Here is a 288,358-nt window from a genome sequence, read left to right as displayed (position 1 = left end):
TTTGCCGGGCCCTGACAATTTCCTGTCTGTGCTGCTGCTCCAGTTAGCAGAGCAAGGGCAGGGGTTTTGCTTCGGAGCAACGTGTGCGCAGGTGCCGCTAGCCGAAGCAGAGCCTCTGCCTTTGCTCAGTTAATTGGAGCCGCGGCGCAGGCAGGAAATTGTCAGGGCTAAGCTAATTGTCTGCCCCTGTCAATCTTTCAGCAGGTAGGTGCTTCTTTACCTGCGGGCACAACCCCTCACAAGTAAAGAAGCCCTGCTATGGCTACTTTCACACTAGCGTTTTAGTTTTCCGGTATTGAGATCAGTCGTAGGGGCTCAATACCAGAAAAAAACGCTTCAGTTTTGTCCCCATTCATTGTCAACGGGGACAAAACTGAACTGAACAGAACGGAGAGCTCCAATATGCATTCCGTTCCGTTTAGTTGCGTTCTCATACCGGAGAGTAAACCGCAACATGTTGTAGTTTGTTTTCCGTCCTGGGATGCAGAGCAAGACGGATCCGGCATGACCCACAATGCAAGTCAATAGGGACGGATCCGTTTTCTCTGCCACAATCTGGCACAATAGAAAACGGATCCGTCCTCCATTGACTTTCAATAGAGTTCATGACAGATCCGTCTTGGCAATGTTACAGATAATACAACCGGATCCGTTCATAACGGATGCAGATGGTTGTATTATCAGTAACGGAAGCTTTTTTGCTGGTCCCTGCCGGATCCAGCAAAAACAGTAGCCTACCAAGACAAATCGATTACTGGTAGTTACAGTTGATTTGCTCATCGCAATTACCTTACTTCATCCCTAGGTGGCGCTGTAGCTCAGTGTTTAATCTTATTTGGGTTAATCACATTCATTTATATTATCAAGGTGATTGCAAAATGAGTTAAGAATTGGAGCAGTAGATAAAGAGCACAGATTATAAACTTATCACCCATGAACAGCCGCTAATATCATTCATAGCTACAGTATGCAAATGTTTCTGCAGGTTCTCAAGTAGAGATAAGCGACATAAAGTAGTCCTCCTGAGGGCTGGGATATCTCTGGGCTCCTCAGAGTAATTACATGAAGTGGTGCAATAGCTGGCATTGAAATGCAAATGTCACTTCTCAGCCGCACATGGGGTATTGGGCATAATTTTGGAAACTGTGACCTGGGGACAACTTAGGGGGTGACCTAATTCTAACTAGTTCTTCATGCTGAATTCCAGTAAAATAACATGTACTGGTGACACAACCCCAATAAGGCCTGTATTGCCTATTAATAAGACTGGGATTCCCATCCTTATCATAGGGGGAACCCCTCCTTCCATCCTTCCTCAAACACGGAAGTAGGGACTGATGCAGTTTAATATTAGTGCCTCCTGGTACAATTTAGGCTTTGACTTTTTGCTTCACTTTATATTGAACATCAGCACTATGTCGCCCTGACGCAGGACCATTAAGCAGGATTGTTGCTGGGGGTCGACCAGTAGACCTTATTGCATCGTCTCTGGTTGACTATAAGCCGTGTTAATCATTATTATCAATTGTTTAGGTTTTGGGATGAAAGTTAGTGTCAGGGTCAGATGTAACCCTCCGTGTCCTCTTTGTGGCCCCAACCCTTGCAGACTGAACGGAGCCCCAATAGCTCCATAAATCAGTGTCTTTTCTATCTGTAGTTTTCCAGCTGTTGTTTAGCTATAATAGGAAGTGGGTTATTAGCGATCTACCATGGAGATCAATGGAATGCATTGGGAAGCAGCTGATGATTGGGGTGAAATATATAGGCATTCAGACACCATGCTTTATGTAAGAAGCCAGTGGAGAATTAGTTAAAGGGGGGTTGGGGGGGGGGGGGGTCTATATGGTTTAATAATGGTGAAATGTAACCTTTTAATACAAACCCCAGAGATCTAGATAGATCTGAATATCCACAGCTGCTTTATGGTCAGTAAAATAGCAATTCTTCTTTATGTTTAGTCATTGTTGCAAATTGTTATGGCTTTCACTCTGAGCACATTGACTTTGTGTGGGAAAATTACTCAATTTTTACATGCATATGATAGAAGGGGGGTTAGAGATCAGTTTTTCTGTTACAGAGCCCCAAATCTCCTGTATAGTCTCAGAGTTAAATGGGTTATCCCATTACAGCAACTTATCCCCTATACACAGGACAAGGGGATGTGTCTGATTGGCAGGGGTCTGACTGCTGCCCATAAGAATGGGGGCACATGCTCCCCTGTTTGAATGGCGTGGAAGACACACACGCATGTCCACCGCTCCATTCAACTCTATAGGGCTGCCAGAATTAGCCGCTTCATTGAACTCTATGGGAGTGCCAGAGATAGCTAAGTATTGGCGCATGCATCATGTGCCTGAGATAGCCGATTACCAGCGCCTTTGTGTCACCGCTTTATTCAACACTATGGAAGTGCCAGAGATTGCTGAGTACAAGCACCTGCATGTCCACTGCTCCATTTACCTCTATGGAAGTACCGTAGATATCTGAGTACAAGCACATGCATATCCACTGCTGCAGTCAACTCTATGGAAGTGCCGGAGATAGCTGAGTACAAGCACCTGTATGTCCACTGCTGCAGTCAACTCTATTGAAGTGCCGGAGACAGCAGAGTACAAGTGCATGCATGTCCACTGTTGCAGTCAACTCTATGGAAGTGCCGGAGATAGTCGAGTACAAGTGCATGCATGTCCACTGCTGCAGTCAACTCTATGGAAGTGCCTGAGACAACCGAGTACAAGCACATGTCCACTGCTCCATTTAACTCTATGGGAGGGCAGGAGATTGCCGAATACAAGCACATGCATGTCCACTGCTGCAGTCAACTCTATTGGAGTGCTGGAGATAGCCGAGTACAAGTGCATGCATGTCCACTGCTGCAGTCAACTCTATGGAAGTGCCGGAAATAGCCGAGTACAAGCGCATGTCCACTGCTCCATTTAACTCTATGGGAGGGCAGGAGATAGCCGAGTACAAGTGCATGTCCACTGCTGCAGTCAACTCTATTGGAGTGCTGGAGATAGCCGAGTACAAGTTCATGCATGTCCACTGCTGCAGTCAACTCTATGGAAGTGCCGGAGATAGCCGAGTACAAGCGCATGTCCACTGCTCCATTTAACTCTATGGGAGGGCAGGAGATTGCCGAATACAAGCACATGCATGTCCACTGCTGCAGTCAACTCTATTGGAGTGCTGGAGATAGCCGAGTACAAGTGCATGCATGTCCACTGCTGCAGTCAACTCTATGGAAGTGCCGGAAATAGCCGAGTACAAGCGCATGTCCACTGCTCCATTTAACTCTATGGGAGGGCAGGAGATAGCCGAGTACAAGTGCATGTCCACTGCTGCAGTCAACTCTATTGGAGTGCTGGAGATAGCCGAGTACAAGTTCATGCATGTCCACTGCTGCAGTCAACTCTATGGAAGTGCCGGAGATAGCCGAGTACAAGCGCATGTCCACTGCTCCATTTAACTCTATGGGAGGGCGGGAGATAGCCGAGTACAAGAGCATGTCCACCGCTCCATTCATGCACCACTGCATTCAAAAGGGGAACATAAGCCCCCATTTTTGGGATCGGGGAGGCCTAGTGGTTGTGTGAATAGGGGATAAATTGTTATAACGGGACAACACCTTTAAAGGCACAGTCCCTATCATCGTAGGAGGGCACCTGTTTCTTACTCTTTTAGCTAAACACCGGAGGTTTCAGCAGCTGAACCCATAGTGACCAGGTTATCCGTGGTCCGGCTGCATCATGAAGGAGCACTTTCCAGTTGAGACAATACCTTTAAAGGGGAATTTTTTGCCAAAAGCTTAGAATGGTGAAAACCAGCAAACTGAGTAATACCTTACCAAAGTCACCTCTTGCCTGGTCCCTCACCTCTGTGTAACCTGTCTTCCAGCAATGGCGTTTTGACATGGCATGTGATCTCTGCAGCCAACCACGGACCTTAGAGGTGTTATGTGTGCCTGCAGCTGCCACTAGAGGGAGCCTACTGCATACCGATTTATACAGTTCCTGTTGACATCAATAACAAAAGTATGCAGTGAGCTCCCTCTAGTGGTGGATGCAGGCAGTCACAATGTTATTATTTAACTATAAGGAGGAGGGGAGGAAAGGTGGAGCTGTGTATCAGAAAACCATGACTGTGAAGCGATCATTTGAAATTATCAGCAGGTTTTGACCAAGGTGACCATTGACACTAGACCATTTTTACTTTTTGTAGTCTATAAAATACACTGAGTAGGATGGATGTTTTGTGCATATGCAGCTTTCATGAGATTTTCATGAGAGAGATGTGGGGTCAAAGAAGCTTCAGTCGAAACAGGACAAATGTCTGTGTGGCTCCCGTGTTCAGGCGGCCATGGACAGTGATATTTATTGGAATTCATATTTATGCTAGGAATTGTATTGACATCAGTTTAGACAAGTCACTTGTCCTCCTGCTCTGCCCTTAGAAGTGTCTTCTAGAAGGAACCAACCCTAGAAGTAAGGATGGTACACATTACATGGTTGTTATATGTAAGACGTGATCACGTGGTGAGCGCGCACCTGTCTCCGTGGTCACGTTTATACCACCTGTACCGCACGTCACGGAACTGACCGCCATTACAGTCAATGTGACGACGTATTGAATGACCATCATGTGATCATCATACCTGCAGGTGACAAGGTAAGCGTCCGCGCGTCGTCACTACTGCTCCCAATGTCTGTATTAGATTCATTTTGCACTTTATTAGGCCTTTTCACATTGCATTATGCAGGTCGCATTCAAGGTTTCCGCCAGGAGAGTTTCCCAATTGGACATGTGTCACCCATAGGTGCCCATGTTAACCCTGTATACCGCACCATCTGCTGCCCTATTTCACACAGTATAGAAACTTTATCAATGATGCGGCCCTCACCGAGGCCATAGCATTACTCTTTTGACCTCTGTCAAGGAAACGGGGGGCCTCTGGGTCCATTTATCATAATGCACAATGGTATAAGGTAAACATACCCGACTAATGCAGTGTTAAAAGACCCTTACATGTTTGGATAGCAATGGTCTCCAACCTGTGGATCTCCAGCTTTTGCAAAATCACAACAGGGGGGCGTGCTGGGAGATGTCATTTTGCTACAGCTGGAAAGCAGTAGGCTGGAGACCACCGCTGTCTAGTCATTAGCCATGGCTTCCTTAAATTTTAAAGATCTTTACAATTGCTTCTTACGGGAACACTGAGTTCACAAGCTCGTCTTATACCCGTCGTACATGCATGTTGTAGACCTCGGTCTCTTTGATCCCCCTGGAATCCCAGCTCTTGCCCGGCAGAGGGGCTTTTGTGTAACGCGTCACACACATATATGTCAAAGGGCTGTTTGTTTCATTGTGTTGCTTTAAAATGTGTTAGAGCGGCTAGACTGGGATATAATCAATTTCTCAATAAAATAAATCCATTACCTTCCCCAGGCCTTTGCGTTCAGCCTATTAAACCACTTGCTTTTTTTTTTTTTTTCTTTTTCAGTTTTGTTTAGTGCGAGGCTTTGATCTAAGACCCCCATAGTTTTACAATGAACAGCCCTGGTGCTATCTAAAATGGCTTAATACATTGCTGGGGCATTGTCTGTGCAGGACGTGCTCTGCCAGCCCCGGCCTCTCACATTAACAAGTGAAAAACAGAAAGGTTAAAGCTCGTTTAATAACCCCTCTAATCTTATATCGGTATTACATGTAAAACCTATAGGGGTACAACACACAGCTGGTGCTGTCCCTCATACTTTTCCCTTCCACTCAGCCATTCCTATAGAATAAAACAGACACCAGGGATTATATTGAACCACTGAATGTTTATTTATTGCTATAATATCTTGCTGGTTTTTGACGTTTGCTCCTATGTTTCTTTCTTTCTTTTTTTAAAACTTTTAGGGTACTTTCACACTAGCGTTTTTCTTTTCCGGCGCTGAGTTCCGTCCTAGGGGCTCAAATCCGGAAAAGAACTGATCAGTTTTATCCTAATGCATTCTGAATGGAGAGTAATCCGTTCAGGATGTCTTCAGTTCAGTCTTTTTGACTGATCAGGCTTTTCAGAAAACCGTAGCCTGTTGTATTTTTACCTCCGGCCAAAAATACGGAACACTTTGACTGAACGCCGGATCCGGTCTCTTTTTCCCATTGACTTGCATTAACGCCGTGTGTTCCGTCAAAACGGATCCGGCTTTTGCATGTTAAACCCGAAAAATGTGAAACAAAAGTTAAAGTCCATAAATGGCGGATCCGTTTTTTTCCAATGCATTTTTTCATTGTGATCAAAATCCTGATCAAGATTCAAATGTAATCCGTTTTCACACGTTTTTCCGGATCCGGCGGGCAATTCCGTTGACGGAATTGAAAGCCGGATTCAAACAACGCTAGTGTGAAAGTAGCCTTAGATTGTATTTACCGGTACATTGTTACAATTTCAAGTATTATATTTGTCCATTACTTTTATAGCTACATTTGATCACCTGTCGCTTTAGGAGTCTGCAAACCATAAAATAAATAGTGTGGGCAAAGATATCCCGATCTGCACCCTAAACGTCATCTAAGATAGCACTCTCCTATGAAAGATCTGTGTGACATTCCTACCATTGATTCGGGAGAAGGAAGGAGCAAAATATCAGATTTTGTAGAGTTGTCACTGTTAGCTACAAATGGGAGGGGGTGTGAGGCATATGGGTGGCCCGGGATATCCAGGGTTGTAGATGGTGTGGCAGGGCAGGGGTTAAGTTAAAGGGGAAAGCTTTTACCGATTCTTAGATAGAATAGAAATATGTGGTCCATATGTCTCATATTATACAAATACCCTCCAAAAAATAAAATACAGCTAGCAACAGTAAAGAGGAAAAAAAAAAATTACATCAATATTACGTTAAAAAAAAATCTATTTTATTTACAAAAGCCGGTGACTCGAATTAAAATTCCCTTTTTTTTTTTCTGTCTTCTTCTTAAGTTTTTTTTTTCTTTCTTTTTCTTTTGTTTTTTAATTATGTTAAAAAGCTATATTACATATAAAAATAAAACATCTGTTTGGAGGTGCTTAGTTCTGGAGGCTTTTTTTTTTTTATCAAGCTTTAAAAATAATATACATTGCAATAATACAATAATAATAATATGAATAATTATACTTATCAACAGTGCAAGGTCGGGGAGGATAACACTTTCTATCTCTTTTAATACTGCATAAATTGGTTATTAACCCAACAGAAAGAAAAAAAAAAATATTAATTTATGGCAATAATTCCTTTTTTTTTTTTTTTGTTGTTCTCGTTCTTGTCCCTGTCTGGCCTCGCCACGAGTACCTGCGTGAGTAACTCCATGGCAAAGCCCAGAAGGGGTTAAGGGAGTCCACTCCCCCCACCTCCAAAGTTTTCTGCTGTCAACCAGTTGAACTGTGGTTGTATTCACTATCCAGTTCCCCAGTGTCAATGGCACAAAAAAAAAAAAATGCACCAGGTTTCTAGTCCTTAACAGTGCAGGGATTAACCAGTGACCCATTCAGTTCTCAAGTCCTTTCACTGATGAGCAGCAATTAACAGGAGCACTTGCACTCTGATAATATCGGATACTGGAAAGGGATCCATGTGCAGAACCGTGGCTTTGACCAGCCCTGGCAATGCCACCTTAAGAAAACCTTGTTGACAGATTTATGGGGCCGGCAGTACATACCCTCCGGTAAGGAGCAGGACTTCTCTCCAAAGCATTGTCCTTCCTTGATGAACCTTGGCCAAAACCTGATCCCTAGGTCCTTCCAGGTGTACAGTACCGGGCAGTAGGTGTAAGCCCACAGCCACTGCAAGAACTTCCTCCTGGCTTTCTTGCCCATCTTGATCCTGCCACCATAAGGTGCTTCACTGAGGTCCATCTTCTTGAGCTCGATTGATAGCGAGCCAAGGTTTTTCGTTTTTGTCAATGAGTCCTGGGTAGACGCGTTGGAAAGGTTGGGCGAAACCACCGCCATAAAATTGGGGTCAAAGTTGCTGCCGAGTTTCTTTCTCAATGTCCTCTCATCCAAGTCCTGCTCTTTTGGATCCTGTTCTGGATCCGGCTGCTCGATAACAGGTAAGACAGGTAAGTCTCCACTTGGAGAAGGTCGAAACCTGAGAAATGGTTGGCAGGACCCCTGATGGTGCACTAAAACCAGGCAGGAGCAAAGAAGAACTGCTTGAGGCAGATTTATCCTCTTCATGATTTTTTTGCCCCCTTCAGAGAAGAACAAAGTTCTCCCACCCCCCTCTCCCACTGGAGTTTTTTGGGCTTTTTTTGTTTTTGTTTTTGTCTCGAGGAAACTTTCAGCTGTCAATGGAAGAAGCAAATTTTGCAAATAATCCAGCGAGAGCCCTCGGTCTTAGCCTCTGACTGAGCACATGGGTTCTAGTAAATGTTATTTCCACAAACAAAATCTCTTATATTCTTTCCTCAGCCTGTTTGGTGGCGCTCAGAAATAGACACAAAGTCCGGAGAAGATGCTTTAAATAGATCAGCAGCGTGTGTGACACACACACACAGATGGATATACTGTATGTGATCTCCAGCCTTGTGGAGCCAGGAAGTTTCTCACAGAGAGGTAGCTGTGTCCGTCAGCAGGGAGAACCACACAAGGAAAGCAAAGAGCTTTTAATTTACCCCTTTCTCCAACTTTTTCAGTCCTCCCCCCCGTCCCTCTGTCTTTCCTTTCTTACTCCGGTGCAGGAGCTGGCTCGCAGGACATAAAAATTCACAGTGGAATAGTCTCCATCCCCATGGTGACATCCAGGACAACTTGTCTAGACTCTGCAATACAGTCTGGGCTCAGGCAGGAGCCAATGGTATTAAAAAAAGAAAAAAATAATTAAAATTAATCCTTTCAAATTGGGAAAATTATAGGCAGGGAGGTATGCCACTCTCGTATCCAAATCGTGCAACTTTCCAAGTTTCTGAGTCTTAAAACTTTTTGTGGACAGCGACTTCGAAACTCCTTCAAAAATGTTCCAAATGTTCATTTAGACAGTTCCAAAATCCCAGAAGAGGTCCAGACCTGCATTGAGATAAGGCTTCATCTTGGAAGTTTTTATTTTTTTATTTTTTAAGGAATCCTTTTTACTTCTTGCAGATGGAGCTCTTATCCACAGGATCTGCTGAGTGGAGAATTGGGGTTTTGTCACAATCCCTCTGGCTCCAGTCTTTGTATAGAGAGGGTAGCAAGCGTCTTTTTTAGGTGCAAATGAAAAGACATAGAGAGCGGTAAGACAGCAGACACATGGAGCTGTGTGTGTGCAGTAAGGGAGCCCTTTTTAAAAAAAAAAAAAAAAGCAAAGCTCCTTCTTTCTTTCTTTGGCTGGGAAAGAATGCTGCTTGGGTGCAAATGAGATGTTGCTGCTTGTGAGGCAGGAGGATTAAAACCCTCTTTTATAATACGAGGCGAAAAGGGAAGAAAAAAAATCCCCACACAGACTGTGCAGAATCACATTGCCAAAGTGAGCCTTATATCCAGATGTCCTTCAGAGTTCAAGCATGGTGTATACCATTCTGGCTTCCTCTGTGAATGGCCCCAGGGTCTCGTGCCTGTCTCAATGCAATGGCCAGATGGGAGCTGGTGGGGCAGCAGGTTACTGTTGCCTGGGAGCTGGCGACGACGTCCAGTACGGATCAGGCAGGTGCTTTAGCAGGGTCCTCTCCTTCCTCTGTACCTGCTTGTCACCCTCCTCTGTGCAGAGCATGCAGTCGAGTGACTTTTCCCCACTGCTTCTCACTCCTGAATGTGCTGCGCTCTACTGTCCAATGCAGGTTAAATATCTCCCCCTTATGGTGTGAATTGTTAACTGACACTACCCACTGCAGTCACTCCCCCCAACACACTCTCTGACAGCCTTTCCACAACAACCCTGACCAGCCTCCCCCCCCTACCTTCTCAGACCCCTAACCAACTCAGTGTGCCTTCTGGGTCCTGTGATCCTAGGACGTCTCTTGTTAATCCCGAGCAAGGAAAATGTGCAATGATAACCATACACTAGTAGTAATTCTGCTGACCCTTTTTTCTATCTTGGATCACTTGATCCTAGAAGAACATTGGAGGATCTACTGCTATATCAGCAGCCAGTAAGCAAAAAATAAATAAATTTGCTGTTCTGCGGTTCTCATGGGGTAAATACTGTGCATACCTTATAGGTTAGACCTAAAGCAGAAGTCATGTAGTTCATGACAATACCTTTCTAAGAAAGCTAGAACCATCCCTGTACCTCACATGGACCCAGAGATCTCCACATTCATTGCTCTGCTAGTTCATCCTCAGCCTTGCAGCTCAGGGGGCATGAACTTTCTGCTGCAGCTCTCTCCCTGTAACTGCCATAACTTCTAACAAAACATATGGCTGGTGGCAGTTGAAGATTTAAACTGAGCATGTGCGACCACCTCAGTAAGATGGACAAGAAAAAAAGAAAAGAACAAACAGTAGGTGGCGCTATGCAGATACATTTTTTTTGAATATCTCTCTGTCTATACTAAATTTGAAATTGCATGCAAAAGTATTCAGATCCAGGTGCTGGTCTGGAAAATCTAGAATATGTTTCATGACACAACCCCTTTAAAGGGTTGAATAACCCTTTACAAATGATGGGCTATCATTATCTGATCGGTGGCGGTCCAACACCCCGCACCCTCTCCGATCAGCTGTTCTTCGGTAGCTCTGATGCTGGAAGTTGGTGCCAGAACAACACAGCGCCGGCCGTTATGCAGTGGACGAAACTGGTTACTGCAGCGCTGCTCCCATTGAAGTTGAATGGGCATAGCGCTGCAGTAAACAGCTCTGTCCACTGCACCACGGACGTAGATATGGAGTTTCGGAGCTACTGCAGAACAGCTGATTGGTGGGGATGCGGGATGTTGTACCCCCACCAATCAGATAGTGATGGCGTATCCTGGCCATCATGGAGTGTATACACTGCCCTGTTGTGGAATTGCATGAGTCACTGCAAAGTGGATGAGATCTAAATAAATCTTATCCAGAAGCTGCACAGTAATTGATTTGAGGTGCAATCGGCTGCATGTTAATTTATGCTTCAATGCAAAGGGTTAAATTGGCGGCAAATCTGCTGTGAAATAGGAGACCAGATCTGCAGGTAACTTGTGGATTTTGCTCTGGATTTGCAGCAAATCGTGTAGTGGATTTTGTGGCAGATTTTTCCACTGCTTTTTATGTCCCATGTGGATGTACCCTAAAGAAGACGAGGGACCTAAGGCTGGTTAGTAAGAAGTATGGTGTGAAGTGCATTGGGGTCCTCCACGTGACCTGCTTAGGGCTCACTAATATCCCCCAGTCAGTAAGACAGTTTCTTCATTGCTATCCAAGAATTTTATGGCTAGCCATCAGCAATTGCAGAAGATATTCATTACATTTAAAGGGATTGTCCCATGATTAATGTAAAAAAATTAACATGAAAACCTCTTTGTAACCAAGCTAGAACCAGCCCTGTACCTCACATGGATCCAGAGATCTCCCCATTCATTGCTCTGCTAGATTTATTTCAGGCTGTCAGCTTAGGGGGCGTGTCCTTTCTCAGGGGTCATGTCCTGTTGGCTGCAGCTGGTGGCGTTTGAAGGATAGAACTGAGCATGTGCTTCAGTCTCAGTGTGCAGGACAGAGAAATTAGAAAAACAGCAAACAGCAGGTGGCGCTATACAGAAACATTTTGTTGAGTAACTCAGTGGCTATAATACATTTTGATTACATGCAATTACAAAAATATTCAGATCAAGGCGTTGCTTTTTAAACTGTACAATATTTTTTGTCGGCTATCCTCATGCAGTTGCACGGTATTAGCACGCTGAAAATTTAGGTGCGGAACCTGTGTCACAATTTTTGCCATTTTTGGGCTTTTATTTGTAGATTTTCATGTTAATTTTAGGCCTAATTGATTTCAGTGGGAATTTCCAAATGGAATCCACACCAAGAATGCAATTATTATTTTTTTTTTCAGTCAACGTGTGGGAAAAACCCTTCGTATGAATAATGGGAAGGGGAATGAGAAGTGATTTTGCTCTAGCTTTGATACAGAAACCCACTTGGAAAATCTGCCATAATTTCAAAAAACTTGGCTGCTTTCTTCCAAAAAAGCCACACGTGTCCACAGGTTGTGTGTGGTGATGCAGTCACTTTAGTGGACCTGAGCCGCAGTACTAAACACAACCCATGGACAGATGTGGACCTGAGCCGCAGTACTAAACACAACCCATGGACAGATGTGGACCTGTGCCGCAGTACTAAATACAACCCATGGACAGATGTGGACCTGTGCCACAGTACTAAACACAACCCATGGGCAGATGTGGACCTGTGCCGCAGTACTAAACAGAACCTATGGGCAGATGTGGACCTGTGCCGCAGTACTAAACACAACCCATGGACAGATGTGGACCTGTGCCGCAGTACTAAACACAACCCATGGACAGATGTGGACCTGTGCCGCAGTACTAAACACAACCTATGGGCAGATGTGGACCTGTGCCGCAGTACTAAACAGAACCTATGGGCAGATGTGGACCTGTGCCGCAGTACTAAACACAACCCATGGACAGATGTGGACCTGTGCCGCAGTACTAAACACAACCCATGGACAGATGTGGACCTGTGCCGCAGTACTAAACACAACCCATGGACAGATGTGGACCTGTGCCGCAGTACTAAACACAACACATGGGCAGGTGTGGACCTGTGCCGCAGTACTAAACACAACCCATGGACAGGTGTGGACCTGTGCCGCAGTACTAAACACAACCCATGGACAGATGTGGACCTGTGCCGCAGTACTAAACACAACCCATGGACAGATGTGGATCTGTGCTGCAGTACTAAACACAACCCATGGACAGGTGTGGACCTGTGCCGCAGTACTAAACACAAACTATGGGCAGATGTGGACCTGTGCCGCAGTACTAGACACAACACATGGACAGATGTGGACCTGTGCCGCAGTACTAAACACAATCCATGGACAGGTGTGGACCTGTGCCGCAGTACTAGACACAACCCATGGACAGATGTGGACCTGTGCCGCAGTACTAGACACAACCCATGGACAGGTGTGGACCTGTGCCGCAGTACTAAACACAACCCATGGACAGATGTGGACCTGTGCCGCAGTACTAGACACAACCCATGGACAGATGTGGATCTGTGCCGCAGTACTAAACGCAACCCATGGACAGGTGTGGACCTGTGCCGCAGTACTAAACACAATCCCTGGACAGGTGTGGACCTGTGCCGCAGTACTAAACACAATCCATGGACAGGTGTGGACCTGTGCCGCAGTACTAGACACAACCCATGGGCAGATGTGGACCTGTGCCGCAGTACTAATCACAACCCATGGACAGATGTGACACTATTTCTGGAAGTAGCCATGTTCTTCTAATCCTGGACGGCCACTTTAAATAGAGCAATTGGTATTGTGTGGAATCTTATGGTATAAGGAACCTGCCCCCTTAAAACCTACAGTTTGAGGCCTCTTTCACACGTCAGTGAATTGCGGATGTGTGCTGTCCGTGGTCTCCACAGACCGCACATGCATCCATTGACTTTAATGTGTTTATTCACTCATCAGTGGTTTTCCACGGACTTGTGGGTCTGTGGTGACACCATGGAAGCATGCCATATTTTTGTTGGACATTACAGATCCCTCCCGCACATTATAGTCTGTGGGTTGGTGAAAACCATGGACTCAACACTGATGGTTCTGTCAGTAATTTTCACAGACCATTGGTAGGAGACGTGCTGGAAACAAATTTTTTGCGGACTAGCAGACACACGGACCAAACACGGATCCTTCACGGATGAACCACTGACCATCTTGTCATGGATGAAAGACTCCTGTTGTGTTATAGTTGGCATTACAGACAAAATTTGCCCTATTTGCTGGGTGGTAAAGGAGGCATCAGTGAAGCTGGCAGAGCTAGAGGACAGTGTATTCAATTATATAGACTATAGATTGACCTAAGAATCTTTCCTGCTCTATTCAGCTTTACATACTGTACTCAATTTATTTATTTTATGCACTTATATAGCGCTACTATATTCCGCAGCGCCTTGCAGACATTATCATCACACTGTCGCCAATGGGGCTCACAATCTAAGTTCCCTATCGGTATGTCTTTGGAGTGTGGAAGAAAACCGGAGAACCCCACGGAAACCCACGCAAAGAGAACATACAAACTCCATGTAGATGTTGTCCTTGGTCGGATTCAAACCCAGGACCCCACCTCTTCAAGGAACCACTGAGCCACCGTGCTGCCCAAATCCCAGTATATAAAGCATATTCAGTCTGAATAAGGGACTGGGAGAATGTGGAGAACTATACGCCTCTACCAGAAAGGACTGGAACCCAGCAGAATATAAAGGCAGGTCCTAGGTTCTGTGTCTTGGACGAAGTCCAACAAGCTGCTCCACTGTTTTAACATAGCATCTAATTTATTATATAAGATGCTTATGATTTCCATTGTTGACTTTTTTTAGTTTTTGTGTGGACCCATGAAGACAACCCCTGTTTAAAATAAAGCCGGCTGCTCGTCACGGGTCTATGTAGCCTTACGTGGCGGTCAGTCACATGGTGGAAGTATAAGTGGGCCTTATGTTTTTGTAACGTCATGCAACCCCTTGAAGCCCGATCTGAGTCGTCGGGAAAACGTGAGTGGTTAGGTTTAGGTCTTAACACTTTTAGGCCCTTTACACCAGGTTTATAGAGGAGCCATCTTCAAGTAACTATCAGCAGCATCCTCCATAACAACCTACTCACTATATAGGAATGATTTATCAGCTTTTGGATTTCCAATATTCCCTGCACAATATGTGGTTGCTACTAGTTTCAGAATCCTGACCTGTGGCTGATCTGAGCCCCCAAAAATTGGCTGCCTTCATGACAATATAGTTTAGAGGGATTATAATCGGGGTTATGTATCGATAGCCTTTCCTTAGGATGGACCGTCAATGTGTGATCAGCGGTGGTCGGGATTGGCAGAATACAGCACCTTGCTGTAATTCCGTATATAGTGCCACTCTTATCTGTGTGGCTGCGTCTGGAACTGCAGCTTACCCTTCTTCCTTGAATGTGCCTGCAGGATTGTTCTGCTTCGATTTTTATAAATGATGGGAATCTCAGGGGTTAAACCTCCAGCGATCACAAATTGAATAGCTTGTCCTTTGAGTAGGCCAAAGAATGAAGAATTCTTCAAATCCAAGATGGTCATGGGCATGGCGGCGGGCGCCCGGCGAAGGTGCACTGTGAAGAATGCACAAAATTCATTACAAACATTCATGATACAGACACTGGGAACCATTAAAATCTGGAAAATAAAGACGCAGATCAAACAACTAATAAAAATAGTCAGCGTAGGTGGCCCAGATATTTCGGCATCTATAAATAATTTTTGTTTAAAACTTTACTATTTTTTTATTTTATTTTTCATCTGCACAACAGCACAAAGAAATGTATTTATTGTTCTGGCAGGCAGGGTTTTACTGCGTTTATATCAGTTACACGGTTTCAGAAAATTGGCAGCAATAACAGTGTTCCAGTGTAAAAATCGTGGCAATTACTTTTTACTGTGTACACCTTGTGCGGCTGAACACCTGTACGGCGGCTGCAGCACAGTGCAGAGGTATTTTCATATGTTTAATGACCAAGCTCTGCTTTGTAAACTGCGTTTTGGTAAATCGTGCTCATAGACTACAACTTTACTTGTGCCTCAAACTGGAGGATTTGGCCTTGGTGGATCAGTAGTAGCGCTGCATAGTCAGCAAGCAGATGCATCAATTGGTGCTTGTTCAGGTAGATATGAGATAGATATATATTAGATAGGTATGAGAAAGAGAGAGATACAAGATAGATAGATATGAGATCATTAGATAGATGATAGATAGATATTAGATAGGTATGAGAAAGAGAGAGAGAGATACAAGATAGATTGATTGATATGAAATAGATAGATATGAGATAATTAGATAGATGATAGATGTGAGGTAGTGTCTGTAGCTATACTCAGTAATCAGTTTTATAATTAATCTATCCTCAGGTATCAGATACAGACATGTAGCCACCAGTCTCACTTATTACTTTTCCTTTCATGCCTGATGAAGAGACCTGTGTCCTTTTAAATGCTTGCTGTTTGTTATCATCTATGCTATCACCATTAAATGGTATCAGTGCTGAGGTGAGGCCTTTCAATTTTTTATGAATTTGCCTGAAATTTGGCACACTAGTTTATAAATATATACAGTGTAATAACCACAACATTTCAAATCTCTGTGTTAACCAGAAATGGTTCAGGATTCAAGACGTTGAGCACCCCTCATAGAATCACACTCCTTCTTTCTATTCATTTATAATTGTTAATCTTATAGACTTTTCCATCCCCTTTTCCGTTTCTTTTAAATCTGACAAAAATTCTGTGTAAAATAAAAATCACCACTAAAATATAAAACCTCTTCTGCCAATGTATTAAACATTGTCGCTGTTTCTCACCTCTGTCGGGTTGTTAGTTTTGTGATTCCCAGATACGACCCCTGTGATATACTGTAGCTGCATTACAATATCGGAGTTATGATTTACTGACCGACACAATTCCATGATTTCCAATACCGTTCTGTTCAACATATTATCCTGCAGTGTTGATCCAGAGGAAGGGAAAGCAATCCCCGTGTAGTAGTTGCCAACTATCCAATTTTTTTTTAGCTCTTTGGAATAAGGGGCAGATACAAGAAATGCAGCCACATTATAGGCTGGTCTGGAAAGATGAATGGTTGGAGACAGGAGGATGAGGAGAGGAAGGGAGGTGAATGCGAAAATAAATCTGAGCTAACTTGTAACATGAGGTACATTGAGATGGATGGATAGATTAATATATTGATGGATATGAGAGATAGATAGATAATAGAGAGATAGATATGAGATAGATAGATAGATAGATAGATAGATAGATAGATAGATAGGAGATAGATAGATGATAGATAGATAGATAATAGAGAGATAGATATGAGATAGATAGATAGATAATAGAGAGATAGATATGAGATAGATAGATAGGAGATAGATAGATGATAGATAGATATATAATAGAGAGATAGATATGAGATAGATAGATAGATAAATATTAGATAGGAGAGAGATATGAGATAGATAGATATTAGATAGATAGATAGATTGATAGATAGATAGATAGATAGATCGGAGATGCATCTGAGATAGATGGATAAATATTAGATAGGAGAGAGAGATATGAGATAGATAATTGGTGACATAAATATTTGAAATACAGATAAGATAAGAGAAATATAGGTTGATAGATATTAGATGGATACATATGAAAGCAATAAATAAATGATATGTAGATATTAGATAGATAAATGGATGGATGGATAGCTAGCAAAAGATAAATTATAGGTAAATATGAGGTAGATGGATAAATAGATATGAGATAGATATAGATAAATGGATAGATGACATAAATATATGAGATAGATCCTTCCATCTTCTCCTCTGTAGGTCTCAGGCTGGCCTCTTACATCATGTTCGCTTCAAGTCAATCAAAATTCCATTTAGCCACGACATACTTTAATAAAGTAGTTTTCATGAGTGAATGCAAACACACAAGCAGATTTTTTTTCGTCTTTTTTTTACTGACTGTGGTTAAATTTACTGGCATATGGTGATGGTAAGTGGGTCATTAGTGTACCATCTAAATTTGTGTGTGTGTGTGTGGGGGGGGGGTTGTTTTTCAACTCGTGCTATGGAGGAGCATAAAGATGTTGGGGGGTGAATGAACAGTGGGACAGAGGCTGTTTTCAGTTCGGAGAAAGGAAGGCCTGTTACAGGGCTCGATTCAGGTCATTATGAAACACACAGACTTACTTACAGCTTAATGGGCCACTTCACATCTATGGACTGACTTGACACAGTGAGTTATAGTTTGTGGAGCGTGTAAAACTGAAGATATATATAGCAGCAGTTGTGAGTTTATGATGCTCTGACTGATTCACGTAGCTTTTTTAATGCCTCCCGAGAACGCAGTGGATTTTGAGCAAGTTTTTATTGGCTGTTGGTTTCTCAACCTGACGTCTAACATGGCTTATTCCAGCCCATCACACCGATGAGCCCTCTGGCTTCCATCCCTAGACCCTCACCGCCCGGCCCCTGTCGTCGTACCATGTAAATAAAATTCTACCACACCGCAAGGGCCATTAGATCTAACGATAAGCCCAATTTCTTACTGCCAGCGCAGCTTTAAATCTGTTAAGTAATGCTATAATCTAGAATTTATGGTTAATCCTCAGTTTTCTGATATTTAAAGGGTATTTCCATTTCAAGCTACTGAAGCCAAATGCCAGATGTATGTGCTTGACCCGACAAAGAGTCCATGTTCTCTATAACTTGTAGTGGTCGTAGTTGTTTTCCTTCAATACCAAGACTTACCTTGGACATAAATATCGCTCTATTGGAATGGTTTTCTGATACAGAGCTCCAAATGGCGGCACATGTTTTTAGGTTAGTGCACAGAACTGCTACTGCCTGTGCCCGCTCCGCAGAAACCTCTGCATAGTATCCTGCACCGATGTGTCATGCAGAGCTCCTGCCTTTTCTAGCTCTGCTCCGCTAAAGCCCCGCATAGCACATTGGTGCAGGGTACAATGCAGAGGTTTCGGCGGAGCATGCTATGCAGAGCCTCTGAATGTCCTTGCACCGCTAAAGCCTGGCATAGCACATTGGTACAGAAGACCCCGATGTGCTACGTAGAGGTTTCACAGGCACAGGCCAGAGCATTTATGTGTGCTCCTGCCAATATGGCGCATACTGCAGCACGTATTGTAGAAAATGAAGTCCGTACGCTGCATACATGACTACGGTGTATGGATTATTTTTTTATAATTGTATATTTATTAAAGAGTGAAGAAATGACAAAGCATATCCACAACAGATCTATGCACATTAGTACAAAGTATGAGGTATAACACGTGAAGCATCGTATTCACAGTAACTTAGGCATTAATAACATTCAGTATTAATATGACTATAAAGTGCACAGAAGAAAGATAAACTATGTCTGTCTTTTAATCAGTCCATTATAGGACCACTGAATAACAACGAGACAAGACAAACGACAAGGACAAAGACACAATAGGGACGAGGGGGGGGGGGGAGATACACCATTCTCGCCAGCTCTCTAAGGATGTCTCGTAGCCCAGTAATCGTCCCAGGGATCCCATATGGCATTGAAGAGAGCAATTTTGTCCTGAAACATAGCTGTGGAGTATTCCAGTCACCCTAGCATACAAATCAGAGACCCTTGGTGGTTCGGGGCTTTTCCAACATCGAGGTATTAGACAACAGGCTGCTGTAAGTATCATTAGTAGTAACTTAAGTGAGTGTTTTTTAACTTGACGAGGTACCACATTAAGCAGGAAGGACATAGGGTCAGGCTGGATCTCCACTGCAAAAATGTCACTTAGAAGGGTGCCCACTCCAGTCAAGTAGGGGCGTATCTTGGGACAGTCCCAATAGATATGAGGCAGTGTACCCCTATGTAACCCGCACCTCCAGCACTCTCTCGGAACTACCGGATTCATTCTATGGAGGAGGTCAGGAGTGTGATACCAATGCATCAAAATTTTATATTGGTTCTCCTGATGTATTACCGCCATTGAGGATTTCGCTGCCCTCCTCCATATAAGGCGCCACAGTGTGTCCGGTAGAGTCTTCCCCAGGTATTCCTCCCACCGTACCATGTAGGAGTGCCGTTGGACCCGATCAGGGAAGGGGGTCAGTAATATGGAATAGATTTCAGAAATCCGAGAAAATGGATTGGGCAAAGTGACTCATTTGGATATAAAAGTAATTGGAGGAGGAGGGGAGATCATATTTGGTCTGGCGGGTTGGAAACGGCAAAAGGTCCCTAGTGAAGGGGTCTACAATATCTGCAAACCTGAACACCCCTCGTTGAAACCATGGTCTCGTTGTGGATGCGGTATGACTAGTGGGGAGCTTAGGGTGATATAGAAAGGAGGTCATGGCGGAGTGGATAGACACAAGAGGGAACCGACCACTACATAGCTGCTATATGGATCTAGTGCAGGCCATGGGCCCTAAAAGATCCCTATTTGGCAGGGCGCCATGAGATCCTGACCATAGCATAGAGTTGGGATGAATCGGGGCTAGCCAGAGTCTTTCTATCTGAACCCAGACAGAGTACAGGTGCAGAGAAGCCCAGGCCGTGACATAGCGTAATTGGGCTGCCCAATAATATTTGGATAGATCCGGTACCCCTAACCCACCCTGGTGCTTACTTGATAGGAGGACTGACCTTGGGATTCTATGACGTTTCACCGCCCATATGAATCTAAGGAGCTGAGATTGGGTGGATCTCAGGTCCCTAAGGGGGACCGCAATCAGAAGAGTTTCAAAGAGGTATAGTAGCTTGGGCAATATTGTCATTTTTGTCGTGGCAATGCGTCCCAGGAGAGACAGCGGGAGAGAGTGCCACTTATCCAGTAGACCCCTGATTTCTGCATATATGCGTGGGAAGTTGGCTTTATAAAGATCCCCATATCGGGGCGTAAGATCAACACCCAGGTATCGCAAGGAATCCCTCTTCCATTGGAACGGGAAGTTCATCTTAAGAGAGTTCAGGACCGCCTGAGGAACATTGAGGGGGAGGGCCTCAGTTTTATGGGTGTTGACCTTATACCCCGAGAGCCAACCGAATTCCTGTATAATGGAGTGGAGATTTGGTAGGGAAACATGAAATTTGGTAAGGGTAAGGAGGATGTCGCCCGCGTATAGAGACAATTTGAATTCCTTGTCCCTAACCTGAACCCCTCTGACATCCGGGCAGGATCTGATTTTGGCCACCAGGGGCTCGATACACATAGCAAACAATAGAGGAGACAAGGGGCACCCTTGTCTCGTCCCGTTGGCAATGCGTATGGGGCAAGACTGGGCATGAGAGAGTTTGATTGTCGCTGTGGGGGAGGAGTATAAGCTATGTATGGCGTGAACGAGGGGGCCAGAAAGACCGTATGCTTGCAGTGTAGCAAAGAGGAATGGCCAGCTTAAACGGTCAAACGCCTTTTCGGCGTCTAAACTAAGAAGTAGCGCCTCCTCCCCCGAGCGAGATACAACATCTATCAGGTCAATGCTTCTGCCCTCTAGGGTTCGCAGGCGGGCGGTGTATGGATTCTGTATGCACTGCAGTGGAAAGCACTACAGAAAGGCCTGAACTTCGAGGATGTGTTTTGCTTTAGTTAACACTTTGAACTTTGTAATATATCATGTTAAAGGAAAAGCATCAGCTTATAGTTAGCGTTTCTGTACCTACAGGATGCCTCTAACTGTTAGCAAATTTCCTAATTCTTCTTCTTGAGGAGAGGAGAGGTGAATGGGTAGGAGGGGGATGCAGATGCAGAATCTGTCCTCAATGTGTATGCTGGGGTCTATTTGCCTCGGAGCACACAGCGCAACTCTAATATTCATTTACCAAGTATCACAACCATATTTTTTTTGGGGGGTGGGAGGGGTAATTACGTGCCCCTTTAAATCTGTGAATCTGTAGGTTTATTTTTCATCTTTAAAGGGATCTTCAAGTCTTAAAGGTAAATATTTTCACTGCTGGTTGAACGATGCCAATACGTTGATGTTACAATTGTAGGATTTAATCAGTGAGATTACAGAGCCCATAAATCATCTCTTCGAAGATTGAGAAATGGCGTTATGTCTTGTCTAGCCCCCTTTATATTCGGAGCTTTAGGCTTGTCTGAGCCGCACTTCTGCTCTCTCACCACCAGAGGCCGCTGATGCTTTCCTCTGCAGCCCTGTTCTGTCTCTGCACATAACTGTGTGGACTCAGGCTCCAGCCTGTTTATTGGTGCTAAACAGTTTACTATGAGGCCGGGCAGTGATAATGAATGTGTTCCCCTGGAAACAGCATCAATAATAGCAGAATAACTTCGGCGCCAAACCTTTGATAGCAGGAGAGAACTCCGCGTCTCGCTCTGTTTATCTATATGTCAGCTGGCGTGCTTAGCTGCAATCACACTTATATACATATAATATATATATTTATAATGTGCCGGTGCCTGTGGCAGACAGCTCCCAAGTACAAGGATGTTCATGCTATCTTATATCCTAATTATAAGGAACTAACACTGCCTGGTTCATAATGGAACTGAAATATATATATATTTTTTTGTTTTTTTGTTTGTTTTTTGTATTTTATGTGTTTAGTAGTGAACCAGATGTATCTGTGACACTTTCTGACCTGACAGTAGCCAATAAACAATCACTGTGATTATAAGCTTAGCCTTCATAGCACAGATCTTTCTTAGTGCCACCGCCGCCGCTCCATTCGGATGAATTCACATGCGGCAGATTTGTTGTAGACATTTCTATATGTGCTTTAAATTCACGCAACCGATTTGCAGCTGCACAAATTTCTGCAACATATTTGCCATGTGAACATACCCTTCTAATGGTCGTGGGGGGTGATAACATTTGAAGTCCTTCCTGTTACTTCCTGATAGTCATGGGTGGCATGCCCTAGCAATTTTCCACCGATGTTTATCCCGAGGGTACTTTTACATGAGCCCATGTGGGACCACATTGAGTGCCGATCAGTGTTCATTTAAAGCGCATTTACATAGATCAATGATCGTTAATATGATTGTTTGCCCCCTATACAAGTTGTGTATTGTCAGCAGCACAACCCATGTCTACGTGGGAAGAAGTGCTGGTGACAAACATTGGTTTTAGCAGCTGCATAAAAGGAGCCAATTGGCCGAAAACTGAGCTGATCGGTAGAGCGTCAGGTGACAGATCAGTGACCGGTTGAATAATCATCAGCCCTTATAAAAGGGTCTTAGAGGGCATCTGTCAGCAGATTTGTACCTATGACACTGGTTGACCTGTTACATGTGCGCTTGGCAGCTGAAGGCCTCTGTATCGGTCCCATGTGTGTCCGCATTGCTGAGAAAAATGATGTTTTTATATATGCAAATGAGCCTCTAGGAGCAACGGGGGCGTTGCCGTTACACCTTGAGGCTCTGCGGTCTCTGAACCTTTGCACTTTTGATTGAGTTTAGGAGAGGTTAGGGGTGATGACGCTTTCACTGTCTGGCCCTGTAAGAGCTGAGCCTCTTGGTATTACAGCGGCAGCACTAACCCTGGATTTGGGTGGTGTGGGGTGATGTCAGTAGATCGTAGATAGCCCAAAATATATCTTACCACATAGGGAACATCAAGTCTATAAAATTGATAAGAGTATTTGGTCCGCTGCCGCCCCAAGGGGGGCTCTCATGGTGTCACTTGGATATGGGTCTTGCATCATCATGTTTGTGAAAACACACAATCTGCCTGCTCCTTAACCCCTGAATCTCTATCTCCTGACATCAACATTGAACCCTCGCCAGAAATTGGACACACAGCTGGCTGCTGATGCTGACGGCATTACGGCCACATTCTCACCCACAGCCGTCACTCCCAGAAGACATGACTTAGCTGTTCACACAGCAGACAATGACAGGGAGAACAGTGGACATAACCAAACTACGTGACGTCAACCAGTGTCTTGTAACCTTGTTTACCAGCTACATGGTAACAGGTGCCCGCAGTCAAATCCTGCCCATCGTAAGAGCAATACGTTGATATTTCTTAGAATTTAGGCTTAGCACTAATCCCTTTAAGATCAGGATGTGTTACGCTAATATTTATTGTATCATGGGGGAAATTGTCTTAGGGTTTTATGCAAATAAAACTTATTGTAAATGGGACTGTATAGGATGTGTGTCCAGCATGGGAAGTCCAGTATATAAGATTCCATAAAATGGAGCCATAAGGGTATTTGGTCATTGAAACCCATAGACCTTGTAATGGAAGAGAGGAAAGAAAGAAATGTAGGTTGGGGAGGCCACAGAGACCTGTATAGTGTGCCAGCAGCCATAAACTAACCTTTCTTGTTAGCTTTAAAGGCTATGGATACTTCTGCACAGAATTTTTCTTGTATTGTTAATTTGCTTCCTACATGCACAATTAGTACGTTTTCTAAACACGGTCTTTAAAATATGCTATCATTTTTCTTCTCCAGCGTGAGTGTCCTTCACTTAGCTGGCATTACCGGTGGGCAGATGCCCGAGCCCTCCTGACAGCTGCTGGCTGGGTACATAATGATCTGACCTTCCCAGCATTAATTAATGCTGGCTGGCATCTGCAGGTGCCTTCCTGAATTTAGGGGTATTACTAATGGGGCCACAGTAGGGGAATCATTATTGCTGGAGGCACTATAGAAGCATAATTATAACGGAGTATTAAAGGGGGCACTATTATTACTGAGGGAACTATTTTACTGCAGTATAGTATTTAGGTGCATTGGTGGCACAGCTGGAACAGTATTAGGAGTAAGATGACACAGTTGGGGAAGATATGGCTGAAGTTGTCATGGCTGTCTGGACTGAGTAGAGTAGATGAGGAAAGAGTACATCAACAACAGAGGAAATATTTCTGGATATAATAGGTATATAACCTACTTGTCTTGGCCTTCCCCTTATGGTGGCCTCACCTTCTGTCAGTTTGGAACCAACTACAATACGGAGCCACTTTTTTTCCTTTTTTTTTCCAGGGCCACTTTAAAGGGCTTCTGTCACCCCACAAAACTCATATTTTTTTTTTTGGATAGTTACATTCCTTATAGCGCGATATAGGAGAATATAATCTTATCACTTACTTTCATGCGGCCGTTTCTTTAGAAAACGAAGTTTTATAATATGTAAATCCGGTCTCTACCAGCAAGTAGGGCGTCTACTTGCTGGTAGCCGCAGCAGAAAACCGCCCCCTCGCCGTGTTGATTGACAGGGCCAGCCGTGATCTCCTCCTCCGGCCGGCCCTGTCAGTATTTCAAAAATCGCGCGCCTCTGTTCATTCGGCGCAGGCGCACTGAGGGAGTTCTGAGGAGACGAGCCTCCTCATCTCAGAGCGCCTGCGCCGAATGAACAGAGGCGCTCGATTTTTGAAATACTGACAGGGCCGGCCGGAGGAGGAGATCACGGCTGGCCCTGTCAATCAACACGGCGAGGGGGCGGTTTTCTGCTGCGGCTACCAGCAAGTAGACGCCCTACTTGCTGGTAGAGACCGGATTTACATATTATAAAACTTCGTTTTCTAAAGAAACGGCCGCATGAAAGTAAGTGATAAGATTATATTCTCCTATATCGCGCTATAAGGAATGTAACTATCCAAAAAAAAAAAAAAAAGAGTTTTGTGGGGTGACAGAAGCCCTTTAAGTTTCCTCCCCTCCCCTGAATCTGTCAAAGCACTGCTTCCGGTATTAGAGATGGCAACAGGGATAGGGAAGAGGTTGTACACAGCAGATCACAGTGTGGAGAGGGGGAAAGCATCCAAGAAGGGAAGATCACAAGCTTGTAGGTAAGGAGCAAAGCACATACAAGGCAGTTTGCAGGGGGAAGGCAGCAGAAACTAGGATACACTGATCCAGCATGTTTTACTGGGAGGGACACACCACATGAGAATGGCACGAGGTTGCAAACTGAATATCAGAGGTCTAAAAATGGATATAGCAATGACGATGGCAGACTGAAAAAACGTATAGTTTCCATGTCAAAGGTGTCCATAGCCTATGCACACAATGCACAAAAATGCTCTCCACCAATGTTTTCTACAGAAAAACAACAAGGTATGGGACTCTGGTACCAAAATGATGCCATATTGTGACATTTTGTCAGCCGTGATTAGTTCTGCCACTGATCTCGGAGACCTGCATTATTGGAACAGCATTGGGTGGTTTCAGGAGCTTCTGTCCTTGGGGTTTCGGAGTGTGGCTGTGTCAAGCAGCACCTTATAGGGACCTATTTTTTTTATTTTACTTCGGACATGCTACACCACGGAACTTTTGCTATTGGACATGTGCATAATATAATATCCCGTAGTCAAAGAGAACCTACCATTGACTGTTTTTACAAGAGCGCCGGTGCCTTCTCAAACATACTGATGACCTATTTACAGGATAGGTCATCAGATAAAAAAATAAAAACTTTAAAGGGTTAGTCGCCAGGCATCTTCAAGGAAAATGTAGTATTATATGGTAACCATTCAGATATTCAAGTCCGCCAGAACCAGAGCTGCTCCTACAGTATATCTCTCTGTTCTGGCCATAGATGGGGGTCTAGAGTGGGGTACCACCTTCTATGATGTTCATGTACCCCCACAGTATTCACAGAAAGAGAATTGTGCTGCACTTCAGTAGATATCTTGACCACAAAACGTTGCGGTAAAATTTTTATAAAAATAATTTCTCTGTGTGCATAATAACCTTTTATAGAGTTTTCTAGCATAGATTTCAACAGCCCTAGATAACCAATGCGATATTTGATATTTCTTGCCAAAAACATTGTTTTGTCTTGTTTGGCAATGTTTTAAATAAATAAAAAAAATTGCTGTTCTGCGTGTATTATAAATGTCTGATTCAAACCTGTTCTTGATTAAAGCTGTTGCGTATTCCAGGCGACTGTTCATTATCTGATTAATGGAGTATTGCAAAATTATTGAATTGCTAAAAATCTGTTAGTTCCTCATGTGCGTAAATAATTCACAGATGCGATCATTCGAAAGTGTTCAGGACATGTATCCAACCTTTTGTTGTTGTTCCTAATGTGTTTTTATAATTTTTTAAGTACCTCTCTTTGAATAGCTGAAAAACCCAAAGAACAAAGAAACCTTTGGTGAATATGGGTTTTCACCTCTAAAATCCACTTGTCAGATAAAAAATAATTTAGTTGAAGTTCCTTCTTATTAGGATTAAACATTTTTGCTGCTCAGACATTTCCTGCCCACCCTGTGAGATTCTCAATGCCATCCGATTTCATACTGAGCCAATTACAGAAGGGCCAGGCCTCAAGGCACTAGCCGTCTACCTTTTGTGTATGAGATGTCAGACTAGCCTTATCAACCCCCAGCTCTAAAAACCTCATGTATTTGATAAAGAAAGGTGGGAGACGTCTCAAGAGGAGGGGACCTTCTGAGAAGAATGCACAGAACATGGAAGAGGAATTTAAATCTAGACAAGAGGCTTAGCAGCATTAAAGCTGTTTCTTTATTGTTCACATTTTTCATGCCAACTTAACTTTCAATGGACTACAAGACAATAACTCAATAATTAGCATGGGAAGGTGCTAAAAAGGGAACTGAATGGGATTAGATTAGTTTATGGGGACATTTAGCATCTAGAGAACATAAAGACTGCTAGAATAGGCAAATAAACATCTTAGTGATAATTCGTTAAATGGTTTTATTCTAATGCTAGATTAGAACCTTTCTAGAGGGATGTACGTCTGATCTGTGTCTAAACCCAGGATTCAGTCTTGGTTTGTACTCAGTTGACAGAATAATTATTGCTCGTATGGTCTAAATATAGAGACAATATTTTGGGGTAAAACGGTATGGACTCCCTATGTCACTCATGGTAAGAATTGGGTTTGGTAAGACTTGTTTCTAAATCGATGGATGGTCTTCAGTTATGCACAGAGGATCAAAATCTGCAAAAAGGTCGTCTATGTATCTCATCAGTGTGGGGGTCTGCTATTGTACTATCAGGGCTATGAAAAATGTTGCTATTGTTTATTGGATGCATTTTCTCTGCCTTGTGCCCAGTTGTGAAGCCAACACCAGACCTGGAAGTAGGTAATGATATATCTGTTTGCATACTGTAAGTCAATGTTTTTCTCATACCAAAAACACTTTAAGAACAAAGGCAAATGCACATAAACCATGCATCATATGGTTATTTATGCAACCACACATTACACAGTTAATAGATGGCTGTAATGTGCACCAGAAGAGTAACTCACCTAGGTAATTGAGGTTTACCCAGCCAATGAAGTCCCCTATATGGAAAAGGTTTATTCTTGTAGGCCAATCAAGTTCTTCCCCAAACAGTATTCATTGTATGCTGCAGTATGGAAGACCTTCCTTTATTGGAACCAAGGTATGGGACGCAACCCAAGTCAAGAGAACCAGCTCCAAACCAATATTCATCCTCTGTGAAAGTTTGCGGAGCTTATGGGGCAGAAAGTGTTCTCCTGAAATTGACTTAAAGGGGTTGTCTCACTTAGGTAAGTGGCATTTATCATGTAGAGGAAGTTAATACAAGGCACTCACTAATGTATAGTTATTATCCATATTGCCTCCTTTGCTGGCTAGATTAATTTTTCCATCACATTATACACTGCTCATTTCCATGGTTACAGACCACCCTGCAATCCATCAGTGGTGGTCGTGCTTGCACACTATAGGAAAAAGCGTCATCCTGTCTGGTGACCGGGACCATGGGAGCACACATAGGCTAGTGCTTTTTCCTATATTGTGCAAGCACGACCACCGCTGATGGATTGCAGGGTGGTCTGTAACCAAGGAAACGAGCAGTGTATAATGTGATAGAAAAATGAATCCAACCAGCAAAGAAAGCAATATGGATAATAACAATATATTAGTAAATGGTTTGTATTAACTTCCTCAACATGATAAATGCCACTTACTGAAGTGAGACAACCCCTTTTAATCCAAAGGTGATGTGAAATGCTGCAGCTGAGGACACGTGTGACCCACCACTGTTGCTCCAAGACATTGCCCCTTCACAAAACTGACAAATCAGTCAAACTGAGTTGACCTGGCCCTACCAGGGCAGAAATTTGACAAAATGGTGGTGCTATATTGAAAGTCACTGGATATCAGTGTGACCCATTCTACTATGAATTATGCTTATCTAGTGTGATTGCTGCCCTAGCTTGATTTTTATAGAGAAATGCATGTGACTGAAGTGACCAAATCCTTTACCTATAAGAGAGCTGTATCCTAGGAAATGTACGCTTAGCTTTGAAGAATATGCAATCCTTCCCAGTGAAGGCAAAACATTTGCTGATGTCTTTTTTAATGTCCTATTCTTTTATTGTTTTATGGGTTTAGACCTAACTCTTTACTCCTTAAGGCCCCAAGTACACATTAGTGTTTAGTCGGCAATCTAATTTGTGTGGGGAACTCGGAACTGCCCCCCAACAGACAATGTCGGGAGAGAGAAGGATCGGGCAAAATGAATATATTTTTATCCAATCCTTTTGTTCTTCCGGGAGATAAGCTGCCACCAGTGGTTTTGGCAGCAGCTTTCTCCACTCCCCCCTTTAAATACACATACACGTTTGGCCTTGACGAACGTATGTGTGTATAGGGGAGTCGGGAAGCATTGCTGTTTCGTTCTACGGACAGCTGTTGAATGTGTATGGCTACCTTTAGGAGAGGCTATCAGTGTCAGCTTGGTGGAGGACTCTTTCATTGCTTAGCAGGTACTTTTAGTAGTGACTGTACTTACTGCTGTAGCTCAGTCTTATTTATGGGACAGAGTTGCAATGAGCTAAAGTACTACGCACGGCTACTACAACATTTTCGGAGCCATGCCTGGTAAGCAGTGAAGATGAGATGGGCATACACCTTCATCTGACAGCTACCTCTCTCAACTCCCTTATGGCTCCTTACACATAAATGTTCAGCTCGGCTGAAGTGTATGTGTATTCAATGGGGAGAGGGGAGAAAGCCGATGCCAGACACTTCTGGGGGTGGCTTATATCCAGGGAGAACAAAAGGATAGGGCAAAAATATGTCGGGGGAGAGTTGGGAACCCCCCCCCCACATACATTAGACTGACGGCCAAACCCACCGTTCTCGGCAGGTAGGACTGATAATAGAGGGATGTGTTTGGAGGCATTTACAGAAGTGCTGTGGCCCCTTGATTGGCTTGAAGTCAGACCCCCACGGGTCTGATATTGATGGCCTGTCCTCAGGATAGATCATAAATATTCCAGTCCTAGAAAGACCCTTCAAGTTATTATATAACACGACAAACAAAATTAAATGTTCTTGCTAGTAAGTATGATTGCATGTGTTTTTTTTTTTTTTTTTAAGAAGCATAAAGTAAAAGTTGCACTGAAGGCCTGTCAGATGAAGTCGCGGTATATTTTAACATGAAGCAGAAGACTATTTTTCATTCAAAAACAAAGCACATGATATACTGTATGTGATCAGGATCAAAAGACTGAGAGTATCAGTCAGTTCTAATAATATGTACTGATAGCAGGAACGCTGTGCTGAAAGCTCAGAGGTTCACTGCGGTATGGATGCACTTAACCTTATTATTTCTTAAAGGGACATTCCAGACAAAATGTAGATGCCTAGTGGAGGGCTTGAAAGGGTAGTGCATGGAAAAAAATCTGTGTCATGCACCACCTCCTAATGCCCTGCATTAGCCATGGCACAATGGGGCACATATACCAATCCCCTATGCCAGTTTTCTAGCGTTAAATAGTCTGGTTTATTTTTTTCACAAGACAAATTTTTTTTACTTTTTTGAAGGGTTGAGCTATGCTTGCAGTCTTTCAAAAAACTGGGAGTGGGCGGCGAAGGTCCAGGTCTAGGACGACCAGCATATGTATTGTAATTTATACACCCCTCAACATAGAAGGACAACTGGCTTAAATTATACACTGTTGAACACCAAGAAGGACAGACATGCCACAAGGTTATGCAGGTCGAGAAAGTCTCAGGTGTCGCTAAGATCTGCAGATGATCACATTTTCAAGCACCTAGCTCCAATCTGTGGCATGTGGGATGGGCATAACAGCTAGATTGAAACAAAGTTATTTTTTAACCATATTAAACCTCAAAAATTGGATCAAGTTGTGCAGGATGATTGTGTGATACCACCTGTTTGTCGACATGCCACGTATCACCACTTATCACAAATTGAGACACCTTGGTTTTTCACTCCGGCAGATCGCTACGCACCTAGACGGAGATGTAAGCACTGTTCAACATTGCATGTCCTGATGGTTGAGAGAACAACCGTGAAATTGAATGACAACAAGAGGTGCACAGAGGAGAACCTCTGCATGGACGCATCGTCTGATTAGAAGAATGGCATGTAGTAATCCATTCTGTACTACAAGTAAAATTGGACATCACATCGCAAGCCTAGGGTGACAAATAGTGTCTACACAAACCATCAGAAGGCGTCTGCACAAGATATGGCTACGAGACAGACGTCCAGCTACAGGTGTTTCCATTGACCTCACTCCAGCACTCTCAAAGGCTATCATGGTGCACAGCAAGACATCAATGGAGGCCTATCCTCTTCAGCGGTGAGTCCCACTTGTGCATCGGCTTCAATGGTAGCCTGAGATTGATCTGGAGACCACGTGAAGAGGCTTTTACAAGGGAACGTCACACTGGTTCCACTCCTGGGATTATGATGGGGGATGGCATAATGTATGCGGGACACCGTTAGTCTTCATTTCAGGTACACTAACAGCTCAACAAGACAACGCCAGGCTGCATATTGTTATTGTTACTGTGAGCAGTCAGTCTAAATGTGCTACCATGGCCTTCAACGTCTTTGGTCATGCACATCTGGAATGTCAGTGGTCAGCATTTGCAAAGGATGCTGCCAGCAGCGGATCTTGATGATTTGCATGCGCAAGTGCATTCAGCGTGGCAGAGTTTCCTCAAACAACCGTTAATAACCTCATTCATAGCATGCCAAGCTGTGTAAGTGCGGGTATTTCTGCACGTGGTTCTCATACTCAATACTGAATAAATCGAGGTCTTTTGAATATTTTGTTTCCATTTTTTATCATTTGCATATCAACTTTTCACTAAACTTTATTAAATCCTTTTCTGAATTTTTTTAAAGTATTTTTGGTAATATACTTATTTTTTTACCTTTCCATACGAAATAGGGAACTGAAGTGCCTATCATGCATATGCCCATTGTGGGGTTTCGCTCTGGTAGATAGGGTAAGCGGGCGCAGTACAGAGGCAAAATACAAGTTCTTAACTCAAAACGTCAGTGTTTATTCACACTTGAGCCAATTGCACAAAACAGCACGTAACTTTGCAGTCTTGGTGTTAATTCAGACACAATGGAAAGTTCATATAACACAAGTCACCTTGCTGGCAGTTCTGCCTCTAGTAGTCCACAGCAGGCTTTAGGGGGCCTGTTTCCCCAGCGTGCGGCTCTCAGTCCTACCGCACGGCACAAAGCCTCAGATCCCAAAAACAGAGACATCTCTGCTGAGCCCAGCTGCCTATTTAAGGACAGCCATGTGCTGCCAAAACCCGGACCAGCACTTAAACTGCGGTCCGGTATTTGACCTCACCTGGCTGGAAACCAGCCCAGCTGCACATGCTGGGAGGAAAATACCTGCCTTGCCAGACACAACCTCTCACTGTGTCACACCATACAGCGCTGTTTACAGGAGTACGGATTCCCCTGAGCGCTGTACTGGCCAGAGCATCACTGTTCCTTCCTGTTCCAGCACTGCCTGTTCCCATAATTCCACAAATTTTCCTTCTTTGTGTTGCAATTTCAATGTTGAAGAGTGTATCTGTAATCTATGGTGCATGTACCCACTGAGATGGCTCCACAATTATTAAGAGGCTTCTTAATAATTGTGTTGCTTCTGACGCCAGCAAGGAAGAGGCGTACTAAAATGCAGGTCTAAGGCTACTTTCACACTAGCGTTTTTGCTGGATCCGGGAGGGTCAAGCAAAAACGCTTCCGTTACTGATAATACAACCGTATGGATCTGTTATTAACATATCTTTAACATTGCCAAGACGGATCCGGCATTACTCCCATTGAAAGTCAATGGGGGACGGATCCGTTTTCTATTGTGGCAGATTGTAGCAGAGAAAACTGATCTGTCCCCATTGGCTTGCATTGGGGTTAATGCCGGATCCGTCTTGCTCCGCATCTCAGGACAGAAAGCAAAATACAACATGGTGCGGTTTGCTCTCCGGTCTGGGAACACAACTAAATGGAACGGAATGCATTTTGGAGCATTCCATTCTTTTCAGTTCAGTTTTGTCCCCATTGACAATGAATGGGACAAAACTGAAACGTTTGTTTCTGGTATTGGGCCCCTATGATAGAACTATATACCGGAAAACTTGAACGCTAGTGTGAAAGTATCCTTAAATGTTGCCTAATGTATCTGTCTTCCTGGAGTGAGTATATGAGTAGGAGGAAGGAACATGACAACTCTGAATGGACAGAATTTTCAGACTGTCTGGCTGCCAGACATCTCTGCTGCCACTTATTTCTCCAGGTTGAAATCCAACCTGGCCAATTCTTCTTTCCCCCAAGAAGAGAAATTGAGATTCTGAAAACGTATGTACAGTATGTAGTTGATTATTGTATGTTGTCACTTCAGTGGATTTGGTTTGAATTACAGGTTTGGGAAAATACAAAGTTTGTGAAATCTTTGTGGTTATTTGGGTTTCTGCTTGAGTGATCCTTAAATCCTGATCTTCATCTGAGCCATAATGATAACTTATGAAAAAAAATGTTTGATAGAGCAAAATACTAGTTCATTGATGGAAAAAATTTGATTTCTTAATATTATATTGATGTCATGCATAATTGGATTGAGGTCAGGCCTTTACCATTCCTTCAGAGAGGTGGTCACACACATCGAGACATCTCACCATTGGATTCAAGCGCCTGCACCCATTCGTTTAAATGAGCTGTCCCAAAATTGAAACTTGTCACCTATCCACACAATTGGTGATAAGTGTCTAACCACTGGGGGTCTCACTACTAATGGAGGGGCGAATGTCCCTACGAACGCTTGTTCCTGTTAATCTGCCTGTCTAAAGGTGCAGTCGATCACCCAATGAATGAGCAAAGCGGTCATTCATCGAGTGAAAGTCATTCATGCCAGCAAATAAATTATTGTTTCTGGGCAGCAGATCTTGCTGTATAAACAGGAATCTGCTGCCCAGAAACAATGAAGCGGTTCTCATACTGCGGAGGTGATCACTGCATGTAAACCTAGTGAACAAGCAGCCAGCCCGATAATCAGCTTCTTCTCGGCCCATGTAAACCTGCTGTAAGAGTCCCTCCAATCACAAGTATGGGTGTCCTGTGCCCCCTTCCATTTGAATGGAGCTGCAGTTGGGCATGCGCGCTGCCCCTCCATTAAAACTCTATGGGGCTACTAGAGATATCTTAGTGTTGTACTCAGCATCTCTACTGCAGTCCTATAGACATTTAATGAAGAGATAGCACGCATGCTCAGCCTCCAATCCATCAAAATGCCGGAGACGGCACCCCCAATTTTGTGGTGGCTATGGGTCCTAGTGAAAAGACTAGCAATCGGATACATCCCAATCTTGGGAGAACCCCTTTAAGACATCAGTGATGGTCCAGAGACAATTGTTGGAATGCCCCCATAATAAAGAACATTTGATGTTTTAAATTATAAGCAAAGACGTTTCTGGGATGTTTATTCTGGAAAATAAGCATCTTGGGAGCTTCTAAATTAATATGCTTGAAAAAAAATAACTATACAAATAGCATTGAACAAAGCATTTTTGTTGTCATGATTCATATGTGAAGAGTTCAGATTTGATGTGCGGCGCTCCATAAATTTAACACATTCAATGTATATAGACTTAGATTTTTCTTAGATTAAGTCAATGAAGATGAAGACTACTGTAAATCACAGGCTTTTTTGACCTTCTTCGAAAAAAATTGAAATTTTTTTGAAGTCATAAATACCTAGACATTCATGCTTCTACAAGCTTCACTTCAGGCCTCATCCTTGATCCATCAATTCTATAGTTTGCTTTATTTCGGCAATAAATCCAAGTCGATCACATGGGTCACTCGTCTCGACGTTATTCGAGAATATTCAGGAGTTAAACCTGGAGAAACCAAATTCCACCGTATTCTCCCGGGAGGCCAACAGAATTGTTGAGCTGTTCCCCACCAGACTGCATTGGAGCCTCTTCGTACTGTGGAAATTAAAAGCAGGAGCCGTGGAACAGTGACAAAAATCTGCATTACGTTATGCCATTCCTTTTGCTTTAAAGATGTTATAATACATGGTTCTTGAAAAATATCCAGCGAACATCATCAAAGTGGTAGACACACTTTATAAAGAACAATAGTTTTTTGAAGGGGCGACTGGGCTGGCAGCCCATCTTGTTTCCTAATCCTTTTTAATGCCAGTTCAAGCAGGGGAAAGAAAAAGTTCTTGTTTTTCTGAAGTGCAGATATAATTTGGGTTTGGTAAATGGAGCCAGCGGTATTAAATATGAACATGCTAAGCTGCATTAACCCTAAATCTGTGAAAACGATCAGAGATCATAAGAGTGAACATTATGTGCTGCTTGGTGGAACTGTAGCTATCTCTCCAGCTATTATCCTCGAGTTTCTCTGAAAAGAAAAAGAAAAGTTTGAAAATGCAAAGACCACAAAAATAAGGTGTAGTACTCTTTCAGTCAAAATCTTCCTTGACCAACGTGATTGTAATTGTGGAGGGGTCAAATTTTACATTGGAGATTGAGAAGAAGTGAGAAAGAAAACAATTTTTACTGGATTTCTAAAATGATGTGTATAGGGTATTTAATTCTTTTGGGAATTACCTTAATAAGATGCCAAAGGGATGAGGGTGAATATCGAGGCCATTCTTGCTTGTCAAATGCTGAGGTGCCCATTAGTACTCATCTGAAATCGGGTCTCAATTTTATGAAAACACTTGTAGAAAATAACCTGAAAGAGGTTGGCTCTGCAAGACAAAACCCTTTAAAATTGAAGCCTGCCTGATGATCGTTTGACTTCGGAGACCCCTGACGATCAGCTATTAACTTTGGGGGAAATTCTAATTAATGTCCAATCGTGTAATATATATGGATCAAGCAGATCTGCCAGAGTAGGTAATAGAGGGGAATCCCAAGATGACCCCTCTATGCCCTGATGGGTCATTTGAAAAGGTGTCATCCTGGTAGGACAACCTCATTAAAGTAAAATAGTCCTGATTTTTCTTCCCCTTGTTCATTTGTTTAAGATTCTTAATAATAAATAATTAATAATACATTATTTTAAGGAATTCTGTAATTCAAACAATTTTCACAATAGATATTGCAATATATTATTACCGTATATCTTTACATCAGAAGTTTTGCTAAAATTTAGCTTGCTCTGGTGTTGCCATGGAGATGTCAATAGTTTTCTGTACATGGCTTCCTCTCATTTGAACATAACGCATGATAAGAAGCCCATACATAGAATATATATTAACATTACAGTTAGCCAGACACCTAGTGTGTGGCTGGTCAGGTGCCCGGCTGGACTGTACCCTAATGACAGATGTTGGATACAGATTGGACATGTTGGATTCAGTATTCTTGATCTTTTACCTCTGCAAGAGATAAGTAGCAGTCAGAGTCTGGCAGCCGCTTATTCCCCTCTCCTTATTAAAATAATTAAGCATTTAAGGAGGAGTTTGCATATTTATGGCGAGTTACCGGTCACTGTACTTCCACACAATTTTATTTCATATAATAAAGAATGGTGTAAATAGCAAATTTCTAAGTCAATTCATTTAAAAAAAATCTGCCTGCATCCACCTGAAAAAATCATGACCACTAGGGGTCTCACTTCCACCTAATTTGCAGTCCACTGCCTGTTGTCAGGCAAGATCTGTCCCTAGTAACAGAAACAAAGAAGACAGCTGAGAGGTAGAGGGGGCGTGTCAGCTAGCTGAGACCCTGAGCCTGAAAAAAAGAACTGCTTGAACACTGCTTCTGAAGATCACAGGAGCGTCCTGCCTTTCTAGAAGTGTAATTTACCTCCTCCTTGTCTGCTCTGTGAGCTCTTTAGTTGAAAAAAAAAAAAACATTGTGGGAAGTAAGGAAAACTAAATCACAGCAGTACAGTGCTGGCAGATTTTACAGAAGGGAGACGCCCCTGCTTCTGAGAGAAATGCTTCGAACTGTGCAGCTGAAGAGAGGAATAACAAGGCTTAAAAAGACATTAGGGAAACCCAAAAGAAAACCTATTTCTTCATAGTTATTATTGTACAAAGAAGCATAGCCATTATGCAAACAATAGTACTCTTTAATTTTTGTTAATTAAACCTCTTTAGATTTTTTTAATTAGCAGAGAAAAAAAAAAAATCCAAGGTAGGGAAGATCTCCTTAAAAATCTTATTTTCTAAAGTTTTACTTTGACTTGAAAAAGTCAAGCCTTGCATGACCAAAAGTTATTTAATGATGACATAAATTTTAAGGGGATATCCTGGACTTTTGGATAAAAAGTTAATATTTGTGGAAAAAAAACTATAAATGGATAATATTTAAATGGGTGCAGATTTTTTTGGTCCTACCAGCTGAATTGTTTTTGTGCCTGAAGCAAGGATAGCTGAGATACTAGAATGCTACCTATCATATCCTAGAAATCATAACTACCCTGTTTATTGTTATATTTATGGCACAGTGGTAAACTGATGCAGATGTCCTCATTTCTCTCCAAAGCCCCTAAACTGAGATGTTAGCTCACGAACCAAAAAATACAACTCCCCTCCCTGTCAACTATAAACTGAGGGTGGGAACTTTCACTGACTTTTGTTTAAATTTGACTTTTGATGTTTGGTTTTGATTGCGGTCATGGATTCGATAAACATTTTAAATGATCCAACCTTCGTGTGAAGACATCCCAAAAAATGTGCTCCGTATATTTTTCAAATAATAACATTCATCCTAATAACACATGAAAGATGAGATCTGTTTGGACGAAATATCAGAAGAATTTGTTTTTATTGACCATGAAAACCGCTTTTACAACAAATACAGATGGATGTCAAACTGGGAAGTCTGCACTTTGTAATACTTGTCAGTAGAGGTGATTGGAAATCAGTCGTTGATTGAAGGGGCTTTTGAGCTGCAATATAAAACGTCTTCTGGATGCAATGTGTATGGGCCGCATAGATTAGAAAAGACTGGAGATAAATAGGTCTGTATTCTATTAGGGATCAATCATATGATACAAATACATAGCTGAATTTTTTTTGGAGAATACCCCACTTCCCCTCTCCCATATAATGGACACAGGGAAACATGATGGCTTAAAGGGACACAACCATCAAATAGGTTTTTATCACATATTAACAGCCTATATGTGAAAATAGGTGGATGCTTTTTTAATATAATTTTTTGAAATCACTCCATGTATTCTACTTCCTGTCTTCGCTTTTTAAAGGGGTTGGTTGTTCCATGAAAAAAATATTCTGCGGGTTTCAAACCAGCTGCTGGATCTTAATACTTTTGGAATTGCATGTAATTAAAAATTTTGTATAGCCACTGAGTTATTCAATAACATTTATCTGTAAGGCATCACCTGCTGTTTTTTTTTTTTTTCTTATTTCCCTGTCCACCTTGATGAAGTGGACACACATACTCAGTTCCACCCTTCAACTGTCTCCTGATCTGTGGTAGGAAGAGAGCTGCAACAGAAAGCCAGCTTGATGTCTGATTTTAATTATTTACAGTAATCATGTGATAAACCCTTTACCTTCCTCCTTTGTTTGGACTCTTAGCACAGCATATAGTCCTGCTTGGCTTTCTCAGTTAGACCATCATTGCACTGATTTTGTGGGCATCTTTACCTAGACCTGTCAAGGGAATGATCGAGATGTCATATTGTTATCCCAAGTTTACACCTGCTGTTATCATGGCGATTACCCATCAGATAACATCTCCTCACAGCCGTAGTAAACTGACGATAGATTACCTATCTAACATTAATATGCTAAGCAACTGGTCCTATTATTCATATGTGTGCATATACAAAAATAGTAAAATTATGAGAAAAGACAACAAAAACCATGTCATATAGAAATTTTCTGAATGCAGTGTGTGCAATGGGCCTCCTAGATTAGAAAAGACTGGAGATGAATAAGTGTATACTTATTTTATGTCAGCCACAGTTGTGTGCATACCATCCTGGGTATATAATACAGATTACAATTAATCTTTGTATGGTTATAGGGATCTACAATCTCTAACAAATACATTGCGGAATTTCATATATTCAATATAAGTGATATTTTTTTTCATTTTTTACTTTTTTCTCTTTTGTATCACTGGACCTTCGCCTGGTTCTAGTGATACATTCGGACGAGTGGCTGCTGTTGCCCCGCAGCTTTTCAGGCTTCTGGCATGATCCTGCTGTTTCGTTCTCCACAGATCCAAGTGCACAGTCAACCAGCGCCACAAGATAATGTTAGCTGAGGTCAAGATCAACACAAGAGACAATAAAAATGCACAGGATCATTATCTTCGTTGTGGATCCTGATCTCTGTTTTGTTCCTGGTCTCGCTCATGTCTTGTATCTTGTATTGTCTTCCTGGTACTAGTTCTGCTTCTGGCATTGACTTTTGGCCTTGTTCCTGACTCTGCTCTTATCTCCTCCAAAATATGACTGAGCTACTGGTGGTGACCCTCAGCTCTGTTATTGACTACCTTCCAGCTCCATCAGCACTCTTTCCACAAAACCATGACTTTTCTGGGACTACACCCTGGGAATCCTCATGCAGGAACGTTCACACCTACATGCAGAAATTAAGGGTTAAGATTCTTATTTTCCATGGTCTTCTAGGCTATGTCAAAATGTTTGCGGCTTAGAGAATCCACTTTCTGGTATGTGATTGTAACAAATGGTCACATGGAAACATGGTGGTTTAGTAGTAAGCCTCAATGATTTTAACCATGGCAAGGGTGTGGCCACACGGTCAGATTTCCTGATGCAGTTTTGGAAGCCAAAATCAGGAGTGGATCATAATAGGAGAGAGAAGTATAAAGACAGATACGACTTCTCTCTTTTGAATTCACTCCCAGCTTTGGCTTCCAAAACTGCATCAGGAAGCCTGAACCTGTGGCTGTACCCCTAACATGCTATGAAATTGTCCTTCTTGAGCTAAAGACATTCTGTTGGGGGTTCCATTGAGGACATTGATTTATTTCTTATGTCCTTATTGTAGCTGGCCAGCTAAGACCTGTCCTAGGTTGCTAGTATAGGCTTATATGTGTATACAGCTAAACCTGCCAATAGCCTTAATACAGTTCCTATGTTTATGTGTTAAAGACAAAAGCAGAGTTATTTACTGTGACATCATGTTTTGGATGTCATATTACTGTTAAATTTTGTGTTCACAGAAGCAGAAAAAGATAATATGCCTTTAAGATTCATTTTGTAATGTAGGGTAAGCTCAGTGACACAGCAGAAACAACAGAAAGCATAGTGTTAATCTGTTGTTGCTGGGCAGAAGTCGAGACCAATCACAGCCAGCTTCTCACACAGCAAGAGTTTTCACCTATCACAGCCAGCCTCACACACAGCCTGTCTGGGAATTCCCCCAGCTCCAGCTGCTAGAATCATTATTTACCAGAGACAGGAGCTGAAGAGACATTCACTCCACTGAGAGCTGAGTTTTATGGGAACAAGAGGCCAATATAGGTATTTAAAACAAGTTATATAATGTTCATATTGTTAGTATTGTTTTTAGAACTGTATACTGAACTAGATATACAGTTGCAATAAAAAGTATGTGAACCCTTTGGAATGATATGGATTTCTGCACAAATTGGTCATAAAATGTGATCTGATCTTCATCTAAGTCACAACAATAGACAATCACAGTCTGCTTAAACTAATAACACACAAAGAATTAAATGTTACCATGTTTTTATTGAACACACCATGTAAACATTCACAGTGCAGGTTGAAAAAGTATGTGAACCCCTAGACTAATGACCTCTCCAAGAGCTAATTGGAGTGAGGTGTCAGCCAACTGGAGTCCAATCAATCAGATGAGATTGGAGGTGTTGGTTACAGCTGCCCTGCCCTATAAAAAACACACTCCAGTTCTGGGTTTGCTTTTCACAAGAAGCATTGCCTGATGTGAATGATGCCTCGCACAAAAGAGCTCTCAGAAGACCTACGATTAAGAATTGGTGACTTGCATAAAGCTGGAAAGGGTTATAAAAGTATCTCCAAAAGCTTTGCTGTTCTTCAGTCCACAGTAAGACAAATTGTCTTTAAATGGAGAAAGTTCAGCACTGCTGCTACTCTCCCTATGAGTGGCTTTCCTGTAAAGATGACTGCAAGAGCACAGCACAGACTGCTCAATGAGGTGAAGAAGCATCCTAGAGTGTCAGCTAAAGACTTACAAAAGTCTCTGGCATATGTTAACATCCCTGTTAGCGAATCTATGATACGTAAAACACTAAACAAGAATGGATTTCATCGGAGGATACCACAGAGGAAGCCACTGCTGTCCAAAAAAAACATTGCTGCACGTACAGTTTGCACAAGAGCACCTGGATGTTCCACAGCAGTACTGGCAAAATATTCTGTGGACAGATGAATCCAAAGTTGAGTTGTTTGGAAGAAGCACACAACACTATATGTGGAGAAAAAGAGGCACATCAAAACCATATCCCAACTGTGAAGTATGGTGGTGGGGGCATCATGGTTTGGGGCTGCTTTGCTGAGTCAGGGCCTGGACGGATTGCTATCATCGAAAGAAAAATGAATTCCCAAGTTTATCAAGACAATTTTGCAGGAGAACGTAAGGCCATCTGTCCACCAGATGAAGCTCAACAGAAGATGGATGTTGCAACAGGACAACGACCCAAACCATAGAAGTAAATCAACAACAGAATGGCTCAAACAGAAGAAAATATGCCTTCTGGAGTGGCCCAGTCAGAGTCCTGACCTCAACCCGATTGAGATGCTGTGGCATGACCTCAAGAAAGCGATTCACACCAGACATCCCAAGAATATTGCTGAACTGAAACAGTTCTGTAAAGAGGAATGGTCAAGAATTACTCCTGACCGTTGTGCACGTCTGATCTGCAACTACAGGAAACGTTTGGTTGAAGTTATTGCTGCCAAAGGAGGTTCAACCAGTTATTAAATCCAAGGGTTCACATACTTTTTCCAGCTGCACTGTGAATGTTTACATGATGTGTTCAATAAAAACATGGTAACATTTAATTTTTTGTGTGTTATTAATTTAAGCAGACTGTGATTGGCTATTGTTGTGACTTAGATGAAGATCAGAACACATTTTATGACCAATTTGTGCAGAAATCCATATCATTCCAAAGGGTTCACATACTTTTTCTTGCAACTGTATATGTGTTTACTTACAGTTCTACCAATTGCAAACCACGAAGTTCACAAACTACAATTGCAACCATACAATTGCAAACTACAAATAGCATACAAATAGCAATCCATACAAATTGCATACAGATCAGTAGAACTATCGGTTAGACCTCAGATATACCTCTCAGAGAGATCATAAATTGCTTAAATAACTTAAAGTAAGAGTACAGATACTCAAGAGAGAAATATATCCCCCATTTTATGTTGAATGACAAGAGTGAACAGTTGAACCACCATCTTAATCATACCGCCATTTTGTGATATCTTTTCAACACGTGTTTTGTACATGGACTATCTGCTGCGGAGGCGGCAGTGTTATATATGAAGAAAAGTTTAAGTTAAAAAATAAGTTATTTAAAATATTTGGTGTGCTCCATGGAACGGCGCTAGAGGAATTACAGAGTAATAGACAGTCTGGTTAGACTAAAAGTCAAATATATCAAAATTCTTCTAATGCCACAGCGCAAAATGCGCCTGCCACACTTTTAATATACCATTATTCGAGAATATAAAGTAAAAGGGCAGCCTGTTTGATCAGTGGTTAATACAGTTGCTTTGCAGCACTGGGATCCCTGGGTTAGAATCTAGCTATGGGCAGTATCTACATTCAGATTGCATGCGCAGCAAATTCCCGGGATTTAATCCGACCAAGGGTGACATCTACATAGAGTCTGTAGGTTCTTCCCGTGTTGTGTGATTTTCTTCCAGGTTCTCCGGTTTCCTCCCACCAAAATCCAAAAACATCCTGATAGATTTATTGACTTACTTTGATTTGGAAGTCAAATTGGAGAGAATATATAACATACTAGCTGAAGGACCCGGCTTCACTCGGGTATATTTAATCTATTTTTTATTTAATGTTTGTGTGTGTCGTTAAAAGATATCAACACTATCCACTATAATAGTGACAGCACCCCTCCCCCAAAACAGTGACCTCCACAGCCCCCCACCCCTTAACGCTGACCTCCCCCACAGTGACCCGTCCCTTTAAAATTGGACCTCCACAGCAGCCCACCCCTTTAACTTTGACCTTTACAGCAGTCTTCCCCTTTAACAGTGACTTTTTACAGCATACCACCCCCTTTACAGTGACATCCACAGGGGCCTGCACCCTTAACAGTGGCCTTTACTGGATCGGGGGCGTGTCCTTTTGAACAGCTCACTGTAAGACAGCAGCACTGTACTGTCTGAGTGTGAGCTGCAGGGAGAAAGTCACCCTCCTCACCTCTGCAGCTGACAGAAGTTGATTTTTACCTTCATTTCTTCAATCCCTGTCGGCTGAGGAGTAGAGGGGCGTGGCCTAACCAGATCGAGGTGTGGCTTAGCGGGACCTAGAAGTTGATTTTTAACTTAATTTTTTCAATCTCAGTCGGCTAAGTGGGAGGGGGCGTGGCCTAACCGGATCGGGTATGTGTCCTTTTGAACAGCTCACTGTAAGACAGCAGCACTGTGCTCTCTGAGTGTAAGCTGCAGGGAGAAAGTCACCCTCCCTCCCATCCCTGTAGCTGACAGAAGTAGATTTTTACCTTCATTTTTTCAATCCCTGTCGGCTCAGGAGTTGGAGGGGGCGTGGTCTAATCAGATCAGGGGCGTGGTTTAGTGGGACCTGGGGGCGGGGTTTTAAGTCTTTTGAGGGTGGACACATTGTGGCAGAGGGCGTGTGTGGGCTCCTTCCTGCAAGAGTGACGCCCCTCTGGACACCTTACTGGCTCTTTTGCATACCAAATAAACAGGATTTTCAGAGGATAAAAACATGTATTGCAGGAACAAAGGCACATCTTGAAATAAAATACTAAGCGCTATTAGGCCATGGCTTTACTTCAATAGCGATTATCCTTGTGACAGATTTCCTTTAAAGCTCTCCTACAGCAGTGAAGATAAATGGCTGGGTTGTTATGGAAACCTGGAGTAAAACTGTGCATGTGGAGGCTGCAGGACCTGAAAACTTTGATTGGCTGATAAGGGTCATGTGACCAAGCTTCTATTGGCTAATGCATTTTTTGGGAATATCTCAGGAACGGTACATCCTAGAGACCTGGTCTAAAACCTTCCCAGACACCTGATGTAGGTGTGTGCCAAATTTCGTGATTGTAAGTGCGATGGTGCGGATTCCTTTAGCGGACATACACACATACACTCAGCTTTATATACATAATACAATAGTAAAATACTAAAGATCAAATATTTAGAAAAACTATAAAAAATTATTTGGTTGATTTTGGTTACTATCTGTCTTTACATCAATCACATGGCATAGAATGAATGTCTTTTTATATCTCCTGGTTAGCAGAGTAGAACCATAGAAAATATCACCCCACAACCACTTTCCTTGTGCATTTCAGGTCCATAGGAACTCACGTTATATTAATTTCATATTAATGACAGGTCAGTAGTGGGTCAGAGGTTCAAATTATGAAGACTCGCAGCAGCTGCTTAGAGTTCCTGACAGGCAGATGCAGGAACAAGGAGTTGAATTTCCAGAGCGGGCGGCTTGTTGGACTCCCATGCTTGTCATCTAGCAGATCAGGAGAAACATCTACTTAGACCTTAAGCTGTCTTAAACAGAGCTTAACTGAAGACTGACAGCTATGTGAACTTAAAAGGCAGCTCCACAAAAATACAGAATTTACCACTTGTTTTTTTGGCTTTGGACGGCTATTTCAAATCGTGATTTATTGTATATGAGATCTGCCTAGCCCACATACCATTTGTACTAGGGCATACGGACATTATAGAGATGTGTCCTCTGCTCAGGACCACCCTCTATAAACCAGAGTGGAGAACTTCTGACTAAAAGTAGCTTTCTCTACTTGGATGTCTATTTATTTCAATGGCCGGAAATGTGGATATTCCACAATCGGCTTGGCTGGGATGCAAAGACTAGGCAATCTTCTAATTCTTTATTCTTAACCCCTGTAAAGGTATATGCACTTTCCTAGTTGGATTTCCAGGTCACCATTATCAGATTAGGCACCGATATGTGTCAGCACCGCAGATAGAGCAGTAGCATAGTCAGGAACAGAAAGTCTAGGGTCATCCCCAAGAGAGGGATCAGGATGCACAGGCCGGAGGATGAGGTAGACAGGAGTCAGAACCAGAAGAAGAAGAAGAACAACAGGCACCTAACGTACTCAGTAAAGTCCAATAACAAGGCCGAAGTCGAGTTTCTAATAAATATCAGCAGTCAAGACCAAGTCAAAATAAACGTTAGCAAGATAGTCCCAGGCTACATGCTGCAGGTCATCTTTAAACAGGTCATCTTCTGGCATCTGCTGCCTAGACAACCTGACACTGCCATGTAGACAGAGAAGGAGAGCTGTGGCCTGATCCAGCAGATCAGTGGCAAAAGACTGCAGCTATCTATGGAGCAGAAGAGGCGCAACCAGCAGCGGTCATCAGCAGTAACCGCGGCTGCCGGCACATGAACAGGGCGAGATAAATGACATAAAGAAAATTAGTTTTAAGGATAAATAGTAATAAGTCCATTTATAACAGCTTCTGATGCTCTTTTTATTGTTTTAGATGCATTATATATATATATATATATATATATATATATATACACTGCTCAAAAAAATAAAGGGAACACTTAAACAACACAATGTAACTCCAAGTCAATCACACTTCTGTGAAATCAAACTGTCCACTTAGGAAGCAACACTGAGTGACAATCAATTTCATATGCTGTTATGCAAATGGGATAGACAACAGGTGGAAATTATAGGCAATTAGCAAGACACCCCCAATAAAGGAGTGGTTCTACAGGTGGTAACCACAGACCACTTCTCAGTTCCTATGCTTCCTAGCTGATGTTTTGGTCACTTTTGAATGCTGGCGGTGCTTTCACTCTAGTGGTAGCATGAGACGGAGTCTACAACCCACACAAGTGGCTCAGGTAGTGCAGCTTATTCAGGATGGCACATCAATGCGAGCTGTGGCAAGAAGGTTTGCTGTGTCTGTCAGCGTAGTGTTCAGAGCATGGAGGCGCTACCAGGAGACAGGCCAGTACATCAGGAGACGTGTAGGAGGGCAACAACCCAGCAGCAGGACCGCTACCTCCGCCTTTGTGCAAGGAGGAACAGGAGGAGCACTGCCAGAGCCCTGCAAAATGACCTCCAGCAGGCCACAAATGTGCATGTGTTTGCTCAAACGGTCAGAAACAGACTCCATGAGGGTGATATGAGGGCCCGACGTCCACAGGTGGGGGTTGTGCTTACAGCCCAACACCGTGCAGGACGTTTGGCATTTGCCAGAGAACACCAAGATTGGCAAATTCGCCACTGGCGCCCTGTGCTCTTCACAGATGAAAGCAGGTTCATACTGAGCACATGTGACAGACGTGACAGAGTCTGGAGACGCCGTGGAGAACGTTCTGCTGCCTGCAACATCCTCCAGCATGACCGGTTTGGCATTGGGTCAGTAATGGTGTGGGGTGTCATTTCTTTGGAGGGCCGCACAGCCCTCCATGTGCTCGCCAGAGGTAGCCTGACTGCCATTAGGTACCGAGATGAGATCCTCAGACCCCTTGTGAGACCATATGCTGGTGCGGTTGGCCCTGGGTTCCTCCTAATGCAAGACAATGCTAGACCTCATGTGGCTGTAGTGTGTCAGCAGTTCCTGCAAGACGAAGACATTGATGCTATGGACTGGCCCGCCCGTTCCCCAGACCTGAATCCAATTGAGCACATCTGGGACATCATGTCTCGCTCTATCCACCAACGTCACGTTGCACCACAGACTGTCCAGGAGTTGGCAGATGCTTTAGTCCAGGTCTGGGAGGAGATCCCTCAGGAGACCATCCGCCACCTCATCAGGAGCATGCACAGGCGTTGTAGGGAGGTCATACAGGCACGTGGAGGCCGCACACACTACTGAGCCTCATTTTGACTTGTTTTAAGGACATTACATCAAAGTTGGATCAGCCTGTAGTGTGTTTTTCCACTTTAATTTTGAGTGTGACTCCAAATCCAGACCTCCATGGGTTAAAGAATTTGATTTCCATTTTTTATTTTTGTGTGATTTTGTTGTCAGCACATTCAACTATGTAAAGAACAAAGTATTTCAGAAGAATATTTAATTAATTCAGATCTAGGATGTGTTATTTTTGTGTTCCCTTTATTTATTTTTGAGCAGTGTATATATGTATATATATATATATATATATATATATATATATATATATATATATATATATAATTGTACATATATAATCTTTTCTATCATTCTCTTTGTAGCAGTCAAATCTAAATTTTTCTGATACAAAGCTCAAAAATCCTTAAAGACAAATTGGTAACTCTTGCTTCCCTGCAGTCACCACTAGGGGGAGCCTAAAAGCTCCCTGCAGACAAATAATAGATTCAGCCCACCATCAAGTTCCTATGCTCTCCCTGCTGGTGACTATAGGCAGTAGATTTTTTTTCAGTTACCTCTCTGTCTCTACAGGGGATTTGAAGCTCTGACCACTACTGACCACTACAAAGACATCTCATGCAATTAAGCAGCACAGAATGTTGGACCAAAAAACATTATGGCGTTAAAAGGTGGATCTCATTTTGCAGTGTATATTAGATCTATCCAGGCAGGAGAAATCCTCAGGGAAGGAAAAAGATTTTCTTTTTCTTTATAATTTAAGTCAAAGTCTTCACATCCAGGACGACTAGACATCATTTAACAAGCGTCGTTACAGGAGTGCATTCTCCGTTCTGGCATCTGTAAGACATTCATTTGTAAATTGGAGCAGTCTCCACTGGTGGACAAGAGTTAATACACTTTTTCCACTAGCACATTCTTTGTGTGTTTCTGAGACGTCTTCTGCTGCAAGATATTTCAGAGTTCATCTATAAGGATGAAATAATTTTGCTAAGCCTGTGTAAAATGATTCCTTGTGCGCAGGATTAAGGAAAGGCAATACTAGACCATTTATGCGTACAGCAGACATATAGAAGGATGATAATGGGAAGGAGACCAGTGTAAAGAATATGATAAAGATGCCATTTTAGTGGCAAGACATCATCATTGGCAGCCTGCTCTCAGAATTGGGGGCATCTCAAGAAAAACTGGGACCTAAAACTAAATTTTGAAGCCCCCCTCCCTGGACATTTTAGTCATTAATCGCTTGTATTATACGCGTCAATATTTCTATATTGCAGTGTATTGTGATTTTTACCATTAGCCGATTACACCCTCACATGACAGACACTGTGCACCTCACGGTTGCATCCTGAGGAGGGGGGGGGGGGGTTAAGGGGGCAGTGGGAACCTTCTCCCTTTGAGTAACTACTCAGATGCCGAAGTTGCTATTGATTGTGTCATCTGAGGGGTTAAACGGCTGGGATCTAAGTTGTCTTTGATCCCAGCCACTGCAGGTCTGCACCCTTTCTAAAATCTGAATTGTCTGTCATACTGCAGCGCCATTCTCATCTGGGATCTCTCATCTGTCCCATTTCCAGTGAGATGGACAACTTTACTTTCACTATTAGGTGTAAGACCCTAAATGACAAATGGAATATACCCCCTTCAGAAACCTTCTTCAACTCTCTCATCGGAAGGGGTGGACTGGGAACTTAAAGTGGCCCTGGAAAAAAAATAAAAGTAGCCCCATGTTGTCGGTGGGTCCAAACTGAAAGAAAGTGGGGCAGCACAAGTAGACAGGGAAAACACAAGTTGATGGGCCCACCAATACCGTAGTGCAGCAAAAAATGCCACCCCTGCAGAACCAGATACCACAGTGCACAAAATACTGCCACCCCGCTGCAGTATTCTGCTGTATCACCGTCCTTAGCACTTGAATTCAGAAGGACACCTGCGGTTGCTGGCCAGGTGCATAAGTACCTGATGCTCCTAGCATTAATTAATGCAGAGGACATCAGATCCTTATGTATCTAGGTGATGGTGTGAGGAAGGCTTGGGTGGGGTCTATGTAGGGCCTATGGCCAGTCTGCCCATGCTCAGATCTTATCCTTGGTCAAATATGATTCCAACTTTACCAAATATACACAGGGTGAACATATCTGCTGCACTTCACTGCACACCTCTGGCCTCCTCTTGCTTGCCCCAAACAGGCACCCCTCTGTGACAAACAGGGCAAGAGGCCTTGGCTGTCTCCAGGAGAATACTGATTGGGATGTCATGTCACAATGCTCCATTAAAGGGGTCTTCACCAGAAAGAGTGCTTTTTCCGTATTCAAGACATAGGGGATAAGTGTCTGATCACGCAAATGGGGTTCCCGTGTTCCCTATTTGAATGAAGTGGAATTATACTTGTCCGCTGTCATGCCATTCCACTATATAGGACTGCTGTATCTCTGACAGTCCTGTAGAGTGTCCCAGAGGTGATACATTTCTGGGCGAACGTGTTAAAGCTCATGCACACCTCATGAGCTGAGGGCACAAGATGCATGGACAGCACTATTACATTTTAGACCCCCAAAGTTAACCCAGTCCCAATTTAAACTCTTCACCTATATATTGTTGGCAGTGAAGCAAATCATAGCAAAGGCATGGAAATAATCTGTTTCACGATTTAATTGGCAATTTTATGGTTAATGAGCAACTGACCAAAAGCTGCTTCAAACAAGTCGAACGCCCCTCCTATGCCTCACCCCAATTAGCTGCAGTGACCCGCATGGGGGGAGCTGGGAAGAGGCTAGTGGTAGTCGTGGCACTGATTTGAGTAATGGTGTTTCACGTGGCTGTCCTCACTCCAATGCTCCCTAGGTCTGTGCAGTGAATGGAGGGCACACCTTTTCCTCCCTCGGGGCACACCTTTGACTCTCTGGGGCTCCTGCCTGGTTTTGGATGGGGTGCCCTTCATTTTTAGTAGTTGGGTGCAAGGCAGGAAGGCAGATGTAAGGGCCAGCGAATGCATGGTAGATTTAATGACCAGGCCCGTTTGGTTACAATAAATAAAGCGAGTCATTTATTAAGACCGGCCTTTTAGACGCCCATCTTAATAAGGCCCTGCGCTGTCGAAGTTATGTAGAGACGCTGGCCTTCAGCGCATCCACCGTTGCTTCTGAATCTACGCCAGCTCCCTTGCTGGCGTAAATTTTGACCATTTTCTACACCTAAAAGAGGCATAGAAAATGATGAACGAGACAGGCCTGCCAGCTTGTCCCCTTTCCCCGCCCGCGCCATGCCCACTTTTTTAGACCTGCCGTGAGCGGGGAAAAGTCACAAATTACGGCGCAAAAAAACATTTGTGCCGCAATCTGCGCCAGAAATACGCCTAATACAGATGTCATTCTGTTCGTAAATAACCCCCTAAAGTCCTTACTAAGGATGATAGGACTTGCAGTACATATAGCAGCAATAGGCACAGTTCTGGGTTATTTCACAGTATGGGCTTTTCCCCCAGTAGTTACAGTATGTATAGGCAATAGTAATGATGGCGGTAATCCTTCCTAAGCCTCTCTAGATACCCTTTAGTCTTCTTAAATAACCACATACTGTACTTGCCAGTCCATTCTCATTAACTCTTTCTGCAGTTCCAATTCTTCAGGGTGCAGATCTAAGATCCGGATGGCCAGTCCATCTCAAAGTGTGGTGAGTGCCGGAAGCGATTAACCCTCTTCACAACAAGTAAAGTCTTATTGCCATAAACATACAGTACCTTACTGTGACTTTGTCCTGCACAGCCTTCATGGTTCTAAACCTTCTATAAATGTCGTTCTCTTTCCCTCGGGACTACTCTCTCCGTTCAGTTGCTTTCAGTCTCCCTGGACTAAGCTTCTCTTTAGGCCTTCTTCTCAGGACCTCACACATGCGCATCTCGCCTCTAGCTCTGATGACTAGACACTCACTAACAAAGTGCTGGGACTAGCCCATCACCCAACTTGAAGGCTGCCACTTAACTATATGTTGCCCATACATAACCATTTAGGACACAGTACATAAGGAAATAAATTAATAAAAAAAAAATCTCAACATTTAACTCTGTAGCATTAAATTAACCCTTATGGGGATCCTCTGGGTCACTTCATGGCGACTTGAGCCTCTTTCATGTCCTTAGAGATGTTCTTGTCTTACTCACTTTTTACTCATTCTGCTAACCACCCTGACCACACTTTCTACATTCTAGGTTACGTCATTCCTTAGAAGCCGTGTTGCTGATTGTGTTTTCTTCAATACGCCGATGACCTCAGAGGCCATAGACAATTTAGTGATGCCTTGTTCTGTGGTTTATGCACATTGTAAATCACAGTCCTTGACACGCTGTTTTATAGATGGTGGTCCACATTTACAGAGGTCCGTGCTAAAAAACCTGGTATAAGTTGTGACTTTGCCGCAAGTCACTTCACACAAACTAATTATTGATTTCCGCCAAAAAGAACAGATGAATGCGTCCTTTAAGATCCTTTTCGGAAGTGTCTTTTGTCAAGTTGTATGGTTGTCATGCACTAGGTTATTTGAGCAAATAAAAGTAGGACAACTATGAGTTGACTTAAAATGAGAAAAATGTATAAATTCATGCAAGATGCGCCAAATCTATCACACAGCGCGAGTATCTGAGATAACTTTGGTGCATCTTATGACTTTCTGGTTTACATTTTCCCTTTCCACACAGGGCGGCGGTTTTGCATGCGGTAAATCTCCTGGGGAGTTCATGTACCATGGAAGCAGTTGAGATTTAATTAAAGCTCATCCACACTCTACGTACAAATTTTTAGCCAAAATTGACCTGTGGTGCAAATTTTTATTTCCAGCATATCAATTAAAAGAGAAGTATTCATATTATTTTTTTTCTCTAAATCCATGAAAGTTTACAGCAAAAACAGTTCTTGGAAGGCACAAAAAAGAAAGGTATCAGCCCGTGTAGCGTATAAATCTGACATGATGGTTTCAGTGTAAAATCCTGCTTGTGATTATGTCAGTGGATCGCATTTTCTGCCTATGACAGAAGTCTTCCTATAGATTCACTGCAAGCAACTGCTTCAGATTAAACGTCTTTATTTTTCCAATATAGCGTCTGACTCTGGCGCCTTTGTGTGAAATCTGAAAGTGACTACCAGCAAAGAGACAGAGTTTATTCACGTCTCCTCCGAGCGCGGCTTTAAGACCGTGTTTACATTCCATTTCCCATGTAATGCTCCATCTTGGACGAGCATTAAGTGTGTAAACGGAGACATTTGTTCCATTGTTGTACATAGACGTTAGGTGGGATAATATTTATTCCCTTTTAGAATGGTTTCTTTAACCAGAGTAGACGTCATGTTGAAGTGGAAGACGTCAGTGCTGTGTGGGTTCCTTGCACTGGAGCTAATGACAGATGGGGTGTGACTACCTCTGCTGAGTTCAGAGAGACATGGTGTTTGATCTCTGTGGGGTTCCCCCTCGACAAACTGCGGGTGTCCCAGTGGTAACTCCAACGCCAAACAATTTCTACCCATACAGATCACAATTTCCGCCCTCCCCCAGATCGTGCAAACACTTTCCAAGTTGGCCAGCTGCACACCCCTTCAAGAGAGGTCTGTGTGGCCAGTGTAGACTGGTATGTATCTGGTTGCAAGAACAATTCTAGACGGACACGATCTAACTAAACTGATAACATGCAAACAGTTGTACTGCTCATGTCTTTTACTGGCCACTTTGAGTAGCACAGTGCAGGAAAATAAGTGAACCCTTAAATTTATTAACCTGTAGATCTCCCCTTTTCTGCAGCTGCAATGAAAATTTGTACAATGTTGAGGAAGAATTTTGGAACATTCCTTCTTGCAAATGTGTTTCATCAGTATTTCTGGGATGCTTTGCGTGCTCCGCTCTTTTCGGGTCACAGCATCTCCATAGGGTTTAAGAGGTTGTCTGGCCATATACGTATATTGATGACCTATCATCAGGATATAGGTCATCAATATCTGATTGGCGGGGGTGCGATATCCGGTACCCCCGCCGATCAGCTGTTTGACAAGGAGGCACTCCATGCGAGTGCTACTTCCTGGTCATTACACTACGCATCATCTTTTGTGGAGCGGTGGTGTAGTGTAATTTTAAGTACTTGCTCCATTCACTTGAATGGAGCGGGTACTTGTATTAGGCCAAATGCACACGGCCGTGTTCCGCGGCCGAGAGCGGTCCGTGGTATGCCGGGCTGGATTCCTGTTCAGAGCAGGAGCGCACGGCGTCATTGGTTGCTATGACGCCGTGCGCTTCATGCCGCCGCTGCACTACAGTAATACACTCGTATGATCTATACGAGTGTATTACTGTACAGTGTGCATTCGGCCTTACACTGCACTTCTGAGACGAAGTGAAGTGTAATGAACAGGAAGAGAATGATCGAGTACTTGTAATTACACTACGCCTCCGCTCCACAGGAGAGAACACCTAGTGCAGTGATGGCGAACCTATGGCACGGGTGCCAGAGGCGGCACTCAGAGCCCTCTATGTGGGCACCCGCACCCAGGAAAAACTCTATGGCGTACCAATATGCTTTAGACTTTTCCTGCCATTCATCAGCACAGGACGCACTATGAACAGCACAGGCAGCGCACTGAATGTAGGCTATTAAGCTATTATAGCTATATGATAAAGTACATGAAAGATATATTATATTGGTATTCAGGTTAAATTGCCGTGTTGGCACTTTGCGATAAATAAGTGGGTATTTGGTTGCACTTTGGGCACTTGGTCTCTAAAAGGTTCGCCATCACTGACCTAGTGTAATGACCAGGAAGCGGCACTCGCATGGAGTGTCTCCTCTTCAAACAGATGATTGGCGAGGGTGCCAGGTGTTGGACCCCCGCCGATCAGATATTGAACTATCCTGACGATAGGTCATTAATATATATGGCCGGATAACCCCTTTAAGGTCTAGGCTCTGACTTGACCATTTCAAAACAAATCATCTTTTTTCAGGCAATCATTGGTTGATCTGTGCTTTGGGTCATTGTTATGTTGCATGACCCAACGCCTCCTCAGCTTGAGTCCATGGTCGCTGCCCCTACATTCTCCTATAAAATGTTTTACTACCCCTCAGAAATCATTGTCCCCTCAATGACCACAAAGCATCCAGGCCCCGAGGTGGCAAATCGGCTCCAAACCATGATTCCTCCTCTACCAGCCCCAAACCATGATGCTCCCTCCTTAACGCTTCTCAGTTGGGATGAGGTTCTGGTGTTGGTGTGCACTATTCATTATCCTCCAAACATACTTCTGTGCATTTGTACCAAAAGTTGTAAAGACAAAAGTTCTTTTGTCTCTTCTGTCCATAGCACAGTTTCCCTTAAGTATTGTGGAACATCCAGGTAGTCTCGGGCACAATTGACAGCGGCGGCTTCCTTTGTTATGCGTTTCCATGAATTGAGATTGTGTGGAGAAGAAACACTGGTTTATAACAGAACCCATAGCGCCATGAGAGATCCATCATGTGAGCAGCAACTCAAACACGCCATAATGGAGTTCATTCAGGTTTCTTGGATAGTGTCACACGCTGCGCTATCTTTGCTGTCAAAATTGACACAAACCCTGGTAGAATATCTTAGTGCAGATATGTTTTGTATGGACTGGAGTGTACTGGACTGCAATTTGCTTCTCTACCTAAGGTGCAATTTATCCCGCCCGTGCAGATAGTCCTAGAGGAGTCTCTGGTGATATGACGTGTTGTCACGTTTTATCTCTGCCTAAAGCCTAAATAACTATTCCTGAATCCTATTAACAGGCTGTTAGATTCGGACAGCCCAGCTGCCCTTTGATATGTCTGCTATCAGATCAGCCATATTGGATTTCAACATGCCCTATCCTTTGTTACCCCTGAAAGATGAGCTCTGGCGTGGCTATTTCAGCCTGTTAGTGCCTCCATGGGGCAAACCTTTTATAATAAAGTAGCAGAAGGGTTAAACTTCTTTGCGTTTATCCAGATGCACAGCCGAAAAGACAAGCAGACGGTACAGTGGAGACATGGGCTAGAGGTGTTTATTGCGGGAATAACTGCAGGGGATTGTGTGTGATATATAAAGGCTGGGTTTGTCCCGAGGCTCTGTTAGGTTTATAGAGAACCAAGGTGAAGATATATCGAGAGCGGATACATAAATGCAAGAAGACGCAAAGACGCAATTGTTGTCTCGTAGACCCCATAAAACACGGGTGGTATGCTCAAGTCATGACTGAGATTAGGAGTAGGTTTACAGCTTCTAAGAGGAGTGTTTAAGACCTCTGTCTCCTGCTTCAAGAATATCCGATTTGTTAGAGGATTCTGCTTAAAGGTGCTCAGACCCTCAGCAATCAGCTTTAATCTGTGGAGGAAGCTCGGAGCGGGTATCATACCCCTGCAGCTCCTCCAGAGGAGAAACAAAGTATTACGCAGGTCTCATCAAAATAATGGGCCTGTCCATGTAATGCACCGCTTTGTTGGGTCCTCCAGGACAAGAGATGCTGTTTGAGTGTGTCCCACTGTGGCTAATAGATGAGGGTCCGGAATGGGGGGCCTCCTTCAAAGTCAGGATTCTCTAATATGATATTTTGAATTTTTGGGGTGTATCTAGTTGATCCTTACCTTCCCTCCAACCAAAGATAGCATTTACATTTTTAAGAACCCTTCATCATTCCCTGCAAAGATATCAAGTGAAATCCTTGCAGGGAGACATTCAGGGAGGTTTTCAGAAGAAAAAGTTAGATTTTTTGGGTGGATTGTAATTGCTGGGGTTTGTATGAGATTAGAAGAAGAAAAAAAAAGTTTTGTATCTTTGCGCCACTCTTGGTTGTGTCTGGTTTTGCGCTTTGTATCATTGAAGAGAATATTGTAATAGTAGACAAATTCCATGTATATGTGAGGCGCTGTTTCTGGGGAAAATAAGGGACCTTCTTCAATATAACGTGCACAGGGTTTAAATCCAGTTATTAAGATTAATTTGTTTGCAATGAATGAATAAAAGAAGAGCAGAGTTGGTCTTTGCTCAAAAAATGAGTAGTGTCGGGAAACTCTAATCTTGCATAATTACTAATAATTGCCTGTGTAACGGAAGGTAGTTGACATATTGACATATTCCCCAGTGTGCGTAATGTGCCATGTGCATAGTGGGCACAAGCTGCTACAATGTAAAAAACATCTTGTAACAGTGGATGCAAGAAACTGGAAGTCAGGAGCCCAACTGTAATTCATAGAGCCCCGTAGCAAAATAAGATTAGGCCCCAACCACCTAGTGTAAGGATACTTTCACACTAGCGTTTTTGTTTTCCGGTATTGAGTTCCGTCAAAGTCCATTGAAATGCATTATTGCCGGATCCGGCCCCAAGTGTTCCTGCAAAACGGATCCGGATTTGCGGTCTGTTAAAAATGAGAAAAAAATGAATACCGGATCCGTTTCTCCGGATGACAACCAGAAAGACGGATCCGGTATTGCAATGCATTTGTGAGACAGATCAGCACCCGGATCCGTCTCACAAATGCATCCATTTGCGTCCGGATTGCCGTACGGAATCCTCTGCCGCAGGTGTGAAAGTACCCTTAGAAAATGAAAATCGGAGCATAAGTAGCAATAATAATGGTACGAATAATAGCACCATGTATCAGAAAACCCACATTATAGCAAAAAGTCACCATATTGTTATTGTTTGCAGAATGGTACTCTGTTCTTGCACCTTATAGGGCCCCTCTGGGCCCCAAATTGAATGCTATGACTATAGTTACGCCCATGATTTCTTTACAGCCTGTTGTGATCTATGATAGGTGCAGTAATGTTAATGGATCCTGGACGCACACATCTATGCACCTCCCAGCAAGGAAGGGGAAGAGTCTTCTACCTGCAGTACACAGGCAAATTGCTGCTGAAGGGGTTAAAGCTTGTATGCCCCTGTGATAGAAGGGGCTTTCTGGTGGGATAAGATTTTTTAGATAAGGGGCAGAATGATGTGACAAAAAGTAAAAGAAGCATTACTCACCTCAACGCATGGATTCGATGACACTTGGCACTGTAGAGGAGACCTGCCTATTGGCTCTGGTAACAAGGCACAGCCTTATAGCAAGTTAAGAGGGGCACTCTTATGGGACTGTCTACTAGCACCATATTGGGATTTTTTGCCCCAGAACTCAGTGTTGTTATCTCCAGTGATTGCAGTGCACTGAAGAAACAGTTAAGTAACAAATTCAGCTTTGCATCATCACATAAGTTCCAACTGAGCCCGCAAAGCGGCCACCTTCATGTGGTGGGAAGGCCTAAAGGGGTTAATTCACTTCCGCAAATGGCATTTATCATGTAGTCAAAGTTAATGCAAAACACTTACTAATGTATTGTGATTGTCCATATTGCCTCCTTTGCTGACTGGATACATTTTTCCATCACATTACACGCTGTTCGTTTCCATGGTTACGACCACCCTGCAATTCAGCAGCTGTGGTCATGTTTGCACGCTATAGGAAAGAGTCCCAGCCTATGCACGGTCCCGGCCACCATAGAGGCCGGCGCCTTTTATTATACTGTGCAAGCACGACCACCGCTTCTGGATTGATGGGTGGTCGTAACCATGGAAATGAGCAGTGTATAATGTGATGGAAAAATGAATCCAGCCAGCGAAGGAAGCAATATGGACAATCATTATACATTAGTAAGTGCCTTGTATTATCTTTCTCTACATGGTAAATTCCATTTAACCCCCAGATCGATATCTGATTTGCCTATAATAAGCCTTAAAAGGGTTGTCCGGGTTCAGAGCTGAACCCGGACATATGCCTTTTTTTCACCCAGGCAGCCCCCCTGACATGAGCATCGGAGCATTTTATGCTCTGACGCTCTCCTTTGCCCTGCACTGAATCGCCCAGGGCAAAGGCTTTTTTAGGAGTAAAGCTAGGCGAAGGCTTCTGCCTAGCAGTGAGCCTGGTGACGTCACCGGCACTAATGGGCGGGCTTTAGCGCTGCCCTAGCCTGTAACAGCTAGGGCAGCGCTAAAGCACGCCCATCAGTGCCGCTGACATCACCGGCAATACTGGTAGGCGAAAGCCTCTGCCTAGCATTGTGAAAAATACAGCCCTTGTTCTGCACAGGGCAAGGGAGAGCATTGGAGCATGAAATGCTCTGATGCTCATGTCAGAGGGGCTGCCTAGGTGAAAAAGGGGATATGTCTGGGTTCAGCTCTAGACCCGGACAACCCCTTTAATGTTTAAAAAAAACAAAAAAACATTTCTGACCGGTTTAGTTTGTGGCGCGGCCTAATTGAATTTTACCGAGAACAGTATGTTGCAGGCCGACTTCAAACAACATACATCTCGTGTTATTGCGAAGACTCCGCTTTATTAATAAAAGCACAGATTGTAGATAAAACTGCAGACGCTTCCCACCATAACATCACATGCAGCTGCAAGCCCACTTTAAAGAGTCTCCGTGGTGGAATGTACAATAATTTAATGAAAATGCCACAGTTTCTAAGAATCTTCCATGGAGATTTGTTAAGGTCCAAATGAGAGGAAAGTGAATCAGAGAAAACCCTTCATTCCGCAGATTCTCTTTCCCCCGCGACTTGTCCACATTGTGATACAGGAATTGTTACTGACAAGATTACTGATTCCTCCCTCACCCCCTGGTATTAAAGGGGTTTCTCCAGGATCAATTAAAAAAGGCCACTCTTGTTTAGTGGCTGTTTCTGGTACTGCAATCCCATTTAAAAAGAGGTTGTCCAAGATTTTGATATTCATGGCCTAATCAATATCAGATGAGCAGGGCTAGCTGATTCCCCACACCCCCTGCCGCTATGTTGAGCACTGCAGGTCAGGAGCGGACTGGAAACTTAAAGTGGCCCTGTAAGGGTGTTTAAATTGACATACCACAGTGCAGCACAAGATACTGCCCCAGCAGAACCAGATACCGCAGTGCAGCACAAGATACTGCCCCAGCAGAACCAGATACCGCAGTGCTGCACAAAATACCGCCCCAGCAGAACCAGATACCGCAGTGCTGCACAAAATACTGCCCCAGCAGAACCAGATACCACAGTGCAGCATAAGATACTGCCCCAGCAGAACCAGATACCGCAGTGCTGCACAAAATACCGCCCCAGCAGAACCAGATACCACAGTGCTGCACAAAATACTGCCCCAGCAGAACCAGATACCGCAGTGCTGCACAAAATACCGCCCCAGCAGAACCAGATACCGCAGTGCTGCACAAAATGCTGCCCCAGCAGAACCAGATACCACAGTGCAGCACAAGATACTGCCCCAGCAGAACCAGATACCGCAGTGCTGCACAAAATACCGCCCCAGCAGAACAAGATACCACAGTGCTGCACGAAATACTGTCCCAGCAGAACCAGATACCGCAGTGCTGCACAAAATACCGCCCCAGCAGAACCAGATACCAAAGTGCTGCACAAAATGCTGCCCCAGCAGAACCAGATACCACAGTGCTGCACAAAATACTGCCCCAGCAGAACCAAATACCACAGTGCAGCACAAGATACTGCCCCAGCAGAACCAGATACCACAGTGCAGCACAAGATACTGCCCCAGCAGAACCAGATACCGCAGTGCTGCACAAAATACCGCCCCAGCAGAACCAGATACCACAGTGCTGCACGAAATACTGTCCCAGCAGAACCAGATACCGCAGTGCTGCACAAAATACCGCCCCAGCAGAACCAGATACCGAAGTGCTGCACAAAATGCTGCCCCAGCAGAACCAGATACCACAGTGCAGCACAAAATACTGCCCCAGCAGAACCAAATACCACAGTGCAGCACAATATACTGGCCCAGCAGAACCAAATACCACAGTGCAGCACAAAATACCGCCCCAGCAGAACCAAATACTGCAGTGCTGCACAAAATATCGCCCCAGCAGAACCAAATTACGCCCCAGCAGAACCAAATACCACAGTGCAGCACAATATACTGCCCCAGCAGAACCAAATACCACTGTGCAGCACAATATACTGCCCCAGCAAACCCAAGTACCACAGTGCAGCACAAAATACCGCCCCAGCAGAACCAGATACTGTAACATCCTGAAGTATGTCACTAAACTTCTGGTTCCCCTGCTTCATAATGTTAAGTGTATGTATATTGTCATCTGGTATAAGGTTGCATCACTCTCTCCATAATGTACATTTTCCAGGCCTGTTCTATTGTATATTCGCTGTAATTCTCAATGTACACCAGCAGGTGGCAGCAATATGTAGGCAGACCATAGTTAGTTAATAGATCTAGACTGGAATAGAACATTCCAGGCTAGCTCCCCCCTTTCTGAGGAGGAGTGGACTGTTCCCACATCCTACTTCAGAGGGAGGAAAGAAAGTTCTAGGCAGTGTACCAGCCACCCCCTGTTGGCGTAGGCTGTGTTGATAGGAGCTCCCAGAAACAGGGACCCCAACCAAGGATCCAAGCCTCTGCTGAGGCCCCAGATCAACCTTCCCAGCCTGAGTACCTTACCTCAGCTGTGGACAAAGAAAGCAGCCTTCTACAGAACTATCAGATCTCCAGGAAGAAACCATCATACCCTGCGAGCAGTCCTGTGAGTAAAGATCCCAAGACAAAGAGAAGATAAGTACCTCTTCAGCTAGTCAGACCCAAACCAAGCAGACCTCAGACAGAGCAGAAGATAGATACCTGCCAGATTCTAATAGGCGTATGATCAGATGCAGAATACTTATAAATTCCTGCCACATATTGCCAATACCTGCTGGGACTCTAGACTATTGCTGTACATTGTATGGATCAAAAGCTGCATATCATAACATCAAGTAAAGACAAGTTGGACCCTATTATCTGTGTGGAATTCCATCATTCCTCCATTACTCCTATTAACAGCACTCAATTTGTTGCATGTGAGCCAGGATACAGGAGTCCAGCCGTACTACAGGTAGGAGACACCGTTGACACTATACAGAGACAATATCCCCCTCTGGCATTCCTCACCTGGTACGTGAGCCTATTACATCTTAAAGGGCCCTGCTACAGTACCTGCGCAAGCTGCAACTGGCGTCACAAAGTTATACACATATAAACTGACCCACTGCATGGCATGCCCACTGACCCAGTGTCCTGCTCATTGCAATACCACAGTGCAGCACAAAATAATGCCCCAGCAAAACCAGATACCACAATGCAGCACAAATACTGCCCCAGCAGAACCACATACCACAGTGCAGCACAAATACTGCCCCAGCAGAACCAGATACCACAGTGCAGCACAAAATACTGCCCCAGCAGAACCAGATACCACAATGCAGCACAAATATTGCCCCAGCAGAACCAGATACCACCGTGCAGCACAATATACTGCCCCAGCAGAACCAGATACCACAGTGCAGCACAAAATACCACCCTAACAGAACCAGATACCACAGTGCAGCACAAAATACTACCACCTGAGCACCATTATGAAACTGAGGAAGGCAATACAGTTGAATTCAACTGTCCAGGTGCATAAGTGCCCTGTGCTCCTACATCAATGCTGAGAGCATCTTTATGTACCTGGCTGGCATTCAAAAAGAAGGGCTTGGGCAGCCTTCTGGGCATCGGCCAACTGGGAAATTTCCCCGTATGGTCTATGGCCAACCCACCCAGGCTGCAGCCCTTTCCTATGCCAGTGACATCACGTTAATCAGTCACATGGCCTAGGGGCAGCTCAGTCTCATTCAAATGAATGCGCCTGGGCTGCAATACCAAGCATAGCCACTCTCCAATGGATGGCACTGTGCTTGGTAAGATGTGAGGAGGGTTTGGCGCTCACCGGTGTGATCCTCAAACAGCAGATCTGCGAGGGTACTGAGGATAGGTCATGAATATCAAACAACCTTGAAAACCCCTTCAAAAGAATGGGACTGAGCTGCTGCAGCGGCTGCTTTATGGCAGAGAAAACCTGTTTCAAAAAGCTAATGCCAGGTTGCTGATTAGTCCCGGATCCTGATCCTTGCATGCCTAGCATACCGCTGATTTTGCCAGAAAAACCAGGCATTCCCCACTTCAGTGACCACTGCCAGAGAAACGTAATAATTACATGGTGGCCAGTCAGATGAATTTCCATCTTAATACAAGGATGGTTGAAGTCTTCTAGTATAGTCCTCCTCATTCTGGGGGGGTCTAAGCTGAGGACTCCCGCCTATGATGGCAATGCCCATGATGCATATGACTTGGGATTCTCTACAACAACTTTGAGTCCGGAAAACCACTTTAAATCTCTACTCTGCTTTCTGTTTTTGGAAAAGCTGTGTAGAAGGGTAATCCAGAAGAGGAGAGGCACAAGGAAAGTCCTGGAGATGAGTTTAAATAGGCAACTAAAGCAGAGGAGGCTCTAGGTCAGGAGATCTTCCTGAATCTGCACCACTCTTGTCAAAAGCTGTGTCAGGTAATACTGTATTCACTTCAAGGGCGGACTGGCCAGAAACCCTACAGGGAAATATTCCCAGTGGGCCGATGCCCTGGAGCCTTCAAGCATTAATTCATTTAGGAGCATCAGGTACTTTCACACCTGACCGGCGGTACTTGTATTTGGTTCTGCTGGGGCGGTATTTTGTTGTTTACGCGTGTTTGCCCTCAATTTGGACCTGCCTACATCAAGGGGCCACTTTTAAGTTTTTTTTTCAGGGCCACTTTTAAGTTCCCAGTCCGCCCCTGATTCACTTACATGGGACTGAGCTGCAATACCACAAGCAGCCCATGGGCAAGAGGGCGGCTGTTTTCTCTAATATCGTGACAACCCCTTTAATTAGTCAGGAGCATCTTCTCCTTTAATGTGTCATTGCGTTATTGCATGCAACTGGGGAAAATAAAAATAAAGTATACCTACAGGACACTCGGCAGCCACAGCCAGCGAAGCGACTGCCGCCAAACAGTGAAGGTAAAGGACAGCAGCAACGCACCGGCTTTGCAGTTTGTTTTGTAGGCGTTCGTGGCGTCTCCCATTAAGATGCCATCTCCATTGATTAAGGGCTCGCAATTATTTTCATCTGCAGTTTATAGGAAAACATTTATTACGAGGAGACACAAGAATATTGTTGATGTGTTGCCAGGCTTGGCAGTGCTACACACAAGTCTGGTTATTACCATGGCTCCATCAGTGCTGCGTCTCCTCTTCGTCCCCGTATCCCTTATGCTCTGTGGCAGTGACATCTTTCCTGCTTAGCGCCTGAGAAGAATCCCTCGTCTCCAGCCGAGCAGGGCAAGGACATGAAAGCATGCCTGGATGCTGCCAGCCAGGGATCCTAGGAGACGGACATGGCTTCACACTGCTGCAGCACAATGGACGGGCCCGATTTGTCTCTAGATGATGTCATATCTTTTTTTTGGGGGTAGGCACAAAATGCTAACACACGCTCGCACACAAAAGACAAGCCGCCGGCCTTTGAAGTCCCCCCAAGAGGTGTGCCATTTTAGGATAGGCCTGGAGTGGGGGGGAGGATGAGCCTCTCCGCACTGTATAGAGATGCATTATATCTTATAACGGCTTTGTAAGTTCTAGAAGACGTTAAAAAATGGTCCAATCGGCTCCTGGGACCGAGGCGTCTAATCTTCTGCATGGCGATCATTGCCCCGTAAAGCCATTCTGCTTTGAAGTTGTCAAAACAGATTTAGAGGATAAAAATGAAGGTTACAAAGGAAGGCCTGACCTTGGTGCTAGATTATTCTGACCCCCTTCCTCATCCTCCATCAATCACTCTAAAGGCACCTGGATCAGAGGAGAGGAAATGCTCTATGTCTAACAGATGGCGACTTGAGGAATTCTGGGAGAATTTTTGGTTATATATTTTTTTTTTTCTTGTAGATTAAGATGACAAAAATAAAACGGAAATGGTTTTTGGCCACCTGGATTCATACATCTCCTGTAGACCAGGCATGCTCAACCTGCGGCCCTCCAGCTGTTGCAAAACTACAACTCCCAGCATGCCCAGAGAGCCTACTGCTGTCAGTCTACAGCAGGGCATGGTGGGAGTTGTAGTTTTCCAGCAGCTGGAGGGCCGCAGGTTGGGCATCTTTGCTGTAGACCTTCTATAGCAGTGATGGCTAACCTCCGGTACTCCAGCTGTGGTGAAACTACGACTCCCAGCATGTTCCATTCATTTCTATGGAGTTCTGAGAACAGCCAAACCAAGTGTACATCTTGGGAGTCGTAGTTTTACCACTGCTGGAGTGCCGGAGGTTAGCCATCACAGTTCAATAGCATTATCTCTGTTTCTTAAGAAGGCACAGTGCCCTGAAGGGCTAGCACAGCTGAATGTAATGATATCTTTCACTTAGCGATCCTTTGCTTCATTCTGGAGAAAAGGTGCTTTTAATCCAAGTGCACCGAGGGCGGGCTGAAGCCACTTGCTCCTCCTGCTTCCTTTGACAACCCTTTCCTCATCTTCCTGCCAGAGTCAGATTTCTGCTTAATCCTCTTGCTTGGTCCTGTCAATCAGGAAGGAGAGGGAGGGGCTAGCAGAGGAAGCAGGAGGAGCAAGGATGCACAGAGTGACCTGGGCCCGCCCTTAGTGCACTTAACTGCTCATTTGCATATGGATAAAAAAAGCTTTTTCTCCGGAGTGAAGCAACGGATCGATAAGTTAAAAGGTATCATTACATTCAGCTGAGCTAACCCTACAAGGCCCTGTGCCTGGTTTTCCAGTGAATTCCCTGGTGACACACTCCCTTTAAATCAATGGACTTATTGTGTAATGTAGGGAGGACCCATAATCTGACAACCCCTTTAATGAAAAAGCTGTTCACCATAAAGCCATCTAATAGCACATATTAAAGGGGTTGTCAGCATGTATCCACTCACTACCAAGACTTTTTTGCCCCCTTTCTATAAAAAAAAATTGCCTTATCCAGTACCTACCAGCATTTTTTTCATATTTGGATACAAGGCTTTTTATATTACTGTGCATTTCAATGAATTCATAGTTATTTCCATGAAAAGGCTGTGGTGTAATACAAACAATATGTGAAGGCCGGCAAAGGTTGTAAGTAATATAAAAAGAAACACTAATTTATGTCTTTTATATTTGTATTTTTCCCCTATTTATAGCAATTAAGTTTGAAAATCTATCTTGTTGTGACAGGACGATGTCGCCATCTGCGGGGCCGCACACCACAAAAATGAAAGTTACCATAAGAACACATATTTTGTCATCGTCTTAATATTTCATTTATTAGCTTTGTTATTTTTTGGAAGTAGATGACAAATTCGAGCAGTGAAGAAGAGAGGGGTCCGGAGACTTTGTGTCTTATCCTGGCAGGTGTTATTAATTAACGTCTCATTAAAGGGAGATCAAAGTGGCCCACAGATGGAGTCCAATGGGATGAGACGGAGCAGAAGAATGATGTCACTGCTGGTGGTGACAAGTTATACAAGAATTGAGGCTAGACCAAGTGGAGTGCCAGTCAGGCTTGGAAGGAGCCGGCCGGACGGGGGGGGGACTGCTGCGGGTTCTGGGAAGCTGAGCTCATTGATACCTATGGTCTCAATGTCAAAGAATGCAGGGCAAGTATCTGTAAGGTATGTGTCATCATGACACACATTTATACTATTGCAGGCCACCCAGCTACTAGCAGGTCAATTGGCAGATTAGGGTCAGAGGTAATCTACAATAACTGCAGGATATGGCAAATCTGTTCCTGTTTCTGCACTCAGTTTCCTTTGGAAAAAATAAAACTTTAGGACTATAAAGCTAAAATAAATAATGGTGTCACTTTAACCAAAACTAGAGTTAAATGAGGAGTGTTTAAAGGGGTTCTTCATCATGGCCACCGGCCAGGTACATAACGGTCTTGTGCTCTCAGCTGGCCACAGGGACCCTCCTAAATTGAACTGTATTGCCGTCCTCAGTTTCATACTGTGGTGCTGAAGCAGTATTTTGTTCTGCGGGTTCGGTGTTTTGTTATCGCTGGCTCTGCCTACTTGTGTTTTGCCCTTCTGTCAGTTTGGACCCACCTACAACATGGGGCCATTTCTAGATAAATTTTTTCCAGGGCCACTTTAAAGGAGTTATCCAACCCCTATAATGACCCCTCTAATGCCCGGGCCCCTCAGATAGGTTATACTTACCCCGCTCCCCGACATCCGTGTCGTTCCTGCTCCACGCACAGCTGCTGCTGCATCTCCCCGTCACGATGATCAAAACATTCGGCGACGGGGGGAGGGGAGCAGCCAGTAGCAGGCCGCGACGGGGACGCAGCTTGCTATTGGCTAAACCCCCCGTCGCCGGAAGTTTTGATCAGCGCGACGGGGAGATGCGGCAGCCGTTCGGGGAGCAGGAGCGATGTGGGTGCCGGGTGCCATGTAATACTAAATTTTCCGTTCAGTGGCCAGTGAATAAGCCGTCTGAAGTGGACCATTATTGACCAGATAATCATATTGAAGTGGTTGTGTGTGATTAGACAACTCCAGTGTCTTGTAGAAATCGGCTAAAATTTATTGGGACCTGTCGGTGCTTGTTTTGGGTCTTCACTTTCTCAAAGGGGTTGTCTCACAAGGAACATTGGTGGCGTATCTCTAGAATATGCCACCAATGTCAGATAGGTGCAGGACCCATCTCTGGGACTTGCACCTATCTCTAGAACGAAGCTCTCAAAGAGAACAAGAGTGCATTGTGCATGCGTAGCCGCCCTCCATTTCTATGGGAATGCTGAAAATAGCTCAGATCCTCAGGATGGGTCATCAATATGTGATTGCTGAGGTTCCGGCACCCCACTAATCAGCTATTTGAAGAAGCTGAAGATGAGCGCTGCGGTCTCCTCATATCTTACCAGGCACAGCGCAGTTCGTTGTCTAGTGGCTGTGCTTGGTATTGCAGCCCAGGGCCTTGACATCACTTGAATGGGACTGAGATGCCGCTAGGACATGTGGCTAAGGAACGTGACATCACTGGCCTAGGAAGAGGTCTCTTCAAACAACTGATCAGTGGGGATGACCTATCCTGAGGATAGATCATCAATATTTTACTCCAGGAGAACCTCTTTAATCTAACCTGTATGCTCTTGATATTATAATTGTGTACAGCAATATCCGGGTACAGGGGATATTCATGTCTATATGTCCCATTTTTAACGACCATGGGGTTTGGTCAACATGCATCAGGAATTTAACAGTTTTGCTGAGGCACCCCAAATAGCAGAAGATGCATCCTCCATTAATACACAACGTGTAATGTCCACTCGTAATTGCATTATAATTTTTGCTATTACTATTTTACACCCCAGGACATTGCATCTAGATCTGATAGGTTATTTGTGAATCATACCATAAGAAATAGACCCTAGTGGTCAGCATTTGGCTTTTGTCACCTCCAAATGGAGTTGTCTTCTTCTGGACGTGTGGGGCTTTCTATTGTGTCAGAGCCTGGCACAGGGGCAGACTGGCCATAGACCCTACAGCAAGCATCAGCAACCTTCGGCACTCCAGCTGCTGTGAGACTACAACTCCCAGCAGGTACGCGTACTTGGCTATTCTTGTAACTCCCATTAAAGTGAAAGGAGGATTCTGGGGGTTGTGGTTTTTATAACAGGTGGAGTGCCAGAGGTTGCTGATCCTTTCCCTACAGGTAATTTTCCCGGTGGGCCGATGTCCATAGGGCACCTGAGCCCTCCTCACTGCTGCTGGCCGGCTACATACTACTGGGAAACTAGAGGGGTCATTATTAGAGGAAGTCCCGGCAGCATGCTGAAGGTAGGGCTGGTTTAGTGCTGTGTCCCACATCTCGCCTCCTCAGGCCCCTGCTCCATATCCACATTAGAAAAAAATTGGAGGAAGCCAAAACGTGGCAGCTATTGATGGCCACCACAGAGGGAGAAGCTTCTGGGGAGGTATTTTGTGCTACACTGCGGTATTTGGTTCTTTGGGATTGTATTCTGTGCTGCACTGTGGTATTACTGAGCATGCCAGCTTGTATTGGCCCCTTCTACTTGTGTTGCCCTGCCTTCCGTCAGTGTAAACCCACCTGCAACATGGGGCCATTTTTAGGTTTTCCAGGACCACTCTAAGTTCCCAGCCCAACCCTGGTCTGAGCCTGTTGGGTGGTTAGTCTTGATTTAGTTTCTGCAAATCCTCAGTTCTTCTCATTTGACCTTATGCCTTAGGGCTCATGCACATGAAGGTGTGCGGCCCGCAAATAGTCGTCCACAATGCACGGGCATCAGCCGTGTGCCCACTGTTTGCGGATCCATTCACTTGAACGGGTCCACGATCTGCAAGATTCAGTCATGTTCTATTTGTTTGCGGTGCGGAGGCACGGGCAGAAGTGCTTCATAGTGCTTCTGCGGGCTTCTGCTCTCTGCCTCCACACCGCTCCATATCTTGCGGATTGCAGACCCATTCAAGTGAATGGGTTCGCATCTGTGAGACGGAGCGCACATGCCCTGTGCCCGTAAATTGCAGACCAGCTGTTTGTGGGCTGCAATTCGGGCACAGACAGCACACGTTCATGTACATGAGCTCTTATTCACACAGTCAGTGTTCAGTCAGTGATTTCCATCAGTGATTGTGAGCCAAAACCAGGTGCGGATCTAAACACAGAACAGGAGCAGATCTTTCCGTTATACCTTATGTCTGTGGAGGCTCCACTCCTGGTTTTGGCTCACAATCACTGACCAAAACACTGAGGTGTGAATAAGGCCTCATGCACACGACCATTTTTTTTTAAGGTCCGTAGGTCCGTGATCCGTGTCCGTTTTTTCTTCCGTGGGTCTTCCTTGATTTTTGGAGGATCCACGGACATGAAGAAAAAGTTGTTTTGGTGTCCGCCTGGCCCTGCGGAGTCAAACGGATCCGTCCTGACTTACAATGCAAGTCAATGGGGACGGATCCGTTTGACGTTGACACAATATGGTGCAATTGCAAACGGATCCATCCCCCATTGACTTTCAATGTAAAGTCAGGAGTCCCTATTATACCATCGGATCAGAGTTTTCTCCAATCCGATGGTATATTTTAACTTGAAGCGTCCTCATCACCATGGGAACGCCTCTATGTTAGAATATACCATCGGATTTGAGTTAGATTGTGAAAACTCATATCCGACAGTATATTCTAACACAGAGGCGTTCCCATAGTGATGGGGACGCTTCAAGTTAGAATATACTACGAACTGTGTACATGACTGCCCCCTGCTGCCTGGCAGCACCCGATCTCTTACAGGGGGCTGTCATCCGCACAATTAACCCCTCAGGTGCCCACTGGCCACCAATGGGGCTCCGATCGGAACTCTCCGCTGCCACCAATGATAGGGGGGGGGGATTTTAATTTGGAGGGGGAGGGAGGGGGGGGGCCGCACTGGCCACCAATGAATGTACAGTAATACAGGGGAGGGAGGGGGGCCCACTGGCCACCAATGAATGTACAGTAATACAGGGGAGGGAGGGGGGGCCCACTGGCCACCAATGAATGTACAGTAATACAGGGGAGGGAGGGGGGCCGCACTGGCCACCAATGAATTTAAAACTGGGGAGGGAGGAGGGTGTGCCCCCTCCTGCCTGGCAACACCTGATCTCTTACAGGGGGCTATGATACGCACAATTAACCCCTCAGGTGCGGCACCTGAGGGGTTAATTGTGCGGATCACAGCCCCCTGTAAGAGATCGGGTGCTGCCAGGCAGCAGGGGGCAGTCATGTACACAGTTCGTAGTATATTCTAACTTGAAGCGTCCCCATCACTATGGGAACTCCTCTGTGTTAGAATATACTGTCGGATATGAGTTTTCACGAGCTAACTCAAATCCGATGGTATATTCTAACATAGAGGCGTTCCCATGGTGATGGGGACGCTTCAAGTTAAAATATACCATCGGATTGGAGAAAACTCTGATCCGATGGTATAATAGGGACTCCTGACTTTACATTGAAAGTCAATGGGGGACGGATCCGTTTGCAATTGCACCATATTGTGTCAACGTCAAACGGATCCGCCCCTATTGACTTGCATTGTAATTCAGGACGGATCCGTTTGGCTCCGCACGGCCAGGCGGACACCAACGCGACTTTTTCCTTCATGTCCGTGGATCCTCCAAAAATCAAGGAAGACCCACGGAAGAAAAAACGGACACGGATCACGGAAATACGGAACCCGTTTTTGCGGACCGCAAACAAAAACGGTCGTGTGCATGAGGCCTAAGGCTTTAGGCATTAGAGTGCTGCCACATGTTTAGGTATTTTGATGCAGTTTTTCAAGCGAAAACCATGAGTGGATTGATAAAAGTGGAGAGGTCGTGCTCTGATCTCTATACTTTCTTTCCTGTTATGATCCATTCCTGATTTTGGCTTCAAAAACTGCATCGAGAAGCCTGAACGTGTGGCAGCACCCTCACAGTGATTATATATTTTTTTAACCATAATCAGTCGTCTCCCCATAACAGTGCCCAGACAGAGCGAGTAATGGAGAGACCTCTGAATATCTCATTTAATAATTGACATTAGTTTACGGTTTTCATAACCTTTTGAAGAAGAAAGGGTGGGCAGCCGCCCAGTTCTGTCTCACGTAATAATTCTTTCATCTCCAGCTTGGCAGACATCCACAGCAAATTTATTCTCCAAGTTTACTATGTGTTTTCTATTGGATTTATCAAGATGGAAAATGGGCTTGGGCAGGGTTGCCATCTTGGGTTACTTAAAGGGGCACTGCCATTGAAGCCCATCTTGATATGAGTACGCATAATTGTGTAACAGATTGTTAGGACTGTGTAATATTACTTCTCATCTGGATTTTTAGGCAGTAGGTGTCAGTCTTAGTGGATCGGGCACGGCTTAACTTACTACTCATCCCATTGACCGTGATTTCACTGTCAGGTCTTCTCCAGATCTACAATACACGTTAGATAAATGGCAACTGAACCAAAGCTGCTGGTTTTGGCAGAACATAGCAACCGCCTAATGTTCTTATCAGTCTTACACACAAGTATAAATGACAGTTCGGTCCTGAAGGAGGGGCATGACACCAGGTGTTTTATTTACTGTGTCATGCTCCGCCCCCTTAGGACCTGCACTAGGCATAACACAGTGAGGATCATTTATCAAGGGAACAGTCGCAAAATTTTTTAACACTTAATGTTGTCGCACGGCCGATGTCGCCGGTTGGGTGGGACAGAGGTGGATCAGGGGCGTGTCAGGGGCCGTGTTGGGGCCCTGGCAACTTTACTGACATATACGCCTGGAAACAGGCATACATTTTGATAAATACTACGTCAGCCCCAGGCCTGGCTGCCTTAGATTAGTCTAATTTATGACGAGGCGCGCACCATAAATTATTCCTCCGGCAGCGCAAGGGGAAGCAAAGACTGGCGTAACAATGCTGTTCTTTGTAAATGTGCTGCAGTGTATCAATTTTGCCCAGAGTATTTCCTCAGAGAGAATTAGGGCACCTTCACACACTGCGGATTTTGTTGCAGAAATTTCCGCAACTGAAAATCAGTTTCCATTCAAATAAATGCGCGGAAGTTTTTGCAACAAAATCTGCACGGTCTGAAGGCACCCTTACAGGGATTTTCTGGTTTTATGTAAGTAACACAGAATTATTTTATGATGGAAAGTTAAGAAACCTTCTAACACATTTTGGGTTTCAGTTCCCACTCATGTTTTCATGCTTGCTGTCGGAAACATTCTACTTTGCATCGAGGTTGTAAATTTGTATAGCCCTCCCAGTGCTACAACCACAGCTAAACAATCTGGACTGGCTTTTAGGATGTCTTCACATCGAATATTTTCCCCATCAAACATTGGACACCATAGTGGGACACCATTGATCCTACAGGGTGGTCCGTCAGTCGCCGTCATTGTCTGACGTGGGACGGATGCGACACTGTGTTGTGGTTTTCCCTTATGATGGAAACCATGATGCAGATGTGAAAAGTGCCTTGCATGCATTTATACATTGGAGCAAACTATCAGGAGAAACATTAGTACTGCAGTTGATGTTAAAGGGGTAGTCAGTAAAAAAAAAACACTAGTAGCCAGTGCAGAGATCATCTTCTGCTCCTAAAGACCCATCACATCTATTCATTGCATCGACAGCCTATTGATTTCAGTTGTGCAATGCTTCATTTCACCTGTGGTGGTGCTGCAGGGAATCTGGGGTTCCCCAAAGATTTGATTGCTGGTGATCCCAGCAGCAGACATCTTTTAGGCCCGTTTCAGATGAGCAGATTCACTGCAAGACACACGCTCCATGAGGGAGCATGATTTCCCGTCATGGACTCTGGTCTTGTAATGGGACCTCCTGGTATTGTAATGATTTATAATGCTGTGTGTCCCTGCCCGACATAATCTGTAATGATTTATAATGCTGTGTGTCCCTGCCCGACATCATATGTAATGAATTGTACTGACATATTGATGCGAGGCCCAATTACAAGAACCAGGTCCAGGACGGGAAATGACGCTCCAACATGGGGTTGTGTTTTTGGCAGTGAGCTTGTTTCTCTGAATATTTCCTTTAGCTATAGGGGTCATCTACAAAGACTGGCGTTTTACACTGGTCTTTGTTTCCCCGAGGCGAGTGCCTGGTCATAAATTAGGAGCACCTCCAGCAGTCCGTGCACCTGGAGTAAAAACTACTCCAGCCTCTGTAGTAGCTTTTCGACAACATTTACGTCTGTTTCCAGGTGTAAATGTTAGTAAATTTGTCATGGCCAATGTCCCAGGCCTGGCCCCCACCACTTCCTCAACACTCCCAAGTGTCAAACGCTACACAAAAACGCCCATACGACAAAATATTGTCACAGGGGCGTTTAAAAAGTCGAAAAAAAGTCCCCTGTGACTTTTATGCCATAAACAGGCATAGCGCCATTCGTAAATGACCCCCATAATCTGTACTTTTTAGAGTAAATATCACTGGGGGTCATTTATGAACATTTATACACCAGTTTTTGGCATAAAAAGGTGTTAGAAGACCACCTTTGGCTACTTTTTTAACTCCCGTGCGACAATATTTTGTTGCACTGGCGTTTTTACCCTGTCCTCGCCACTTGAGAGTGGCAGGGGCCAGGACTTTGGCAAATTTACTGGGGGTTATTTATCAAGGGACGTAAAAATAGTTGCAAGTCCCCTTTTTGACTTGCCGTGCAACAATATTAAAGTCGAACGGCCGGTGTCTAATAGTTTTTGAAATTTTGGCGTGACGGAAACAGATTTACATGTTGGCTAAAAACTATGCCATGCGCAGGGATGCCTTAGATTAGCCAAATTTATAATGAAACGCATGCCTCATCATAAATTAGGCTAATCCTTCAGCAACGCAAGGAGAAACAAATGCCGGTCTTTGTAAATGTGCTCCACTATCTTTTATGCCCGAAAGCTATTTAACCCCTTAAGGACCGGGCTCATTTTCACCTTAAGGACCAGGCCATTTTTTGCAAATCTGACCAGTGTCATTTATGTGTGAATAACTTTAAAATGCTTTTACTTATCCAGGCCATTCTGGGATTGTTTTTTCGTCACATACTGTACTTCATGAAACTGGTAAAATGGAGTAAAAAAAAATCATTTTTATTTATAAAAAAATACCAAATTTACCAAAAATTTTGAAAAATTTGCAAATTTCCAAGTTTCTATTTCTCTACTTCAATAATACATAGTAATACCTCCAAAAATTCTTTCCAGTAACAAAGCAAGGGTTAACAGCCAAACAAAACTCAATATTTATTGCCCTGATTCTGTAGTTTGCAGAAACACCCCATATGTGGTCGTAAACTACTGTACGGTAGGGCGTAGACTGAAAGGAGCGCTGTGTTGTTTTTGGAAGGCAGATTTTGCTGGACTGGTTTATTTACACCATGTCCCATTTGAAGCCCCCCTTTATGCACCCCTAGAGTAGAAACTCCATAAAAGTGACCCAATATTGGAAACTACGGGATAAGGTGGCAGTTTTGTTGGGACTATTTTTAGGGTACATATGATTTTTGGTCGCTCTATATTACATTTTTGTGAGGCAAGGTTATCAAAAATAGAAATTCTGAAATTTCATCTCCATTTGCCATAAACTGTTGAGGAAACCTAAACATAGTAACATAGTACATAAGGCCGAAAAAAGACATTTGTCCATCCAGTTCGGCCTGTCATCCTGCAAGTTGATCCAGAGGAAGGCAAAAAAAAAAACTCTGAGGTAGAAGCCAATTTTCCTTACTTAAAGGGGAATAGAAAATTCCTTCCCGCCTCCAATCAGGCAATCAGAATAACTCCCTGGATCACCGACCCCTCTCTAGTAGCTATAGCCTGTAATATTATTACACTCCAGAAATACATCCAGGCCCCTCCTGAATTCCTTTATTGTACTCACCATCACCACCTCTTCAGGCAGAGAGTTCCATAGTCTCACTGCTCTCACTGTAAAGAATCCTCTTCTATATTTGTGTACAAACCTTCTTTCCTCCAGACGCAGAGGATGTCCCCTTGTCACAGTCCTGGGGATAAATAGATGATGGGAGAGATCTCTGTACTGACCCCTGATATATTTATACATAGTAATTAGATCTCCCCTCAGTCGTCTTTTTTCTAAAGTGAATAACCCTAATTTTAATAATCTTTCATGGTACTGTAGTTGCCCCATTCCAGTTATTACTTTAGTTGCCCTCCTCTGGACCCTCTCCAGCTCTGCTATGTCTGCCTTGTTCACAGGAGCCCAGAACTAATGATTTGTAAAGTGGTAGGACTATGTTCTCATCACGGGCATCTATGCCCCTTTTGATGCAACTCATTATCTTATTGGCCTTGACAGCAGCTGCCTGACACTGGTTTTTGCAGCTTAGTTTGCTGTTTATTAAGATTCCTAGATCCTTTTCCATGTCAGTGTTACCGAGTGTTTTACCATTTAGTATGTACGGGTGACTTGCATTATTCCTTCCCATGTGCATAACCTTACATTTGTCAGTGTTAAACCTCATCTGCCACTTCTCTGCCCAAGCCTCCAATCTATCCAGATCCCTCTGTAGTAGTATACTGTCCTCTGTAGTATATATGTACAGTATACTGTCCTCTGTAGTATATATACAGTATACTGTCCTCTGTAGTATATATACAGTATACTGTCTTCTGTAGTGTTAATTACTTTACACAGTTTAGTGTCATCTGCGAAAATTGATACTTTACTATGCAAGCCTTCTACAAGATCATTAATAAATATATTGAAGAGAATAGGGCCCAATACTGACCCCTGAGGTACCCCACTAGTGACAGTGACCCAATCTGAGTGTGTACCACTAATAACCACCCTCTGTTTTCTATCCCTCAACCAGTTACTTAACAACTTACAGACGTTTTCTCCCAGTCAGAGCATTCTCATTTTATATACGAACCTTTTATGTGGTACAGTGTCAAATGCTTTGGAGAAGTCCAGATATACGACATCCATTGATTCGCCGCTGTCAAGTCTAGAACTTACCTCCTAAAGGGTTAATAAAGTTTGTAAAATCAGTTTTGAATTCCTTAAGGGGTGTAGTTTCTTAGATGGGGTCACTTTTATGGAGTTTCTACTATAGGGGTGCATCAGGGGTTCTTCAAATGGGACATGGTGCCAAAAAAAAAAGGCCATCAAAATCTGCCTTCATAAAACCATACGGCGTTTGATCATACAGCAGTTTACGACCACATATGGGGTGTTTCTGTAAACTGCAGAATCAGGGTAATAAATATTAAGTTTTGTTTGGCTGCTAACCCTTGCTTTGTTACTGGAAAAAACGGATTAAAATGGAAAATTTGCCAAAAAATAGCTGTTTTGGCACCGTTTTTTCTTGATTTTTTTTGACCGTGTTCATCTGAGGGGTTAGGTCATGGGGTATTTTTTATAGAGCTGATTTTTACGGACGCAGCGATACCGAATATGTCTACTTTTTAAAAATGTATTTAGGTTTTACACTATATTATCCTTTTATATATATAAAAAAACAAACATTTTAGTATCTCCATAGTCTGAGAATCAGTTTTTCTTTTTGTTTTTAGCCGATTATCTTAGGTAGGGGCTCATTTTTTGCAGGATGAGAGGACGGCTTTATTGGCACTATTTTGGGGGGCATATGACTTTTTGATCGCTTGCTAATACACTTTTTGTGATGTAAGGTGACAAAAAAAGACATTTTTTGCACCATTTTTATTTTATTTTTTTGACCGTGTTCATCTAAGGGGTTAGGTCATGGGGTATTTTTATAGAGTAGATTCTTACGGACGCGGCGATACCTAATATGTCAACTTTTTTTTATTTATTTTAGTTTTACAAAATAATATTTTTGAAAAATTATGTTTTAGTGTCTCAAGTCTGAGAACCATAGTTTTTTTTAGATTGTCAGTGGCTACATGGAATTAAAATTGTGGAAGGGGATTATAAATTTAGTACTCCATAGAAGTGTGGTACTCCCTGAAGGAACCAATAATGCAGAGGCCCGGATGATCGGGGCACGTGTCACACTAAGCGGTGGTGTCCTTCCGTATCCCCCTCCTGTGACACACTCTGCACCTTTTTTGGGTCCATCCCTTCTTTCCAGTATGGGGGAACACACCTGGAAAGTGTTGGCCAGGGACGATCCGGGCGCCTCCAGTTCCCGAGGTACTCCGGCCTGCTCTTTTCCGGTCAGAAAAGATCAGGGCCTTAAAGCGAACCTTTCACCTCATTTTCACCTTATAAACCAGCAACAGTACCTTATAGATTATCTTGAGTGTGTTGTTATGCATGTTAGTGCCGCTTTCCTGGGCTCTTTATACTTCAAAAAATCGTCTTATAATCTTCACATTCTGTGCTCCAACAGTCATGCAAACAGTCAAGGGGGTAGCCCTTCCATCTCCTCTGGCCGTACCGCCCCTGCCCTAACCCCTCCTCTATGCTCCTAACTGACAGCCGGCTCAGTCGCCGGGACGGCGCTTCTGAAACGTGCGCATGCGCCGTCCTCCTGATTCGCCGCGCAATCCCGTCTTTCTTGCTGACAAAAGCGCGATCATGTAAGAGAATCGCGCATGCGCCTTACGCAATGCCGGCCTGTCTGCTCTCCCTCCCGTGCGCGCGCTCCACTATTGTGAGCAAGAAAGACGGGGTTGCGCGGCGAATCAGGAGGACGGCGCATGCGCACGTTTCAGAAGCGCCGTCCCGGCGACTGAGCCGGCTGTCAGTTAGGAGCATAGAGGAGGGGTTAGGGCAGGGGCGGTACGGCCAGAGGAGATGGAAGGGCTACCCCCTTGACTGTTTGCATGACTGTTGGAGCACAGAATGTGAAGATTATAAGACGATTTTTTGAAGTATAAAGAGCCCAGGAAAGCGGCACTAACATGCATAACAACACACTCACGATAATCTATAAGGTACTGTTGCTGGTTTATAAGGTGAAAATGAGGTGAAAGGTTCGCTTTAAGGACTGCCTCATAGAACTGCAGGAATTTCCCTGTGTTGCCAGCGCTCTGGGACAGCACAAAAGAGTTGTACAAGGCAACCTGTACCATGCCCGGGTTTTGCGCATGGCATTATATGGCTTGAGGACTTGATCAGAGAGATCAACTCCTCCCATCTGCCGATTGTAGTCGACGATACAATCGGGCTTGAGGACCGTTGCCGCGGTACCTCGCACAGGGACAGGGGTGATGCTGTTACCGTGAATTGTGGACAGTACAAGGACATCCCTCTTGTCCTTATATCTGACCAGCAAAAGGTTTCCACTGGTAAGGGCACGGGTCTCACCCCTGGGGATAGGTACCCGGAGGGGGTGGGTAGGGAGGCCGCGTTGATTTTTTCGCACGGTCCCACAAGCGGGCGTGGATCTGGCGGCGAGGGACTGGAACAAGGGGATAGGGATACTAGTTTAAAAGTTAACCACGTACAGGTGGTAACCCTTATCTAGCAGTGGGTGCATAAGGTCCCACACAAGGGCCATACCTCGCCCCGCTTAGAGGGAACATTCTGGCGGAAAAGGAGTCTCCCCTTGAAAGCAATGAGAGACTCATCAACTGCAACCTCCCTTCCAGGTACATAGGCATTTCCGGATGGCCTCAAACCGGGTAACTGTCATGGCCGTACTGTAAAGTGGGGTCTGGTAGAGGACGTCCCCACTCCAGTAATGCCTGACACTGGGTTTTTTGACTAGGCCCATGTGCAGCACGAGGCCCTAAAATGTCCTCATCTCGACTGCACTGACCGGAGTCCAGCCACTGGGCCAAGGTAAAAAGGAGCCCGGCTGTTGAGCAACGAACTGTTGGGCGTACAGGTTTGTTTGCTCAGTGGTCACTGAAAGAAAGACTAAAATAGTCATATTCAGTAAAGCCCACTGTGGAAATCTGGATTCCTGGTTGGCCAACAAAATCAGGAATCACAGGCTCAAAATGTTCTGGAGTACACCAGACAAGTTCTCCGGTAGGGGGCTCAGGTGGACTTATCTGGTGGGCCGGAAAACTAGTACGAGCCCCAGAGCTGCTCATACTAGTGTGGGTCACAGGGTCCCTGGCATGGCGGTCTCCTTGCTCCGCCTGGCGGCGTCTCCGCTGCCTTGGGGGCTTATCATTATCGCTAGATGATGAGGAGGACGCGGATGACAACAGGAGAGTGCGGTGATCCTCGTCCTCACTGGGGCTCTCAGAGTCGGAAGCAAGCTGGGCGTATGCCTCCTCGGCCGAGAACATCCGGCGGGCCATAGGGGAGTGTGTGTGTGCGTGTGTGGAAATCTTTATTTAGTGTGCGTGTGTGTGGGGGCACGGGTGTTCGCGTACTTATTCCTAAAACTAACAGAAAAAATTAATTAAAAAAAAGCCCCAAAATGTGAAAAAATAAATAAATTAAAACTCGCTGATCAGCCATCCGAAGCTGATCAGCGGTGGGGTGTGCGAAGCGCTAACAGTGGCGGGACGGTAAGAGTGCCGGCCACAGTCAGTGTACGCAAAAAAAAAAATGCTTGTGCCCCAAAAAATGTGTGTGTGTGGGGGGAAGGGGGGGCAAGCTGCAGCACCCCTGGGGGGTCTAGGGTCACACAGCTGTGCTGTGGACCCCAGAAACCTGATTAGGGTGATGCAACAATCAAACATTTTTTTTTTTCCACTAAACTTTCCCTGAATATCTCTGCCTTCCCTAACCTTTCCCTAATTACCTTTAAGTGCCAGATGGCACTGTGGAGGGTCAGAAGGGGGTTGCTGGGCACAGATGGGGGTGCTGGGTCAGGAGATACGATGCAGGCTCCTCTCTCCTGGACACAAAAAGGAGGAGGAGAGGAGAGCTGCAGCAAGTTAAAGTTCCCGCCCGCCCTGCAGCCAATCAGAAGCGATCCTGAGAGGTGATGTCACCATCACCTCTCGGGTTCGCAGGATAGTGATTGGTGGTGTATTATCACACCAACGATCACCATCCTGTTCCGGGTTATCGGGTCACCGGAGACCCGAATATCCCAGAAACGCAGCAAACCGCAGGTCTAAAATTGACCTGCGGTTTGCCGCGATCGCCGATACAGGGGGGTCACAGGACCCCCCCGCACATTGTCCCAGGGTGCCTGCTGATTGATTTCAGCAGGCACCCAGTTCCGATCACCGCCCGCCGTGCGGCGGTGATCGGAAATACACATGACGTACCGGTACGTCATGTGTCCTTAAGTACCGGGACATCATGATGTACCGGTACGTCATGTGTCCTTAAGTACCGGGACATCATGACGTACCGGTACGTCATGTGTCCTTAAGTACCGGGACATCATGATGTACCGGTACGTCATGTGTCCCCAACAGGTTAAAGGAGTTGTCTCATGAAAAGTACTCTACAGTTTCCAAACCAGCACCTGGATCTGAATACTTTTGTAATTACATGTAGCTAAACATTTTGCACAGCCACTGAGTTATTCAATAAAATGTATCTGTATAGCGCCACCTGCTGTTTGCTCTTTTTCTTATTTCTCTGTCCTGCTCACTGAGAAGGCCGCACATGCTCAGTTTCATCCTTCAACTGCCTCCTGAGCTGTGATAGGTGGAGCATGGACACGCCCCCTTAGCTGCAGCAAAAAAGACACGCCCCTTGAGCTGTCAGCTTGATATAAATCTATCAGAGCAATGAATGGAGAGATCTCTGGACCCATGGGAGGTACAGGGCTGGTTCTAGCTTTATTAGAAAGAGATTGTCACGTACTATATGATGTCTGATGATTTTCATTTTTTACATTAGTCATGGGATAACCATTTTAAAAGAGGTGTAATGACTACACCGGTCCTGGCATACGGACTGCCGGAGGTGCACACGCCTCGTCATAAATTAGGTGAATCCTCTGGCAGCGTAGGTGGGAAACAAAGACTGGCGTAAAAACCCTGTCTTTGTGAATGCCCCCCTCTGTGTTTCATTGGATCAGTGAGTACTGGTCGTGTTATGGCCACCGATTGCTCGTCACTTCTCTGTGACCCAGATCAGGATGTACGTCTACCCTCACCCAGGGTTGCTTTGTTTAGGAGAGTGGGTGTTGGAATTCACATTTCTCTTCCCTGGAGAGCGGCTGCCCTTATGGTATATATCATACATACAAAACCACAATTTCACAAATCCTCTTGATCTCGTTTCCCCGTTATATATCATGTTGAGAGATGCAGTACTGCTTCCTAACCACTGGGTATGTTTCTACTTAAAATGACAGTATTCTCATTTTTCCAGAAGTTTTTTTTTTACAGTAAGCTTCTATGCTGTCAGATGTTTAATATTTCCACGATACCTTCAGCTTGTAAGCTGTGCCAAATGTTATCTTAACCATGCTGAACAGTAGCCCAGCGCAAGCTGCAATATGAAGTGTCTGAAACCAGAACCTGAGCACTGATGACATCGTCCTCCATGGCATATTTTGATGTCACACCCCAAAGCGCAAGAGCTGTCTGAAAGCAGTAACTGAGCACTGATGACATCATCCTCCTTGGTATATGTTGATGACACACCATAGCAGTGGACCAAAGTGTGGCAGCTGTCACAAAATGACACCTGACAGCCATGCTGGGAGTTGTAGTTGTGCAGTGGCTGGAAAGATAAAGGTTGGAGGCCTTTGCTATACCTATTACTATTTCCGAGTCAGAGGGCTTCATGGGAATCCTGCTTCATCCTCCCCGAACTCCCATGCTACGTGGACATATTGGGGTATATGGGGATAACTTGGGGTTATGGGGTTATGCCACAATTGTTGTAAAAAAATACATCATATAGAACATGACAATCTCTTTCTAACAAAGCTGGAACCAGCCCTGTACCTCAAAAGGATAAAGAGATCTCCCCATTCACTGCTCCAATTGCTATGCTAGATTATCTTGGCAGCTCAGGGGGCTTCTACTTTCTCGGGGGTTGTGTCCTTTCTTCTACAGCTGGTGGGGCACGTCCTTTCTGCTGCAGCTCTCTCCCTGTAACTACCACAGCTTCTAACAGACAATATGGCTGGTGGCAGTGGAAGATTTAAACTGAGCATGTGCGACCAGCTCAGTGAGATGGACAAAAAAATAAGATAAAGAACAAACAGCAGGTGGCGCTAAACAGATACATTTTATTGAATAGCTCACTGGCTATACTAAATGTTTTATTACATGCAATAACAAAAGTATTCATCCAGGTGCTAGTTTCAAAAATTTTAAATATGTTTTGTTTTGTGACACGATCCTTAAAGGATCCGAGCTGGTCATCTTTGGCTAGCGGCCTTTCTTTTTATAATCTAGTTATTGGGGGGACATTTTTCACTGTGGCATGGATGCATTTGATGCATCTTTGCATCCAAAATGAAAAAAAATTATATCTTTGCAGAGAAGGTTGGTTCAAAATCCCCCACCGTTTTGTGTATACAGGTCCTAGGCTGACCTATTGTTATTGAGGAACCTTTCTAACAGGAAGTCCATGGGGGAGATTTATCAATAACGCTGTTTTATTTCGCATGCCTTGTCATAAATTAAAGGGCATCTTTTGGCAGCCCATGCGCCACAAATGAAATGTACCCCAGCTAGTTTCTGGTATAAATTTCAGTCCTCGTTTACACTAAAAAAAAATGGCGTACGTGATGATGAACCTGCCAGGGCCGATGGCCAATGCAATGCCCGCTTTTTATGAAGGTGCGGGGGTGACGTAAAAAGCGCCTATTATTTATTATACTCACTTATATCGCACTGACATATTCCGCAGCGCTTTACAAACACTTGTATCACTCTGTCCCCTATGGGGCTCACAATCTAAGGTCTTTGGAGTGTGGGAGGAAACCGGAGGAAACCCACGCAAACAGGGGGAGAACATACAAACTCCATGCAGATGTTGTCCTTGGTTGGATTTGAACCCAGGACCCCAGCGCTGCAAGGCACCAATGCTAACCACTGAGCCAGCATGCTGTACAATTTGTGCAACCAACCAAAAATAAATAAATAAAATAAAATAAATTCGTAATAAACTGCTGGTTCCTCTGTCAATATCTGGAGATGCGGCATAACCGAGATACACTTCCATTATTATACTCATGGTCCATGTTAGGTGCTCAGACAGAATTCCTGCTTTTTATCACTCTGAGAACACCCCGCGATCCTGTACTTGTGAGGACATGGCAGCCATTGACCTTTTATCTGCACGCTGTCAGCACATCCTCCTCACGTTTAAACAAAATGTCATTGCAGCGCCAGTCTTCACTAGAAATGGTGGTCACGTCCTGGCCTCTCCTCCAGGGTCTTACAATCTGTGTCTGGGACTGAGATTAGCGAATGGGGCCCGTGACGTGACACATAAATAAATTGCAGGGGTAGATTGGTGGTGGGGAAGTCAATGATGCGGACAAGGAGACGGATGCATCCATCACCATGATGGCACAAATCAGTCATGTCATGGAGGTAAACACTTTCTAAAGAGCAATGACATAATTACCCAGTTATCTTCTCTGCCGAAAGCTTACCTCCTTGTACAGGGAAGCAACTTCCAGACTTAAGCCTCAAGCACACTGCAAAGCTGTGCCTACCAAACACGGGCCTCTTTCACACGGGCGTCGCGTGTGAGGGGCGGATAGGATGCGGTGTGCGTCGCAGGAAAATGCGCAATTTTTCCACGCGAGTGCAAAGAGTTTTAATGCGTTTTGCACGCACGTGAGAAAAATCGGCATGTTTGGTACCCAGACCCGAACCCGGACTTCTTTACAGAAGTTTGGGTTTGGGTTAGGTGTTGTGTAGATCTTTATTATTTTCCCTTATAACATGGTTATAAGGGAAAATAATAGCATTCTGAATACAGAATGGTAAGTGAATTAGGGATGGAGGGGTTAAAAAATAATAATTAATAATTAAACTCCCCTCACCCACTTCGCGCAGCCCGGCTGGTTTTAATTCTCCTTCTTTGATGACCTGGGAGGAAAAGGACCTTTGGTGGCGTCACTGCGCTCATCACATGGTCCATCACCATGGTGATGGATCATGTGATGGACCATGTGATGAGCGCAGTGACGTCACCAAAGGTCCTTTTCTCCCAGGTCCTCAAAGAAAAAGAAAGAAGACAAGCCGGACTGCGCGAACAAGTGGATGAGGTGAGTTAATTTTATTTATTTATTTTTTTAACCCCTCCAGCCCTATTTTACTAAGCATTCTGTATTAAGGGAAAATAATAAAGATCGGGTCCCCATCCCGATCGTCACCTAGCAACCATGCGTGAAAATCGCAAGCAAGTGCGGATGCGGTGCGATTTTCACGCAGCCCCATTCACTTCTATGGGGCCTGTGTTGCGTGAAAAACACACAATATAGAGCATGCTGCGATTTTCACGCAACGCACAAGTGATGCGTGAAAATCACCGCTCATGTGCACAGACCCTTAGAAATAAATGGGTCTGGATTCATTGCGGGCGCAATGCGTTCACCTCACGCATTGCACCCGCGCGGAAAACTCGCCCGCGTGAAAGGGGTCTAAAGGGGAGCACAAGTCTGCATATGTCTTAGGTATTCTACATAGGACACCTGTGCAGTAGCCTCTCCACCCCATACAAGCCCAATGAAAATGTTGGGATCTGCCTGTGTTACTCTTATACCTACGGACTGTTTTAGGGTGAAAGGGACAATATTTCATATCACGAATAAGTACATTTGTAGAGGGATTGCTCTGTATTTTGTCCATATGTAATTTTGCTTTGTACTCACCACTTGAGAGCATTTCCCGCTGTGTCTTGTGCGCCGATCACCAGACTAAACCACTTTATCTCTCCGCAGTAACATGCTTCTCGGTGTAACAAGTGAGCTGTCAGCCTGCAGTGCACATTTTAATCATTTCCCATTTTATATAGTACGTACGGCACCAACAGCCTGAAACACAGATCCAAAGCCATATTACGTCTCCGGTTGCCAAAAAGACTCTTTAATTGTCTGCCAAGACCATCTCCAGGTATTCCGAGATGAAATAGTAAAAATGACATTTATTTCTCCCTGGATCACAGAACAAGCAGGGGAATGATTCACAGATGTAGAAGCGCTCGGTATCTCTCGTGGGGTCACTTGTGGCCACATCACAAAGGTTGACCTGCAGTATAAGAGGTAATATTCCATGCGGCAGATCGTATGTAACCACGTTCAGATGTTTTTTATTTTATTTACTGTGAAATATGATTGGCGTCCAGCTTATACCATTGTGTAATAAAATCCCGGGTCATCGCAATACTCTGTGTGTGAACCACTGATTCAGAAGCTTCGAGGGAAGTTACATCTGAGAATGTAATGCCAGGGGTCATAAAATGGAAACAGTACACAGATCAAAGATAAAAGGGGCTCTCCATTTTGGTGATCACACAACGCTGGTATTTCCAGCGATCATCTGCAATCTGTGAGAGAATCTGGGAGGGAGTGTACATTTTGTCTGCAGCTCCACCACAGGATAAAATAAGTATTACACTGTTCCTATTGAAATCAATGTCCTGTCCATGTAACGCAGGGACATGCTGGGTCCTCCAGAGGCAAAGGCATCCTTTGTAGCTCCACTCTCATAGATGAGGGTCCCGAACATGGGAATCTTATCTTACAATTCCCTAATGGGATAATTTTTATGCCAGTAATTATTTAATAGTAAGCACTGTAGTAATTCGCTTCAGAGTCCTTCTAAGTGTGTACTGCTCACCCTTGCTATTTACTAAGAAGCCACGTGAAAACTGTTAGACTGTTGCTAAGCAACAGGTACCAGAACCAGCAGGGTGTATTGACAAATCTGTCAGCGGGTTTCCATGACCAAAAATAGGCAACCATGACGAAAGTGCAAATTCTGAATCATGCGCTGGAACTCGGCCCGTTCATTGGGATCATCAAGTGTCTCAAAATGCATTGTACGGTACCTTCACTTTCCAATAAATTCTTCATCATGATGAGCACATTATCAACTGCCCATCTCGTAGGGGTTTTCTGGAAGTTTACTATTGATGACCTTTCCTCAAGATACGTCACATTGCCTGGGCGCTGCTCAGCCCCATTGAAGTGAATATGGCTGATCTGCGCCTAGGCCGTATGACATAGTCGTGACGTCTCATCTAGAAGGCCGCGGCGCTACTGCCTTCTCAAACAGCTGATCGCCGGGGGAACCAAGTGTCTGACCCCCTGCCAAGCAGATGCTGATGACCCATCCAGAGGGTAAATCATCAGTAAGAAAATGGTGGAGAAGCCCTTTAGGCTGGCCGCACACGTAAGATTATGATCGTCCAGAAGGTGGCTGGTCAGTCGTCCTTATGAATTACCTGACCATTAAGGTGCCATACTAAACTGGAGAATCAAGGAGATGGTTTAAAGGGGTTTCTGCGGTTCTTTTTTTTACTCTGGATCATCAGCATCTGATCAGTGGGGGTCTGACACCCACTTGAATGGAGCTTAGTCCTTCCCAGGCCAGTGATACTAGTTGTGACGTTACTGGGCAGCTGATCAGCGGGGGTCCTGGGGGTCCAGAGGATAGATCATCAGTAAAAAAGAATTGCGGCCGAAAAAGCCAATCCGACAGATCCCATTTTTGGTAGACTGTGGTCTACTGTTGGCACTCGTTCATGTATAGTTCTCAAGCGATGGTCAGCCAAAATGGTCAAAATCTGCTATTTTATCCGACGTGTATCTCCTGTGTATTGGGCAGCTATACCCAGACCTTCTGTGCTGTGAGGCCTTTCTTTTCCTACGCCCTAGTTGTGATTTAAAGTCCATGAGATCGGTATTTCTATCACTACTTTAGTTTAATATTGTTTGTTCTTCTGAGGTCTGGCATAAAAGTGTATATTTTCCATAAATATCTCTAAAGAATAATTTATAAGCTCAGGAAAATACGGTGGTCCAGAGCAAACACTAATTCTTCTTTTTCTTATGATGTCATTCGCCTATTTTTGTGTGCTTGCACTCATTTTCCTGGGCATATGCTTGGGTTGGCTGGTCGGGATGACATCTGTTTTAAGCGGGGCAGAGTTTTGCCCTCTATGGTTGGAGAAGCTGGCAGACACCGCAGGAATGGGTGGTGTTCCATGCTCGGGGTTAGCTGCTCTTCTATGTCTTTCACAGAATGCACAACCAATGCTTAAAGGGAGCGTATCATCGGGAAACTCGCTGTTACACCAGGCACAATGTCTTGTGGGGCTAGCTCAGCAGAATGTAATGATACCTCTCACTTAGCGATCCGTTGCTTCATTCTGGAGAAAATGTACTTTTAACCCATAGACAAATGAGCAGTTAAGTGCACTGAGGGCGGGCACAAGCCAATCTGTGCCCCCTTGCTCCTCCTGATTCCTCTGCTAGCCCCTCCCTCTCATTTTTGATTGACAGATCTAAATGGGATGAATATGTAGGAACCTGGCCCTGTCAATCCAGAAGGAGAGGAAGGTGCTAGCAGAGGAAGCAGACCGGAGGCAGGTTTGGGGGTTCAGTATTGGCTGTAAAGGGGTTGTGCCAGCAAGACGGGTCCAATCCACATGGCTGGTTATTGCATATGGACAGCAGAGCAGGTACAGAGGGTATTATCTGGAGTGTAAATCAGCATCCCTGACTCTGGAGGACTCACTTTGACCATGCATTACATGGTTGCCCATTCATTTTACTGGGTGTCATGTACTTCTATATTCATGCACCAGAAAGGATATTTTTGTAATATGACAACCCTGTGAATTCTTCATTGTGATCAAACCTCATCAGCTAATCTCTGTAGTATAAGGTTTACCAGCAGTGATGGCATTGCACCATGCTCCCATTAGGGCGCCTTCACATGCGGAAGATATTTCTGCAACTGAAAATCAGCTCCATTCTTCTGAACGAGCTTTACAGAAATCCATGTGCTTCCCGCCAAAAAAACTTTATTCAAATGAATAGAACTGATTTTCAGGTGCAGACATTTCTGCAATAATATTTGCCACATGCGAAGGTGCCTTTAATGGGCCCTTATATTTAATCTCTGGGATGTAGAGTCACCATCACTATGGTGTGTGGCTCTGAATCCATCCAGACTTCCAGATTCCTTGGTACATTCCTTAATGATTAAACAATGTGTAATATGTACACGGCTAATTAGAAACTTCCTGAAAGGGAAACTGGACCCGGCAGGACAAATAGGATAATAGGGGTCGGCTGCCTACTGGGAAGTGAATCAATTCACACATCAGGTGTCAGGAGCGGCCCCTGCACTGGATTGTTGATAAATTGTCCTTTTTTTTTTATCTGAATGGGTTAAAAATTCTGTGCTAATCTATCTGTTTAGGGTCTGGAGTCCTAATCCCCTTCTTCCTTTCACACAGTGATTGGCTGCAGTGGTCACATGACATATAATGCCAGATGAACGGAGAGCGCCAGAGAACCCAAGAAACGTCAGCACGCGAATGTCAGGGATTGGTGAGGTATTATTACTCCTTTTGTTATTTTTAAGCATTATAAGCAGGATGTAGAAATTTTCATTGGAAATTTAAAATACTAGCTGCCTGTAGCCACCACTAGGGGGAGCCCTTATATAACGTCCACATACATAGGTCATTCAACACTGTGGCTAGTGAGCTGCAATGGCTTGTTTTCTCCAAAACAAGCAAACTCCAACCAGCTCCCATTATTGCTCCAAATATAAGGATAAAAGGGCATAGCAAGTAACCATGAGGCTCCCTAGCAAAACTTTTAATCGGGCCCCACTCCTTCACCAGAAAGTGAGTTCAGCCTGTAAACATCTTCAATCTTTTGGTCTCGTCACTGTGCCCAGTTCTCTATTGCCCCAAGCCTGCTGCCTTAATAGATATGCCCATCCCATGCCTCTAAGGCCTCCTGCACATGACTGTATCCATTTTGCAGTCCGAAAATCGCGGATCCCCAAAATACAGATGTGGTCCACGTGCATCCCGCAATTTTCACAGGACCCAAACAAACAAAAATGGTTCTATCATTTGCGGAATGGACATACGGATGCAGACAGCACACAGATGGCGTCCATTTTTTTTTTTTTTTTGCGGATCCATAGAAATAAATGGGTCTATGTGCAATCTACAAAAAATGCGGATTGGGCGCGGACCAAAAATACTGTCATGTGCATGAGTCCTAAGACCTATTCTCCCTGCTACTGCATGACATAACATGCTGGGGATTGTAGTCTCGTAATACATGGTGGGCCAATGCTCCGAGCGTCTCCATAAATCATAGCAGTGAGCGGTTCAGCAGTATCAGGATGAGGTCACAGGCTAACATGGGGCTGCTTAGTCATAAGTACAAGTGACTGAACGTTTATACACAGCCAGCTGCATACATCTAGCACCTCATTAACATGTTTCAGACAAAATGCTAACAACTCGGCTACCGCTAATTCTGCAATTACTAGCTATCTCGGAGGCAGCCAGGTGGATATGTGGAGAGATAGGGAGTCTGCTCTTACCCCGCCAGCCCAGCGCACTGTGCGAAATACTTGTAGTTTTTCACACAAGCCTGATGCATTGTTAATGCAGACAGCTTCTTCTGGCATGTTGGGAATATCACGTTAACACATGCCAGACGGGGTAATACCGTTATATTGCGCATAATAACGTGCTACTTAACAAAGGCAGGATTGCAGAACCAGAGCCCCAGCTCCAGCCGAGCGGTGCATGTATCTCAGCGGTTTTTGGAGGAGATAGGTGAACCCTTAAGTGCACATTCTGAATAATCGGAATTGATTACAGCCTCTCGAGGAATGTTTTCTTTAAAGATATACAGGCCTAAAATTAGATTTGCTTTCTGGGTTAGTAAGTGTTAGCATTTAATTTCAACAGCGAGGTCACGGCGACAGGACAGACAGCCTGGCTCATACAAGGATTTCAGCTCACTTGTGTGGACAAGTGTTTCACTTTTTTTTTTCATTTTCCAGAATCGAGTTACTTATGTCTGTTAGTGTGGCTGGCAACTTCTGTGGAATGCTTGGGTACAATTTATAACTACATAGGCCTACTATTTAATGGGTATGACCACATTTGAACACAGTTTTAGGGTCCATTCACACGCCCCTATGTGTTTTGCGGATCCGCAAAACACGGACACCGGCAATGTGCGTTCCACATTTTGCGGACCGCACATCGCCGGCACTCTCATAGAAAATTCCTTTTCTTGTCCGCAATTGCGGACAAGAATAGGACATGTTCTATTTTATTGCGGAACGGAAGTGCAGATCCGCAAATGCGAATAGCACATTCCGGCCCTGTTGAAAATGAATGGGTCCACACCTGTTCCGCAAAATTGCAGAACGGATGCGGACTCATTTTGCGGACGTGTGAATGGACCCTTACATGTGTAACTAATATACATTAAAAGTTGATTCTTTGTGTACATACATTACTTATCCTGTACTGATCCTGAGTTACATCCTGTATTATACTTCAGAGCTGCACTCACTATTCTGCTGGTGCAGTCACTGTGTATATAAATTACATTACTTATCCTGAGTTATATCCTGTATTATACTCCAGAGCTGCACTCACTATTCTGCTGGTGCAGTCACTGTGTACATACATTACTTATCCTGTACTGATCCTGAGTTACATCCTGTATTGTACTCCAGAGCTGCACTCACTATTCTGCTGGTACAGTCACTGTGTACATGCATTACATTACTTATCCTGTACATTCAAATTCTGCAGGCTTCAAAGCTGAAATCTCAGAGAATTCTTTGCAGGCCGAATGTCTGCAGAGAGCATACTTTGATCATTTGCATTTTGGGAAATGTTTCTTTACCCGGTCTCTCTACAGTAATCTGATGTTGAAATAACTGCCCATCTACATTATAGACGTTGGGCTGTTAGGGGGGTGTCTGACAACTCTTCATGAGTAGAGGGATTAGCACAAGAATGGGGGGGGGGGGCGGCTTACTAATGTCCATGTACACATATATCCAAGATCTATTATTAGGAACAAAGAGAGGAAACTCCACTATTCAGGACTCTATGTGAAACTATGTATTTTATGTAGGGATGGACTGGGAATTTAAAGTGGCCCCGGAAAAAATAGTGAAAGTGGCCCAGTTTTGTAGTCGGGTTCAAATTGATGGAAACTAGGGCAAACACAAGTAGGCAGGGCCAGCAGTACCATATTGCGGCACATTATACCACCCCCAACAGAGCCAAGTACCACAGTCCATCGCAAAATACAACCCCAAAAACCTCCCCGCCAGACAGACTGCCTGCTTTTCCAAGCAATTACAGCATCCTGGCCCGTGATGATCAGTGTATATTAGGGCTGGCAGTTGTGGGATAACTCCTTTAAAATGTGGGATAACTAAATATCATCTATCAACAGGATTGGTAATAAATATAGGATTAGGTAGCGGTGAAGCGGGGGGGGGGGGGGGGCGGGTGTCTGACTACTGTGACCCTCAATGATCAGCAGAACAGGGGTCCCAACAGCCAGCAGGGTGCATGATGCGTGACTACTGCTCCAGTAAAATTCCTCCAGAACTGGGGACTTGGGAGTCGTGGAGGAATTTGACTGGAGTAGTAGTCAGGCATGCACCCTGCTGGCTGTTACCATTGTCTATGGGACTGGCGGAGAAAAAGCCAAATGCTGTGCTTGGATTGGCAGGACGAATTTGTGCCCACTGCAGTCCAATCCCCCAGCAACCTATTTATTACCTATTCTGCAGATAAGTGATAAATATTTGTCACAGGAAAACCCCTTTACTGTAAGAGGGTGGATGTCTTTTTGCCATACAGTACGTGACGTTATCTGCATTACATGCTAGAGATGGAGAATTGACATTTTCGGTGTCAAGAAGGATTTTACTCCTAAAATAAGGGTAATAGTCAGCTACCTCTTTTGGGTGTTTAGCCTTATTCTTGATCAGTCACAACTAAATGGACGTGTCTTCTCACCCTATGTTATATAGCGAGAGCAAGTAATGCTTTTATAGACCCTTTACCAGCACAGACCCCGCAGGTGCCCGACTGTCAAGGATCTGGCAGCAGTACACAGATGAAGCAGTAATATTAGACCTGCTGGTGGATGGCGCTATTAATACTGTGTTATTTATGTATTGGAGATGGCTAATGGACTCTTATGTGGAGTCTAATAAAAGCAATAAGACAACTGAGTTCATGACGGCTTACATGTCATTGTTTGGAAATAAACTCAGATGAAAGTATAGGGAGGATTAGTTACTAAGTGACAATTAAAGTGATGGAGATCTCTGCTGTATTATTCCAGTAAGGCAGATGCTGGATGAAATGTGTAATGTACTCGCTGAAGCATAGAAATAGCTTCGTTACATCAGCTCAGGAGTACAAGTTGCTGAGGAAACCGACAAATAATTGGCCATATCAGGCCTCGTCGGTGTTGCCGTCCTGCCATGGGTGGGCTTGTATGAATGATTGACTTCACAGATACTTGGTGCACTAGGTGTACTTCTTACCAGATCCGAGGCAACTTTTGCAAATAGTCTTGAAGTCATACAGCTTCTAAGCAAACGTATAGGTCTCCATGGTTACAGACTACAAATAAACTGTGTGTGTAGTCATGTGTTTCATCTAATGCCCTGCTTCTTGGAAACCGGCAGACTGGACAGTAGAAGAGAAGGAACACTAACGACTGCAGGAGCAGGCTATACCCAGGGTTTGTTTTTACTCTGTTACTATGGAGAAGTCTGCATCAGAGCGGTGTACATAAATAATGAGATATTTTTTTTATTTTTATAGTCTATATAGACAATTTGCAACATTGCTTCCTTTTTTAATTTGAGATGTATTGGAGGAATTAGAGGGGTTTTCAGGGACTTTTATACTGATGACCGATCCTCTGGATAGGTTATCAGTATCTGATCGTTGAGGATCCAACACCTGGGACTCCCGCCGATCAGCTGTTTGAGAAGGCACCTGTAACGGTCACGTCCACACACACACACAGGGGGAGGGATAGTGACCACTGCGCTCCACCCTCACCCCTGGCCCTGCCTACTTGCCTCACAAGTCCTGATGACAGGGGACAACTGGACGACAGTCCCTAACTTAGGATACGTGCAGGGAAGACAGACAAGACAAAATACGGAACATGAACGGACCGGGTCAGAACCAAGAGAGCTACGCAGTACAAAGGGTTAAGCAAAGAATGGTCAGGAGAAGCCGGGGTCAAATACCAGGAGAGTAGAGAAGTACAAGAGGAGTCCTAAGAGAGTAGTCAGGTGGGAGCCGAGGTCACAATACCAGGACGGATGCGCAGTACAGGAGGAACAGGCAAAAGGATCGTCAGGGAACGGAATCGGGTGAGTATTCAACAAATAGCCAGGAACCTAGAAATTAACAGGCAACCTGTGGCTAGCAGGCTGCCAGTATTTATAGTGGGGAGTGAGGGTCATGTCACATGACCGACAGACCAACCAGTTGAGCACTGCCACCCAGCAGTAAAGCTGCCCTGGGAATGAGGTCAAACACAGATCCTCATTCCCAAAGCTAAGCAACAGGTCTGCGGGTAATGGGGGACCGAGTGCACCTTCGGAACCCCGTTACAGCACCGATGCTCGCAGTAGCGCCACAGCGCCATACATTGTATAGTGGCTGTGCTTGGTATCACAGCTTAGCCCCATTCACTTTAATGGGACTGAGTTTTATCCTGTATCAGATTTGTACCCTGGCATTTAAAGAAACTGCAGAGAGGAGGAGTTTAAATGGAGCTGTGGTCGAGCATGCATCCTGCTGCTCCATTCAAAATCTATGGGACCTGCTGTTTCCATTGACATTGAATAGACTGACAGGGACCATGCTCGACCTCTACGGCATTCAAGTCATTTCAGTAAGGAGGAACAAAGGGCTTTGGCTCTCCGGTGGTGGAAATTTATATCACCTATTCAGAGAATTGATAAAAATGGCAATGATAGAAAAATGCCTTTAAATTACAAAATGCTTTCTGGCTACTGTCTGCAGCTTACTGAAGACAATTTCCACATCAGCAGTATTAGTTAGCTCCCCCTAGTGGTGACTGCAGGAAACCAGAAATGAATCTATGCAGGCGATCTGTATCATAAAAGTGGAATTCTGACTGTTATAAAGATATAATAAATAATCAAAAAAGGAGGATTCAAGTTATGAATGGGGTCACAAGGGGAAATGAATGTGTGGGGCATATGCAGTCAGCAGCTCTCCTTAGTGGTGGCTGCAGGAAACCAGAAATTCATTTATGCAGGAGATTTGTATCATAAAATTGGAACTGTAACTGTTATAAAGATGTAATAAATAATCAAAAAAGAGCAGACTCTTGTTATTAATGGCGTCAGAAGGGGAAATAAATGTGCAAGGCCATGTCATTTCATATGCAGTCAGCTCCCCCTAGTGGTAGCTGAAGGAAAACAAAAATGTATCATTTAACTCTCTCTATGCAGGAGATCTGGATCATAAAAGTGGAACTGTGACTGACTAAAGATGTAATAAATAATGAAAAAGAGGAGACTCGCGGTATGAATGGTGTCACAAGGGGAAATGAATGTCCGGGGCTTATGTTCTGCCCAGCATACCCAAACATGGTTATTATGAAGCGCTAACAAATACAGTACACAGATGCTTGTACTATTGACAATGGTAATGGTAAAGGATTTAATGCTTTTACGATACGATCATAGCACCAGTTCTGTAAAAGTTTTGTTCATCACCACGTGATGTCTTTATTTTTCCAGAAATTAAAACAACCAATGATATGTTTCTTCTGGTCTGGCTCATTAGAAGACAAAAGAAAGGAGGAGAGCGAAGGTCGGGAGGGCAGAGGATGGGCATCAGAGGTAGCAACAAAGAGTAACAAGATATATGCATCAGTATAGAACACGTCTTCAAACATCATTAAACAGATAGAATCAAAAAACCATTTCGCTTATGGTTTCAGCTTGGACTGGTGCCGCCTTGAGGGGCGAGTTCATGGAAATTCTCACGGAAGCACCACCAATCTGTACTGTGAAGCACAAAAGATTTCAATATACCCATTGACTAACAGAGGCGTACTTGAAAACATCATGCGGTTGGACGTACGCAAGCCAATTCACAGCACTGAAACGAAGGGGGAACTCTGCCGTGGCACAGAGTTTATGGCAATGAGGGGAAATCGGTGAGATGCAGTTACCTTAAAACGAAAGCATACAAGGAGGGGAGTAGTCGACAGACAGCACCGGCTGCTTATATATTATTTTTTTTAGCCATTCTTGTTTAAGAAATTTTTTTGTCTTATTGTGCAACAAAATATTATTTTTCAGGATACAGTAAAACAAGCACAAGAAACAATATTATTCATTAGAAAAAAAGGGAAAAAAAACACTTGTGGTTATTATTATTTCTTTGTTCTGTTCTCTCTACATACGGGAGGACGGCCATCCAGTGTCCCATTATGTCTCTGTAGTTTATGCATCAATAAAACCCAAATGTTTTTTGTGAAAAGGGTGGAGGGCGGGGGGAGGAGAAATATGTATTGCTTCTTTTGGTGTGAATGGTATCTTCTATGATCTTCTAAAAATACTCTTTCCAAATTCCTTTCCAGTGAAGACGTTGTGGTAAAAGATACATTTTCATGTGCCAGTCAAATTTCTCTTTCATGGTCAGAAAAAATAAAGTCTTTGGTTGACAAGAAAGGAGAAAAATAAGCAAATGCATCTTAAACCTTTTGCTTTCAACTGTAGCCCACGTTTCAGCGCAAGGAGTAATACTTTATTAAGTGAAGGAAGCATTAAATTTGAGCTGACGGTCCCTCGGGAGATTGACGGGGGGGGGGGGGGGAAGCCCCCCCTGAGGCGCACTCTCATACCGTTGTTGCTGGACCATACTGAAAATGCAAAGGAGAGGTCTCTCGAATGCGGACAGAGAAGTGGCCTTTTTTCCACGAGCTCTGAAGTGAGAAAGGCAGAAAGTCATCGTCCAGCCATTGTTCCTTATTGTTTTCAGAAGTAAAAACCAGTGCAAAATGGTCCAACTGGTCTTCAGCATAACAATAGCCTTCTGAAGTTCCCAGCATGCTTCTGGAGATCTCATTCATCTGGAGGACCACCAGCTTTACAACTTCCTGAGCTGCTGTTTTGCTCGTTAGATGTAGCTGGTCATACAAAAAAGAGAAAATATTTTATTGGTTAAATAGTGAAAGTTGCCAAGGCTTAAAGGGCATCTGTCAGCAGTTTTTCCCCTATGACACCGGCTGACCCGTTACATGTGCGCTTGGCAGCTGAAGACATCTGTGTTGGTCCCATGTTCCTATGTGCCCGCATTGCTGAGAAAAATGATGCTTTAATATATGCAAATGAGCCTCTAGGAGCAACGGGGGCGTTACCATTACACCTAGAGGCTCTGCTCTCTCTGCAACTGCTGCACTTTGATTGACAGATCCAGGTGTAATGATATTTACACTACTTGGCCCTGTCAACCAAAGTGCAGAGGGCGCAGCAGTTGCAGAGACAGCAGAGCCACTAGGTGTAATGGGAAAGGCTCATTTGCATATATAAAAACTTTGTTTCTCAGCAATGCGGGCACATATGAACAAGGGGCCAACACAGATGCCTTCAGCTGCCAAGCACAAATGCGACGAATCAGCCCATTTCATAGGGATAAATCTGCTGATAGATGTCCTTTAAAGGGATTGTGTCATCAGAGATAGGCCGATTGCCCTGGATCCCCATAAAACAGCTGATTTTGTAGGGGGAAGCTCCGACTAGCCAGACGTTTCCCATGCAGCAGCTACTACAGGTAAAAAGTAATATTACATAGTGGCTATTCAGATGAATGCACGTCCCTGTAATACAACAGCGGCCCAAGTCCGACTGAATGAGAATTGCTTTTGACCTGTTACAACATATCTAACTAAAGTGGTAATAGGAGTAAGATTTTTTTTTAATGAATACTATATTTATAAAGAACTAATCAGTGGGACTCCGACACTGGGATCCCCACCGATCCCAAGAAAGGGGGTCTTATTTCCCCATGCTGATGGTGCGGCAGGTGGAGCATACACTATGCCGCTCAGTTCCTTCTTTATGGGACTGATTGGAAATAGCAGAGTGCTGTACTCACCTATCTCCAGCAGTCCCATAGAGAATGAATGAAGCAGCAGGGAGTATGCTCAACCTGCCTCTCTGCGTGGACTTCAGCCACTGGTGTGCCCCCAGTACAAAAAGGTTAAGAAGCTCTGTGCAATGCCACACCAAAACTTTATTTTAAACTTTTATAACTCAGTTATAATCGAGCTTCAGTTTATGAAAATATGCCCCGAAAATTTTCCATAAGGATTTTCTAGTTCTTTTGAAATTGTCGAGGCTCTGATGTCCAGGGGTGGACTGGGAACTTAAAGTGGACCAAGAAAAAAATAAAAATAACAGTGGCCCCAATATTCTAGAAGTGACAGAAGGCAGTACCTTCGTGCAGCACAAAATACTGTCAACCTCATCACAGAATTCAACTGTATCATCATCCTGAGGATGGCAATAGTGTTGAATTCAGGAGGAGACCTGCCTCTGCCCACCAAGTGCTTAAGTACCTGATGCTTCTAGCATTAATTAACACTGAGAGCATCAGATGATTATGTTCCTGCCCGGCAACCATGAGGAGCGCTTGGGCCACCGCCTGGGCACCGGTCCACCGGGAAATTTCCTTGCAGGGCCTATGGCCAGTCCGCCCCTTCTGATGTCTGTATCATAACCCTTTTACAGGTAGTGTTAGTGTATTCAGAGATTTTTATACTGATGAACTATCCTCAGGATAGGTCATCAGTTTCTGATTGGTGGGGGTCCGACATTCGGGACCCCCGCCGATCACCTGTTTGAGAAGGCACCGGCGCACACAGTAGCACTGTGGCCGTCTCACAGCTTACCAAGCACAGTGCCGTACTTTGTATAGCGGTTGTGCTTGGTATCGTGCTCTGCCCCATACACTTCTATGGAGCTGAGCTGCGTCTAGGTCACATAACCAATGAACGTGTCATCACTGGCCTAAGAAAAGCCGAGAGAAGGCTGTGGTACTCACAGAGAAGGATACTTCAGAGAGATAAAATATTTAAAAAAATTATAAATGTCTCTAAGTTAATGCAGTCAATACTAAATGTGCTGGGAAAATGAAAAAGTCTTTGAGATATTTCCCACTTGATGGAGCATAAGCATACATTTGGGTTTTGTAGTCACTAAAACTGTAAAAATCACTTATTTTTAAAAGTACAATATGTCCCGGTTCTGTCACAAGTCAAAAATACACAGACCTTCTGCTACAATACCTTAACACTCATCTCTTTAGACAAACCAGTCTCGTATTGTGGATATATCCGTAAAGTGACAGAGTTATTCTTCTTTCCTTGACCTGTTACAATTTTCGGTTCCAAAGGCTCTTGGAAGTCGTGTGTCCATTCAACAGAGTGAGTACGGTGAATTCTCCGTGAATTTTCACATGGCTGATCATTGTCCGGGGTAAAAGAAGTGCTTGTCCTCAAGCCCCGGACACTGCGGTGACTTGTGGGTTTTGACTCAGTTGGAGAGCTGTCTACAGACCCTGGACAGGACTTTCGAGAGGCCTTGTAAGGCTGCTTGGGAAAGTCCAGACTGCTGGTGCGCACACAGTACGCTTGCCGCTTTTCAGTAATACGTAAAAGTTCAATCTGGCGGCTGGGAAGCACAAAGTCACTGTCATAAAGCTGTTGTGGACGATCATCTTCCTGAGTCAATACTTTGGGCTCATGTGTCTGCAGTACATCGGGTGTGCCATCTCTAAAGCTACGGATGGTCCTCCTGCCACATTCCTGTCCAGAGGAGTAAACCAGGTCCAGTTCCTTTGGACTTTGGGCTCTGCTAGAGTCATAATCACTATCTGTAGCAAGGAAGACTTCTGAAGAGCCCTCTTCATCTGATGCACCATGGGAATCTAGAAGAGGGGAAGACTGGTTCGTGTACTTCATATCCAAGAGTTCATTGTCCGAGTATGGAGCAGCAAGGAGATCTACAGGTGGAAATGATTGAAAAAGGGTTATAATAACCTTCTAGGCAAATATATACACATGCATAGACTAACCAGCTAATACGGCTGGTCATCCAGCCACTGATCACAAGCCATCTATAATAGTTCCCTACTGACCTGTGTTGAGCTTTCGGTTAGTTTCGGGAGACGGAGTAGGAGATGGAAAATAGTCCAGGTGAGATGAAGTGGATTGAGCTTTCTCCTTGAGAAATATTTCTCCAGAACTGTTGAGGAACCAAGTGAGGGGTACAGCACATGATGGTTGTTTGTACCTGGCATGTTGTAGGGCATCCATCATCCATCGCATTTCCCTCCAGATCTCTTCCATTTGCTGCATGAATAAAAAAAAATAAAAGTCATCTTTCCAACTTTTTGGCTGTTGAAAATCATCATCTTTCTGTCTTTTTCACACGAGCGATACAGATTGTGTCAGGATCTGATGGTTTTGCACGCAAGTTCAATCACTTTCTTCTGCTATTGCATTCAATGTGTGCGTTTTTCCTGTACGGATTGCATGTGAAGAAAAACTGAAGAATAACACTCTACATTCACTTCTAAGGAGCCAGAGCTGTGTGAAAAAAAAGCACAATATAGAAGATGCTGTGATTTTTCCTGAATATCAAGATGATACGTGAAAAATAAACGCTCAGGATTCAGAGCAACGGGTCAGGATTCAGAGCAGATGCTAAGCGTTCGCTACATACATCGCACCTGGATGGAAAACTCGCTCATGTGAAGGAGCCCTAAGACTCATCTACAGGGAGTGCAGAATTATTAGGCAAGTTGTATTTTTGAGGATTAATTTTATTATTGAACAACAACCATGTTCTCAATGAACCCAAAAAACTCAATATCAAAGCTGAATATTTTTGGAAGTAGTTTTTAGTTTGTTTTTAGTTTTAGCTATTTTAGGGGGATATCTGTGTGTGCAGGTGACTATTACTGTGCATAATTATTAGGCAACTTAACAAAAAACAAATATATACCCATTTCAATTATTTATTTTTACCAGTGAAACCAATATAACATTTCAACATTCACAAATATACATTTCTGACATTCAAAAACAAAACAAAAACAAATCAGTGACCAATATAGCCACCTTTCTTTGCAAGGACACTCAAAAGCCTGCCATCCATGGATTCTGTCAATGTTTTGATCTGTTCACCATCAACATTGCGTGCAGCAGCAACCACAGCCTCCCAGACACTGTTCAGAGAGGTGTACTGTTTTCCCTCCTTGTAAATCTCACATTTGATGATGGACCACAGGTTCTCAATGGGGTTCAGATCAGGTGAACAAGGAGGCCATGTCATTAGATTTTCTTCTTTTATAACCTTTCTTGCCAGCCACGCTGTGGAGTACTTGGACGCGTGTGATGGAGCATTGTCCTGCATGAAAATCATGTTTTTCTTGAAGGATGCAGACTTCTTCCTGTACCACTGCTTGAAGAAGGTGTCTTCCAGAAACTGGCAGTAGGACTGGGAGTTGAGCTTGACTCCATCCTCAACCCGAAAAGGCCCCACAAGCTCATCTTTGATGATACCAGCCCAAACCAGTACTCCACCTCCACCTTGCTGGCGTCTGAGTCGGACTGGAGCTCTCTGCCCTTTACCAATCCAGCCACGGGCCCATTCATCTGGCCCATCAAGACTCACTCTCATTTCATCAGTCCATAAAACCTTAGAAAAATCAGTCTTGAGATATTTCTTGGCCCAGTCTTGACGTTTCAGCTTGTGTGTCTTGTTCAGTGGTGGTCGTCTTTCAGCCTTTCTTACCTTGGCCATGTCTCTGAGTATTGCACACCTTGTGCTTTTGGGCACTCCAGTGATGTTGCAGCTCTGAAATATGGCCAAACTGGTGGCAAGTGGCATCTTGGCAGCTGCACGCTTGACTTTTCTCAGTTCATGGGCAGTTATTTTGCGCCTTGGTTTTTCCACACACTTCTTGCGACCCTGTTGACTATTTTGAATGAAACGCTTGATTGTTCGATGATCACGCTTCAGAAGCTTTGCAATTTTAAGAGTGCTGCATCCCTCTGCAAGATATCTCACTATTTTTGACTTTTCTGAGCCTGTCAAGTCCTTCTTTTGACCCATTTTGCCAAAGGAAAGGAAGTTGCCTAATAATTATGCACACCTAATATAGGGTGTTGATGTGATTAGACCACACCCCTTCTCATTACAGAGATGCACATCACCTAATATGCTTAATTGGTAGTAGGCTTTCGAGCCTATACAGCTTGGAGTAAGACAACATGCATAAAGAGGATGATGTGGTCAAAATACTCATTTGCCTAATAATTCTGCACTCCCTGTATTATGAGTGAAGAGGGGCTACAAAGACTGTCTTTTTCTTTCTCTTGTCCATTTCAATGGACACCATGCAATACTTTATTTCTCCTGTGGTGGCGCTGCAGAGAATCTTAACACCACACCGGGTTCCCTCACAGATTACAGCTGATCACTAGAGGTTCTAAGCAGTGGGACACACACTGTGATCAACTTAGGGTCCTAACTGAAATGCATTGTACAATGTGGACCTCCAGCAAGGTGGAGAGGAGGACAAGAGAGAGACGTGTTATTGCCTCTGCCTATTATCATACTGTAAGGTTTCAGCAGGAGGTTTGCCCCAGAAGAGGACCCTAGTCTGAATCACTGCACCCGTCCACACAGTAATTGCAGCTCTGTTCACTATATTTTCAGAGTATTATGCAAAACAAAACAAACTGCTAAAATGTTTCCGTTTCCAAACCTTAATGGGGGGGATGCATTTTTGTAACCCAAGATATCAAATGGGGGGGAAAAAAATAAAAAAGCAGAAGAATAAAAACTGCAGACTCAACTCCGCAGGAGTACGTCCTGGTCAGACCAGACGACTCCTTCAATTGCCTCCCAACCAACAGCCCCATTAGCCAGAGAACAGACTGCCATGATAAATAAATGGCACAGAGATGTCTGCTCCAGGCGGAATCAGTACACACGCCTTCATACAGAGCGTATCTCCCCGACTTCCTCTGTGGGACTTGGCAATGTCAGGTCTGTATTAGTGGTAAAAAGGTCTCCCAGTCTTTATCCTGTTGGCTGGTGCAGCCATACACTTATACAGTTATCAAAGCATGTATTAAATCTCCTCCCGCATACCCGCTCCGTGCCAGCAAACTTGTCTTACTCATAGGGGGATTGCTTGCTATTCCTTTCCAGCAGGGCCACAGAAGTGCTATTTGGAAGCGTGGGCAAAACACTGCTGGCTCCTACTATGTAATAACCATTAACGAAAACACAGGAGTTGTCCGTAATACGACCAGTGTCCTATGTGGCTTGTAAAAATGATCATCCTAGAACCCATGGCACCTGTGGGCAGCCTGATGGTGAAAGGCTATTCCTGCCTGACCCATACTGAACAATATGCAATCTATAGGAACGGCAATAGCTTCCTCTAATCCTCCCAGTCCGCCCGGTATAATGGCCGTGTTTACACAAAGGCTTCATAATGGGAGGGATTGGCGAGAATTAAGTCTGAAGCCAAGTATGAATGAGATCTCTGCTGTATCGGGCAGCCCTTCCCTGCAATTAAACTTTATGTGTCCTTGTCAATAGACTTGCTGATAGTCTTGGCTGAATTCATACCTGTACTTTACATTCGTCCCTGCCAGACAAAATGAGATGTTTTCTACCACAAGTCAAAGGAGACGCTGTTCCCGGGCAATGACCTCATATCCATTATTTGGTAGTTCCATGATTAAGTGCGGTATATATTTACTTACTCCAGAGGCTTTCATAATGACAGATCAAGGAAAAACGGCTAGGATAACAACACATTACATTCTTTCAGCGAAGAAAAAAGATTTATGACAAACGGTATATGATACGAAAGACAAAAATAGCATAAAAATATATAAGAAACCAATTTTATCCATTTACAGTTGATAACTGATAGGTGACTTTATGACGGCTCCTGATTTGCACCCCTCTCACTTAACGAGTACCTGTAAGGAGAATCAACCCTAGTAAACCAGGTATGGTCACTGGTAGGGTTGATCCAGCTGATTAAAACGATACCCGTCTTGTGAAAATGGATTGCAGCGTTCCCCAGACAAAAAATACTTTTATTCTATGCAAATGAGGGCTTCCTCAGATTTCTAGTGCTGACCGTTCCCCTCGAAGCCCTCATTTGCATAAAGTATTTTTCCTTGGGAACATCTTAACCCATTTTTACAAGACAGGTATCATTATAATCAGGACAGGATCAAATCTACCAGGCAGCATACCTGGTTTAATCGGGTTGATTCTGCTGATAGGTGCTCTTTAAGCTCAAAAGATTAAAGGGGTATTCTGGTTTCTGCGATATTGATGAGCAGGATAGGTCATCAATATCAGATCAGCGGGGGTCCGACCCTCAGCAGCCCTATTAACTAGCCATATGAAGAGACTGCAGCGGTGGTCTGAGAGCTGCGTCCTCTTCTGTGTTTACCTGCACGTGGTCTACATTATAGCGGTGGTGCAGTGTCATTTCAGCTTCCTTTCCCATTTACTTGAAGGGGATGGACAGTTGTAATTACACTGCACCATGAATACTAGCGCCGCAACCCCTTTAAACAGCTGATCGACGGGGGTGCCGAGAGTTGGACCGCCATCGATCTGAAATTGATGACCTATCCTGAGGGAGATAAGCCTCGAAAGAGAAGTGGGGGGGGGGGGGGGGGGGGCCTCATTACTTTGTCTGTGTTTTTCTTTACATTAGACATAATTATCTGAAAAGGATGTTCTTAAATGGCCTCATTATGACCTGGCTATATTTATGGCTAAAAATAAATTTCAACAAACTACTTAGCTGCATATTAACCATCTTGATCTAATGTACATGGTGGAGATCGAGGGGTGTTTGCCTCAAATCCAGCCCTGGTGCCTACACTGAGCAGTTTTGATTGGGGATCCCAGGAGTAGTCCGAGTTTTCATCAACAAAAGCAGGGTTGTTACTGCAGGTATGTGGCCCATGGCACTGGTTAAAGGGGTTGTCTCTCACTTCAGTAAGTGGCATTTATCATGTAGAGAAAGTTTATACAAGGCACTTACTAATGTATTCTGATTGTCCATATTGCTTCCTTTGCTGGCTGTATTCATTTTTCCATCACATTATACACTGCTCGTTTCCATGGTTACAGACCACCCTGCAATCCATCAGTCGTGGTCGTGCTTGCACACTATAGGAAAAAGCATCAGCCTCTATGGTGGCCGGGCCCATGGGAGCACACATAGGCTAGTGCTTTTTCCTATATTGTGCAAGCACGACCACCACTGATGGATTGCAGGGTGGTCTGTAACCATGGAAACGAGCAGTGTATAATGTGATGGAAAAATGAATCCAGCCAGCAAACGACGCAATATGGACAATCACAATACATTAGCAAGTGCCTTGTATTAACTTTCTCTACATGATAAATGCCACTTACTGATGTGAGACAACCCCTTTAAGGAGTGTCATGACAGGTATGTGGCTCTGTGCACTGGATACAAGGTTGCTGCAGGTATGTGGCTCTGTGCACTGGATACAAGGTTGCTGCAGGTATGTGGCTCTGTGCACTGGATACAGGGTTACTGCAGGTATGTGGCTCTGTGCACTGGATATAGTGTTAATGCAGGTATGTGGCTCTGTGCACTAGATATAGGGTTACTGCAGGTATGTGGCTCTGTGCACTGGATACAGGGTTACTGCAGGTATGTGGCTCTGTGCACTAGATACTGTACAAGGTTACTGCAGGTATGTGGCTCTGTGCACTGGATACAGGGTTACTGCAGGTATGTGGCTCTGTGCACTGGATACAGGGTTACTGCAGGTATGTACACATTGTTAGTTACCTGGATAAAGTCCTGAACTTGCTGATGTCGCTGTTTCGCTGTTGTAAGTTCAGTGTCGGAGAAGGCTTCCCTGAGACTCTGCTGTGACAGGAGAGACTCCAATTCCAACAGGGCTGACAACTGACAATACTGACTGATGAAATCCCGATCGTATGTGAAAAAGTGAACTGCAAAAAGAAAAGGGAAAGTGCCTCTCAGTTCTTTACAAAGTACAGTTACCGGAGGAGTGAAAGCCGAGCAGGAGACGTTCTGCACGTGACTGTTACTATAATGTCCTGTGAATAACACAAGTATTTCTTATTTTGCAGTTTTTTCCCTTCTTTCAGCCGACGCTGTGCGGAGAATTGTACTTGGAGTACGAGTCAGCGATTATGTTTGTTTGTTTTTTAATTAAGTGAGACGCGTTGTGGAGCCCCGATGGGAAATGTGGAATTCAAGAATGTTTTTGTTTTTATCCCACGTTTCCTTGGAAGACACCAGGGACTGGCACGTTACCAGCTAATAATGACTTTCAGCTCTTATCCCAGTGTGTACAAGTACCTGACACAAAGAGCTCACACAACATCTACTAGAATGAAACTGAAAATAGTGGATTCAAAAGAAAAAATATATATAAAATGGGATAATGAAGTAAAGTGTTTGTGAATTTTATATTGTGGGGACTCAACAGGGATCACCAAATACATTATAGGTATCAAACAGTCCTTTGTACACTGTGACCCCCATTAATAATAAAAAGAAGGGACTCCGGTGCACTGCAGAGCTCTGTGTCACTAAGGATCCCATTGGCTTAATTCTGGAGAAGAGAAGATCGGGCATAAATTGTTTTACAGTGTATGGCTGGTTTTTCCTATCCTGAAGGTCTTTCTACTTCTGTGGGACACTGAAAGGAAGTCAAAGCCAGGCTTTGTGAAACCCCTGAGGACATTACTGCTACCACAGGGCCATGTGTGCCACTGAGGTTGGTATGGGAGGACTGTGGCTAGCATGGGGCCATGTGTGGCACTGAGGTTGGTATGGGAGGACTGTGGCTAGCATGGGACCATGTGTGGCACTGAGGTTGGTATGGGAGGACTGTGGGTAGCATGTGGCCATGTGTGGCACTGAGGTTGGTATAGGAGGACTGTGGCTAGTATGGAGCCATGTGTGGCACTGAGGTTGGTATGGGAGGACTGTGGCTAGTATGGAGCCATGTGTGGCACTGAGGTTGGTATAGGAGGACTGTGGCTAGTATGGAGCCATGTGTGGCACTGAGGTTGGTATGGGAGGACTGTGGCTAGTATGGAGCCATGTGTGGCACTGAGGTTGGTATGGGAGGACTGTGGCTAGCATGGGGCCATGTATGCCACTAAGGTTGGTATGGGAGGACTGTGGCTAGCATGGAGCCATGTGTGGTACTGAAGTTGGTATGGGAGGACTGTGGCTAGCATGGGACCATGTGTGGCACTGAGGTTGGTATGGGAGGACTGTGGCTAGCATGGGACCATGTGTGGCACTGAGGTTGGTATGGGAGGACTGTGGCTAGCATGGGGCCATGTGTGGCACTGAGGTTGGTATGGGAGGACTGTGGCTAGCATGGGACCATGTGTGGCACTGAGGTTGGTATGGGAGGACTGTGGCTAGCATGGGGCCATGTGTGGCACTGAGGTTGGTATGGGAGGACTGTGGCTAGCATGGGGCCATGTGTGGCACTGAGGTTGGTATGGGAGGACTGTGGCTAGCATGGGACCATGTGTGGCACTGAGGTTGGTATGGGAGGACTGTGGCTAGTATGGAGCCATGTGTGGCACTGAGGTTGGTATGGGAGGACTGTGGCTAGTATGGAGCCATGTGTGGCACTGAGGTTGGTATGGGAGGACTGTGGCTAGTATGGAGCCATGTGTGGCACTGAGGTTGGTATGGGAGGACTGTGGCTAGTATGGAGCCATGTGTGGCACTGAGGTTGGTATGGGAGGACTGTGGCTAGCATGGGGCCATGTGTGCCACTAAGGTTGGTATGGGAGGACTGTGGCTAGCATGGAGCCATGTGTGGCACTGAGGTTGGTATGGGAGGACTGTGGCTAGCATGTGGCCATGTGTGGCACTGAGGTTGGTATGGGAGGACTGTGGCTAGTATGGAGCCATGTGTGGCACTGAGGTTGGTATGGGAGGACTGTGGCTAGCATGGGGCCATGTGTGCCACGAAGGTTGGTATGGGAGGACTGTGGCTAGCATGGAGCCATGTGTGGCACTGAGGTTGGTATGGGAGGACTGTGGCTAGCATGGGACCATGTGTGGCACTGAGGTTGGTATGGGAGGACTGTGGCTAGCATGGAACCATGTGTGGCACTGAGGTTGGTATGGGAGGACTGTGGCTAGCATGGGGCCATGTGTGGCACTGAGGTTGGTATGGGAGGACTGTGGCTAGCATGGGACCATGTGTGGCACTGAGGTTGGTATGGGAGGACTGTGGGTAGCATGTGGCCATGTGTGGCACTGAGGTTGGTATGGGAGGACTGTGGGTAGCATGGGGCCATGTGTGGCACTGAGGTTGGTATGGGAGGACTATGGGTAGCATGGGGCCATGTGTGGCACTGAGGTTGGTATGGGAGGACTGTGGCTAGCATGGGACCATGTGTGGTACTGAGGTTGATATGGGAGGACTGTGGCTAGCATGGGGTCATGTGTGGCTGACAGTGGCAGGATGGAGACACATGACGCTAGCTTTATAGACTTTACCTGGGACTGGAAAAAGGGCATGTGAGTGGCACTATAGGGGGACCTATGGTAGGCACTCTGGGAAGCCTCAGTGTCTTAAGTAGGCTATAAACATGAGATACTGGTTATCTTATGAGAGAGTTACCAATCCTTCCATACTTCTCAGGCATTGAAGTCCAACATGCCTGATCCATATGTCCACCAACAACTACTATCGAGGGAGAGTCAGGAGGATGCCATACACATTAATAGCCGGCCTAACTTGCCAAATTCAACAGGTCAGCTAATTCACATCTAATGTATATGCACAGCTTTAGGCCCCATGCACACGACCGTATTTCTGTTCTGCATTTTTTTGCAGATCGGATGTGGACCCATTTACTTTAATGGGGCTACAAAAGATATGGACAGCAGACTGTGTGCTGCCCACATCCATTTGTCCGTTTCTTACCGGCCGGCAAAATATAGAACATGTCCTATACTTGTCTGTTTTGCGGACAAGAATGGGAAATTTCTACTGGGGTAAGAAAAAATGGCGGCATGCACACTGCCGGGATCCGTACATACGGTCGTGTGCATGAAGCCTCAGTCTATGGAATATTGAGGCAAAAAAAATAGAAATAGCAGATCAATATAAAGAATAACAGAGGTCAAGGCCACACATGTTTTCAGCCATGTTAGATACTAATGGAAAAGTATTCAGTTTTTGGTCCAACTGTGACCAAAAGCAAATGTAAAATACATCAACAACTTCCTGTAAGGGTCAGTTCACACTGAGTTTTGTGGTGCTGATTTTGGAGCATTTCTGCTTCAAAATCAGCTCAAAAAATGCCTCAAAACAGTTTCCCATTCATTTCAATAGGAAGCAGCACTTTTTTCTTTTTTTTTACATGTGCAAAAAGAAACGTGGAAAAAAGCAGTACGTTCTATCTTGGTGCAGAATCAGCGCCGAATCTCCCACTGAAATGAATAGGAAGCAGAAAAAAAACAGCTCCATGTAAGCTCCATGCATTTTGTGTGCGTTTTCCACACAGATCTGCTTCAAAAACCTCAAGCTGAAAATTCAGCTTTGTATTGAAGTAAACACCCATTGGTTAAAAAAAAAAAAGCATCAAAATACTGCACTGAAAAAAAGTGCAGATTTGTAAGCGTGTTTTTCAAAATGAGTAAGAATAAATGAAACAACCAAATGGTAAATAAGTGGTGATTCTAGCCCTGGCTGTGGTGCCAAGTGCCAACTGTATAGCCCTGGCGCAGAAGCCAAGTGGCAGTGATTCAGTACATAACCTTGTATCACCTACCAGTTACATGGATCCAAGCATCAGTGCTAGTAATACAGATCTGGAGATAATGTTATTTGCAGTGCCTCAAGTATGGGCTAACACTGGCATAATAATGGTGCAATAGTATATTGTTAGCGGAGATACACATAAAATACATGCCTACTATCCATATAAATAGTTATTAAATGGGACCGTCAGTAAAGTTAGGACTCTTACCCAGCTCAAATATTTGCAGGGGCAGTGTGAGGAATCCTGAGTAAGGGGTGTATGGGTGGTTCTGGCCAGGAGCCGTGCAAACATCATCAGAGGGAGGAAGCAGCAACAGCAAAGAGACCTGACCTCCGAACTCCAGCACTTCTTGACTGTATAACCGGAAATCTTTAGCCTATAGACAGAGTATAGTGAGCCGTAAGGTGCTTTTCTTTGCAACTGTGTCCTGTTGAGAACATTTGTTTTTGCCGTCATCAGTACTGACATTAAGTGTGAACGCGCTGCAACAGTGGCACTAAGGCTACTTTCACACTGGCGTTTTGGTTTCCGTTTGTGAGATCCGTTCAGGGATCTCACAAGCGGTCCAAAACGGATCAGTTTTGCCCTAATGCATTCTGAATGGAAAAAGGATCCGCTCAGAATGCATCAGTTTTTGCCTCCGTTCCGTCTCCATTCCGCTTTGGAGGCGGTCGCCAAAACGCTGCTTGCAGTGTTTTGGTGTTCGTCTGACGAAACTGAGCCAAACGGATCCGTTCTGACACACAATGTAAGTCAATGGGGACGGATCCGTTTTCTATGACACAATCTGGCGCAATAGAAAACGGATCCGTCCTTCATTGACTTTCAATGGTGTTCAAGACTGATCCGTCTTGGCTATGTTAAAGATAATACAAACGGATCCGTTCTGAACGGATGCAGACGGTTGTATTATCTGAACGGATCCGTCTGTGTACATCCATGACAGATCCACACCAAACGCGAGTGTGAAAGTAGCCTAAGAAGGGTGAGATTATATTGCACCCGTCTATTAGCACACATTGTTATCGGCTTTGCAGAGGAAGGCTACCTCTTGAAGGGGAATGTTGACTTGACTCGTCAGTTCCTTCACAGCCGCCCGAAGTTCTTGCAGCAATTGGTTTTGGCCACTGTCTAAGTCCTGCTCATTGTTTATTGGTTCTTCCACGTTGGCCAAAGTCTGGAGCCATTCCCATTCTTCCCTATGTAGAACACAAGAAAATGATTACACCTAACATCAAAAACTAGATTTTTGTACTCACGGTAAAATCAGTTTCTCTTCCGTGCATTGGGGGACACAGGCATTGACCATGGGTATAGCTGTTGCCGCTAGGAGGCGGACACTAAGCCCACAAAGTGTAAGCTCCTCCCTCTTCAGCTATATCCCTTCCTGCAGGGACCAAGCTAATCAGTTTAGTGCAAAAGCAGCAGGAGAAGCCAGACATAAGAAAATCACATTATGTGCAAACCCAGAACCACACAGGCCCGAAAAGGCCCATAAACAAAAAACTGGGTGGGAGCTGTGTCCCCCAATGATCAGAAGAGAAACAGATTTAACGGTGAGTACAAAAATCTAGTTTTCTCATCCGTCTCATTGGGGGACACAGGCATTGACCCTGGGACATTCCAGAGCAGTCCCTGGGGGTGGGCTTGATTACAACCTCCCTGCCAATCAGAGAACCACTATTTGCAAAACTGTACGCCCCAAAGAAGCGTCAGAAGATGCAAAGGTGTGCACCCTGTAAAACTTAGAAAAAGTATGCAAAGACGACCAGGTTGCCGCCTTGCACACCTGAAGGGCCGAAGCCCCGTGATGCTTCGCCCAAGAGGCTCCCACTGCCCAAGCTGAATGAGCAGTCACACGGAAGGGCGGTGCCCAGTCCTTAAAGGGCTTCTGTCACCCCACTAAATTAATTTTTTATTTTTTTTGGCTACTTAAATTCCTTATAGTGCGATATATGAATATATAATGCTCTTACTCATTTTCCTTCAGCAGGTTCTTCAAAAAACTGACTTTTATAATATGTAAATGAGCTCTCTACTTGCTGGTAGCAGCCGCCTCCTCCTTTCATAAAGACGCCCCCTCCTCATGTTGATTGACAGGGCCAGCGAACGCGCTCGTCCTCTTGCTGGCCCTGTCTGCGTTCAAAATCTGATGCCTGCGCCGTACCTGTCTTCAGTCGGCGCAGGCGCACTGAGAGGAGGACGCTCGCTCAGCCGCTCCATCCTCAATGCGCCTGCGCCGATGATGTCACATCTACACCCGGCGCAGGCGCACTGAGAAAGGAGCGGCCGAGCGAGCGTCCTCCTCTCAGTGCGCCTGCGCCGACTGAAGACAGGTACGGCGCAGGCGCCAGATTTTGAACGCAGACAGGGCCAGCCAGAGGACGAGCGTGTTCGCTGGCCCTGTCAATCAACATGAGGAGGGGGCGTCTTTATGAAAGGAGGATGCGGCTGCTACCAGCAAGTAGCCGCCTTACTTGCTGGTAGAGAGCTCATTTACATATTATAAAAGTCTGTTTTTTTTTTAAGAACCTGCTGAAGGAAAATGAGTAAGAGCATTATATATTCAAATATATCGCACTATAAGGAATTTAAGTAGCCAAAAAAAATATATGACTTTAGTGGGGTGACGCGGTACGCTTCCACAATAGCCAATCTAATCCATCTGGAAATGGATGTCTTTGAGGCTGCCAGCCCTCGTCTCGGCCCCTCTGGAATCACGAACAGGGAATCCGTCCACCTAAAAGATGCCGTCTGGGACAGACAGGTACACACTGCACGCACCAGATCCACAGTATGGAGCAACTGTTCTCGAGGATGAGACAGGTCCGGACAAAATTTAGATGGAATGTCGACACCACATTCGGCAAGAAGGACTGCACAGGGCGAAGAACCACTTTATCCTGATGGAGGATCAAGAAGGGCGACCGACATGACAGAGCCGCAAGTTCCGACACTCTACAGATAGAAGTAATTGCAACCAAAAAAGCCACCTTATAAGACAGGAAGTGCAGCGACACCTGCTGCAAAGGCTCAAACGGAGAAGATTGGAAAGCGTTGAGCACTAGATTAAGATCTCAAGGATCCAACGGGGGACGGAAGGGGGGCGCAGCATGCGCCACCCCCTGCATAAAAGTCTTAACCTCCGAATGCGAAGCTAAATTTCACTGAAAAAGAATGGAGAGAGCCGACACTTGCCCTTTGAGATAGCTGAGAGCCAGCCCCAAATCCATGCCCGACTGCAGGAAAGCCAAAAGTCGCAGCAAAGAAAAACAAACGGGGGACAGCTGTCTCCGCTCACACCAACTAAAGTAGGACTTCCAAGTCCGGTGGTAGATTCTGGAAGACGACGGCTTCCTGGCACGAATCATATTCTGGACCACTGCATCCGAAAAACCCTGAGCCTTCAGTACGGCGGCTTTAACAGCCATGCCGTTAAATGTAGTGACCCTAAATTCGGGTGGACGATCGGCGCCTGCGACAGCAAGTCCTCCCAAAGACGAAGACGCCAAGGTTCGTCAGCGAGAAGTGCAACTAGAGATACGTGCCACACCCTGCGTGGCCAATCTGGGGCCACAAGAATGATGGGCAGTCCCTCGGACCTGATCTTCCTGAGAAGCCACGGAAAGAGCGGAAGAGGCGGGAACACGTAAGGAAATGTGAACCGACTCTACGGGATCACCAGTGCATCGCATACGAGGGCCCTAGGTTCCCTGGACCGTGCGACAAAGTCCTCGACCATGTTGTTGAACCTTGAGGCCATGAGATCCATATCCGGCTGACCCCGGCCACCGCAGGGAAGCCTACAGTGGCAGGCCGCACAGAAATAGGGCCTTGAATAATAATGGACCTGGCTGCCCCAGAACCAAGCCGACGCGCCGACATAGGAAAGGATGCTTCATCGGGACAAGCCCGCCCCCTCCTCTTCCGATGCACTCCAGAGGACGCAGTCAGCCCGGGAAGCTGCAGCAGACGCGCGGCGTGTACAAAGAAAGCACACGTGGGGAGGAGGGAATACTGGCCGGGGTCCTGGAGGTGGTACTGAGGGGGTTACGGGAGGGAGGGTGGAGGGGAGCACTGCTCCTACTCACCTGTCTGACGTCTTCTGCCCCCGGACTACAGCTGGATCACCACCTTCGGTGTGTGGCCCCTTGGTGAGGGACGCTACACCAGAACAGAGGGGACTTTCGCTGGGTCAACCGTGGTGATGCGCTTGCTGGCGGGAGACAGAGGTTTTTACAGGGACCTCTGGTCCTCCTTTTTTTCTAGAGAGCGGGAACGAGCAGGGGGTTTGGGTGACTCCCGTCTCCTGGGTTGGGAGTGCAGGCAGTTATTACCCGGACTGCCTGAAACTTTCCGTTAGAAAAATATATATAAAAAGACAAAATTAGTAAATCAGCAGACCTGCAACGCAGGAAGGTCTGCCTCCTACAGACACTAAGCTAAAACTGATTAGCTTGGTCCCTGCAGGAAGGGATATAGCTGAAGAGGGAGGAGCTTACACTTTGTGTGCTTAGTGTCCGCCTCCTAGCGGACACAGCTATAGCCATGGTCAATGCCTGTGTCCCCCAATGAGACGGTTGAGAAACTAAAAATCTGTGCATCACTTAAAGGGATTTGTGCCACGAAAAATATTCCACCTTTTTCAAACCTGCACCTGGATAGACACTGAGCTATTCAATAAAATGTATCCGTACAGCGCCACCTGCTGTTTGTTTTTTTTCCTTTTTTTCTGTCCACCTCACTGAGGTGGTCGCATGTGCTCAGTTTAAATCTTCAACTATCACCAGCCATATGCTCTGTTATACGCTGTAGCAGTTACAAGGGAAGAGCTACAGCAGAAAGGCCATGCCCTTGAGCTTTCAGGCTGAAGATAGTGTAGCAGAGCGATTGGAGCAATGAATGTGGAGATTTCTGGATCCATGTGAGGTAGTACAGGGCTGGTTCTACATTTGTAAGAAAGAGATGGTCATTTACTATATAATGTTTGATGTAATTTTTTTACATAAATCATGGCATAACTCCTTTAAGTAAATCTTAGAAACTGTGTAATGCTTAATTTACCCTGCGGAGGTGCTGCAGTGAAACGGAGCAGGTCCATCACCGGATGCAGCAGACATCCAGTGTCAGGAGACTATCCTAGCAAAAAGCAGTTGGCCAAAATGGACAGCCCCTTAAAGTTTTGTCTTTTTAAAGCCTAAATCTATGATAATTTACTCCGCCATCCTCCATAGTACACTCAGACTGTACAAGTATAAATGTACATAAAAGTGCAATCACAGCTTCCATACTAGAAGAGCTCCAGAAACAATATCAACCCTTTATCCAATATCAACACTCATTAGTTTGACCTTGTATTGAACCACTGTGGATTTCCTCCATCTATCCCTCCAAGATATTTAGACTGTCTTTGCAGTTACTAGGAATTGGTAGTTTGCTGCTTATTAGGGTCAGATAAGACAAGGCCGTGTATAGTAAATGTGTCTGCCCCTCCTGCTGTTCAGAACCCTACGCCGAAATATGTGCTCAGACGCTGCAGAATGAATGGCGCCTCAGGAGCTGTTAAGGGGCTTCGGGGATTGACTGGGTTAAATCCCCAGATACAGACAGATCAGAAAAAATTTGCAGCCTCAGTTCTCATGGCTTAACCCTGTGCACATGGATTAGTGACCATCGGGAAAAGCAGCGACAGGTGATACTACAGGCAGATATTTCAATTCTGTCCATCCAGGCAATTGATGATGGTGGGATTAAAATCCTGAAACATGAGTTAATTTCAAATGTGCAACGTGTGCACGTGTGCGAGCCCTCTCTGCAGTGGTGGATGGGGGGAAGGTGAAAGCTAGCTGAAGACCTAAATAGAGCACAGTGGCCGGGTACGTGAAATGACTGAAATGACTTTGGCATGGTGAAGGTAAACTGAGCATGCTGCGCAGTGTAGCGTATGGTGTCCCCATCCATTCCCAGTCTAGGGCGATGCTCGTCTATACATCTTGCAAAATTCTTAAGCCAAATGATACTATGTCTCTCTGGGAAAACTATGCTAACAAAATATCCTGCATCAAATGGGAGTCCAGTGTATGCAAAAATAAGCTGTGGCAGCCAGGTACTCATAGGGTGCATTGTCCTATTTTTTTCTCCAATGGTTTGTAAGGAGGAGAAAAGAAAATACATTAACGAGAACGGGTCACCTCTCCTGACATGTATTCTCCATGTAATCATTTTGGAGCATCATTCCCTATTTTTCTGCGTTGTGCCATTCCTCTGGTATTCCTTCTAGAAATGTATGAAAAAATTGAGAACTGGCATTACTATTTCTCTTGTCAAAGGGCTGTGTCCTACACAATCTGAAACAGCACCGATTGGACAGTGCCAGACAATGCAGGGACCCAAAACGTCCATCAGGAGACAACGCCATTTGGAGATGACTTTTTGGAGCCAATCACCTGTCTATTTTTTATGGGATTATTCCCATATAACCTATTAGATCTTACAGAGGACATGTCCTGTATGGACAATGATAGATGATAAATAATCATGCATGATGTGCCCATTTTTTATTTATTTATTTTTAAAGATGGAAGGTGGCCCTCAGAGTGATCCTCTCTGGTGGGCCAGTCCAGTGTCACAGATTTTTTGTTGTTGTTGCTTGAAACCCTTTGCAGTGCTGCTTCTTTTGGAATCCAAACTTTTTGCGGCATGCACCCCATCTTTAATTGAGGACTGCCTCCATTATGTGATTTTCTTGAATTCCAGCGGCCATTTATCTCGCCTAAGTGCTCATGCACATCACCTTGATCTTCCCGGATAACACGCCCCGTGTGTCAGCTGCGGCTCCCCAGACCTGAACTGACTGTATCATAGTGATCTATGATATGGTTACTACGATGCAGTCAGGGGAGCCGCGGCCTACTCACGGACCATGTTTCCTGGGCAGATCACGGTCGTGTGCATCAGCCCTAAGAAGGCATGGCCATAGAGTCAGCGTTTGGGGTCTGCACAATGACCTAGAGAGAATATTTGGAAGTATTGTGAGCTGCTGCCTGTCAGGTGCTTTGCCAGCTATCATTGCCAGTAACATTTCTGGTGATGCTGATTGGCTGAGAGCATCTAACTGAAAAGGAACAGCTCACAGTACTCACAAATGTCCTTTTCAGCTGGATGCCAGTCCAGAGCACCCAGTTATAGGTGCCCTTCCTTAAGCTGCTTGCAACAATGGAGCTTTGAATGGGAAACACATATCTATAAGGCACTGAAAACCAGTGTCAGCCCAAAATTAAATGCCACGTGTTCTAATATGATATATTGATTGTGTTTTTTACTGAGAGAAGGTCTTTAAGGATTGACTTCTGCCCTAGTGCCTTCACAATTTATGTAATGGCAGATGTTTGCAGAAAGGTTCTTGTGCTCATCCGTGTTAAGCCCTAACTAGAGCCTGTTTGTTCAGCCAGCAAATGATCCTTTTACACTCACACCATTTCCTGTACTTCCACTCTCCTATTTAAAACCATGCTCCTTCACTCTCTATGGGATGACACAGGCCTCTATTCACTGTGACCTGGACGTGTCTCCTCACAGGGAACCAACCATACCTGACTCTGTGCACAGCGGGTAATGCTAATAATGGGGCATATTCAGCAGTAGCATCCTCAGAACTAGTCCTTGAGTAGTCCATGAGCATTGGCCGACGTACTCCTTTCTGTAAATATCCTTAATACTCCCTTTATATCAAGTGGAATGGCTGAATATGAACACTTCACTTGCATCAAACTTGATTTATGTCTAGCATTAATTTCTGCTGATTATTATTTTTTTTTATATGTCCTTATAGCGCTCAGAGCTCCATTTTTCTGATACAGGGCACCAAATCGACTCTAGATTGACATACATGATGCTGTTTGGGTTATCTGAAGCCACCACTAGAGGGAGCTGCTAGATCCTGTCTTATTATGGAATTCACTGTATAACCAGTGTGTAGCATAGTCTGTCAGAATTGTATCATTTTAGTATGTCTGTGCAGGAGCTTGGGAGCCCTGTATCAGAAAACAGACTGCTATAAAGATATATCAGTACAACATTTTAGTCCAATTGAGAATTATGCGTAGACATTCATTGAAGAGGGACATCTATATTTCAGTGTAGGAACTATGCTTACATGCCCGAAAATGAAGAGGACAATTCTTCACTGAAATGAGAAAGGTGTGTCGAGGGTAACCCTATATATGCAATGCCTTGAGCAGTGTATGTCCTTACAGAAAATCTACCATCACTGCTGGAATTGCAGAAGACAGCTGAATGCACAATGAAATGTATCCTAGCCTGGAGAAAGCCATCACTAGCGAGAACCTGAGCTTTCCAGGACCGCCCTAAGCTGCTCCGATCATATGGAGCTTTAAATAGAAGCAGGCGGGTGAGCCAGTGCGGATCATTCAATGCCCAGAATGGGGCTCACTATAGGAAGTGTGCTGGTATTCTATCCCTCGGTGGATTTAGCAGTCATGTTGTTTATAAAGGACTAAGAATAGTTGAACTATCTTCAGATATCAGGGCCGACTCCGGAGCACACATCAGTCCGCGATCGTCTGGTATAGGAGCCGCCAGGATTCAGACCCAGCGCAGCGCTAAAGTAAATATTGATAGACAGCAATGCGCGGCTTTCATAACTCCCTGTAACTGAGAGCTCTCATTACATTGCTGTCGGATCTAAATAGGGGCACATAGGAACGTGGACGGATTTAGACGACATTAGTATCAGCAAAAAATAAACGTGAGCCCCAAATTTCTACATGCCTTGTTGCGAAGGGCCAATGTGAATACCCACACGGGACAGATACGCTGTGGATTTGCACAGTGTATTACAGGACTAGCAAAGTGGATAAGATTTTATTAAATCTCATCCACGTCCTGCTGAAATAGGCGGCTCATGCCCACGACCGTATGTATTTTGGGGTCCGCAAAAAATTGATGAGATCTGTGTGACGTCCGTGTAACATCTGTTTTTTGTGCAGATCCATTGTAACAATGCCTGTCCTTGTCTGCAAAACGGACAAGCATAGGACATGTTCTATTTTTGTGCGGAACGGACTTGCGGACATACGGATACAGAATGCAATGAATGGCTCCACATACGGACCACAAAAAGAAACGGAAAAAAAATATGTTGGTGTGCATGAGCCCTTAAAGCAGAATTTATGGGTTTGTCCATATGGGACTAAAAAGCTGCTTCATGTCGATTGGTCACATGATGCAAAGGGGCCAAGTCACTACTGCAGCCAGTCTTTGGCAGCAGCGGTGTCAAAGAAGATGTTGACAGAGGGGGACCTGAGCAATGCAGAGGTAGCTGGGACCCAACGAGAGGGAGCAGGTAAGTAGGTTTCCCTTTGCAGGTCTGGCCAGGAGGGTGGTCTGCCCAAACCCCCCCAAAGGTGAACAACCCCTTTAATTTAGCTGGAAAACCAAAATGAATGTACAGAATAGCTGATGACCACTTTGTCTGTTTGCATGACCAAAAATAAGAAGTGTCTCTGGTTACATTAACAAGGCTCCAGTGTATCAGCGGGAAGAGCTAAAGTATTTTATCTATTTTGGAGAAGATACCACCTTCCGCTAAGTGACCAGAATGTTCTGTGGACCATCATTTTCTCCAGAGGCGTTTACAATGACTCCTCCAATAAATGTTTACATATGTGCACCGCATGCAGGAAGCAGGACGAGAACTCCAATAATATAAAGCTAAATATTTGGAAATGTATTGAAATGTTAGGACACATCTCTTATTGTTGGCACTGCAGCATGGGCTCTGTGTAAATGCCGCAAAACTGGAACCACAAATATTTCTAAGATTCACTTCTAAGAAACACAAACTCCAAGGTTCCCGTCAAAGTTCATGGAGCTAAAAAAGGGCAGATACTCGTGGCAAGTGAGCAGCGTATGCAACTGAGAAGATGATGGCATCCAATGAATCGTGAGAGTTAGGTTGGCCATACACGAGATAGCCGGCAGCTATTCCTTCCAAGCTCGGGTCGGCACCAGGAAAACCTGGGCAGATTCGGGGTCTCTTCAGATATTGGGGGGCAGCCATGGCAATCTGAGTAATTGTGCTCTAGGCTTCTCAAGCTTTATGTGGGTTAGACAAGGGGCATACTGTGACCCTGTTACCCAAGGGCCCACCCAGTGGCTGCTGGGAGTGAAGTAGTCCTTAATATCTAGACTAGATTGCCGGAATCGGCTGGATCTCATAGATCCCAGTAATATCATAGCTATAAGAACCATCAACCAGAGCAAGCACTGCCACCACACACAATTATATTTCCTCTCTACGCACCTGGACACGTTTGCGTTGGCTCTGATTTTCGCATGGCAAAGGATATTTGGTAATCTTTCGGGCACCAGCACTCGGATCTGGTCCACCGCACTGCACAGCTTCAGGTAGCCCAAATACAGGCCAGGAGGCAGGGCCTGGCTACTTCTTCTGTGATAAGCCAGTTTGTCCTGGAAGTTACAAAGAAGTTAGTGAATATGCCAAAACTTTAACGAAAGAGAGGAAGCTCAGTGTTTGGTGTCTATATGTGAACATGGCTGCTTTACAGTATTTTCTTATTTTTGAAGACCATTTAGACTTTGTAAAATCTGCTTATGTCTCAAATATGACTTGTTGGCAAGTGATGCATCCAGTTTGGATAATTCTGTTTTGTTAGATGGATTTCCTGACTGTAGATAGCAAGGTGCCCTACTACAGAGACACCCAGAGATTAAAGGGGCTTGTGCAGTGATTGGCTGCAGCGGCGTCAAACAGGCCCAGAGGAGCGGCCGAGACTGGGGAGTGAAGGAGCCTGGAGCCAGCTCTGGGAATCAGGTAAGTAAAGTTGCAAGAAAAAGTATGTGAACCCTGTGGAATGATATGGATTTCTGCACAAATTGGTCATAAAATGTGATCTGATCTTCATGTAAGTCACAACAATAGACAATCACAGTCTGCTTAAACTAATAACACACAAAGAATTAAATGTTACCATGTTTTTATTGAACACACCATGTAAACATTCACAGTGCAGGTGGAAAAAGTATGTGAACCCTTAGATTTAATAACTGGTTGAACCTCCTTTGGCAGCAATAACTTCAACCAAACGTTTCCTGTAGTTGCAGATCAGACGTGCACAACGGTCAGGAGTAATTCTTGACCATTCCTCTTTACAGAACTGTTTCAGTTCAGCAATATTCTTGGGATGTCTTTCTTGAGGTCATGCCACAGCATCTCAATCGGGTTGAGGTCAGGACTCTGACTGGGCCACTCCAGAAGGCGTATTTTCTTCTGTTTAAGCCATTCTGTTGCTGATTTACTTCTATGCTTTGGGTCGTTGTCCTGTTGCAACAACCATCTTCTGTTGAGCTTCAGCTGGTAGAAGTTTTCCTGCAAAATGTCTTGATAAACTTGAGAATTCATTTTTCCTTCGATGATAGCAATCCGTCCAGGCATTGACGCAGCAAAGCAGCCCCAAACCATGATGCCCCCACCACCATACTTCACAGTTGGGATGAGGTTTTGATGTTGGTGTTCTGTGCCTCTTTTTCTCCACGCATAGTTTTGTGTGTTTCTTCCAAACAACTCAACTTTGGTTTCATCTGTCCACAGAATATTTTCCCAGTACTGCTGTGGAACATCCAGGTACTTGTGCAAACTGTAAACGTGCAGCAATGGTTTTTTTTGGACAGCAGTGGCTTCCTCTGTGGTATCCTCCCATGCAATCCATTCTTGTTTAGTGTTTTACGTATCGTAGATTCGCTAACAGGGATGTTAGCATATGCCAGAGACTTTTGTAAGTCTTTAGCTGACACTCTAGGATTCTTCTTCACCTCATTGAGCAGTCTGCGCTGTGCTCTTGCAGTCATCTTTACAGGACGGCCACTCCTAGGGAGAGTAGCAGCAGTGCTGAACTTTCTCCATTTATAGACAATTTGTCTTACCGTGGACTGATGAACAGCAAGGCTTTTGGAGATACTTTTATAACCCTTTCCAGCTTTATGCAAGTCAACAATTCTTAATCGTAGGTCTTCTGAGAGCTCTTTTGTGCGAGGCATCATTCACATCCGGCAATGCTTCTTGTGAAAAGCAAACCCAGAACTGGTGTGGTTTTTTATAGGGCAGGGCAGCTGTAACCAACACCTCCAATCTCATCACATTGATTGGACTCCAGTTGGCTGACACTTCACTCCAATTAGCTCTTGGAGATGTCATTAGTCTAGGGGTTCACATACTTTTTCCACCTGCACTGTGAATGTTTACATGGTGTGTTCAATAAAAACATGGTAACATTTAATTATTTGTGTGTTATTAGTTTAAAGGGGTTCTGCACTTTGTTTAAACTGATGATCTATCCTCTGGATAGATCATCAGCTTCTGATCGGCGGCGGTCCAACACCCGGGACCCCCGCCGATCAGCTGTTTGAGAAGGCAGCGGCGCTCCAGCAGCGCCGCGGCCTTCTCACTAGTATCACTGGCCTGGGCGCGGCTAAGCTCCGTTCACTTGAATGGAGCTTAGCCCCGCCCAGGCCAGTTGATACTAGTCGCGACGTCACTCGGCCAGCGGTAAACAGTGAGAAGGCCGTAGCACTGCTGGAGCGCCGCTGCCTTCTCAAACAGCTGATCGGCGGGGGTCCCGGGTGTCGGACCCCCGCCAATCAGAAGCTGATGATCTATCCAGAGGATAGATCATCAGTTTAAACAAAGTGCAGAACCCCTTTAAGCAGACTGTGATTGTCTATTGTTTTGACTTAGATGAAGATCAGATCACATTTTATGACCAATTTGTGCAGAAATCCATATCATTCCAAAGGGTTCACATACTTTTTCTTGCAACTGTATGTGTTCCTTCACAGGTCTGCCCAGGAAGGGGTATACGCCGACCCCTCATCCCCCAAAGGTGCACAATACAATCCCATTTGAATAGGCTGTTCATAAAATGTGCCTGGTCCTCCACAGTGAGACGCTCTTTGCAGCTGCACTCTACCCTGGTTAATAGATGAATCATAGATCTGTTAAGCACTACATCCTAGTGACCTCCATACATGCAAAAGATGGCCTCAAACCCATGTAACATCAGCCTGATCTATTTCCTTTTCAATGAAAAAAGAATACTGGTCATTGCAACAATATTTTTGCTCACATTTTCCCCTATGTACAGTAGACATATTTTTTATTTCTACAGTGCATTTCAAATAAAAACAAAATTGCAAAGTTTTGATGAAAGAATGTGTTTGCGTATGCAGCTCTTATGTAAACCTGTGTGTCTCCGCGGGTGGTGCAGATTGGAAATGAACCCTGTGTTTAGTCTCGTCCTGCAATCTCTCTATCCAAAGACATATATACCATATACCATAGAGACAGCATATGTGGCTTTCATGGGGCCCTCGGAATGAGGGGGCTTTAGCTGGGGCCCTCGTCACTGGGTGGTGGGTACATATGCAGGACACCCATCTCCAGAAGAATTGCACTGCTAGCAATGACCACGGAGGAGAAAGCAAACACCAGGCCCTTCTATCCTGGGTGGCAAAACTTGGCACAAAATATATGCCCAGTTTTATCTTTGCTCTTTGTTTTCAATCTATCCTACTAATGTGCAATTGATATCAGACTACATAGCTTGAATTTGTAGTCAGCAGCCATAGGCCTGCATAGGAGCTGTATACACAAGACGGTAGGAGATTTTTTTTAAATTAAAGGAGTTGTCTCATCTGAGACACTGACGGCATATTGCAAGGATATGCCACCAATGTCAGTTAGGTGCAAGTCCCATCTGTCTCCAGAACGGGAACCCCAAAGTGAGAGCAGCCACCCATGCGGGGCATTCCTCCATTCATTTCTATAACACTACCAAAATATCCCACATCAGTGAATGAAGCTGTGGCCGCGCTTTAGTGGTGTGCCCTCCAATAATTTTTATGGCAATTCCGAAAACAGCAGAGTGCGCTCACTCAGCTATTTTCATAACTCCCATAAAAATGAATTGAAAGCACGCCGAGCGGGGGCCTGATCTGGAGAAAGGTGCGGGTCCCAGAGTTGGGATCCGCTCCTGTATGACATTGGTGGCATATCCTAGCCATATGAGAGAGATAACTCCGTTAAACTGTTTGCAGAGTTGCTTCATTAATTAGCTGCATTGAAGCAATAACCAGGAGTAAAGGAGGAGAATATGTAATTGTTCTTATTGCACAGCACTGTTCACATCCTAATCTATTGTAGAAATCGATTTTTGCCCCCAATTAAGCCAGAGCTGAACTCATCTCTTGGACAGATACACTTCTGCATTTGGAGTGACAGGTCAGATCAGAACACAAGAGCTGATCACACATTCCTGGAGATAACATGCACCTCGATCACTTCCTTCCTCCAACTACTGTAAGCCGAGAAGGTCAACTCACATGCAGTGTCATCAGCAGGGCATCCAGGGCGCTGGGCTCGTCCGGTGAGGAGACAGACTTCCTGTGAGTCTGCAGTTTGAAGACGGGCATCCAGCGTACGTTCTCCAACGGCTGGCTCAGCTTCACCTCCTTCAGAGTCACAATCAGAATGTTCCCCTGCTTATCCTTAATGGGCTCGAAGAAAACTTGTCCCAAGTCCTGGAATCCTAATAGGCCCTGGCAATGGAGGAGAACATTGAGCGAAGCAGAGGTTCACGATGGCACATTGTAACGCCAGCACTTGATATTTTAGAAATGCAGCAGGACATGGAGAAAGGAGCCCAGCTTGTGACTGTGAGCTGATGCATTGCCATCATGTCAGTTCGGCACATGGAAATTACATTTTTCTCATCGCAACTGAATTTAAAGGGATTGTCAGAATTAAAATGGAAGATTTAAAATAATAAAACAAATTATACGTAGTGGTTCAAACCCTCTTCGTTCCAGCGCTGCTGCCCCCCCCCCCCCAGTCTAGTTTATTTACATGGCTGCAGCTGCCTGTATACAGTACGTGACCACTGCAGCCAATCACTGGTCTCAGCAGTCCCATGCCGTACACCGCTGTGGCCATTCATTGGCTGCAGTGGTCATTTGCAGTATACAGGCATGTCATTGCTGCAGCTTTGGGGTGAACTGGAGCTGTAGGGGTTAGATCCGGTAAGTATCACTTGTTTTATTATTTTAACCCATTCTCTGCCGTTTATTCTAGCAATGATGTATAATAGAAAGTTATTTCTAATATGCTTTATTTTTTTTACAATTTTCAAGATCCCCGCTTGCTCTAAATGAATGAATGCAATGTTACTTAAAATCATACAGAGCTTATGCTATTTATACTATCCAGTGTAAGCAATGCTCGGTGTCAAGATATACCTAGCAGTAACACAAATTTCTCCAGGCTGTGTGTAGGTGTGTATTTCATTGCTACCCTATGGGAAAAACCCTGTAAGAAACCTTGCAGCCATGTCAGCTTTTTAGAGATTTACAGCTTTCAGCCTAATAGGGAAACACTGGATTTGTCTGCAATCATCAGTGACTCCATGCGATCGTGAAGTTCGCCGTCTAAATGGAAATTAGGCTCCTGTACATGAATATAAGCATGGAGGGTGAGGGGCCGTCATTAGCGTTCGTACCTGCATCTGTGATGCAGCTAGCAGCATTTTAAAGCGGGTCTGCAGAATGCAAGAGCAGGAGGATTGTGACACGGTGACACATTGCCGGAGCCACAAGATGTCGTCCCACATGCAGGATACCTAAAGAAGAAAGATGCAGTGCCTTTAGTTGAAATTACATGTTCAAAAAACTTGTATTCTGTTGTCTATTATAGAAGCCATGGTTGTCTTCTGGTGCAAGTAACTCCACACTACAATAGACTTCTGATGCACACTTTCTGAACATGCAAATTAATGTCAGCCCCACTGACCTCACCATTATATGACCCCGGTAGACCAAGGATCTCACCTTAGTAAACCACAAGAAGTCCTGCATGAGAAGACATGAGTAGGAGTCATCGATCTCCACCACTGGTATCTGGTCTTCATTGGTCACCAGAACATTGTCATCCTTATAAAATATGGACGCCAGATAAAGACCCCTGGAGATAAATTAAAGAATATCTGAAATAAATCTACCCTTTAAGTATGGCGTCCATTCAGCTTGTTAGAGAAGCACTGCCTAAGAGCCACAGCCTTTTCATAATGTCAGGCACCACCTCCATAGCAACCATCTCTTGCTTTACTGTCACACTTTGGGAGACAATCATCCGGGCCTAGTGGTCATTTTAAAGGGGTTGTCCAAGTGTTTAGTACTGATGGCCTATCCTCAGGATACATCATCAGTATGTGATCAGTGGGGGTCCAGCACCCAGTGCCCACCGCCTCTCAGCAATTGAAATATGTTGTGGTGCTTAAGTGACCACTGTGGCCTCCTCACAGCTTGCCAAGCACAGCGCCGTTCAATGTATAGTGGCTGTGCTTGGTATTGCAGCTCAGTTCAACTCACTTTAATGAGACTGAGCTGTGCCTAGGCCATGTGACCAATGAACGTGACCCCACATGGCCTAGGAAGAGGCCATGGCACCCACAGATCATGGTCACGGTCATGTGCTCCGCTGCAGCCAATAACTGGCTTCAACAGTGACGTGCTGTTTGTGGCCACATCACTGAAGCCAGGTTTCATGTGGCCATGTCCATGCACCATCGGATGCGGGCACCAGAAGATGGAGACAACAGAGGCAGCATGGAGGACTGGAGTGTCAGGGATCAGGTAGGTCTGAATCTTCTGTTTCCGGAGGCAGGCTGCGGTCACTTTCTTAAAAATCATTATAACTGGAATGCCCCTTTAAGGCTTCTCAACAAACATCTAATAGCTATGTGTAACTTTTGGAAAGTAATGGGTTATTAGTTATTTCTGTTCTGTGATGGATATACTGCAAGTTTTACAGAGAGGTGGACTTTATTGCAAAATGTTGGCAATTCATTCATACATTTTTACAAAAAATAACAGAGGAATGGCACAACATACAGTTATATGAAAAGATGCTTCATAACTATTACATGGGGAATGCAAATAATTATTAAAACAGACATGGCAGGAGAGGTGACTGGTCGTCGTTAAGCCGGCCTTACACATAGCAGCTAGCTCTCCCAGTCCACCCATACACATGCATGTATGCGTCGGTTGAGCATGCATCTGTTGAGAATGGGGAGAGAGAAATAAAGCACTGATGGTCTCGTTTGGCAGCGGCTTATCTGCCTGACAACAAAGGGATCAGGCATGCTGAAATCAATATGCCCAACTCTTCTCTTCACCAACATGTGCGGCTTTTAGGCTGACATATGAACCTAGCTGGGCCCATTTTCTTGTACATTACCTCCTGAGGCCTTTTAGAAACTTGCTACTTGGGTGAAACAGATGCTTCAAGCTCTTAGAAACGGAATGCTTCCTGCTCTGCGGCTGGTTCTTGAACGGCTCTGGAACAGAAATGACATGACAATGACATATACAAGGTTAGCCTTCTAATTCTACTATGGTAAAATGCATGGAAGACTGTGTTATAGACAGCGTCGTAATATATAGGCTCCCAAGAAGTCAGGCACTGGTCAGTATCCTATAGAGCAGTACAGAGAGATCTCTCACACACAGCCATGGGGAGACCTGCATGGTACTGATCTGTCTATACCGTTTCAGTTGGCACTGACATCTTACCATGGCATACACAGTGCTGGTGACCTGTCTTCACCTGGCTGAGCAGAAGATCTAGGGCTTCTGCCTGGCCTCTTCTTCTTGGCGGTCGACCATCATACTCGTGCCAGTCTAGGGGACAGTGATGAGAAAATAATTATGCATTCATAGGCAGAGTCATCTTCCCCAGTTGTCATGCCAGGCAGTGAAGTATATGTATGTTCTCTTGAACAAAGCGCATGTCCCCTTTGCAACCACTTTTTTTTTACCTTTGCTTCAATAGAAGTGAAATAAAAAATGAAATCATTTTGCAGCTGATCTTTATTAAGTTAAACCATTTTGTGTATACAGCTCCTTTGCCATGCTCTGTCTCTCCATGGTTACAGACTACAAAATCTTATGTGTAGTCTGATCCTGCAGTAAGGTAGAAGTCCATGCTTCTAGCCTACAGAGGCATCTTTGGTCAGTTTAGATCACTATTATTCACATACAGGCGACATCTGAGCTGTGAGAGAGGGAGGACAGAGGAGACACATACTCAAAGGCTACACCATTGAGGCAAGGAAGGGGGAGAGAGCATGCTACATAGGGAACACTAACTGAGCTCTGAACCTGCAGCTTCACAAGCAGGCATGTCAGAGAAAGCCAGTGTCATGCCCTGCTCAGGCTATGTGCGGAGGTCTGCCAGGTTAGCAGCACGTGTGTAGCCTTTTGTTTTGTTGTGGAGTTGAGCTATATCCGCCTCCCTTCAGGTGCACTGGGCGGGGTCGTTGGTTTGAGTTTAAATTACACCCACTCCCAGTGTCCTGTGCGGGTTATAGCTTCTGTCTTGCTCTGTGAAAGGAAGGAAGGAAGGAAGGATTTGCTGTTCCTGCTCAGAAAAGAAAAGTTGTTTTTTGTTTTCTTGTGGTTGGCTGTCTAGGCTGTTAGAGAGACGCCTGCCCCCTCCAGGTTCTGAGGGAGCAGGCTGCCTCTATCCCCCTTTCACCATCTTAGGGATTTTAGGGAATTTTCAGCCCAGGCACGAGGACTGTGTATCTGGTATCCTGTCCGACAGCGGCCAAAATCAGCCAAAAATATATAGATACATAGACTATAGACATAGATACATATATTAATCTACTTTGTTCCATGACGAAAGTACAAATATAGAGCTATTACTGTATATATCTGCTTGCAGTCTATCTGTATAATTTATGCCCTAAAATAATATAAAGGTACAGTGTTCTGTCATGATTTTTTTTTTTTACATGTGACAGATTCACTTTTGAAAATATGGCATTTTGGCTCAAAAAAACTGATGTAAATGCTTTGCACCACATTTATCAACCATTTTACACAATTTTCTCACCTTCTTACGTCTGACTAGGAGGCATAGCTTTACAGGAAGAGGCATAGCTTAAATGTGCCTCCGTGCGCCAAAATTTGGGCGCAATTTTGGAGTAAAACTACACCAAATAATAGGTGGCGTACAATTAGACTTGACAGTCTAAAGATGCACCAGGTTTGTCAGCCCTGTCATAAATCTGGTGCTGCCCGTCTACGTTTACTCTGTTTTATGTTGGACCGTATTAGTAATCTGTTTCCCTATGCTACCTCAGTTGGTGGCAAAAATATCACAGTTCAGAAATGATGGCCTATCCTCATCAATATGAAAATCGGCAGGGATCCAACTCCTGGCACCCCCAATCAGCTGTATAAAGAGTCTTCCTAGACCAGTGACATCATGTTCATCGGTCACGTGGCCTAGGAGCAGCTCGGCCCCATTCAAAGCGCCACTTTTTAAATGGACATCGCTGTGCTTGGTAAACTGCGAGGAGGCCACGGCTTTCTCGAAACAGCTGATCTGCGGGGGTGTTGGGAGTCAGGCCTATCAGTAGGAAAATCCCAGAAAAACCCTTTAAGACTGTGATTAGTTCTTACACAGTGCAAAGTGCGACGCTATTCGTAAATCTGCCCCATTGTGTCTGAAGAGATGTGGGTATACTTTATACTTACTAGATGGGATGGCAAAATCTGGAAGAGATGTCTGCGGAGGTCCCCAGCCTTTCATATTATATGCAGACACTTGAACATAATATCTTGTGCCCTGCAAAAGACCATATACAGTTGAAAGGCACCTGTATAGTTAAAACATATATCGTGCACAATTACACATATACTGTCATATTTGCTTTGTATGGTGCATGCCCAACACCATATTGCTCGTCCCAGCCAAGCTCATCTACCCTATTATTTTACCTTGTGACCGACCTTTCCACTGTTACCGGCTCGGCAAGCTCTACTGATACCTCTTGACAAACTACTATCCATCTTCTCCCGCATGGTGCCTGTCTTCTGTTATAGCTGTGTTGCCAATGCCCATTCTCAGTACAGCTGCCCTTAGGTGTGATCAGTGCATACGGTCTAATGAAAACCACTTTGGGGGTCATTTATTAAGACCGGCGATTTCTTAATCCCCCTGCACTGGTGCCATATGCGCCAAAGTTATGTAGAGGCGCAGGGACATAACTTTGGCATGTGGTGCAGCCAGCCATGCGGCATGATTTCAACTATGCCAGCTCCCTTGCTGGCATAGTTTAAGACCATTTTCAACTCCATAAGGCCTCATGCACACGCCCGTTGTTTGGGGCCGCAAAAGATGCGGACAGCACTCCGTTCCGCGGCCCCGCAAAAAAAATATAACATGTCCTATTCTTTTCCGCAAAACGGACAAGAATAGGCAGTTATATTAATGGCAAATTGCGGAAGGCACACGGGCGGCTTCCGTTTTTTGCGGATCCGCGGTTTGCGGACCGCAAAAAACGGCACGGTCGTGTGCATGTAGCCTAAATTGGCATGAAAGATGATGAATAAGACGTTCCGGCTGGCCCGCCGTCTTCCCAGCCCACGCCACGCCTCTTTATCCGCCACCTCGGAAAAGTTGCAAATTCGGCTGCAAAACCCCTTTGCGACCAAATCTGAGACAAAATTACGCCAAAAAGTTGCATACTACCAATAATAAATTACTCCTTGTGCCTAAAAGACTTGTTTGCCTTAGACCGTTTCTTGTCAGGCCTCTGACACAAATATCCCACTGCATTCAGCTGTAAAATTTATCTAACAGCAAGTGTCCGCTTCCAACAGCACCCCCGCAGGAGAAATTAAGAATGGCACCGTTCTCATTCAAAACAGTAGGTTAACATGACGCATTCTGCTTTGGATAATAGATGATGGTCCTGAATTGAGGACCACCACCCATTTATTAACGCAGAAATCCTTAATACATTATTTGGATGTATGGATTTCCATAACTAGAAAACCCTTTAACTCCTGGATCAGGTTGAGACCTGTAACTAAAGTCTGTGCTATAAGTCAACCTGCGGCCCTCCAGCTGTTGTAAAACCACAACTCCCACCATGCCCTGCTGTAGGCTGTCTGAGCATGCTGGGAGTTGTAGTTTTGCAGCAGCTGGAGGGCCACAGGTTGGGCATCCCTGCTATAAGTGATCACCTGCAATAACTCAAGTAACTTTATAGAATTTCATAGTTGCCACCATTTTAAAGTAAAGTCACTGCATTTTTTTAAGCCCCCCTTTTAGGGCTGATTAACATAAAGCCAGTTTGCTGTCCCGATCACAGAAAAGTGACACAAAAATCACCCAACAAGTATTAAAATGTCAGTGTATGGACACAGCCTATTGACAAGAGGAATCATAACACTAAGTAGTTATTTTTTGAATACATTGACAGGAAGAGTAACTGAGGGACGGGACTGGAAACACGTGGAAGCCAAATATATTCTTCAGGGTACAATTCGTCTTTATGATGTCCATTATGCTCCAGTAGTGTCAGCTCCTATGTAATTTGAGCCAGGAAACGATAAAATGGTGTTGTATAACACATGCCAACATCAGAATGTCACACCTGCCTTATCACAGTCAGTATGTGCACGAGGAACCAACCGAAAAACGCACGTAGAGATCCACAATATATAAACATTTCATTGCTAATTGTGGTGCAGAATGAATCAATTCAAGACCGGGCTATTTACCCTTCGCCAGTTTAACTTTTTTTCATTCAGATATTTAAATTATTTTCTCGTCTTGTTTCAGTGATACATGAGGCTTTATTTTTATGATATTTTGTATTACAGTATTTTTTTTTTTTTATTACCCAGGAAAATGTAAAAAATAATTTTTGTTTTTCACATATTTTCAATGGTTTAAAAGCACAGCAGCTAGAATACAGTTGCAAGAAAAAGTATGTGAACCCTTTGGAATGATATGGATTTCTGCACAAATTGGTCATAAAATGTGATCTGATCTTCATCTAAGGGTACTTTCACACTTGCGTTGTTTGATTCCGGCAGGCAGTTCCGTTGCCTGAACTGCCTGCCTGTTATTTTTTCTGACTGATCAGGCATTTTTCAGACTGATCAGGATCCTGATCAGTCAGAAAAATGCATTGCAATACCGGATCCGTTTTTCCGGTGTCATCAGGCAAAACGGATCCGGTATTTATTTTTTTCTCATTTTTAAAGGTCTGCACATGCGCAGACTGGAAGGACGGATCCGGCATTCCGGTATTTTGAATGCCGGATCCGGCACTAATACATTCCTATGGAAAAAAAGGCAAGTCTTCCGTTTTTTTCGCCGGAGATAAAACCGTAGAATGCTACGGTTTTCTCTTTTGCCAGATCAGTCAAAATGACTGAACTGAAGACATCCTGATGCATCCTGAACGGATTACTCTCCATTCAGAATGCATGGGGATATGCCTGATCAGTTATTTTCCGGTATTGAGCCCCTGTGACGGAACTCTATGCCGGAAAAGAAAAACGCTAATGTGAAAGTAGCCTAAGTCACAGAAATAGACAATCACAGTCTTCTTATACTAATACCACACAAAGAATTAAATGTTACCATGTTTTTATTGAACACACCATGTAAACATTCACAGTGTAGGTGGAAAAAGTATGTGAACCCCTAGACTAATGACATCTCCAAGAGCTAATTGGAGTGAGGTGTCGGCCAACTGGACTCTAATCAATGAGATGAGATTGGAGGTGTTGGTTACAGCTGCCCTGCCCTAAAAAAAAAACCCACACCAGTTCTGGGTTTGCTTTTCACAAGAAGCATTGCCTGATGTGAATGATGCCTCGCACAAAACAGCTCTCAGAAGACCTACGATTAAAAATTGTTGACTTGCATAAAGCTGGAAAGGGTTATAAAAGTATCTCCAAAAGCCTTGCTGTTCATCAGTCAATGGTAAGACAAATTGTGTATAAATGGAGAAAGTTCAGCACTGCTGCTACTCTCCCTAGGAGTGGCCGTCCTGTAAAGATGACTGCAAGAGCACAGCGCAGACTGCTCAATGAGGTGAAGTAGAATCCTAGAGTGTCAGCTAAAGACTTACAAAAGTCTCTGGCATATGCCAACATCGCTGTTAGCAAATCTACGATACGTAAAACACTAAACAAGAATGGATTTCATGGTAGGATACCACAGAGGAAGCCACTGCTGTCCAAAATAAACATTGCTGCATGTTTACAGTTTGCACAAGATCACCTGGATGTTCCACAGCAGTACTGGCAAAATATTCTGTGGACAGATGAAACCAAAGTTGAGTTGTTTGGAAGAAACACACAACACTATGTGTGGAGAGAAAGAGGCACAGCACACCAACATCAAAACCTCATCCCAGCTGTGAAGTATGGTGGTGGGGGCATCACGGTTTGGGGCTGCTTTGCTGCGTCAGGGCCTGGACGGATTGTTATCATCAAAGGAAAAATGAATTCCCAAGTTTATCAAGACATTTTGCAGGAGAACTTAAGGCCATCTTTCCACCATCTGAAGCTCAACAGAAGATGGGTGTTGCAACAGGACAACGACCCAAAGCATAGAAGTAAATCAACAATAGAATGGCTTAAACAGAAGAAAATACGCCTTCTGGAGTGGCCCAGTCAGAGTCCTGACCTCAACCCGATTGAGATGCTGTGGCATGACCTCAAGAAAGCGATTCACACCAGACATCCCAAGAATATTGCTGAACTGAAACAGTTCTGTAAAGAGGAATGGTCAAGAATTACTCCTGACCGTTGTGCACGTCTGATCTGCAACTACAGGAAACGTTTGGTTGAAGTTATTGCTGCCAAAAGAGGTTCAACCAGTTATTAAATCCAAGGGTTCACATACTTTTTCCACCTGCACTGTGAATGTTTACATGGTGTGTTCAATAAAAACATGGTAACATTTAATTCTTTGTGTTATTAGGTTAAGCAGACTGTGATTGTCTATTGTTGTGACTTGGATGAAGATCAGATCACATTTTATGACCAATTTGTGCAGAAATCCAGATCATTCCAAAGGGTTCACATACTTTTTCTTTCCTTTATGGTGGTTTTGATATAAGGGATATATAATTTACGGTGCCTGGGCCCAGAGACTGTGGTGTGGGCTAGAGGTGACGCTTTTTTTAATTATATATTTTATTTTTTTTCAAAATTGTATTCCCCATAAGGTATCCCATACAAGACTTTTGGAGGGCATTATATGGGGGTATACAGCCCCTGCACATTTTAAAAAGGCTTTTGATCTACACTGCAGAGCTGATTTAGTTCTGCTAAGTCCCGGCAGCTTGTGCAGATATCCTGGACTGGACAATCACATGATGCTAGGCCCGGAGCAGGAAGTGGCATTACTGCTTCCTGATCTGTATACACAGTGTTTACTGAGACAGAGAAGCCAGGGATGGTAAAAAAAAATTAAAATCTCTATGGGGCTGACACTGACAATAGGCTCCCCGCTCCTGCATTATTAGTGTGCAGCTGCATCTCTACTAGGACTTTCAGGAACTTCCTTGCAGGGATAAACACGGACTACCCGGACGGATAGTCTACAGGCGGTCCCAGAACAGGTTAAGCCACAGATTTTATTCATTACAATGAATAACATCCATGGTGAAAATCTGCAGATTACGCAACCAAACGTCCCCAACAAGTACACAATGTGTAAACCACCCTGCAGTGATTCTGAGATACTATATAATGCATGTGCTCATGTCGGTGCTGCCGTTGTGCAAGTCTCTCGTCAGTACCTGGTCCGATCTCAGCATAGTCACAATGCTATAGTGGTGGGGGGCGGTTTGGGGTATGGCTGGGGATGCAGATACAGCTGTCATGCAGTTCTCAGAGAGATAAAACAGCTCAGCTCGCCACCCCCGACCAGTCTGTGACCTTGTTAGCTGTAGGGGTTGAGCCCTAGCGATAGAAAAGGTGACTGAGTGGAGTCACAGCTCCTGTTCTCCAATTAGCTATGGAGCTGGTGAGAGGGTTTTGATCTGAGTAGGTGGCGGGTGGCCAAGTCCTGATTTATTATGAGTGTAGAGATAAAGGGAGGGGGTGGGAGTAATGACACTTGTAGAAGACGCCTGAATCAAGTGCCTAATATTATCTGTACGAGGAAAGGGTATAGGGAATTTATAGGGGCTTTGTAAGAGACGTAATTAGGAATTTGGTCATTATTTCCCAGGCTGAGAAACTTGCCTTGTAAATCTGCATTCACCTGCTGCATTGTCTACAGCCCATCTGCTCCTGCACTGCCAGACTGTGCTACCAGACTAGGCGGCTCTGCCGAAAATATGCCGGGGCTGTTCATTAGACCTAGTATAATGGATACAGCATAGTGGAAGACTGTACCCCCCCAATCTGGTATATTAAAGACAAAGGAGAGAAAACAATAGCCTTTCATTAAGATGCAGCTGTTGCGGAACTACAACTCCCAGCATGTCCTGACAGATGCATGCTTGGAGTTGTGGTTTTGCAAAAGCTACTAATTGAAGACCACTAGTTACATTATAAGCATACAATAACATCAGGATCAGTCTAGGTAGCTGATAGCGCTTACATCCACTGGTACAAAACTGAAGCTTTATGAATAGGGTACGTCAAAATGGAGTTTCAGCCTTGAAGCAGTGAATGGAAGCATTCTTATTTACAACAGCAAGAAGAGTTCTTAAAATGGTGAGACATTTTAAAAAATGATATTAGACATCTGCTGAACTATTGTCCGGCCAATTGATTTATTTTGTTTATTTTTTAAAAGGCCCTGCACAGTGTCCAATAATAAATTGTCATACTTAACGTACCGATTGCTGACCAGTCCTGGTCTCTACTTCATAGGCCCTCTCAATGCACAGGAAATGACCACGCAGCCAATCATTGGCCTCAGTGGTGACCTGCCTCAGACAGCGATTGGCTGAGCGGTCATTTCCTGTGTTTTGGGAGGGACCAGGAAATGCTGGAGCGGGAGAAGCAGGAGACTGATAAGGTAGGTATGGCTTATTTTATTATTTTATATACTTCTGAGCATTTTATTTATTTGCAGGGTGATCATAACCATGGGAACGAGAAGTGAATAATGTGATGGAAAAATGAATTCAGCCAGCAAAGGAAGCAATATGGACAATAACAAATACATTAGTAAGTGACTTGTATTAACTTTCTCTACCATGATACATGCCATTTGCTGAAGTGAGACAACCCCTTTAAGACAGTCTCTGTACTGAAGGAAACAAGAGGTCAGCAATTAATTTGGGGATACAACACATTCTGTTCTCATTTTAGTATAAATGTCCCAAATAAAAACGTATCACTTACTGAAACAAGACCCCGGATGTTAAACTGCAAGTTTCTCAGCTTCTCGATGACAACTTCTCCCACATTCGGAGAGAACGAGGATGACAAGCTCCATTCCACTACAGAATAAGACATAGAAGTGTTACACACAGCCACATGATATAACCAGTAAATTGCTCTAGACCACCAGAGGTATTAGCCCAGCACTTCTGTGGGCCACCATGGTTAATGAGGTATTTATGGCGTATCCAATGGATATACCACAAATGTCTGATAGAGGTAGGTCCCACCTGGTGAGGAGCCTGCCACACCCAAGAGGACTGGACAGGTGTCCACTCATGTGCAGAACTCTCTCTATTTACTCCATTTAACTTTATGGTCCTGGGTGTTTTGTAACTATGCATGTGTATTAACCCCTAATCCCACAGGAATATTTTAGACATAATGTAAAATATAGTGCATGTAAAATGTTTGCAAAGTGGATCATTTAAAGGGAATTACGCAGCCTACAAAAATCCAGTATCTTTCATGGAGAAGAGCAAAGACAAGTATTAGTAAAGATGACATAAACTATGGTACAGTATATTACAGGGGTTGTAGGAGAACAGAAAAAAAAGTCAGATTTTTTTCAAAAACGCGCTACTCTTGCCCATACGCTGTGTACGGTATTGCAGCTTTAATATTATAGTATCTAAATGAAAAGTGAATACAGCTACCTTTGTATTTTGTGACAACTGCAGAGTTAACGCTCAGTGGCTCCTGGAACGTGACTTGCAGGGTGGTGCTACTGGTGACGGCTAGGCGTACGTTGGTTGGAGGATCCGGCACACCTATGAAACCGAAATGTTATATGTCTGTACTGAATTTTCTTGCTTCTTCTCTAAATATATATAGTCCAATATATAACCCGAAAATAACTGTACAAAATATTCAAGAAGGAAAATGGCAGCACAAGACACAAAAGCAAAGGAGAGGTGCAAGTCCGAAGGGACAAGAAAGCTTGAGTAAGGCTCGAGTCGAAGCGTCGCGTCCTGCATGGGTAAATACATTTTGATTTGCTTTTGCTAATTGAGAGTGCCGCCTATTTTTCTATTTTTGTACAAAATACTCCAACTATTCAGATTCTAACATCCTTCTAGGTATCAGTTCCTCAACATTTTTAAGATCTCTGCTTGCTGTGAATGAATGGAAACATTCTTGCTTACATCCAGAGGCTGGTCATGATCTGCTGACACAGGTGCACAGCTCTTTACAATATACAGCGTGCTCTCTGTGAAAAGGAACGTTGCATTTGTGTCGGTCAGCCATGATCAGGATGGTTTTCAACCCCTGGATGTAAAAATTAATGTAGGCTTTCACTGGCAGCAGGCAGAGGTTTTGAAAATGACGAGAAATGAAGTACAAAGCATATGATTACATCCTGTATGGTAGTCGTGAAGTGTATATTCCTGCTAGAACAAGTTATCCCCTATCTACTGGTCCGACCGCCAGGACCCCCACCAATCATGAGAACAGGGCCCTGTGTTCCTTTTTGAATGGAGCGAGGGTTGACCATGTACATTATGATTACATTCAAAGTCTATGGGACTGCTGGAGATAGCCGAGCGCTGTACTCCATCTTCAGCAATTCCACAGGGATGAATGGAGTAGCAGTGCGCCTGCATGACCACTGCTCCATTCATATGGCGGACACGGGAACCCCAGGAGGTTTCAGTGGCCTACACCAATCTAACAGTTATCCCCTATCCAGTGAATAAGGCATAACGTGTTCTAACTGGAATACGCCCTCAAGGGTGTACATTTCACGGACCACAGATCTGCAAAACACGCACACCGGCCGAGTAAACCCTGCATTCCGGTGCAAACCTATTGACTTTAATGGGTCCGAGATCTGCAAGATGTGGCCACAGATAGGACATGTTAAGCTAGCTTAAAGGAACACACCAAGTAAAACTGATACACTGTGTTATGCCTAGTGCAGTGCCTGAGAAGGCGGGGCTTGGTGCAGGGATACAGAGTGAGATTAGTCATGCTCCACCCCCTAGGTCCTGCAGGGGGCATATTTTTTCCTGGAGCGTTTTTTTTATCCAAATACAGAGAAGTATGCATAATGAGCAGAACTTACGGGCATGCTCAAATCCAGCTTTCATGCGTTTGTAGAGCCGGTACCTCCATTCCCACGATTTTAGCTGCTTTTCCTTTTCAGAACAATCTACATTTGGGGCTTCATTGACCACCTGGGTAGTGAGATCATTTACCCTCTGCTCTGCCTCCCGGACCAGGGTGGACAGGTGGAGTGATCTGCTTTCCAGGCTCATAACTACAACGAGAGAGAATGACCACAAGTATTACCACATATTACGTGATTTTCGGGGTCAGCTTTTTTTCCAGGAACAGTGCCCTTCTTGTCCATAGGCTGGGCCCGGTATTGCAGCTCTGCTCCATTAACTTGAATAAGATATGTTTGGCTGGTTTATGAGGAGGACATGGGCAGAACTTCATATACTCACAGTGTGGACTTTCCTTTGCTCCAGCTTGCAGCAATGTCTTAGCAATTGGAGCATTGTTGGTCATAATCGCGATATCCAGCGGAAGGAGACCCTCGCTATTGGGGGTGTTAAGGTCCAGCTCCTCCACACTGTATTGCTTCAGTAGTTCCTGTACCCGGTCTAGGTCTTGCATTTCAACTGCCTCAAACAGAGCAGCATTCCCCTGAAACTGCAATGAAAACCATTAATACCATTTCTACATATCTGTATACCTCTGCAAGAGAGAAGGCTCTGTTCAGATTTCCATCGGAGCTTGCCATATTTAATGGAAAAATAACGCAGCGTGCTCAAAGGGAGGGACACAAAAAGTCAATGTCAGGATTCACCTGGCACTCCTTTATTTCTGCTCCCATGACAGCAGAAGAACATGCTCCCTCTGGTGGCAACAGTAGGCAACCAAAATGTTATCGTTAGACTCTACAGCTATAGAAGACCTGTATTTTGATCTCATACTTTGTGATAATCTCATCCTTCATATTTGCTCATTTCTTTACTACCAGGATATTTTCAAAGACTGTCACTATTTAAAGAGGACCTATCCTCTTTCTCGACATGTCTGTTCTAGTAACTACTTGCATTCTCCATGTATTAACAATTGCAGTGCTGTACCAGTCCTGTATTATTCCTACTGGAAGCTCACAAAAAACTTGCCGGAAATCTGCAGTAAAGGTACTGCTGGGTGTTACCAGTAGAGGGTGTGTCTGGCTGTCTAATCAGTGCTGATGGTGTCAGACTGTGCAGGCATTCCCCCCACCCCACCCGTTACACCCATCTGTACCTTTACTGCGAACTGCTGGCAATTCATTCATAACTTCTAGTAGAAATAAGGCTAGGTCTACACAACGACAATAAGTCGCATATAGGGCACAACTGCACTGCAACATTAATGTCACGCAACAATTTTTTATAATGGTAGTCTATGGCAGGCATGCTCAACCTGCGGCCCTCCAGCTGTTGTAAAACTACAACTCCCACAATGCCCTGCTGTAGGCTGATAGCTGTAGGCTGTTCGGGCATGCTGGGAGTTGTAGTTTTGCAACAGCTGGAGGGCTGCAGGTTGAGCATGCCTGGTCTATGGTATCGCATTGCGACATGCTGCAACTGTGGCGCGACAGTCGCAGAAAAATCCATCTTGAATGGTTTTTTTTTGCGACTATCGCAGTCGCAGTGCGACACCATAGACCAGGGATGGCCAACCTGAGGCTCTCCAGCTGTTGCAAAACTACAACTCCCAGCATGCCCAGTCTGCCTACAGCTATCAGCCTACAGCAGGTCATGGTGGGAGTTGTAGTTTTGCAACAGCTGGAGGGCTGCAGGTTGGCCATCCCTGCCATAGACTATTGTGTATGTGAACAGCCACTAGTGTAATGGGGGATTTGTAATTTACTTTCAGCATCTTAGGACAATTGTCAGGCTCATATACTGAGGACATACAAGGCACGATTTCCGCAGCCTTTCCTTTTCATTTCGTGCTGCCAAGTTGCCTTCATCAAAGGAGGTGTAGTTGACTCTGAACTTCCCAGATAGGTTTCTGTAGAGTCTCTTGGCGGCATTGGGCGATGAAGGGCCCGACAGCTTTTTGGTCTGTCCAATCTGAAGGTCCCTCATCTGCTGTGTCATTTTCGGTGAGGACGACCTAAGTGAGAGACAGGGGAAAGACTGAGACAATGTACTGCGCTCATTACCGAGTCCTTTAAGACAGGACTGACCAGTAAATAAAAACATAACAAAGGCTTGTATATCATAGTAAAGGTCCAGTGTTGTGCATTGCGTGTGGTTAGGGCTCTCCTGCCATTAAAGGGACGGTTCACTTTTAAGCAATTTCTGACAGGTCTTTTTAGATGTTTAGCAATCAGTCGCAGGGTTTCTATAAAGAAGGGGCTGCAGAGACTCAGAGGAGGCTTTGGGCCTGTCATTAGAATCTGCGTTGGGACTGTAATGTGTATGGCACAGGGCACAGACCCTGAATAATGACTTCTTCTTAGACGTCTGATGAAGGGCCCGATCTGGCACCGTAATATGAAGCAACCGATTATTACACTTTGAATGTTCTATTGCCTACAGCCCCAATTATCATTGGTCTTTTCTGTGATACCCTCCATCCTCTTGGTGACATATCAGAAGCTGGTTAATGGTGAACCCTTTAAGTTCGGAGACATTTTTGACTCCAGAGGATCAGGTTTTACACTGTAGCTCTGTGTTTTCTGATTTGCTCCTGTGTATAGACATAAGCCCTGAGTAAAATGAACCAAGTCAGTGCATAGAGAGCGGAGATCTGCAGTACAGCATGATGATAAACCACAAGCTAAAAGTCACCAGTGAGTAAAGAAAGCTGCTCATGTGTCTTCCTGAAAGGCGTCTAGTTCAGGAAAAAAAAAACTATTTCATACACCCTATTAGGGAATTCTAAGTTTAAGGGGTTTTCCGGGTGTTTAATATTGATGACCTATCAGTACCTGATCGTTGGGGGTCAGACTCCCAGGACCACCGCCGATCAGCTGTTTGACAAGGCCTTAGTGCTCCGATGAGCGCCACAGCCTCCTCACAGCTTACCAAACACAGCGCCATCCACTGGATAGTGGCTGTGCTTGGTACTGCCGCCCAGGCCCATTCACTTGAATGGGACTGATATGCTTCTAGGACATATGACTGATGAACGTGACGTCACTAGCCTATGTGGTCTTCTTCAATCGGCTGATTAGCAGGGGTCATATGCCCTAGACCGATCTAGAGGATAGGTCATCAGTATTAAACACTCTGACAACCCCTTTAACGGGATGGGGGGGGGGGGGGGTGTCCTCTGTTCAGGATTCTCATCTCTTGGCCAGAGAGAAGAGAGCGGCTACAAAGATGGTCTCTCTCTGGTGGACCTGTCCTGTTCAGATATCAGCGTGATTTCAGTGGCCAAAGTGTAGTGCTCACTTTCTCCTGGGGTGGCGCTGCAGGGAAACTGAGCACTTACTCCCAGGCTGATCGCTAGGAGCATCAGTCCATTGTCAATGGTGCTTCTAACCAGCAGGTATTGTCTAGAGTGGAGGGCCCCTGTAAGGTATGGTCATTCGTACCTGAGACGAAGCACAGGAGGAGCGTCCGTACAAAGAATCTGTTCCCCACACCTGGGGCAGGTGTATACACAGTAAGGTAATTCTTTCTCCACGTGGCGCAGGGAGATGACCTCACGGACACATTTATCACACAGCAGTGTCACAACACATCTTCTCCTCTCTGGAAATGTTATGGTCGCGCTGGCACCCCTTAATCGGATACTTCATTTACAGTAGCAGACGGGATAGCGGGTTTTATTATAATGGGTTAACTGTCTAGGTGCGGAGTGGTCTGTCAGACTGTCTCGCTGAAGGGGGGTTAAACATATTCCAATAAGAACTTGTGTCCCCGTGCAAGAATTTCTTCTGGAGACGGTGCCACTTCAGACCATTTAAATAAGGCGCGAGGGGGACGAGAATTCCAGGGACTGTCTCCTATAGTGTACAATATACTCTGCTCAATGAGGCCGGGGGGCCTGCCACATACGGATATACCAGGCTGCCACTTATCAGCCATCACCCCTGGTGGCCCCTGCTGCGGATCAGCACTATATAAGGCACCCAATAATGCAGTTTTACATTGACCATGCTAATTGTAGAAGCCAGTCTGGGGAACAGGTGGCAAATAATCTGGCTAATTGCTGTATATTTTAGTGCTCAGATTGCCTTTCTATGGACGTCCTGAGAGCTCAGATAATTCTCCCTCTCAGACACTGGCTGCCGTCTTGTTCTATAGCCTTTCTATGTCCCCTCCCTTCTCTTCCCTCGTGGCCAGTACAAGTTCATGCTAAATATGGCTACTTTCATTCTCCAGGGTGAAACCCGAACCTCGGCACCAGGCTGACTGGAATCGGCGCAGGGTCAGGGTTACAAGGACCACACGTACCCAGTGTACACGCTCCCCCGGCCCAGCTTGTAGCACTTTGGGCCTTAACAGTACGTCCAGGGCCTTTTTCCATCTCTGTAGGTAATTCTATATATATATATACAGTACAGACCAAAAGTTTGGACACACCTTCTCATTCAAAGAGTTTTCTTTATTTTCATGACTATAAAAATTGTAGATTCACACTGAAGGCATCAAAACTATGGCATCCACACATGTGGAATTATATACATAACAAACAAGTGTGAAACAACTGAAAATATGTCATATTCTAGGTTCTTCAAAGTAGCCACCTTTTGCTTTGATTACTGCTTTGCACACTCTTGGCATTCTCTTGATGAGTTTCAAGAGGTAGTCCCCTGAAATGGTTTTCACTTCACAGGTGTGCCCTGTCAGGTTTAATAAGTGGGATTTCTTGCCTTATAAATGGGGTTGGGACCATCAGTTATGTTGAGAAGAAGTCAGGTGGATACACAGCTGATAGTCCTACTGAATAGACTGTTAGAATTTGTATTATGGCAAGAAAAAAGCAGCTAAGTAAAGAAAACTGAGTGGCCATCATTACTTTAAGAAATGAAGGTCAGTCAGTCAGCCCAAAAATTGGGAAAACGTTGAAAGTAAGGGCTATTTGACCATGAAGGAGAGTGATGGGGTTCTGCGCCAGATTACCTGGCCTCCACAGTCACCGGACCTGAACCCAATCGAGATGGTTTGGGGTGAGCTGGACCGCAGAGTGAAGGCAAAAGGGCCAACAAGTGCTAAGCATCTCTGGGAACTCCTTCAAGACTGTTGGAAGACCATTTCAGGGGACTACCTCTTGAAGCTCATCGAGAGAATGCCAAGAGTGTGCAAAGCAGTAATCAAAGCAAAAGGTGGCTACTTTGAAGAACCTAGAATATGACATATTTTCAGTTGTTCCACACTTGTTTGTTATGTATATAATTCCACATGTGTTAATCCATAGTTTTGATGCCTTCATAGTCATGAAAATAAAGAAAACTCTTTGAATGAGAAGGTGTGTCCAAACTTTTGGTCTGTACTGTATGTGTGTGTATATAGTGGAGTATGCGATACCTGATCCAGGCCCTAGCAGCGCATAGAAGATAATGGGTGTCAGGCCTCAATACAAGGCCACATGTCACTAGTGTACAGTACTGCCCAAATATACATCCGGAGGTTGAAGTCTCCATCTTGATCAGGTCCATGGTGCAAAAGAGGGCTGAAACACTTCTTGGGCCCCAGTCACACGACCATATTTTTGCTATGCATTTTTTCGAAGATCCAAAAAATTCAACAGGGCTGCAAAAAATGCGGACAGCACACCATGTGCTATCCACATCCATATGTCCGTTCCACAGCCCCACAAAAAAAGATAAAACATGTCCTATTCTTCTACATTTTGTGAAAAAGAATAGGCACTCTTACAGTGGGTCCGCAAAAAAAAAAAAAGGATGCAACATGAATGTCACACGGATGTCATCCGTATTTTTTGTGGACCGCACCCTAAGGGCGAGTTCACATCTGCGTTGAAGGCTGTGTTCGGGGTCCCCTTTGCAGATTCTGTTAAAAAGACCGGACCAAAAAGTACTGCAAAATAAAAATTTGGGTTAAAAAAAAAAAAAGGGATTCTGAATGGAAACTGAACAGATCCCATTATAGTCAATGGAGTCTGTTCAGCTCTATTTGGGTCAGTTATGTGACAACCCCTTTAAAGTCAAATAAGATCACACTCATTTTTATATGGCTGGTATTTGGGGCGTAGATAGGGTGACAAGTCTATACGCTCTCTGTTATATGAACCCCAACTACAGAGCCCCTTGAAATTTGCAAGGACGGTTTGGGTAGGATCCATCTGAAAATCATGGAAGCCAAGGTATTCCTTCTCACAATGCAGATGTGTAAGCAGAAGAGAAGATCTCGGATCTTGGGATGGCGATGGGATAGATCCGGCTGTTATCGGTGTTTCTATGGTGACGGGAGCTGCTGCAGCCGTAGGTTAACATATGATGAGGCAGCTGGGAACAGGGAGGTAACGTTATGGGGCCCAGAGTCTGACCCCGCATGAAATGGTAAATCTCCCTCATTAGCATCTCTCTCCCACAGGCCCCAAGGACGGCAAACCGATTTAAGGAGACAGAATAGGATGACAAATGGATATTTTCTCTGCTGGATTAGTAAACCTTCCCTTTAACTCTTTCAGAACCCAGGGCTTGTATATAGAGGAATACAAGGCGCCATACACTAACACCCTGGGGACTTTGTCCTGATTTCCATGGGCCGTCATCAGTTCATTTCATCTTGTAAATGGACAGACAATATGGAGGCTGACGATTATTACGATGAATGAAGTTACAACCTGAAATCCAATTCTAAAACCCAATGGTGCACCTTGCAGTCTAATGTGGCAACCCCTAGGACTATTTACGGGGACTTTTCAGCTTATAACTGGGAAAGTGTATGATCAAATGTTCCTCCACCAGTCAGCAAAATGCAGTACCTGAGAGGGCAACGTCCATGTGCGTGTACTGAGGTGTGGATAGGTGCGTCAGTGCGATAGCACTGCGGCGGAAAGGCTGCCAACCGCTGCTGATTATACACTTTTCCTAAGTCCTCATGCATACGAACGTATTTTGCTTCCGTGGCCGTTCCTTTATTTTTTTTGCGGATAGGATGCAGACCCATTCATTTCAATGGGTCCGCAAAAAATGCGGACAGCACACCGTGTGCTATCCAGTATTACTGTAGAAAGGGAAGCCTTCATCAGTTCACACCAACACTCCCACTATACCTGGTCACTGGAATTTAAGAATCACTTGCAGGTACCCCAAATCACAACATGGTGGACATGGATCAACATTATGGGCTCTACACAACTATTTTCAAACCAAAAATGAGCCTTCCTGCGAGTCCTACCGATGGATCAGTACTCGGTCTGGCCTCTTCTACAGGAGGTGCCCCCTTACACCTTGGTTATTTTGATATCTCATATTGAAGGGCCCATAGATCTATCCATGCGTAGTTTTTGATGAAGAAGCCAGTGTAGATCTACAGGTGAAACTCGGAAAATTAGAATATCGTGCAAAAGTTAATTGATTCCAGTGCTCCGATGATTTCCCTGAAGCAGCACCGTAGACCAGTCTCTCACTCAGACTTGCCTGACAGTCCACAATGGACTGATTTCTTCTTTTTTTGGCTTGGGGAGCGGCCTCATCACTAAATATTAGTGTTCGTTTGTCCTTAAATTGACCTTTTCTTCCATCACCAACTACCATCACTTGGTGTATCCCTTGGCAGCTCCTACTTTCCTCCCCATTCTCCTCCCAATTTCCCCACCCTAACATACCCACCCAATTTTTATTTCACACTCCCCGGGAGCTGGCAGGGTAATTATGTAGGCTAGGACCATCCTAGTCACTTTGTCTGCCTTTTGAATTTTCATGATCTCATTGACCTCCTCTCTCTCGGTATATTGTCTACTGAATAGCAATATTCATGATGATTCAAGGACATTATACTGAATGCAGAACGCGTCCGTAATCACGTCAGGGCTGGAGCCTTCTACATCCGCACATTCACGGATGACGGTTAACTGCTTGCATATCCTGCTGCTAGACTCTTGACTGGAGTGTTATCCTAGTAATTCGGCTTTCTATATGACGGCAAACCATCCATCCCTAGTGAACGTCAGTGACGGACAGACCAACAGTTTCAATGAGAAAGTTCTTCAAAACAGACAGAACGACTGCACTGCAGAGCCGGTCCTCTTTTTTCCAAAGATTGTTAAATATACAATTTAAATGAAGTAAAATTGTCAATGTAAATGCCCACACATAGGGTGAATTATTTAAACAATAGTGAGAGCAGCTCTGGAGTACAATACAGGATGTAACTCAGGATCAGTACAGGATAAGTAATGTAATGTATGTACACAGTGACTGCGCCAGCAGAATAAGGAATGCAGCTCTGGAGTATAATACAGTCTAGAATCAGTACAGTTTAATGTAATGTACAGTATGTAGACATCGACTCCACCAGCAGAATAGTGAGTGCAGCTCTGGAGTATAATACAGGATGTAACTCAGGATCAGTACAGGATAAGTAATGTAATGTATGTACACAGTGACTCCACCAGCAGAATGGTGAGTGCAGCTCTGGAGTATAATACAGGATGTAACTCAGGATCAGTACAGGATAGGTAATGTATGTACACAGTGACTAAACAAGCAGAATGGTGAATGCAGCTCTGGAGTATAATACAGGATGTAACTCAGGATCAGTACAGGATAAGTAATGTATGTACCCTGCACAGTGACTGCACCAGCAGAATAGTGAGTGCAGCTCTGGAGTACAATACAGGATGTAACTCAGGATAAGTGCAGGATAAGTAATGTATGTACACAGTGACTGCACCAGCAGAATAGTGAGTGCAGCTCTGGAGTATAATACAGGATGTAACTCAGGATCAGTACAGGTAAGTAATGTATGTACCCTGCACAGTGACTGCACCAGCAGAATAGTGAGTGCAGCTCTGGAGTACAATACAGGATGTAACTCAGGATAAGTGCAGGATAAGTAATGTATGTACACAGTGACTGCACCAGCAGAATAGTGAGTGCAGCTCTGGAGTATAATACAGGATGTAACTCAGGATCAGTACAGGATAAGTAATGTAATGTCTGTAGATTTAATCTGTTACAAGCTACAGCTTCATAAACGTGTTCTTCCCCTTTAAATACCTTTCTCCTTTGGGACATCAGACCCTTTCTGTGGAGCTTCTCTCCAGTTCTTCCTATGTGTCCTGTTTGGCCTTTCTATACACAGAACATTTTCCATTTCACAGCAATTAGCAATGCGATAAAAATAACTATATACACTATTCTTGTAGAAGACAGATAATCAGCCACACAATATCAAACCCCTTGCAGCCCAAAATATGCGTCCCCTAAAAGCCCCTAATATTAACTACACATCAGCCAATCATGCCGTAGATTATCTTGCTGCATTCCCAGAGTGCCGCTCTCTGTTATGTCGCTACCTACAGCAGGCAAATGTTTACCTTGCCTATGGCTGGAGCCAGTCTGCATATACTAATATACAATCAGCGTTATCCTGTCTATATTTAGCGGGATGTCATACACAAGCGCATATAGATAAAAAGGGAATAAAAGAGCTGGGGGTTATACACAAAAGTGACTTTCGGGCAGTATTTGCTGGAGCCATGCCTCCATTATAGCCCACAGTCTGCCTTTATGCGCGATTATTTACACACTCCCCCATTCATCACTGCAGAGTGTGTGGTCACTTGTCGTTGTGCAATGATGAGGGTGGTACTCTGCAGAGTAAGTTTACATATGACCAGGGAATTGGCCTCCGGATTGTTTTTCACAGAATGGAGAAAACCCTGTTGTCCTAGGCAATGTGATAGCATCAGGAATTACAAGCTTACAACATGCTGCAAGGAGGATGGGTCGTGAGCGCCCCCTACTGCTTTGCTCTTATATTTAGTGCAATGTAGCAGTGCAGGGACATTGCAACTCAGTATCATGGATTTAACTACATTTATGCCGATAGGAATCGCAATTTGTGCTATTTAGTGCATCTGAGGCTTCCAGTGCGTGCTGACAGAGGAATCGTAGGCTCTCCTACATCAGAGGTACACGTCGGGATTATTCCCCAACATATACCTCTGCCGGAGGCCTCTGATACATATGCCACTGTCTATTAACTGCCATGGTCAACAAAAAACTATATATATTATAGTATATATTATATATACATACATACAGTGGATATAAAAAGTCTACACACCCCTGTTAAAATGTCAGGTTTCTGTGATGTAATAAAATGAGACAAAGATAAATCATTTCAGAACTTTTTCCACCTTTAATGTGACCTATACACTGCGTGCAGAATTATTAAGCAAATGAGTATTTTGACCACATCATCCTCTTTATGCATGTTGTCTTACTCCAAGCTGTATAGGCTCGAAAGCCTACTACCAATTAAGCATATTAGGTGATGTGCATCTCTGTAATGAGAAGGGGTGTGGTCTAATGACATCAACACCCTATATTAAGTGTGCATAATTATTAGGCAACTTCCTTTCCTTTGGCAAAATGGGTCAAAAGAAGGACTTGACAGGCTCAGAAAAGTCAAAAATAGTGAGATATCTTGCAGAGGGATGCAGCACTCTTAAAATTGCAAAGCTTCTGAAGCGTGATCATCGAACAATCAAGCGTTTCATTCAAAATAGTCAACAGGGTCGCAAGAAGCGTGTGGAAAAACCAAGGCGCAAAATAACTGCCCATGAACTGAGAAAAGTCAAGCGTGCAGCTGCCAAGATGCCACTTGCCACCAGTTTGGCCATATTTCAGAGCTGCAACATCACTGGAGTGCCCAAAAGCACAAGGTGTGCAATACTCAGAGACATGGCCAAGGTAAGAAAGGCTGAAAGACGACCACCACTGAACAAGACACACAAGCTGAAACGTCAAGACTGGGCCAAGAAATATCTCAAGACTGATTTTTCTAAGGTTTTATGGACTGATGAAATGAGAGCGAGTCTTGATGGGCCAGATGGATGGGCCCGTGGCTGGATTGGTAAAGGGCAGAGAGCTCCAGTCCGACTCAGACGCCAGCAAGGTGGAGGTGGAGTACTGGTTTGGGCTGGTATCATCAAAGATGAGCTTGTGGGGCCTTTTCGGGTTGAGGATGGAGTCAAGCTCAACTCCCAGTCCTACTGCCAGTTTCTGGAAGACACCTTCTTCAAGCAGTGGTACAGGAAGAAGTCTGCATCCTTCAAGAAAAACATGATTTTCATGCAGGACAATGCTCCATCACACGCGTCCAAGTACTCCACAGCGTGGCTGGCAAGAAAGGGTATAAAAGAAGAAAATCTAATGACATGGCCTCCTTGTTCACCTAATCTGAACCCCATTGAGAACCTGTGGTCCATCATCAAATGTGAGATTTACAAGGAGGGAAAACAGTACACCTCTCTGAACAGTGTCTGGGAGGCTGTGGTTGCTGCTGCACGCAATGTTGATGGTGAACAGATCAAAACACTGACAGAATCCATGGATGGCAGGCTTTTGAGTGTCCTTGCAAAGAAAGGTGGCTATATTGGTCACTGATTTGTTTTTGTTTTGTTTTTGAATGTCAGAAATGTATATTTGTGAATGTTGAGATGTTATATTGGTTTCACTGGTAAAAATAAATAATTGAAATGGGTATATATTTGTTTTTTGTTAAGTTGCCTAATAATTATGCACAGTAATAGTCACCTGCACACACAGATATCCCCCTAAAATAGCTAAAACTAAAAACAAACTAAAAACTACTTCCAAAAATATTCAGCTTTGATATTAATTAGTTTTTTGGGTTCATTGAGAACATGGTTGTTGTTCAATAATAAAATTAATCCTCAAAAATACAACTTGCCTAATAATTCTGCACTCCCTGTAAACTAGAAACATAGAATGTGTCGGCAGATAAGAACCATTTAGCCCATCTAGTCTGCCCAATATACTGAATACTATGAATAGCCCCTGGCCCTATCTTATATGAAGGACGGCCTTATGCCTATCCCATGCATGCTTAAACTGTACAACTCAATTGAAAACCAAACTGAAGTCTTTTAGGTAGAGGGAAGAAAAAAAAATATAAAAAAAATAATATAATGATTGCATAAGTGTGCACACCCTTAAACTAATACTTTGTTGAAGCACCTTTTGATTTTATTACAGCACTCAGTCTTTTTGGGTATGAGTCTATCAGCATGGCACATTTTGACTTGGCAATATTTGCCCACTCTTCTTTGCAAAAACACTCCAAATCTGTCAGATTGCGAGGGCATCTCCTGGGCACAGCCCTCTTCAGATCACCCCACAGATTTTCAATCGGATTCAGGTCTGGGCTCTGGCTGGGCCATTCCAAAAGTTTAATCTTCTTCTGGTGAAGCCATTCCTTGGTTGATTTGGATGTATGCTTTGGGTTGTTGTCATACTGACAGATGAAGTTCCTCTTCATGTTCAGCTTTCTAGCAGAAGCCGGAAGGTTTTGTGCCAATATTGACTGGTATTTGGAACTGTTCATGATTCCCTCTAGCTTAACTAAGGCCCCAGTTCCAGCTGAAGAAAAACAGCCCCTTGGCATGATGCTGCCACCACCATGCTTCACTGTGGGTAGGGTGTTCTTTTGGTGATGTGCAGGGTTGTTTTTGTGCCAAACATATCTTTTGGAATTATGGCCAAAAAGTTCAACCTTGGTTTTATCAGATCATAACACCTTTTCCCACATGCTTTTGGGAGACTTCAGATGTGTTTTTGCAAAATGTAGCCTGGCTTGGATGTTTTTCTTGGTAAGAAAAGGCTTTCGTTTTGCCACTCTACCCCATAGACCAGACATATGAAGAATACGGGAGATTGTTGTCACATGTACCACACAGCCAGTACTTGGCAGATATTCCTGCAGCTCCTTTCATGTTGCTGTAGGCCTCTTGGTCCCTCCCAGACCAGTTTTCTTCTCGTCTTTTCATCAATTTTGGAGGGACGTCCAGTTCTTGGTAATGTCACTGTTGTGCCATATTTTCTCCACTTGATGATGACTGTCTTCACTGTGTTCCATGGTATATCTAATGCCTTGGAAATTATGTTGTACCCTTCTCCTGACTGATACTTTCAATGAGATCCCTCTGATGCTTTGGAAGCTCTCTGTGGACCATGGCTTTTGCTGTGGGATGCGACTAAGAAAATTTCAGGAAAGACCAACTAGAGCAGCTGAACTTTATTTGGGGTTAATCAGAGGCACTTTACATGATGGCCGGTGTGTGCTGACTCCTATTTAACAGGATTGTGAATGTGATTGCTTAATTCTGAACACAGCTACATCCCCAGTTATAAGAGGGTGTGCACACTTATGCAACCACATTATTATTATTTTTTTGTTTTCTTCCCTCCACCTAAATTATTTCAGTTTGTTTTTCATTTGAGTTGTACAGTTTATAGGTCACATTAAAGGTGGAAAAAGTTCGGGAATGATTTATCTTTGTCTCATTTTTTTTTACAGCACATAAACCTGACATTTTAACAGGGGTGTGTAGACTTTTTATATCCACTGTATATCTATATAGTATACTGCACGATATACATATTTTACTGTGCCCCTCTGCATAGGAAAGTATAGTAGGAAATACCTTCCTGTACAGTTAAAAAAAATTGTAGGCTGATGAATACCGGCCTAGGGATGCCCTGGCATATACTGGGCGCACAAGTCAAACACATGCGAAAAATGAGATGTGAACTTTGCCTCACAACAGAACCTTTAGGCCATAGTGAGCAACCCTTCAGCACTCCCGCTGATGTGAAACTATAACTCCCAGCATGCACATTTGCTTTACTGCTCTTGTAACTCTGACAGAGTTGAATTAAGCATTCTGGGAAATGTATTTTCAGAAAAGCTGGAGTGCCGAAGGTTGCTGACCCCTGCTATAGGGACTGTATAAGGCCTCATGGCACATGATGGCAGGGGCGGACTGGGAACTTAAAGTGGCCCTGGAAAAAAATACTAAAAGTGGCCCCATTTTGTAGTTGGGTCTAAATTGATGGAAGGCAGGGCCAGCAATACCACATTACACCACCCCAACAGAGCCAAATACCACAGTCCATGACAAAATACTGCCAGCAGCACAAAATATGGCCCCAAAAACTTCCACTGGTCAGCCCAGCTGTGAGGAGGGCCCAGGCGGCCCCCTGGGCATCGGCCCACCGGGAAATTTCCCTGTAAGGTCTATGGCCAATCCGCCCCTGCATGATCGTATTTTTGGTCTGCATCTGATCTGTGTTTTTTGCAGAACTCACACGGATCCATTTATTTCTATGGGGCTGCAAAAAATGTGAGCAGATGTCATCCGTGTGTTGTCCACATCCCTGTGGCTGTGCCGCAAATTATAAAGCATGTCCTATACTTGTCCGTTTTGGGGACACATCCGTATTTTGCGGATCCGCGATTTGCATACTGCAAGATGGATACGGTCGTGTGCAGGGGGCCTAAATAATATCATGTGATGTAATCTAGAGACCATCACTAGCTCTTAATGCTGGGAATTTAGACACATTTGGTAGAGTTTGACTTTGGGCGATTTTATGATGTTTATTTCCAGAGATACAAAGAGCTGGGAGTTTGTATGATGAGATGACAGAGGCCGGATAAACTGAGGTACGGATGACAGCACAGGGAACAGACAGCGCTAATGTGCACATAACCTAGTTTTAATGAAGGCATTTCACATCGACTATAAATGCTGGACGTGTTTTCGTCTAATTAATCACCACTGGTTTGTGCTTCTCGTTTTACGTTACACTTTTTTGGCCCTGTACACACTTCAGGTCTGCATGGAGCAGTATGGGGGACTGCATTATGTTAAAGAAATCGCCACATATATCGGCATTTAATCCAGCTGACATATGACATGTGAATGTAATGCTCTTGGTCCCATTTCCATAGGTGACCACAATGTTGAGAAAATAGCTGTTTTATAAAATGTAAATTATCCCCTTGGTGCAACGAGGGCAGTGCTATTGCACCGAGAGGCGCTGCTTACTGTCTCCTATGCCACGCCTCCACCGCTTTGACCGACAGTCCAGGCAGTGAAAACGTATCCACGTCTGGCCCTGAAGTCTCACTGGGGCAAGCTGTACAAGGATGAAGCGCCCAGCAGTCTGCTGGTCTGTGTGTGTCTCAGCCATCTCCTCCTGTGTTAATTCCTCCCCTCTCCATAGACTTGCATTGACATGTGCAATATGATCCTCCTGTGGAGCTGCTACCATCCTGGACAGGTTTAAAACATTTTGCTCAGTGAAAACCAATTTGAAAGGGATGGTAGGGGGAGGTAAACAGGTAGAACTAGACATTTCTCACTGATAAGACATATTACAAAGTTTTTTGTGGTCACTTGTACTATTGACTTATGCAAAGCTGTGTGAAAAGTTAGTGACCATTTAAAGGTATTGTAGGAGATTAGATAAAAAAAACAATGGATTTTTATTTTACAAAAACAGTATTGTTACACCTAGAGGCTCTGCTCTCTCTGAAACTGCCGCAACTTCTGCACTTTGATTGACAGGGCCAGGTATGATGACATTTACGCTGCCTGGTCCTGTCAATCAAAGTGCAGAGGGTTTTGCAGTTTCAGAGAGAGAAGAGCCTTTAGGTGTAACGGCAACGCCCCCTTTGCTCCTAGAGGCTCATTTGCATATATAAAAACATAATTTTTCTCAGCAATGCGGACACATATGAACTTAGGACCAACACAGATTACTTTAACTGCCAAGCGCACATGTAACAGGTCAGCCAGTGTCATAGGTACAAAACTGCTGACAGATGCCCTTTAAAGGGACTGTCACATGACAATAAAGCTGGTTATAAAAAATTAGGTGAGGTCTGACTCCTGGGGTCCCTCCATAGAGGTGAAAGGGAGCATCGGAAAACAGCTGTACATAAGGCAACCCTTTTAAGTTTTCATTCTATTTTAGTGATAATGTCCCTTTAAGAAGGAATTTGTCGAAATGGAAATTTTGGAGAAATTAGATCATGGACATATATGTGAACCATAAGCCAAGGAAATATAATATTAAGAAATTAGAACATGAAAGCTTCATGTAGATATTCAAAAAAAGTCATCCTCATAGGAAGCTGAGAATCCATACCAATCATACTAAGGGCTCATGCACACGACAGTTGTTGTTTTGAGGTCCGTTTTTCACATCTGAGGCTTTTTTTCTCTGATTTAAGTCCTCTTCTGTTCCGTTATTCCACAAAACATATCCGTATGGTTTCCATATGTGATCCGTTTTTTGCGGATCGGAAACGGAAAAAGTAACTTATTAATCACCAAACACATGAGCAATATGGGCCGGGCATAGAATTTCTACAGTATGGATCCGCAAAATACGTATGACATACGGATGTGTTCCGTGCGCGTTCCGTATTTTTTGCGGACCCATTGACTTGAACGGACCGTGATTTGCGGACAATAATAGGACATGCACTACTTTTTTGCGGGACGGAAATACGGAAACGGAATGCACACGGAGTACCTTCTGTTGTTTTTGCGGACCCATTGAAGTGAATGGTTCTGCATACTGTCCACAAAAAAACGGAACGGAAGCGGAAAGAAAATACGTTCATGTGCATGAGCCCTAATCAATATACATTTTTTGCTAGGTCATAGAAGAAGCAGCAATAACCTAAAATGTTGCTGTAAGTCATCTACCTACCTCTAAGTCCATACAGCCAAATGCGTATACAGTGCCACACTACCTGATTTCTACCCAGCCCGAGCACATCCAGCTCTGCATCTCCCTCAGCGAGGACCTGCTGAATACCTGGGCCACGCCATGAAACCACCAACAGTACACAGCAGACTTGTGAAGACACGCACCACCATAGACTTAAACAACTATGAAGAACTCTTGTTTTTGAAGTTTTTTCGTTCAGTGCTTAAGGCATCTTGTGGGCACACCTGGTTTAACCAGTGTCGGGATATGAGAACGTAGCAAGTCTTACAATTCAGCGTTCATTCGGAAAAATCCAGTTTATGCTCTGACGGTGAGAAGTACAACTCTCAAACTGGTGGAGGAACATACTTGGACTCTGGAGTCATCATTTTGAGACAAATCCTATTCATAATTAGTTAACAAGGTTTTCGTAGATGCATGCTCCACTATTCTGGCCATCAAAGGACAACTGAAGGCTAATGAAAATGACTAGGGCTTTGTTCACACTTGCTTCAGTTCTTTCTGTCAGCGTTTGAATGGTCAGAATAATGAAGCCTGCTTCAAGTGGCCTCTTCAGGGGATGAGACTTTCTTGCCTGGGTTGTACAGCGCTTAAAGGCTATGTACACCTTTGGAGGCAATTTTTGTTTATGACTGCATTTTAGTCATTTTTGGCTAAAAAATGATATTTTCAATTGGCCTGTATTAAAAATATTGTGCCATTCTGTCACAAAGGGTCAACTGTTTTTCTGACTGTGACTAGTACTTTCACTTGTCATCTTATAACCCTTATCTCTAAACTACTAAGAGGTCATAAACACTTATTTAAGCCACCTTCTTATCCGTAAGATAAGGATTGAGCTTTGATGAGTGTTTATAAGGTCAGAGAGCAGAAATAAGGAGCCAGTCTGCTCCCCAGATGACGGAAAAGACAGAAAATCCACAGGCAGCTAGTAGAGCATCTCAGCTCTGTACACAAAAAAGGATTCCATATTGTTAATAAAGACCAATTGGAAAAGTAATTTTTAGCTCAAAATAAGTACAATGCAATCATAAACAAATGCCCCCAAAGGTGTACATAGCCTTTAAGGGTATTTTGCTTAGTAAATCTCCACTGGGTTTAAAACGCATACTGGCACATTTGGCGTTGTGTTTTTTTTTTAGAAATAAGGCATAAATGCTATATTTCAGCTGTAGTAGGTGCAAAACTACAACTCCCAGCATGCCCAGACTGCCTACAGCTATCAGCCTACAGCAGGGCATGGTGGGAATTGTAGTTTTACAAGATCTGGAGAGCCGCAGGTTGGCCATCCCTGCTATATTTAAAGGTGTGAACAAGAGTGTATGTGCGCAGCCGCCCTCCATGCTTTTCTATCGGAGCACTGGAAACACTCAAGCTATTTCCCACAGTCTCCATAGAAGTGAACGGAGCGGTGGTCAAGCAGGCATTGTGTGTTCACCATTCATCTTCTGAAGATAGCCGAGTGCGCCACTCTGCTTTTTTCGACACTCCCACAGAAATCGATGGAGGGCGACCATGCATGCATAGTGTGCTCTTCATTATCACTATGGGAGCTCAGTTCTAGAGGTAGGTGCGGGTCCCACTTCTGGGATATCCTAGTGATATGCCACTAATGTCTCAGGTTTGACAACCTCTTTAAGAAGCTCCAGAGACACTTTTTTTTGATGCATACGAATGTGTTGTAAAAAGTGGACAAGGATTTGCAGATACACTGATCGTAACTCATTTGCTACGAATTTATGACGCTTTTCTAGGCTTTGGGGGAGATTTATCAAAACTGGCTTAGTAGGCCAGTTTTCCTTTGCACCAGTTTTGATAAATCTCTCCCGCTGTTTTCAAAATGGTGTGCGCCCTTTTGATGAATCTGTTGCATGGTGCCCTGGAGGAGAGAATGGCGCACTGAAAGTCCTGTGTGTCAACACTGGTATACCTCCCCAAAACTTATTTTAGTGTGTGCCGTGTGCGATCAATCTCGTAAAACAGAATTGTAGTACATTTTAATTAGAAAATGATTGATGATTGATTAATGATTTGGCCTCTTTTAGGGCATATTCACACAAACGTGTGACAGCCATGCCGTGTTGCAGGCAGCAAGCCACAGATCCGCAAAACAAGGGGATCTCCCGTGTGCACCCCACATTGTGGTGTGGAGCCATCGACTTCAATGGGTCCGCGATCGGCAAGATGTGGCCAAAGACAGGACATGTCCTATCTTTAGCGTTGGACCCAAGCAGAGGGAAACACACTGAAGCCCTTTGTGCCTCCGTGCCGCAAAAGATAGGGCATGTCCTGTCTTTGGCCACATCTTGCCCATCGCGGACCCATTGAAGTTTATGGCTCCACACTGAGATGCGGGGTGCACCCGGTCCATGTTTTACACGGTTTGTAATACGTTTGTATGAGTGCGCCCTTATTAAAACTGCTGTGATGCCCACAGCAACCAATCACAGCACAGCTTTTATTTTACAAGAGAAATTTGAAGAGTGAAAGACAAACTCTGATTGGTTGCAGTAGGCAAGAAGGGCTAATTCTTCTGTTTGGATAAAAGTCTAACTCCCGACCATCCAGAAATATCCGCAATGTGTAGATAACATGAACATTTCAACATGGCCGCGTAAAATGTACTCAGCTCTGCAGCATACCATGAAACCCAATACAGGAAACCCAGGGTATGAATTTCACGTTGGTATTCTGCCTCTTAGAGCAGATCTAACGACTCCAATAAATATGATTTCTATTTTGTGAGACAGAATCTCAATAAGATATTAACGAGGCACCAGGAAGAGAAACCACAAACTTGACAGACTTCATTTATTTCCCCCACCACAAGCCCACATAGGTTTCCCAGAATGGGTGGGAAAAGCCCTACTGTTTATCTGCCTTCCAGTCCCAATTCCATCCACCCTCTGTGTGATCCCAGCCAAGTTTCTGCGTTCGCCTCTTGGCTTGTGAGCCCACCACGAAGTACTTTCACACACACACCGCAGTCCACAAGAACATGGGCCGGCTCCAAGAACCCGAGCGGCTTGTACAACAACTCCCAGATAGCATTACTTTCGAAAGCAAAGAGACTCCAGGGTCATTAGTAAGAGATTGGAGGAAAGAGGGCGAGGGAAGCCAGCTTGGGAAATGTGGCAGACGTTGGCATCTTTTAACAAGAAGAATGTAATCACTTGGCCACCTTCCGAAAACACTACATAAGCAAATGCCGTATATCTGCAGTAAATTATACTCTCAACATGAATCATTATCCAGCTACAATATTATACAAGGGCGACAGAATATTCCAAAAATCAGCCATAACTGAAACACACAATATTCAGTTTCCCTGCTTTTACTAAATACTACATGGTCTATGCCCTCAACATATGGTCCACCTTCAAAATCCAAAACATTAAAAACTTTGCTACGTTGTAAATATATTTACTATTACTTATCCTGTACTGATCCTGAGTTACATCCTGTTTTATACTCCAGAGCTGCACTCACTATTCTGCTGGTGCAGTCACTGTGTACAGACATTACTTATCCCGTACTTATCCTGAGTTACATCCTGTATAATACTCCAGAGCTGTACTCAGTATTCTGCTGAGTCACTGTGTATTTACATTACTTATCTTTCACTGATCCTGTATTGCATGTATTATTACACTCCATCATTCTATTTGGCTGATATCTTGTTCTCTGGTGATTCTGGGAATTGTTATCTTTAGACTAGCCCTGTCCAGCAATCTCATGTAGGAAACACAAAGTACCCTACTGTATTATAGGAGTACCCTACTGTATGATAGGAGTGCCCTACTGTATTATAGGAGTACCCTACTGTATTATAGGAGTACCCTACTGTATTATAGGAGTACCCTACTGTATGATAGGAGTGCCCTACTGTATTATAGGAGTACCCTACTGTATTATAGGAGTACCCTACTGTATGATAGGAGTGCCCTACTGTATTATAGGAGTACCCTACTGTATTATAGGAGTACCCTACTGTATTATAGGAGTACCCTACTGTATGATAGGAGTGCCCTACTGTATTATAAGCGTACCCTACTGTATGATAGGAGTGCCCTACTGTATGATAGGAGTGCCCTACTGTATTATAAGCGTACCCTACTGTATGATAGGAGTGCCCTACTGTATGATAGGAGTGCCCTACTGTATTATAAGCGTACCCTACTGTATGATAGGAGTACCCTACTGTATGATAGGAGTGCCCTACTGTATTATAGGAGTACCCTACTGTATTATAGGAGTACCCTACTGTATTATAGGAGTACCCTACTGTATGATAGGAGTACCCTACTGTATGATAGGAGTGCCCTACTGTATTATAAGCGTACCCTACTGTATGATAGGAGTGCCCTACTGTATGATAGGAGTGCCCTACTGTATTATAGGAGTACCCTACTGTATTATAGGAGTACCCTACTGTATTATAGGAGTACCCTACTGTATGATAGGAGTACCCTACTGTATGATAGGAGTGCCCTACTGTATTATAGGAGTACCCTACTGTATTATAGGAGTACCCTACTGTATGATAGGAGTGCCCTACTGTATTATAGGAGTACCCTACTGTATTATAGGAGTACCCTACTGTATTATAGGAGTACCCTACTGTATGATAGGAGTGCCCTACTGTATTATAAGCGTACCCTACTGTATGATAGGAGTGCCCTACTGTATGATAGGAGTGCCCTACTGTATTATAAGCGTACCCTACTGTATGATAGGAGTGCCCTACTGTATGATAGGAGTGCCCTACTGTATTATAAGCGTACCCTACTGTATGATAGGAGTACCCTACTGTATGATAGGAGTGCCCTACTGTATGATAGGAGTGCCCTACTGTATTATAAGCGTACCCTACTGTATGATAGGAGTGCCCTACTGTATGATAGGAGTGCCCTACTGTATGATAGGAGTGCCCTACTGTATTATAGGAGTGCCCTACTGTATGATAGGAGTGCCCTACTGTATGATAGGAGTGCCCTACTGTATGATAGGAGTGCTCTACTGTATTATAAGCGTACCCTACTGTATGATAGGAGTGCCCTACTGTATGATAGGAGTGCCCTACTGTATTATAGGAGTGCCCTACTGTATGATAGGAGTGCCCTACTGTATGATAGGAGTACCCTACTGTATGATAGGAGTACCCTACTGTATTATAAGCGTACCCTACTGTATTATAGGAGTGCCCTACTGTATGATAGGAGTACCCTACTGTATTATAGGAGTGCCCTACTGTATGATAGGAGTGCCCTACTGTATGATAGGAGTACCCTACTGTATTATAGGAGTACCCTACTGTATGATAGGAGTGCCCTACTGTATTATAAGCGTACCCTACTGTATGATAGGAGTGCCCTACTGTATTATAGGAGTACCCTACTGTATGATAGGAGTGCCCTACTGTATTATAGGAGTACCCTACTGTATTATAGGAGTACCCTACTGTATGATAGGAGTGCCCTACTGTATTATAGGAGTACCCTACTGTATTATAGGAGTACCCTACTGTATTATAGGAGTACCCTACTGTATGATAGGAGTGCCCTACTGTATTATAGGAGTACCCTACTGTATTATAGGAGTACCCTACTGTATTATAGGAGTACCCTACTGTATGATAGGAGTGCCCTACTGTATTATAAGCGTACCCTACTGTATGATAGGAGTGCCCTACTGTATGATAGGAGTGCCCTACTGTATTATAGGAGTACCCTACTGTATTATAGGAGTACCCTACTGTATTATAGGAGTACCCTACTGTATGATAGGAGTACCCTACTGTATGATAGGAGTGCCCTACTGTATTATAAGCGTACCCTACTGTATGATAGGAGTGCCCTACTGTATTATAGGAGTACCCTACTGTATGATAGGAGTGCCCTACTGTATTATAGGAGTACCCTACTGTATTATAGGAGTACCCTACTGTATTATAGGAGTACCCTACTGTATGATAGGAGTACCCTACTGTATGATAGGAGTGCCCTACTGTATTATAAGCGTACCCTACTGTATGATAGGAGTGCCCTACTGTATTATAGGAGTACCCTACTGTATGATAGGAGTGCCCTACTGTATTATAGGAGTACCCTACTGTATTATAGGAGTACCCTACTGTATGATAGGAGTGCCCTACTGTATTATAGGAGTACCCTACTGTATTATAGGAGTACCCTACTGTATGATAGGAGTGCCCTACTGTATTATAGGAGTACCCTACTGTATTATAGGAGTACCCTACTGTATTATAGGAGTACCCTACTGTATGATAGGAGTGCCCTACTGTATTATAAGCGTACCCTACTGTATGATAGGAGTGCCCTACTGTATGATAGGAGTGCCCTACTGTATTATAAGCGTACCCTACTGTATGATAGGAGTGCCCTACTGTATGATAGGAGTGCCCTACTGTATTATAAGCGTACCCTACTGTATGATAGGAGTGCCCTACTGTATGATAGGAGTGCCCTACTGTATTATAAGCGTACCCTACTGTATGATAGGAGTGCCCTACTGTATGATAGGAGTGCCCTACTGTATGATAGGAGTGCCCTACTGTATTATAGGAGTGCCCTACTGTATGATAGGAGTGCCCTACTGTATGATAGGAGTGCCCTACTGTATGATAGGAGTGCTCTACTGTATTATAAGCGTACCCTACTGTATGATAGGAGTGCCCTACTGTATGATAGGAGTGCCCTACTGTATTATAGGAGTGCCCTACTGTATGATAGGAGTGCCCTACTGTATGATAGGAGTACCCTACTGTATGATAGGAGTACCCTACTGTATTATAAGCGTACCCTACTGTATTATAGGAGTGCCCTACTGTATGATAGGAGTACCCTACTGTATTATAGGAGTGCCCTACTGTATTATAGGAGTGCCCTACTGTATGATAGGAGTGCCCTACTGTATTATAGAAGTACCCTACTGTATTATAGGAGTGCCCTACTGTATGATAGGAGTACCCTACTGTATTATAGGAGTACCCTACTGTATTATAGAAGTGCCCTACTGTATTATAAGCGTACCCTACTGTATGATAGGAGTACCCTACTGTATGATAGGAGTGCCCTACTGTATGATAGGAGTGCCCTACTGTATGATAGGAGTACCCTACTGTATTATAAGCGTACCCTACTGTATGATAAGCGTACCCTACTGTATGATAGGAGTACCCTACTGTATGATAGGAGTGCTCTACTGTATGATAGGAGTGCCCTACTGTATTATAAGCGTACCCTACTGTATTATAGGAGTACCCTACTGTATTATAGAAGTACCCTACTGTATTATAAGCGTACCCTACTGTATGATAGGAGTGCCCTACTGTATGATAGGAGTGCCCTACTGTATGATAGGAGTACCCTACTGTATTATAAGAGTACTACCTTTCTGTATTATAGGAGTTCTTCTGAGCTGTTAGGAGTGTATCTGTCAAACACATGTGTCGACCATTTCCAGTAGTAAACAGAAATATTGTAAAAGCAGCTGGAATACCGGCTGCAGCTCAGGATGCTCCAGTACGTTTAGACTACTCGCACATGGGTGCAGTTCACAATCAGAAATTGGTGCATTTTTTTTTGCCGCAGATTTGATGTGGTTTTGCCGTAGAATTTCCACTTCCATTGAAGGGTGTAATCCACACAGACATGTGGTTGATTTCAAAATCCGCACGGCAGGTCAATGTCCGCAAAAAAGCTTAGTGTACATGAGATTTGTCTAATCTCCTACACTTTGCTGGTGCTGTATTATGGTGCATCGACATGACCGTAGGTGTTTTGCGGTCCGAAGCATCCATTTTTGGAGCAGCCGCACAGATGCGAAAGCACACGGATCTGTGCGGCTGCTCCGCAAAAGATAGGACATTTCCTATACTTTGCCACAACATGTGGACCATGGCCCCTTTGAGGTCAGTGGGTCCGCACGGTTGTGTGAATGCAACCTTACTCTGCGGTTTTTCCACACAAGAATCTACACAGAATAAAACGTGTGCAGGTACCCCAAGGCTAGGGCTACATGGCGACGTGTCGCAACGACAAAAAGTGTACAACTACATTGTGACATTCATTGTAATGATAGTCAATGGTGTCGCACTGCGACATGCTGCGTTGGATGGATGCCTTGGATGGAATTTTTGTGACTGTTGTGTCGCAGTATGTCACAGTGTGACACCACAGAATATCATTACAATAAATGTCTCTGTGTCGCCCTAGCCAAACACTGTGCAAAACCTTTATCACCCACCTACTCCAAGCTACTCCAAAAAAAAGCAGATTTCAGGTTTTATGTAAGTAAAGTTAATCATTGTGTAATGAAAAGTTCTACAACTTTCATGTTTTAATTGCTCACTGTTTAGGATCTCTGCTTGCTGGCAGTGGCAGAAGTTGAAATTTTCTGGGGGCCAATACAGAATCTGCAACTTGGGCCCCCACCTACCTTGCATCATTTATAATATATTTGCATTTTCTTATGTTGTAAATGGCTTTTGTTCTCTCTCTGGCCCGGGTGCAGTTGCTACTTGTGCACTCCCTACAGCTATGTCCCTCGGCATCAGATAGAAACATGGGGGCACATTTACTAAGGGACTAAGGGCAATACTTTTAGACGTAAAAAGTATCACAAGTGCCTGGTTTTGTGTTGGGTGTGATAGGGGCAGGGTGGGGGCTGTGCCTGGGCTGGGACTCCAGACCTTGCAAATTGACTTACTTAGCTAAAAACTATGACGAGGTGCACGTAAATTAGAGGTATCTAATAACAGCGCAGTGGGCATGCTAAGACTGGCATAAAAAGCTGGTCTTCGTAAAGGTCCATTCACATGTACGCAAAATGGGTCCGCATCCGTTACGCAATTTTGCGGAACAGGTAAGGACCCATTCATTTTCAATGGGGCCGGAATGTGGTATCCGCATTTGCGGATCTGCTCTTCCGTTCCGCAAAAAAATAGAACATGTCCTATTCTTGTCTGCAATTGCGGACAAGAAAAGGCATTTTCTATGAAAGTGCCGGCGATGTGCGGTCCGCAAAATGCGAAATGCACACTGCCAGTGTCCGTGTTTTGCAAAATTGCAAAACACATACGGACATGTGAATGGACCCTAAATGTGCTCTATGCTCGTTTATAGGGGCTGAAAACCTGTCCTGTTAATGGTCTGCTAATACAGGTGCGATGCTCGTTTGGGGGTCATTTACAAAGCGCGCCATGCCACTATTTTTGTGTAACAAAAAGTTGCGAGACCCGATTTTGCAACGTTAATAACAGTGCAAAAATTTTTACACTGCCCTCACCATTTGGGAGTGGTGTGGGCCTGTTGGGGGCCCCGGCATATTTATTTATATTTAGAAGTAGTCGAAAAAGTACTCCATTCAGGGAGCGTAGTAGTTTTTTACGATAGGCGCACACAGCAGGAAGACGCACCTATTTCATGACAAGGTGCACACCTCACTATAAATTAGATGAGTGAGTAATAGTGGGGCACTCTCTGTAGTATTGAGAACAGTAGGATTTATTAATACATATGAATATAAAATAAATCGATATCCTAAAATCTACATTAGTTAATTAATTTAGCAGCAATAATAGTGATGACCTAAGACAATAATACATAGTATGTTAAAACCAATAATGAAAATATTGTAAAGGATGACTCTTTCAATAGTCCATCAATAGCCTTCAATAGTTTCCAAATGGGATATTGATCATCCGGGACCACAGTAGTGCTGAATAGTCTGCACTATGAGGGATATATCAATGTATTCAAGTAGTAGTCAGATATCTTCCAATTTAAAACGATATGTCAGGTAGTCTCCAGTTTAAAGCGCATGCCAGCGCCGACAATATTCGGAGCGGCGTCCCGCTCACTTAGCTGAGACAGCGGCGTCCCGCTGTATACTTCAAAGAATGCGCTCGCTTACTCTCACAGACACATACGATCTTACCCGGAGGGCTTCAATGGATTCGCCTGCCCTCTACACGGTGCGCCTCCTGTATGTTTCGGGCTCTCGGTTACCAGAAGATCCCGCGCCAAGAATGGCAATCCACGTGGACCCGCTAAGGATACAAACTTTCCCTCGTGCAGCAGGCGTTGTACACGCGAATGGAGTCTGCAGGATGGTAAATTCTACTCCTCCTTAGTTGGTGAATAGTCGTGTGTCTGTATTCCAATACTGGGGGATGATTCAAACGCGTTTCAGGGTTTAAGAAAGTGACCCCTTCATCAGTGGTAGTGCAGACTATTCAGCACTACTGTGGTCCCGGATGATCAATATCCCATTTGGAAACTATTGAAGGCTATTGATGGACTATTAAAAGAGTCATCCTTTACAATATTTGCATTATTGGTTTTAACATACTATGTATTATTGTCCTTGGTCATCACTATTATTGCTGCTAATGTAGATTTTAGGATATCGATTTATTTTATATTCATATGTATTGATAAATCCTACTGTTCTCAATACTACAGAGAGTGCCCCACTATTATTTACTTGTCAGATTGGGTGTTATCTGTCAGTGGGTGCACCTCGAGTTGATTCCCTGTCACTCTTGTGCGACATATACTCAACATCACTATAAATTAGGCCTATCCTCTGCAAGCGCAAAGGGGAAACAAAGACCAGCGCAAAAAGACGGTCTTTGTAAATGACCCCCATTATTTCCCCTTACGCTTCTGGAGGCCTGTGTATCACACCGATTACTGAAGTATGTCACCTCTGTATACAGCCCCTCTAACAGCTTTAGCAGATGTATACGGCATGACTAATGGCACATTGTATAGGTCTTTGTGGCCGCTGCCAGCATAGCATGAATGACATGATTTTCCATGGATGTGACCAGATTGCCAGCTCTTTGCTTCCTTAGGGCACATTACCTGGTTGGGAAATATTTGGCAGATTTGACAATGATGTTAGTTATGAGAGGATGCCAGGCTGAGCCCTAATGACAAAGCTCTCTGTGTCTTTCACTGTGGTTTACATCTCGTCAAGCACATTGTATACGGCTGACACAAGTTGTGAAATCACACAATCACAGCAATGGAGACTGAAAACCGGTCACTTCTGTGAGACACACCGGTACCTGGAGATTCGGGATCACTACCTCCATAGATACACATTGCCTTCTAATACGGACTGGAAAGCAGCAATGTGTAGGCAGGAGGAGCTGAGCAGATTGATATACCTCTATGTGGGAAGAGAGTTCTATGCTCAGGAGTCCAGTGAGCGGTCCTATCAGTGACTGACCGCTTAATGCAGTGGCAGGCAGTCAATGATAGGACCACCCACTGGACTCCTGAGCCTAGAACCCACATAGATATATATCAATCTGCTGCTCTATACCATGCTGCCTGCAGATAGGACTGTATATACAACATGACAGGTTCTCTTTAAAGGGAAGGTTCACCTTAAACCATCTGCACATGCACATCCAGGGGGTAACTGCACCATGACCCATTTATTATAGCTATTGGTGTGGGTCACAAAGAAAGACCACTCGGTCATATGTCAGAAATTGTAAAGGTGAACCTTTCCTTACATTTTCCCTTTACTTTTTAATGTACGATCTGCATGGTGCCGCCCTGGGGCGCATCATCCTTAAAGTGAGAACTGCACCCCAAGACCCAGTTATGCTTTTCCCATCTTGCTTTAGAAAAAGATGGCTCCATTTTACTAGTCTAGGACAACCTCAGCCACAAGGATTTCCCCAGCAGGGTAGCAGTCATAGTAGCTGGAATGGGGCCCAGGAGATAAGGGGCCCATCTTCTCACAGAGAAGAGGTGCAGTATAAAATTAAGGAATCAGGAACAGAGTAGAGACCAAAACTATCATCAGATGTTAATGTCCTGAACACACTTTCTTCTGAAGGAGCTCATGGTGGAGTGGGACCCTATTTAGAGTTGTGCATTAGGGCCCCAACATCTACCAGTTCCATACCTGTTGATCTATTTTCATAATGGACTTAAGCGCTATTCTCCTTCATTATACAACATTTACAGTAAATGGATGACCAAGTGTAGAAGACAACCTTGATTCCATCCAGCCCATCATTTCTTCATCTTCTTCTCACCAATGTCTTGTTTCATACGATGACCACCCTCTGTCCCATCACAATATCTTAGAATACTCCACAACAAAGCTGTCATTCATATCTTAACCATATCTGTATCCCCATATCTTCAACCGAACATTGTAAAAGTCTACCAAGAACATCTGACATGGCACCAGACCAGGACTGTCTACACTACAGTAGACCCATCCTTCTCACAACCTGGCTCCTTCCGGCTATTCTCACCATTCAATGCTCAGAGATCTCGGTCTGAATGCGGGCTGCTCCAGTGGTGCAGGCTCAGCATCGTTCTTCTTCTCTGACCTCTCCTTCAGTGACAACCTGTGGGTTAACTTTGAGAGTCCTCCGATGGACCTGCAGGTGGGATAAAAACAGCAGGTGTTAGCGGAGCCTCCTGGACAACGCTCATCCTTTCTCTGCTCTCAGGACCAAGGACAGAGCATCTGTGGGTCTTCTCCGCAGGAAAAAAAAAATTACACAATTTCTCACGATGGTTAGCCTTAAATAATAGAAATGGTGGAGAATGGTACTGTACCGCATTGTATCGGAGACTATTTATAGAGCCTGTGCACAGACTGTACTGCAGCAGAGGGATGAATCATGGCAGATATGCAGGCATATGTAACCAATACCACTGACAGATACATGGACAACCCCTACGAGCACACACAAAACAACCGGCGCATGTATGGGCTGCAACATCTACTTGCCCCCCGGTTAAGGTCCAAGCTTTCAGGATGATCAGAGCTTTGATTGAAAACAATTATTGCCTGAAGTAACCCAAGAGAAATCACATTATGTTATGTCCATAAGATGGTAGTATCCTTTGGGCATGAGCTTGTGCATTATCTGCCAAGGAAGCGCGGGGCAGCTGTGTATAGATACAGCTGCGAGCGCTGCGTTAGCAAATGGAGGAATTCAATAACCCTGGTTCATTTATTAAATGGCCTGCGATATGATGAGCGACTCTCGTAGGGAAGCCCCGTTATGTCTACAATGGGAATGAATGGTTTATGCTCAGTGAAGCCCTGGGCTTAATTCAGCTCATTTCCTGAGCACTGCCTCGAACCTCGCTCCCTGTCAATCTGCAGATACTTAACCCATAATTATAACCTTCGTGGCTCAGTCAAACTTGTCGATATCCGCCCTGTGATAGGCCAGGTAATTAGCAGCTGCTCTGTCGCATAGTAGGACAGTTACTGTATTTTCCAGCTAATTGTTCTACCTAGAAAAAATGGTGTTAACATGTTGATGTGAATGAGGTCAGGCTTTTGGAGGCCGCTAGGCTCTGGCTAAGGAGGTCCCAAGCAGAAAACCCCTTGCCGTTATCACACTGATGTACCAACAAGACTTGTGCAAAAGGGGTTTTCTACTTTGTGGTTCCCTTTCCCACCATTTTCAAGATATCTACTTGCAATTAGTGGCTGGAAACCTGTATAGAAATGCTTCTAACCTCAACTTTTTATTAAAGGGGTTCTCCGGGACTTTAAGAGGTTATTCCACGTGTAAAATATGCCCCCCAATGCCTGGGCCCCTCATATAGATGATACTTATCCCGCTTCCCCCCACGCGCATAGCTCCCGCTTCCCCCCCCCATCGCCGGATGTTTTGATCCGCTTGACGGGGGGAGGGAATAGCAGCCAATAGCAGGCCGCGACAGGGACGAGTCTTCCTAGCATCGCAGGTGACGCTAGGGAGGCGCATCCCCGTCCCGGCCTTCTATTGGCTGAACCACCCCCCCTCGGATGTTTTGATCAGCACGACGGGAAGTTGCAGCGGCGGCCATACGGGGAGCAGGAGCTATACAGGTGCCGGGGAGCGGGGTTGAGGGGCATGTTTTACACGTTGGATAACCCCTATAAATATTGAGGACCTATCCCCAGGATTGGTCATCAATATCTAAGTCAGTGTGGTTACGACTCACGGCACCCCCCCAATCAGCTGTTTGAAGGGGCTCAGACGACCACACAGCGCTGTACATCGTGCAGTGGCTGCGCATGTGCAGCTCAATCCCGTTCACTTGTATGGGACTAAGCTGCGGAAAGATGATGCCACTGAGGGGAGTGACCTCACAGGCTGAGAAAAAGGCCATGGTGCTCACCCAAGCGTAGCAGCCCCTTCCACCAATAGATCAGTGGTGGCGAAGGGAGTCGGACACCCACAGATCAGATACTGATGACCCATTCTAAGTATAGGTTTTCAATATTTAAGTCCCGGAGAACCCCTTTAACTGTGGATCAGCCTGCGCCTCCTGTTATATTAGCATTTGTTACTGTCCCTGGCCCATTCCCACTGCCTGTCACCAGTTCCTTTACTAACATCCTACACATATGGAAATCAATAATTATTAGAAAATACCCTGACAACACGAAGACTGAGAATAAGACTGGAAACATGTACACTCATTAGCAGAAACGGAAAGAATCTGATGGGTTGTTTTTACCCAGAGATCCCTTCTGCGGGGTAAAACATGGTGCCCCTTATGACTATGTGACACAAGTAAATTTTTTGGGCCCCATCTGAGATCAGTGAGCGCGCTCAGAAGTGTTCTTTATCAGTAAAGTTCAGCACTGATTTCAGATCTCCTTTCAAGTTGTCAGCTCAAATGATTAGCTAGGATTTGTGGTGTCAGCTGGTTGTCAAAATAAGCTGTGAAAGGGAGATATGCGGCACATTGAGCCTCACTTGGGGCTGCGGTGTATTGCTCAGCTCTGGCAGAAGGCTGCTTTATATAGAGGACCCATTATGTAGAGCGCATAGCATTTTCCCTCATTAGTCGGTGGGAGTTTCCTGCTGCAAAACTGGGGCATCAGTGGGAGTAAATGAGGGGTGCAGAGGAAATCTTATTAAAGGCAAACTTGGATGATTATAGATGGAGGTCTACAATGGGCAGAGGTTGTGGGCAGATATACGTGACCTACTGCAGATCAGTACCGAAGCACAGCGAGAGCAATGGGTATGGAGCCGCTGTCAAGTACGGCCACAGCATAGGATCCGTGAACTGATCCCATCTTGGCTAACAGTATCCAAACCAGTGATGGACGTCTTACCCTGCTACCATACTGACTTATAGGCAAGGCCGTGCATACAAAAGAGGTGGCCCATATTGGCTCCTATAGAGAAAAGGCCCAGTAAAGCTGGTCCCATCCCCTTGTTTGCTATTGGGTTTTGGGGAGCGGTGAAGGACTTGCTTCTCTATGGGCAGGTAGGGGGTGACAGACATAGGACCGGATGCCTGGGTTTTTTGGGTCCATTGTGACCTGAGTAAATGTACTGTACTCATCATGTGGTCAGGGGCGCATTGGGAACTGGTCCTGGAAAAAATGAAATTAAAAGTGGCCCCATGTTGTAAGTGGGTCTAAATGGACAGAATGCGGGGCAACAGAAGTAGGCATGGCCAACAATACCGTAGTGCAGAATAATATACTGCCTCAGCAGATCCAAATACCACATTTACCTAGCCGGCAGCGTGAGGAGGCCTTGGGAAGCCCCCTGGGCATCCGCCTCCCAGGAAAGTTCCCTGTAGGGTCTAGAGCCAATCCATGCACGTGGTAGACAGGGATCCACATAGACCTGATGTTGGCCCACGGCACAAGGGTCATAGAAAGCGGAATACCATTGCATATAAGTAGCAGACCCTTCTATTCTGGTTGACATTTCCCTAAGGGGGGCTCCATTTTGTATCCTGGCTATAGGGCCCACTTTGTTCTGTGTAGAATGAAATGAGTGACAAATGGGTTAACGTTAAGATCTTCTTCAGGATTTCAGTCTCTATTTACAGCGATGTGTTGAAAGGCTAAAAATCCATAATTACAGTATATGAAGTCTGTTTGGAAAAGCATGTTTTCCACTGACGCACGCAGGGCAGAGACATTATCGGGGCTGGAGCAATAATCATGGGCGCTCATGAGCTGCCGGTCTGCCTCCATGTGAATACAGCTATGGCGTCATGGGCGCTCATGAGCTGCCGGTCTGCCTCCATGTGAATACAGCTATGGCGTCATGGGTGCTCATGAGCTGCCGGTCTGCCTCCATGTGAATACAGCTATGGCGTCATGGGTGCTCATGAGCTGCCGGTCTGCCTGCATGTGAATACAGCTATGGCGTCATGGGACCTCATGAGCTGCCGGTCTGCCTGCATGTGAATACAGCTATGGCATCATGGGAGCTCATGAACTGCCAGTCTGCCTCCATGTGAATACAGCTATGGTGTCATGGGCGCTCATGAGCTGCCAGTCTGCCTCCATGTGAATACAGCTATGGTGTCATGGGCGCTCATGAGCTGCCAGTCTGCCTCTATGTGAATACAGCTATGGCGTCATGGGACCTCATGAGCTGCCAGTCTGCCTCCATGTGAATACAGCTATGGCATCATGGGAGCTCATGAACTGCCAGTCTGCCTCCATGTGAATACAGCTATGGTGTCATGGGCGCTCATGAGCTGCCAGTCTGCCTCTATGTGAATACAGCTATGGCGTCATGGGACCTCATGAGCTGCCAGTCTGCCTCCATGTGAATACAGCTATGGCGTCATGGTCGCTCATGAGCTGCCGGTCTGCCTCCATGTGAATACAGTTATGGCGTCATGGGCGCTCATGAGCTGCCAGTCTGCCTCCATGTGAATACAGTTATGGCGTCATGGGCGCTCATGAGCTGCCGGTCTTACTCCATGTGAATACAGCTATGGCGGCTGTGTCATCACGGGTACTGGGAAGTTTAATCTCATGAATTCTATGAGGAAAGTCCGGCTTAGAAAGCCCCATCATCTCTCACAACATCTATGCTATGGCATAAATTAACAGTGGAACATTATTTTTTAGATCTCCACTTTATTCTATTATTCCTCCTGGAAATATATGAATTGTCAGCTTGGAGTTACCATTCACATTGTTAAGGAGGCGTATTCCTATATAATCTAACACTGTCCAATCACTCTGTCCGGTTGTCAGTTCTTCATGCATTCCCAAGAGGTGTCCTTGTGCATGGGGGCACTACCACTTTTTGTGGCACTGTATAGGAAAAACTTTGGTTGGTGCTTTTATGGGTAGCATTGATGCTGGTAATGTATGAACGGAGTACTGTGACTGTCCATGCAGTGTTTGGGACACAATGTATGAAGAAGATGGCACTGCAGCTGGCAGTGTACTATACTGTAGAAGTCAATGCACAACCCACTTTAAAAAGGCAAAAAATAATAATTACAGCTTCAGATTCCTCTTCAAAAAGAGTTTCTGCAGCAGCTCAGATGTGTATTGAATGGAATAACGTGCTTCCTTTATTAATTGGTAAAGAGGGGCTGTCACTTCTCCTGACATTCCACATGTAATAACAATTCTGGAGCATCTATTCTTATTACTATGTTCTGCTGTTACTCCATTATAACTACAAGACGTTTGTGAATAAATTACCAGCAGTCTGCAATAAGGCTCCAGCTGGGTGTTACCAGTTTGACACTGTCCAGTCATTGCTGCCATAGTCAGACAGTGCCATCTAGCTGGAGCTTTATTGCAGACTGCTAGCAATTCAGTCATCAACTTCTAGCAGGAATAATGGAGGAATGGCAGAACATAGTCATAGGAATAGATGCTCCAGAATTGTTATTACATGGGGAATGCAGACATGTCAGGAGAGGTGAGAGCTAAGGCACCTTGGCTTTGTATGTATGACCTGTAATTGCCTGAGGCGTCAGTCATGGAATATCTTAAAAACTTCTATCTTTTTTTTTTTTTTTTTTGAGGGGTATTATCCAGTATGATGTAGGTCTTCAATTTTTTTGGGGGGAAGGGGGGTATTATGCAGAATGATGCAGTTCTTCCATTTTTTTTTTAACCCAAACTGGGAAGGGATCATCTAATTAAAGCATCTAAGTAGACCTCCACTTCTGCTTTTGGCACAGAACAAAAAAAAAGGGGGGGCATTTAAAAAAATTCTGTACCAAAACTGCATAGTATGAACTGGGCTTAACTGAAATCTCCATTAAAGGGGCTGTATAGCGTTCTTCCAGAAACAGCGCCATGCATGTCAGTGGGTTGTGTCTGGTACTGCAGCTCAGCTCCATTGAGGAAAATTGGGTTTAGCCGCAATACCTTACAAAACCTGTAGACCGGTGCGGCGCTGGATGATAGCAGACATGTTTTTCTAATCCCGGACAACCCCCTCAACCCTGTAAGTAATACATGTCATGCAATACAACTCACAATCATTTAGCTGACGATAAATCTACACCCCTATTTAAAAAGAGCCCCGATCCTTGAGATCCGCTCCCAGGGGCCAACATCACTGCAGGACCCATGGACACTTTATTTATAAAAATGTTGGGAGCCCCCTTTAAAGCAGTTAATCTTCCCTCTGGTACTCAGTTTAGTGGCGCAGGCTTTAGCTCTCCCGTATTGCGCCCCTTGTTTCAATCTGCCGTACAGATTAGGAGTAAAAAATATGTTAATGAGGTTTAAGAATAGCGCAGGCGAGCGGACGCAGCTATTGCACCTGTCATCGCCTGCAGAACAGGTGTGCGCAGGGCAGGCGCTGCACCGCCAGGTGTCACTGACCAGGATTAGGGTTTTGGGATTACATTTCTGAATAAAATGTATGAAATGCAAAAAGTCCATTCGCTATATATACAGTATACATATTAGTATAGAGCATGGATTCTGACAGACCACACGTCAAATGCAAAACTGTAACCCACTATTATATATTTATAGGATATGCCAGAAATTCTCGTTACTTGGGGGTCCTGCCTCTGTGAACATACCCCCCCCTATTAGAAGAGCTGCCCATTGATCACTTGTTGCATCAACTCAATGGAGAGGTAGAAGCATCGTCTGGAACGTCTACAGATGGTAATCATAATGGTAAAACTGGCCATATTGAACGGGGGTGATGAACCCCGCATTCTCCCAGTAGATCAGAGGTCAGAGCTCCTGTACATATACCATAAGGAGCTAAATTAACCCTGGAGTCAGTGAATGGACTGTATGTCAAGCAGGTTACAGGTCTTACAGGGCATCTGTCAGCAGTTTTGTACCTATGACACTGGCGGACCTGTTACATGTGAGCTTGGCAGCTGAAGGGAGAGAAAAATGATGTTTTAAAATATGCAAATTAGCTTCTAGGAGCAACGGGGGCGTTGCCATTACACCTAGAGGCTCTGCTCTCTCTGCAACTGCTGCGCCCTCTACTTTGATTGACAGGACCAGGCAGTGAAAACATCATCACACCTGGTGCTGTCAGCCGAAGTGTCGTGGCAGTTGCAGAGAGAGCTGAGCCTCTAGGTGTAACAGCGACGCCCCCGTTGCTCCTAGAGGCTCATTTGCATATATTAAGGGCTCATGCACACAAAGTTTTTTGCGTTCAGTATACTGCCTGTTTTTTTAGTTCCGTATTCGTTACTTATACTGAACCATTCATTTCAATGGGTCAGCAAAAAAAACCTGGTGTCTCCGTGTGCATTCCGTTTCCGTTTTTCCGTTCCGTTCAAAGATAGAACATGTCCTATTATTGCCCGCAAATCACGTTCTGTGGCTCCATTCAAGTCAACGGGTCCGCAAAAAAAAACAGAACACATACGGAATGTACTCCGTATGTCTTCCATATCCGTTCCGTTTTTGCGGAACCATCTATTGAAAATGTTATGCCCAGCCCAAATTTTTTCTATGTAATTACTGTATACTGTATATGCCATACGGAAAAACGGAACGGAACTGGAAACACTACTGAAACAAAAAACTGAAAAACTGATCCGTTAAAAACGGCCAGCAACACTGAAAACGCCATACGGTCGTGTGCATGAGCCCTAAAACATCTTTTTTCTCAGCAATGCGGGCACATATGAACATGGGAACAACACAGATGTCTTCAGCTGCCAAGCGCACATGTAACAGGTCGGGCAGTGTCATAGGTATCTGCTGACAGATGCCCTTTAAGTTGGCACAGTGATGGTGGGCATTTAAGCGATGCCACAAATCATCTCCGATGACTAATAACATGTATACATCGACCTCGCAGCTGGAAATACACAAATCATAGAGAAATGATTTCCTACGACCCAAGGGCTCATGCACACACACACGTCTGTTGTTTTTGTCCGCATTTTTTGCCGGTCGGACGTGGACCCATTCAATTCAATGGGGCCACAAAATATGTGGACAGCACACCACACCATGTGCTGTCCGCATCCGTATGTCCATTCCGCAGCACCCACCCACAAAAAAAATAGAACATGTCCCATTCTTGCCCATTTTACGAACAAGGATAGTACGGCTCTGTAGATGGCAAGACGTTCCGTTCCGCAATATGCGGACCGCAAAAACGGCTATGGCTGTGTGCATGAGGCCTAATGGAAAGTCACCGTATTGAACTTGTAAAAGGATGAAAGCAGCGTAATTCTGGACCTCACTGCCCGTCTCCTCGACCTTACCCAGAACTGGGCAGAGGATAACGAGTCCCATGCTCCCCGTGAAAAACCTTTACACGTCAGAGGTTCTTATTAATAGAGAGATTGGCACAAGGGCCAAGAAAGGTAATGAGAGTTACCATGCAGCGAGCAGAGAGGAGCTATGGCAGGATAACATAAGCCGGGCTGTAACTCCATCCTCTGGATCCAAATCAAATAATGGGGGGGAATTTAAAAAAAAAAAAGACGAAAATGACAGGCGGTTGTTTGTAGCAAATGGAAACAACAGATGGAGAAGGGGATAGGAGTCTCTTGACCCGGGCGCCCTGTGTTCCTGTTCCGAGCAGGATCACCACCTGTTGGGGGTTAATCTACGAAGCGACGTCTTTTCACCCTCTACTATATCTATTTCTGCTCTTGCAAGAACTTTGCTCCGGGTTCGATAGAAGAAATGAACATCTCTTCTGTCATCTTTCTGTTCGTGCCAGGCAAACGACAGAAACCCACAGTGTTCTCCATGCCCACTGAGTTGCAGTAAAACTTACCTGCTGTCACTCTACCTAGAGTCTCCATCCACTTCCAGAAGAATCTAGGATCGGTTCACAGCCTCAGCGGACATCAGTCACGTGGAGGCGACTTGAATGCGACACCTGCGGTCCTGCTCATCATCATATCCCTCGCTGCCCATCAAGGACCCCTCGTACCTATGGCTGCTCACCTCTCTATCCCGCTCGCTCTCGTTCTCACTCTTTTCTGCCCCTCTCCGTCTGTCTTTTTTTTTTTTTTCCAATCTTGTTTCTATAGAAACTAGATTAGCTGGGGGAGGGGGGGTGGACTGTAACGGCCCCATGTGACTAAGATTCCAACACTGAAGAATCTCTTCGCATTTTTCTGGATCCAGGCTCCTTTACATAACAACAAGCCATTGTCGCTGGTACCCAAGACGTCTGAAAAGGCGAATGGGGAGATAAGACGCCTCTGGGGTTAATAAGATGGGGCCAAGGGAGGACGCCGGGTCCATGAAGTTCTCCCGACTATGTCCGCCTCCCTACGGAGCACCAGCCTATCATTGGTGGTGGTGGTGGAAGTTGTAGATGATGCTTCAGATCACAATGTCACATAGCAAATAGTACATAGAGGTATAAAGTGTTATACACGGAGCAGGTGCTCCATTATACACATAGATAATCAGGTGCTCCATTATACACATAGATAATCAGGTGCTCCATTATACACATAGATAATCAGGTGCTCCATTATACACATAGATAATCAGGTGCTCCATTATACACATAGATAATCAGGTGCTCCATTATACACATAGATAATCAGGTGCTCCATTATACACATAGATAATCAGGTGCTCCATTATACACATAGATAATCAGGTGCTCCATTATACACATAGATAATCAGGTGCTCCATTATACACATAAATAATCAGGTGCTCCATTATACACATAGATAATCAGGTGCTCCATTATACACATAGATAATCAGGTGCTCCATTATACACATAGATAATCAGGTGCTCCATTATACACATAGATAATCAGGTGCTCCATTATACACATAGATAATCAGGTGCTCCATTATACACATAGATAATCATTTACTCCATTATACACATAGATAATCAGGTGCTCCATTATACACATAGATAATCAGGTGCTCCATTATACACATAGATAATCAGGTGCTCCATTATACACATAGATAATCAGGTGCTCCATTATACACATAGATAATCAGGTGCTCCATTATACACATAGATAATCAGGTGCTCCATTATACACATAGATAATCAGGTGCTCCATTATACACATAGATAATCAGGTGCTCCATTATACACATAGATAATCAGGTGCTCCATTATACACATAGATAATCAGGTGCTCCATTATACACATAGATAATCAGGTGCTCCATTATACACATAGATAATCATTTACTCCATTATACACATAGATAATCAGGTGCTCCATTATACACATAGATAATCAGGTGCTCCATTATACACATAGATAATCAGGTGCTCCATTATACACATAGATAATCAGGTGCTCCATTATACACATAGATAATCAGGTGCTCCATTATACACATAGATAATCAGGTGCTCCATTATACACATAGATAATCAGGTGCTCCATTATACACATAGATAATCAGGTGCTCCATTATACACATAGATAATCAGGTGCTCCATTATACACATAGATAATCAGGTGCTCCATTATACACATAGATAATCATTTACTCCATTATACACATAGATAATCAGGTGCTCCATTATACACATAGATAATCAGGTGCTCCATTATACACATAGATAATCAGGTGCTCCATTATACACATAGATAATCAGGTGCTCCATTATACACATAGATAATCAGGTGCTCCATTATACACATAGATAATCAGGTGCTCCATTATACACATAGATAATCAGGTGCTCCATTATACACATAGATAATCAGTACTCCATTATACACATAGATAATCAGGTGCTCCATTATACACATAGATAATCAGGTGCTCCATTATACACATAGATAATCAGTACTCCATTATACACATAAATAATCAGGTGCTCCATTATACACATAGATAATCAGGTGCTCCATTATACACATAGATAATCAGGTGCTCCATTATACACATAGATAATCAGGTGCTCCATTATACACATAGATAATCAGGTGCTCCATTATACACATAGATAATCAGGTGCTCCATTATACACATAGATAATCAGGTGCTCCATTATACACATAGATAATCAGGTGCTCCATTATACACATAATCAGGTGCTCCATTATACACACAGATAATCAGGTGCTCCATTATACACATAATCAGGTGCTCCATTATACACATAGATAATCAGGTGCTCCATTATACACATAATCAGGTGCTCCATTATACACACAGATAATCAGGTGCTCCATTATACACATAGATAATCAGGTGCTCCATTATACACATAGATAATCAGGTGCTCCATTATACACATAGATAATCAGGTGCTCCATTATACACATAGATAATCAGGTGCTCCATTATACACATAGATAATCATTTACTCCATTATACACATAGATAATCATTTACTCCATTATACACATAGATAATCAGGTGCTCCATTATACACATAAATAATCAGGTACTCCATTATACACATAGATAATCAGGTGCTCCATTATACACATAGATAATCAGGTGCTCCATTATACACATAAATCAGGTACTCCATTATACACATAGATAATCAGGTGCTCCATTATACACATAGATAATCAGGTGCTCCATTATACACATAGATAATCAGGTGCTCCATTATACACATCAATAATCAGGTGCTCCATTATACACATAGATAATCAGGTGCTCCATTATACACATAGATAATCATTTACTCCATTATACACATAGATAATCATTTACTCCATTATACACATAGATAATCAGGTGCTCCATTATACACATAGATAATCAGGTGCTCCATTATACACATAGATAATCAGGTGCTCCATTATACACATAGATAATCAGGTGCTCCATTATACACATAGATAATCAGTACTCCATTATACACATAGATAATCAGGTGCTCCATTATACACATAGATAATCAGTACTCCATTATACACATAGATAATCAGGTGCTCCATTATACACATAGATAATCAGGTGCTCCATTATACACATAGATAATCAGTACTCCATTATACACATAAATAATCAGGTGCTCCATTATACACATAGATAATCAGGTGCTCCATTATACACATAGATAATCAGGTGCTCCATTATACACATAGATAATCAGGTGCTCCATTATACACATAGATAATCAGGTGCTCCATTATACACATAGATAATCAGGTGCTCCATTATACACATAATCAGGTGCTCCATTATACACACAGATAATCAGGTGCTCCATTATACACACAGATAATCAGGTGCTCCATTATACACATAGATAATCAGGTGCTCCATTATACACATAGATAATCAGGTGCTCCATTATACACATAGATAATCAGGTGCTCCATTATACACATAGATAATCAGGTGCTCCATTATACACATAGATAATCATTTACTCCATTATACACATAGATAATCATTTACTCCATTATACACATAGATAATCAGGTGCTCCATTATACACATAAATAATCAGGTACTCCATTATACACATAGATAATCAGGTGCTCCATTATACACATAGATAATCAGGTGCTCCATTATACACATAAATCAGGTACTCCATTATACACATAGATAATCAGGTGCTCCATTATACACATAGATAATCAGGTGCTCCATTATACACATAGATAATCAGGTGCTCCATTATACACATCAATAATCAGGTGCTCCATTATACACATAGATAATCAGGTGCTCCATTATACACATAGATAATCAGGTGCTCCATTATACACATAGATAATCAGGTGCTCCATTATACACATCAATAATCAGGTGCTCCATTATACACATAGATAATCAGGTGCTCCATTATACACATAGATAATCAGGTGCTCCATTATACACATAGATAATCAGGTGCTCCATTATACACATCAATAATCAGGTGCTCCATTATACACATAGATAATCAGGTGCTCCATTATACACATAGATAATCAGGTGCTCCATTATACACATAAATAATCAGGTGCTCCATTATACACATAGATAATCAGGTGCTCCATTATACACATAGATAATCAGGTGCTCCATTATACACATAGATAATCAGGTGCTCCATTATACACATAGATAACACCGCACAACAATGATTTTGCTACTGAGAAAAATATGTGATTTATACTAAAATGAGCGCTCTGATTCCAAATATGAACTCAGAATTTGCCTGACACGTCTAGATTTTAACCCTTTAACCACCTCAGGTCCCCAGTGCTTAAACCCCCTTAATGACCAGACCACTTTTTACAATTCTGCACTACACTACTTTCATGGTTTATTGCTCGGTCATACAACTTACCACCCAAATGAATTTTACCTCCTTCTCTTCTCACTAATAGAGCTTTCATTTGGTGGTATTTCATTGCTGCTGACATTTTTACTTTTTTTTATATTAATCGAAATTGACCGAAATTTTTGCAAAGAAAATAAAAATTTTCACTTTCTGTTGTAAAATTTTTCAAATATAACTACATTTCTATATACATTTCTCTCTAAATTTATTGTTCTACAAGTCTTTGATTAAAAAAAAATGCAATAAGTGTATATTTATTGGTTTGGGTAAAAGTTATAGCGTTTACAATCTATGGTACAAAAATGTGAATTTACGCACTTTGACTTTCTGAGCACCTGTCATGTTTCCTGAGGTTCTACAATGCCCAGACAGTAGAAACACCCCACAAATGACCCCATTTCGGAAAGTAGACACCCTAAGGTATTCGCTGATGGGCATAGTGAGTTCATTATATATTTTTTTTTTTCTTACAAAGTCTCATATTCCACTAACTTGTGATTTATACTGCCATTGCATTTTAGAGGCCCTAAAGCGTGAGAAGTAGTTTGGAATCCAAATGCGTAAAAAATGCCCTGTGAAATCGTAAAGATTCTCATTGGAATTTGGGCCCCTTTGCGCACCTAGGCTGCAAAAAAGTGTCACACATGTGGTATCACCGTACTCAGAAGAAGTAGGGCAATGTGTTTTGAGGTGTCTTTTTACATATACCCATGCTGGGTGAGATAAATATCTCTGTAAAAGACAACTTTTCCCATTTTTTTATACAAAGTTGTCATTTTACAGAGATATTTCTCACACACAGTATGGGTATATGTAAAAATACACCCCAAAACACATTGCCCTACTTCTCCTGAGTACGGCGATACCACATGTGTGACACTTTTTTGCAGCCTAGGTGCGTAAAGGGGCCCAAATTCCAATGAGAATCTTTAGAATTTCACAGGGCATTTTTTACGCTTTTGGATTCCAAACTACTTCTCACGCAAAGGGGCACTCTTTTAGGAGGGCATTTTTAGGCATTTGGATTCCAGACTTTTTCTCACGCTTTAGGGCCCCTAAAAGGCCAGGGCAGTATAAATACCCCACATGTGACCCCATTTTGGAAAGAAGACACCCCAAGGTATTCTGTGAGGGGCATGGCGAGTTCATCGAAGTTTTTTTTTTTGGCACAAGTTAGCGGAAATTGTTTTTTTTTTGTTTTTTTCTCACAAAGTCTCCTTTTCCGCTAACTTGTGACAAAAAGTTCAATCTTTCATGGACTCAATATGCCCCTCAGCGAATACCTTGGGGTGTCTACTTTCCGAAATGGGGTCATTTGTGGGGTGTGTTTACTGTTCTGGCATTTTGGGCGAGGCTAAATTGTGAGCAACCCTGTAAAGCCTAAAGGTACTCGTTGGACTTTTGGCCCCTTTACGCACCTAGGCTGCAAAAAAGTGTCACACATGTGGTATCGCCGTACTCAGGAGAAGTAGGGCAATGTGTTTTGGAGTGTATTTTTACATATACCCATACTGTGTGTGAGAAATATCTCTGTAAAATGACAACTTTGTATAAAAAAATGGGAAAAGTTGTCTTTTACAGAGATATTTCTCTCACACAGTATGGGTATATGTAAAAATACACCCCAAAACACATTGCCCTACTTCTCCTGAGGACGGCGATACCACATGTGTGACACTTTTTTGCAGCCTAGGTGCGCAAAGGAGCCCAAATTCCAATGAGAATCTTTACGATTTCACAGGGCATTTTTTACACATTTGGATTCCAAACTACTTCTCACGCTTTAGGCTAGGTCTACACGACGACATTTGTCGCACGACAAATAGGGCACAACTACACTGCAACATTTGTAGCGCAACATTTTGTTGCAGCTAATGTCGCGCGACAATTTTTATAATGGCAGTCTATGGTGTCGCACTGCAACATGCAACATGCTGCGACTGCGACGTAACATTCGCACAAAAATCCATAGACTGCCATTATAAAAATTGTCGGGCGACATTAGTGCAACAAAATGTCGCGCGACAAATGTAGCCTTAGGACCCCTAAAATGCCAGGACAGTATAAATACCCCACAACTGACCCCATTTTGGAAAGAAGACATCCCAAGGTATTCCGTGAGGGGCATGGCGAGTTCCTAGAATATTTTTTTTTTGCCACAAGTTAGCAGAAAAAATATATATATATATTTTTTCTCTTACAAAGTCTCATATTCCATTAACTTGTGACAAAAAAGAAAATTTTACATGAACTCTCCATGCCCCTCACGAAATACCTTGGGGTGTCTTCTTTCCAAAATGGGGTCACATGTGGGGTATTTATACTGCCCTGGCATTTTAGGGGCCCTAAAGCATGAGAAGAAGTCTGGAATATAAATGTCTAAAAAATTTTACGCATTTGGATTCCGTGAGGGGTATGGTGAGTTCATGTGAGATTTTATTTTTTGTCACAAGTTAGTGGAATATGAGACTTTGTAAGAAAATAAAAATAAAAAATTTCCGCTAACTTGTGCCAAAAAAAAAAATCTTCTATGAACTCGCCATGCCCCTCAAAAGTGATCTTTATAGCGCCGCAGCGATTTTACTGTGTTTTTGCAGTGATCAGAAAAAAAAAATTCTGTCACTGCGGTGGGGCGGACTGAACGCAAGTGTGCGCACAAGATCAGGCCTGATCGGGGCGAACACTGCGTTTTTTGTAGAGCCTATACAACATGTCCTATTCTTGTCCACAATTGCGGACAAGAAAAGGCATTTTCTATATAGTTCTGGCAATGTGCAGATCCGCAAAATGCGGAAAGCACATTGCCGGTGTCCGTGTTTTGCGGATCCGCGGTGTCCGTGTTTTGCGGATCCGCGGATCAGCAAAACACATACGGACGTCTGAATGGAGCCTTACAGGGGGGTGATCAATGACAGGGGGGTGATCAGGGAGTCTATATGGGGTGATCAGGGGTTAATAAGGGGTTAATAAGTGACAGGGGGGGGTGTAGTGTAGTGTGGTGCTTGGTGCTACTTACAGAGCTGCCTGTGTCCTCTGGTGGTCGATCCAAGCAAAAGGGACCACCAGAGGACCAGGTAGTAGGTATATCAGACGCGGATAAAAAAAAACGCATCTACAGCCTGCCAGCGAATGATCACCGCTGGCAGGCTGTAGATCAGCTCGTTTACCTTCCGATCCTGTGAACGCGCGCTCCTGTGTGTGCGCGTTCACAGGAAATCTCGCGTCTCACGAGATGGCGCGCCGATGCGTCCAATAGGAATAAACCGACCGCCCGCAGGACGTATCCCTGCGTTAGGCGGTCGGGAGATGGTTAAGGACCCTGGGATTTTCCATTTTTGCGTTTTCGTTTTTCACTCCCCGCCTTCCGAATACTCCTAACTTTTTTATTTTTCCGTTCACACAGCCTATGAGGGCTTATTTTTTGCAGGACAAGTTGTACTTTCTAATGGCACCATTTACGGTTGCATACCATGTAGTAGGAAGCAGGGAAAACATTCCAAATGGGGTAGAATTGGGAAAAAACGCAATTCTGATAAAGGTTTTTATTTTTTATCTTTTTTTTACACCCTACACTACGCGGTAAAATTGACCTGTTATCTTCATTCTCCAGGTCAGTACGGTTACAACGATACCACACTTGTATAATATTTCTTGCGTTTTAATACTGAAAAAAAAAATTAAAACCTTTGAGGAAATTTTTATTTTATTTTTTATAACCATATGCTGACCCCTATAACTTTTTTGTAGTTATGTGTACGAGGCTGTGTGAAGGCTTATTTTTTGCGGGACGATCTGTTCTTTTAAGGCCTCCTGCACACGACAGTATTTTTTCACGGTACGCAAAATGGGGTTCCGTTGGTCCGTGATCCGTGACCGTTTTTTCGTCCGTGGGTCTTCCTTGATTTTTGGAGGATCCACGGACATGAAAAATGAAAAAAAAATAGAAGTCAAGTTTGCCATTGAAATGATAGGAAAAAACGGACACGGATCACGGACGCGGATGACAATCTTGTGTGCATCCGTGATTTTTCACGGACCTATTGACTTGAATGGGTCCGTGAACCGTTGGCCGTGAAAAAAATAGGACAGGTCATATTTTTTTCACGGCCAGGACACACGTTTCACGGATGCGGCTGCAAAACGGTGCATTTTCCGGAAAACGGCACAACGGCCACGGGTGCACACAACGGTCGTGTGCAGGAGGCCTTAGTGATACAAATTTGAAGTGTGTGCAACTTTTTGATCACTTTTTATAAAAAAAATTATTGCGTAGTTGAAGTGACAAAAAATGGCAAATTGGCTGTTTTTATTTTTTTTCCCGTTACGCCATTTGCTGTATGCCATTAATATTGTTATATTTTAATGATATGGGCATTTTCGCACGCGGCGATGCCCATGATGTTTATTTTTGTATTGTTTAAGTATTTTTATTTTAAGGAAAGGGGGGTGATTTGAGCTTTTTTTTTTTTTATATTTGCAAAAATTTTACTTTTTTAAGTGACAATAACTGGGTGACAATAACTGGCAATCATTAGATTGCCTGTTGTGTTCATTGATGTTTATATAGACACCATTGAACACTTCATTTGCACTTTACCAATACAATGCTGCCACCTAGTGGCCTGTATTGGTATAGTTATCTAATAGCCACCGAAGCCTGCTTGAGGCTTCAGCCTATTAGATTAATGTAACAAGTTCCCCGATCTCAGCCGGGGAACCCTGTTACCGGAGCGGAAGTGCGCGAACTCCGCTTCCGGACTGCGCAGATGCCGTGGTCACATTTGACCACGGCATCTGAAAGGGAAAATGTATGCGATCAGCCTTATTTAAAATAGCAGAAACCCAGCGGCGATGGCGCCCAAGCGCCATGTTTGGGGGCCGGCATTCCGCCGAACATGTACGGCGAAGGTCCTTAGAGGGTTAAGTTTTACATGCAAAGCCTATTCAGTTATAATATTAATGCATTATATTGGAGATATTCCAATGGACATGTCCAGACCTGTCCGCTCAGGCTGATGTCAGCAGTAAGGATATGAGGCAAGCTGGACAGATTTTGATAAAGTGATCTGTTATAGTGCTATCAGTTTTGAAACTTTAGATGGATAAACACAAATGTGTTAACGATTCAGACAATTTCTGCTACATATGTGGCAAATACACTACTTATGATCAGCGCAAGAATCTGACAAAGCGAGTGCGTCTTGCAGCTTGGGATGCATTTGTGCTAGTAGTGCAGAACTTCCTTGGGAACAGACGAGCTGCAAACTGCTGAATTAGTAGACAACCTGCTTACAGCATATGAACAACTTGGCTGCCGAATGTCATTGAAAGTGCATTTCTTACATTCCCATCTTGACTTTTTCCCACCCAATTTGGGACACGTAAGTGACGAACATGGAGAGCGGTTCCATAAAGATATTTCTACAATGGAGAACAGGTATCAAGGCCGCTGGAATCCCAACATGATGGCGGACTACTGCTGGTTTTTGCAACGGGAAAATATGACCGTTCACAAATGCAAAAGCAGATGCCTGAAGCAGTAACAGTACTGGGCCTTGCTCAAGTAAGACTTTTAAACTGAAAAATGAGATTTTTTTAAATTTTGTTATTCCATTACATTTTCATACACTGTTTACTGCGCAAACTATGATGTAGATCAGGTAATTGTTGGAGTAAAACTCGTTCTGTTCAAAATTATTCAATGCTTTCCAACTGCTTAATTCATTCAGGCATACTTAGGCATAGCAAAATTTTGTGACGTGTTACAACAATTCTGACTTCGGATTTGTAATCCGCACACTCGATTTAGTATAGGACAAATCGTTTTTTGCCCAGTAGCAGACAAAAAGGTTTTGTTGCGTGGTGTAATCAGGTGCCCCATTATACACATACATGATCAGGTACCCCATTATACACATACATGATCAGGTGCCCCATTATACACATACATGATCAGGTGCCCCATTATACACATACATGATCAGGTGCCCCATTATACACATACATGATCAGGTGCCCCATTATACACATACATGATCAGGTGCCCCATTATACACATACATGTCCAGGTGCCCCATTATACACATGCATGATCAGGTGCCCCATTATACACATACATGATCAGGTGCCCCATTATACACATACATGATCAGGTGCCCCATTATACACATACATGATCAGGTGCCCCATTATACACATACATGATCAGGTGCCCCATTATACACATACATGATCAGGTGCCCCATTATACACATACATGATCAGGTGCCCCATTATACACATACATGTCCAGGTGCCCCATTATACACATACATGTCCAGGTGCCCCATTATACACATACATGTCCAGGTACTCCATTATACACATACATGTCCAGGTACTCCATTATACACATACATGTCCAGGTACTCCATTATACATGTCCAGGTACTCCATTATACATGTCCAGGTACTCCATTATACATGTCCAGGTACTCCATTATACACATACAGTACAGACCAAAAGTTTGGACACACCTTCTAATTCAAAGAGTTTTCTTTATTTTCATGACTATGAAGGCATAAAAACTATGAATTAACACATGTGGAATTATATACATAACAAACAAGTGTGAAACAACTGAAAATATGTCATATTCTAGGTTCTTCAAAATAGCCACCTTTTGCTTTGATTACTGCTTTGCACACTCTTGGCATTCTCTTGATGAGCTTCAAGAGCTAGTCCTCTGAAATGGTTTTCACTTCACAGGTGTGCCCTGTCAGGTTTAATAAGTGGGATTTCTTGCCTTATAAATGGGGTTGGGACCATCAGTGGCGTTGAGGAGAAGTCAGGTGGATACACAGCTGATAGTCCTACTGAAAAGACTGTTAGAATTTGTATTATGGCAAGAAAAAAGCAGCTAAGTAAAGAAAAACGAGTGGCCATCATTACTTTAAGAAATGAAGGTCAGTCAGTCAGCCGAAAAATTGGGAAAACTTTGAAAGTAAGGGCTATTTGACCATGAAGGAGAGTGATGGGGTGCTGCGCCAGATGACCTGGCCTCCACAGTCACCACACCTGAACCCAATCGAGATGGTTTGGGGTGAGCTGGACCACAGAGTGAAGGCAAATGGGCCAACAAGTGCTAAGCATCTCTGGGAACTCCTTCAAGACTGTTGGAAGACCATTTCAGGTGACTACCTCTTGAAGCTCATCAAGAGAATGCCAAGAGTGTGCAAAGCAGTAATCAAAGCAAAAGGTGGCTACTTTGAAGAACCTAGAATATGACATATTTTCAGTTGTTTCACACTTGTTTGTTATGTATATAATTCCACATGCGTTAATTCATAGTTTTGATGCCTTCATAGTCATGGAAATAAAGAAAACTCTTTGAATTAGGTGTGTCCAAACTTTTGGTCTGTACTGTACATGTCCAGGTACTCCATTATACACATACATGTCCAGGTACTCCATTATACACATACATGTCCAGGTACTCCATTATACACATACATGTCCAGGTACTCCATTATACACATACATGTTCAGGTGCTGCACTGAATGATAAATCGTCGCTCTCTGCAGCCTTGCTCTGCCAGGACAGTAAGATGAGACAGTGACGGACAGCTGCGGTGTGCTGCGTCAGGTCTTGGCACAGTAAAATCTATACATACCGATGCGTGACTCCTGCAACTGCTATAATTCTCACACTACACATAGGACGATGATGAATATTTCTGATGTGACTTATAGTAAAGGTTTTACAGTATACAGAACAGAGCTCCTATTATAAATGTATATTTGCACAGGATGTTTTTGACTGTGGTCAAAACCACCAAAAAAAGCATGTAAAACCACAGGACTAAATTACGTTTGATGCAGATTTGCAGTGTGGTTGTTGGCTGCATTGTTTTTACAGATAAACACATTTATTTTACATATGTCTGCTGTAAAAACTGAGCGACTGGTGACTGCATCACAACAGCAGCGATCTCCAGAAACCCTGTGTAGCTTTTATGCCGTTTTTTTCACTGCTCAGTTAAAAATCTCTGATGTAAATATTCCCAAAATCCGCAATTTATGAAATATATTGTGCAATATTCTTAATTTATACTCTGCTACTTATATCCAATTTCTATCTCTTCCAGTTCCTTCTGTTTTTGCAGTAATGTCCTTGACACCTACAAGAGCCGCTCAGGGATGGTTTGGCCCATCAGAGGATCATTGGGGGCCTAGGGTCTGGTACGGAAAGACCTTGACACCAAGGTATTCAGCAGGAGACACTAGGGCAGGGGTCAGCAACCTCTGGCAGCTGTTGTGACACTACAACTCCAAGCATTCTCCATTTCAGTTCCAAGAACAGCCGATCAGGTGTGCATGCTGGGAGTGGTAGTTTTACAACAGCTGGAGTGCCAGAGGTTGCGGACCCCTGCGCTACGGTCTATTAATTTTTTGTGCAATCTATTGTTCTGGAACATGTGCCTCTCCAATGGTTTGGAAACTACAACTTTCAGCATGCACTGATGCCATAGTGACTACTTTCCTAATTTGTGTCACTAACTACATAACATGTTAAGAGACAAACTATTCCCTATACCAGAAGCCGACTCTGGAACTATCTACAAGTGCAATACTTATGGATAATCATTAGTTGGCCGAAGACTTGATCCATGGCTAGTGGAACTGCACGGCCGGTTACAGACCTCTCACTAAGGCCTCATGCACACAACCGTTGTGTGTTTTGCGGTGCGCGGATGGCGTCCGTGTGAGTTCTGCAATTTGCAGAACGGCACGGACAGCCTTTAATATAATTGCCTATTCTTGTCCGCAAATCGCGGACAAGAATAGGACATGTTATATATTTTTTTGCAGACCACGGAACGGAGCAAGGGATGCGGACAGCGCACGGAGTGCTGTCCGCATCTTTTGCGGCCCCATTGAAGTGAATGGGTTCGCACTCGAGCCGGCCAAAACTGCGGCTCGGATGCGGACCAAAACAACGCCATGTGCATAAGGCCCAACTCATCACGGTAATTGCGGATTTGCATTTAGTTCACATGGAGTCAAAAAACGAGCGACTGATCTCTCTACTTACACCAAACTCCTCAAATCTTCCAGTCCAGTGGAATATGAGAGGAAAGAAGTGGATATATTGGTACAATTTGCCACATTCTTCTCCTTCCGTTGATGATCACCCGGGTGGTCATTGGTTTTATCAATGTTTTTTCATTCATTTTGTTCTCGGCTGGTCAGTGGTTCTCCAATACCTACATCCAACTCTTGCAGATCCTCCTACCAGTCATCACATCATCAGTTTTGGTTTTTGTGTCCCTCTACCCCATTTTGGCTTGGTACATAAATGCTTTAAAGGGGATGGGTTCGGGGGGAAGAATTTGGAGCCACACTTGGTTCCTGGCGCCTAGGGGGAGTACAAAGGCCCCTCTGCCACACAGAAAGACAAGACTAATATAGCTGGCAAGTGACATTTGGGGGGCCTGGGCGCTTCAAGCTGCATAGACCATCTAGTGACCTGTTCTGCTATATATTATGATCGTGATAAACTTTGCCCGTCACACATGTAATGCAGAACTGCTGACAAGAAATATAGGCAGCGTTTTTCGCTATTCCCCAGAGCGTGCCTTAGGGGTCCAATTCTCTGCATGAGGGATAATCCCATTTGTCAGTATTCATGGTATAAGTGTCACTACTTAACCCTTTGTGTGGCAGGGCCACCTACATCACACAGCGCTCTACTGTTTCCAAGAGTTTCAGCAATACATATCTTGCCTGGAAGGTTACCTAGTATTACACTATAGCACAATATGCCTGTCCTTGTGATGGCTTCACCCATAGACCACTATGAATAGATTGGGGACCTGCTTATAAAGAAGCCCCATATGTATTGGAGGAATTGGGTAGTCACTATATTGGGTGCAGAAGAAACTCGGGCGCATAAATTCCTCTGCTACATACCTTCCTCCCCAGTGGAAAAAAAAATTAAGAAAATAAAGCCGTCTCCGGGGCCACCCCCCTGCTGTGTGGCACCCTAGGCACGTGCCCTTAGGTGCCTAATTGTAAACACAGCCCTTTAGCTGAGCCTGGTATTGTTTAGAAGTACCTTAAAAGGGGTTCTCTTCTTTGGACAATTCCCTTTTGGTTAGAAGTGTCCCCTAACTACAAGCTGGGGACACAGGGTGACTTGCTACTGGGATCAGGGGTGTAACTATAAAGGGTGTAGAGAGCGGAGTTGCACCAGGGCCTATGAACCTGAGGGGGGCCATTAGGTCTCTCTTCCCCATGTTAAACATAATATGTCGTGGAGACTTGTTAATGTTTTTTTATTTGGGGCTCAGACGCTACAAGTTACTCTTCTGGCTGGGATCCATCAGGTAGCCTGGCAGCAGGTTTTCAATTTGCCTACAGCTCCGCCACAAGGAAAATGAAGCCATTACACATTTCCCATTGAAACCAATAGTCTTATCTGCATAAGCAAGGACGAGCCGGGTCCTCCAGAGCTAGAGACACTCTTTGCAGGGTATTTGAAATAGTAATTTTTGTTCTGAACCAGACAACCCCTTTAATAATACGGTGAGATTAATGACATTAGTTAATGCTATGGAATATACCATGTGTTATATCTATGGCTACTACTTCATGTTTATGTACCTTTACTTCAAGAATATAACAGGAGGTAAAAAAACTAATGGAAAAGAAAATGGCAGCAATTTCGGAGGTCAGTGAGATGGGTGCGGTGCTATTGATGGTGCCGGCTCCTACGTCCCGCACGCCTCCACCATGGTGGTCTATAATGTCAAATAACTGCAAACAAGAGAAAATCTGGAGGATCTGTTTCAGCCCATACACACTGTACAGCTGGCTGACGGCCTGACATGGGCTGCAGTATAAACTACGGGAAGTGTTAGTCACCGACTGCCTCATCCTTTAATAGTGTAACCATATATCAAGGAGGTAGATGAAAATATTAGTTTATGTGACTAAGCATGAGCTGCTGAAGTTACGGACCTCTCATGAAAAGATCTTGTATGCCTCTGTCCCTACGACAACACTCCTCGTCACTGTGCTCCAACAGCAAACTGGCCAGTCAGCATCCCAGCACTAATATAGCCTCGCACACACAAGAAATGATCCTAAGGGCTCATGCACACGACCGTATATTTTTTTCCGGATCAGAGGCAGATCCATTCCCTTCAATGGGGCTGCAAAGGACACCGTGTGCGGTCCGCATCCACACATCCAATCCGTGGCCCCGCAAAAAAGATAGAACATGTCCTATTCTTGTCCATTTTAAGGACAAGGATGGGACTGTTCTATAGAGGCCAGGACGTTCCGAGAAACGCACACGGCAGGTATCCATGTTTTGCGGTTCTCAAAACTGGCTACGGCCGTGTGCATGAGCCCTAAGGAACACTTTTTATATGTTCAGTTATGTTCACTGAATGAAACAGTGGCTAAAACGGATAGCCCTCCCATGAAAGGGACTTCTCTACCTTTGTCCCCATTGCAACACTTCCCGTCACTGGGCGTCCACTATTATCATAGAGAACAACCCTGCATAAATACTCTCCCTTTGCTGTGTGGACATCACATGAAAGCAAATGTACAGCCCTCTCCCCCATGACGACACAAAATGTACAAAATTACTCATTTAAATATCTTTTTGCCAGCTATAAAGCTGACAACTTCTATGAACACCATGCTTTGGCACGCATAAGGTTTTCTCAAAAAGGTATGTAGAAACCGCATTATGGTTTATAATAATAATAGTCATGGATGACCCTTCTGCCCCCATCTTTTATGACCTAGAGAGAAGGCTGCTAAGAAGACCGAACTCTCGTTATGGCAAACTAGGGACAATATTCCATGGATGACCATTCATTTAGTGGCTGCATGTAATACCACATGTGCCCTTTAGTGGCCGCTGCAGGGGAAATGATCATTTTACATCGACTTCCCATGGATAAAGTCAGCTTTTTGGTGGTGGTTTCAGGAGCTGAAGTCTCCTTTAGGCTTCCTTCACACTTCAGAGAATCACAGACGTGTGCTGTCCACGTTCTCCACTTTGTGTTTGATCACACATCATTGGTTTTCACAGATACATGTTCCACTTTGGTGCGTGATGTGGACCGAACGCCCTATTGAAGTCTACGGGTCCATAAAAAACAAGACACAACCCTAATGGCATCCATTAGGGATGAGCGAATCGACTTCGGATGAAACATCCAAAGTCGATTCGCATAAAACTTTGTTAGAATACTGTACGGAGCGAGCGCTCCGTACAGTATTAGAATGTATTGGCTCAGATGAGCCAAAGTTATTACTTCGCGAAGTCTCGTGAGACTTTTGGGTAATAACTTCGAAGATTAATTAAAACCTTTTCCCAAACTCGCTCCGTACAGTGTTAGTAACATAGTACATAAGGCCGAAAAAAGACATTTGTCCATCCAGTTCGGCCTGTCATCCTGCAAGTTGATCCAGAGGAAGGCAAAAAAAAACTTTCCGTGTTCTAACGAAGTTTTATGCGAAGCGACTTCGGATGTTTCATCCGAAGTCGATTCGCTCATCCCTGGCATCCGTGTTGTGTCAGTGGTTTTTCACTGACCATTAGTAGGTAACCTCTGGAAATTAATTCTCAGCGGAGCAGTGTCTCTGGAATATGGATGACACCAGGAGGGCAAAAAAACTGACACAAGGACCAAGCATGGATTCTTCACAGATGAAACACGGATGTCAAATGAACATGGAAATGTGAACGCCATTGCTGTCCATGGTTTGCATCCAAATGAATGGGGCTGAGGTGCAATACCACCCACGACCAGTTAATAGGTGTGGCACTGTTTTTGAAAGAAGCAGCTGTATTTTTCTATACTTGTGCAGCCCTTATAATGGGTTTGTGTGTAGTGTTGAGCGAACTTGTGTTTTAAGTTCGGCTTCGGGTTATCAAAGAATCCCGTTATGGATTCTAAATTCCGTTATGGTCCGTGGTAGCGGAATCCATAACGCAATTCTTCGAACCCGAACTTTAGACGCCGAACTTAAAACACAAGTTCGCTCAACACTATTTGTGTGTGATGCAAATATAAGTGGCTCTTCACACAACAGCCCTGTTAGAAATAAATCCCTTTCGCTCACCACTAAAATCCCAGCAATCCATCACTCCGTCACCACTGACCAGAGTGAAAATTGGAAATGAGAGGGCTGTGTTGAGCAATGTGTGGTGCAGGCTGTGTTCTGAGGGGCCGCAGACGCCGCTGCTCCGGAGGATGAGGAAGGTTTCAGCCTCAGGCGGTGAATTGTAGAACAGTGACTGATTCTGCGGTGACAACATTTGGATGATTCTGTCGTTTCGGGCAAACACGAGGAGAGAGAAACTGCATCCCTGCCCTGACCAACTGCAGCGTACGGGGAGGACAAGGAGGGCGGCACTTTCTTATGGCGGTGCCAGTCAGTGGAACGTGTAAAAAAACGGGGAGATACTAATAACGAGCTGTCAATGTGAAGCTACACAGAAGGAAGAGCCTACGAGCCATGGCTTCATGTTATATTTACTATACTGTGGTCTACAATCTGTGTCCCTCCAGCTGTTACAAACCACAACTCCCAGCATGTCCGGACTGATTTAAATCATAACTGTGTAATGCTTCTTTTCGCCTGTGGGGGTGCTGTAGAGAAAGTCAACAGTTGCTGCGCAGACTGCAGCTAATTACTGGGGATCGCAGCAAAGTGGAATTTTTGGGAAGCCTTTTAACTTTAAAGAGCATCTGTCAGCAGTTTTGTACCTATGACACTGGCTGACCTGTTACATGTGCACTCGGCAGCGGAAGGCATCTGTGTTGCTCCCATGTTCATATGTTCCTGCATTGCTGAGAAAAATTATGTTTTACTATATGCAAATGAGCCTCTAGGAGCAACGGGGGCGTTTCCGTTACACCTAGAGGCTCTGCTCTCTCTGCACCTGCCGCGCCCTCTGCACTTTGATTGACAGGGCCAGGTGTGATCACATTTACACTGCCTGGTCCGGTCAATCAAAGTGCAGGGGGAGTGGCAGTTGCAAAGAGAGCAGAGCCTCTAGGTGTAATGGTAACGCCCCTGTTGCTCCTAGGGGCTCATTTGCATATTTAAAAACATCATTTTTCTCAGCAATGCGGACACATATGAACATGGGACCAACACAGATGCCTTCAGCTGCCAAGCGCACATGTAACAGGTCAGCCAGTGTCATAGGCACAAAACTGCTGACAGATGCCCTCTAACTATTAAAACACAACCCAACTAAAACAAGAATCTTAAAAGGGGCACTTCCATCTTGACATTTCTGGCATATCGGCAGGTGCAGGTCCTACCTCTGGGTCTGTGTCTTGAATAGGGAGGATGATGCACAAGCATGGCTTTCTCCATTCACTGCTATGGAACTTCTAAAAACAGCCAAGTCAGCGCTCGGAGGTGGGACCCACGCATGTCGGACATTTATGATATATCTTATCGTAAATGACCAGATGGGACAACCCCTTTAAAAGTACTTATAAATGTCCCTGTTCTGTGCAGAATATCACTTATTAGAGCAGTAGTTAGGTGCTCCACAGCTGCTCTTCCTATTGGGATTAGCCAATATGGAGCTGAGCTGTCTGGTCACCCGGTCACAGACACTTCCCTGTTTATACTATTCCTATAGTCACATCCCAGTAACTACTTGGATCATGGGAAAGGCACTGCTCCACTGAGATAGGAACAACCGCATGAAAACCCACATTTACATCCTGGAAACCACCTCCTACTATGGTTTCCATTCATTTGAATGAAAGGTACGGCCTGGGAGAAAGCAATTATAGCATTTCTGAAAAAAATTAAGAGCTCATTGGGTTATAATAGTGAGGCAGAACTTTCGGATAATTTTAGGGGTTGCAAGTAATTAAAGGGCTTGTAGGAGACTAAAATGATGTCTGCTTTCCTCAAACAATAGCGCCATTTTATCTATGCTCTGTGTGTGGTATTAATTAGTATGTGGCTGAGCTGCAATACCAGACACAGCCCATGGACAAGAGTGGCGCTGTTACTACGAGATAGCATCCATGTTTTTCTAACCTCAACCCCCCCCCCCCCCCCCCCCCCTAAGAAAAAGTACATATATTTTTTGAATTTTGGCATGTGAGATATGCAGGTGATGTCTGACCTCCCCTTATACATCACATTCTTAATCCGCCATGACAGCTCAGCTTTACAGCAGATGCTTCCCGTCTATTCTGTACAACATCAGTAATGCACAACTTGTTTTCAATAAAGAGTCCTAGGGCATCAAAGTATAGAGTTCATGAGAGAAGAGCCGCAGAGGACGTCTTGTAAAGATTATATCTCTTATATCTGTTTCTGGGAAAGCTGAATGACGGCTAATATAACAGCCATGACAGCTGCCACTGAGGATGTCAGTCAACTCTTCCAAATCCTGGAATAAGACCGTTACTGTGTAAAGTGGATTATGCAGTACCTCAAAGCAAGGGGGTATCTATAAATTGTTCATTTTTATTTATGTAATGATTTTGTATTGCACCTAGTATAACCGTGTATGGATGGCACAATCGGTGTAAATAACCCTGGCTTAGCCCTTGTAGGTCGTTAGGTGTGGACTGGATCCACCCCTAGGGAGAGATTGGAAGGGAAAGGGAGCTGCGACTTGTGCTCCTTCTTCTTAGGCTCAAAAAGCTACAGAGACTAACCGATCTCTGCATGACCTACAGAAGGAGCCAAGGAGAACGACAAAGGAGAGAACCAGAGAACCTACAGTCTGCATAAGGTAACCTGCAACCAAAAGCTGCTAAGACTTTACTGCAGTAAGAGACACTGTTCAGACACCCTTCACACCTGAACACGACCTGGCCAGTCGCATCTCTAAAATCCTGTATCCTCAGTGGACATTACAGCCACCATTGAAAGAGCACGATTGCCCGCCATAGATTCTGCAGAAAGAGACTTAAGACAGATAGAGATGAAAAGAGGCCATAACTCCCATCCTTGCCTAAATCCATAAATCGCTATCTGGGAAGAATTTTACTTTGTACAAATGGAACTGTGCTTTGCTATTGTTGGATGTACTATAACTCCTATTTTGCACTACAGTAAAGAGATGTGCTCGTTCTTCTACTTCTGGCCTGCTTACAGACTCCTGCACCATATGCCAGCCATTGCACTCTACACGCCCTGACTTGCGCCCATACAAACACTTGACATCACGGGCACCCCGACTACCACTGGGCAGGTGTTCCAACATCAGGGTGTGCCCCAAGAGAAGAAAGGTGCTCCCTCTTTTCACTGCACAGCCCTAGGGAGCAACAGTGTGAGGAAAGCAATTTGATTGATTGTAACAGCCAGAGCCACTACCACTCTCATCCTCTGCTCCTACTCCTCCTGGGCCACTGCAATTATAGCAGAGGCTTTTGGCCACGGGTCTCCTCTAGTGGTCTTCAATCCCAGTCCCCACCAGAGTTTCCCTGAGCCTTGGGGCTTCAAACTACTGCATTTAAAGGGTTTGTCCAGTTTTTGTTTTGTTTTTTCAAATCCCCTCCTCCCCCACTGCTGTGGTAAGGTGAGTATCATTTACTTTATTTTTTACCATGCAGCGCCTTTTTAAAAATGTAAATGGCTGCATAGCCCCTTTAAAAGGGGTTGTTTCAACAAATCAACCCCCCTTTTTTTTTTCTTTTTTTTTTAGAAGGAAGCAATCCCAGCCATCAGCATTTCTTCTGCAGTGACCTCTGCTGGAGAACTGTAGCATTGCACGATGCCCATTCAAATGAATGGGTGATCAGGTCTTACGTGGCTCAGCAGAGTCCTCCAGAGCAGAGTTTGTCCTCTCTGGCTCATAGAAGGGGATCTCGTGCGGGACCTAAACAGGGCATGTAGACAGAGGTGGTCTTTATGAGAATCACGTGGCAATGCAGGAGAATAGCGAGTCTGTTGTCAGGCTCTGAGAGATGCCTCATGAACTCGAAGTATTATTGGAACAGATGCGATTTCTTATTGAACCGACTCACGTTTCAAGTTTAGTGCCCCCTTAACTAAAACAACACTTTTCAAGTGGCAAATAGCGAGGGTGTCAGCCTGAGCATCAAATAACCTAATAACTCCACCAAAACCCCATGCACATTGCTGAATGCTAATCTGGAGGCAACGCTTAGCTGATTTTTAATACGCCACCCAAACATAATACAACCTTATATATATTATCAATTCAAGTGGTGCCAGGATTGAAAGCAAACCTTTTCTCAGCCCTGGGAAAGCTGATTTTCTGAAGGAGCCCAGACAGTGATGACGGGGGAAGCCATGCCGAGATGCGGTTACACAGGCTTGGCAACTACTGCCTTGATGAATTTTATTTTTTATGGAGCAACGAAAACCTCCCTTGATACCGACCACACAGCATGAAAGGAGCGCTGGGCAGAGCGAGGGAGAGGTGAGCGGGGCTGTGGAGTGGGACCTGGTACCAGGGACTCGCAGCTGCCTTCACTGTCACAGGCAGATCCCATCAACACCTGTCTACATGACTCCTGAGCCTGGATGCGAATGTAGCAAACTCTCAGCTGTGAGAAGAATTAGGTCTGTATGTTTTTTTTATTTTTAAAAAACATCTGGATGTCAACAGTGTTCCCGTTCACTGACAGCAAGAAGAAATCTTGAAAATGGCGAAGAATTTTGACAAGAAATATATCAGAATGCCCCATTATCCAATGATTAAAGGGGTCGTCCAAGTCATTATTACTGATGACCTACGTGATCATTATCTGATCGGTGGGGGGGGGGGGGTCTGACTCCTGGCTCCCCCGCTGATCAGCTGGTCTCTTCCTAGGTCAGTGACTTCACATCCAGCCTAAGAGTCGCTCAGACCCATTCAAGTGAATGGAACGGAGCTGCAATACCAGTCACAGCCACTATACAATGGACAGCACTGTGCTGGGTAAGCTGCGAGGAGGCCACGGCGCTAACCGCAGCGTCCTCAGGGGGTCGTACCCCACTGATCACATACTGACGATCTATCCTGAGGACAGGTCATCAGTATTAAACACTCCGACAACCTCTTTAAAGGAAATTCATTTTCAAATAGCCTAGAAGGACAGTCTGAGATAATAGAGGGAGGGGGGCGGTTTGTCATTTAAGACCTCTATTAATTATCTGGGGTAGGCAGCGGCTATAAAGGGTGGCTCAATCTCTCTGGAGGACCAAGCACAATGATTTAAATGGATACCATGTAATGCTTTCTCTATCCTGTGGTGGCGCTGCAGGGGATCTCATCACTTGATGTCAGGTCCCTCCACAGATTACAGCGGATCTCTGGGGGTCTCTGCAAAAAAAAAGGTTCTGTCCAAAGCAGACCATGCTTTTAAGGTTTATTTATATAAAATTGGAATACCTTTTTAAAAGGGTTACCCATTTCTTCAAAAATGGATGACCTATCTTTAAGGATAGGTCATCAATGGTAGACTGCTGGGGGCCAACTCTATTTGGGAGCTTAGGAGCCTGCTGAATACTGTGTTATTGAGTGCAAGGCATAAACAATATGCTGTAAGCTCCCCCTAGTGGTGGCTGCAGACAGACAGAATTCTCCCCTTCAACTATGACTCTGAGCTGGGGATTTGGAGCTTTGTATCGGAAAAACAAAGCTCTGACCACTATAAAGATATATTAAGAAATGAATCACCATGGAATTTTTAACCTATTTAGATGAATAAAACGGTGTCCAGGAGAGATCATTCCCTTTAAGGATGGACCTGATGGCCCTTTTGCTCAGCCTGTCAGGTGACTAGTGCAGAAAGCGGCTAGTATCCTCATGTAATCTGTCTATATGCTAACCTTTGTACTTTCAGGCCTCTAATCTGTCCTTATAATCCACACATTCAGTCTTGTGAATAGCAGAGAAAGACGTCCTATACCATAATGAGTTTACATAGCGGACGTCCAGTATGGAGGCTCATTAAGCTTTTATAGAGACATACTTTGCATACTTCCAATCTGGCGGCCACTTACATGGTTACCATTAATTCTTTAGCCTAACGTCTATGGTTTTAAGTGGACCTTTTGTGTATTGAGGTTTGGCTGCTTGAACTGAACAGAAGACTGTGCGTGGACAGCGAGACGTGGCAATAGCAGCCCTATAGTTACACGGGATTGTGGATATCACACGGGCTATAGGGGCGCCCACCAACCATATATTCAGTGCCGACTAGTCAGATCCCATGACCTGCACAGAAGTGGCATCGGCCAATAGAATATCACTTCTTAAAACACCCCAATCCCTACTTAAAGAGGCATCGATGGCATATAGGTGCAGGTCCCACCTCTAGGACCAGCACCCATTTAGAGGATGCAGCACCTTGAAGTGGGTGCGGTGTTACTCTCCATTCATTACTATAGGAGTTTAGAAAATAACTGTACGAGCCCACTCAGCTATTTTCGGACCTCCCATAGCAGTGAATGCAGGGTGGCTGCGCAAGCGCGGTGTGCTCTCTGATCACTTCGGGGGTCCCAATCTAGGGATAGGAGTGGGACCCGCACCAATCTGACATTGATGGCATAACCTAGCGCAAGAATCAGCAACCTCCAGCAGTTCTAAAACTACTACAACTCTCAGACTACTTCTTTCTCTACTATGGGGGTTTCAAGAACAGCCGAGTGTGTATGCTGGGAGTTGTAGTCTCACATCAGCTGGCATGCCCAAGGTTGCTGGTCCCCATCCTAGCATTATGCCATCAATGTCCGAGATGAGAATACACCTTTAAGGAGTTCGCTATAAGTCAGTGAATGTGCCTGCACTCCTGATTGGCTGAGAGGCACCATGTGGTCATACACATTCACTGTAAATCCACGCAGCTTGATGCAATTCTAGGAGATGCTCTTAATTAACCACTTCCTAACCAGGCCTAATTTTGCAAATCTGACATGCGTCACTTTATGTGGTAATAACTTTGGAACGCTTTTACTTATCCAAGCCATTCAGAGATTGTTTTCTCGTGACACATTATACTTCATGTTAATGGTAAATTTGAGTCAATATGTTTTACCTTTATTTATTTTTTTTAAAAATCAAAAAGTAAAAAATTCACTGTTTTCTAAATTTGAAACTCTGCTTTTAAAACAGAAAGAGATACCTCATAAAATATTTATTACTTAACATTCCCCATATGTCTACTTTATGTTGGCATCATTTTGTAAATGTCTTTTTTTTTTTTTAAGACGTTAGAAGGCTTAGAATTTTAAAAGCAATTTTAAAAATTTTAAAGAAAATTTCCAAAACCCACTTTTTAAGGACCAGTTCAGGTCTGAAGTCACTTTGTGGGCTTACATAGTGGAAACCCCCATAAATGACCCAATTGTAAAAACAACACCCCTCAAGTTACTCAAAACTAATTTTACAAACTTTGTTAACCCTTTAGGTGTTCCACAAGAATTAAAGGAAAATGGAGATGAAATTTCACTTTTTTGGCAGATTTTCCATTTTAATCCATTTTTTTCTTTAACACATCGAGGGTTAACAGCCAAACAAAACTAAGGGTACTTTCACACTAGCTTTAAAGTTTTCCGGTATTGAGTTCCGTCGTAGGGGCTCAATACCGGAAAAAAACGCTTCAATTTTGTCCTAATGCATTCTAAATGGAAAGCAATCCATTCAGTACGCATCAGGATGTCTTCAGTTCATTAGGATGCATCAGGCATTATTTTCCATTGAAATGTATTATTGCCGGATCCGGTACCAAGTGTTCTGGAAAAACTGATCCAGTTTTCCCGTCTGCAGACCTTTAAAAATGTGAAAAAATAAATACCGGATCTGTTTTTACGGATGACACCGGAGAGACGGATCCGGTATTTCAATGCATTTGTCAAACGGATCCGCATCCGGAAACAAATGGTTTCCGTTTGCAAATGCATTTCCGGATCAGATTCCTCTAATGCTAGTGTGAAAGTTGCCTTAATATTTATTACCCTGATTCTGTGGTTTACATAAACACCCCACATGTGGTCGTTAACTGATGTAGGGGCACACGGCAGGGCGCAGAAGAAAAGGAGCGCCATATGGTTTTTGGAAGGCAGATTTTGCTCAACTGGTTTTTAGATGCCATGGATGCCATGCCCCGATTGAAGACCACCTGATGCACCCTTACAGTAGAAACTCCCAAAAACGGACCCCATTTTGGAAACTAGGGGATAAGGTGCCAGTTTTATTGGTACTATTTTGGGGTACATATGATTTTTAATTGCTCTATATTAAGTTTTTTGTGAGGCAAAGTAACAAAAAAATAGTTTTGGCACTGTTTTTATTTTTTACAACATTCATCTGACAGGTTAGATCATGTGCTATTTTTATAGAGAAGGTTGTTACGGACGCAATGATATTAAATATGTCTACTTTCTTTGTTTCAGTTTTACATAAAGCATTTAAAAAATAATAATAATGTTTTTGTGTCTGCCAATCAAGACGTGCAGGGGCTCGTTTTTTGCAGGAAAAGTTGATGTTTTTATTGGTATCATTTTTGGATACATATGATTTTTTGATCATTCATTATTACACTTTATGGGGCAAGGTGATTTTTTTTTTTTTTTACAGCGTTCACCTGAGGGGTTAGGTCCTATAAAATTTTTATAGAGCAAATCGTTACAGACATGGCAATACCTAATATGTATACTTTTTCTTATTTATTTAAGTTTTACACAATAATAGCATTTTTGAAACCAAAAAAATTATGTTTTAGTGTCTCCATAGTCTGAGAGCCATAGCTTTTTTATTTTTTGACTGATTGTCTTAGTTAGGGTCTTATTTTTTGCGGGATGAGGTGACTGTTTGATTGGTTCTATTTTGGGGGGCATACACCTTTTGATCGCTTTTTTTGGCACTGTTTTTATTTTATTTTTATTACGGTGTTCACATGAAAGGTTAGGTCATGTGATATTTTTATAGAGCTGGTTGTTACGGATGCGGCAGTACCCAATATGTATACTTTTAAAAAAAAAATCACTTTAACACAATAATAGCATTTTTTAAACAAAAATTATGTTTTAATGTCTCCATTTTCTGAGAGCTATAGTTTGTTTGTTTTTTAGCGATTTTCTTATGTAGGGGCTAAATTTTTGCGGGATGAGGTGACCGTTTTATTGGTACCATTTTGTGGGACATACGCCTTTTTGATCACTTGGTGTTGCACTTTTTGTGATGTAAAGTGACAAAAATGGCTTTTTTTGACACAGTTTTTATTTAAATTTTTTATGGTGTTTATCAGACAGGGTGGATCATGTGATATATTTATAGAGCCGGCCGTCACGGACGCGCCAATACCAAATATGTCTATTTTATTCTTTTTTTTCTATTTTTAACATTTTTTTAATTACTTAATTTTTTATTCCCCTAAAGTGAGGAAAATTGGCTTCTACCTCACAGGGCTTTTTTTTGCCTTCCTCTGGATCAACTTGCAGGATGACAGGCCGAACTGGATGGACAAATGTCTTTTTTCGGCCTTATGTACTATGTTAATTGGGGATTTTTATTTTTTTTTTACATGTGAAACCTTTTTTTCATTTTTTTTTTATAAAACACTTTTTTCTTTTTATTTTACACTTTGCGTCCCCCATAAGGTCATACAAGACCTCTGGGGGGCATTTAACTCAATTTATTTTATTTTTTTGACTATTGATTTCTCCTGTAACTGGGGCTGACATAGTAGCCCCAGTTACAGGGGAAATACACCCCCCAGAGAGGCTGTACAGCCTCAGTGCAGGGCTGATCGAGGTCTGTGGAAGACCCGACAGCTCCTGCACTCTCTCCACCCCCGGCTGTCACATAACCATAACATAACTTAGGAAGGCTCTAGCACTGAGCCGAAACGTTGCACTGCCTAATGGGTGAATAAATTTATTTTTTCATTTTATTTTCTGGAGTGCTGCCTGTCAAGTCAGAGGGAGAAGGAAGGAAGTTAGCTGAGGAGTAAGGAGAGAGGTAGTGATGTGTGAGGAACAGAACAGGAAAAGTCCAATATGTAGCTGCTATCTTAGACCCTTCACCCTGGCCAAGCTGAGGGAGTGTGGAGAACATCCTACCTAGCACAGACCAGAGTAAACTGTGGCTATAGAGAAAGTCTAGTGGAGATAGAAGCAGCATTAGCTTATGGACTCCGCAGCACCAGTGACCGGGAGAAGCCTAAAAGCACCTGGACACAGCCGAACGACTTGGCGCAAGGTTGTCCATTACCACAAGCCTCTATGGACATTGTGGACCAGTGTTTCTGAAAGCAACCAGTGCAAACAATGGAGCATAGGATTCATGCCTGCCGTTAGGGAGACTGCCCTGTGGGTTGCCAAACACAAGTAAGAGTCATTATTATATCCAGTGTCTGGCGAAGTGTGGACATAGTGAGGACAGTTAGAAGGGAGCTCTCTCATACCAGCCAAAGGAAAATCTCAATGCACCCATTGTCAAGCCTGTTACTAGGATGGCAGCTAAGCCAATCGTGTATGCATCATGTGGGTTGTCACCTTGTAAATGTACTGCACCGACTACCTCAAGGCAATTGATTAAGTAAAAAGTTCCGTTGCTTACAACCATTGACTCCTCATTCTTTCCACCACCTTCCTTTGCACCTAACGGTGCTGGCGTCACGAACACCAGGCACCCTGCCTCCACGGCACCTTAAACCATTCCACCAAGGGCACCACAACCACCATCTGGCGGGAGTCCCCAAACAACAGAGTGTGCCCCGAAGGAACTGGTGCTGTCCTTCCATTCACTGCACACCGGCCCAGGGAGCTCTACAGAACAGTGAGTAAACAACTACTACACCCATCAGCCCAACAACACTTGCTGCACTATTCCTCTGTTATTCCTCCTGGAAATGTACGAATAAATTGACAAGTGGGTAGGGCACGTCCCTAACACAGTCTGACGCTATTCGTGCAGTGCCAGATTGTGTAGGGAGACGCTGACAAGGGGAATGGTAACATCCCGTTGTCAATTCGGTCATTTCCAACAGGGATAAAAGAAGAACAGCACAATACAGAATTCTAAGAGTAAGTGTTGCAAAACTAGTTCAGGTCAGATGCCCCCCAACCATATATAATATTAGAAGAAGAATTCCCTGAGGATGAGGATACCCCTTACGTGTTCTCCGGGGCTTGGATTCCTGCCTATTTTTTTTAAATAACGCTATTAATAGGAGTCCATTATATGGTGCGGCCGGGGCCCCCCCCCCCCCCTCTCGGCTTGTTTCCCTGTCCTCCAGCGGTGGGGGGTTATTTCATCGGAGCCTGCAGAGCCATCAGCGCTGGGTTTAGGAGACAGCGCGTTTTGGAACTTGTCAGGATGGATAATCTAAATTAGGAATCAAAACATTTGGTGCTGAGTAGCAAAAAGAGGGAAATCAAAGTGAGTCCTTGTTACCGGTGGAGTCAGCAGTCTCACTTAATGCGGAGGCTCCAGTGGGCAGATCTCCTGACATACCATCTCTTGTCTGGGGCTGCTCACAGAGCCCTACTGAAAAGTGGCACAAACAAGCAGCAAACATTCCACCGGGTCCGAGTAAAAGCGGCTAGTGATAATACGGGCACAAATAACATGTTTACCGACCACTATAGAGGCCGCATTCACAGGACTATACATTATTACTGCATGTCACCAAGGAGCTCAGTGACCATAGAAAAATACCAGGCTGCAGGCAAAGTAGTCTGAGGGTACCTCTAATACGCCTATAATACATCTCAGCTGCTGCAGAACCTCTTTTAGATGATTAAGGAGGAAGAATTCTGTCCATTATTGACTGATGCCTATTGGTCTTCTTAAAGAGGTTCTGCAGCAGCTTCGGTGTTTGTTATGATGCCATATAGCTGGGGCAATGTACTGTATAAAACATGCTGCAGCTGCTGAAGAACCTCGTTTTGTAAGAGAGAGACATATTCCTACAAATCGGTCAGTTGTGGTTGCCGCGTGAGAAGGAGCATCTTTTAAAAGTGATCTGTGATAGACGTCTTCTGCAAGAAAAAGATCAGCAGCGCCCCCGCAGAACTGCTCGTCCCCGTGCAATGGTCGGGTTATGACATTAGAATGTGAGGCTCAGAGAAATATTATTTACAGACTAAGGCCCCATTCACACGACCGCGTGGCTGCCGTGCTGATGTTGCAGACCGCAAACAGAGGAGCTGCAAAACTCTGTGAACTCTGTATCGCAGTGCGGACCCATTGACTTGAATGAGTCCGCGATTCGCAAGATACGGCAAAAGTTAGGGCATATTGTACCTTTCGCAGTGCGGAAGCATGGACCCAGAAGCCTATGGAAGGGCTTCCTAATGTCTCCATGGGCTATAAGTCAATGGGTCCACACCACAATATGGAGTTCACACGGAAGTCATACGGTTGTGTAAATGGGGCCTAAAGGTTTTCACCAGTTTATTTCCTAAAAATATTATACTGCGATCCATCAAATCGTATATTACAGAGATATCCTCCTCTAAAAAAAATACCTTTAGGCCAACATGAATCCGCATCAAATCTGCTAATACTTTGCATCTAATGCAAGTAAAAGGGGTATTTTATGCCCCATTCACATCCTGCAGAAGAAATCTGCACCGATTTTTCTCTGCAAAATGGAAAAATAAATAACGCACAAGAAGAATGTTCGCCCGGAAAGGCCACATGTGGATCAGTCCTACTGAATGAGCCTTGTGCCGATCCTTCAGCACATCTGCTGCGCAATCGCCAGCGTCCGATTTACGCCGTGGCTCCTCTAGTAAATATCTGCCATATACAATCCTCAATATGTGCGCTTAGCCTAAAGGCCCAGACAATGCTTGCCAACTCTCCTGGAATGTCCAAGGAGAGCATTTGGAGGAAAGGGGGGACCCGCCTGGGCTCCCGAAATGGAAAAATCTCCTGGGTACCACAGCAGTCTCCCTGGAAGCGCAGCGCTTTATAAACATTTCTTGTGCATGGAGTCCTCAGACTCAGCCCTGACACATGTATGCAAAAGGCATAGTCAATGAAAAGGGACAAGACCTGGGAAAAAGTGTGGTTATGTCCCTCTGGAAGATTCGGCAGTGCACTTGCTTTGTGCGCCACCCTCTCACTTCTTCCATGCATCCAAGAGTTGACATGTACAGCCTAAACTAAAGCTGTCCACTTATATTTGTATGGATCATGGGCACAGCTATAGGAGGTGCAGAGGTAGCAGTTGCACCACTTCGGGGGCATGAGAGGGTCTAAATGCTCTTCTGCCACCATTACCAGTTACATATTTTGCATTTGGACCCAGGAGCTTTAGGTTACACCGCTTTACTATGCAGAGAAATATATGTCCCTAGTATAAGATCCGGGGGCGAGACCATGTAAAGCGGGTTCCCTAGAAGGTCTCGTATGTGTTCCCTTGGAACGTGTGTGCATTCCGTCTTATTTACACCTTCCCACCCCTTATAACTGCACACATGCAACCTCACCACAAAACACACGCAGCCCTGCTCACCACAAAACACAAACACACAGCCCACCTCACCGCAAAACACAGAGGGGAATACCCGATATCCAGCCTGGAAACGAGATCTAGAGGCTCTGACCTCAGGCACCCCGAAGGAATGAGCCGCCAAAGGTTTGGATAAACACAGCCACCTATAGAAGGCTTCTCCATGCTTCCAAATCTCAATTTTCTTCTTCAGACTTCAGCTCCGAACTACAGGCAGCTCTTAAAAAAAAAAATATATAATTACCAGTTTCTACTTCAGCAGGAAGGCCTTAATATCTCTCAGCTACATTCTTGTGGCCTACGTAGACCTTAAAGCCAAAAAAACCGAGAGCCTGGGTCCGAAAAATCTAAATAAACTTGATGGGGATAAATATCTGTCTTATGACTGACTGCAAAACACACTGGAGCCTAAGGAAACAAATCCATGTACAATACTGACACGGGCCACAGTCATATGTCAAAGCTACAAGACGTGAGGGCCAGCTGATTATCTTTGTATGTCATTGCCCAGAATCCAGCTGAAGACTCGGTGGAGCCGATCCATCACCATCACACATCTACTGCAATCTCACCCCTGGAATGTGATAGGTCATGCAGATTTAGGCTACATGCACACGACCGTTCAGTTTTTTGCGGTCCGCAAACCGCAGATCTGCAAAAAAACGGAAGCCGTCCGTGTGCCTTCCGCAATTTGCGGAACGGAACGGGCGGCCCATTGTAGAAATGCCTATTCTTGTCCGCAAAAGGGACAAGAATAGGACATGTTGGGTCCGACGGCAAAAACTGCGGCTCGGATGCGGACCAAAACAACGGTCGTGTGCATGAGGCCGAACTTTTCAGTATCAGGAGCCATGAGTGTACGAACCAGAAGGGTTGAGGCCAAGTTAGAAGGTTCCTTAGACTACGAACTGTGAGGAGCAACCAAGATATGAAGTTCCTGGGACCCAATGCAAAAATGTGACAGGGCAATTCATTTTACACCTATTTAGTAATACTGAGGGCCTCCTCTTAATTGGCCCTAGAAAGAACTGGGCTGCCCAGGTACCAGGCGTGACTGCAGCTTCTATATACCTGACCCCCTGAAAAGTCATAGTGATGTCAAAGAGCATGAGCCTAACACACAATGATGTCACAGTACAGAGATAATACACACAGTGATGTCACAGTACAGGGATAATAAACACAGTGATGTCACAGTACAGAGATAATAAACACAGTGATGTCACAGTACAGGGATAATAAACACAGTGATGTGACAGTGCAGGGATAATGTACACAGTGATGTCACAGTGCAGGGATAATAAACACAGTGATGTCACAGTACAGAGATAATAAACAGTGATGTCACAGTACAGGGATAATAAACACAGTGATGTCACAGTACAGAGATAATAAACACAGTGATGTCACAGTACAGAGATAATAAACAGTGATGTCACAGTACATGGATAATAAACACAGTGATGTCACAGTACAGGAATAATAAACACAGTGATGTCACAGTACAGGGATAATAAACACAGTGATGTCACAGTACAGGAATAATAAACACAGTGATGTCACAGTACAGGGATAATAAACACAGTGATGTCACAGTACAGGGATAATAAACACAGTGATGTCACAGTACAGGGATAATAAACACAGTGATGTCACAGTACAGGGATAATAAACACAGTGATGTGACAGTGCAGGGATAATGTACACAGTGATGTCACAGTGCAGGGATAATAAACACAGTGATGTCACAGTACAGAGATAATAAACACAGTGATGTCACAGTGCAGGGATAATAAACACAGTGATGTCACAGTACAGAGATAATAAACAGTGATGTCACAGTACATGGATAATAAACACAGTGATGTCACAGTACAGAGATATTAAACAGTGATGTCACAGTACAGGAATAATAAACACAGTGATGTCACAGTACAGGAATAATAAACACAGTGATGTCACAGTACAGGAATAATGTACACAGTGATGTCACAGTACAGGGATAATGTACACAGTGATGTCACAGTACAGGGATAATAAACAGTGATGTCACAGTACAGGGATAATAAACACAGTGATGTCACAGTACAGGGATAATAAACACAGTGATGTCACAGTACAGGAATAATAAACACAGTGATGTCACAGTACAGGAATAATAAACACAGTGATGTCACAGTAAAAGGGATAATAAACACAGTGATGTCACAGTAAAGGGATAATAAACACAGTGATGTCACAGTACAGGAATAATAAACACAGTGATGTCACAGTAAAGGGATAATAAACACAGTGATGTCACAGTACAGAGATAATAAACACAGTGATGTCACAGTACAGGATAATAACCACAGTGATGTCACAGTACAGGGATAATAAAACACAGTGATGTCACAGTACAGGGATAATAAAACACAGTGATGTCAGTACAGGGGTAATAAACACAGTGATGTCACAGTACAGAGATAATAAAACACAGTGATGTCACAGTACAGGGATAATAAACACAGTGATGTCAGTACAGGGGTAATAAACACAGTGATGTCACAGTACAGGGGTAATAAACACAGTGATGTCACAGAACACCCCTGGATGGCACTGTTACTGATGTTGGTCGAAAGTAACAGTGCAGAATGAGATGAAGAAGCTGGATATAAGGAAGCTCGTTGTAAGAAATCTTACATACTATAAGATATATGTAAAATAATGCTAAAGTATTAAGGCGGGGGCTGGTTACTTGGTTAGGAAAGTGCAGAAATGTTACTCATAGGACATTGAACCATATCCTATTACTATTCAATTATGCCAATGTCGGGCAGGGCGGTGGCAATTTCCCATTCACTTTAATTAATGAAAAGTGGTGGAAATGACTAATAGATGATATAGTATAACTGTTCAGTGGATCTCATGAATGTCAGTAATAGGAGATTTCTAAATTTTAGGTGGAGTTTCCTTTTAACATTTCATACATAAAAGGTGCTGTAAAGATATTGCCAAATGACAGAAATCCAAAGAAAAATGTGGCCTTTAAGGAAAGCCTAGGAAATTAATATAGTGGGTTATATCTATAGAAGGCCCTGAGGGGGCGGGGCACGACACAGGGATTCTATTGAATCCCTGCTTTTTTTAATCCTTTTCGCTTGCTCCGCCCCCTCAGGCCCTGCACTAGGCAGTTTTGCCATAATATTCTTTTCATTGTCCTCAATTCTCACATTGGATTCTCATCTTCTTCTGGAAGTTCTTGTGATATCATTTACCCAGGACAGGGGCATAGGTAGGCATTCCTTCACCTGGGGCAAAGATTTAGTTTATTGCCACAGCTCCGTATCTAAATAACTTAAAGGGGAGTGCAATGGTGTAATAATCTCTATGCACCAAGCTTTCACTAGTGGAGGCTGCAGGGAAATGCTGTGGTTTCATGTCATATGCTACCCTGTACTCAGGGGCATAGCCTTGGTTAAAAGGGTTGTAGTGGTATAATACTGATGATCTATCGGATCGGCACCCCCGCCGATCAAATGTACAACTCCCTTGCACCAGGGGCACATCCCCAGCACTCCTAGCTATTTCCCTGGGTACAGGCTAGCATATGATATGAAACCGCAGTATTTCCTGCAGCCACCACTAGGAAGAGCTTGGTGTATAGAGATTTTTACATCTTGAATTGCGTTTAATTGTAGATGTATACATTCCTATGCACTGAGCTCCCCCTAGTGGTGGCTGCAGGCAGCCAGTTTTATAATATACTGTGTGAGGGGAAGCAGAGGATTCACAGAAGTATGGGGGAGATTTATTTATTTATTTGTATGCACTTGTATAGCGCTACTATATTCCGCAGCGCTTTACAGACATTAGCATCCAGCTGTCCACAATGGGGCTCACAATCTAAGGTCCCTATCAGTATGTCTTTGGAGTGTTATCAATGTATTTCTCTGATGTATAGGAGGAGCGCTGTATTTATGCATAAATATAATAAAATCAGCAGATATCACACAGGGAGCGGGCTCTGCCAAAATTTTGTTATGGGGCTCTATCATATCTGTGCCCCCTTTCCTAAAGCCCATAGGCTACCACTATGCTACACATGCCCTTGGGTCCAGCTAAGCCGCCAGGTGTTCCTGGTGACCTCAACGGTGCTGTTTAGTTTTGTGACGTGCTCCGACGTGAAATAAGAGCGCAGACGGCAGATGATGAGGGTGGTTGTTGTTTGTTCTTCTATGTACTCAACTTTATAATGTGGATTAGGAAAGATTATTACCTAGAAAGTTTCTCCAAACGTTCTTCTGAGACGTCAGTCGTCGCCGTGATGTGTGCTTGTCACTTTCCCTGATAATCATTCCGCCCTTACTCCGTATGTGGCTCTCCCCGCTCCCCAGCCTCTCCCCCGCTGCTGTTTGGCTTGGCACCGGTAGCCAGAATAATTTGTTTCCATTGCAGTGAAGCCCTAATTACCTGGAATAAACTTTTTACACTAAGTGTGTTTGTTTAACAAACTGGCCCTTTCAGAGCCATAGCGAGGGCTGATTGATGAGAGCTCGATCGGCTGTGGGTCTGAGCCGCCTGCTGCGTCTTCTGGCATTAAAGGAGTAGTGTCTGCGGCTGAAAAGGCCTCTCTCTGTCCTACTGTAATCACATGTGACACCTCCAATGTTTGGCTGGGGAGGGGGGGGGGGTGCTGGGGCTTCGGCGAGGACGCTGCTCACAAATATTTATGCTTTTAATTTAGACTTCTTTTTCTGGAGAGCTAATTTTATACAGAACGGTCCTAGCTTGGGGCGAAGAGAGCACAGGACGAGGGCTGTTCTGGCTCCCCCCGCAGTCACCGCTATGTATACCTGCATCGGAGAGGATAAATAGTCAGGCCATTGATATATTAAGTCTAGGGGAGTCTGGGATTAGGAGGAAGTACTGCTAAGGATTGTAGAGCCTGTCTGTCAAGGGAATTGCTGATAGCAGCCCATAGCTGCTGAGCTCCATAGTAAAGAATTGCTTCATGTGAAATCCGGTCAGGACTGAAATGACACAGAGATATTCATCCTCTGCAGAGATCTGCACAGAGTGGATATTGAGGACCACGGGAGATGCCGCCTGTGTGTTTTACATAGACAATAATGGCGCGCGGTGAGTAATTCGGTCTCCGGAGTTTATTATCCGTGACTCAGAAACACATCAGGAAAGATTGCTGTAATTGGGGCAATTATCGTTCTTGTCTTTTTGGGTTATGATATAATGTATATTATAGCAACACAAAATGAATGGCGCACAATGAGGGCGCAAGGGGTCATAGGATTGTAAGTGTTAAAGGGATAGCATCACGAAACATTCTACATTTTGCAAACCAGCACCTAGATCTGAATACTTTTGTAATTGCATGTAATTAAAAATTTTGTATTACCAGCGAGCTGTTCAATAAAATGTATCTGTTCTTTCCCAAAATTTTTTTTTTGTCCTTCTCACTGAGATGGTCGCACATGCTCAGTTTAAATCTTCAACAGCCACCAGCCATATGTTCTATTAGGAGCAGGACGTGCCCCCCCAGAGAAAGGACACGCTCCCTGAGCTGCCAGGCTGAACATAATCTAGCAGAGCAATTGGAGCAATGAATGGGGAGATCCGACTGGATCCATGTGAGGTGCAGGGCTGGTTCCAGCTTTGTTAGAAAGAGATTGTCATGTCCCATATGATGTGTGATTTTCTTTTTGTACATCAATCATGGCACAACCCCTTTAAGCAGAAGCTTTTTAAAAAGTATGTTATTCCGGAGTGGGCTTTCTCTGCTTTAAAGGGGTTGTTCCAGGATGTTACCATTGATTATCTATCCTCAGGAAAGGCCATCAGTATCAGATCTGATCAGATCCTATTATAGCAAATGGTAACCAGCATCGTCCGCTACACAATGTCGTTTCGGTGCCAGAGCTACAACTGAACAACTTACCCCCACCGGTCTGCTATTAAAGGGTTTCTATCACTTCGTTTTCACATAATTAGCTTTCAGACACTAGCGATCCGCTAGTGTCTGCTCTGCCAAACCATCCTAATATAATAGCTTTTGGGGCAGCCGTTTCGCTAAAAAAAGAACTTATATTGATATGCTAATGAGCCTCTAGGTGCTATGGGGGCGTCATTAGCACCTAGAGGCTCGGTCTACCTTCACAAAATGCCGCCGCCCAGAGCGTCCCTCCAGCCCGCCCATCTCCTCCAGAATGCGATCCTCCCTGTGAGCGTATATATTCGGCGCATGCGCAGTGAATGTCTGACCGCTTCCCTGCTCAGACATCTCCACTGCGCCTGTTCCTCGGAGCACTATGACGTCATCGGCGCAGGCGCAGTGGAGATGTCTGAGCAGGGAAGCGGTCAGACATTCACTGCGCATGCGCCGAATACATACGCTCACAGGGAGGATCGCATTCCGGAGGAGATGGGCGGGCTGGAGGGACGCTCTGGGCGGCGGCATTTTGTGAAGGTAGACCGAGCCTCTAGGTGCTAATGACGCCCCCATAGCACCTAGAGGCTCATTAGCATATCAATATAAGCTCTTTTTTTAGCGAAACGGCTGCCCCAAAAGCTATTATATTAGGATGGTTTGGCAGAGCAGACACTAGCGGATCGCTAGTGTCTGAAAGCTAATTATGTGAAAACGAAGTGGTAGAAACCCTTTAATAGCCTATCCTGAGGATCGACCATCAAAATCAAAATCAAAATTCTGAACAATGCCTTTAATATATGCCACAATATGTGACTGTTAGGGCAATAGGGTGTCTCATATATAGGGGACAGAGCTCTGAATCCACACCTGCTTGTTTTCTTTCAAATTATAAAATATTGGCTGCCTGCAGTGACCACTAGGGGGAGCTCAGCATACAGACTAGACTGAGTTCACACCATGTCTAGCCCCCCTGTTGGGTCTATGTTGGGAGTATATGTTTGAAACATTGAATACTTGATGGATTCATGTTCTTTAATTATGCCAAAGGAGTCCAAATAATTTAACTTTGCACTCTGTTTGACCTGTTTTCTACTCCATTTGTCTCAATAAAGTGAACGGATCTGTTGGTATGTAAATTTTCCGGGTTTAAACATATATATACGATGGAAGGCCCAGAAGAGGGAAAATGTGGCAAACATGGTGTGGTGTGAACACATCCTTAAAGGGATTGTCTCACTTCAGCAAATAGCATTTATCATGTAGAGAAAGTTCATACAAGCCACTTACTAATGTATTGTGATTGTCCATATTGCTTCCTTTGCTTGCTGGATGAATTTTTCCATCACATTATATACTGCTCGTTTCCATGGTTACAGACCACCTTCAAATCGTGCTTGCACAATATAGGAAAAAGCGTTTACTCATTTTAGGCAGAGATAAGCACATTTTTCAAAAATTCTAGTGGGTTGGTTCGCCGAATTTTCCAAAAAGAGCTGATTCGATCTGAATTTATTTGCGTTAACCGCGTTAAAAAAACAGCTATTTCCTGGCTGCAGAGAGCCTTTATAGTGGTGAGAACACTGTGCATTGCAGTAACACACATAGGGAGTCTGCTGTGGTAGTGAAACAATACTGTGAGTCAGAATGACATGTAGATGACAGGCTTCGCTCTTAGAATCACTGCACATTTCACTTATTTGGTCATTTCCGGGGCCAAAACTGACCAAATAACTCAAGTGTGAACTGAGCCTTACAGGTCAATGTTAGCGCTAGGTATAAAGAACCGTGCAGAGCCCCAAGATCCTACTATAGCGTGAAAGAGCGCACTCCTTTTACACTGTCGTCAGCTGATTCCACATAGATGTCTACAGAACCTGTTCTATTAAATGCTTATACAAGTAGAGTCCCCCCGACACAGTGGAGAGGGTGTCAGCAGTAAGTTTGTGTTGACGTCACTGATTAACCACCTCAGCCCCCAGTGCTTAAACACCCTGAAAGACCAGTCCACTTTTTACACTTCTGACCTACACTACTTTCACCGTTTATTGCTCGGTCATGCAACTTACCACCCAAATGAATTTTACCTCCTTTTCTTCTCACTAATAGAGCTTTCATTTGGTGGTATTTCATTGCTGCTGACATTTTTACTTTTTTTGTTATTAATCGAAATTTAACGATTTTTTTGCAAAAAAATGACATTTTTCACTTTCAGTTGTAAAATTTTGCAAAAAAAACGACATCCATATAGAAATTTTGCTCTAAATTTATTGTTCTACATGTCTTTGATAAAAAAAAAAATGTTTGGGTAAAAAAAAATGGTTTGGGTAAAAGTTATAGCGTTTACAAACTATGGTACAAAAATGTGAATTTCCGCTTTTTGAAGCAGCTCTGACTTTCTGAGCACCTGTCATGTTTCCTGAGGTTCTACAATGGCCAGACAGTACAAACACCCCACAAATGACCCCATTTCGGAAAGTACACACCCTAAGGTATTCGCTGATGGGCATAGTGAGTTCATAGAACTTTTTATTTTTTGTCACAAGTTAGCGGAAAATGATGATTTTTTTTTTTATTATTTTTTTTTTTACAAAGTCTCATATTCCACTAACTTGTGACAAAAAATAAAAACTTCCATGAACTCACTATGCCCATCAGCGAATACCTTGGGGTCTCTTCTTTCCAAAATGGGGTCACTTGTGGGGTAGTTATACTGCCCTGGCATTCTAGGGGCCCAAATGTGTGGTAAGGAGTTTGAAATCAAATTCTGTAAAAAATGACCTGTGAAATCCGAAAGGTGCTCTTTGGAATATGGGCCCCTTTGCCCACCTAGGCTGCAAAAAAGTGTCACACATCTGGTATCTCTGTATTCAGGAGAAGTTGAGGAATGTGTTTTGGGGTGTCTTTTTACATATACCCATGCTGGGTGAGATAAATATCTTGGTCAAATGCCAACTTTGTATAAAAAAATGGGAAAAGTTGTCTTTTGCCAAGATATTTCTCTCACCCAGCATGGGTATATGTAAAATGACACCCCAAAACACATTCCCCAACTTCTCCTGAGTACGGAGATACCAGATGTGTGACACTTTTTTGCAGCCTAGGTGGGCAAAGGGGCCCATATTCCAAAGAGCACCTTTCGGATTTCACAGGTAATTTTTTACAGAATTTGATTTCAAACTCTTTACCACACATTTGGGCCCCTAGAATGCCAGGGCAGTATAACTACCCCACAAGTGACCCCATTTTGGAAAGAAGAGACCCCAAGGTATTCGCTGATGGGCATAGTGAGTTCATGGAAGTTTTTATTTTTTGTCACAAGTTAGTGGAATATGAGACTTTGTATGAAAAAAAAAAAAAAAAAAATCAGCATTTTCCACTAACTTGTGACAAAAAATAAAAAATTCTAGGAACTCGCCATGCCCCTTACGGAATACCTTGGGGTGTCTTCTTTCCAAAATGGGGTCACTTGTGGGGTAGTTATACTGCCCTGGCATTTTCCAGGGGCCCTAATGTGTGGTAAGTAGGTAAATGACCTGTGAAATCCTAAAGGTGCTCTTTGGAATATGGGCCCCTTTGCCCACCTAGGCTGCAAAAAAGTGTCACACATGTGGTATCGCCGTATTCAGGAGAAGTTGGGGAATGTGTTTTGGGGTGTCATTTTACATATACCCTTGCTGGGTGAGAGAAATATCTTGGCAAAAGACAACTTTTCCCATTTTTTTATACAAAGTTGGCATTTGACCAAGATATTTCTCTCACCCAGCATGGGTATATGTAAAATGACACCCCAAAACACATTCCCCAACTTCTCCTGAGTACGGCGATACCAGATGTGTGACACTTTTTTGCAGCCTAGATGCGCAAAGGTGCCCAAATTCCTTTTAGGAGGGCATTTTTAGACATTTGGATACCAGACTTCTTCTCACGCTTTGGGGCCCCTAGAATGCCAGGGCAGTATAAATACCCCACATGTGACCCCATTTTGGAAAGAAGACACCCCAAGGTATTCAATGAGGGGCATGGCGAGTTCATAGAAATTTTTTTTTTTTGGCACAAGTTAGCGGAAATTTATATTTTTAATTTTTTTCTCACAAAGTCTCCCGTTCCGCTAACTTGGGACAAAAATTTAAATCTTTCATGGACTCAATATGCCCCTCACGGAATACCTGGGGGTGTCTTCTTTCCGAAATGGGGTCACATGTGGGGTATTTATACTGCCCTGGCATTCTAGGGGCCCTAAAGCGTGAGAAGAAGTCTGGAATATAAATGTCTAAAAAAATTTACGCATTTGGATTCCGTGAGGGGTATGGGGAGTTCATGTGAGATTTAATTTTTTGACACAAGTTAGTGGAATATGAGACTTTGTAAGAAAAAAAAAAAATAATTCCGCTAACTTGGGCCAAAAAAATGTCTGAATGGAGCCTTACAGAGGGTGATCAATGACAGGGGGGTGATCAATGACGGGGGGGGTGATCAGGGAGTCTATATGGGGTGATAACCACAGTCATTGATCACGCCCGTGTAAGGCTTCATTCAGACGTCCGTATGCGTTTTGCGGATCCGATCCATCTATCAGTGCATCCGTAAAAATCATGCGGACATCTGAATGGAGCTTTACAGGGGTGTGATCAATGACAGGGGGGGTGATCAATGACAGGGGGGGGTGATCAATGACAGGGGTGTAATCAATGACAGGGGGGTGATCAGGGAGTCTATATGGGGTGATAACCACAGTCATTGATCATGCCCCTGTAAGGCTTCATTCAGACGTCCGGATGCGTTTTGCGGATCCGATCCATCTATCAGTGCATCCGTAAAAATCATGCGGACATCTGAATGGAGCTTTACAGGGGTGTGATCAATGACAGGGGTGTAATCAATGACAGGGGGGTGATCAGGGAGTCTATATGGGGTGATAACCACAGTCATTGATCATGCCCCTGTAAGGCTTCATTCAGACGTCCGGATGCGTTTTGCGGATCCGATCCATCTATCAGTGCATCCGTAAAAATCATGCGGACATCTGAATGGAGCTTTACAGGGGGGTAATCAATGACAGGGGGGTGATCAGGGAGTCTATATGGGGTGATAACCACAGTCATTGATCACGCCCCTGTAAGGCTTCATTCAGACGTCCGGATGCGTTTTGCGGATCCGATCCATCTATCAGTGCATCCGTAAAAATCATGCGGACGTCTGAATGGAGCTTTACAGGGGTGTGATCAATGACAGGGGGGTAATCAATGACAGGGGGGTGATCAGGGAGTCTATATGGGGTGATCACCACAGTCATTGATCACGCCCCTGTAAGGCTTCATTCAGACGTCCGGATGCGTTTTGCGGATCCGATCCATCTATCAGTGGATCCGTAAAAATCATGCGGACGTCTGAATGGAGCTTTACAGGGGGTTGATCAATGACAGGGGTGTAATCAGTGACAGGGGGGTGATCAGGGAGTCTATATGGGGTGATAACCACAGTCAGTGATCACGCCCCTGTAAGGCTTCATTCAGACGTCCGGATGCGTTTTGCGGATCCGATCCATCTATCAGTGCATCCGTAAAAATCATGCGGACATCTGAATGGAGCTTTACAGGGGTGTGATCAATGACAGGGGTGTAATCAATGACAGGGGGGTGATCAGGGAGTCTATATAGGGTGATCACCACAGTCATTGATCATGCCCCTGTAAGGCTTCATTCAGACGTCCGGATGCGTTTTGCGGATCCGATCCATCTATCAGTGCATCCGTAAAAATCATGCGGACATCTGAATGGAGCTTTACAGGGGGGTGATCAGGGAGTCTATATGGGGTGATCACCACAGTCATTGATCATGCCCCTGTAAGGCTTCATTCAGACGTCCGGATGCGTTTTGCGGATCCGATCCATCTATCAGTGCATCCGTAAAAATCATGCGGACATCTGAATTGGAGCTTTACAGGGGGGTAATCAATGACAGGGGGGTAATCAATGACAGGGGGGTGATCAGGGAGTCTATATGGGGTGATCACCACAGTCATTGATCACGCCCCTGTAAGGCTTCATTCAGACGTCCGGATGCGTTTTGCGGATCCGATCCATCTATCAGTGGATCCGTAAAAATCATGCGGACGTCTGAATGGAGCTTTACAGGGGGTTGATCAATGACAGGGGGGTAATCAATGACAGGGGGGTGATCAGGGAGTCTATATGGGGTGATCAGGGGTGATCAGGGGCTAATAAGGGGTTAATAAGTGACGGGGGTGGGGTGTAGTGTAGTGTAGTGGTGCTTGGTGCTACTTTACTGAGCTACCTGTGTCCTCTGGTGGTCGATCCAAACAAAGGGGACCACCAGAGGACCAGGTAGCAGGTATATTAGATGCTGTTATCAAAACAGCGTCTAATATACCTGTTAGGGGTTAAAAAAAACACATCTCCAGCCTGCCAGCGAACGATCGCCGCTGGCAGGCTGGAGACCAACTCTCTTACCTTCCGTTCCTGTGAGCGCGCGCGCCTGTGTGCGCGCGTTCCCAGGAAATCTCGCGTCTCGCGAGAGGACGCGCCGGCGCGTCCAGGAGGAATAAATCAACCACCTCCAGGACGCGTCTGTGCGTACAGCGGTCCGGAGGTGGTTAATTAGCCCTTCCTCTGATCCGTCAGAACAATAACCCACAAAAAACTGAAGCCAATTCTGATGCAAAATAGGGCCCATGTCATACAGGCCTTACAGCTGCTACACAGATAGGATCCGCTGTGCGTCTCATTTTTCCTTCCTTCTGACAGATCAGAAGAAGGGTCAAATAAATGATGATGTCAACCAGGCCTAGAAGGCAAAATAGTGGCCCAGTCATGGAGTGGGGAGGTTGTCATAGTGACATAGTGGTCAGTTGGAAGCAGCATGAGCAGACCACAGTGTGACCCAGTGACATAGTGGTGAAGTGGCAGCAGCATTAGGAGACCACAGAGTGGTGAGGTGGCAGCAGCATGAGGAGACCACAGAGTGGTGAAGTGGCAGCAGCATGAGGAGACCACAGAGTGGCCCAGTGACAGAGGGGTGAGGTGGCAGCAGCATGAGGAGACCACAGAGTGGTGATGTGGCAACAGGAGGTATATTTCCTATTAATACACCCCGTAAATAACTGTAGTACAATGTAACTTAACAGCAGAACGGCAATTAAGACGTATTCTTTTTACTATTAATAAACCCCCCAAAAAAGTAAAACAATCAAAATTCACCGCAGAACGGCTAATAGGATGTATGTATTTTTCCTATTTATACACCCTGTAAATGGCTGTAGTACAATGTAACTTCACAGCTGAACGGCAATTATGACATATCTTTTCCTTTTGTTCCCCCATTAATACTCCCCCCAAAAAATAAATAAATCATCAAAATTCACCGCAGAACGGCTACTAGAACGGAGGTATATTTCCTATTAAAAAACCTTGTAAATAACTGTAGTACAATGTAACTTCACCGCAGAACGGCAATTAAGACGTATTATTTTTACTATTAATAAACCCTCCAAAAAAAGTATAACAATCAAAATTCACTGCAGAACAGCTAATAGGACATACGTATCTTTCCTATTAATACACACCGTAAATGGCTGTATCACACAGAACTTGCACCCCAATAACAAGCAAGGTTTGCTGGAATTACTGATGTATCATATAGTGCTAACAACCTAAAAGCAGCAGTATAACACCAATTTGGATCCCCAATTAGTGCAGCAAGGTGTAATAGAATCGCTTCTTTTTACCCAGACTGTACACTCTCCTATTGCACCCTATTCTCCTTTTATAGTGTAGATGATTCCTCCCTATTTTTTCCCTACACCTTTAATAATCTTTCCCTGAACTTCTAAATCGATTTTCAGCACAATAAAGTCTTTCCTATCACTGTCCCTAGCCCCTGCACTAAGTACACTGGAAAATGGCAAAATCCAAGATGGCTGAGGCTATTTATAGGGATATGACACCACAGCTGGCTGCTGATTGGCATTGTGGGTGATCCCTCCATGTCCTAACACATGCAGCATCCATTTTAGGTTACTTTCATACTGACGTTTTGGCTTTCCCTTTGTGAGATCCGTTCAGGGCTCTCACAAGCGGTCCAAAACGGATCAGTTTTGCCCTAATGCATTCTGAATGGAAAAGGATCCGCTCAGAATGCATCAGTTTGCCTCCGTTCCATCTCCATTCCGCTCTGGAGGCTGCTTGTAGCGTTTTGGTGTCTGTCTGACGAATCTGAGCCAAACGGATCCGTTCTGACACACAATGTAAGTCAATGGGGACGGATCCGTTTTCTATGACACAATCTGGCACAATAGAAAACAGATCCATCCTCCATTGACTTTCAAATGGGATTCAAGACGATCCGTCTTGGCTATGTACAAACAGATCTGTTCTGAACGGATGCAGACGTTGTATTATCTGAACGGATCCGTCTGTGCAACTTTGATTCGCTCATCTCTAATTTTGGGCTAAGAATCTTTTTTTTTTCATTTTGTCTCCATTTAAAATGTTCATCCGTTTCTGAGATACAAGGGTTAAAAATCAGTCTGTTAGCAAGCTGTCACAGTCTGTTTTCTTATCTCTGATATCCTGACCTCACAAACACTCATAGTTCAACTCTTATCGAACTTACAAGAATATGGCTTAAATAAGTGTTCATCGGGTCAGGAGATCAGAGATGAGAGCAACACATGAGCAGAATTCAAAGAAAACAGATTGTGACAACTTTCAAACAGACAGATTTTTAACCCTCATATATCAGAAATGGTTGAAGATTTTTCAATTGAAAGAATTATTTTTAGCCCGGAATGAGTAAATGTAATCATAAAAATGCCTCCCAATGTATACATAACCTTTAAAGCATACCTCTATTTATAAAAACACATTTCCATAAATGAATAGTACAGATGAACATAAGAAACTTTGTAATAAATCTTGTTAAAAAGAATGCTTCTGTCTGCTTTCATCATTGCTCTTTTGCTTTTAACATCTATGGATAGAGTAGGGGAAGAGGAGGATGCTGGATGAGAGACAAAAACTGCAGTTTCTTAGCTCTACTACACTTAGCACTTTTGACTCTACTATATCTAGTAAAATAAGGCTCTGCCACTGTTCAGAGTGAGGTAATTAATCACTTGGTAGGAGAGCAGCCTCCTCATTCTTCTTCCTCGCTCTGCAGACTGTGTGTGAGGCTGGAGAAATAAGCTAATTGAGATAAGAGGCTGAGTGAAGGGAAAGCGGAGGAAAGCAGCATAAGAAGCCCAGTAGAAAGAATAATTCTTTAATAAGATATATTACATAGTTTCTTATATTCACCTGTTCCTGTAATTTCTGAAAACTTGCTTATAACTGGAGATAACTACAGAGCTATGACCCCTAGAGCCCCACAGCTCAAAAGCCACAGGTTGGAGAGCACTGCTTTATATTATGAGCGAATTTCATTTTTGTGGGGCAGATTGGCCTTTGGGACCTTCAAGCACCATGACCGAGGTAAACTGAAACTCCTAACACCTAAACCGAAGGATCAGGAAGCAGAGAAGTAACTAGTGCTTCTGGAAGCCATCGACTCTATTTGGGCTGGGTCTATTAAAGGGGGAATGTATTATCACCAACTTGAAACTCCTCTTGCTGCCAAGTTCTGGAAGAAACCTGGACTATGTCATTCTTTACTACTGTCCATGGTACTGACAAAGGCAGGGGATAAAGGAAGGATGCGCAGATCTGCTGCAGACACTTATTTATAAATACTCAGTAGTGTGATGATGATCCTATTATAAGTCAATGGGGTCCGTCAAGCTCTGCTGGTGTACACTGTGCAACCAACCTGTTGCGGCACTGTGGCTTCTGTTACATATGGAAACCATGACGCAAATGTGAACAGAACCTAAGCCACTGTTCACATTTGCTTTAGTTGTTTTCTGTCAGGTTTGCTTTTATAGTTTTTTTTATAGTCAAAAGCATGCTCAGCTCCGTCAAATGGATCATGACAGATCATACAAATTAGTCCTATCCATTACGGATCCTGGAAACATGGGAATCCTGGGACACTAGTGTGAACGAGTCTTAAAGTGATTTTATATGACCCCCAACAAAAACTTACGTAAAGGTAACAAAAACAAAAGAAGCTTTACTCACCAGTCCAATCCAGTGCTGCCACTCCAGTGCTCTATTTAAGTGAATAGGAGCAGCAGTGCAGTTCCATTCACGGCCACTACTCAGTGTACGGAGCGGTTCTGTTTCAGTGCCTGTTCCTGAGATTGGTGGCCCAATCAAACAGCCGATCATGGGGGTGCCATATTGGTAATCTATCCTAGGTCATGAATACTACAGCCCCAGAAAATCTCATGGTGGCCTATGCTTGTGTGCACTTTTATAGGCATACACATTTGGTTAGGATACACAGCTGCTCAATCTGTGCAAATCTCCAGATTTTTCTGAAAACAGTGCCCCTCTTGTCCTTGGGCTGTGTCTGGTATTGCAGCTTAACCCCATTCAATACGAAGCTTGTAAGTACAGTACTATTATGTACGCCCCAAATCTGCTGCATCGTCAGAAGCAGGGTGGCTGTGTGCACAGTCCGGTGCAGCGGGAGCCATGCCCTTACTCCGAGGACATGGCCATTGTGCTGCCTGAACAATGACTGTGCAGTGAGCTGTACATTAAGACGACTGAACCTATCACATCCAGGGTCTGCTCGGCAGCCTATGTGTCTGCACGCTGCAGAGCTAGCAGCATGACAGGTAATATCTGGATAGTTAGGCAGAAAGTTTTAATGACACTGCAGTCAGAGCAATTAAGAGCGGAGAGAGAATAAGAATTATACTGTCGCTATGGAAACTATTGCGGCAAGAAGCCAAAGTGACAACTCGGCCCGGTAGAAAGTAGAAGAGAGAGAGGAACGACCACTGGTGATTTGGAGACCTCTCTTGCCTCTGGCACCTGCCGCCAGCTAATGTCAAAGAGCCATATATTTTATAATGTGTGTATATATATATATATATATATATATATATATACACACACACACACATACATACACACACACACCCTACATACGTACACACCATCATGCCACTGGAGAAGATTGTTCAATCGGTGTTTGTAGGATACATAGGTATTGGGACTGATCGCTGTTCTTTTAGCCTTTTATCCAGGTCAGACCTGTCTTCAAGGGATTTTCCATTTTTATAGAAGTCAAACCTTTGAAAAAAGTTTGATACTTTTGGATGCGGAAATGTGGAGGCAGTAAGGTACAATTTGTGCAATACGTATAATGCTACCACACTTCCTAATGGAGAATAATCACGTAACGCAAGGGCCCGAAGCTGTTACCAGGTAATTGTTCATCCCCTATGGCATGGCTTAAGAACGTGTGCTGGAAGTGGTGCAAGGTGTTTTCCAACAAGTCACTGGGACGTCATAGAGGAAGTGAAGTAGAACAGGTGCCATTGGAGTGTGGCTATTATCGGTGGTCCTGTCGCTGTTACTGGTGTGTTTTCGTCATTACTGGTCTGGGGGTTTGTAGTTGTTGCCTATATTAGAGGTCCTGTGGTTCTTATTGGGGGACCTGTGACTCGGTCTACAACTGTTACTGGGTGTCCTGCTGCTGTTACTGGTGTGTGGTCCTCATTACTGGGGGGGTCTGTGGTTGTTGCCATGATTGGGGATCCTTTGGTTGTTACTGGGGTTCCTGTGGTGGTCACTGTTACTGGGGGTCTGTGGTTGTTGCTATTATTGGGGATCCTGTGGTTGTTATAACTGTTACTGGGTGTCTAGTTGCTGTTACTGGTGTGGCTGTCATTACTGGGGATCCCTTGGTTGTTACTGGGGCTCGTCTGGTGGTCACTGTTTCTGGGGGTTTGTAGTTGTTGCCATTATTGGGGACCTTGTGTCTTCTGCTGTTACCAGGGATACTGTGGCGTCTATTATGGTCTGTCACTGTTTTGGGTGTCCTGTGGCTGTCGCTGTTAGGGTGCAGGTACAGTGAAACTCCCAAAAAAGTTCCTAGAACAGTGCAAATTTTGGCACATTGTACAAAAGTCTCACTACCCCTATAGTATAAACCAGTATCACACCCCTTGCATTATGAACTGTGGAGGCAGTAAGTAAGAAGTCAGCGTCTCTTCTGATTGTGGGTATGTAGTATCTTTTCTTCAGATTAGGCCCAGTATATCTCAGACCCTGCGTACTATGACTATAGCAGTATAAACTGCTCGGAGAGTGAAGACGACTAGGTTGTAGGGGTTCACATGGACCTCGTGGTGAAGCCTAAATATACAGTATAAATAGGGTTAAATCCTATTCACTATAGTCCCTCGTTGTAAGGCCAGCTGAAAAATGCTGAGAAATACTTTCCTGCACCAGCATCTGAATCCTGACATTTATCACCAGACCATGCCAGGGTTTTTTTTTTATGTTTTTAATGCCACTTTCCCAAGTAATTAACATATTATTTTTCCATCAGCTCAGGCTCGGAATCCAGCCCTGGGGGGCCGGTGTACCTCCCGCGTCCCTCAGCATGGTATAATGTCTGTTCTATACAAGGTGGCTGTAAGTAGTAGGAGAAGTGCCCTCTTTCTTTGCCGGGTGTATGAATAGACGGCTCTATTCTCTTGTACATTAATGATAAAGAACACTTATGAGCGCATTCACACGCGGCTCCAAGAAAATGACTTACCACATAATTCCACAACATAGTCTTTCCTCAGGAGCGGAGGACTCTGGGTAATGCCATGCAAATGAATGGCCATAGAGAGGTCTAAATGTCGAGGGGGTTAGCGAAAATGTGTTTTGCATGAAATCAGAATAAAAGCCTAATGTGCTGAGACGACTTATTCTTCAGAGTTTATGCGGCACATGATGGCTGCTGTCTATCTGACTGAACCCAGGAGAGACGGTTATTATCTTTATGTCTAGTGATGACATCTTCGGTATGGTAGTATATTTCCATACGAGTTTCAAGGGCTTCCACTCAAGTTCCATGGTCTCCCAGTTGCTTCTATATGAGATCCAGGAGCTCCCAGTACTTCCAAATGGGATCCAGGTGTTTCCAGTACTTCCAAATGGGATCCAGGTGTTTCCAGTACTTCCAAATGGGATCCAGGTGTTTCCAGTACTTCCAAATGGGATCCAGGTGTTTCCAGTACTTCCAAATGGGATCCATGTGTTTCCAGTACTTACAAATGGGATCCAGGAGTTTCCAGTACTTCCAAATGGGATCCAGGAGTTTCCAGTATTACCAAATGGGATCCAGGTGTTTCCAGTACTTCCAAATGGGATCCAGGAGTTTCCAGTACTTCCATGCACGTTCCAGGATCTCCCAGTGCTTCCATACACGTTCCAGGTGCTCCCAGTGCTTCCATACATGTTCCAAGAGCTCCCAGTGCTTCCATACAAGTTCCAGGGGCTCCTAGTGGTTCCATACTAGTTCCTTGAACTCCAAGTGCTTCCATACGAATCCCATGGGCTCCTAGCTCTTCCATACGAGTTTCGTTAGCTCCTACTGCTTTTATACAAGTTCCATCAGCTCCGTACGAGTTCCAAGAGAACCCAGTGCTACTGTATGGGCACCTGGCACTGTACTTCTATATAACAGTTCCACATGGAGCTCCCACGTAGGTACCCATGTGGAGGCTTTTACATGGATTTGTGATATTATTTTTTTTCAGTCTCCCATGACTTTTAAGGGCAAAACTGTCACACATACCTAAGGGATCAGCCAGACTGGTTAGCACTGGCCCAGATGGTATTAATACCAGGAAGTTTTAAGTTTTCATTACCATTTGCGATTCACTATTTCAGACTGGTACATGCCTATGCGGTGGCATCATACTCTGCCAACAGCCCAGTCCATGATGACTGGCAAAGGAGGGAGGCAGCACCCGGTGCGCAATGTGTACTGCCAAAGTGCTGTTCGTTATAACTGATCCATTTTAAAACGGATCCTGATGAATCCTGACCAATGTCACCGATTTCTAATATGGTCTGTCACGTTTCGGTCCCCCTTCTATTTACTTGTAAAGCTGGCTGGTAGTTTTGGATGAAAATCATACAAACCCTTGCTATACAGAATCCAGCAAAGTCACCCTAAGCACATACCTATAGACATGTATGCAAATATACAGCGTGTATAATTTATGTCTCAGAACCGGAACCGCTGACATAAGCCCACTGGGTAAAGTTATGAAGGGCTTTGCACCAGTTTTCACAACTTTTTTCTCTTTTAGGTTTCTTTCGCCTCCTTTTATAAATGTGTATCCTAATAAACTTGGCTCGTCATACTGCAGTGCATTTCTGATTAAGGCCTTACCCCTGGAGATCAGCTAAACCTTAGGATCCAGGTGCATTTTTGAAAAAAACATTTACCGTGCCGGATGTCAAGACATACAAGACCGTGTGTGGTTATGTGATGTGACATTTCAATCATGGATTAGACGACCGACGGCTGACGAAGCAGGGAGCCGCAGCGGTGGGAGCAATCCTCCTCCAACACAATTACATAGCACACTTGGTTAATCGCCTGATATAATGTAATTATAGGTATCTCAAGGTTAATAAAAAATCTGAGTCATTCCATGCCCTGCAGTTGTTGGGACAATTTTTGTAGGGTAGCAACAGGGTGAGCAAAGGAACAGAGTGAAGCCAGGACGAGGGCGGGAGGTCTACGGGAGTCACTGCAGCCGAATAAAGCTTTCATTCCTGTGGTTAGACCACAGATCAAGGAAAAGAAATAAGGCTGGCGTTTAGCAGCATTGTGAGCTCAGTACAAACACTTCAGAGCCTGCGCTCGCCGCGCTGGAGAAAATATCCCTGCTCTCTGCAAGCGCTGCTCTAATCATCTCCGAGATCTAACGCGTGAAAGAATTGCAGCCACAATATATGGAATTTTCCATCTCGGTGACACCGAGAGCGGCTATTATATCACACTGTATACTGTATAAAATGCTGAAGCTACCAGATACAAGATAAAGGTGAAATAGATAGAAGATAGATAGATAGTAGATAGATAGATAGATAGGAGATAGATAGATAGATAGATGATTGATAGATATTAGATAGATCTGAGTCCTTCCGTTACTCTGTGCTCGGTCACCTGTGTACGGCTTGGACAGGAGGGTTTATAGTACTAGGCACTGTGTACACACTGTAGTCAGTGGGATGATGCACAGTAATGTACCATGGATACAATACAGAGAAGCGTCATTACTAAACACAAGTTATTAGCAGCCTGTATATTAGCACTGAAGCGCGGTGAGTCATGACAGTCTTTTCATAGCTCATAGGGAAGCCAAAAAGGAGATGCTGCCAGGCTTACTATAGCTGCGCCATGTGGTATATGAAGAAACATATTGTGCTTTATATTACTGTATATTATGTAGAAGTCCTTATATTTCAATCAGGGAAAATCATTTATTGAACAGGGGTTTTACCATAACAATATTTGGTGCTACATGATAAGTGATAAATGTTTGACTGCTAGGGGTCTGATCGCCAGGACCCCCCAGTGATCCTGAGAATGGTGGTCCCCAAGTCCCCTGTGTGAATGGAGCAGTAGTGTGCTATAGGACTAATGGAGTAAAGCACTTGGCTATCTCCCATACAAGTGAATGTAGAAGTGGTGTGCTATAGGACTAATGAAGTACAGAACTTGGCTATCTCCCATACAAGTGAATGGAGCAGTGGTGTGCTATAGGACTAATGGAGTACAGCACTTGGCTATCTCCCATACAAGTGAATGTAGCAGTGGTGTGCTATAGGACTAATGAAGTACAGAACTTGGCTATCTCCCATACAAGTGAATGGAGCAGTGGTGTGCTATAGGACTAATGGAATACAGCACTTGGCTATCTCCCATACAAGTGAATGGAGCAGTGGTGTGCTATAGGACTAATGGAGTACAGAACTTGGCTATCTCCCATACAAGTGAATAGAGCAGTGATGTGCTATAAGACTAATGGAATACAGCACTTGGCTATCTCCCATACAAGTGAATGTAGCAGTGGTGTGCTATAGGACTAATGAAGTACAGAACTTGGCTATCTCCCATACAAGTGAATGGAGCAGTGGTGTGCTATAGGACTAATGGAGTACAGCACTTGGCTATCTCCCATACAAGTGAATGGAGCAGTGGTGTGCTATAGGACTAATGGAGTACAGAACTTGGCTATCTTCCATACAAGTGAATGGAGCAGTGGTGTTCTATATAACTGATGGAGTACAGCTCTTGGCTATGTCTCATAGAAGTGAATGGAGCAGTAGCCATGTGCACCACTGCTCCATTCACACAAGGGACTTGGGGACCTTTCCTTCTTGGGCTCATGAAGGGTCCAATCTTTTTAGGGCATGGTGCCCTAGAAGCCATAAAGTTCTCCCCCCTCCTCCCTGCAACCCCAGCTTGCCCTTCTGGAGAAGACAATCTTTGACTTCACCTCCTAGTAGACACTGGGCTGGCAAGACTGCAGTAACCTCCTAAGCTCCCCCTAATGGTGGCTGCAAGCATCCAAACTTTTATAACTCAGGGTAAGCAAGAAATTGATCAGCACTGAATTTAAGACCAATTTAGATTAAAATAAAATAAAACGGTGTGCAGGGGTGTACCCGCTACGTCAGTTTAAGGTCTGCATACCCCCCTAATGGTTTACACATATTTGTATATTCAGATGTGTTTCCTCTCTCCCCCAAACTGATCTCAGAGGATCGCAGCCTCCATACCACGTCTGTCTCCGCACATGACAGCTGCAGATTTACTGTTCTCTTGGAACCTTTTGCTAGTCAGGAGCCACATTTGCAATTTAATTCATTCACATTTCCCAGACAGAAGAAGTAGCAGTAAAATACCTCCTACCGTCACCAAACCCCCCAGGACCCGCTGCCGGGGGAAATAACTTATTATGAATATATTGCCTCATCTGAGGCTTCTTCTAAATTCTTAACAAGGAGTACAGCTCACCACTTCACTTCAGCTTTCTGTGTCATTAGAAAAACTGCTTCAAGGCTCAGAAACCGCGCCACTCTTGTCCAGGGGCTGTTACTGCAGGATAGTCCAGATTACTTTTGTCTTAAGTCACAATACACAGTGTGCATGGAACGTTACTATCAGCTGGCGATTTAATGTGAATATTCACCCAGTTTCTTCTTATTGTACTTTTTCTTAGTGCCCTCTAGTGGTGACTGCAAGCAGCCAGTATTTAAAGGGACACTGACAGGCCCAATAAGCATAATTATCTATATATATATATATGCATGCACAGGTCTACTAATGTGCATTAAAAACATATAAGTATAACCCCTGTCCACCTTATAAATACAGCAAACTCATGTTTTATAACCTGATGTAATCGCTCTTCTTTCTGCCCAAGGGGCGGCGTTTCAGCTTCACTTCTGCCCAGCCAGCCGCCCCCCAACCGCCGTTTTGAAGCGCCGCCCAGCTCATCAATATTCACTTCGCTGGGCGGCTTCTGCTGTCCCCGACGTTCCGAGATCCCGCGCATGCCCAATAGAAAGCTATGGGCATCAGACTCACTTTCAGCTTCTGCGCATGCGCCCGGCACCCATAGCTTTCTATTGGGCATACGCAGGATCTCGGAACGTCGGGGACAGCAGAAGCCGCCCAGCGAAGTGAATATTGATGAGCTGGGCGGCGCTTTAAAACGGCGGTTGGGGCGCGGCTAGCTGGACAGAAGTGAAGCTGAAACGCCGCCCCTTGGGCAGAAAGAAGAGCGATTACATCAGGTTATAAAACATGAGTTTGCTGTATTTATAAGGTGGACAGGGGTTATACTTATATGTTTTTAATGCACATTAGAAGACCTGTACATGCATATATATAGATAATTGTGCTTATTGGGCCTGTCAGTGTCCCTTTAAGCTCCTCAACACCCTTTAGTGACTGCAGGCAGACGGTAGTTATGCTCCTAAGCACCCTCTAGTGGTGACTGCAAGCAGCCAGTATTTAATCTCCTAAGCACCATTTAGTGACTGCATTATTTCAGCTCCTAAGCACCCTCTAGTGGTGACTGCAGGCAGCCAGTAGTTAAGCTCCTGAGTGCCCTTTTGTGGTGACTGCAGGCAGCCAATATTTAATCTAAGCACCCTCTAGTGGTGATTGCAGGCAAAAAGTATTTAGAGTAGTTGGCCCATCTAGGGACAATGATGGCATATCGCTAGGATATGGGTGTGGGTCCTACACTGGGACTCATTCCTATCTAGAGAACGGGGCCCCAAAGTGAAGGAGAGCACACCAGGCAGGCACGGCGTGCTCTCCATTGATCGTTATGGGAGCTCCGAAAATAGCAGAACAAGTGCACCAAGCTATTTTCCCCAAGTCCCATAGTGGTGAATGGAGAGAACAGAGCCAACGCTTTGCTGTTTTTGGAACTACCATAGTGTTGAACGGAGGGTGACTGCGCATGCATGGCTGCTCTCTGTTCACTTTGCGGGTCCCGTTCTGGAGATAGGAGCGGGTTCCAGACATGGGATTTGCACCTATCTGACACTGTTGACATATCCTTGTGACATGCCATCAATGTCCCAGATCAGAATATCTCTTTACGCTCCTAAGCACCCTCTAGTGGTGACTTCAAGCAGCCAGTATTTAAGCTGCTAAGCACCGTCTAGTGGTGACTGCAAGTAGCCAGTATTTAAGCTCCTAAGCGCCCTCTAGTGGTGACTGCAAGCAGCCAGTATTTAAGCACCTAAGCGCCCTCTAGTGGTGACTGCAAGCAGCCAGTATTTAAGCTTCTAAGCGCCCTTTAGTGGTGACTGCAAGCAGCTAGTATTTAAGCTTCTAAGCGCCCTTTAGTGGTGACTGCAAGCAGCTAGTATTTAAGCTCCTAAGCACCCTCTAGTGGTGACTGCAAGCAGCCAGTATTTAAGCACCTAAGCGCCCTCTAGTGGTGACTGCAAGCAGCCAGTATTTAAGCTTCTAAGCGCCCTCTAGTGGTGACTGCAAGCAGCTAGCATTTAAGCTCCTATGCGCCCTCTAGTGGTGACTGCAAACAGCCAGTATTTAAGCTAAGCACCCTCCAGTGGTGACTGCAAGCAGCCAGTATTTAAGCTCCTAAGTGCCCTCTAGTGGTGACTGCAAGCAGCTAGCATTTAAGCTCCTATGCGCCCTCTAGTGGTGACTGCAAGCAGCCAGAATTTTATCATGTCACTATGTCTATGCTGCATATTTGGAGCTCTGTGTCAGTAAAGCACATGGCTATAAAGATATGTTGACCTAAAATCATTTAAAAGGCGGACATATGTTACATTTTGTACAACAATCGCATTTCAAGGCCGCTGTTACACATCGGACCCATTCACTTGAGTCACGCAACCCATCTTGGTTTGTCTATTCACCTCATATTAGTATGAACGCAGACTTACGCAAGCAGGCATTTCAGGGATATAAACATATAATGTTTCAGGTTACCCAATGCTCCGCTCAGGAGAAGACGCTCGCACACAGGTTTCCCTGGTTACAAAACGGCATGCTAAATCAGGAGCCAAATCTCCTTCATTCCACATGATGTGCGTGTAATGATCACGTCCCAGGTAAATTCCGGTAACTCTACCCCCCATTATTGCTGGTGCTTCTAATGATCCCCATGACGCTGGTTTTCTGGCTGCTAGGATATAGTGATCACTCGGCCTGTACTGTATTGTGATCTGCTGGAGGAGGAATGAGGAAGCATGGCAGCCACAGGTAGGGGCCACATATACCGTCAACATAAAGGCAGCAAAATCACCATCATCATCATCACTTCCCGCTAACATCACATCCTATACTGTAATAGGGTCTTCTCTGGTCTAATACATGCACGGATTTACTGCACAAGACCGCCACTAGGGGGAGCAAATGCAGGCAGCCCAGGTAACAACATATATAGCCACCGCCACAATGCTCAGGAGGGATGACTGAAGCATTCATCTCATAGTTATCAAACACCCCCGCATGCTCTTCTGCTAGTGTCAGTCTACACTGTCGTTCAGGTATTGAATTCCTAAAGCAGAAAAATCAGGACAGAGCTGAGATCTGAAAATGTGACTATAACAAGTCAGCGCTGCAGCGTCCATAGGTTTTTAAAGAAATCCTTTGCACACAGCGCAATCTACCATGTTACTCAATTAAAGGGGCATTCCTATTTTGATCACTAGGATATGCTATGACTTTGTGACTAGTGGGAGCTCGATTTCTGACAATGAAGGGGCTGCAGCCTCTTGACTTTTTGCAGGCCACCTGGTTATGCAGGGTGCTGCAGCCGGCCCCAGACACTTGAATGGAACTGTGCTACAGTTCCACTGCAAAACGGGTGGCTGGGGCAAGAAATCCGCTCGGCAGCCCCTTCATTGTCAGGATCGGTTAGTCAGAGTCCACCGTCATACAGTGATGGCAGAAATACCCCTTTAAGTCAACCTTAAAGGGATACCTAAGTCATGAGAGTGCTCACACACATGTAATCATGATATCGCTGCGGTCTCTGGTAGGTTACGGAGTGATAAAATATCAGGTATGATATGACCGGGTCAATCCAGGAATGCACCAGGGGACCACCACAGATTTTCTTAGCCCGCTGCATTCTATTCTTGTCACTGAATTGCATCCAGGTTGCTTAGAGGAGATTCACTGACAGACACCATCTAACTAGATTTTGCAAAAGTCAGGTAACGTCGACCTCTATTGCCACAGGCTGCAATGTGAACAGTGCTCCAGACTACATTTGCTGTCCTTTCACACACAACGCGCTTCGGCACAAACAGCTGGTTTACATGGCAGCCGAAAATATTCCTCAGCAGGTGGCGGCAGATGAAGCTGCTGCCGGCACGGACCTACAGCTCCTGAGAAACCAAGTCCAGGAAATATATTTATCAACAAGATACGGAAAGCATGCCAAATCTTACAAAATGGGGCACAAATCCTCAGGGCTGTCAGATAATTTTCTCTTCCTAACGTAGCTCAGTTATGGGTCCTCCGCCACCTTCCTTAATACTCATATCGCAGTAAAACTACCAGTCCCAGAAGCTTGCCTTGAAATCCTAGGACCTGAACACTGCATAGTGCTATTATCTACAGTATATAGCGGTATTACAACACTGCTATTTAGGCAGTATATGGTGGTTAATACTATAGCACAGTATGTGGCGGTATCATTACAGAACTGTTATTTAGGCAGGATATGGCAGTACATTATCGCACTTATTTAGGCAGTATATGGGGTATCATTATAGCATTGCTATTTAGGCAGGCTATGGCAGTATATTATAGCACTTATTTAGGCAGTATATGGGGCAATATTATAGAACTGTTTAGGTAGTATATGGGGGTATCATTATAGCACTGTTATTTAGGCAATGTATGGCAGTATATTATAGCACTTATTTAGTCAGTATATGGCAGTATTATTAAAGCACTGTATAGTACTGTTTTTTATGTAGTATATGGGGTTATTATAGCACTGCATGACAGTGGTATTATTAAGGCAGTGTATAGCACTTATTTAGGCAGTACACGGGTTCATTATAACGCTGTATGGCACCATTATATAGAGAGTGCTTAGCAGTATTTTTTAAGGCCCTGCATAGCACTGTTATTTAGGCAGTATATGGTGTTATTATAGCACTGTATGACACTAATATTTAGCCAGTATATGGCAGTATTATTATAGCACTGTTATCTAGCCACTATGTAGCTATGTTATTTAGGCACTGTGGTGGCATTATTATTTGGCTACTGTATGGTTGCATTATTAGCACTGCATATTGCGGTCATTTCAGCACTTCACGGTCCTCAGTATAGGACCCTCTGCAATATACAGTCCTACAGACAATGTACCGCCAGTGTCCTATAGTATCTATAAGCTGCGTGCACACAAATGTTTGTTTCTATGCTACAATTCCATTGGTTTATTTCTATTTTTGCGCTGCAGAATGAACGACCCCTTATTAATGTATTATATATGTTATTACATGGCACGTTTTTATATCTCTTGGACCGGTGACTCTGCGCAGTCAGTACTCGGCACTTGTGCTCTCCTGCGGCCTCAGTTCCCATTAAGGATATATAGGCTGTAATAACAGATAAACACATGAGGAGGAAGGAGTTCTTACCTTGGTGTTTGAAATTCTTTCCGGTCCGCTGACCCCAGACTCTGTAAGACAAGAAAGATCCTTTTAGATATGGTTTGCACGGAGGATGAGGAGGAAATTCCACATACATTCCTAAGTTGAGAAAGGATTAACTTAATGGTTCCCAACGTTATTAGAGCAAAACTATACCCTATTACACTCCCCATTGACCATAACATGGCATATCTGGCATTATAAGGGGCCCTCTGATAACCTCGGGGGTGGCGCACAACACTGGTATCAATGCAGAAGTGTCCTAAGAGTGTAATATGTAAAAAAAAATAAAAAAAAAAGCTATAAACCATGTAAAAAAGGGATCTAGATGAACAAACGGTGGTAAAAGGAATGGAAAGTATAGAATAAAACTCTATTCAGACACTGCAGCAAATACCACAGTTTGTCCACACCATGTGAATATACCCAAATCTGAAAGTGGTGCAGGGCTCGTTACAGTATATCAGCGCTCTGTCTTGTAACGATCTGTTTACCTGGATATGGTCAGGATGGGTCAAAAATGTTTAAAATCAGGTTGGATTCTTTGTGACTGTCGCCTCGCCTCTTCAAATGAAATATTACAGTACAGCGTTGCATTCTTCATGTACTTGTGCAGCCCCCCGGCCAGGGGCATATACAAATCTTATAGGAACCCATAGCAAAACTTAGTATGGGCCCCCCAAGCCCCACCCGGTGCACGTGTGACAAGCACCCCCAGGTAACTTTCGTTTTTTTTTTCTAATTAAGCAGAAAATAAGTTAGTTTGAAAAAAAAATTTGGGGGGGAAAAAGTCACCCTCCACCTCACCCGCTTTATTTGAAATGCTTCATAAATATGGTGCTCATGCTGACCCCTATATTTCTCAATGTGTTTACGCCAGACAACTGGCAAAAATACGCTAATAAATCTATTACAAAGCTGGCTGCCTCCAGCCACCACTAGGGGGAGCTCAGTGCATAGGAATTTATACAATTACCATTTACCAGAATAGAAGCCGAAATAATCTCTTTGCACTGAGCTCCTCCCAGTGGCGGCTGCATGAAAACGCAGTGTTTTCTAGGGGGAAAAGAAGGAGTTCAGCGCCAGGTCTCCGCTCCCACCAGGCCCCATAGCAGTTGTATGGTCTGCCTTCAGTGCGGGTACGCCGTTGGCCCTCGGCCTTAAGTGACAGCAAACAGAGATCTGGGGCATCTACAGACATCATCTAAAAAAAATAAAAAATCTTAGGAAAACCCATGGCCCACAGTTAGTGTGTCAAAAGAACAGTGGAGCTCTTGCCTATGGCAACTTATTCAATTTTACAGGTAGGGGGGGAAAAAGGAGCAATCTGGTTGATTTAGGAAGTCATTTATTTTTCTAAAGGCCTCTGAATATAATGGGATGTGAATGGCAATAGGTTGCTATGTGGTATGCCTCCACGTTTTCTTCATATCACTTTTCACCTTCCAAATTCCCTGCGTGGCCAGGGAGTGGTAAACACTGGGAGGGGTGGAAATTGGTGCAAATTATAGCACAAATCTACCCCTTCACCTAGCAGGTGTAGATTTCAATATCTGACACACGAACAAGATGTTCCAAATTTACTTGCTGAATCTCACTCCAACATATTTTATTGAAGACTAGTCTAGGTAAACCTCCTCCAGAGTTAAAATTCTGGATGCCTACAGCCACCACTAGGGGGAGCCTACTGGAAGAAGTTATACAGCTGGTACTGAAAGCAATGGGATCTGTAAATCTGCGTGGCGTAAGCTCCCTCTGCTGGCCAGGGCAGGCAACAACACGAGCATAGCTTATTTACATGGAACAAACCCTCCATTCTGTTAGGAGTAGGAATATTAAAATTCGGAATAATATACCATTTCCTAGTAAATATCTAGATATTAATCCAAGAGAAAAAGAACGGAGGAGAAAATCTCTGACCTGCCGCACCCACCGTGAGCACTATATGAAGGCACATTGGGTCCCTGCAGCCCCTAGTATGTACTGCTGCACTAATGTATACAATATATACACTGAGTAAACATCCTTGAGAGTCAGTTTCATGATTCACAGTCAGGACACCTTGGCCCCTAATGCCGGGATGTGACTCCTGCCCTAATGTCAAAGGTCAGTGTGAACAACAGCCTGTCTGACAAGCTGTTATTAGTCTCCCTGGGGAAGACATGTTGTTCTTGAGGTATTCCAGCCCTGCAGGCCCCTATTATACACCTGCAGAGATTCCGGACATTCAGCAGATTACCAGTCATTGTCAGACAAAGGAGAACTAATTGGACATTAGTTACCACTTCATTATCCACCACTTCTCACCTCCAGCTACCGGCACAAAGCAATCAGTGTGGAAATTGCTGAGCTCCACCACCACCAGCGCCTTCAGGATCCGTGTGGATAAGGAGTCAACCTTTGACTCCGCAGGAGACTGAGGGGGGCTTCCTGCCTGACTTTTCATGACGTACCCTGTGATTGAGCCTTTAGAGGAATCCTGTCACTGAAATATACTCACATAACCTTAAAACCACCAGCCCTTGGGCCGCCAAAAACAGCTCTGACCTGTGGGAGGCCTGGACGCCACCAGACCTCATGTGGTACCTCCCTCAATGAGCATTGGACAGCCATGACCAGTTGCCCTTTTCTTGAACCACTTATGGTAGGTACTAACCACAACACACCGGGGCCGCCCCATAAGAACTGCCATTATGGGGATGTTCCGATCCAGTTGTCTAACCATCACAGTTTGGCTCTTGTTAAAGGCGCTTAGATCTTTAAAGGTGCCTATTATCCCGCTTCCAACTCAACAACTTCAAGAACAGACTTCACTTCTTGCCCAATATATCCTAGGTGGCATGTCAGGAGATAATCAGCAATATTCATTTCACCTGGCAATGGTTTTAAAAGGGTTTTCCGGTTATAATGATTTTGAAGCAACTGCCCTCAGTCTGCCTGCTGAAACAGAAGATTCATACTTACCGCTGCTTCGGGTGTCTCCATCTTCCGGTCACCTGGAGCTGGATGGACATGGTCACATTCTCTGCTGCAGCCAATGAATGGCTTCCTTGGTGATGTGGCCAGAAGCAGTATGTCACCACTGAAGCCAGTCATTGGCTGCAGCGGAGCATGTGACCATGTCCATGCAGCTCTAGGTGTAAACAGTGCGGAGACCGGAAAATGGAGAAACCAAAAACAGCGGGGATCAGGTAAGTAGATAGATATAGATATTAGATAGATAGAAAGACATAAGGTATTAGATAGATATGAGATAGATAGACATAAGGTATGAGATAGATAGCTAGATAGATAGATAATAGATAGATATGAGATAGATAGATAGATAGATAATATAGATAGATAGATAGATAGATAATATAGATAGATAGATAGACATAAGGTGATAGATAGAAGGTATTAGATAGATAGATATGAGATAGAAAAATATATAGAAAGAGAGAGGCATATCAGAGAGATTGATATGAGACAGAGATAGATATTAGCGATAGATAGACAGAAAGATAAAAAGGTGGAATAAGAGTTGATTCCACCCAGATTTTCGTGTGAAAAACATGAAAAAATAGTTGACGAAAATCCACCATGTGAACATGGCCCTAGCCTAGAGGTCAGCAACCCCCAGCACTCCATCTTGCACACTTGCTCGTCGTTTTTCAAAGCTCTCATAGAATAGAACAGAGCATGCTGGGAACTGTAGTTTCACAACAGTTGGCCGGAGGTTGCGGACCCCTGCCCAATGCTAAACGTATCGAGGCTCTCTTTTCTATTGAGCCCTGCAGCTCTGTCCGCAGGATGCGGTCAGGACTGGTTTTTCAACCTCTGAATATAAACGCAATGTTTTTCAATCTTTTGAAAGCAGAGATCTTGAAAACCATGAGGAATGGGTACAATAAAGTATATTAGAAAGTTGCCGAACTTTTCATTACACTAGGCTATGGGCTGGTTGCATGATTCACAGGATGCAATACAATAGGCTCTGCTCATAGTCATGGTAAATAGAAGAGACTGAGGAACCAGTCCAGGTACAGTCAGCAGGGACGGGATCCACTGGAAAACGCAAATGGAACGTAATGCAAACCTTGAATGAAGGGTCGGGGTGTATGCAGGGGGGTAATCCTCCGCTTCCTCTTTTCAACTTTCTTCGCTTCCGCCTTTGGTTTAGCACCCAAAATTTGGACAGCACCCTCTGTGCCCCAGATTCCCCATAGCTGTTGGCCAGCACGTCGCCCCTATCTCCTTTGCCAAGGAGGGCAGCATAGAGGAAGGTGGGCTCCTGCAGCCAGCTCCCGTGGAGCAGCCAGTGAGGGTTGGCGAGCGCTGGGTGCATGCTCTCCTCTCACTGCCTGTTGTACTTTTACAATCTGGTTGCTTGGCAATGGACTAAAGGCAAACTCCACAACAGAGAGAAAAGCCCAGGCCGAATGCTAATCAATGCAAAGAAAAGTTTACTTTCTCCTCCTCCCCCTGCCCAGAACCATCTCGCTTCCTGCCATGTCCTGTACTCACAGCAGCGCTCAGCAGGGCATTGCCATGAAGGAGACGGCTCCTTTCTCCTTGGCCGATGGTTTACATTACCTTTGTTCCTATGTGACAGCGTTAACATGCTACAATCTGTGTTCACACACATATCAATATCCATGGCCTAAGGCCTCGCACAAGGATGAGACATGAGCAGGGGCGAGGATCTGACAACTGACACCACAGGACCTCTCCGGAGACTAGGGGCTGCTTATGTCTGAACAAGTCGCTGGGCGCGATGGTTTCCCGGTGTAGAAATCGCCACACAGACATATCATTTAGAGAGATAGCTAGAGAGAGATAGAGAAAAAGAGATAGCTAGAGAGATAGAGAGAGAGCTAGAGAGATAAAGAGAGAGCTAGAGAGATAGAGAGAGCGCTAGAGAGATAAAGAGAGAGCTAGAGAGATAAAGAGATAGCTAGAGAGATAGAGAGAGCGCTAGAGAGATAGCTAAAGAGATAGAGATAGCTACAGAGAGATAAAGAGATAGCTAGAGAGATAAAGAGAGCGCTAGAGAGATAAAGAGAGCGCTAGAGAGATAAAGAGAGCGCTAGAGAGATAGCTATAGAGATAGTTACAGAGAGATAAAGAGATAGCTAGAGAGATCGCTAGAGCGATAATTAGAGAGATAAAGATAGCTAGAGAGAGATAATTAGAGAGGGAGCTAGAGAGATAAAGAGATAATTAGAGAGGGAGCTAGAGGGATAGATAGAAAGAAATATGCAAATCAGCTTGTGTCAGCTAAATCTATGACCAAAGGATAGGTCATAAATACATATCATCGATAGAAATGAGACAGAGCCATGAGATAGAGACCGCCATGAAATAGGGTGCCATGAGATAGCTGAATAGAGAGCACTATGAGATGGAGAGAGCCATTAAAAAGAAAAAGCCATGACAGAGATAGCCATGAGATAGAGACAGCCACGTGTTAAAGAGAGTGCCATAAAATAGATAGAGTCCCATGAGGTAGCTAGATAGAGAGCACTATGAGATGGAGAGAGAGAGACGTGAGATAGAGAGCCGTGAGCTAGATAAAGCCATAAGGTAGACAGATACCCGTGAGACAGAGAGAAAGCCATGAAATAGAGAGAGCCGTGAGACAGACAGACAGCCATGAACTAGAGAGCCATGAGATAGAGAGAGCCGTGAGACAGACAGCCATGAGCTACAGAGAGCCATGAGATAGAGAGCCATGAGACAGACAGCCATGAGCTACAGAGAGCCATGAGATAGAGAGCCATGAGACAGACAGCCATGAGCTACAGAGAGCCATGAGATAGAGAGCCATGAGACAGACAGCCATGAGCTACAGAGAGCCATGAGCTACAGAGAGCCATGAGCTACAGAGAGCCATGAGCTACAGAGAGCCATGAAATAGAAAGAGCCGTGAGACAGACAGACATGAGCTACAGAGAGCCATGAGATAGAGAGCCATGAGACAGACAGCCATGAGCTACAGAGAGCCATGAGCTACAGAGAGCCATGAGCTACAGAGAGCCATGAGCTACAGAGAGCCATGAAATAGAAAGAGCCGTGAGACAGACAGACATGAGCTACAGAGAGCCATGAGATAGAGAGCCATGAGACAGACAGCCATGAGCTACAGAGAGCCATGAGCTACAGAGAGCCATGAGCTACAGAGAGCCATGAGCTACAGAGAGCCATGAAATAGAAAGAGCCGTGAGACAGACAGACATGAGCTACAGAGAGCCATGAGATAGATACAGACAGAGCTGTGAGATAGTTACAGACAGAGAGCTAGTTATGTCCAACCAGTTAGTATTGATTTTGCATCATCCATGTGGATTCTAACTTCCAACATTTCTTTCCCGATTCACAGGATATTTCTAGGCGTTTAGGAACACCCACAAAACCTTGAGGCAACACCCACTTGGGGGTCAGTTTGCATAAGCCACACCCCTTTGACAATCCTGTGAAACTAATCACCGAAGAGTATCTGATAAAAAAGCAGCAAATAAAATACACCCAGTAAATGCACATGGGTCACCACTGCAGTGTGAACGAGGCCTTACAAGAGCCTTAGACCCGGTGATGGTGTCTGTGCATCATATTTAACTCTCACAATCGATTCCTCGGAGAAGCCATATTATTATTATTATTATTATATAAAAAGGCCTTTCTTCTGAAAAAATGCGGGTTATAATCGTACAAATTTCTTAAAGACAGTTTGATGAAAACCTACAATTTCTTAAAGATTTCCATCTTACTTCAGCTTCTATCAGGCTGACAATTTGTGTTCAATAGTCGTCCATTGCCTCTGACAGTGGGGAGGGGATGCATTGTGTTATACAAGCCGTGTAAATCCGGACATATTGTGACAAGTGGCCAACACGCAGCATATATGATCGCTTATTTCCAGTCCTGACATGTAATCCTTAAAGTGAATCTCCACCATTTTACATCATGTCATTTTTAGGTCCAATATTTCTGCACTAAGTACTCTCTTAACGTATCTTCATAGCAGTCAAAGCTCAGATTTCCTGATACAGAGCTCTAAATACTCTGCATAGCGATAAAGTTATAGTTTCTGGCCGCCAGTAGTCACCACTAGGGGGAGCTCACTACACACTGTTTTATTACTGCATTCAATGTACTAATACTAGGAATAAAGCTCCTGAGCTCCCTCTAGTGGTTACTGCAGGCAGAAGGAATTTTATATTGTAAGGCTGTGCAGCTCTGTATAAAAATAGAGCTCCAGTTAATATAAACCTATATTAATAAAATAATCAGCGCAAGATATCAGATTTATGTGCAAAAGGGGGGGGGGGGGGTTCATTCACTTTAAAGGGGTTATCTGGGAAATAAAATGGATGATTGATAGGTCATCAATATTACAATCGGTGGGAGTACGAGTACCAGCACCCCCGCCATTCAGCTGTTTTCGGGAGGCTGCGGCACTCAACGGAGCTCCAGTGAGCATGGCGGCATCCCGGGCACTTACCAAAATCAGCGCCTTACATCGTATAGTGGCTGTACTTGGTATTGCAGCTCAGCCCCATTGGCTTGAATAAGACTGAGCTGCAACTAGACCATGTGTCCAATGTACAGTGATGTTATGTCTCATGGAGCACCCAGCCTCTTTTACCAGCTGATCGTGTCAGACCCCCATCGAGTTAGACCCCCGCCGATCTGATATTGATGACTTATCCAGAGGATAGGTCATCAATATTAATTCCTGGATAACCCCTTTTAGGCTATATATGGAGTAGGAGGATAAGCGGAGATTACAACTAATCCAACAAGTTGAAAGTGGAGCAATATCCATGCAGGCATACAGACAAAAGGATTGGTCAACTGATGGAGCAAAAAAGTAATTTTTCATAAACAGTGCCACTTTCCTCCATAGGTTTTATCTGGTATTGCGCCGAAGCCTATTTCACGTAATTGGAACTTGGCTGCCATACCAGACACAACCTATTGACAACAGTGGCGCTGTTACGGGAAACTCCTCTTGATAAGGCAAGCGGTAGAGGCTTTGGGTGAATTTCTCTTAAAACACAGAAAACTTTTCCATCCTGGTTACGAACAGTTACTTGTAGAAATGTTCTGCAGCCACCAGTGATAATCCAACATTAGAAATAGAAGAAATGCTCTGCAATTAAAAAAAAGTTGTAAAAATACCCGGACCAATGATCTATGACAGTCACAAGTATAAGAGCAGTACCTGAAGCAATGTTACATCATGTGTCACTAATAATAGTAGTACCTGGGGCACCGTTATCCGGGCTCACTAAAAATAGTAATATCCATGGAAAAGCATTGCTGTTATCAGCAGGTGCATTAACATAGAGCAATGTTCTGCACAGAATTTTAATATGAGGGACTCCTGTAGTAATGCTCTGCAGATTTCTGCAGTTAGAGTAGTGACATATAAAACCTGCCCTGTATCATCCTAGGTATCTCTATCACCACGACTGGGGGTATGTTTCATACATGCGTAACAAGTAACCATGGTGCCCCATAACAAAACACGGAATGGGGACTCACTGCACTGTGACCACAGCGAGTTCAGAATATGGAAAGTTTAATGATAGTTCTGGTGTCCCTAATGCACATAGTTATGTCACAGTACAGGGATAACAAACACAGTGATGTCACAGTACAGGGATAACAAACACAGTGATGTCACAGTACAGGGATAATAAACACAGTGATGTCACAGTACAGGGATAATAAACACAGTGATGTCACAGTACAGGGATAATAAACACAGTGATGTCACAGTACAGGGATAATAAACACAGTGATGTCACAGTACAGGGATAATAAACAGTGATGTCACAGTACAGAGATATTAAACAGTGATGTCACAGTACAGGGATAATAAACACAGTGATGTCACAGTGCAGGGATAATAAACACAGTAATGTCACAGTGCAGGGATAATAAACACAGTGATGTCACAGTACAGGGATAATAAACACAGTGATGTCACAGTGTAGGGATAATAAAAACAGTGATGTCACAGTACAGGGATAATAAACACAGTGATGTCACAGTACAGGGATAATAAACACAGTGATGTCACAGTACAGGGATAATAAACACAGTGATGTCACAGTAAAGAGATAATAAACAGTGATGTCACAGTACAGAGATAATAAACACAGCAATGTCACAGTGCAGGGATAATAAACACAGTAATGTCACAGTGCAGGGATAATAAACACAGTGATGTCACAGTACAGGGATAATAAACACAGTGATGTCACAGTGTAGGGATAATAAAAACAGTGATGTCACAGTGCAGGGATAATAAACACAGTGATGTCACAGTACAGAGGTAATAAACACAGTGATGTCACAGTACAGAGGTATAAACAGTGATGTCACAGTACAGGAAAATAAACACAGTGATGTCACAGTGCAGGGATAATAAACACAGTGATGTCACAGTACAGGATAGTAAACACAGCAATGTCACAGTGCAGGGATAATAAACACAGTGATGTCACAGTGCAGGGATAATAAACACAGTGATGTCACAGTACAGGATAATAAACACAGTGATGTCACAGTACAGAGATAATAAACACAGTGATGTCACAGTACAGGGATAATAAACACAGTGATGTCACAGTATAGGATAATAAACACAGTGATGTCACAGTACAGGATAATAAACACAGTGATGTCACAGTACAGAGATAATAAACACAGTGATGTCACAGTACAGGGATAATAAACACAGTGATGTCACAGTACAGAGATAATAAACACAGTGATGTCACAGTACAGGGATAATAAACACAGTGATGTCACAGTACAGGGATAATAAACACAGTGATGTCACAGTATAGGATAATAAACACAGTGATGTCACAGTACAGGATAATAAACACAGTGATGTCACAGTGTAGGGATAATAAAAACAGTGATGTCACAGTGCAGGGATAATAAACACAGTGATGTCACAGTACAGGGATAATAAACACAGTGATGTCACAGTACAGAGATAATAAACACAGTGATGTCACAGTACAGGGATAATTAACACAGTGATGTCACAGTACAGGGATAATAAACACAGTGATGTCACAGTACAGGGATAATAAACACAGTGATGTCACAGTACAGAGATAATAAACACAGTGATGTCACAGTACAGGGATAATTAACACAGTGATGTCACAGTACAGGATAATAAACACAGTGATGTCACAGTGTAGGGATAATAAAAACAGTGATGTCACAGTGCAGGGATAATAAACACAGTGATGTCACAGCACAGGATAATAAACACAGTGATGTCACAGTGCAGGGATAATACACACCATGCTATCAGAGTGCGCACACACACACACATAAAAAAAAAAGGTCACCATGAGAAAAAAAACATTGATGTCAAATCTATGATACACAGGCCAACCTGTGGCTCTCCAGCTGTTGCAAAACTACAACTCCCAGGATGCCCACACTACCTACAGCTTTCAGCCTACAGCAGGGCACGGTGGGAGTAGTAGTTTTAAAGCAGCTGAAGAATCGCAGGTTGACCATCCCTGCAGTACTGTGATTGCGGCATTACTCTTTGCTCTGAGAATGGATCATGCATTACGTTGCATTCAATTTCAGATGTCCCCCCCCCCCTACCATAGTCCTCATAACCTGAATCTTAATTCTGAGGAGAAACTTGATTGGGGGCCATTTAACTAAAAAAACGTATTTTCCATAGAAGATAACCCCTTTAAGCTATGCACCTGTGTACTTACAGGTATCATTTTTAAATTGGTTTAAGAGGAGTACGCTGGACAGAGGTAATATACTGTGCCTGAGGGGGTGGGCCATGACACAGGGATTTGGAGAATCCCTGTGTCATGCTCCACCCCCAAACCCTGATCTAGGCTCAAAATTGTGCATCAGTTTTGTCTGGAGTGTTCCTTTAATCATCAGTATTCCAGTTTCTAATATACTTTGTGTCTCAATTTTTTATCGTTTCCAGGATCTCTGCATGCTGTCAGTGAATGGAGGCTGGCCTGCTCACAGGCAACTGACTCAGCTGCTCAGCTCATTACAGAATATAAGAGCTCTGGGTCAGTACAACTTGATCAGAACAGGCTTTCGGCCTCTGAATGTAAACAAGAATGTCTTTATTCACTGACAACAAGCAGAAAGTTTGGTAAAGAATGAACACAAATTACATTAGAAGGTTGCAGAGCTTTTCATATACCTAAACTTTATTAACATGGAGGATAGTGTGCTATTTCAGGGCAGGGGATGTGTCAGGATGCGCTGTTACGTCAGGCGTCACGCTGCGTTCCCTCTAGCGGCCACCTAGTCACAACGTGCATAGGTGACACAACTCTCCGTAAGTCCAATCACGATGGTCCATGGCGGAGGCTGGGAGGTTAAATTAATGGCGTGGTTTACATCAGCAATGAGTCAGCTTTCTGTCAGCCCACACTGCCTGCTATTCTCAGATCACTCCGACTCCCACAGAATCTAATTCTGCCTGCGCTGATGATACTGTATGGCCTGCTTACCTGCTGCTTCAGGTGATGCGACCGTGCCGACAGCGGCAAGGACGGAGTGCAAACGCAATCCGGTGTGGCATAGGTGATACAGGTAAACTACTGGTCAGTGATATGGAGGCACTTCATAGGCCCTAATAAGAAGTGTGCCGGAGTAAGATGCTGCAAATGTATTCACGTCAGTCCATGTGTACACCCATGGCTGCTTGGAGGCAGGATCGGACTGGTCCTCAATAGTGGGCCCCAAAGGTTTAGTAGACCCAAAAAGCTGCAGTCCAGCACTGATTGGAGGCTGATCACCCTGGCCACTCGGAGGCTGACCTCCCTGGCCGCTCGGAGGCCGACCCCCCTGGCATCACAGAGGCCGACCCCCCTGGCATCACAGAGGCCAACCCCCTGGAACCCCCTGGCCGCTCGGAGGCCCATCACCCTGGACGCTCGGAGGCCCATCACCCTGGCCGCTCGGAGGCCCATCACCCTGGCCGCTCGGAGGCCCATCACCCTGGATCCCTCTGGCCGCTCAGAGGCCAACCCCCTGGATCCCTCTGGCCGCTAGGAGCCCAACCCCCTGGCCGCTCGGAGGCCCATCACCCTGGCCGCTCGGAGGCTGCTAAGCCCCACACACTTTTTCCCTGAGAATGATGCTTGTGGCTTTAGTACGCTTTCTGGCATGCAGTCTTTGAAAAGTTCCTCTCCCATCTCCAGAACTCAGTTCTAGATACCTAGAAATGAAGACCTAGAACCCACAAGCTACAGGCAAATCTTATCATTTGACCAGTGATATCTTCATTACTGATCATCATCGTCCAATGCTGTGCCCTCTAAGGCCAGGCGGTAATCGCACATTCCTGTGCCAGGATACTGAATTGTGATATCGCTTCTAATGAGATTATAGGACACTGCTTGCGTACCTGTGTGTGACTGCAAAAAAATCGAATACTGTTGAATATTGTATGGTAATGGGATCCAACCAATTAAATACCCTTCCCTACAGTCGCACACAGCTGCAGCCACCACTAGAGGGAGCGCACTGTCTGCAGATTTGTACGTCTCTCATTGAGTTCACTACTATCCCAAGTGCTTAGCTCCCCCTAGTGGTGAAACAAAACAGCCACAATGGTCTCATATACCAAGGACAAGGAGTGCTGGCTTCTGTGTCCTGTAACTGTAACGGAGAGAGCAGAGTATATACTCAGCCTTCTTCCTTCTCCTTGTCCATGACAGCGAGTATGGATATCCAAACGGGGTCCTATTTTCCGGATGGGTGATCCATTATGTAGCAATAAGTCACCCATTTTATCTTCTCGTTCTGACAACTGACTAATGCCATTGACGTCATTACAGATTGCTAACTACAACCCTCAATATTGTCAGACCAACAGCAACTGTAATTACATACGGCTAGAAAAGTAATAGCATCATTTAAATAATCCACCGCCACCCACCACGGTCGTTCCCTTTTCTGCAGTGAGGTTTCTGTTCGCCGTCCAGAATTTGGCTCAGGAATGAGAGGAGGCATAGGAGGACTGTATCAGCTACTAAATACTCAGCGCCGCGGCCAAGATCACATTCAGGCTAGGAACTGGATCCGTACACACATCAGGATTACGCAGCAGGCAGGGGAATTTACGCATAAGGCTTTGGGTTTCAGATGATTCCTAAAAATAATCGCTATTATGTGTCCTACAGACTGCATAAATAGTACATCATGTAGACTAGATCTGCGTATTTCTGAAGAATTCTGCCCAAGCAGCCGCTTAGCCTGCTGGCATCATAGGGTAAATAGCTGGTCTTCAGGTCTGTGGCCGGCGTTAGCTCTTAGACTGCCCAACCTGCTCAAGAGCGCTCTAATGGTATCAGCGACAGACTGGGAACTTAAAGTGGCCCTGGAAAAAAAAACTGAAAGGGCCCCATGTTGTAGGTGTATTCAAACTGACAGAAGGTAAGGCCAACAACACCATATTGCAGCACATTATACCACCCTAGCACTGCATCACAAAACACTGCCCCAGCAGCATAAAATACCACCCCAAAAACTGCCCCTTTGTGGTGCCTCGTTCCGTCCTCCTACTCCAGTTGCTTTAGATGGCAATGCAATTAAATTCAGGAGTCAGGAGGGGAGCGTCAGATCATTACTTACCATGGCTGGCGGTCATGAGGAGGGCTCAGGTGGCCCGCTGGGCACCGGCCCACTGGGAAAATTCTCTGTAGGGTCTATGGTCAGCCCGCCCCTGGTATAAAGGTATTAGTCATACCCGAGACCAGGTGTCTGTGGGGACCCAAAGGCCCCTCTGACATAGAATACGCCATGAGCATTAGGCCTCATGCACACAACCGTGCAGTTTTTTGCGGTCCGCAAACCACGGATCCGCAAAAAACGGAAGCCGCCCGTGTGCCTTCTGCAATTTGTGGAACGGGCGGCCCATTGTTCTATTTTTTTCGCGGGGCCACAGAACGGAGCAACGGATGCGGACAGCACACGGAGTGCCGTCCGCATCTTTTGCGGCCCCATTGAAGTGAATGGGTCCGCATTCGAGCCGCCAAAACAGCGGCTCAGATGCGGACCAAAACAACGGCCGTGTGCATGAGGCCTTAGAAATGGCACATGGCAGTGGGGGCCTTGTTCCAAATTCTGCATTGGGGCCCAGGAGCTTCGCCTCTGGACATGAAAGTTGCAATAGTATCATGAGTCTTCTGGTCATAGATATACATCCTTCTCTCTCTCCGCCATTATGCATGTATTTTATTCCCAAAGATGTCACCCTGCATTTCCACATAGCAGCCCACGTGCACCCTGGCAGCTAGTGATGCATCATTTTAGGGTTTTCATTCATTTCAGGGAAGGACACAGCCTGGAACAAAACCGCCATAGTAAGGCATGGCAGGATATTCACCCCTGCATACATCACGTGGTGGCGTTCACCCAGTTACACATATGCAGCCAGAGGCCTGGCCTCCATCCACCTGTCCCACTCAGATCTGACTGTATACAGCTGCTCCGCTCCCCATATATGACATCAATCCATAATGTCATCTCCTGGGAATGTGTCGTTGACTGTCTGTCCCTTTATCTCACAGTATTACTATTGTTACCGATTGGAATTTCCAGCATTTCCAGCATAGCTTTCCCTGGACACTGGCCACGTTTCCCATGAGTTGTACAAAGCAGATTTTCACTTCGTAGCAGATCACCAAGTCACAATCTGAGCCCAGTGATATACTGTGTACGTATGCATCGGTGCATGTATTTATGTGGATTCATTTGTCTGTATAGTACATGGGCTTGTATATAGGTGTACGTGTGTTTATACGAGCATGTACTCATGTGTTTTGGGTGTGTATAAATGTGTGTAATTATAAATGTGCACATTTGTCTGTATTAATGTTTTCTGCTTGTATCTTTGTGTGTACTTTAATATTTAATTGTGTGTATGTCATTTATTCATGTGTTTTGGGTCTGTGTGGGTATACTTATGTGTTGATACATTTGCTGAACTGTACTTAGTATTTGTACTTTTGTGTATGTGTGGGCAACATGGTGGCTCAGTGGTTAGCAGTGGTGCCTTGCAGCGCTGGGGTCCTGGATTAGAATCTGATCTGACCCGTGTTTGCGTGGGTTTCCCCTGGGTACTCCGGTTTCCTCCCACACTCAAAAACACACAAAATATATAAATAGGAAAAAATTGGCTTCCTACGAAATTGACCATGTGCGTTGTGTTGGGGTTGAATGTCTGTATGCAGGGGCTGACTGGCTATAGGCCCTACAGGGAAATTTTCTGGTGGGCCGATGCTGACGGGGGTCCACCCAAGGCTTCCTCATGGCCGCCAGCCAGGTACATAAAGATCTGATGCTATCAGCATTAATGTAGGAGCACCAGGTACTTATGTCAATGATAGTTTAATACTGTGTTGTGGATGGCAGTATTTGTGCTGCACTGTGGTATTTGGTTCTGCTGGGGCGGTATTTTGTGCTGCACTGTGGTATTTGGTTCTGCTGGGGCGGTATTTTGTGCTGCATTGTGGTATTGGTTCTGCTGGGGCGGTATTTTGTGCTGCACTGTGGTATTTGGTTCTGCTGGGGCAGTATTTTGTGCAGCACTGTGGTATTTGGTTCTGCGGGGGCGGTATTTTGTGCTGCACTGTGGTATCTGGTTCTGCTGGGGCGGTATTTTGTGCTGCACTGTGGTATTTGGTTCTGCTGGGGCGGTATTTTGTGCTGTACTGTGGTATTTGGTTCTGCTGGGGTGATATTTTGTGCTGCACTGTGGTATCTGGTTCTGCTGGGGTGGTATTTTGTGCTGCACTGTGGTATCTGGTTCTGCTGGGGTGGTATTTTGTGCTGCACTGTGGTATTTGGTTCTGCTGGGGCGGTATTTTGTGCTGTACTGTGGTATTTGGTTCTGCTGGGGTGATATTTTGTGCTGCACTGTGGTATTTGGTTCTGCTGGGGCGGTATTTTGTGCTGCACTGTGGTATCTGGTTCTGCTGGGGTGGTATTTTGTGCTGCACTGTGGTATTTGGTTCTGCTGGGGCGGTATTTTGTGCTGCACTGTGGTATTTGGTTCTGCTGGGGCGGTATTTTGTGCTGCACTGTGGTATCTGACCCGTGTTTGCGTGGGTTTCCCCTGGGTACTCCGGTTTCCTCCCACACTCAAAAACACACAAAATATATAAATAGGAAAAAATTGGCTTCCTACGAAATTGACCATGTGCGTTGTGTTGGGGTTGAATGTCTGTATGCAGGGGCTGACTGGCTATAGGCCCTACAGGGAAATTTTCTGGTGGGCCGATGCTGACGGGGGCCCACCCAAGGCTTCCTCATGGCCGCCAGCCAGGTACATAAAGATCTGATGCTATCAGCATTAATGTAGGAGCACCAGGTACTTATGTCAATGATAGTTTCATACTGTGTTGTGGATGGCAGTATTTGTGCTGCACTGTGGTATTTGGTTCTGCTGGGGCGGTATTTTGTGCTGCACTGTGGTATTTGGTTCTGCTGGGGCGGTATTTTGTGCTGCACTGTGGTATTTGGTTCTGCTGGGGCGGTATTTTGTGCTGCATTGTGGTATTGGTTCTGCTGGGGCGGTATTTTGTGCTGCACTGTGGTATCTGGTTCTGCTGGGGCGGTATTTTGTGCTGCACTGTGGTATTTGGTTCTGCTGGGGCGGTATTTTGTGCTGTACTGTGGTATTTGGTTCTGCTGGGGTGATATTTTGTGCTGCACTGTGGTATCTGGTTCTGCTGGGGTGGTATTTTGTGCTGCACTGTGGTATTTGGTTCTGCTGGGGCGGCATTTTGTGCTGTACTGTGGTATTTGGTTCTGCTGGGGTGATATTTTGTGCTGCACTGTGGTATTTGGTTCTGCTGGGGCGGTATTTTGTGCTGCACTGTGGTATCTGGTTCTGCTGGGGTGGTATTTTGTGCTGCACTGTGGTATTTGGTTCTGCTGGGGCGGTATTTTGTGCTGCATTGTGGTATTGGTTCTGCTGGGGCGGTATTTTGTGCTGCACTGTGGTATCTGGTTCTGCTGGGGCGGTATTTTGTGCTGCACTGTGGTATTTGGTTCTGCTGGGGCGGTATTTTGTGCTGTACTGTGGTATTTGGTTCTGCTGGGGTGATATTTTGTGCTGCACTGTGGTATCTGGTTCTGCTGGGGTGGTATTTTGTGCTGCACTGTGGTATCTGGTTCTGCTGGGGTGGTATTTTGTGCTGCACTGTGGTATTTGGTTCTGCTGGGGCGGCATTTTGTGCTGTACTGTGGTATTTGGTTCTGCTGGGGTGATATTTTGTGCTGCACTGTGGTATTTGGTTCTGCTGGGGCGGTATTTTGTGCTGCACTGTGGTATCTGGTTCTGCTGGGGTGGTATTTTGTGCTGCACTGTGGTATTTGGTTCTGCTGGGGCGGTATTTTGTGCTGCACTGTGGTATTTGGTTCTGCTGGGGCGGTATTTTGTGCTGCACTGTGGTATTTGGTTCTGCTGGGGCGGTATTTTGTGCTGCATTGTGGTATTGGTTCTGCTGGGGCGGTATTTTGTGCTGCACTGTGGTATTTGGTTCTGCTGGGGCGGTATTTTGTGCTGCACTGTGGTATTTGGTTCTGCTGGGGCGGTATTTTGTGCTGCATTGTGGTATTGGTTCTGCTGGGGCGGTATTTTGTGCTGCACTGTGGTATTTGGTTCTGCTGGGGCGGTATTTTGTGCTGCACTGTGGTATCTGGTTCTGCTGGGGCGGTATTTTGTGCTGCACTGTGGTATTTGGTTCTGCTGGGGCGGTATTTTGTGCTGTACTGTGGTATTTGGTTCTGCTGGGGTGATATTTTGTGCTGCACTGTGGTATCTGGTTCTGCTGGGGTGGTATTTTGTGCTGCACTGTGGTATCTGGTTCTGCTGGGGTGGTATTTTGTGCTGCACTGTGGTATTTGGTTCTGCTGGGGCGGTATTTTGTGCTGTACTGTGGTATTTGGTTCTGCTGGGGTGATATTTTGTGCTGCACTGTGGTATTTGGTTCTGCTGGGGCGGTATTTTGTGCTGCACTGTGGTATCTGGTTCTGCTGGGGTGGTATTTTGTGCTGCACTGTGGTATCTGGTTCTGCTGGGGCGGTATTTTGTGCTGCACTGTGGTATTTGGTTCTGCTGGGGCGGTATTTTGTGCTGCACTGTGGTATCTGACCCGTGTTTGCGTGGGTTTCCCCTGGGTACTCCGGTTTCCTCCCACACACAAAATATATAAATAGGAAAAAATTGGCTTCCTACGAAATTGACCATGTGCGTTGTGTTGGGGTTGAATGTCTGTATGCAGGGGCTGACTGGCTATAGGCCCTACAGGGAAATTTTCTGGTGGGCCGATGCTGACGGGGGCCCACCCAAGGCTTCCTCATGGCCGCCAGCCAGGTACATAAAGATCTGATGCTATCAGCATTAATGTAGGAGCACCAGGTACTTATGTCAATGATAGTTTCATACTGTGGTGTGGATGGCAGTATTTGTGCTGCACTGTGGTATTTGGTTCTGCTGGGGCGGTATTTTGTGCTGTACTGTGGTATTTGGTTCTGCTGGGGCGGTATTTTGTGCTGCACTGTGGTATCTGGTTCTGCTGGGGCAGTATTTTGTGCTTCACTACAGTATTGCTGGCTCTGCCTACTTGTGTTGTCCAGCCTTCTGTCAGTTTGGACCCACTTACAACGTGGGGCCACTTTTAGGTTTTCTCCAGGGACCAAGTTCCCAGTCCGTCCCTTTATGGCAGCCTCCGACTTCCCAGGGAGTCTCCCCAGCCACACAACTATCCCTTTGCTTTGAGTCCCTGTGATAAAACGCATCACCAATGTTTGTCATTGTCACTAAGTGTATATATATGTGTGAATGTACGAGTGTGTATCACATTTATGTATGTGCACTGGTGATATACACACACACTTATTGTACAGGTCTGCACTTTCCTCTTCTACTTGAACAGTATAAATGCTTACTTGTGTACATGACATTTATTCAAGTGTATTTGGCAAGTATGAAAACGCATGTATGTGGCTATATACAGAAGTAGAGGCTTCGTTTGGCTTTTCATCACCCGGGACAAATATTCAATTTATTGCCCTAGCCCTGTATCTAAATACCTTGGCCAAGGCAGAGTGGCTTGTTGGCACCCTGTACCTTGGGCACATGCCGTGCCAGCTCCCAGCTGCTCCCCTGATACAGTATCTGTTGCTGCTGGGTCCCTGATGTCAGGCCCAACAAGGACCCCATTCCAGATTTCGCTATGGTGTTCATAGATCATTTGTTAATACATCTAATGGCACATCATATATAAAAATATGACCTGGCGATATACATTGAATTCTCAGTTTTAATATAATTTTCTAAGGCCTCATGCACACGACCGTGTCCATATTGTGCTCTGCAAAGCACGGACACTTTCCATATGCACTCCGCATTCTTCTCTCTCCTATTGCTACAAATGGCGATTCTTGTTCAGAATATGGACAAGAACAGGACAGGTTTTATAATTTGAAGAACAGACATACGGATGCGGACAGCACACAGATGACATCTGTGTGATGTCCATTTTCTTTTTTGCAGACTCATAGAAATTAATGGCTGTGTGTGTAATCTGCAAAAAAACAAAAACAAAACGTGAATCGGACACGGATACAAAATACGGTCGTATGCATGACCCCTAAATCCCAGGTTATTCAGTATACTGTATATCAACATCACAACAGATGGATTTATTTCCAAAATTTGGAGACATTTTGCATCTGACGTTTGTGCAGCCGTCGACTATTCAAACATTTGCATCCTCTGTTCAAAAATGTGTGTACATGGTTTGAACAGCGCTCCCAGTGCAAATGCCACATGGACCATAAATCACAGGAAGTTATGCAGGGCATACAGGGGCGCTGATATAGGGCATGCCTTGTAAACCCAAATGTCTCCTATTAAATAACCAGTGCACTGTAGGTGAAGACAAACACTTATCTCAACAAGTACTTCACATCTGCCCGTCCTACCATGGCTTAGAGTTTTTTTTTTCTTCCTTCATTAAAATTAATGATAAACTTGGGATTGCTATCTCGCATGGTTTACGTGGACTAGCATGTGGTTGTTCATATCCCAGCATAGAATTGTGAATTAATCCAAGCTGGTAGGAAAGTACGGCTATATGGGTAACACACAAAAGATCGGCAGTATATGGGAGGGAAAAGAGAGTATATAAGGGCTCATTCAGACGGCCGTATGCTGTCCGCAAAAATACTGAATGCTATCCGTTTTTTTGCGGATCCGCAAAAAAAACGGATCTGCAAAAAAACGGATAGCATTCAGTATTTTTGCGGACCCATAGACTTCAATGGTGCCATGTCCTGATTTTCACGGACAAGTATAGGACATGTTTCATTTTTTTTGCGGATCCGCAAAAAAACGGATAGCATTCAGTATTTTTGCGGACAGCATACGGCCGTCTGAATGAGCCCTAAGGCTGTAGGTCAAGACTGGCGACTTCAGGGCAATACAGTAGTCAGGCAGCAGGTCAGGACCGGCAGCAGACAGGAAAACATAGGGAGGACTAGCCAGATCATAAACATGAGGTGCACACACAGAGAGCACCCTAGGAGTGTTCTGGAACACTATAGAACCTGCTGGTCAGAGCAAAGGGTCCTTAAAGGGGATGGCAAATCTGGGATATTGATGGCACATCGTTAGGATATGGCATCAATGTCAGATAGAGGAGGGTCCCACTTCTTGGACTTGGACCCATCTAGAGAACGGGTCTCCCAAGTGAAGGAGAACACACCACGCATGCGCAGCGTGCCTTCCATTCATCTCTATGGGAGTTTCAAAAATAGCTGAGCAAGAGAGCGAGCGTGTTCTGCATGGCAACGCTCATAGTAGTGAACAGAGGGTGGCCATGCATACGCAGCCGATTTCTGTTCACTTCAGGGGTTCAGTTCTGGAGTAAGAAGCAGGTCCCAGATGTTTGATCCAAACCTATTAGACAATGATGGCATATCCTAGCCTGGGGTAGCAGGTCATAGTCTGAGGCCAAACACTATTGGTATACACTGGACCTTTAAGAAGCCAGAGTCAACGTGCACCCTAAAGGCAACATGAAAAGGTCCCAGCAGGTCGGCATCTGCAGCAGCCAGGAGAGGAGAGAGAAAGCAGGGGCATCGGGAAGAGCAGCGATAACACCGCCCTAGACACAGCAAAATGATACTGCTCTACCAAGTTAAATACTGCATAAAATAAGAGGAGGAGGAGAAAAATGAAGCACATAGTTCTATTTTTGGGTGGGAATGGAGGAATGGTTTAAAGTGAATGTCCATCCCAGCTTTTTGTTTATTTTTTTTACCACATTGTTTGAAAAGGTTTCATTTTAACATATCTCTTTTTTTTGTTACAGAGCTCCAAATCCTCTTTTCGCAGATTGAAAAGATAACATTCTGAATGGCTGCAGCCACCACTAGAGGGAGCTCTGTTTCCTCAGTAACAGTATTCAGCAAGCTCCCCGGCTCCCCCTTGTGGCAATACAATTCAGTCAACGTGTTATCTTTCACATCTCTGTCTATGCAGGAGACTTGAAGCTCTGTTACCCAGAAAAAAACTTGAGCTCAGTTCAACCTCTATACTGCAATCCTCATTTTTACAGTGTTCTGAAAATAATACAGGATTCGGGGGCAAAGGAGATTAATCAAAATATGTTCTCAGGGATATAGATTAAGTACCTATAAGACTGGAGCTCATGAATACTCAAAAAAAAATAATAAAAAAATCCGGCCAGAGAAGTAGTCATTGATCAGAATTTTATAATTATTTTTATTTTATAGGTTCCGGTCGTTTAACTGCAATCGTAACTCAGCGTCTAGTTTTTCATTTACGTAAGTGCATTTTATCCAGTTTTATAGATATGCACTAACACATGGTGTGAGAAGGGAAATATAGCGCTTACTTTCTCCATACCATGACTCTACTTTTTCACTGAGGAAACCTGATCGTCTCTTTAACGCAGGAATGCATGGAAAAGACAACTGCTGAATAACTTGGGAGGGGGGGGGGGGGGGAAAACGGGAGAAAGAGCCATGCCGAAGGGATACATCCTCCACCAGCCTGATCTCACAGCTCTCTAATTCCCTCCCATGATCCCACCCTGCAGGAATTTACTGCACATTTTTTTTAGCAGGGGTCAATTTCAACCTTTCCTTAAAATCCACCCAATTTCAACAAAAGATTTGTTTTTAACCCCTTAGTGCAGGTCCAGGTCTATGGCACTTGCTGACAGTTGCATTTTATTAATTTTTTTATTTTTTTAAGCCATAGATGACCATTCACAAGCTGAATTTTTTAAGTTGGTTTTGCTTTGAGTCTGCGTTGGCATAATTTAGGCTAAATTTATCAGGCGTTGCCCAGTGTTTGACAATTTTGGAGCACCTTTGTATCTAAATTGTGGAGATTTATCAAGACTGGCCCTTTCTGGGCTGCCGGAGGATGCACTCAATTTATAACGAGGCGCCGGCCTAGTCTGAGCTACTGTGGATTTCTGGCTTCTTTTGCGCACGAAAGCTGATTTAAATAAAAATAAATTTGTCGTGGTGGATGGTCACGCCCCTTTCCCCCTTGCCATGCCACCTTTTGAAAAAGTGGCGAAGGCAGTGTCAAAAACACCACTTGCGACTTTAACACCACTTTTCTGGCGCAACATTTTTTAGGCCATCCTCTTACTTTTTTGCAGATTTTTTTTATTTTTTAAAGTTGCAGTTGATATATCTATATCTAGTGTGCACGTAATTCCTATAACTGGCCACACCCACTTTCCCACCCACTTTTCAAATGTGGCGAGTTGCTAAAATTTTGGGGACTTTTTGAGGTCTTGAACAAATAAAAGGCCAAATCCCTTTCCCCCCTTGCCAAATTTATTTGGCTATGGCACCAACGTGACATTCGGTCACCTAAAAGGTTCTGACCTGAAGGGGTCCCTATGAGGCAAGAAGTCACAAGACAATCAAAACAATTTCAAAATGTTTTTTCCCCCCCATACATGTGTTTTTATTATTTTCTCATATTAGATGCAAAATTTACCCCATAAAAAAAAATGGAGGAAGAAAAAATAAATAAAATTTTTTAAATCAATTCGAAGGGCAGCGCCAATCGTACATTATGATCTTTAAAGGGTTTGTCCACTTTAAACCATCACAAGGTTTCGAGACAAAGTGCTGATCGCAGGATTTCCTGCAGTGATCAGCTTTAATCTACAAGGGATTCTGGCAGCAAGTGCTTGGTTTCCCTGCAGCGCCACCACAGGAGAAATGAAGCATTACACAGTTCTCATTGAAATCAATGGGTTGTCTGTGTAATGCATAACTTCTGAGGTCCTCCAGAATGATAGACTCTTTGCTTTGGCTACTAAATAAGAGTCCTGGACCAAACAGCCCCCCTAGGGTATCTGAATATAGGTTTTCTAAATCAGACAACCCCTTTAAAAGGGCACAGATGGACACGTATGGTGTCCTCGATGCTAGGTTCAAATATTTGTGACCGACTGCAGTGTAGATTAGACCCTGGCCCATAAGTAACGTCTGTATGGTAGAAGTGATACGGGCTTATAGCAGCCTCTTTAGCAGGTGCACCATCTAAGCCTTTCCTGAAGACACAAGTTGAAGCGAGGTCACATGTTGCTCTATCATAGATCTGTAGCGGCCATGCCTTGCGGTCGTTAATTTTGTAAGATGGTCACTTGAAGAGAGCAGCTGATTTATGCGTTTGATGACCCAGCCGGTTGCCACGTTACCCACAACACAACAGCGAAGCCCAATACACCAACACAGATCATATTCAAATAGTGTCTCATCTGAATGGGAGCGGGGAGGGGGCGTGCGCACTTGTCCGCTCACTGCAAAATCTTGTTTTTCCTTACTCTCCTGGGACGCGAACACCAAAAATCCCACCAGTCTCCGGGAAAAAAAAAAAAATCACACTGGTGGATGGATGATGGGATGTGGGATGAAAGGAAGTATCAGGAAGGGGGGAAAGAAAAAAAAAAGAGTAGGGCGTGGGAAAATGGTTTGGAGGGAAGACGGAGGGGGAGGTTTAGGAGTGGGATTAACCCCTTTTGGTTGTGCCTACAAACCTGGAAGACAAGCTAAAGCAGCTGCTGAATGTGAAGTAAAGCATTGTCTGCCGTCATACCAAAACCAGTACATGGACTCAACTGGTCGACTTCCCTTCTCTAGTGGGCCCCAATGCAAGATCTCTAATAGGGCCCCCACCCAGGATGTGCCTTTTAGAGCACCAGTGTCTACCTATGTGGCAAGAGGGGCTGTTTGGTACCCTCAATCACTAGGGCCTGGAGGCAATGGCTATCTAGGCATCACCTACAGCTACGCCCCAGTATCCCACCAATTTATGTGTAAAGGAAATCACCTTTTCAATTAAAATCTTTGGCAGAGAAACGAGTTTTGGGTCACCTGATATCTAGATATATGATATATTCTACATTGTACTTATATTGAGGTTATAACTAAGGAATTCAGCTAAAACGTGTAAACCTGTTATGCTGATTAATTATAAAAAATAAATAGATAATAAAGCAAATTTTTTAACTGGAGATCATTTGGTTATGGAAATCATCCATTGCTTCAGGACTTACTTACATCATCAGAATTAGAAATGTAGAAAATTCTATAGTTACCCATGTATGAACCTACTTGTATTATCCTCTACTCTTATTATCTCTATAGCTATGTCTAAGATGACCATACGACTCTACTTGTGTATTTTACGTCACCTTGTGCACCATAAAAGGAGCTTCGGGGCCCCCTTGTGATGGACTATTATTACTACATGCATGCAGATTAAAGGGAGTCTGTCACCTTGTGATTCCCTGTTACACCAGGCTCAATGTCTTGTGGGGCTAGCTCAGCTGAATGTAATGATATATTTCACTTAACGATCCGTTGCTTCATTCTGTAGACAATGTACTTTCAATGCATATGCAAATGAGCAGTTAAGTGCACTGAGGGTGGGCCCAAGTCACTCTGTGCACCATTGCTCCTCCTGCCAGCCACGCCCTCTCCTCCTTGACTGACAGGACCAGGAAAGATGACTATGCAAGAACCTGGCCCTGTCAGTCAAGGAGGAGAGGGCGTGGCTGGCGGAGGAAGCAGGAGGAGCAAGGGTGCACAGAGTGGCTTGGGCCCGCCCTTGGTGCACTTGCACATGGATTAAAATTACTTTTTCTCCAGAATCAAGCTACGGATCGCTAAGTGTAAGGTATCACTACATTCAGCTGAGGTAGCCCCACAAGGCATTATGCCTGGTTTATCAGTGAATTTTCTTTTTTTTCATACCCTGAATGACAAGCCAATCACAGATTGTCGCTGCTAGTGTTCTCCTCAGTCAGGGGTGCACCGCCAATGAGGCGAGGTGAGGCGACTGCCTCAGGCAGCACCAGGTAGGGGCAAGAGGGGGCAGCAGAAGGGCCAGGGGCAATGAGCGCTTCCATTGTGGAAACGCTCATCTCTACATACTCATCTGCATCTCAGGACAGCAATACAGTTGAATCCTGCAACGGGGCACAGGACCGATGTCACCCTGGCCCACCGTTTCCTCTAATAGGCTTTAGTCCTAGTTCCTCTAGTCTATCAGAGGCCGGTGTCATCCTTATCGCACTGCCTGAGCCGGGCTGCATAGAGCTCAGAGCAGAGACTAGAAGAGGTCAGTAGAATGGAGGCCGACAGTAGAATGGAGGTTAGTATTTGAGTTTTATTTGGCAGCATGGTGTTGTGTCACAATGGGGTGGAGGTCATTATTTTGTAACTTGAAAAAGCACTATGGCAGGCATCCTCATACTGCGACTCTCCAGCTGTTGTAAAACTACAACACCCACAATGCCCTGCTGTAGGCTGATACCTGTAGGCTGTTCGGGCATGCTGGGAGTTGTAGTTTTGCAACAGCTGGAGAGACGCAGTTTGAGGATGCCTGCACTATGGGGACATTGCAGCTGTAAAAAGGAGCATTTTTGTACTGGCACTCGTTATAAGAGGGCCACTATGGGGACATCTGTTCTACTGAGGGCACTAAAAGGGGGTCGTTTTTTGTACTGGGAGCATTTTTTTGTACTTAGCGCACATTGTAAGGGGGCATTTTTGTACTGGCACACATTCTAAGGTGGTCGGGGAGGGGGGCGCCGTTTCAGTTTTCAGAACCTGTCAGCAAATGTAGGATTTCTCTTCAGCGCCACCGCAGGAGAAATGAAGGATTACACAATTCCTATGGAAATCGCTAGGCTGTCTGTGCAATGCATGGACAAGTTAAGTCGTCCAGAGGGAGAGACGCTCCTTGTAGCCATTCTAATTGTGGCTTAGGGTCCATTCACACGTCCGTATGTGTTTTGCGGATGTGTGTTCCGCATTCCTAATAGGACATGTTCTATTTTTTTGCAAAACGGAAGTGCGGATACCACATTCCGGCCCCATTGAAAATGAATGGGTCTGCACCTGTTCCGCAAAATTGCGGAACGGATGCGGACGTGGGAATGGACTCTTAGAGTAGAAGCCATGATACTCTGGTATCAGGTCTGTCGTATGGCAAATACCACCAGTACCCAACAGACCTTAATGACTTTTATTTGATTCAATTAGCTTCTGTTATGGTTTCCATCATTTTGACATGAAGAATACCACTGCATGTGGTGCTACTCTTCATGATAAAAACTGCCAACACTGCAAATGGAGGCTTCGACAGTAGAGTCAATAGAGTACTGCCCATTACAGCATTGCCGTCTGAACCCGGTGGACAATCTTATGCGTATGGGTTTCAAAAAGGTTATGAATATGGCCCAAACAATAAAATGCTCCGTGTTTCTACCAAACCAGACTCGGAGCACTAGAGAAATCTATGTGGCGGCTGCAAAACAAACGCTGACATGCAACCATGTTACAGCACCATGAAGCCAGTTTACTATATCAGTGCCAGTTCCCAATAGCAGTCTATCATTGTGCGCTATGCTATGGAGGCAGCGCCACTCTTGGCTATAGGCTGTGTCTGGTATTGCAGAAGACACTTGAATTGAGTTGAGCTGCAATACCAGATATGAACAGGAGTGGCACTGTTTCTAAAATGAAAAAAATAAATACAAAAAAGCATATCCTATGTTCTAATCTTCTACAACCCCTTGATCCAAAGAGGTCACTGGTTGCATCTGCCATGCTGCTCGTTATCGAAGACCAGGTAGCACGACCCAGTCCTAGAGAGGTCACATCTCTTCCCGAAGAACATGCCTGATGTCTAATAGGACCATATATTGAGACCATCTTGCGTCTATATCACCGAGGGGTTCTGTAGAGAGCCTCGCCAAGTACCAGTCATTAACATATCATCTACAGAAGAGTGAAATGGCTGAGGGTTGCTTTCGGAAATGGACACCCCGTACCCTGGTATTCACAGTGAGAGCGAAAAGCCTGTGTTGGCCAGAGACAGGATGATGTCACCCCTACGGCTATCTGATCCATGTGGCCAATGGATTTGTGCAAGAGCCTCTTACCAGGGGGGCCCAAGAGCTGCGCTGGCTCCCGCCCCATGAGCTCACACAACTCTATTTCTGGCCTCTTTGTTGACTCTGATTCTTAGCACGTGTGAAACATCTGTTGCCCGGGAATGGGTGAAACGATGCCTCTGGAATGCCCTGTTGTGACGAGGAAACTATGGGATATCGTCATGGTGATTATAACTACCCTCCCCCTAGCCTGGGAATTAGGATATCATCTGCTGCCCGGTACTAATCGCACCTCCCCATTATCACTACCCATCGCTCTACAAACACGTCATGTCCACCTCTGCGCAAACCCACAGCGTCTCATCAAGGTCCATGTGGACATTATAGTCCATGCAAAGTAATACTCCATTTCTCTACTCTAGTATTGTAGTATGCAACCCGAATACTAACAATTCACTATCAGTCTGTACAAATTTATACGGAGACATAGGCGGACTGGCCGTAAACCCTACAAGAAAATTTTCTGGTGGGCCAATGCCCTGGGGCCACCCAATGCCTCCTCATGGCCACCAGCCAGGCACAAAGATCTGATGCTCTCAGCATTAATTACTGTGGGAGCATCAGTCACTTATACACCCGGCCAGCGGCCGCAGGACAAGGATACAGTTGAATACTGTGGTGCGGGCAGCAGTATATTGTGCTGCTCTGTGGTATTTGGTTCTGCTGGGGCGGTATATTGTGCTGCACTCTGGTATTTGGGTCTCCTAGGGCGGTATATTGTGCTGCACTGTTGTATTTGGGGCTGCTGAGGCAGTATATTGTGCTGCACTGTGAATCTGGTTCCCCTTGGGAAGTATATTATGCGGCACTGTGGTATTTGGTTCTGTTGGGGCAGAATTTGTTCTGCTCGTGTGGTATTTTGTGCTGTACTGTGGTATCTGGTTCTGCTGGGGCAGTATTTTATGCTGCATTGTGGTATTTGGTTATGCTGGGGCAGTATTTTGTGCTGTACTGTGGTATTTGGTTTTGCTGTGGCAGTATTTTGTGCTGTACTGTGGTATTTGGTTCTGCTGGGGCAGTATTTTGTGCTGTATTGTGGTATTTGGTTCTGCTGGGGCAGTATTTTGTGCTGTACTGTGGTATTTGGTTATGCTGGGGCAGTATTTTGTGCTGTACTGTGGTATCTGGTTCTGCTGGGGCAGTATTTTGTGCAGCACTGTGGTATTTGGTTCTGCTGGGGCAGTATTTTGTGCTGTACTGTGGTATCTGGTTCTGCTGGGGCAGTATTTTGTGCTGTACTGTGGTATCTGGTTCTGCTGGGGCAGTATTTTGTGCAGCACTGTGGTATTTGGTTCTGCTGGGGCAGTATTTTGTGCTGCACTGTGGTATCTGGTTCTGCTGGGACAGTATTTTGTGCAGCACTGTGGTATTTGGTTCTGCTGGGGCAGTATTTTGTGCTGTAATGTGGTATTTGGTTATGCTGGGGCAGTATTTTGTGCTGTACTGTGGTATCTGGTTCTGCTGGGGCAGTATTTTGTGCTGTACTGTGGTATTTGGTTCTGCTGGGGCAGTATTTTGTGCTGTATTGTGGTATTTGGTTCTGCTGGGGCAGTATTTTGTGCAGCACTGTGGTATTTGGTTCTGCACTACGGTATTGATGGCCTCGCCTACTTATGTTGCCCCACCTGCTGTCAATTTAGACCTGTCTACATCATGGGGCCGCTTTTTTTTTTTTTCCCCCAGGGCCACTTTAAGTTCCCAGTCCGCCCCTGTACGGCGATGTATATCGGATTACATATGGGACCATCATTTCAGCCAGTAGTCCAGGACTCAAGCTTCATGTGGCTCCGGGCCCCCTCTACAGTATGTGGCCAGGGTATGATTATAGCAGGGGAAAATGGAGACTCCACCATCCCATCCCGATTTCATTTAGGATAGAGTAAGGTACTACTATTTGGGAAGCATTATGGAAATTCACATCTCAAACATGGGAGGAGATGGGGTCTCCACCAATCTAGATCCGGCTCTGTACGTGGTGCCCAAACTATAAAACAGCTACTGGTTATTATTGGGCACCCATGGCAGTGGCAATAAATTACTAACACTTCTTCATGGGGTTGGAGTCAAGTTTGGAAAATGTATTTTCATAGACCCTACTAAGGAATTTGATGTTAATAGAGGGGTCTCTCTATCCGAAGAGCATCTCTCTCTCGCTCTCTGGAGGACCTGTATATTGACAAGCCATTGATTTGAATGAGCACTGCGTAATGCTTAATCTCCCCAGTGGAGGCGCTGCAGGGAAATTGAACACTTAGTGCCAGGTTTCTACACTGATTATAAACGATTGCCTCTGGAGGCTGGCAGGAGTTTAGCTCATTATCAGGGGGTGTTTGTCCATGATATTGTCACTTGACCTCTACATTACAGTCATAGGAACAGGAACTGAGTTTTCACTTTACCAGCCCCTCTTTCCCCATACATGTGCATAGTTGCCGACGGTCCCTAATTTTCAGAGGCAGTCCCTGCAAATTCGGGATGTTCCTCGTTAAAAATAGGTGGGGTTTTTGTTTGACCCACCCATAAATAGTTGTTCTTGGGTCGGGGCTTACATACCCGAAACTACCAACTACAATGTCAGTAAGAATGCTCATGGCCAATAGGAAGCAGGTGAGAATAGGAGGACTTCCATGAAGAAGAGTGAGGAGAGCCCAGGGAATATGCTGATATGATCATGTAAGCTTGTAGGCCGAGGTGGAGACCAGGAGACCAGATCTAAGTCCCATGAGCTATTCAGTTTGATATACACTCACCTAAAGAATTATTAGGAACACCATACTAATACGGTGTTGGACCCCCTTTTGCCTTCAGAACTGCCTTAATTCTACGTGGCATTGATTCCACAAGGTGCTGATAGCATTCTTTAGAAATGTTGGCCCATATTGATAGGATAGCAAACTTGCAGTTGATGGAGATTTGAGGGATGCACATCCAGGGCACGAAGCTCCCGTTCCACCACATCCCAAAGATGCTCTATTGGGTTGAGATCTGGTGACTGTGGGGGCCATTTTAGAACAGTGAACTCATCGTCATGTTCAAGAAACCAATTTGAAATGATTTGAGCTTTGTGACATGGTGCATTATCCTGCTGGAAGTAGCCATCAGAGGATGGATACATGTTCTCATTCTGTTTACGCCAAATTCGGACTCTACCATGTGAATGTCTCAACAGAAATCGAGACTCATCAGACCAGGCAACATTTTTCCAGTCTTCAACAGTCCAATTTTGGTGAGCTTGTGCAAATTGTAGCCTCTTTTTCCTATTTGTAGTGGAGATGAGCGGTACCCGTGGGGTCTTCTGCTGTTGTAGCCCATCCGCCTCAAGGTTGTGCGTGTTGTGGCTTCACAAATGCTTTGCTGCATACCTCGGTTGTAACGAGTGGTTATTTCAGTCAACGTTGCTCTTCTATCAGCTTGAATCAGTCGGCCCATTCTCCTCTGACCTCTAGCATCCACAAGGCATTTTCGCCCACAGGACTGCCGCATACTGGATGTTTTTCCCTTTTCACACCATTCTTTGTAAACCCTAGAAATGGTTGTGCGTGAAATTCCCAGTAACTGAGCAGATTGTGAAATACTCAGACCGGCCCGTCTGGCACCAACAACCATGCCACGCTCAAAATTGCTTAAATCACCTTTCTTTCCCATTCTGACATTCAGTTTGGAGTTCAGGAGATTGTCTTGACCAGGACCACCCCCCTAAATGCATTGAAGCAACTGCCATGTGATTGGTTGACTAGATAATTGCATTAATGAGAAATAGAACAGGTGTTCCTAATAATTCTTTAGGGGAGTGTACATTTCCTGGTTTTGAATAAACCAATAATAACAGCTATGGAGTAAAAAAACTGGATAAATTAGGAGAAAATACTTGGCATACTTACTATATACATACACAATTCATATATGAAAGATGTTATCCAAGTTGTATAATTCCCCCCCCCCCCCCCCCCGATATGCACCGGCCCCTCACAAAATTGCGTTGCTTTTCATACCGGCATGGCCGCCGCTGCATCTCCCCGTTGCACAGAGGAAAACATCCGGCGTTGGGGGGGGAGATACAGCCAATAGCAGGCCAACGATGGGAATGCATCGCAGGTGACGCTAGGGAGGCTCCTCCCCGTCACCGCCTGCAAAGACGCCAGATGTTTTCATCCGCGCGACAGGGAGATGCAGAGGTGGCCGTGCCGCTATGAGAAGCGGCGTGAAGTAAGTACAATCTCTGTGAGGAGCCGGGGCATATGGGGGGGCATTATAGAACCTGGATAACCTCTTCAACCTATGTGTATCCCTGAAAAATGAAAAAGTGTCCAGCGTCTTTGATAAATATAGTAGAAAGGGTTTATGCGATAATATACCCTCTCTGCAATTTTTATCATACGCTGGACATTTTGTCAGTTTTTTTCTGCTATATGTGGTGTTGTCCTACAACTGTCCCTGCCTCTGGGAGATAATAAAAGGGGTTGTCTCATCATGGACAATGGGGGCATATCGCTAGAATATGCCCCTATTGTCTTATAGGTGCAGGTTCCACCGCTGGTACCCGCACCTATATCGAGAACGCAGCACCGCAAGAGAAGGAGGGCGCACTGCGCATGCACAGCCACCCTCCATTCATTCTCTATGGGGCCAGCGCTGGCTCGGCTATTTCCGTCGGCCCTATAGAAATGAATGGGATCAGCGGCCGCGCATGCGCGGTACGCTCACATTCACTTCTATGGGGTGCCGACATGGTGGTGGCCGGACCAGAGTCCTCCAGCCACCACCTTACGGGGCTCCGTTCTTGATATACCACCTCTGAGACCCGCACCTATAAGACAATAGGGGCATATCCTAGCGATATGCCCCCATGGTCTATAATGAGACAACCCCTTTAAGGTGGACATTTGTTGTCCTTTTTATGTGTATCCATAGTTACCGACTAGAGTCATATATTACTCCATATTCTCTTGTTCCGCTGTCTGACTTCACAGAGATTGTTTGTAGTCTGTAACCATGGAGACAGATAGATCTGCATAGTAGCTGTATACAGAAAGTGGTAGTGTTAGTGCAGATTTTGAGTTTATTATTGCATTGATGGCTATACTGCCGATACGTTTGGCACGTTCGAAGCACATAGAAACAATAGCAATGAGGGGACAGTCCAAATGGGACAGATCAATCTTACAAAGGGGGTGTGGAGGATTTGAGGGCCATGATTAGTGAAGATAATAACCTTTTTCCTACAGCACAGCATCAAAGACTCCATGAATGAGAGAAACCCTGAATATAAAACCTCCAGCAGCTGCTCCTCATATAAATATATCTCTAAAACCTGAAGCTTTAGAGAGCTAGAGGGGGAATTAGCACATGCAGACAGCCTTGGCAGGAGAAGAGTGGGGGCTTTATAGCAGTCCCCCTGACCAAATTCTCAGAGGCCTTAGAACAATAACTTAAAGGAACAATCACAATTTTACTGTGCTTATTTTCCATTACTGAGCACCAGATTTCCCATTGCCAGTCGAAAGCTGTTTAAATCCAGATGTTACCTTTCCTAGCGCAGCACAGTAGCTCTCTATCGGCCGCCAGAATCGGCCTGGCCTATGACTCCTCGTATTGCCTTCTCTGGATAAACATTCTACATTAGCAACCGTGGAGGGTCGCTTACATGAGCACTGAAATCCATGCAGATAACAAATCTGGATCTAGATTTACCTCCCTCTTGCATGTGACAAAAACACGTCTCTTTGGGTCCGATTTGAGCCCTCGGTAACTTCCAAAGGCCATCAGTTCAGATTTAAAAGGGCTTTCTACTTTAGAAAACAAGGACCAGTTTAGGACTTCCATCAATTAGCAGGAGTGAAAAATGGTTACAAAAAGCATCTCTCTTTGGAGGACCTGTCCTGTATTACACAGGCAACCCATTGAATTCAATGGACATGTACTGCCTTATTTCTCCAGCAAATTAAACATTTACTGCCAGGTTCTCCAGCAGATCACTATTATAGTGTGGTGTTCCTTCTATCTTTCAGACGTAGCACTCCTAAGTACTTTGTCAAAAGGTGCAGGAAAGACCTTGGGGGTCATTTATTAAAGGGTTTGTCCGGGTTCAGAGCTGAACCCGGACATACCTCCATTTTCACCCAGGCAGCCCCCCCTGACTTGAGCATTGGAGCAGTTCATGCTCCGATGCTCTCCTTTGCCCTCCGCTAAATCGCGCAGGGCAAAGGCATTTTTTGGAGACCCGGTGACGTACCAGGCTCTCCATGGGGCTGCCAGGAAGCCCGATGACATCACCGGCACTGATGGGCGGGATTTAGCGCAGGGCAAGGGAGCGCATCGGAGCATGAGATGCTCCGATGCTAGCCTCAGGGGGGCTGCCTGGGTGAAAATAAGGGTATGTCCGGGTTCAGCTCTGTTTCAGATGCCGGTCTTAATAAGCCCCTGCGCTGGCGGTGGATCAGCTGAAGTTATCTAGAGGCGCCGGCCTCTACATAACTTTGGCAGATCCACTGCCGCTTCTAAATCTACACCAGCTCCCTTGATGGCGTAGATTTAGACTTATTTCTACACCTAAAACAGGCGTTGAAAATGATGAATGAGACGGTCCGTCACTTTTTTAGACCTGGCATGAATGGGGAAAAGTCACAGATTCTTTGCGCCATAATCTGCACCAGAAATACGCCTAATATAGATTTATTTCTAATAAATAGTTAATAATTAACCCCCATTATCTTATCTGTAAAGAATAAATCAAGGCAACTGGACTTACTGTAGACTTCTTGAAAACGTTTCACTCGTTCTTCCAACGAGCTTTCTCAATTCTGAGTGACTGTACAAGAATTCTCTGGGAATAAATATGTAACTGAATCAACATCTGGTAACATCCCCATTATCTTAGTCTCCCCTGCTCTATGTGTGAACCAGAAGCCACTTTATTTATTCGAGAGACTCGTCTTACAAGAATAAATAGAGAAAATAGGTTCTGGTCCACCAAAAAATGCTTGCACAATTAAGCAAGTCAGAGTGCTGGTCACGAGGTGCAGCAAGGGACCAAAATGTAGTGGATAACTACGAAATAGAGGTATAAAAGTAGCTTCACTTCTGCTTACATCTCCTACATTGCAGACAACATTGTTTTTGTAGGAGTGTTTTTTTTTTTAAGGGGTTGTTCGAGACAATTACAAATCTCAGACAAGCCCCCAAATGTTGTAAAATAAAAAACCATGGCATACTTCCCATTTTCTCCGGCTCCGTCCTCTGTGCCGCTGGTTTGGTCCTCCTGTCACTGCTTTTATATGGCAGCCAATCGCTGTACTCAACAGTAAGGACGGTCATACACGATCGTACGGCTGACAGCTCTCTCCCCCATACACATACGGGTCGGCCGTACATGTATATATATATTCAAGGGGGAGAAAGGTGAAAGGTAGATGCAAGACACTTTTGTTCTCCTGGGAGATAAGCGCCACCAAAAGAATTGGGGTGAAAATATTCACTTTGCCCGATCCCTCTCCTCCACCGGACATCATCTGTAGAGGAGAAATCGGCAGCTGCCCACACGTAGACTGTCGGCCAAATCAGTCGTTCTTGGTGGATTCGGCCAGCAATACACTAATGTGTACGGGGGCCTTTAGTCCGATATACATGGAAAGATGTCAACCTGACAGTCAGTAAGGCTTCCATCAGATGTATACCTCTCACAGCAGGCTCCAATGTATGCTACTGTAGCGTATAGGCACACAGTGGTATACGTCACCAAAAAAGAAAAGTACGGTATACAGCATATATACAGAAGGATGCTCTTCTGGCTAAATGGAAGCCTATGAATACGTTTGACCTCCACGCCAGCAAATTTCGCAGCACACGGCAAACGTAGGGCCCAAACGCATGTGAAGAGAACCCAAGTCTTTGAGCTGCTGTAAGACCCCCGAGGTGTTACTGTCTTCTCCGCAGTAAAGAAAGGTCTAATGGGACAGCTCCAAGTATGTAAATCTCACATATATGCTATAAAAGTAGTCCCTAAGGCTGTGTATTACGAGAAAACCCTTGTATGAAATTGATCAGAGCCCATAAATTACTGCGGCTGCTCTATCTGCATCTGGGATGAAATATAAAAATCAATGATCTGAGTCCTGTGGTCCTTCAGCGGATGTGAAACTATGACACCCAGCGGAAAGGCTGCCGATCAGAAATGTAAACCATATTTCAAGAAGTTATGGGACAAGTGATTTTTGAGGCCGGATATCTATAATCTCCTATACAGAGTGTATATGACGGATAAGGTTTCCAAGAGAGAATGTTCCTGAACTCAAAATGCATTTTTGAAAATGAAGACTTAACTAGAGAGCACCATCTAGTGGCAAGTATCAAAATTACAGTTGCTTCGCTAAAGACAGGGAAAGTACCACATCATGGCTCCCATTCGTGTCTATGCATCCAAACTGACAGCAAACATGACCGTGAGACCAAACTGACAGCAACTGACCAAAACAGTGTCACGCTGGACTATAACGTGGACTAAGGGCAGATTTATGAAAGCTGTCTGAATTCTCCTCTAAAAGACATGCTCCCAGGGTAGAATTAGTCTGTGATATGGCATCTGATGGGGCATGCCCACAATGTCATGTATGAATTCAGAAGCATATGGGCTACAAGTTGGAGGTGTAATCCTGTGGAGGGTCAGGTCTTGCCAAAATATGTATGAGGACCCCCAGGCTATTCCCCTGACAAATGATGTCAGGAGAAAGAAGCAGTTAGGATTTTTGAGACCTAATCGCACATTTTTTATTCACCACTATAGGAGTTCTGAAAATAGTTTACCACTGTCTCAGCTACTTCAAACAGTCCCGTAGAGGTGGCTGTGCATGCGCATTGCTCTCCTTTACTTCAGGGGGCCTTGTTCTGGAGATAGGAGTGGGTCCGCACATATCTGACTCTGATGGCATATCCTAACAATATAACATAACAGGACATACATGGATTTTTTTAAAATTATAAAATGTATAACAGAGTTTCCAGGGCATTGCATTTGTATTTACAGGAATTTAGAAAATTTCAGGAAATTCAGAAATTGTATTCCAATAAATATGGTTTAGGTTCTAAGTAGCCCAACTTACATGATAGTAAAAAGAACCCTGATGTTACCATTTTACTACAGTAAATTTTGCTATTACTCAATTATTGGCTATTTATGAAGAAGTCGGAGCTGGAGCCAAAGTGTGATAAAATGCAGGAGTCGGAGTCAGAACTTGGCTTACTGACTCCACAGCCCTCCTAAAGAGTAACGGTCCTTAATTTTCTTCTACTTATACACTATTTTGACTGTGGATTAGTGGAGTCCATACTCTATAAAGATGGTTTTAGTTACCTTTTTCCAGCCCGATGAGCATCAACAACTCTTCTTCTGAGGTCCTCAGATATCTCCTTTGTTCCTGCTATGATAAACTTCCACAAAAGTGTGTTATGCAGATCAGACTTTGATAGATCCCTGTTCTTTAAATAACAGGTCAGCGCCCACTCACACCCGATTGTCATCCCATTGATTGAAGACACTTGACTCACCTTTATATTATCTGCTAATCCTAAAGGTTCACTCATGTGATATCAGATTATCTCTCCTCAATAAATAAATGACAAAGTCTGGTATTTTTCACTCAATTGATCAGCTGTTTGAAGAGAATGGCTCGTTCCTATTCACTTCAATGTAGTTGTAATTACACCTGCTCACCGCTGCAGTTGCGACAGCGAGCAGGTTAACAGTGAAGAGAAGGCAGCGCTTGTATGAGCGCTGCTTTTTCTTCATACAGCTTAAGGCAAGGGTCAGACCCCCGCCGATCTGATATTTATGTCCTATCCGCTTTTTATATATATTAATCCTCTTTAAGGTCCTTTGACAGGGTGATGATCTGGCAGATTATCAGGGATGAGAGTTTGTATAAACGCTCATTCCCAATAGTTGGCCTGTGTCCAAGGTGCCAGTGATCACTCTATGAAATTTATCGGTTGGCCATGTCGTTCCGCCAGCAAGAAAAAAATATCGTTCCTGCGCAGCAGATTGTACTAAACAATGATCTACTGCGGAGGAATAATGATTTTCTATGGGGAAAAGTGATCACTGTATCAATCGCTTGTCCCCATACATTGGGGGTGATTGCTGCATGTAAACACAGCCCTTATCTCCTCTGCAAATCCAGCAAGTATCGGGAACGTTCCCGATAATCCTCCAGATCTTTGGTCCGTGTGAAAGGACCCCTACTCCCTACTGACGACACATGCACACTCGGCTGAGACAAATCTGTGTGTGTCTGGAGAAGTCGGGAGGCTGCAGGCTCAGCTGTTGAAGGTGTATGGCCGCCGATACCGAGATAATGCTGACAAAGTCACCTTTCCTGAGTGACACGACAGCATTTAACAGGTCACCAGCTAGAGACATTTTCCAGTAAAAGAAAATCAACCGGAGAGTATTTTGAGCTTGTGCACAGAAGCAACATGATGTGTCTAAAAATCACCTCGCTTACTGGTAGAATGACTATTTATACAGAGATATTAACAGCAGCTGCTGCAATACCGTTCAGACTGGTGAGAAGACAGACCCCCCTCCCCGTATTCTACCCCTATAACCTTGAGTCGGTAATCCTGTGTAAACAAGACTGTTATACTGAATGAGGATCTTATTCTGCAGACTGCGGAGTCACAAGTGAGCCCCTACCTGTCAGCCATTACAGGACTGCTGCAGTCTATTACATTCATCTATGGCTATGTGAGTGCATTTAAAGTGAACATCCTCGCTTGTACTGCATTTAACCACCTCCGGACCGCTGTACGCACAGACGCGTCCTGGAGGTGGTTGATTCATTCCGCCTGGACGCATATACGCGTCATCTCGCGAGACGCGAGATTTCCTGTGAACGCGCGCACACAGGCGCGCGCGCTCACAGGAACGGAAGGTAAGAGAGTTGATCTCCAGCCTGCCAGCGGCGATCGTTCGCTGGCAGGCTGGAGATGTGTTTTTTTTTAACCCTAACAGGTATATTAGACGCTGTTTTGATAACAGCGTCTAATATACCTGCTACCTGGTCCTCTGGTGGTCCCCTTTGTTTGGATCGACCACCAGAGGACACAGGTAGCTCAGTAAAGTCCCACCAAGCACCACTACACTACACTACACCCCCCCCCCGTCACTTATTAACCCCTTATTCACCCTTGATCACCCCTGATCACCCCATATAGACTCCCTGATCACCCCCCTGTCATTGATTACCCCCCTGTCATTGATTAACCCCCTGTAAAGCTCCATTCAGACGTCCGCATGATTTTTACGGATCCACTGATAGATGGATCGGATCCGCAAAACGCATCCGGACGTCTGAATGAAGCCTTACAGGGGCGTGATCAATGACTGTGGTTATCACCCATATAGACTCCCTGATCACCCCCCTGTCATTGATTACCCCCCTGTAAAGCTCCATTCAGACGTCCGCATGATTTTTACGGATCCACTGATAGATGGATCCGATCCGCAAAACGCATCCGGACGTCTGAATGAAGCTTTATAGGGGCATGATCAATGACTGTGGTGATCACCCCATATAGACTCCCTGATCACCCCCCTGTAAAGCTCCATTCAGATGTCCGCATGATTTTTACGGATGCACTGATAGATGGATCCGATCCGCAAAACGCATCCGGACGTCTGAATGAAGCTTTACAGGGGCATGATCAATGACTGTGGTGATCACCCCATATAGACTCCCTGATCACCCCCCTGTAAAGCTCCATTCAGATGTCCGCATGATTTTTACGGATGCACTGATAGATGGATCCGATCCGCAAAACGCATCCGGACGTCTGAATGAAGCTTTACAGGGGCATGATCAATGACTGTGGTGATCACCCCATATAGACTCCCTGATCACCCCCCTGTAAAGCTCCATTCAGATGTCCGCATGATTTTTACGGATGCACTGATAGATGGATCCGATCCGCAAAACGCATCCGGACGTCTGAATGAAGCTTTACAGGGGCATGATCAATGACTGTGGTGATCACCCCATATAGACTCCCTGATCACCCCCCTGTAAAGCTCCATTCAGATGTCCGCATGATTTTTACGGATGCACTGATAGATGGATCCGATCCGCAAAACGCATCCGGACGTCTGAATGAAGCCTTACAGGGGCATGATCAATGACTGTGGTGATCACCCCATATAGACTCCCTGATCACCCCCCTGTCATTGATTACCCCCCTGTCATTGATTACCCCCCTGTAAAGCTCCATTCAGACGTCCGCATGATTTTTACGGATCCACTGATAGATGGATCGGATCCGCAAAACGCATCCGGACGTCTGAATGAAGCCTTACAGGGGCATGATCAATGACTGTGGTGATCACCCCATATAGACTCCCTGATCACCCCCCTGTCATTGATTACCCCCCTGTAAAGCTCCATTCAGATGTCCGCATGATTTTTACGGATGCACTGATAGATGGATCGGATCCGCAAAACGCATACGGACGTCTGAATGAAGCCTTACACGGGCGTGATCAATGACTGTGGTTATCACCCCATATAGACTCCCTGATCACCCCCCTGTCATTGATCACCCCCCCTGTCATTGATCACCCCCCTGTCATTGATCACCCTCTGTAAGGCTCCATTCAGACATTTTTTTGGCCCAAGTTAGCGGAATTTTTATTTATTTTTCTTACAAAGTCTCATATTCCACTAACTTGTGTCAAAAAATAAAATCTCACATGAACTCACCATACCCCTCACGGAATCCAAATGCGTAAAATTTTTTAGACATGTATATTCCAGACTTCTTCTCACGCTTTAGGGCCCCTAGAATGCCAGGGCAGTATAAATACCCCACATGTGACCCCATTTCGGAAAGAAGACACCCCCAGGTATTCCGTGAGGGGCATATTGAGTCCATGAAAGATTGAAATTTTTGTCCCAAGTTAGCGGAACGGGAGACTTTGTGAGAAAAAAATAAAAAATATCAATTTCCGCTAACTTGTGCCAAAAAAAAAAAATTTCTATGAACTCGCCATGCCCCTCATTGAATACCTTGGGGTGTCTTCTTTCCAAAATGGGGTCACATGTGGGGTATTTATACTGCCCTGGCATTCTAGGGGCCCCAAAGCGTGAGAAGAAGTCTGGTATCCAAATGTCTAAAAATGCCCTCCTAAAAGGAATTTGGGCACCTTTGCGCATCTAGGCTGCAAAAAAGTGTCACACATCTGGTATCGCCGTACACAGGAGAAGTTGGGGAATGTGTTTTGGGGTGTCATTTTACATATACCCATGCTGGGTGAGAGAAATATCTTGGTCAAATGCCAACTTTGTATAAAAAAATGGGAAAAGTTGTCTTTTGCCAAGATATTTCTCTCACCCAGCAAGGGTATATGTAAAATGACACCCCAAAACACATTCCCCAACTTCTCCTGAATACGGCGATACCACATGTGTGACACTTTTTTGCAGCCTAGGTGGGCAAAGGGGCCCATATTCCAAAGAGCACCTTTAGGATTTCACAGGTCATTTACCTACTTAACACACATTAGGGCCCCTGGAAAATGCCAGGGCAGTATAACTACCCCACAAGTGACCCCATTTTGGAAAGAAGACACCCCAAGGTATTCCGTGAGGGGCATGGCGAGTTCCTAGAATTTTTTATTTTTTGTCACAAGTTAGTGGAAAATGCTGATTTTTTATTTTTTTTTAATTTTTTTTATACAAAGTCTCATATTCCACTAACTTGTGACAAAAAATAAAAACTTCCATGAACTCACTATGCCCATCAGCGAATACCTTGGGGTCTCTTCTTTCCAAAATGGGGTCACTTGTGGGGTAGTTATACTGCCCTGGCATTCTAGGGGCCCAAATGTGTGGTAAGGAGTTTGAAATCAAATTCTGTAAAAAATGACCTGTGAAATCCGAAAGGTGCTCTTTGGAATATGGGCCCCTTTGCCCACCTAGGCTGCAAAAAAGTGTCACACATCTGGTATTGCCGTACTCAGGAGAAGGTGGGGAATGTGTTTTGGGGTGTCATTTTACATATACCCATGCTGGGTGAGAGAAATATCTTGGCAAACGACAACTTTTCCCATTTTTTTATACAAAGTTGGCATTTGACCAAGATATTTATCTCACCCAGCATGGGTATATGTAAAAAGACACCCCAAAACACATTCCTCAACTTCTCCTGAATACAGAGATACCAGATGTGTGACACTTTTTTGCAGCCTAGGTGGGCAAAGGGGCCCATATTCCAAAGAGCATCTTTCGGATTTCACAGGTCAATTTTTACAGAATTTGATTTCAAACTCCTTACCACACATTTGGGCCCCTAGAATGCCAGGGCAGTATAACTACCCCACAAGTGACCCCATTTTGGAAAGAAGAGACCCCAAGGTATTCGCTGATGGGCATAGTGAGTTCATGGAAGTTTTTATTTTTTGTCACAAGTTAGTGGAATATGAGACTTTGTATGAAAAAAAAAAAAAAAAAAAAAAAATCATCATTTTCCACTAACTTGTGACAAAAAATAAAAAATTCTAGGAACTCGCCATGCCCCTCACGGAATACCTTGGGGTGTCTTCTTTCCAAAATGGGGTCACTTGTGGGGTAGTTATACTGCCCTGGCATTCTAGGGGCCCAAATGTGTGGTAAGGAGTTTGAAATCAAATTCAGTAAAAAATGACGAGTGAAATCCGAAAGGTGCTCTTTGGAATATGGGCCCCTTTGCCCACCTAGGCTGCAAAAAAGTGTCACACATCTGGTATCTCCGTACTCAGGAGAAGGTGGGGAATGTGTTTTGGGGTGTCATTTTATATATACCCATGCTGGGTGAGAGAAATATCTTGGCAAAAGACAACTTTTCCCATTTTTTTATACAAAGTTGTCATTTGACCAAGATATTTATCTCACCCAGCATGGGTATATGTAAAAAGACACCCCAAAACACATTCCTCAACTTCTCCTGAGTACGGGGATACCAGATGTGTGACACTTTTTTGCAGCCTAGGTGGGCAAAGGGGCCCATATTCCAAAGAGCACCTTTCGGATTTCACAGGTCATTTTTTACTGAATTTGATTTCAAACTCCTTACCACACATTTGGGCCCCTAGAATGCCAGGGCAGTATAACTACCCCACAAGTGACCCCATTTTGGAAAGAAGAGACCCCAAGGTATTCGCTGATGGGCATAGTGAGTTCATGGAAGTTTTTATTTTTTGTCACAAGTTAGTGGAATATGAGACTTTGTAAGAAAAAAAAAAAAAAAAAAAAAAAATCATCATTTTCCGCTAACTTGTGACAAAAAATAAAAAGTTCTATGAACTCACTATGCCCATCAGCGAATACCTTAGGGTGTGTACTTTCAGAAATGGGGTCATTTGTGGGGTGTTTGTACTGTCTGGGCATTGTAGAACCTCAGGAAACATGACAGGTGCTCAGAAAGTCAGAGCTGCTTCAAAAAGCGGAAATTCACATTTTTGTACCATAGTTTGTAAACGCTATAACTTTTACCCAAACATTTTTTTTTTATCAAAGACATGTAGAACAATAAATTTAGAGCAAAATTTCTATATGGATCTGGTTTTTTTTGCAAAATTTTACAACTGAAAGTGAAAAATGTCATTTTTTTGCAAAAAAATCGTTAAATTTCGATTAATAACAAAAAAAGTAAAAATGTCAGCAGCAATGAAATACCACCAAATGAAAGCTCTATTAGTGAGAAGAAAAGGAGGTAAAATTCATTTGGGTGGTAAGTTGCATGACCGAGCAATAAACGGTGAAAGTAGTGTAGGTCAGAAGTGTAAAAAGTGGCCTGGTCTTTCAGGGTGTTTAAGCACTGGGGGCTGAGGTGGTTAAATAGGTCAAAAAATCAGCTATGATTAATATTTATAGCGGTCAGAGCTTTATTCTTCATGATACAAAGCTTCAAATCCCCTGCACATTCCGCTTGCAGCCACCAGAGGGAGCTTTGAGATAACCGTATACTGTAATATTGAGTTCAGTGTATAACAGTATGCAGCTCCCTCTAGTGGTGGCTACAGGCAGACAGTTTTATCATGCAAAGCCTTATGCACACGAACATGTCCACATTGTGATCTGCAAAATGCAGACACCTTCCGTGTGCAATCTGCATTTTTCTCACTCCCATTACTAGAAATGACTATTATAATAGGGCATGTTCTATAATTTGCAGAACAGACACAAGTATGCAGACAGCACACGGATCACATCCGTGTGCAGTTCATGGGCCCGTGAGCATTCCACAAAAATAGATTGGACATGGATAAAAAATACGGAGGCCTAAAAGGAATCTGCCCCCCAGGAAATTCACACAGGCAGTGTGTCTTTTAGGGCTAGCTCAGCTAAATGTAATGATATCCTTCACTTAGCCATCCATGGCTTCATTTTGGAGATTAAGTACTTTTAATCAATAGGCAAATGATCAGTTAAGTGCACCGAGGGCGGGCCCAAGCCACTCTGTGCACCCTTGCTCCTCCTGCTTCCTCTGCCAGCCACGCCCTCTCCTCCTTGACTGACAGGGCCAGGTTCCTGCATAGTCATCTTTCCTGGTCCTGTCAGTCAAGGAGAAGAGGGCGTGGCTGGCAGAGGAAGCAGGAGGAGCAAGGGTGCACAGAGTGGCTTGGGCCCGCCCTCAGTGCACGTATCTGCTCATTTGCATATGGATTAGGCCTCATGCACACGGCCGTGGCCGTATTGCGGCCCGCAAACAGCGGGTCCTCATTATGTGGGCACCGGCCGTATGCTCCCCACATCACTTGTGCAGAGGGTGCGCCAGTTGCAGAGAGAGCAGAGCCTCTAGGTGTAACGGCATCAATCAAAACTGGCTTCGTTGCCCATAGCAACCAGAGTCCACATTTCATTTTTCAGAGCTCCTTTGGAAAATGAAAGGTGGCATCTAATTGGTTGCTAGGGACAACTAAACCAGTTTTCCTTTACACCCCTAGTCTTACAATGGAGTTTGATACAATTTACATAAATCAGTGTCAGCTAGATGACAGCACAAACCCCGATTCTGTCCTGACAGTTTGATACAATGTGTCCATCGTAATATCGTATCATAGCAAACTTTCAGCTCTGGGTAGTACAAGGAGGATATAGGTTTTCAGCCTCTCGATAAAATGTCTCTTCTCACGACAGCAAGCAGAGATCTTGAAAAGAGTGATGGAGTGATAGACAAAGTATAATAGAGAGTTGCCTTAACCTTCACTTTCATGAAAGCGTGGAACCCCTTTAAGACGCTGCAGATTTCCACAGGTTTGCCTCTCCGACAGGGGTGGAAAATGTGTCTCAAGCTGTCAGAGGACAGACTGTGACCTGAGGGAACAACTACCCTGCCAAGAAAATAGGGACACGGCCGACTAGACCGAGGGGGGCTGCACCGCTAAGGTTAATACTGCATGAACTATAATAAATAAAAATATGAAAGCCCTTCTATCTATAACACGATAAAACCGACCGCCCTGAGCCTCTTGTACGTCTAGGATTACTCCGATTTAGTTCTAGTCTGGCTGCTATTTATGGGCTCAGGACATTACCTGAACTCTGTAACTGAACCCATCACATCGGTTTTCTCATGCAGCTCCTCTAGTGCTGTGTCCTCATGACAACACTTCCTGCCTGTGCTCCCATACACCTGCTAGGAACCTATAGTGGGAGGAGGCCTGACATTGAACAGATTGGCCTGCTTAATGTGATGCGGTCATCGTGGTTTTCTGCAGCCACCACAAGGGGGAGCTTTCTGCATGCAGAATTGCTATTGAGCGCAGATTCATATGCGGATAGCTCCCCCTAGTGTTGGCAACCAGAATGATATGATAGAGAAAAAAGGTCCCTAACGCCAACATGCATGCCTTGAGGACATCGCATTAATTTAAACCAGATCAATGTTTGACAGGCAATGGCCCAGAGCCGTAATATTATATGACTCCATAGGCAGAGCAAATACCAAAGCAAAACGGACAGCAAGCTGCACAGATTGTGTATTTTCTTAAGTATCTGAAGTGCTTAAGCGGCTCAAGACTGATTGTGAATGCAGTTCTGCAAGTACAAGTTTTGAATATTATAAATATATTTATTTATTTACATTTTGCAGGTTAAATCATCCCTTGTAGAGAGGACCGATCGGCGACTGGACTCCCAATTACATCTTTACAGACCTTTATATTTTTTAGAATGTGGACATACTGCTACCTAGTGGTAATAGTGATCGCCGCAGTACAACATTCTACTAATGAAGCAAATTACTGAGCTCAGGAGGAATTTATTAAGACTGGGGATTCATACCGCAATCTTAATCAGAAGCGTGCTGCAGGAAGATGCGCCACATCTCTTAAAGGGGTTATGAACTGATTGATATGAAAAATCAGGCATCATATAATACATAAACATAAAATCAGCTCTGTACCTTACACAGGGGCAGACTGGGAAGTTAAAACTGCCCTGGAATTTTTTTTTTTAAACGTGGCCCTATGTTGAAAGCGGGTCCAAATTGACAGAAGGCGGGGCAACAAAAGTAGGTGGGACCAGCAATACCATAGTGCAGCACAAAATACCGCCCCTAAGGAATGAAATACCACAGTGCAGCACAACATACTACTGCCCCCACTGTAGGATTCAACTGTATGACTGTCCTTAGGATGGTGATATGGTTAAATTCAGGAGGGGACCTATGACCATCACCCAGGGGCATAAGTACCTGATGCTTAGATCGGCAGCCATGAGGAGGTCTTGGGCGGCCCACTGGGAAATTTCCCTGTATGGTCTATGGCCAGTCTGCTCCTTACAGCACATGGGTCCAAGATCTCCATATTCACTGCTCCGATTACTCTGCTAGATTATCTTCAGTCTGACAGCTCAGGGGGCATGTCCTTTCTGCTGCGGCCTCTCCCTGTAACTGCCACAGCTTCTGACAGTTGAAGATTAAAACTGAGCATGTGCGACCAGATCAGTGAGAAGGACAAAAAAAAAAATTTAAGGAAAAGAACATACAGCAGGTGGCGCTACACATACATTTTATTGAATAACTCACTGGCCATACAAAATCTTTAATTACATGCAATAACAAAAGTATTCAGAGCCAGGTGCTGATTTGAAAAATGTAGAATATGTTTCGTAACACATTCCCTGTAAGAGCTACGGGCCTCTTAATAAATCTGGGGAGTACAGCAAATCAATGCCAGCTATGAGCGACTGTAGATTTGCACTACAAAGTATGCCAGTTCCAACATAAATTATAGTAAATCCACTGGGTCCCTGCAGACCCCACCCTTTCCACTAAAAAGTGGCGCCTCATCACCCTGAGAGAACACAGGCAGTGTGAACGGATCCCTACTGACTTCACCTACTACAATTATGTGAAACCATTCAAGAAAACCAATATTTGGAGGCCACAAACTGCTTTCCGAAATTGTGCTGATTTGCGCAGCCACCACCTGTCCTAACAGAATGCTTACAGATATATCTGCTCATCACAGAACCCTATTTTGTGTCCCCCATTATTGCATAATAACACCCCCCCCCCCCAAACCCCAGGTGGTGTATTTAGCAGACGATATAGTAACACGAATCTTCGGATGAAAACCACCAGCGGCCGGAGATGGAGAAGACAATAATATCGTATGGAAGGTAAGAATTTACTCCGTACTCGAGGCAGGACAAATACCAGTTGTCATGACAACAAACATGTAACCTGGCAACAAAGGGGCACAGTTGATAATATACAGGATCTGCCGTCTAATTGGTAGCCTCTTGTAACGTTGTGGCTCGTAAATAAGCCGTTCGTCCCCAGCCTCCTCGGTATCCAGTGGGCCAGCTTAATGACATCCTCCAGGCGGAAATATTTGTCAGAAGTACGGACCCTTTATGCCAACATTTGAGAACCAAATTGTGGGACATTTTAAGCTCTTTCCTCAATCTGAGGGCAGAACTGAAATATAGGAAGGGCAAACTGGGCACGTGCCTCCACCTCCCACCCTTCCTGCCCAGACTGGTTATTTTAAGGAGAACTGTGGGTGCAGTCAGCACCCTACGTGGCTCCCTCTTCCAAACCCATCAACCATGAAAACAAGAGGCACCTAGGACCGTTCAGTGATCCAATCCAGGGGATACATAGGTGGCCACGTATGTGGCTCTCCCCCATTGTTTTGTCTTCAACACCCAAAGACCGGCCAACTCTGCTATATGTGACTACTATAGGGGGTCAAGTGGTGTGTGTCTCCAGAGGTGGGATTGGGGCCCACAACAATTTTTGAGCAAGGGCTTCCACCAAGCATAGAGCTTTTTTGCTTTAACCACATCCGGGCCATTTGCCCCCTTCCTGACCAGGCCTAATTTTGCAAATCTGACATATGTCACTTTATGTGGTAATAGCTTTGGAACGCTTTTACTTATCCAAGCCATTCAGAGATTGTTTTCTCATGACACATTGTACTTCATGATAGTCATAAATTTGAGTCAATATATTTCACCTTTATTTATGAAAAAATCCCAAATTTACTGAAAATTTTGAAAAATTCGCAATTTTCAATTTCTTTGGCTTTAAAACAAAAGTGATACCTCATAAAATATGAAATGTATTTCATATTTAATGACCCCATCGTAGAAACGACACCCCTCAAGTTACTTATAACTGATTTTACAAACTTTGTTAACCCTTTAGGCGTTCCACAAGAATTAAAGGAAAATGGAGATCACATTTTTAAACTTTTTTGGCAGATTTTCCATTTTAATCCATTTTTTTCTTTAACACATCGAGGGTTAACAGCCAAACAAAACTCAATATTTATAACCCCAATTCTGCGGTTTACAGAAACACCCCACATGTGGTTGTAAACTGATGTAAGGGCACATGGCAGGGCGCAGAAGAAAAGGAGCGCCATATGGTTTTTGGAAGGCAGATTTTGCTGAACTTGTTTTTTAGATGCCATATCCCATTTGAAGCCCCCCTGATGCACCCTTACAGTAGAAACTCCCAAAAAGTGACCCCATTTTGGAAACTAGGGGATAAGGTGCCAGTTTTATTGGTACTATTTTGGGGTACATATGATTTTTAATTGCTCTATATTACGTTTTTTTGTGAAGCACTGTTTTGGCACTGTTTTTATTTTTTATTTTTTACAACATTCATCTGACAGGGTAGATCATGTGCTATTTATATAGAGCAGGTTGTTACGGACGCAATGATATCAAATATCTCTACTTACTTTGTTTGTTTTCGTTTTACATAATAAAGCATTTTTTTTTTAATTATGTTTTTGTGTCTCCATTTTCTGAACGCCATATTTTTTTCTTTTTCTGCCTTGTGCAGGGGCTCGTTTTTTGCAGGAAGAGTTGACGTTTTTATTGGTACAATTTTTGGGTACATATGATTTTTTTAACATTCATTATAATACTTTATGGGGCAAGGTGACCAAACAGTTGGTTGTTTTAGCACAGTTTTTATTTATTTATTTTTCACCTGAGGGGTTAGGTCATGTGACATTTTTATAGAGCAGATCGTTACGGACGTGGCAATACCTAATATGTATACTTTTTCTTATTTATTTAAGTTTTACACAATAATAGCATTTTTGAAACCAAAAAATGAGGTTTTAATGTGTCCATGTTCTGAGAGCTATAGTTTTTTTATTTTATAAATGATTTTCTTATGTAGGGGCTCATTTTTTAGGGGCTCATTTTTTGCGGAATGAGGCGACTGTTTTATTGGTACCAATTATTTAAAATGTTAGGTGACAAAAAATGCCTTTTTTGGCACAGTTTTTTTTTTTTTTACGGTGTTCCCCCAGGGGTTAGGTCATGTGATATTTTTATAGAGCTGGTTGTTACGGACGCGTTGATACCTAATTTGTATATTTTTTTTATTAATTTCACTTCAACACAATAATAAAATTTTTGAAACAAAAAAAATGATGTTTTAATGTGTCCATGTTCTGAGAGCTATAGTTTTTTTTATTTTTTTAGCGATTTTCTTATGTAGGGGCTCATTTTTTGCGGGATGAGGTGACGGTTTTATTGGTATCATTTTGTGGTACATACGCCTTTTTGATCACTTGGTGTTGCACTTTTTGGGATGTAAGATGACAAAAATGGCTTCTTTTTTTTTTAAACAGTTTTAAATTATAATTTTTTTATGGTGTTTATTGGACTGGGTGGATCATGTGATATATTTATAGAGCCGACCGTCACGGACACGGCAATACCAAATATGTCTATTTTATTTAAAAAAATCTATTTTTAACATTTTATTTTAATTCCTTACTTGGGGAATTTTTTTTTTTTTTACATGTAAAACCTTTTTTTTTTTCATTTTAACACTTTATATTTTTTATTGATTTCTCCTGTAACTGGGGCTGACATAGTAGCCCCAGTTACAGGGAAAATACACCCCCCAGAGAGGCTGTACAGCAGTATACAACGCTGTACAGCCTCAGTGCAGGGCTGATCGAGGTCTGTAGAAGACCCGACAGCTCCTGCACTGCCCCAGCCCCGCATAGCGCTTCCTGATCTGTACACACAGCACTCGTTGAGCGCTGTGTATACAGCGATCTAGAAGGCAGGGACACGTGGGAACTGTCCCTGCCTTCTCTCTAGGTTGCCCTGCTGTCACTGACAGTGGGCAACCCGCTCTGCAGCTGCACGATTAGCGTGCAGCTGCCATCTCTGAATGGACGTTCAAAAACGTCCATTCAGAGATAGAGAACCACCTCCCGGACGTTTATAGTCAACAGGCAGACGGGAGGTGGTTAAAGGGGTTCTCTCACTTCAGCAAATGACATTTATCATGGAGAGAAAGTTAATACAAGGCAATTACTAATGTATTGTGATTGTCTCCTTTGCTGGCTGGATTAATTTTTCCATCACATTATACACCGCTCATTTCCTGGGGTTACGACCACCCTGCAATCCAGCAGCAGTGGTCGTGCTTGCACATTATAGGAAAAGGCACCTGCCAAGACTGCATTAGTGCACATAGGTCGGTGCTTTTTCCTATAGTGTGCAAGCACGACCACCGCTGATGGATTGCAGGGTGGTCGTAACCCCAGCAAAAGAGCAATGTATAATGCGTTGGAAAAATAAATCAAGTCACCAAAGGAGGCAATATGGACAATCACAATACATTAGTAAGTGCCTTGTGTTAACTTTCTCCATCAGTGAGATCAATGGAACCACAAACCAGAAGGGCTGCAGTGTCAGCAAAGTAACATACTGAGTAAGTGTCCATTCACGCGTCCGTAGAATGGGTCCGGATCCGTTCCGCAACGTTGAGGAACGAATCCGGAACCATTCATTCTTCATGAGTCCGGGAGAGATGCGGACAACACACAGTGTGCTGTCCGCATCCGCATTTCCGGAGTGCGGCCCCGATCTTCCGGTCCGCGGCTCCCGAAAAAAAAAAAATAGAACAGGTTCTATTCTTGTCCGCAATTGCAGACAAGAATAGGCAGTTCTATGGTGGGTGCCGGCCGGGTGCATTGCGGATCCGAAATACACTACGGACGTGTGAATGGACCCTAACTCTGCCACTTTTCACATGATTGCTTTGTGAAACTGATATCACAAATATTGATTTATACAAATATGTCCCAAAGTGGAAGTTTAGAGGGTGCGGGGGTTCCTGGATAGTTCGATCCAGGGCGACCCGATGACTGTGACGTACTGTTTTCATCATGGGGTAGTACAGCGCCCCTATAATTAGAGAACACAAACACTACAGGCTAGATAACAGCATGTCCAGAAAAATCTCTGTGCCCCAGTTATCACTAACACAGTCATTACATAGCTGAAAACAGCCCCAGTCCCCCAAAAATAGGAGTTTCTTTTTCATTCCTGAACTCGACAGAGATTGAATGTCTGATTATGTAGAAATCAACGAGAGTAGTAGTACCTTGGAAAAAGGTACGGCTCGGTTGATGGTTCAGTGGTTAGCACTGCTGCGCTGCAGTCGCAGGTTCAAATCCAACCAAGGACAACATCTGCATGCAGTTTGTATGTTCTCCCTGCCTGGGTCCCATTGGGGACAGCGTGATGCTACTGTCTGTAAATCGCTGGGGAATATGTCAGCGCTATATTAGTGGGTAAAAATAATAAACGTAGGGGAAATTCACCCATAAAACAAAACTGTGAAAAAAAAAAGAATTAAAGCCACACATAAAATATCAGGCCGGGAGCACATTTTGGGTCATCTTCTGCTGTCACAATCCTAAATTCCTACCTATGAACTTTTAAAACCCTTTATATACGTATTTTTAAACTATATTAGCACCTCATTTTATAATCTGTCAACTTTAGATTTAGTGTTCCTTTATGTTCCTTGATTAAATATACTATACATAGTGAATAGAAATAGAACACGACTAGGTAAGTGGATCAGCAGGTATAATGGAGCACGAGATGACGTTGGTTGGCAGAATCACTGGGTGCTGCATTCAGGTAAAACCATTCCCGTAATAATGCAGTGTGTTACCATGGGAAACAGTGGAGGCTGCCTGTAGGAAATAAGAGGTGCTCAGAATACAGAACATTATCCATACATGGCTCCTGCACAGTGACACAAATGCCAGAATCCGCACATGCATCCCTTGTTTACTGCAATACAGATAGATAGGTATTAGATGGATAGGCAGCAAGATGGATATGTAGACAGAATTAGGGAGACGAGGGAGACCAGGGAGACGAGGGAGACCAGGGAGACGAGAGAGACGAGGGAGACGAGGGAGACGAGAGAGACGAGGGAGACGAGGGAGACGAGAGAGACGAGGGAGACGAGGGAGACGAGAGAGACGAGGGAGACGAGGGAGACGAGAGAGACGAGGGAGACGAGAGAGACGAGGGAGACGAGAGAGACGAGAGAGACGAGGGAGACTAGAGAGACTAGAGACCGAGATGGGTGAGATAGAGATTAGAGAGGTGATAGATAGATAGATAGATAGATAGATAGGAGATAGATAATGGAATAGATACGAGATAGATAGATAGATAGATAGATAGATAGATAGATAGATAAGAGAGAGATATGAGATGGAGAAATTAGGGAGAAAGATATTAGATAGAGATATGAGAGCGATAGAGATGAGAGATATGACAGATAATAGACTATGCTACAGTTTTCAGGCACAAAATGTTTCCCTACAAAAAATAAATAAATAATACCAACAGTTCTTACCCCAAAACACAGGTTTCCCCTTCTAAACATTTGTCTGTTCTGCCTCTGCAGCAATTTAACCTGAAGTGTCCTAAGACCTCTCCTTTCAGATACTTGACGAGGTCAGAAAATGTATTACATCCCAGGAGAGAAGCAAATGGTTCATCAATTAATATGGAGCAAGATGAAAGTTCTGGGTGTTCTCACTGCATCTCAATTCTGTGGCGCTGCCTCGTTAACCCAGTAGTAAGTGACTTTCCTCACACCTTACGAGTGTTTGAAGGCAGGAGATTACGTGGATTAACCTGGGGCAAGTACAGGTATGCACAACGCTTCTCGTCATCCGCACAGAAGAATGGAAGGCGGAAATCTTCAAACACATCAACACCGACGTCTCTGATCGTCCCTCAATATGACGCCCATCTCTAGACGAAATCCAATGGAACCTATCGTTGGATTTTCACGGAGAAGCTGCCTTCAGAATATCCTGTGGTTTTACGTTTCATAGAAGAGTAATTGGAGAACCTCATTACAGCCCCAGAGCTGGTAATGAGTGTGGATAGGAGGGTAATAAAGGGCTATCAGTGTCTGGATAGGGTTACAGCTAAAATATAGGATGCAAGGTGCGGGCATTAAACTTTAACGAACTCTCTGTCAGAAAAATCAGCCGTCACCGACCCCTTCATGGAACACTCGTCCTTTCATTACCCAGAATAAGAGAAAACAGAAATAGTAGAAAAGGTCTGGAGATATAAAAGAATATGCGACCAAAGATGGAGGGTGGTCCTTGAGGAGTCGCCACAGTTTATAAAGACAGACACTTACTGACCCTCTATGGATGTCCATCATGGGACGTGTATGGTCAGAAGTTACTGAATGTTTAGGTCACCATGACCTAAAGAACCAGGGCCTGAGCATTGTTATCCACTAGATTAGGCCTTTTCTACTGGAATATGACGAGTAAGAACATGGTAACATCTCGGCATCACCATTAGACGAAGACTATGCCAAAACAAAACTGCTCAATTGATATAAAAATATCATCCAAATCCAGAATAAGAGTAAAACAAGGACACGTGGAGTCAATTACGTTTTTCAGCATGTTATCGCGTCAGTCAAAATTGCTTCTCCAACCTTGGGGCACCTCACCAAGGAGTCTTCCTCACAGTTTGAGAAGCACAGGTACAGATCCCCAGAAACTAGAAACTAAACTTGCAGGACCACAAGCACATTAGAGATGTGGCCCCCTACACAATTGGACTAGCATGGACACTTCCAGGGATACTGGTCCAGATAAGGTGGCAGGAGTTGACCCATTTCTGGCTCAAAAAATAGTAGCTGCTATCCAAGTGGGTGCTCTGAAACTAAAAGCCATCCCATGAAATCACCATGGAGAAGACACTGTACCCTTGACACAAAGTCAATGGAGGGGATTCCAGACCACATGGTCAGAGTGGTGGCCTGGTCGGACATTTGATCATTAGGAAATGTATAGTAAGGCACAGGGTCACAGTGGTATGAAAGACTATTCTAGTTATCCAATTCGAGGGAATTCCAATCTAGTAAATGACCGACTCCTTCCATTCAAGAGAAGGGCTACACAAAGGGTGCCTTTCACTCTGGAGGACCCACCACATCCATGTCTTGCACAGATCGCCCATTGATTTCAGCGGGAACGGTGTAATACTCTAGTTCACCAGTGGTGGTGCTGCAGAGAAATTGAACACTTTCTGCAGGATTAATCACACAGAACTGCTGATCACTGAAGGTTCCTGCAGAAGGGCAGCCTGTGATCAGATTGCTGTAGATGGTGACTTCTAACAAAATGGGATTGTTCCAAGTAGAAACCCCTTTAAGATGAACAGATACTAATAAGATTTGGCACCATCAACGCCTGTTGTTTAGCGACATCTTGTAATCTGGCTCTGTAGTTGACATGCTCTGTATCTTACAACCGCTAATAGATGGCCACACATGGGAGAAAAACAAGCACTTTGTATTTTTAAGTGAGTATTCTTACATATTTGGCAATGCTAATTATTATTGTTATTTATCGCATTTATTTATTGAGAGTGGCATTACTGCGCAGTCAGTGGAAACCAGCGGTGACCGAAAAAAGCTTCAGCAAAAAGGGGAACATTTATACAAACTTACCATAGCAACCAATCAGATTCCAGCTCTCATATTTCAGAGGCCTTTTGGAAAAAATAAAAGCAGCAATCTGATTGGTTGCAACTGCTCCACTTTTCCTTTACACAATTATTGATAAATGTCTGGTGGCACCTGCACATTAAAGAGGTTACCCTAGTGATACTGATGACATCCTCAGGATAGGTCATCAGTATCTGATTGGTGGGGGTCCAGCTTCCCACAGATCAGCTGTATGAAGAGGCAGCAGGGCTCAGGTGAGTGCTGCGGCCTCTTCCTAAGCCAGTGATGTCACATTCATCGGTCACGTGGCCTAGGCACTGCTCAGTCTCATTCAA

The 288,358-nt window shown here is 44.3% G+C and overlaps 2 protein-coding genes across 3 annotated transcripts; both read right to left on the bottom strand.

The window, feature by feature from the left end:
• Positions 1–6,406: 6,406 nt before the first annotated feature.
• Positions 6,407–9,729, bottom strand: LOC121007392 (noggin-2-like). Its single transcript, XM_040439284.1, has one exon. The coding sequence runs from the start codon at positions 8,198–8,200 to the stop codon at positions 7,544–7,546; it is 657 nt and encodes a 218-aa protein (XP_040295218.1). The 5' UTR covers positions 8,201–9,729; the 3' UTR covers positions 6,407–7,543.
• Positions 9,730–93,962: 84,233 nt separating this feature from the next.
• LOC121007391 (ankyrin repeat and fibronectin type-III domain-containing protein 1-like) lies at positions 93,963–237,391 on the bottom strand. 2 transcript variants are annotated; one of them, XM_040439282.1, is made up of 21 exons: positions 237,236–237,391; positions 233,146–233,186; positions 165,473–165,601; positions 138,371–138,572; positions 136,898–137,105; positions 136,513–136,707; positions 135,104–135,217; positions 134,409–134,506; positions 127,770–127,860; positions 125,796–125,903; positions 125,461–125,560; positions 124,050–124,182; positions 123,722–123,841; positions 122,550–122,765; positions 118,456–118,622; positions 109,180–109,330; positions 108,339–108,507; positions 104,143–104,309; positions 98,401–98,614; positions 97,550–98,265; positions 93,963–95,389 (listed from the first exon to the last, which is right to left on the bottom strand). In XM_040439282.1, the coding sequence occupies exons 4-21, from the start codon at positions 138,554–138,556 to the stop codon at positions 95,099–95,101; spliced, it is 3,444 nt and encodes a 1,147-aa protein (XP_040295216.1). In that variant the 5' UTR covers positions 138,557–138,572; positions 165,473–165,601; positions 233,146–233,186; positions 237,236–237,391; the 3' UTR covers positions 93,963–95,098. The 2 variants fall into 2 exon arrangements, with proteins under 2 accessions (XP_040295216.1, XP_040295217.1); XM_040439283.1 differs by having other exon boundaries at positions 95,258–95,389; positions 97,535–98,265.
• Positions 237,392–288,358: the final 50,967 nt, after the last annotated feature.

The sequence above is a fragment of the Bufo bufo genome, chromosome 7, assembly GCF_905171765.1.
Source record: "Bufo bufo chromosome 7, aBufBuf1.1, whole genome shotgun sequence".
In the NCBI taxonomy this organism is placed as follows: domain Eukaryota; kingdom Metazoa; phylum Chordata; class Amphibia; order Anura; family Bufonidae; genus Bufo; species Bufo bufo.
The sequence above is the reverse complement of the archived record's forward strand: the minus strand, read 5'-3'. Positions and strand labels throughout refer to the sequence as shown.

Excerpts from the sequence above, each read along its gene's own strand:
- LOC121007392 (XM_040439284.1), bottom strand. The coding sequence starts at position 8,200 with ATGAAGAGGATAAATCTGCCTCAAGCAGTTCTTCTTTGCTCCTGCCTG.
- LOC121007391 (XM_040439282.1), bottom strand. The coding sequence starts at position 138,556 with ATGACACAGCAGATGAGGGACCTTCAGATTGGACAGACCAAAAAGCTG. Across the intron at positions 137,106-138,370 it reads GGCTGCGGAAATCGTGCCTT|TTTCAGGGGAATGCTGCTCT; the intron begins GTATGTCCTCAG and ends TTTTCATTGCAG. Across the intron at positions 127,861-134,408 it reads ACATCCGGGGTCTTGTTTCA|GGCACAAGATATTATGTTCA; the intron begins GTAAGTGATACG and ends GGTCTTTTGCAG.